The 229,107-nt window shown below is 38.7% G+C and overlaps 6 protein-coding genes and 1 pseudogene across 7 annotated transcripts; 5 read left to right on the forward strand and 2 right to left on the reverse strand.

The window, feature by feature from the left end:
* The first annotated feature begins 500 nt into the window (after positions 1-500).
* Positions 501-25,248, forward strand: glipr1a (GLI pathogenesis-related 1a). Its single transcript, XM_039760550.1, has 6 exons — positions 501-731; positions 15,308-15,556; positions 20,431-20,543; positions 22,106-22,194; positions 24,225-24,251; positions 24,355-25,248. Exons 1-6 carry the CDS (start codon positions 549-551, stop codon positions 24,516-24,518), a joined length of 825 nt encoding a protein of 274 aa, XP_039616484.1. The 5' UTR covers positions 501-548; the 3' UTR covers positions 24,519-25,248.
* Positions 25,249-44,531: 19,283 nt separating this feature from the next.
* Positions 44,532-123,431, forward strand: LOC120534364. Of its 2 annotated transcripts, none has more exons than XM_039761900.1 (18): positions 44,532-44,782; positions 47,791-47,860; positions 53,417-53,571; positions 60,032-60,102; positions 66,204-66,300; positions 66,623-66,880; positions 70,379-70,675; positions 72,226-72,474; positions 77,503-77,763; positions 85,278-85,420; positions 87,443-87,662; positions 94,299-94,448; positions 96,560-96,750; positions 98,607-98,761; positions 104,287-104,553; positions 110,980-111,139; positions 115,214-115,358; positions 123,375-123,431. In XM_039761900.1, coding segments are annotated over exons 1-18 (3,024 nt in total). In that variant the 5' UTR covers positions 44,532-44,649; the 3' UTR covers positions 123,377-123,431. The 2 variants fall into 2 exon arrangements, with proteins under 2 accessions (XP_039617834.1, XP_039617833.1); XM_039761899.1 differs by lacking the exon at positions 123,375-123,431 and adding an exon at positions 117,619-118,116.
* Positions 123,432-130,457: 7,026 nt separating this feature from the next.
* On the reverse strand, positions 130,458-133,640 carry LOC120534365 (putative nuclease HARBI1). Its single transcript, XM_039761901.1, has 2 exons — positions 133,400-133,640; positions 130,458-133,301 (listed from the first exon to the last, which is right to left on the reverse strand). The coding sequence occupies exons 1-2, from the start codon at positions 133,610-133,612 to the stop codon at positions 132,198-132,200; spliced, it is 1,317 nt and encodes a 438-aa protein (XP_039617835.1). The 5' UTR covers positions 133,613-133,640; the 3' UTR covers positions 130,458-132,197.
* Positions 133,641-139,956: 6,316 nt separating this feature from the next.
* Positions 139,957-141,388, reverse strand: LOC120533643 (piggyBac transposable element-derived protein 4-like). The gene is made up of 2 exons (XM_039760551.1): positions 140,526-141,388; positions 139,957-140,447 (listed from the first exon to the last, which is right to left on the reverse strand). The coding sequence occupies exon 1, from the start codon at positions 141,357-141,359 to the stop codon at positions 140,535-140,537; it is 825 nt and encodes a 274-aa protein (XP_039616485.1). The 5' UTR covers positions 141,360-141,388; the 3' UTR covers positions 139,957-140,447; positions 140,526-140,534.
* Positions 141,389-144,522: 3,134 nt separating this feature from the next.
* Positions 144,523-145,981, forward strand: LOC120533644 (annotated as a pseudogene).
* A 2,617-nt stretch (positions 145,982-148,598) lies between these two features.
* Positions 148,599-172,338, forward strand: krr1 (KRR1 small subunit processome component homolog). Its single transcript, XM_039761903.1, has 10 exons — positions 148,599-148,735; positions 149,129-149,304; positions 157,854-157,988; positions 159,206-159,331; positions 165,237-165,320; positions 165,624-165,680; positions 166,524-166,694; positions 169,672-169,749; positions 170,971-171,064; positions 171,306-172,338. The coding sequence occupies exons 1-10, from the start codon at positions 148,657-148,659 to the stop codon at positions 171,449-171,451; spliced, it is 1,146 nt and encodes a 381-aa protein (XP_039617837.1). The 5' UTR covers positions 148,599-148,656; the 3' UTR covers positions 171,452-172,338.
* Positions 172,339-203,627: 31,289 nt separating this feature from the next.
* ccdc107 (coiled-coil domain containing 107) lies at positions 203,628-224,962 on the forward strand. Its single transcript, XM_039761904.1, has 6 exons — positions 203,628-203,915; positions 205,196-205,410; positions 213,484-213,556; positions 214,171-214,261; positions 214,478-214,587; positions 221,071-224,962. The coding sequence occupies exons 1-6, from the start codon at positions 203,774-203,776 to the stop codon at positions 221,379-221,381; spliced, it is 942 nt and encodes a 313-aa protein (XP_039617838.1). The 5' UTR covers positions 203,628-203,773; the 3' UTR covers positions 221,382-224,962.
* Positions 224,963-229,107: the final 4,145 nt, after the last annotated feature.

The following is a 229,107-nucleotide window of genomic DNA, read 5'->3' on the forward strand; positions in this document are numbered from 1 at the left end:
CTTTTCATGTCTATCTATTTTTCTATAAGGAAAGGTAAGGACAATACTGCAGCTTTCACTGCCTCAGCACTTGCTATTTGTGAAATAAAGCTGCCAGTTAAATAATTGAAGTCACTGGATGTCTGAAATAGAGAGCAGCTGAAGTTCACCCTTCACCACACTTTATGTTGTTCTCAAACTTTGGAGGCAGCCAAACACTCAGGTGGGTGTGGGTGAGCTCCTGACTTCTGACATTGCTTCCCAGATGTCCAACCTTTCATTTTCAGCCCTTATCATTTCAAAATCTGTACATGGCATTGTACACCCCAAGATAAGAATCAGCAATCTTGATAAATAGGCTCATTTGAAAGTCTCTTACTTTAACACTCTCAGTTGAAGTAACTGCAGGAAACAATAGGGCAACATGCAAAAAAAAAAAAAAATTAAGCTCATCACTACTTCCTGTTTCTGAAAGTATTGCCTGCAAATGAGAGAGTTTGTCATAAAGGAAGTTGACTGAGAGCTGTGACAGGAGCGGTTGCTTTTCATTTTGCTCCTGGCTGCTGCAGATGGAGCCTTTGGGTATGCCTCAGCCCGCAGGATATCTGCTTGTTTTTGTACTCACATGGAGTTTACCTGCAGTTCATCCACTTCCAGATATTAATGATCAGAGTTTCATTGATGAATATATCAAGGCTCACAATTACTACCGCTCACAAGTGAAACCTGTAGCAAGTGATATGAAGCGCATGGTAATGTATGCTTACTTTTATGAGGTTTTTTAAAAGTCTATAATAACTAAAAAAAGCAGTTGTTACTGTTGCCATTGAAAATGAGAGCAGTGGATGACATTAAATCAGCATATAGCCTATGTAATATGGGGTAATTGATTAAAATAAAGATTATAATGTAGGTATTGTATTATACCTTTATCATTAATGGACAAAACAGTGTTCATCAATCAAAGGGAGAATTGTTTAACATTATTAACATTTTATGACTATTGTGAAGTATGATTAAAGAAAACTATGTTTATTTAAATAATAACAGTAGACAACAGGGAAAGTATTCAAATAATTTAATTATTTATGTATTACTAGGAGGCTTTGACCCCTGCTCGCTTTTGCCCATTTTTGTTTTCCAGATACACACTTTTAAGATTTTTTTTTTTCTTTAAATTGTTGCTATTTCATTAGTTTCACTTTTATTTCAGAACTTCTGTAAAAACAATAATTGTAATCTTTCGAGTCCCAATGTTCTGAATCTTTATAATGAGGTCAGTGAGACATGTGTTTAATGACTTTGTACCATAATTCAGGATAGGTGTCTATGTTTGGAATTTCGGCACAGACAAAACGATCATCAGCAGTTAATTTTTTTTTGCAAAGTAACCAATAAATGCATGTGAGGTTAAAACGTTTTTGAAATTCTCTTGACTTAAACTTAAGCCTTACAATATTTACATACTTCTGACATATCCATATATTTGATCTCTATTCGCCTTTTTGTTATTTCTCCAAGTAATCATTTATCTTTCTTTGAACTAATACGATGTTTACTTTCTTTTTTTTGACACTGTCATTTTTTGCTGCTTTCATATTCTGTATCTTGCTCTGCATGTGTTTCGCGCTCTACGTCTTTTTTTTAATCTTTTGAATTCCAGTTTTCATTATCTCTAACCTGCTCAGTATGTCTTTGGCCCCCTTGTTTTTTAACCTCTTTATGATGTTTTACTTTGTTTTCTACTCTGTCTTTTATTTCTGACATCGCTTTATCCTGCTTTTGTTTCATTGACACCTGGTCTGTAGTGATTATTTTCCCTTTTTCGAGTAATAATTTCCATTTGTTTATGCTTACTGATCTTTACTTTCTTTTTTTTATACTTTCTAATTTTCCTATTTTCATATTCTTTAACTTTCTCCACATGTGTATTGCGCCAATGTTTTTTTTTTGAGTCTTTCGAATTCCACTGCTTTCATAATCTCTGTACACCTGCACTGCATGTGTATAGCGCCAATGTCCAGATTGGACCTGCTTTTTTTTCAATTCCACTTGTTCCGGACTGATAATTACTTTCCTTATTTTCTGAATTTGCACCTAGATTGTTCTTTTTCTTTTTTGTCTCTCCAATGCTGTTGAGTCTGTTTTCTCCGCGCTGCTTTCTTCTTCTCTTAGTCATCTACATTTCATTTATAACTTATTGTCCTTCTATGCTTTATATGCGCTGAGAGCCCTGGATCTGTGTGTGCTCAAAGCCAAAACACGACTGAGTGTGTTGCTTCCTGTGCTCTTATTTATTTGTAAGCAGGGTGTGTTTTGCAAGAATCTCATGATCTAAGTCATCACGAGACGGTCCTGGGTCAATCTCTTGGCACAAAGTCTCATGTTTAAGGTCCCCGTGAGACGCTCTGTGGCCAAGCTCTTTAGTCTCGCGGGTCTTTTAAGCGTCTTCCTTGATCTTAATGTGAAGATCATGTCTCGTCGCCCTACTGTTTCTCTCCAGGATTTTTTTTTATAATAGAGAGATATATTTTATTAATTATTACCGTTATTGAAGACATCATGTTTCTTTCCTTACTTTCAAATTTAATGGAGTAATACAATGCATATGAGTAAGCCTTAAGAAGTTTAAAATTTCTTTCTGTTATCATCATTAATCTATCCATCCCTCCAAACCACCCATCTATTTTCCAAAACCACTTTATCCTGAGCAGTGTAATGGGGAAACTGGAGCCTATCCCAGCGAGCATTGAGCTCAAGGCAGGAACATTTCCTGGACATGGTCCATCATAGGACGAGCACACACATACTCCAGGGGTCAATGTGGCATTGGGAGTCCTCCTAACCTGCATGTTATTGAACTGGCACCTTAGCATCTGAAGAGAATATGCATAGTCCATGCAGGGAGGACCTGTAATGTGAACACTGGGCTGCTTACTGCAAGGTGCTATGCCACTGTGCTGCATCCCATCATTACAAGAAGGGGAGCCACAGAGAAATAAAGAAAAAAATTCTGTGCCCCAGCACTAAGCCGAGGCCTAAAAACACCTTTAATAGTTTAACGTCAATCACACACCCAGCTGAATTATCAGGAAAAGGGCTTGACATGTATAAAGTCAAATAAAAAGAAGCGCTTTACACAATTCTTTACTAAAAGGAAGTGTTGTTTTTTATGATGTAAAAAATCTAAACCAAGGGACAGAGCCCCCGTAAGAACTTAACAAGCATGAGTTTTCGCCTAAGTGACTAGTTCCTCAAGAGCAAACAAAAGCACTTTTATGCTAAATAACAAAGAGGCAAACTGTTCTGTACATGCACAAAGTACAAGAATATAAAATCACAAAAAAAAAAAACAAATCACCTAAAACAAAGTGAGGAAACACACTTTATTGAATCCATTTAGTAGAGTTCAGGGTTACTGGGGTCAAGCTTATGCCAGCAGCAGTGAACACAAGGCAGGAGGCAACCTTGGATGGGGTGCCATTGATCACAGGCACAGAAATGTACCCTTTAAGAAAACAGCAGACCACAAAAACACCACAGAGATGGTGTCTAATGATCTAAGACTTGTCTGAAAGGCTGGCAGCTTTCTGAGTCATATGGTATGTATGACAGGTGACTTTCCACAGAATGCAGCTATTAATATACATAGTCAGCACAAGTACCACAGTGACATCATAAAAGCTTGGCCATCTTGAGATTGTAAGAGGCATTTCCTAGTTACATAAGATTCATAAATGTTTTACTAACCCCCATCAGTTTAATAGAATTGGTATATTCTAACTATTTCTAACTTCTCTGACTAGACATTATTCTCAGTTAGTGATCAGCCTTGCCCATGTGTAAGGTGTAGAGGGCACATGGTTTTAAACCGTGCCTTTTGAGCATTGCGTACCTTGTGTGCATGTTTTGTGTGCTAAGAAACACATAAGACAAAGCACTTAATTGAAGTGCTGTGCCGTATGTTTAAAGCGTACAGAAGAAGAAATTAAGAATTTTTAAGTATAGAAGAAGTTAAGAACCTTTAAGTATGGAAATAACTAAAGTTTTACAAGAAACGCTAAATTTAGAGAAGATACATTTTTCCTTTTTTTGCCTTTTATTCTATATGTATAAGAACTGTTTTCTTTATTCTTGTGTGGATTGCTTGCTTTGAATTTCACTAAATATTTTAAAACAAACTTTTGGACTGAGAGATTTCTTTTGGCACACATTTTACCTGTGCTTGAACTCTCCTTATACTCTGGCGGCTACAGAGATGATAAGCAGCAAATAGTGAGAAATTAATACAAATACTAGCAAAAATGGCATGAAAACTCTGTTGTAGAAACATGGGAGAGCAAACCAAAAATCACTCATTATTACCGTTTCGTATTGTAGCATGCCAATTCCCAGACATAATTGCATAGACGCAAGTCCCAGTTTAAATAAAAGGTTTATTGGCACAATAAATATTTTTCTTTCTCCTTCCACTCCTTCAGGTGAGCTATGTTCTCTTTCACTCGATTCTGACTTACCTGGATGAGCTAAAGCAACTTCTTTTTTTCTTGGACCCAGGAGTACCTCTGGTATTAGGGCATAGCCTGTTGGAAGCACTTCTGAATCAAACAGAAACCCCACAAAGTAGGGATTACTAATCTTGGCAGCTCTCCATGGTGGCACCAACAGAACCCAACAGGAATGCCTCATAGGACTGCTCCCAGCATGCCCTGCAGATTTCAGTGTGGGAATTCTAGCCCAGGGATGCTGCCATCTAGCGTATCGGGGGAAGCATGTAGTCCTGAAAGGTTGTCTCCCTCTGTCCCTGTATCACACTGGCCTCCCAGCCAGGTATTGATTCTTGCCCCATCCCAGCTGGGATCGATGTGTGCCACCCAATACAATGTTTATATACTACTGAGGTCCGAATCCAGAGAAAAATACACAGAAAACTTCCTTTCAGCAAACTTTACAGTTTTAAAATTGAACACAAATGTGCTGCTGCTAGACGTTTGACCATGAGATTTTAAAATCCGGAGGGCCAAACGCATATGCTGTGGAGTAGAAATCCGACAATCCATTTTGTAAATTATGTGTATTCATTAAGTTTGAAATTAAAATGAAGTGGTCGAAGTATTTGACAAGGCAAGCAGCTTCACAAGATGCAATTCACAGATAATTCTAGTAAACTGTGATTGTCGTGACATGATTGTCACTGTGCAGTACACTGTCCCTTATTGTATCATGTATACATTCTGATTTATATGGTACTGGTAAAACCATTCCCATTTTTAATTGCTGCTGTTGTTTAAGCAGGTAAATAGAAGTGAAATTGTACTTAAGTAAAAAACAAGAAAAGAACTAAAAATAAGTTAAAGGGTTGGGCAACTAGGGTGGGAAAACCCTGTTTCATTTCTATGGAAAATAAGAACTCTGCTGGCAGCAAGTTAAATACTTTGTCATCATTCCTTATCATCCTCCCTGAACTGCAGACTGAATTGTTGATAACACATGAAACCATTTGAACTTGTGCCGACCGGCAAAGACATGTTGAGGTGCAAAGGTCTTCCTCTGCACTGAAGTGGAGACAGACAAAAACATCATGCTTCTGGCTTTGGTCCCCTTATTCCAGTCCCCATGAAGTCAGTGGCTGTGTAACACACAGGACACTTGTTACATTCAATAGAGCAATGAACTGAAAGTAAACTTTTGTATTTGACAAGAAATAGTTTTTCTACTGCTGGGACAACCTCTTGTGATCAACAGTTCTTTTTTTCTCTCCATGTTTCCATTATCACAGTTCAATTTACTTTATTTTTCTATTGTGGTCTTCAGTAGGTGCAGACTCAGACCACTGTAACAAATTTACAAGCAAATTTAAGTAATAATAATTAAATTATAAATTGCATTAATATTTACTGCATACAAATAAAATTTAGTTTGAGCACACAGTAAATCCATTCCAAAATGTTCATTTTTGTTATAGCTGAGATGTGGTCAGTTGGCAACAGATGGGAGTTAAACAAAAACTTCAGTTGGCAGCATTTCTGAATAAAATACAACTCTGAGGAGAGTCTATGGTCAGTTATAACACAAAATCACAGTCTTGAAGATCCCAGTCAATTGGCTGCCCACCCAATCTTGGTTATTCTATAGTAAAGTCTATAGAATGAGCTGTCCAATCTGATCTTTACGTCTGTTGCTTCCAAAGCAACCAGTATCTCAAATGCCTTTCAATGGGCAGGAACACAGCTTGGAAGTAGAGCAGTGGCACCCAATGTCACAGCAGGACACCAAGAAGAGAAACAGAAAATGGGAAGGGTTAGTAATAGTGCACAGTAATTGTAATATCTATCTATCTATCTAATGCTTGTATTTTTGTACAAATGATTAACAATCAGAGATGTGATCTGCACAGTTAATCAGCAACTCTAGTCAGGATATGCTAGACTAAAGTAGTGAGGTTGAGACTGAAGGGACAAATCTTATATTTTCAGGCAAATTATTCCACAGCTTCAGGACCCTGTACCTAAAAGGTCCATCTCACATTTTTACATTAATTCTGGAATATTCCAGCATTCTGAGATCTTAAAGTTTGCTTTGATTAGTAAATAATAATAACTTCAGACAAGTTAGTATGGCATTTGGACATTTACGGCTTTATATGTAAGAGAGACAGAATTTAAAAATCAGCCCTAAACCTAACTGGAAGCCAGTGTAAGAACTTAGGTTAAATGTTCTTACTTTCTAGTTCTTGCAGCAGCATTTTGAATTCACTGAAACCTGCATAAAGAACAATTTGAACAGCCAGAGAATAACACATTGCATCATGGAATGATTTTCCTTTGTTTATTCAAAATGCAGCCAATTTACTCATGTTTAGTCACCTTTTCCATGAATATCTTAGAACTGCTTAGTACATCTTGCACAGAATGTCTACTGTTGTACTAACAGAATTTAGTCTTTATTTGTTTTAGTCTAGTTCTATTACAAATTATATAGTAGTCCGACTCCCTCTTGCGGCAGTTTTTTGTTTTAATCTTTTTCTGTGTTGCTTTTGACACTTGCACTTTTATATCATTCTTTAATTATAACTTGCTTTGTAAGTCACCTTGGATAATGCCGTGTGCTAAGGAAAGCAATAATAATATTTCAGCATCCTTCATATTTACAAACCATCTTAATCTTCCAGTATTCTTAAGATGGAAGTAAAGGTACAGATAGTGTTGTAATGTGTGCAATTGGTGTCAAAGATGGCACTAATGTTGCTTGCTGATTCAGTAAAACTAATATTTAAATCTACTGAATTAAAATATATATATATAGGATGTTGTTGCAGTTGGCATCAATCCTCCTAATAAATAGCTTTTCTGTTTTTAATGCATTCAAAGACAGGTAGTTATCTTCATCTATCCAGTCATAACTAATAGGTGTGAATGAAGGTGCATGGTAACTGCTTTTTCGGATACTTCAGAAAAGGAGAGGTAAAATTGAAATAGCTCAACAATTATTAAGCATATTTCATTCTTGTCCAATTTTTTTTTTCTATAATGATCTGATAACTGACAGCCTTTGAGCTTTTCACTAGTTTTGCTGGAAATGCGTTTAAGGAATAAAGTAGTTTTCTTCCATTTTTATGGAAATGAAAGTTATGACTTTCTGTTTTGTTATACCTTCAGAACCCACAGAATGTCACACTCCAATGCTAAATATTTAACTTAAATTGGTAAAAATAAACTTTAATTGCTAAAAGTCCAACTTAAATGCTAAATGTCACACTTAAATGCTGAATGTCCAACTTAAATGTCAAGATTTTTTTCTTTGCCTTTTAATTTTTCTATCTGAATGGCAAATATATTGTGTTACTATATAACAATTTCTTCTTATTTTTAATCTTCATTTTCAAACCTGAAACTGATTAGTTTAAATGGCAACATTCTGTGCAGATTTGTAAATAGGAAATGTTTAGACATTCAATGTCCTAAAGCCAAACCTTCTCTGCTGTGACCATGTTAGGTATGTGTTGTGATGTGAAAATTTGCATACAAGTTGATAAATATTGTATGCCCTTATTTGTAACTTAGGCAAAGCAATGTAATATTAGTGTTACATTAATAAGAAGCATTCATGTTTACCCCGCCTTTTAGGACTGAGTCTCTTTGTAATTTTACGACAGGGTTAGGTTAAGTGCCTCAAACAAGTTTAGCTAATATTTATTTCTCTGCAGGACTCCCACTCAACCTCCACAGGAAAGCCAGGCTGCCTAACTGCCAAGCTTTACCTTAATATATGGTTTGCTATCCCCCGATTGGTCTGAAGTACGGCTGTTTGGAATTGGCTTGTATCAAAAGCTTTTAAGTACTATGATGCCCAATTGGCTGTAGGGGTTGGACAGAAAACCTATAAAATTTGCTTGCTTGACCTCACTCTCTCTCTCACACCAAACTGATGAAAGACCATCTCACACCATTAACTGAAAAGGACAACACAATGAAAAGCACAGCTCAGCAGCCATACTGAGACAGGCATGTGGCCTGTTCTGAAGAAAGCTGATCACAAATGATGCCTTAACTAGAGACATTTAAGTAACTAACAAGACTGTGTACTGCCAGAAACTACACATCAGCATTTATCAGGTTGCATGGTTGCCAATATTCAAATGTACTTTGCATATTGTTATTATTTATGAATATTATCAATAATACATTATTTCAATTGTAACTTAACTCCTACTTGTCTTTTACTACACCTAATTGCCTGAGATTATAAATGTAGAAGGGAAGGTGGGGGAAGTTATATGGTACAATATCTTATAAACAGTGGTAAGCCTGTGAGATCTGAGGCATTCTGACAAAGGCTACATATTAATAATACAAAAGGGGAAAGTAGAAACTGTCACTTGCTGACTAGGAAAATATAAACATGCCAATTTGAAGGTGCGGTAATTAATATGAATGTGTATTGACTGCTGACCAACGTTTAGCCATTACATCATTCAGCCAGTGCAATATTTAATAATTTAAGTGTGACATTTAGCATTTAAGCACAAACGTTAGCTATTAAACTTGGACATTTAGCCATTCAAGTGTGACATTTAGTCATTTAAGTGCAAAATTCTGCACTTAAGTGCAATATGTAACCATTTAAGATGGATATTTCACATTTAAGTTTGACATTTACCATTTATGTTGGACATTTAGTATTTAAGTTTGACATTTGGCATTTATCAGACATTTCAGTGCAACATTTAAAATATGAGTGAGACAAATAACATCTAAATGTGAGATGTTGGTATTTAGCATTTAAGTTGGACATTTACCATTTAGCACAGACGTTTACATTTAGCAGAGACATTTACCATGTAGGTTAAATGTTTGCCACTTAAACAAATGATTTCACATTTAAGTGTAACATTTTGCATTTAAGTTATATATTTTGCCATTTACGTTGGACAATTAGCCATTTAGGTGCAACAGCTAGACATTTAAGTTGGACAATTAGTTATTTAAGTTTGACATTGTCAGGGATGCCAGGGGCAACGACCCGGCCGGGACACCATGAATTACCGGAAGAGGGTCAAAGCCCATCCTGGATCACGTCCCCAGTAGAACCCCTTCCTGGTTGTTCTGGGGGCCACGGGTTGAGGGCACGGAAGGCCTACCCTGTAGGGGCCAGTGGTCACCGCCAGGAGGTGCCCCAATGCCTTGGGGACCTGTTGCCCCAGCACTTCCGCCACACCAGGAAGTGCTTGGGGGGAAGACTTTGGACGACACCCGGAGAGCTGCCAGGAGAACAGCCGGCACTTCTGCCACACTGGGGCGTGGCCAACGGGGGAGTGTCGGAAGCACCTGGAGCTCATCCGGGTCATGTATGAAAGGGGCCGTCTCCCTTCATTCGAGGCTGGAGTCGGGTGGAGGCAGGACAAGGCAAGAGAAGAGAGAGTGGAGGCGGCCCGAAGAAAGACATATTGTGGCCAGGACTGTGTGTGTTTGGGGTTTGTGCACTATTTGGATGGTATTCTGGGTCTGAGTGACCAAATTATTTGTAAATAGTTTGTAAATAAACACGTGTGGTGGTATTGAACAACATGTCCGCCTGTCTGTGTCCGGGTCGGCTCCACAACATGTAGCATTTAAGTATGATGTTTAACCATTTAAGTTATATATTTTGTGTTTAAGTGTGACATTTACCATTTAAATGTGACATTTAGTATTTAGAAGAAACATTTTCCTTTTAAGTTGAACATCTAGCATTTAAGTTGGGCATTTAGCAGAGACATTTACCACTTAGTTTAAATGTTTACTATTTAATAAATTATTTCGCATTTTGCACATCAAAATGCACACACTTGAGAAAGCAAGCATTATTTACATTTGGTATGCTGTAAATGTACAATAACTGATAATAAAAAAAGTGCATCATTTTACAGTCGGCCCTCCATAGCTTAAGAGCAGCATGCTGTGTTGCAATTTCTGAACAATGTAACTTGCTGGCGAGCTGCATGTAACTTAAATTTTTAGTTTGACAGCATAAGGAACATGATAAAATATTTAATCATTCTATTTGTGGGGAACTGGTGTCTGAAAACCTCTGACTTGTGGTACATATCAGTTGTGTTGCTCGTTCCCCCTTTAAACTCTACCTATGGTTGCATATGATTATCATACTGCCAGATTAGGAAAAGCCTTAAAAATGAGGAAAACTGTGGTTGAATTCAAAATATTTCAGTAGAAATACAATTAAGATGACTTTGTCATGTATGTAAGTTGTCACAGAATATTCCAGGAAGAATGCACCGCTATGGAGAACAAAAATGCAGTTAAAAATGTTTCTAGATAGAAAAGTAGGAAATGTATTAAAAATGAGGAATCTATGGTTGATAAGCCAACAGTGATTTAAAATAGATAGCTGACGTATTGGTTCTGCAACCATGACAAAGAGTTTTAGTTGCTTTAGTGGCCTTCACAGTCCTAGGATCTCAAAGTAATCATGCATTTTTGGGATATAGTGGAAAGGGACGTATGCAGCAAGCCAGTGTAGACTTCCATTCATTTTTAGTGTAGTCATTTGTGCACTGGTGCAACATTCCTTGGGTTCCCCTCACACCAGAAAAAGATGCACCCACCCATGGATCCATCTAATTTCAAAACCACTTGCCTCCACCAGGCTGGGGGCTGCAGTCAGAACAAGTAGCAACGTAACGCACTTACACTCAATTTCGTTGGTCCAGTTTAGTGTCACTCATTACCCTAACATATGTAAAGATATCTCAAGGGTGTAGAAAAAAAATCTATGAAGACATAGTGTGATTGGAGAGAGCCCAGTGCCAGGACTTACAATTTCTTTTCCACTTAAATATTATTGGAGAATATTAATAACTAGCTGTGCTACCTTTGTTAGATAGATGGAAATCTAAGTAATTAACATTGACTTCAGCATATTCAAAGCTTAACATTTGTATCGCACAATCTATTAGAATGTATTTTGTGATGCATCTAATAATAAAATGCACTGCATCTTTCATTCCAACAGATGCTGCAGATATTTTTACAAATCCCATACCAAATGGCATATAACAGACATAGCAACCGGACAGAGACACACACAGATATATATATTTCATTAAAGTGAAAGGTGAAATAAGGTTTGACACTGTGAGGGACCAACAGGTGTTCCTGCTGGGATGGATCCTGATCCCTTACCTAGCCAGTAGGCCATAGGAAAGGAAAGAAGCTGGGGAGTGGTGATATTGCTATGCCATACCAGGACATGGATACAGGAAGATAGTGTGGCAGTAGCAACACCGGGGTTGACATCCCAGCAACCTCAGGAGGATGCTCTGATTGGGTTTGGTTGCTCTGCCAGAATCTGCTGGGTCCACCGGGGGAGCTGTTTGATAGTGAGAGCACAAGGGCCATTGGGGTCCTCCCTGACCACAGAAGTGCTTCCCTGGGGCAGTAGATTAAGCACTGAAAGTCCTCACGGGTGTGGAGTTAAAAGCAAGCCCTCCACCTGATGAAGGGAGAGCTACTGTCTAGTGTGGAGGTGGAGAAAAAGGAAGATGAGGAAAACAAAGACAAAGGATTGTGCTGTATTACTGAGTTGTGCTGAAGGTATTATTTAAATTAAAAACACTTTAATTGAACTGGGACTGTTGTGGTGCAATTGTGTCTGGGGGGTTAGGGTGCTGGTACACCACCCCTAGTGGCCACAACACGGTGAGTCTTGATTTCAATCTTCAAGTCTTGATTTCAATGCATAGAGCTTAGTAAGTGCCTCTAACTGAGAACCCAAATTACTTTACTCTAAAGTTGAAGCAGGCAAACCATGCTTTTGTCATTTGTTGATGAAATTAGACACAATTCCAGTAAATTGGTGGTAGAGACTAATCTATAAACACAGGAAGAAATTGGTTGACTTTTTAACTGATTTCTGAATCTAATTAGTCCATAATGTTCTCACAAAGGAACTTTGGATATCTGATGATTCCATGTATGACATACTGTACATGGAATAAAAATACAACCCTGGGGATTTTAATTTACTTTTAATCCCTACATCTCTGTATAGGATTTAGATGAAGATCAAAAATACGAAACTTAATTCAAAACATATTAAAAAGAATGCAAATACTAGAATATACAAAGAACTGCTTTTTTGCTATGTTAAAATAATACTGGTGGTGGGGCAGCAGATTGTTGCAGTCTGAATTCCTACCCTAATCGCTACGTATGTGGAATTGGTATGTTTTCCCAGGTGCTCCATTTTTTCACATACATGCTGGTTTGGCTGGGCTGGCACATATACATTGGCTCAGTGTGGCCTTCAAGAAAATGGCTTGCTATCCAGAGTTGATCCTACGCTACACCCAGTGAATGTTGTGTTAAGGCTGTGCCTTCTATTGTTGTTATTGAAATTCATGTATTCAAATATTAATAATGATAAAATCAGGTCTTTCTGTATTTTAATTATTAAACATAACAGCAGATCCTAAAACTCAATCTAATCTTAAGGGTAATGTGTGGCTTATTTTGTCTTTTCTCTTTCCTTAGAATCAAAATACACACACACACACACACACACACACACACACACTAAAACCTTGCTCTATTCCCCAAAGAAATCTATTGAATTCTCAAAAAAGCCTTTCACTATCTTGAAAACTGCTATATTTGGCAACAGGCATGGGTGGTGCTTCCTAGTTCTGTTTGTCTTTCTTTTAATTGACCTGTCCCTTTTTTCCATCAGTTACATCAATATTAGCCATTATCAACAGTAACATTCACATGAAGTTTCTTCTTTTAAAACGTCTGATTTGCTGCTTTCTTGCATTTCTTTAGATGTAATGCTAATCTGAAATTGAATTGTTCATCCATTGTATGGGGCTTGCACATTTGGCAAGAGCTTTCATGAATGAATCCTGGCAGCAGCTGGCACTGAACAGTGTAAGACCCAGGCTTGAGCCCACTAGAGAAATGTGATGGTTATTGGCAATTCTAAATTGAAAGTAGATGTGTGTGCCATCTTAAGCAGTGGTCCTCAAAAGTGTGGTCAAGTTGACAGTCATCAGGCAAAGTGATTTCTAAATCACTCACATGTGTTAGTCTGTACTTTCTTAAGCATTAATTTGTAACATCAAGGCAGCTGGTTGAAATTGATACTACTAAATTAATACTTTCAGATATATTTCAAATGGATTTATGGGGTTCACTGCTTAACTTCTCTCGGTGTTTCTCTCTGTCTCACATACAATGCTTCTTCAACCTCCATCTCTCTCCAGTCCAGCCATTGTGCTGGTCTCCTCTAAACTCACTTTGATGTCAGCCTTGAAAGACCATATCTGGTCAAGGCAATCTATTAACTCCATGGGGCTGTTAATGTGCACATCAGTGCAGTGAATCGATCTTCATGGCTACATTTTTATCATTGGTCACTGGTTGAAGTCTGGACATTTGAAATGCAAATGACACATATTTTTCATATAAATAAATTTTGAAAATGTAACACACAATTATGCTGACTGCTAGACTCAAGTAGTCTACAAAACACTCTGAGTACCACCGCTGTAGAGGATGGGGGACCCTGTGCAGGTTTGATTCCTCACTTATGCCTGAAGCTTCCCCATTACCCTCAACTTTGTGAAGCAGGTTTGAATATATTAGGTATTATTACTTAATGCACATTTTCAAAAACACGCCATCCCCACCGTGAAGCATGGTGGTGGCTACATTATGATGTGTGGATGCTTCTCTGGAGCAGGCACTAAAGGGTTTGTGAAGGCAGAAGAGATATCGAATGCAGCAAAATATCGAGAAATCCTGCAGGAAATATGTACCTTAGAAGGTTTGTTTTCCAGTTTCACACACAAGTGCATGGGAGGCAGCTAAAGGGTCTAAATAAGAGTATTTCCACACCAGACCAGGGGGTGGCGGAGTGTGCTGACCATTTTTCTTGCTTTCCTGCAGACCGTTCATGGGAAATTCTGCCTGGCCCTGATGACATCACTTCTGGGTTCCAGCCCTTTTAATGACGTCACTTCCGGGTCCGAGTATATGGAGGAAGATCCTGCCGGATCTGGCCCTTGTTGATATCATATCTTATTTTGGCCTTTAAAACCAGCATTTAAGAAATAGTTTATCAGTTCTGTTTTGGACTCCATTCTGAGCACATCAGTACTAGTAATTTACCTTTTTGCAGACAGGGAATATTATACGGATAGCTGCCCCAAACCGTTTTATGACTCTTGCTTCTGCTTTTTAGTGACACCAGCAAGACCAGAATGGCTTCAGAAAAACAATGTTAATGTCCTGGTGTGGCCGAGTCAGAGTCCAGATCTCAGTCCAATTGAGAATCTATGGCTGGACTTAAAGATGGCTACTCACTCACAATTCCCATGTAACCTGACAGGTCTTGATCAGTTTTTCAGTGAAGAATGGGGAAAAACTGCAGTGTTTAAAGCTTATAAAGACCTTGTGCTTGTGGACATAGTGTTTGTATAAGATGTCTTGCAGAGAAGGAAACTCTTGGAGTGCCACTGCTGTAGAGGTCTGGCACCCTGTTCAGGGTTGGTTCCTCCCTTATGCCTGAAGCTGCCCCATTACTCTTCCTCAAGATTAAGCAGGTTTGAACATATTGGGCATTTGTAAAATGAAATCACACTTGGCTTTTATTATCCACTGTATGTTAGGATGACCAGTATCTGCTGGGCTCTTTGAATAGATGACTATACTTAAATATGAACTACATAATGAAAAGAATTGCAAAATGAAGTTGATGTATACTGTAAGATTTACTTTGAGCATTTGGATTTTGGATGTTTCGGTGTAATGTTGTTTTTTTATTTTCACAGTCGTGGGATGAAGCCCTGGCCAAAACAGCAAGAGCTTGGGCCCGGAAATGCAACTTTAACCACAACAATTACCTGGAAGAAAAAGGCAAAGTCCATCCTGTTTTTTCACCAGTTGGTGAGAACATTTGGGTTGGACGTCCACCACAATCCTTCAATGCGAGCAAAGCAATACAAAGCTTTTACAGTGAAGTGACAGCCTATTCATATCAGGCTAACAGTTGCACGTCTGTCTGCGGACATTACACTCAGGTATGCCTCCTCACAGTAGTGATAAGATGCCATGGGAGAATTTCTGTCTTTAGATTCTGAATTTAGGCTTAGGTGAAAAGAGATTGGTGCAGTGTACTGATACTTTGGTTCTGAAATCAAATTCTGACTTGAGCTCAAACCGTTTGCATGTTTTCCTCAGCCTGGCGTTGCTTTGTACTGGTCATTCTGGTTTCTTTCCACCTTCCAAAGACATGATAGAAACTCTAAATTTTCTCTGTGTGTGAGTGTACCCTATGATGGACTAGACTGGTCAATATAAGCGGGTTAAAAAAAGTGAGAATAATAGGAGAAGAAAAGAGTAGTTTTTAAATGAATCAACAAAAAAGTGATTTTTTTTTAAATTGTCACAGATGTGTTTCTGTCTGAAGGTTGTTTGGGGTTAGATCAGCTTTGTGCCCATGCAAGTTACTTTACATACATCTATGTGAATCATGATTTTTTGACACTGACCAACAGTGTCTTTGATGTGAAACTGAAAACAGACCTCTGCAAAGTGGTCTAAAATAATTACAAACATAAAACACAATACGTCAATCCAATAAGCATTCCCTTTAATTTGACACCCCTGAATCATCACTGGTGCTTCCAATTGGTTTTATAAATAACATCATTGGTTCAATGGAGATCACCTGTCTGGGGTTTCATTTGATTGTAGCATAAATTACCCTGAATGTATCTGAAAGAGCCAGAATGGTGCCCTAACCTACACAACAAAGACAAAAAAACACTCCAAGCAACTCCATGAAAATGGGATTGAAAAGCCCAAGTCAGGGGATGGAGACAAAAAAATATCCAAGTCATTGAATATCCAATTAAATGATTCATGAAGAAATGGAACAAGCATGGCACAACCGTAAATCTACCTAGGGCAGGCCGTCCACAAAAGTTCTGTGCATTAGACTGGTGAGGAAGGATACCAAGATGTCTATGAGAACTCTGAAGGAGTTACAAGCTGCAGTGACTAAAATTGGAGAGACTGTGCAGAAAACATCTGTTGACTGGGTGCTTCACAAATCAACTTTTAGGAGAGTGTCAAACAGGAAAAAACACACATTACATGTCAGCTAGAATTCCCAGGAGGCAAATGGGAGAATAATTTATGGTCTGGCGATTGATTTTTTTAGGCTATCAGTCTAAACACCACGCCAAACACTTCACATTGTCAAAATCACACCATCCCAACCATGAAGCATGGTGGTGTCAGCAATATGATGTGTGGATGCTTCTCTGCAGAAAAACTTACTATTTGTTGGTTTGAACAGTGGTAAAAACAAGAAAAGGAAGTTGATCGAGTGACAGAGTATCAGAGAAACTCGAAAGCTCAAGTCCACCAAGTCACACAGTACCCGAAATAAAAAAGTTGTCACATATCCAAGTCGCCGTGAAAAGGAGAGTCGTAGCCCAACGTCTGAGTGTCGTATGAAAGCTTATTAGGGTACAGAGAAAAAAAAATAGGCACACAGTGGGGAAAAAAGCAGGAAATGTCAACTTTAATCTCGAAATTTCCACTTTAATCGCATAGTTTATTTGGTCATTGCAGTAGAACATCATAAACTTCATCTTAAAATTGATTAATTTACTAGTTTCTCAAATCCCATCCTAACTAAAGTAGCACGTTAAATGCTTTGTTTTGTATTTGATCTTCTTTGTGCTCTGTGTGTGAATCACTACGTGGTTCTTAAATCGGCTTTCTCTTCCTCCGACAGGACACAGAATCCATTACATTCATGATATTACAGCTGTCTGAATAATTAAAATACTGAGATGTATATGTGATATCTTTTTCATGATGATAGGAATGAAAGCATGTTATTGAACATGGGAACACGGTGGCGATACTGTCTCTTTCAAACGTACTAACCTCCAATTCCTGTCTTTACTTTTCTTTCTCCAAATACCCAATCGCCACACAATCGGCTCTGTAATAGACGTTAAGCCATCTGTAAGCTTACAATGACGATTCTCCAAAACTTTTAAGGAACATTGAAATATCTTCGTAGTATGTGTTTAATTATTCTATCCATCTATCCTTCCAGCATACAGCAATCAGTCAGGATCAATCTGTGAACTAGCTAGTGCTGCGGCACCGTGTCCTCACATGTTTAATTATTAACAATACAGATTATTTAAATTAAATTAGTTTTATCTGTATAATTTAACAAACATATTTGGCTGCATTTCATCTTAAAAATGATATTGTCATCATATGTAAATACGTGCTTTATAAAGTTGCACAGGTTGTGCAATATTATAACTGTAGTGCAAGTTTAAAATGAGGTGATTGTACTTTTAAGTACAAACAGTTCTACAAGGAACAATTGATTGAGTGCATTTATAGTTCTTGGGATGAAACTGTTTCTAAACCGCGAAGTCCGTACAGGAAAGATTCTGAAGCTTTTTGCCGTGGCTGAGGCAGCGTGTGCTTGATGCTGTATCTCGATAATTCAGCTGCTTCTGTGATTCCCCACTCAGATACAGTGATATAAATATTCTGAGTGGTGCACTGAGAGTAATATGGAAAAAGATGATCCGCTGTGGCAACCCCTAATGGGAGCAGCTGAAAGCAGAAAAAGAAGGTGCAGTGAGAGTAACAACGCTAAAGCAGTTATGGTATTTGGAATACTACGGCTTTTCCCTGGACCATTATATTGTTACAAGTTAATTACAATCAGATGCATTACACTAATAAACAATATGCGGTTAGTTTCAGTGTATTTATAAAGCTGTGTCAGGAATGTGCGTCTAAAAAAGAAAGGATAACCACAAAGGAAAAATAGCACTGCTTTGATGCTGGGTGCCGCCAGTCTGCAAAACCAAGCAGAGAACTTGCGTACGACAGTGTATGAGGTACCATGGAAATGTGCGTGGCTTTACACCAAGTGTAGGTTTTATACATCGCAATTTAAACATGGAAACGTTCTTGCGCAACATTTCTGTGCATACGCACCATTTATACATGAGGCTCCTGGTGTTTTGAAAAAATGTGTCTCAGCTGTTCTGATACTGCTGACACATAAGGGATCACCAAAGGTTTTCACTTAGGTAGCAGCTGTCCTTCCTCTCTCCTGGATTGCTTAGAGCATTCTTTAGGTGTCTTCCCTGCTTTGACAAAAGTCCAGCTGGGATAACCACATTTTCTCAGGGCCTTTTTGATATGATGTTCTTCTGCTTCCCTGGCCGCTTTGTCAGTGGGTATGGTGTTTGCTCTGTGTTGTAGAGTCCTGATGACACCTATTTTGTGCGCTAGTGGATGGTGAGAGTCAAACCTTAAATACTTATCCATATGCGTTGGTTTATGGTACACGTCAGCTTTCAAATGTCCCCCATTGCTGATGGAAATTTCACAATCTAAGAAAGTTAGCCTGTCACGTTTCATGTCCTCCCTGGTGAACTGGATGTGTTTGACCACTGAGTCGATGTGGTCAGTGAATTGTGGTACTTCCTGACATTTGATTTTCACCATGGTGTCAACCACAAACCTGATCCAATGGCTCGGTGGTGTCCCAGGATAATAGCGCCCTTTTTTACATTTCTTTCACATCTTTTTCGATATTACTTTCACTGCACTACTCGGAGAAGCTGATCAGAAAGACAATTATCGGTATACAGCATCAAGCACACGCTGCCTCAGCCATGCTTTCTATTTAAACTGCTTCTCACATGACAAACGCTTCAAAACCTTTCCTATATGCACATCGCGGTTCAGAAACAGTTTCAATCCCAATCGCTATAAACGCACTCAATCACTCCATCAAGTGCTCCTTGTAGAGCTGTTTGTACTTATTAGTACAATCAACTCACTGTAAACTTGCACTACAGTTATAGTATTGCACAACCAGAGCCACTTTATAAAGCGCGTATTTACATATCATGATGATATAATTTTTAAGATGAAGTGCAGCAAAATTTGTTGATTATATTATACAGATAAAACTGTAACTTCATTTATATAATCTACATTGTTAATAATTAAAGGACATGGTGTTGCTGCGCTAGCAAGGATCTGGCGCTCCGTTCATGGATTGTCCCTGCCCCGCACTGTATGCTTCACTGGGACTGGCGTGAAGGATAGAATAATTAAACACGTACTATGAAGATATTTCAGTGTTCTTTAAAAGTTTTGAAGAATCGGCATTATAAGCTTAGAGATAGCTTAACGTCTATTACAGAGCTGATTGTGTGGCGATTGGGTATTTGGGGAAAGAAAGGTAAGGTCAGGAATTGAGGGTTAGTACGCTTGGAAGAGACAGTACTGCTGCAATAAATTCATCGAAGATCGTGCACAATCACTGCGCCACCGTGTTCCCATGTTTAATAACATGCTTTAACTCCTATCGTCATGAAAATTATATCAAGTATACATCTCAGTATTTTAATTATTCAGAGAGCTGTAATATTACGAATGTAATGGATTCTGTGTCCTGTCGGAGGAATACAAAACCCGGAAGCACGTAGTAATTCACACACAGAGCACATAGAAGATCAAATACAAAACAAAGCATTTAACGTACTACTTTAGTTACGATGGGATTTGAGAAACTAGTAAATTAAACGATTTTAAGCTGAAGTTTATGATGTTCTACTTTAATGACAAAATAAACTACACAGGTGAATTGATTCATCAATTAATTATCCAAAATTAGGTCAAAACAGTATCCATATAGTCCATATTTTAGTGATTCACATTTTTTAAATAGATTTGTCTTTAAAAGCAGACTTAGATGTGAAAAGTAAACTTCAGTGACATATTGGTACATTCTCACCATATACTGTACTAACATTGTAAATATAGAGACAGTCAAGTGCTGACCACAACAGATTTTTAACATTGGTTCATTGTTCACTTATTTTAGCTTGTTTGGGCCAAGAGTTACAAAGTTGGCTGTGCTGTTGTGGTCTGTGAAAAAGGAATAATTGATTACAATACAGCTCCAGGGGCTATCTTTGTTTGTGATTATGCAGAGGCGTAAGTATAATTTTATTGTCTTACTTCTTGCAAAAAAAACAAAAAATAATTTTATACTCTTTTAAATGTGTTGGTTTATATCTTGCTATAACTAGAGATTTTGTAACAATAAATCATATTCCAAAATAACATCGACAGTAGAATGTAATTAGTTGTATTAGTAGATTACATAAAATGCATCTTTTAAAATAGTATTTTATGGTATTATATTGCTAAAAATGTAGCTCAAATAGGTTTGTGGTGGCTGCACAACTTCTATAGACAGCAGAGTCCGATTCAAGTGATGTAAAAATTGATGTGTTATGGTTAGCTGCTGTTTGTCGAGACCTATGTCTATACTAGGGCTTCAAAAGCTTATATTGGGGATTTGTATCCAATAGGCACAGCTATTTGGAGTGGCTCAGTGGTAGTGCTGCCCTGGGTCCTCCTTAGATAATTATCATTATTTATGGTAGATTATTAATATACAATCAGTCAATTTACTTTTAATGGTGACAGAAAGATATTCAAAGGAAGAAAAATGACCAAATGTTAAGTATTTACAGCTAAACCAGCTGAAGACAATAATTGCCAAGCTCGCTCTTTTCTGTATTTGTCAAACAGAATGAACAAAAGTGTACCAAGGAGGGCTCAGTGCAATTCTTGCTTAGCTATTCTTTTTTCTTAGTTATTCTCATTTGTATATGGGGCCACTATTTATAGCTAGACTTTTCAAGCTGGGAAGTAAGATCAACTATCCCATTTGCGCTAAGCCAGGTTTTCATTGGAATTAGAAAATCATTAAAGTACCATTTATAGAATCAAAGGTAGACTATTTAATGCAAAAAGATATGGTAAATAAATTAAGTGTAATTATTTAGGGTGTTTGTGGACTACATTTTTCCAGAGTCTAGAAGAATAAATGCATTTTGCACATTGTGAGCCCATGGCTGCATGACTTGCCTGGTGGATTATGTGACTCGAGTAAAAGAAGATTTTTCTAAGGACATTTTTGATATTGTGTGCTGCTGTCTAGTGTTGGTCACCATTGGGTGCCATCCTATCAGAAATTTTGCCATGTCTGTTGTCCATGAAAACATGAGAATATTTTTTTTTTGTTAGCCATCAGTACAAACCACATGGGGTAAAATAACATATAAAAAAAAACTGGGTGAAGGTTGGGAAATTTTTGAAACTAAGGATTAATTTCATATTTCCTGTATTAATTGAAGCTATTGTAAAAGATAAGACAACAGTCAGAAAAAGATTTGTGATCCCTGCCTAATTCTTAATAAGTCTTAACAACTTGCATATCTGCTACCCAGTAATAAATCATTTTATTTAGTCTGAACTGTTTTTCTGTAGTTGGCCTCCTGAGAGCCAGAATTGGAATATGGAGGCTCAGAAATGAAAAGATGACTGGTGTTTTTGAGTTTAATATTGAGTGATGTTGCATGTTACATGTTTCTGTTTTATAACTGAACAACAAAAGTGTGGAGCACAATGGACTTCTTAAATGCCAAATTTAAAAATAAATTGAACTGAAACAAAAACATCACCATTTTTCTTTATATGTGTTTCAGGGGAAACTACAGGGGAGTTAAGCCTTATAAAACTGGTGAGCCATGTACAGGCTGCGACAGTCAAGACTCCTGTTCAGATCACTTATGCTGTAAGTTTAACTCAGGGTGTAGGATGTCCTGATATTTAAAAGATTTGCAGCAAAATAATTGAATATGTGAAAGTAAAACAGTTCTCACATTGCAACTGTGCAGTCTTTTCAGTATTTGTGATGGGAGAGAAACAAAGAGTAATTGAGCAAAGCACTTAAAGTTTGCCAGCAGTTTTTCACGGAATGAAAAGTTTAATAGTATTGTTTATTTAATTCTCTGGAAAGGCATTGGGGGTTTGTCGATGATTAATTTAATTATAAGACACTAAAGCTTAATCTTTAACCATAAAATAGAATGTCTGTCTGTATGTTGCTTATATAATCCTACAGCCTTTGATGGAACTTGACCAGATTTTGCATAGTTACTCTCTAGGACCATATGGTTAGGTCAAGACCAATATAGACTACTTTGGAACCCAAAATTTTGACACTGGAGGTCCCAATGTTTTTGATTCTTTAACTGTGCACTGCAGATTGTACAGCAGTGCCACTTGCTGGCTCAGAACAAGTAAAATGTTTGAACAGACTGATTATTTACCTAGGCATTGCTGTGTGCTGCTTCTGTCTACTGTAATATCAAAAGGAGTATTGTGGGCTTATACAGGGGAGTGTTGGATGAGGCTTGATCAAGAAAGAAAGTGCAGCACAACACAAAGGAAAATCAAAGGGTTCTTGTTTTGCTCCTGCTTTTTGTGCTTTTCTTAACAATTTAAGCACTATCAACTGTCTACCTTGAACTAAGACAACTAGCCAGACATGACAGTGTTCCTGGTTACAACCCAGCAAGTACTTATCAGCAATTCTGGAATCCAATCAGACCTGAAAAGAACAAATTCTTGACTCATTAGAGCAAAGACATTGATAGAGAGGCAGTGAGGTTGACGGATGGGACAACTGACAATAATAACAGGGTCACCATTTAAAAAACACATCAACCTTTGATTTCCTTCCTTAACTTGTTCTACAAATATACCTGGGCAACGGTGGGTAGTTTGGGTAGAGAAAATGACAGACTAGTTATTCCACATTTTGACCACATTTCAAAAACTAAATGCAAAAAATAACAAAAGTTAGGTGAACACTGTTTGAGAATATAATATTCTATTTATAATATACAAATTATAAATTAAGCCTGAAAGACTGTGATGCTGTTGTTGGCTCACATATTCTGAAGCACACATTCAAGATGACCTCATTGAAGTAAGCCTCTGCTGGCAGACAGTTGACCTTATTTGACTTACCACTGGTTTTGTTTTGGACAGCTAAATTATTCAAGGTGAATAATTATACTTTATTTATGCAATCAAGCTGTAGCGATTAACATGCTCATTTAAACATGAGCCTCTGTCTTTCTGTCTATCTATCTATCTTATAATATAGTGCTCTGTCTGTCTGTCTGTCTGTCTTAGATAGCACCTTTCATATCCCAATACCCAGTAGCCATTACTTTTTTCAAATAATGCAATTAAGCTTTTTCATTTAAAATGAAAAGAGGAAAAACTAGGTTTACTCACAACACCCTATCACTGGGGTCAGAATAATTTTAATTTCATGACTCCGGGAAAGCAGCAGTAACAACCCAGACAGCCTCACCAGGGCTACTGGCCAAAGCAGGCAATGCCTGCATCTAACAAAATAACACAAATAATAATAATAGTAATGTCAAAAAAAAAAAAACAGAAGCAGAGGAAATACAAAATTAAAAGCCATAGATTTGAAAAAGAAAAAACATTATATGAGCATTGGTTGGAATTCCCACAGCGACATGCACCCTATCAAAATCCATACTTGTTAGCAACGTAATTGAAAGACAGGCAGCCAGACAACACAGAAAGATAAAACACACCATAGCGAATATACTTTTTAAGGGTTTTTTTTTAGGTTGTCTGGTATTATGAATGTTTTTGTGCAGTGCAGTATTTTCAAGATGCATTTTAATTATTGCACTCAGGGACTTTTCGTAAGTGGATTGATTGATATATTAATAGCACTCTACTTAACTTCTCATTTCTTTCTTTCTTTTTTAACAGCAAATTCAAAGAGAGATCAACAAAGCAGTAAGAGTTTAATCATATATCTTATGCACTTTTTTTAACATGTAATCTCGTCTGCTTGGCATTCTTAGTGATGACTGACATCTGTTATTTCCCTATATTTCAGAATATCCACATTGGACTCCAGATTGGGACGATTCTTCCTCATCTGCTAATACTATTATCAGCTATCAGGCTGTCTTGATTACAAGATTGCTTTCGCTTATACCTATTTTGGCAATGGGGTATGCAGCCACCTTTCTTTGGCCTCAGATTTTTGCTTATGAATAGAGGGGCTGTGGAAGTGTCCAGTGATACTGTGCTCTCTGAGGGTTGCTGTACAAAATGAAAATTATTTTAGTTCATTACATTATATGATATTGTTCACTATGTTTCTTTTAAAAGACTGGTTTTGCCATGCTCTTTTATTTTGTATCTCCGGGGTACTGAAGCAGATATTGTTAAGGCCCTTCCTGACGCCAACCTCCTTAAGTCCCTTTTAACAACACACAAGATAAAAAAAGGAAGTGCAGGAAAGGAGCTGTGCTGTAAGATGGCTTGCTGCATTGTGCACTGGGGAGCTATGCTCCAATATAAAGGATGGATTTAGATCTAGATAGAACTTTATTTGTCCCCAGGAGGCCATTTGGCTTTTACAGAAGCACTTTAAATAAATATAATTTGTAAATAGATACTGATACTGATACTGATAATGATTGTATTGTCATTGTACAGGTACAACCAAATGTAGTTATCACATAAATAAATAAATACACAGTTTGGTCTGAATACACACCAGGATGATTATAAAGCAAGAAAATCATGCAGAAAGAAAAGTTCTGAATTGGCTATCCGAATCTCAGCAAGGCATTATACAGACATATTGCTGTTGGCATAAAGGAGTCCCTGTTGAGTTTCTTGACACCTTATGCTGAATAATTCGTTGTCTGAAAGTCCTCAGTGTAGCGGATGTTCAGCATTGTCCATAATTGCACTTACAGGTGCTGGTCATAAAATTAGAATATCATGACACAGTTGATTTATTTCAGTAATTCCATTCAAAAAGTGAAACTTGTATATTAGATTCATTCATTACACACAGACTGATGTATTTCAAATGTTTATTTCTTTTAATTTTGATGATGATTTTGATGATAACTGACAACTAATGAAAGTCTCAAATTCAATATTAAAAAATTAGAATATTGTGAAAAGGTTCAATATTGAAGACACCTGGTGCCACACTCTAATCAGCTAATTAACTCAAAACACCTGCAAAAGCCTTTAAATGGTCTCTCAGTCTAGTTCTGTAGACTACACAATCATGGGGAAGACTGCTGACTTTACAGTTGTCCAAGAGACGACCATTGACACCTTGCACAAGGAGGGCAAGACACAAAAGGACATTGCTAAAGAGGCTGGCTGTTCACAGAGCTCTGTGTCCAAGCATATTAATAGAGAGGCGAAGGGAAGGACAAGATGTGGTAGAAAAAAGTGTACAAGCAATAGGGATAACCGCACCCTGGAGAGGATTGTGAAACAAAACCCATTCAAAACTGTGGGGGAGATTCACAAAGAGTGGACTGCAGCTGGAGTCAGTGCTTCAAGAACCACCATGCACAGACGTATGCAAGACATGGGTTTCAGCTGTCGCATTCCTTGTGTCAAGCCACTCTTGAACAAGAGACAGTGTCAGAAGCGTCTCGACTGGACTGCTGCTGAGTGGTCCAAAGTTATGTTCTCTGATGAAAGTAAATTTTGCATTTCCTTTGGAAATCAAGGTCCCAAAGTCTGCAGGAAGAGAGGAGAGGCACAGAATCCACATTGCTTGAGGTCCAGTGTAAAGTTTCCACAGTCAGTAATGGTTTGGGGTGCCATATCATCTGCTGGTGTTGGTCCATTGTGTTTTCTGAGGTCCAAGATCAACGCAGCCGTCTACCAGGAACTTCCTGTTGCTGATGATCTTTATGGAGATGCAGATTTCATTTTTTCAACAGGACCTGGCACATGCACACAGTGCCAAAGCTACCAGTACCTGGTTTAAGGACCATGGTATCCCTGTTCTTGATTGGCCAGCAAACTTGCCTGACCTTAACCCCATAGAAAATCTATGGGGTATTGTGAAGAGGAAGATGCAATACACCAGACCCAACAATTCTGAAGAGCTGAAGGCCACTATCAGAGAAACATGGGCTCTCATAACACATGAGCAGTGCCACAGACTGATCGACTCCATGCCACGCCGCATTGCTGCAGTAATCCAGGCCAAAGGAGCCCCAACTAACTTTCAGTTGGCCAACATTTCTAAAAATCCTTTTTTTGCATTGGTCTTAATTGATATTCTAATTTTCTGAGATACTGTTTTTGGGACTTTCATTAGTTGTCAGTTATAATCATCAAAATTAAAAGAAATAAACATTTCAAATACATCAGTCTGTGTGTAATGAATGAATCTAATATACAAGTTTCACTTTTTGAATGGAATTACTGAAATAAATCAACTGTGTCATGATATTCTAATTTTATGACTAGCACCTGTAGTTTTGCTTTAATCTCTCCTTCACTATGATCCCCAGGGGCTCCAGAGTGCATCCTATAACTAAGCCTGCCCTTTTATATGGCTTGTTGATTCAGTGAGCTTCTCTTGAAATTATGTTATCAGCCCAGCAAAGCGCAGCATAGAAAACTGCACTGATCATCACAGAGTTAAAGAAGATGTGACGAATATCACTACCCATATTAAAGGAAGGTGGCCTTCTAAGGAAAAATAACCTACTCTTCCCTTTCTTCTATAGTTTCTTTGTGTTCTGAGACCAGTCCAACCTGGCATTAGTGTGGAGTCATGACTATTTATAGCAGTGGGTCACCTTTACAGTCACTCCTTGAATAATGACTGGACATAGGGGCTCTCTGGTGCAGTGAAAGTCAATAACCCTAACCCTTGGTTTTAGTGATGTTACCATGCAGACAATCCTCTTTGCACCAAGAATAGAAACTTTTGCACCTAACTCCTATAGTTTGTGTCATCCCCCTTATCAATACACCCCATAAGTGCAGTATCATGTTAGAATTTCTGCCAGTGACATGGCTTGGTGTTATATTTATAGTCAGAGGTGTAAAGAGTGAAGGGAGAAGGAGACAGGACTGTTCCTTGTGGTGCTCCAGTGTTCCTCACATCCAAATCAGAAACACAGTCCTAGAGTCTCACAAACTGTGGTGTGCCCAACAGACATTCCACTATCTAGGACACCATAGGCTCATCCACCTGCATATATCTGAGTTTTCCCCTTAACATGGATGGTTGGATGGTACAAGAAGGTGCTGGAGAAATCAAAAAGCAAAATTCTCACAGTTCTTCCATCTTTTTTTTGGATAATTGCTATTAGGGCACTGATTTGGTTTGGGAGTCTTTGGAGAATGACATCAAGTAGAGACAATATGCTCCTCCCTGGCCTTAATAACAAAAAAAGAGGAAGACATGTTGTTGCTGGGTTGGGGGAATGTACCAGCACAGTCCCAGATGCCCACTGAGCAATTTGTAAACCCAAAATTAATATCTGGACTTCCCCCACTGAACACAGTTCCTGACCAGAGACTAAAAGCTTCTTCTGGCCATATTGCTGTTCAGTTTGGAGTCAAGAGGAGCTATGATAAGTAAGAGATGGACATTGTTCCAGTGGATGTAGTAATTTTTGTCCATGAGGATATCATTTATGTGTAGTTTGACTGTTTTGAAAAAGTATTAATATTTTTTTTATCAACATGATCATTTTGGATTGTTGTTTTGATACAGGCAAGGAACTTTGTTGGTGGAACTGTTGATTGCCGCCATCATGGTATATAACAATGTCATCCAAACATTTGGTTGCTCTTTAAGTTCTTTAGCTTTATGTTTGATTTTGTTTTCTAATTTCTCAAAATACTGGAAGCTAAAATATATTTCTGAGAATACTTAAGTGTTAATACTTCTTTTCCTTTCTGACTATGTATTTTGGCTATTATGAATACTGTATGCTATTCCTGCATCTGGCATTGTGACTTTTGCCTGTTTTCGACTATGCCCTCTATTACTCTCTTTAGTCTTTTCATTTCCTGGTTATTATTTTTTGTTTCTTTTTCTGCAGTTCCAACCTGTCATGAGGATAGTATAATATTAAGTTAAAAATATATACTTAGAAAAAAATACTTTTGAAACCATTTGTTGTACTTAGTAAAGGTTAAAAATATTTAGGATAAAATCTCAGAAGCTAACTGATTAGCTAACCTGGGGGAATACATGTGGGCTTACATAAAAGGCCATTAACAGGCCCTCATAGCCTTAAATGGAAGGGATAAGTACAATTTATAACAGCTTTCCACCTCCAGAAGGAAAGAATGGGCCAAGATGAAATGGGACTGATTTGTATTTGTGCTGAAATAAGATTGGAATGAAATAGGGATTCGCCTCCATTGCGCCAGGAGATACAGGAAGCTGGACTAAGATAAAAAAGGGGTAACAAAGAACTCTCTCTTTGCCATTTTTCCATCCACGGAGGAGAAGACCACCATCTCTGTCTTGGCAGCCATATTCAGACAGGCCATGCAGCCCAGCCATATGCAGATGTCAGGCTGGGTCAAAGATCAGGCCAGAGCAGAACATAGGACAGAGGCACTTTGCAGTCTATGCAAGATGAACTCACTATTTCCCAGGTTGTATTGACATTATTTTTGGCAACACTCACATTTGTACTCGGCTTATATTTTGGGCATATCTTCTGTAATACATAAATAAACATTTAACTTTTACTCCTGCCTGCTCTGGTCTTCTATCTAGTTGCCTTGGGTTATAGATGTAAAAGAATGGGAGGCTTGCTGAACTACTGTACAGTGCCTGACAGTGTGCTAAGAGTATGGGATTTGAGGGGTTTGTCTGTGAGCATAAATGCAGTTTCCCTTTTTTGATTGTCTGTTCATCACAAGTATGTTCTGAGATTTTTCAGGCAAGAAAGACCGACATTTCCAGGTAAGGTAGTTATACTCACTCACCATGATGCCAGAGAGTAGCAAAATGATGCACGTTAACAGAAAAAAGACCAACATTTCAAGGTAAGGTAGTTATACTCACTCACCATGATGCCAGAGAGTAGCAACATGATGCACGTTAACAGAAAAAGACTATTGTGTGGGAAAAGTAGGTAAATGCAGTGCCTTCTATGGGGTGAATGTCTGTTCTGCGGTGCATATAATTCCTAGCACACAGCTAGATGCACACTACGACAAGACTAAATCCAGCATATAGTCCTGTTACTGTAAAAGCCATCTGGGGCCTCCTACAAAGGTGTTGTGCCGATATCTGTCAGGTGGTGTGGCTTACACATGTCCAGCTGTGGATACCACAGAAATGCAATCTTTCTAACCTCCCATCTCTTTGGCTCTCTCCTGTCTGACCTGGATACTCTAAAGTTTGCGACACAAGGTCAATGTGTTAATTAATTATGTTGCACTCCCATCACTCTTTTATTTGTAATTAGGGAATTCAGGTTTGACGTAAACAGATTTAAATATGCCGTTTGATTGCTTTAGTTATTTGCTGAGGCATCAGCTTGCTAACTCCTGGCTTGTGTTGTTTGGTTCACTTAGTGGTTCTTGTTCTGACTGAAAAGGTAGTCAGTAAAAAAAGTTTTAAGAGTGTTAATTCTTCCAGCTAAAGTGAGATGAAAGGCTGACCATCTATGCAAGTCTTACTTAATTTTTTCCATACAGATGGCAGCATTTTGTTGATAAAGAACTTTGTTTACTTGTGATATTTATCCTTGGGTGTTTAAACTGATGTGCGATGATAAAAGGGAAGGTGTCCAATCTAATGTTATGTGCTTAAGAGTTCACTAGAAAGAACACACTTTTATTCAAATGGATACTGAGTACAGAGTACAATGGGAAAAGGATCTCTCACTCAACATCTCAGAAAAGGAGTTGAAGGTAGCAATGCAGAGAATTCACTCGCGCTCCATATGCACGAAACATAGAATTATTCAACTCAAAAATATATATCGAGTGCATCTGTCTCGTTTAAAATTGTCCAAAATATTTCCAGGGTAAGATCTAACCTGCGAACGCTGCAATCAAGTCCCAGCCTCACTGGGCCACATGTTTTGGGCCTGCACCAAATTAATACTATTCTGGACCAAAATTTTTAAATGCCTTTCAGACAACCTTGGTGTCACAATCCCTCCTAATCCATTAACATCTGTGTTTGGTGGACTCCCAGATGGGCTTACAGTGGAGAAGAACAAACAAACTGTAATTGCCTTTACTACATTATTGGCACGTAGACTTATCTTGCTCAATTGGAAGAATCCTAACTCTCCTATTCTAAGTCAGTGTTAAATACTATTTGAAACTGGAAAAAATCTAATTCGCACTTAGAGGATCTATGCAGAACTTTTTCAAAACCTGGCAGGATCTAATCAATAACATTTTAGAATAAGCTTTTAAAGCACTGAGGAAGCAGATTCTCTCCTCTCTTTTACTCCATTTATCTTTATTCATTTATTAATTTATATATTTATTTATTTTTATTAGCTTTAAGTTTTATTCTGCTGTTCTAGCTCTCTTTCTCAGGGGTGGGGGTTGATTTGTTTCCAACCTTTTTTTTTAAACTTGAACTATTTGTATGGAATGCTATGTGATTGTAATAAAATAAATTTAAAAAAAGGGTTTAAGAGTGATGACAAGGAGAAAAGGATGTGTTCAATAACAGGCAGAGGTCGATATCAAAAGTAAGAAAGAAGGCCTACAAAGCCAAAACACTAACCAAAAATCAAAAGTACACAGCTAGTTTCTGTTGCCACGAGTCATAAAAAAAAAGTAAGAATCGCCGTACTGCTATTTAAATCAATCTCAGACAAGCCAGGAATGCATGTGGTGACCTTTATACAGTCACGTCAATGATGTCTCCTGTAACACACTCCTGATGCATCATGGGAGAGACTGCCACGGCAACAACCATGCTATTATCCCCAATCTGGTAGCAAAAAAAGAGGAGCTTCTCATCACAAAATAAAGAATTTGTTGTGTCCAAAAACATCAAACAAGAAATCAAAATGAATTTAATCTTAGGCAGGAGATTGTAAACTTTGGCCTTTCTTCATTTTAATTGCTTGTTTTTGTTTTGAGGTTTTCTGGAATTCCTTTAGTATTTTTCCAAAGTTAGATTTTTGACTTTCAAACTTTTATTTTTAAATATTGTGTAACAAAGCTTTTCTGGAGCTTTTTAAATTTTCTTTTTATTTTAATAAAATAAAATTCATTTTTAGTTTAATTTAAATACTTACAGTGGTGTGAAAAACTATTTGCCCCCTTCCTGATTTCTTATTCTTTTGCATGTTTGTCACACAAAATGTTTCTGATTATCAAACACATTTAACCATTAGTCAAATATAACACAAGTAAACACAAAATGCAGTTTTTAAATTATGGTTTTTATTATTTAGGGAGAAAAAAAATTCAAACCTACATGGCCCTGTGTGAAAAAGTAATTGCCCCTTGTTAAAAAATAACCTAACTGTGGTGTATCACACCTGAGTTCAATTTCCGTAGCCACCCCCAGGCCTGATTACTGCCACACCTGTTTCAATCAAGAAATCACTTAAATAGGAGCTGCCTGACACAGAGAAGTAGACCAAAAGCACCTCAAAAGCTAGACATCATGCCAAGATCCAAAGAAATTCAGGAACAAATGAGAACAGAAGTAATTGAGATCTATCAGTCTGGTAAAGGTTATAAAGCCATTTCTAAAGCTTTGGGACTCCAGCAAACCACAGTGAGAGCCATTATCCACGAATGGCAAAAACATGGAACAGTGGTGAACCTTCCCAGGAGTGGCCGGCCGACCAAAATTACCCCAAGAGCGCAGAGACGACTCATCCGAGAGGTCACAAAAGACCCCAGGACAACGCCTAAGAACTGCAGGTCTCACTTGCCTCAATTAAGGTCAGTGTTCACGACTTCACCATAAGAAAGAGACTGGGCAAAAACGGCCTGCATGGCAGATTTCCAAGACGCAAACCACTGTTAAGCAAAAAGAACATTAGGGCTCGTCTCAATTTTGCTAAGAAACATCTCAATGATTGCCAAGACTTTTGGGAAAATACTTTGTGGACTGATGAGACAAAAGTTGAACTTTTTGGAAGGCAAATGTCCCGTTACATCTGGCGTAAAAGGAACACAGCATTTCAGAAAAAGAACATCATACCAACAGTAAAATATGGTGGTGATAGTGTGATGGTCTGGGGTTGTTTTGCTGCTTCAGGACCTGGAAGGCTTGCTGTGATAGATGGAACCATGAATTCTACTATCTACCAAAAAATCTTGAAGGAGAATGTCCGGCCATCTGTTCGTCAACTCAAGCTGAAGCGATCTTGGGTGCTGCAACAGGACAATGACCCAAAACACACCAGCAAATCCACCTCTGAATGGCTGAAGAAAAACAAAATGAAGACTGGAGTGGCCTAGTCAAAGTCCTGACCTGAATCCAATTGAGATGCTATGGCATGACCTTAAAAAGGCGGTTCATGCTAGAAAACCCCAAATAAAGCTGAATTACAACAATTCTGCAAAGATGAGTGGGCCAAAATTCCTCCAGAGCGCTGTAAAAGACTCATTGCAAATTATCGCAAACGCTTGATTGCAGTTATTGCTGCTAAGGGTGGCCCAACCAGTTATTAGGTTCAGGGGGCAATTACTTTTTCACATAGGGCCATGTAGGTTTGGATTTTTTTTTCTCCCTAAATAATAAAAAACATCATTTAAAAACTGCATTTTGTGTTTACTTGTGTTATATTTGACTAATGGTTAAATGTGTTTGATTATCAGAAATATTTTGTGTGACAAACATGCAAAAGAATAAGAAATCAGGAAGGGGGCAAATAGTTTTTCACACCTCTGTATGCTTTTGTTTATTTGAATGATAAGCTTGGGTAGCTCCTCTTTTCTTTTTTTTTTTTTTTTTGAGATTTCTAGGCCTTACACTTTTTAAACGTGTCTAGGACTTGGGCCTCTTTTGAAGTTTTCAAGCCTATTATGAGTATTTTTAGGCCTGAGTCACAACCCCAAATAGTTCAAAATGTTGGTAATATTTTCTGAAAAGAGAAATGAATCTCAACAGGATAAAAAGATCATTTTCTGCTGAAGATTGTGGAAAATAATTATGTCTATGGCTAAAATAAATCCACAGTGGATGTTGATAGAAAGTCATATTTTCATTTAAACAAGAAATGAGAATCTGTCATAACAGGATTATGAATCTTCTTTTTCCCCTCAAATTGTTTTTTCCATTTCCTTAGCCATGCTTATCTGAGCCACATCAAAACTAGAAGATGTCTCTGCCTTTTTATTGCTGGCTTCATTTACTTCCCCCTTAATGACCCCAATTTCAGTATAAGCACAGTTTTACAAAATCACATGTTCAACACATGGCTTTCCATGTTCTTAGGTGGAATAAGATAGAAGAATCACATTTTGCTGAGAAAAATTATTTTATTTGCTCAGTTGTGTTTCGGTAGGGTATGTTGTTTAACATTATTATAAATTATTTGGCATAAATGTAGGATGAATGCTATCTAGTATAAAACCCTACAATAAGTAAGTGTGTGGGTGTGTGTGTATAGCCCCTCCAAGCAATCTGATTGGTCAGTTATGCTTTGGTGACGTGATCAAAAGAGCGAGTGTGAGACACAAGAAGAAGAGTAAAGGCATAGGTGGCACACAGAGAGTTGCCTTCAATGATGAAAAATATAAAAGTGAACAGGAAACAAGAAAGGTGCCTCGAAATGACAATTTACACAAATGTAAAGCCAGGTTCAGACAAATATGGATACAGTGAGAAGATGCTGAAGGTACATGTGGTGTAAGAGATATCAAATTTCAAATATCTTTAAATTTATTCTATTATATGTAAGGTCTAATTGTTATAAAACACTGCCCACACAATTCATCCAATCTCATTTATTTGATGATGCCACCAAGATGGATCTACATGAGTCTTTCAGCCAATCTCCCTGTCTCCCACATATCCCTGCAACATTTCCAAATATCCCCTTAAGAATTTGTGCTCAATCCCACAAGTATCTCATCGATTCCATAACTTTTGTTGTTTTTCATTTCTGTATTTCAATATGCCATCTTCAAAACTTACTTCCTTCAGCCTACAGTAACTTTTCTTCAGCATGTCCAGCAGCATCTCTGTCATATTTTATAGCCAACTGCAAATAGCTCTTTAATGTGTTTGGCCCATCTTTGAGATGTTTGATCACGATCTGAGAGAGCTTTTCCAGAGTTCTCTTTAATGGCTGTGGTTTGAATTCTCATTTTAGGAATTTGCTTAGGTTGATTGCCTCTTTTGTTTTGTAACTTCTGATTGTTTTTTTCTGTTTCATCAAGCTGCTGTTCAATCCAATTTACTTTGTTCCAATGTAACATTTTTTTTCTAATGCATTTGCACAACTCCTTATTTTCTTCTACCTTAGTTCGTTCGGCATGCAAAATAATATTGATCATTCTGGAGGACAGACTGAGAGGTGTGTTTCAAGAGAATCTAAGCAAGAAGTAGAGACATTAAAAGAGGAACAGAAGCAGCATCCAAAAAGTGCTGGCACTTTGATTGACTGCTGAAAACTGTTGAGCAAAGCAATTCACACGAAAGTGGATTTACAGTGAAACTCAACATTTTGCTACACTAAAAAAATTCAAAATAAATTCACTTCCAGCAAATTCTATGCAATTCACAACAATAAGAAATTCATTTAGCATTTTCATGCGGTATTTTCTCATACATTTGAAAAAAATAACCAGAAATGTGTTTATGCTCAACTAGGACAGGGTGGTTGCTAGGTAACAGCTAGGGGTGGGGCTTGGCAGTAACAACGTTCTGTTAAGTGAAATACTCCTATGTGGTGATGTGAACAAAAGACATAAATGAAGTGATTTTACTGGTGTGGTACATCTTTTCTTGTGTTACGCAGCTCCAGGAAAGAACACAAGAAAACCTGGAAGTGTAATCAACATTTTAGGAAGCAATATTCCTTTCTTTCAACCCAAAACAACCTTCAGGTGATAAAGGATAAAGATAGAAATGTACTCACAAGCGAGGTGTGTGTGTTAAGCAGATGGAAGGATTACTTCGAAAGGCTGATGAATGAAGAGAATGAAAGAGAGAAGGTAGGATGATGTGGAGATAATGAATCAGGAACAGATTAGCAATGAGGAAGTAAGGACAGCTATGAAGATGATGAAGAATGGAAAGGCTGTTGGTTCAGATGACATATCTGTGGAGGCATGGAGGTGTTCAGGAGAGATGGCAGTGGAGTTTTTAACCAGATTGTTTAATGGAATCTTGAAAAGTGAGAATATACCTGAGGAGTGGAGAAGAAGTGTATCGGTGATGATTTTTAAGAATAAATGGGATTAAATTGATGAGCCACAGCATGAAGTTATGTGAAAGAGTAGTGGAAACTAGGCTGAGAAGTGAGGTGATGATTAGTGAGGAACAGTATGGTTTCATGCCAAGAATGAGCACCACAGATGCAATGTTTGCTCTGAGGATGTTGATGGAGAAGTATAGAGAAGGCCAGAAGGAGTTGCATTGTGTCTTTGTGGACATGGAGAAAGCATATAACGGGATGCCTCGAGAGGAGTTGTGGTATTGTATGAGGTAGACAGAAGTAGCAGAGAAGTTTGTAAGAGTTGTACAGGATATGTATGAGGGAGGTGTGACAGTGGTGAGGTCTGCAGTAGGAGTGACAGATGCATTCATCGTAAAGGTGGGATTACATCAGGCATCAGCTCTGAGCCCTTTCTTACAGACGAGATTAGACAGGAGCCCCCACAGACTATGATGTTTGCTGATGACATTCTGATCTGTAGCAAGAGTATGGAGCAGGTTGTGGAGACCCTGCAGAGGTGGAGAAATGCTCTGGAGAGGAGAGAAATGAAGGTCAGTAGGAACAAGACAGAATACATGTGTGAATGAGAGGAAGGTTAGTGGAATTGTGAGGCTGCAGGGAGTAGAGTTGGCAAAGATGGACGAGTTTAAATACTTGGGATCAACAACACAGAGTAACAGGGATTGTGGAAGAGAGGTGAAGAAGAAACTGCAGGCAGGGTGGAATGGGTGGAGAAGAGTGTCAGGAGTAATTTGTGACAGATGCATATCAGCAAGAATGAAAGGGAAGGTCTACAGGACAATAGTGAGACCAGCTATGTTATATGGGTTGGAGATGGTAGCACTGACCAAAGAAACAGGAGACAGAGCTGGAGGTGGCAGAGTTAAAGATGTTAAGATTTGCATTGGCTGTGACAAGGATGGATAGGATTAGAAATCAGTACATTAGTGGGTCAGCTCAAGTTGGACGATTGGGAAACAAAGTCAGAGAGGTGAGATTGCGTTGGTTTGGACATGTGCAGAGGAGAGATGATGGGTATATTGGGAAAAAGATACTAAGGACAGAGCTGCCAGGCAAAAGAAAAGGGGATAAGAGAAGGTTTATGGATGTGGTGAGAGTGGACATGCAGGTGATGGGTGAGAGCAATATGCAGAGGACAGGAAGAGATGGAAAAAGATGATCTGCTGTGGCAAACCCTAATGGGAGCAGCCGAAAGAAGAAGAAGAAGTTTCAGATGGCTTTTGCTTTGAGGCATTGAGCATCATGCTGGAAGTAGTCATTAGAAAATGAGTAAATGTTTTCCATAAATGGATACAAATGGTCATCAATAATACTCAAATTTAGGCAATGACATTCAAGCAATGATCGATTGGTGTTAGTGGGCCTAAAGTATGCCAAGAAAACATTCCCCACACCATTACACCACTACCACTAGCCTGGACTGCTGACACATGGCAATTTGGGTGCATGGATTCATGCTGTTGGCTCCAAAGTACAATCTGTATACCTCAACAAAAACTGAGATTCATCTGAGCAGGCTAAGTTTTTCTAATATTCATTTTCCAATTTTGGTGAGTCTGTGCCCACTGTAGTCTCGGCTTTCTGTTCTTGGCTGACAGGAGTAGAACCTGACAAAGTCCTCTGCTCTTTTAGACCATCCAGTTTAAAGTTTGATTTATAGTGCATTCTGTGATGCTATTCTGCTCACCACATTTGTACAAGGTGGTTACCTGAGTTAACCTAACATTATATGTCAGCTGTAACACTGTAGACATTCTCCTCTGATCTCTCTCCAACAAGGTGTTTCCATAACATGTTGACTAAACTCGAGAGACTTGTGCATGAAATTTGCAGGAAAGCAGCAGCTGGCAAAGTATTCAGCCCATTTCATCTGGTTTGCCATAGTCACATGCCAATATCACTGAGATCACATTTTGTTCATATTCTGTCTTTTGAAGTGATTCTTAAGTGAAAGTACTGAGCTGTATCTTCATGATTTCATTCTTTGTGCTGCTACCACATGATTGGCTGACTAGATAACTGCATGGATAAGCAGGTGCACAGGTGTTCCTAAAATTAGATCAGTTAGTGTAAATACACAAAAATAAAAATAAAGGTGCCAAAGCAGTTCTTCAGAGGGATGACACAGGAGAACCATTGCTGCTTCCCAAAAGAAACATCTACACGGTTCAATAAAAACAGATCCATCTGCTGAACCGGTCTCATCCAATTTGAGAAGCTCTGGCTCTCATAAAGAACCTTTATTTATATTGATAAATAGTGATAAACAGATGATGAGACATTTGTGAAATCCTAGTGGGTTCCTGATTTTTTTGAAGGGCTCTTGCTGCATACAACAACACAGACTAATTCAGGTGTCCTTGATCTGTTATATCCTTCAAGGTAGCTTACTATGCTTTAAAGATTTCTATTTTGTCCACATACTAAGAACCTTTTCAAAGCAAGCCCAAAGAGACAATTTCATATGCTAAGCTTTATCAAGCAACTGTTCTACAAGGAACCACATCACCAAGTAAGGTGCCATTACAGAATATTTTTTAGAATGAATGTCATGTTGATGAGGGCACTGGGCTTTAAATAACAGGGTTGATGATTCTGTTCAGTTCCCTCACTCTAACTCAGTATGTGACCCTCTTGTGTGAAGCATCTTGGGTAAAATTGTCTATCCAATATCCTGTACAACAACAACAATAATAAGAACAATAATAATAATAATAACAATAATAAAGTGGCATTCAACATACAGGCCATTATGTGATTCATTTTAAATACTCAAGAGTACAAGAATCATCCGGCCCCATTTTTTAAATTCTGGGGAGAATGAAAACTAAACAGCATTCATGCATTGATTTTTTGGGGTCAGATTTATTTAAATCTTTAAGATTGTTCTGAGATCCTAATATTTTTCACTTTACTGTAGCACAGCATTCCACCCTCTGAAACAATGAGAATTTAAAAAGCCTGCATTAACCATCTACTAAAGAGCACAGCACAGCCTTATCTTTTAAAGAACCACCCTATGCACTTACTCTTTGAGCCCTAGACTAATATCAACATACAAAAACAAACATTTCCTTAAAATATACTTTTTTCCCCAAGCCATAGGAAATGAGTTATCAACAGGGTGCTCCCCATGAATGCCTCATTGAGTCTGGAGGAGGAAAAACAAAGAGGTCCAGGCAGCAAGGCTTTTTTTTTTTGTTTTTCTATCAGATAAAGATAAACATTAAGTGTTTCTGGAAAAAAAAATCAATAAAAATAGATCACTGCGGTGGGCTGGCGCCCTGCCCAGGGGGTTTGTTTCCTGCCTTGCACCCTGTCTTGGCTGGGATTGACTCCAGCAGACCCCCGTGACCCTGTAGTTAGTATCTAGCGGGTTGGATAATGGATGTATGGATAAAAATAGATCAATCTGCTGAACCTGTTTCATTCAATTTCAGAATCTCTGGCTCTGGCTGCTACCCTGGAAGCAAAGCATGTACCAGCCTTGGATGGGGCGCTGCTCCATTACAGGGTGATTCTCGCATGGAGCAGCACTCACCACTGAAGTGCCTGTTGACCTAACAGCAGGAGTCGAACTTGGTCTTTTGAAGGTGTGAGACCACAGTGCAAACCACTGTGCTACCGTTACACGTTACCGCAATTAAAACGAATTGAATAATAAATTAGCTTCATCAGAAATAAAAACATGCGTGTGTATGTGTGTTTAGGGTGTGAGGAGTGGGGTTGGCGCTGCCCACTTCTGTATCGCTGACGGCAGTTACGTATAGTGCCTTCCACAGTGCTACCAAGACTCCGCAGTACCAACAGGAAACCTTAATTCAATTCCAGGTGGCGGAAATCTTACACAATAAATTGGACTGTTTACATTCAGAGGCTTAAAAAGTAAATCTCCAAAACGGTACAGTAACAAGACACAAAAGTATATGAAAAGACATATGAACCCAAACCACAAGGTTAGCTGCCTGAAACTCTGTTTCTCCAGAGTTCTTATATATATATATATATATCTTATATATATATATATATATAATATATATATCAATCCATTCATTTCCTGAACTCTTCAAATCTCCTTCTTTATAACGGTGAACCAGAGCTCACCGTAAGTATGTTGAGTGGTGAATGAGCCCCTGTTTACATCACGTGCTACTGTCAGGCACACACCCACAACAACTTAAACCTGGCAGCTTTACGGTTGGAAGAGTTGCCTGTGCAACGGGTTTAGGGGACTTTTAAAATTAGCAAATTATGACTCTCCCTTGGCTAGCACAATACATTTGACCATCTTCTGGTCTTCATCTGGCATTTTCTGTAACGATCCGTTTTTGTGCATAATCGCTAGCTCGCATCCTGTCAGAATCCGGATTAGATGGGTCTGGCCCAACTCTGGTACGTGCATCTGGATGGAGTACAATCTGCCGAGTGTATTGCAGCTATGGCATGTCGCATTTTAGCCGGGTTCCTTTAGAATAGTCACTTCCTGATAATTCGCAGCATAAACATGGAACACCATAATTGAGCAGAACTTCGATTTTAAGCACACTGGCCGACTTGTTAATGGTCCGGTTAACACATCAGTATATGAGTAAAATTGTGAGCCTTTGTGATAGGTGGCAGTTATCATTATTGATTATTTAAGTTTCGTTGAATGGTATGATTGCCTTTTTTACATTGTTGCGTCACCTTCCTTCATTTATACTGTATATGTTGAATAAAACTAAACTAGCTAAAGGATCTGGGGCCTCATGTATAAACGGTGCGTACTGACAGAAATGTTGCGTAACAACGTTTCCACGTTCAAATCACGATGTATAAAACCTACACTTGGTGTAAAGCCACGCACTTTTCCACGGTACCTCATACCTTGTCGTACGCAAGTTCTCTGCTCGGTTTTGCAGACTGGCAACACCCAGCGTCAAAGCAGTGCCACTGTTCCTGTGTGGTTACTCCTTATTTTCCTGACGCGGCTTTATAAATACACTGAAACTAACCACGTCTTGTTTATTAGTGTAATGCATCTGATTGTAATTAACTTGTAACAATATAATGGTCCAGGGAATAGCCATAGTATTCCAAATACCATAACTGCTTTAGCGTTGTTACTCTCACTTCTCCTTCTTCTTCTTCTTTCAGCTGCTCCCATTAGGGGTTGCCACAGCGGATCATCTTTTTCCATATTTCTCTCACTGCAGCACTCATAGTATTTATATCACTGTATCTGAGTGGGGAATCACAGCAGCAGCTGATCGGAAAGAGAATTATCGGTATACAGCATCAGGCACATGCTACCTCAGCCACAGCAAAACGTTTCAAAGCCTTTCCTGTACGGACCTCGTGGTTCAGAAACAGTTTCATCCCAAGAACTACAGTATAAACGCACTCAATCATTGCTCCTTGTAGAACTGTTTGTACTTATGAGTACAATTACCTCACTGTAAACTTGCACTAAAGTTATAATATTGCACAACCTGCTCCACTTTATAAAGTGCGTATTTACATATGATGACAATATCATTTTTAAGATGAAATGCAGTAAAATATGTTTATTATATTATACAGGTAAAACTTTAACTTCATTTAAATAATCTATATTCTTCACTGAGACTGGCGTGAAGGATAGAATAATTAAACATGTACTACGAAGACATTTCAATGTTCCTTAAACTTTTTGAAGAATCAGCGCTCTAAGCTTACAGATGGCTTAACATCTATTACAGAGATGATTGTGCGGCGATCGGTTACTTGGAGAAAGAAAAGCAAGGACTGCAGGGGCGGCCACGCCAATATATATTGAATATAAAACAGAAAGAGAAAATAACGACACAGCTAAAAACGCAGCGGCAAATTTCGACAAAATTAAACGCTTGTGTCATGAGCACGAGGCGGCTATGCAGTGTCTGCAACGGACGTGGCTATCCGCCGTGCATAAGATACCATATTGACATGGGCGGGCGAAGGAGCCACCGATTCTTCCTCTGCCCAGGGCCACCACAAGCCTAGAGCCGCCACTAAGTACTGCTGCAATAAATAATTTCATCGAAGGTTGTGCACAATCACTGCGCCGTGAAACCCATGTTTAATAACGTGCTTTAACTCCTATCATCATGAAAATGATATCACGTATACATCTCAGTATTTTAGTTATTCAGAGAGCTGTAATATCATGAATGTAATGGATTCTGTGTCAAGTTGGAGGAAGAGAGCCGGTTTAAGAAGCAAGTAGTGATTCACACACATAGAGCACATAGAAGATCAAATACAAAACAAAGCATTTAACGTGCTACTTTAATTACGATGTGATTTGAGAAACTGGTTAATTAAACAATTTTAAGATGACATTTATGATGTTCTACTTTAATGACAAAATAATCTACATGATTAAAGTGGAAATTTATAAGATTGAAGTTGACATTTCGTGCTTTTTTCCCCACTGTGTGATCTTCGATTAAATAATTTATTGTAGCAGTACTGTCTTTTTCAAACGTACTAACCTCCAATTCCTGTCCTTACTTTTCCTTCTCCAAATACCCAATCGCCACACAATCAGCTCTGTAATAGACGTTAAGCCATCTGTAAGCTTACAACGACGATTCTTCAAAACTTTTAAGGAACATTGAAATATCGTCATAGTACGTGTTTAATTATTCTATCCGTCTATCCTTCCAGTGTCGTGCCAGCCTCAGCAAGAATACAGCGTGAGGCAGGAACAATCTGTGAACTTGTTAGCGCTGCGGTTCCATGTCCTGACATGTTTAATTATTAGCAATACAGATTATTTAAATGAAGTTAAAGTTTTATCTGTATAACATAATCAACATATTTTGCTGCATTTCATCTTACAAATGATATCGTCATCACATGTAAATACGTGCTTTATAAAGTGACGCAGGTTGTGCAATATTATAACTGTAGTGCAAGTTTACAGTGGTGTGATTGTACTTATAAGTACAAACAGTTCTACAAGGAGCAATTGATTGAGTGTGTTTATAGTTCTTGGGATGAAACTGTTTCTGAACCATGAGGTCTGTACAGGAAAGGCTTTAAAACGTTTTGCCATGGCTGAGGCAGCGTGGGCTTGATGCTGTATACCAATATTTCTCTTTCCGATCAGCTGCTGCTGTGATTCACACTCAGATACAGTGATATAAATACTCCGAGTGGTGCAGTGAGAGTAATATGGAAAAAGATGATCCGCTGTGGCAACTCCTAACGGGAGCAGCTGAAAGAAGAAGAAGAAGAAGAAGAAGAAGAAGAAGGTGCAGTGAGAGTAACAACGCTAAAGCAGTTATGGTATTTGGAATACTATGGCTATTCCCTAGACCATTATATTGTTACAGGTTAATACAATCAGATGCATTACACTAATAAACAATATGTGGTTAGTTTCAGTGGATTTATAAAGCCAAGGCAGGAAAATAAAGAGTAACCACACAGGAACAGTAGCACTGCTTTGACGCTGGGTGCCGCCAGTCTGCAAAACCGTGCGGAGAACTTGCGTATGACAAGGTATGAGGTACTGTGGAAAAGTGCATGGCTTTACGTCAAGTGTAGATTTTATACATCGCGATTTGAACGTGGAAACGTTGTTACACAACATTTCTGTGAGTACGCACCATTTATGCATGAGTCCCCTGGACTGGTATTTAAGAAGGTTGACAATTTAAATCCTGGAAGTGACAGAAGGAATACTACTCCGTTGGGCCTGCAATTGCTCCAGGGGCGCTATTCGAGTAACTTACCTGCGCTTGGACCCCAAAAGTGTGTCTCTGAAGAGTGACGTGGAGTATGCGAAAATTCCTAATGCAAGTAATTGCATATGACCAATAAAGTGTTATAAATCACTAAAAAATAAAATCACTAAAGATAAATGGAGTACACTTTTGACTAGCATTACTCACTGCTTATTAAAATATTTTTTAAACTTTTTTTTTTTTAAATTGTTAAGCCGCTAGTTTACTTTATGCATGTTATTTTACAAATAAATGATAAACTAGTTTGCAAGTATGGGATTAATGCAGTAAATGAATGGAAGATCAGAGTGAATCCGAGCGATTCTGATATAAAGTGATCAGAACCAGATGGCGTGGTGACGACAGCGTTGTTAAACCTTTGACTGTCACATCAGCTCCGACTGACTCGAATCAGATCTGTGCATGCCTTTTATTAGACATTTGAACAATCTAGACAAGAACAGCCCAGTTAGCCCAACAAAGCTCGCCAGTCCCATCCAATTCTTCCAAATCTGAAAGTCCCAAAAGCTCTTCCACTACTTGGTAACTTATTCCATGTGTCTATGGTTCTCATTTTCCTAAGGGATTCAGGTGAAGTGATACTGAACTGGCGAAATTCTAGCGTGGATTATAAAATATTAGATTGCAGTTTTGGTGAGTGACAGGGCCACACCTGGGTAGTCATTCAAAACAGACTCCTAGAGCCACATCTTTGCCTTGTTAAGATTTTTTGCTAAGTGGGCCCGGGAACAGCTGATCTGTGTGATTTTCTTTTTAGCTTTAAATATAACGGAACAATAATTCTCATACTTGTGTCTGCCTGCAGTTAGCATTAGATCCGAAATTGATCCAGGATGTGTGAGGTGCCCTGCGTTGGACCGGTGCCCCGTATGTCTGAGAATAAAACATAAAAATGAAAATGAAATATCACTTAGGGAAATTCCGCTGCGCCTTCTATGTACCTGGAAAGAAAACCGACTGTTTCTTTTCTAAAACCTTGTTGGGTGTCATATCAGAAAATCTGGTAAAGAGGAGCGGTCTCGGTTTCTAAAATCTCTTTTAAGAAAATCTACATTTTTTTTAACCAACCGTTGTAAGGCGCCAGATTGGCGTGACCAGTGACCTCACTTAATTGATCAGACGCGCCTAATGAGCCGCGCACGGCGGATTTCACGCAACGCACTTCTAAATTCACGGTGACTTCGTGTTTCACTCGGTCACGGAAAAGTAAATTCATATCAACTGAAAATGAACATGCGAGAAACAAAAATTTGTTGGAGGTTTGGTACACCAAGCGTGCAACTTCTGTTTATCAAGGCTTTATTAGCCGGAATTGGCTTCCACCTCATCATCGGCGAACTCTCGAGTGCTACTGACGCAGGTAAGCGCAGCTGCCCGTGAAAACTGCGGGCGACTTGTTTATTGTCAGCCACAGAAGATATTTCTTTTAAACGTATTATTTCATCCTTGGCAATTTTTTCTCACCTGGTTTGCGCAGTTTTATCATTGTGATTATTATATGTAGTGCATTTCGAGCTTTACAACAAACAATGAAGGTTAGTGAAGTTCAAAGTGCACACACCCCCAAATTTGTCTGTGTTTACTGACATTTTAATTCTTAAAGGCATCATTTACAAATCTTAAGAAGAACTGTTTAGAAGGACTGAAAAAGCTCAACTGGCGACTACATAACCCAGACAATCTACAGATACGACTATTAAAGTGATATTCATTCACCAATTTTAATCCCCAAACCGGTTCTAAATGCACAAAATAAGATGTGTGACTGGCGGGATGGCTCCGGACTCTGAATTAGCCCTATACACGCGATCGTGTGAGGTGATGACCTGGCACTCCTTCCAGAGCTGGTTCCTACCTTCTGCAGAGTTCAACCATATTGGCTTTGACCACAGTGGCGTAGCTCGAGTTCGTGCGGGGCGGTACTTTAATTTTCCGCCCTCCAACATATCTGAATATGTTCGCCAATTTAAATAGAAAATTTAAAACGAAAAATTAAGGTCAATTTTACATAGATTTATTCTTATAAAGAAAATTTTTCACATATAATTATTTATATGCATCAACTAGTCAAGAATATATTATAGACGCACTGATAAGCCGTGTTCTAATTATTAGTTTAATGTAATTACGCTGCGAAAACCAGAACCAGTGTAGTGTACAAGTGATAGGTGGGGATGTTTCCTGCTCGGAGCAAAAACGCATTCAGATAGATAACGAAACGAAATTTATAAACAATAAATTAGTTGTTTATCTTGCTAGAAATTATTATCGGTGTAATGTTTCTTTATTTTTGTTATTGCCTCATAAATTTCAGCTGCTGTGTGTGATGTCGTCCTAGAAGGACAGTCTGAAAATTATTTTTGAAGCATTTGTGGATAAAAAGTAAAGAATTTTACTGTTTTCCATTCATGAGTGACATTTTTTTTTTCTGAACCCTGCTGCTTACACACAAATTGTACTGAGCCTTTTGGCAAATAATGCTGCCCCCCAAAAATGTGCCGCTTGGGGCGGACCACCCCCTCCTCCCGCCCCTATCTACTCCACTGTTTGGCCACTGTGACAAAGATCTGGTAATAGACAGGCAGTGGATGGATAGACAGACAGACACACACACAAGAAAGGAGTGAAAATTCTTGTCAAATAAGCCATATGGATGGGCAAGGAATGGCAGCCCAAATGGCCATCTACTTTGCTCATTACAATGCAATTATGGTGTTGCAGATCCCCAACAACTCCTTGTCTTAACTCTTAGCGCATCCCCTCAATTCCAGTATTGGCACACATGGTGTGACCCTGAAAGCCACCTAGCCTGCCAGAGCAAATATTATCTATATTATATGTGTACTATGTCTATTATATGTGTAAAGAGTTCTGGATAGTCTTGCCTTTGACAGGCACTATAAACGATCATGCATTTAAGTTTTTTTTTAACCTGGCTAACCCCCAGGGTCAGTTAGCCACTCGGAGCTCAGTGTGTTCCCATATGTCTACAACTGTAGCAATTGCAAGAGGCCCTTGAGATGTTCACTAAGGAAAGGCACCCTATGATGTATAATAAAAATGACTGAATTACTATTTCTACTTTCAGCAATTATAAGACAAGGGTTCATCAATTTATTTGGTTAATGCAAACATTACAATGGATTCATAACCTATTCAGACCCCAGAAAGCATTCACAATCCTTCAATGAATGAGAGGTTTTAGTTTTTGATTTTTTAGTAAATTTGCAATCCTTTCTGTAACTGTGGCAGCCAAGTCGGAACTTTTTTTCTTTCTTTTTATTTTTTTTGCTTTATAGTCATTCTGGTGTGTGTTCAGGCCAAAATGTCTGTGTATTTATTTATTTAAAGAGGCATATGTCCCACTGGGGACAAATAAAAATCTGTCTGTCTATATATGCAGAGAAGGTTTTCACTTTGTCGTTATGGGTTATTAAGTATAGCCCTTTTTCTGGAGGTAAAATGGGGTCCTAGCCAATACTAAGCAGGGTGAACTTGTATTTAGTTTTTCTAACATTAGTTGGCATTGACACTTGGAACAAACACTCAAACGTCTCATTCTGTTGTTGGTTACACTTTCTTTATTTTTCTTCAATCATTCTGCTTTTCACAAGACGTTTTGAGGAGCACATGGTTAACCCCCACTCTGCCCTATTCCACTGTAAATGGTCTCACCATTTTATCATATGGCACACTCATGCCCACCAGGTAATTTAACCTGCCCATGTTTGGAATATGTGTTGAAATCCCGAATAACTAAACAGAAACCCATGAGTAGCATGTGAAAAAGTCCACAAGGACTGTGCCAGAATTAAGAATTTAGGACCCAGGAGTTTTGTATAAGGAGTGCTTGACACTCTGCCATCCAAACATTCATTACGTAGGATTGATCAATCTGTTCATCCATTCATCCAATCTATTATCAAGCTCAGTCTAATTCGGGGCCATGAAGACTGGAAGGTATGCCAGCAGTAGTAACCAACAAGTTACTATGCACACTCCTGTTCACAAGACTGTTTTAAAGTCGCCACCAATCCAGCTGATGTGGGAACAAACCAGGCTACTCGGAGTAAATCTAACAAGGAGAACGGGTGAACATACAGATTCATACAGGCAGGGATAGAGTCAGGAAGTAAACCTGGAACCATGAGGCAGCAGTACTGACCACAATCTCTCTCTTGGTTTTCAATTTAATCACGTTCATCCTTCACCAAATTATGGTTAAACATCCTCAAGTTGCATTTCAAATATCATTGCATCTGAAGTCTCATTTTCGCAAAGTTGGGGTGATAATTAAAGACTGCCTCCCCTGGAGCCAGTGTGGGAAGCTGTCCTAAATATTTATTTATTTACTTATTTTAAACACAGAGACAGAGGTGGCATCTTGCAGCGCCATTTCACTTTGTTGGATACTTTCATCTCCCAGGAGCATCATTGGGTAAGTGCATCTAAACTTAATTTATTAAAATACTATAGTAACTCACTGTGTACAGTACTGGTGTGCAGTTCTTTCTTTTGTTTATAGCTGAATTCCTTGTATCTTAAGAGATTCTGTATTGGTTTGTAGAACATTTGAATGCTCAAAATATGCATTTATGAATTTTATAGGACGACAGAAGACTTCTGATTTTGTGTGTTTTTGTTGGGCCAGTGAAGTTATGAAACTAAGTGGTCATTCTTCTGGTTTGTTGTGCTCTCTCTGCAACCCCAGTCAATGAACTCCGTCCTCGCACAAAAATAGCACACCACATATGGAGCACAACTGTCCAGTGTGCATGTATAGCCTAGTAGAGTACATATCTCTTTATTATATAAACAAATCTTTGGGTGAGACGAGACTTTCTCAGAGAGACACTTTAATGTCCCGCGAGCATGACAGAGTAGATGACAAAGTAGAACGTTGTAAAGAATTCAAAAACACTGGCATGATACACATGCAGAGCAGGTTAGATATAATGGAAGTACAAAAGTTCGAAAGTCTCCAAAAAATGATAGTAAAGATTGCATTAGCACAAACAAATGGAAATTATTACTCGGTGAAATAACAGAACAGTGGAAAGAGATCGAATATATATTTTTGGATTTAAACTTTAAGTTAGAGACTTGTAGATCGTCTAATTCATGTTGCCATCAGGGAGAAGTAGTGCTTCTTCCCAATGAAGAGGTGTATCTGCTAGGTTTAGAAGATTTGTTGTTGGGTGAAAGCAAAGTCCACATACGCGGTCATGCTTGGGTCACAGAGTTGCACAGATAAACAGGAGATTTTAGAGACAGAAACATTATTCAAACAAACAGGTCTCTTTCAGGAGTGAATCGAGCTCTGTGTGTAGTTGGAGGGTAAAATTCTGTCTCTCAATGAAAAGAATAGAAAATCTTCCTCTTCATAGGGGTGTGCCGCGGGAGCGGGATCACCAACAGGAGCAGAGGATGTCTGGGGGAGAAGAGAGACAAGGCAGTGAGACAAAAGGACACCTACTGTATAGGCTTTGAAATGTTTAAAGTGCTGCGCGAGATGCAGATCACGTAGCAGCAGCAGCAAGCCAGCAGCTGATCAAGCAAAGAGGAGGTGTACAAAAAAAAAACTATATTAGTTTCCCATTGTATCACCATTTAAGAGGGTTTTTCGGAGGAGTGACCGCATCTCCTTGGGGTGCATTCAGCCTCCATCTTCACAGCGCTAGCAACAGAGACGCAAAGTGGCTGGCGTGTAGTGCAGGCCAGGTGGTTGGCGAACAAAGCCCCCTAATTTCATTAAAGTTTATGAACTGCATGGAGAATGTGCTGAGTCAGTGAACTGGTACTACAAAAGAGCCCAAAAGATCGAGTTGTGTATGAAAGTTCTATTTGTGCAGCTACAAAATGCCACATGCTTACTCTACTACAGTCATTTCTTATGACTCAAAACCCACTATGGCTGTCAGTGTTGACTAGCGTTTCACGAATACAGAAGCAGATGCATGTTCAGCAGGCATTAGTGTTCCTTACTGGAGAAGCCAAGCTGCTGGACTACTTACACGACACAGAAAGGCCACTTCAGTTCTGAAAATAGGCAGAGATAAATAAAGCCCAGGTTGGAAAATGAAAATGCCTGTCCTTGTAAAATAGGCCTGCACAAATTTGTACACGGCATCATAATGTTCTACTTATAAGAGTGGTATATAAAACTTATGCACTACAAACTGGGCCATTGTGAAATGATTGTATCTATGTCCAAAACATTTTGGGCAGTTCCCTGGTTATAACTGCAAGTAAAGCTGAGAACTTACCTCACAGTTTGTATTAATTATAATATATACAGTATATCTATTTCGGAATACACTTAAGCTCTATAGATCTGCACTGCCATACAGTATGTTGGATATTATGTTGGTCTTATTGGTTTAAGCGTTCAGAGATAAATAAGATATTAAGCAATAGTTCTTTTACATATTTAACAACACTGACTGGCTTTTGCCTAATGCATTAGTGATGAATTTTGAAAGTGCATGGCTGCTCAGTAAATGTTATGGCGTCACTGGCTCATTCTGGTCAGCTGCATTAGTGATGAAATAAATCGGTGAGTGAAGACACATTGTGTATTGTGGTATTACTGCTGTTACTCTGCTGAAATAAATAGTCAAACAAAGATGATGTTGCACAATTACCTAGGCAAAGTGTTCTGGTCAGTTTTGGCCTGTTGTATTAAAAATCAAATAAAGCAACACTTTCATAGGCAGTTAGAGTATCTTGGCATTACTCTCTCCTGAAATTAACAGTCAAATAAAGAAGGTGTTGCACAACTGTATATGGAATATTATCTGGTCAGGTTTGGCCTGCTGCATTAGTAGTTAAATAAAGCAGATAGATGCATTACTATTCAGCAAGTGTCATGATGTTTATATCTGTTATAAGCCTGATGCATTTAATAGATTAGATAAATTTTAACACAACTGTTTAATCAATGGAAAACATCATTGGGGAACTGTGGAAAACTGGGTTATTACTTAAAGAATGTGCCTGACCATATGTTTTCCTACAATTACTCCCTGGCTTTAGCCTTTAACAGTTTTGTGGTTAAATATGTTTGATGTTGCACAACTGGTTAATGAATATCCTAGGGTCCCAAAATAGTTTTGGCCTGCTACACTAGTGCTTAAGTAAAGCAGATGAAAGCTAACTGTTTAGTGAGGATCATGGCATCATTGGTTGGTTTTGACTTGCTGTATTTTGTCCAGCTAAATAAAACAGAAGGTAAATAATTCTTCAGTGAGGCATGTGCTGGTACCATGGTGTCTTTCCCTGACCTACTAGCAATTTTATTTGTTTGGTTTTCTTTTAAGAAGGTATAATAGTACACTGTGCTGGTTAAATATAATCAAAAAGCATTGTTAAAAATGTTCATTTAAAAAACAATGAGCAGGGTCATAAAGAGTACATGTTACAGACACAGCAACACTGACCAATCCATACACATCACTAACACTACTTGGATGGACCATCCAGGACAAATAAAAATGTGTGCATACTATTTGAGCATCCCAAAGTTGTGAAAATCAATTTCATTGAATAAGGTTCTTTCGAGAGACGACTTTGGCGGGAAAAAGACATTGCCCTATTAGTGACTGTTTTTTGTTTCGAATCAAAAAATAAAGAAGAGTCGGGGGTTTGGGGGCATGGTGGGGAAAAGCAAGGCCGTTTGAAAGGCTTTGTTTCAGAAAGAGTTTTTAAATTCTCAATTACAAGTAATGTGTGGACATACTTAAGCATCTGGGGGACTGGGATATTTAATATAAATGAGAAAAGTCAACGCAGCAGTACCTTATAGTGACACCCCACACTCAAAGTGGATCACACTGGTATAATCATCTACGTCCATTTTTTTTTTTTTTGGTTATGTATTTGAATAAGATAAATGGCTTAAACCCTTAAGGGAATCACTGGTTAGTTCTGACCTGCTGAATTTAGTCGTTAAATTATAGTGAGAAGTCAAGCAAAATGACACTTTTTATTGGCTAACTAAAAAGATTACAATATGCAAGCTTTCGAGGCAACTCGGGGCCCCTTCTTCAGTCAAGATGTATATAATTTTCACAAGCAGCCAATGCATACACTGTGTGCACAATTATTAGGCAAGTGAGTATTTTGACCATATCATCATTTTTAATGCGTATATTCCAACTCCAAGCTGTATTAACTTGAATGCTTATTGGATTTAAGCACGTCAGGTGATGTGTATTTGTGTAATGAGGGAGGGTGTGGCCTAAGGAGATCAACACCCTATATCAAGGTGTGCAGAATTATTAGGCAGCTAGTTTTCCTCAGGCAAAATGGGCCAAAAAAGATTTAACTGACTCTGAAAAGTCAAAAATTGTAAAAAGTCTTTCAGAGGGATGCAGCACTTTTGGAATTGCTAAGATATTGGTGTGTGATCACAGAACCATCAAACATTTTGTTGCAAATAGTCAACAGGGTCGCAAGAAACGTGTTGAGAACAAAAGACGCAAATTAGCTGCCAAAGATTTGAGAAGAATCAAACGTGAAGCTACCAGGAACCCATTATCCTCCAGTACTTTCATATTCCAGAGCTGCAACCTACCTGGAGTGCCCAGAAGTACAAGGTGTTCAGTGCTCAAAGACATGGCCAAGGTAAGGAGGGCTGAAACCCAACCACCACTGAACAAGAAACATAAGTTGAAACGTCAAAACTGGGCCAAGAAATATCTGAAGACAGATTTTTCCAAAGGTTTTATGGACCGATGAGATGAGAGTGACTCTTGATGGACCAGATGGATGGACCTGTGGATCAGTAATGGGCACAGAGCTCCACTCCAACGTGGAGGTGGGGTACTGGTATGAGCTGGTATTTTTAAAGATGAGCTAGTTGGACCTTTTGCATTGAAGATGAACTCAAAATCAACTCCCAAACCTACTGCCAGTTTTTCGAAGACACTTTCTTCAAACAGTGATACAGGAAAAAGACCATGATTTTTATGCAGGCCAATGCTCCATCACTTGCATCGAAGTTCTCCACTGCGTGGCCAGCCAGTAAAGGCCTTAAAGATGAAGGAATAATGACATGGCCCCCCTTCCTCATCTGACCTAAACCCTATCGAGAACTTGTGGGCACTTCTTAAACGCTAGATTTACGGGGGAGAAAAACAATACACCTCTCTGAAGAGTGTCTGGGAGGCTGTAGTCACTGCTCCACAAAAAGTTGATCGTCAACAGATCAAGAAACTGACAGACTCCATGAATGGAAAGGCTTATGACTGTTATTGGAAAGAAGGGTGGCTATATTGGTCATTCATTGATTGATTTATTTTTTTTGAAATGTCAGAGATGTTTATTTGTAAATTTTGAGGTGTTTGTTTATTATTCTCACTATAACAGATGAAAATAAACAAGTGAGATGGGAAAATTTTCATTTTTCCTTTAGTTGCATAATAAATCTGCACACTAATAGTTGCCTAATAATTGTGCGCACGTATGTATTCCCCTGATGATGTTCACACTCACATTTCCGTTGTGAAACATTCAGGTTTCAGGTTTATTAACATTTTGGAGTGACTGATAGCACTGTGTTTGTTCCATATTAAAATTAATCCTCAAAAATACAACTTGCCTAATAATTCTGCACTCCCTGTAGTATCAGTGGCTTATTTTACCATTGTTGATTAAAATAAAGTTAAGAACAGTTTGAGTGTTGAATGAGTGTCATGGCAGTACTCTTTTTTTGGTTTTATCTTGGTGCATATGATGGCTAAACAATCAAAGAATTGCAAAGGTAAAGCATAAAGGCCAAATTTTGACCTGCTACATTAAAAGTTAAGTGAAGCAGATGGGGCACATGTCCTTTTAATGAGCATCATTGTATCACTTGTTGGTATAATCCTGTTGAATTTGGTGGTTTAATGAAAAGGTGTATGTTCTATTGTCTTTAATGTCCTCAAATGGATAATTGAACTGTCTCTTTTGTTCTACCTTTCTCTCTCTCTTTTTTTTTTTTTTTAAAAAGTCTCACTCAAGTTAAGGTTTTGCTTGATGGTAATGAGTTTATGACTACACATCAGAGTCGCCGGGCAGGTTCTTTGCAGCTAATGCTGAATGCTAAATACATGTTATCATATGAAAAAGGACGCAAGAGGGACGTCTACAGCATTTCTGCCTCCTGTAAGTCTGTTAGTTTGCATGCTTTTAACAAGTGGGGAGTCACCATGTAAATAAAATGTATTTTAAACTGTTATTGTTAGCGTGGATATTTTGTGTGCATCTTTATAGTGGTTGATTTTTAGGATTCTCTGCATGTTAAAGCTGATAACAAATTCCCAGGCTTGTTTGCTAGATTGAAAAATCTCTATTATATAAAAAAAAAAAGAATCTTGGAAGGAGACAAAAGGACAGCTGCTGTACAGGATTTTAAATGATCGATATGCAGCTCGCCAGCAGCAGCAGAAAGACAGCGGCTGATCCAACCGAAATCCTTAGCGTGCATTTTTTTGGTTGGAAATGGGTGAGCGAAGCGAGTGGGGGGCGAAGCCTCCTAGCTAATAAAAAGTAAATGGTTAGACAGATTTTCACACAGTATCCTCAGTGTTGTACATTTTATTGAATTGATTTTCTTTCCCTTGGTTCACTCTGTACTCAGCAATTTTAAATAGTCAAAATCCAACATTGTGCCTATTCATACTTGCTCTTTGATCAAACATGGGATCAAAATTGTAGTGCAGCAGGGTGCATTTCCACCTCACAGAGTGATTCCTGGATGAGATGACTTCCTTGTGAGATGTACATGTCTTCCACTCAGATCTTGTGGCATTCCTGTTTCCACCCACAATCTAAAGACATGTAATCAGCAGGCTGATTACCAAATAAAAAGTGTCATTGTTTGTGTACATGAAATTGACTGGCCTCCAGAGTTATCTCTCTGTGTTGTACTTGTAGATAGGCTCAACAAGCCATTTCTGTTTGTGAGATGGATGAACAGTATAGGGGGAAGGCAGACCTAGTATGGTGCCATCTACTGCCTTCATACTATATTCTAGCAATAGAGGTACTTATCAAGTATCACTTTGTGGCTCTCAGATTTGAAATACAATGTGCTGTTTTGAAAATGAAACTCAAGTGGTTTGTTAACTGTAAGACGATGTCAAAAGCTGATTTTTACATGACTGATAGCCATTTACTGTATCCCACAAAAATGACTAACTTTTATTTACCTTTTTGGATGTTCATTTTATCTAAATCTGACATAGATAAGCCAAGGCTATGGCTAATGTTCCCATGCTTAGTTGAAAAGAAGTTAACAGTAGTTATCAGGTTATCAGGCTTTGAGATATTTGATTGTTGAGTTTTCTTGTGACTCTTCCTGAAGGCGTCCAGTTGAATCTGTGTGCTGAAAAAATCTGTGCGTTAATGAGTAGCTTAGTTAGTGACATTTCTACTGAATATAACTGGCCTGCATTTTCCTTCATTATTTACAGCCTGGTCATCTACATAATCATTTAAGAAGATGAATTAGAAAATTTAGAAATGGTGCATCAAGGAGTAAACTTGCTTCATGTTAGTTAGCCAGCAATGGATTATGTTTACCCCACCTTTCATTTCCAATAATCAATTAAATTTTACTTTCTTATGTGAGATTGCTATTCGTCTGTCTACCATTCCCTCCATTAGATTTAGGACAAAGACAAATTTTTCCTTAATTTATCCCTCTGCTCCATGGTATAAAATTATAAATTGAATCATTCAGACGTGATTAAAGTTCACATTGCATATTTTTATTTAAGGGTATTTGCATCATGTAGAAAGGATAATACTTTTTCTATATGGTTCCCCCCTCCCCCATTTGACAGCACCATAATGTTTGGGACAATTGGCGTCACATGTGTTTGATTCCTCAGGTGTGTTTCATTGCTTGTACGACACCTCCGTTTTGCTTCTTCCCTTTGGAGTGTGTAGTTGCCACTACATGAGGAGAAGAGTTGTGCCGATGAAAGACAAAGAAGCCATTATGAGGCTAAAAAAGAAGAATAAAACTATTGGAGACATCAGTTAAGCCATAGAATTATTTAAGTCAACTGTCTACAGGGTGGTCCAGATCTAATTATGCAGATCCAGATCGTATGGATGACTTTGATTTATGTGAGAACGATTCCAGTTCGGCGGGAAAACGATTCTTCATGTTGTCAGTTCGCACACTTCTCGATGGTCCGGGATTTTTCATGTGATTTTCTATGTAATAAACTTAACTTATAGCATAATGAAAATTGTATAATTAGATCTGGACCACCCTATAGAATATCATTAAGAAGAAAGAACGCACTGATGAGCTCAGTAATTGCAAAGGAACACCTCCACTGTTGATAACAGAACAATCCTCACTATGGTGAAGAAGCCCCAAATGCCTGTCTGACGGATCAGAAACAGCTTCAGGAGGGAGATGTGTGTGTCAGAGACGACTATCCACAGAAGAGATCTATAACAGAAATAGAGGTCACATTGCATGATGCAAAGCAGTAGTTAGCCAAAAATAACAGGATGACCTGATTACAGTATTCATAATTCTGGAAAAAGGTCTAGTGGACAGACAAGACAAAGATGAACCTGTGTCGGTGTGATGGCAAAGAGACAAAAAGGAACTGCCCAAGATCCAAAGGTGGTGGTGGGAGTGTTATAGCTTGGACATGGACATGTGCAGTATGTCTGCCTTAGGTACTGGCACACTTCTCTTCATTGATCATGGAACAGCTGTTGGCAGTTGCACAATTAATTCTGAGGTGTATAGAAACATCTGATCTGCTCAAGTTCCAGTAAAGGCCTCCAAGCTCCTTGGACAGTGCTTAATTCTACAACAAGTTAATGAGCCTAAACATGGTGCAAAGGCAACACAGGAGTTTCTCAAAGCAAAAACAAATTTACATTTTTGAATGGCCAAGCTTGTTACTTGATTTAAATCCAATTGAGCAGGACTTTCATATTCTGAAGTGAAATCTTAAGGGGACAAGCCCCCAAAACAAGCAGGAGCTAAAAGCATTAGAGACTTCTTAGAGCATCACCAGAGAAGATCCTCAGCACCTGGTGATGTCTATGAATCGCAGACTTCAAGCAGTCATTACATGCAAGGGAAAAGCAAGAAAGTCCTAAAAATGACTGCTTCAATAGACCTTCATTTGCTATGTCTCAAACATTATGGAGCCCTGAAATAGGCAGGGACCATGTAGAAAAAGTATTCTCAATTCTAAATGGTGAGACCAAAACTGTATGCAGATACCCTTAAATAAAAATCTGCAATGTTCACTTTATTCACATCTGAATTGTTTGATTTGTAATTTATAAACTGTGGATCAGAAGGGTAAATCAATGAAAATGTCTTTGTCCCATACATTAATGGGGGGAACTCTAGCTAGCTAACTATTTTTACCTAATTATTTATATTTGTGTTATTTTAAAAGTTTCTTAGGTTTGTTGTATATAACCTAAGTTCCTGCCATGAAACATACAGACATATATCATTAGATGCGATTTCAATCTTGTTGTTCATAATGTTAGTCATAAGAAAAAAAAAATAACATTGCAGTCAAATTCTGTATACTGATCATGAGCAGGCAATATTGCATAGGATTAGAAATGAGTACAACAGAAGGTCGGCTCAAGTTGGATGGTTTGGACATGTGCAGAGGAGAGATGCTGAGTATATTGGGAGAAAGATGCTAAGGATAGAGCTGCCAGGTAAGAGGAAAAGAGGAAGGTTTATGGATGTGGTAAGAGAGGACATGCAGGTGATGGTGTAACGGAACAAGATGCAGAGGACAGAAAGATATGGAACAAGATGATCCGCTTTGGCAACCCCTAACGGGATCAGCCGAAAGAAGATGTGGTGTTCTCTAGAGAAGGCAACTAGTGCAGTATTTTCCATTATTACAGGGTTAAACACATGAACTCTGAGTTGAGCAATTGCCCTTTTGACTGGTTGGATCCTTTTCCTTCTCTGTGCTTCATCAGTGGTAAAGCTGAGGAAATTCGGGTAAGGATGTTTTTGTACAGATTTTTTTTTTAACCCAGAGGGACACTAAAGAAGCTCTTGTTTCTTTATTCTGACATAGTTTTGGGTAAACAAAAAATATGAAACCATGAAAGGGACTAACTGAACTGTAATTACCATTGCATTTTCATCATGAAGCCTTAGCAGGCTGGATACCTTTGCAAATGCATAATGTTTAACCTGGCAGAAGCCAAATTTATTGTAGAAAAATTGGCAGATAAAAATGAGAGATGATGGTTTTTCTGTTATATAACATAGCATACTTACACCCATATAATGTCTTTAAGGGATGGTGGGGGGGATCTTATTACACCAGCACAGGGCACGGTGTCATCATAGGGCGCACTCATGGACATACTTGCATTTGCACACAGGCTAGTTTGGAATCCCCACTGGTTTAGTGGAATTTGTAAGACTTTAAATGTCTGTTATTTTGATGGAATATTAAATTTCAAACTCTTCTAGTCTGAATGGCCTTGTTAGTTTTGAGAGCTTTTACCTTTCTTCTGTACTGTTCTTTATCTTAGTGATATGATCTTTCTTATTTTTATTAATTTTAACATTATTTGCAACAACACCGCTCCATTTTCTTTGGAATTTTAATGTTGTAGCCGCAATTCTTTTAGGATTTTCCAATAGATGTGGACATACTCTTGTTGAGTCCAGTGACCTGGTTGTGTGGGATGCTATTGCACAAAGCCTTAAGATGACAGCCAAGCTTTTCAATTTAAAAAAGAAAAAAAAAGCTTAACTTGGCTTAAAGACTTCTAGTTTTCATTATGACCTGTTCTTTTCATGTATTCATTCCATCTTTTTTGCTTTTGACACTTTTGTTTTATGTTAGTTCTAAAGGCCCTTTTCTCTAGCTTTGTCCTCCTGACTGTCTCTTTTGGTTTTCCCTTCACTGACCTTTTTATCTGCTGGTGTTCTTGCTATTTAATTTTGTCTATTTGAAACGTCATTTACACCTTGGTGCCTGGTCTGGTTAGCACTTTATATTTTATTCTTTATTATGATATTATTAAGTTGAAACAATGCAGACTTTAATGCTTGGTGTCCTTCAGATTTCAAAGCTGAGAAATTTTAAACTATTATATAATAATAAATAATAATAAATAAATAAATGTTGAACTATGATTTGATGTTGGTGAATGTGAATAGAGCTTGATGGGCAATATTTGGGCCAAACTGCCTATTTTCATCAAAACTTTTCTTGGATTCTGAGGTAAACATATACAGTAAAACCTTGGATTGTGAGTAACTTGGTCTGTGAGTGTTTTGCAAGATGAGCTAAAAATTGTAATAAATTTTAACTAAACTGAACGAGTGAGGTCTTGCAATACGAGTATAACATATACGCTTTGTCTGCCGAGTCTCACGTGATCACAACTGAGCTGATGGTTCTCTCTCTCTCTCTCTCTCTCTCTCTCTCTCTGCAGGATTGTGGGTAATCATCTCCCATTCTCGGTCTCAGTCGACGCGCCTCACTCATATAGTCAACATCCATACGAACGTATACTGTTTACTATAGCATTGTGACCACGTATGTTGTAACATGTGAGTCCCTGTCTTGCACCCCAAAACACGAAGCTGAGTCTCAGTACTTTAGCAACACCAGCTTTATTCAGCTTGAAACAGGAACAGCACGGTTATTTATTGTAGCGGGGTCTGCCACTCTCCTATACACAGACATAGCAGTCAGACAGGGTCAGGGCCAGGTTAGTGGCCAAGTAATACTGTGCCCTGCATTTATAATGTTCCTTATATCACCCATCAACGGCAGGCGCTTATAACATGTCCGCAATCTTTTTGGATTTGCTTTTACGGTGAACTGCTACAACGCTTGGAGCCAGCAGTTGCTTCAGGACGTTCTTCCGTGTGTCGTCCCATTGGGTGGAATGCCAGAAGAGTTTAGAAACCTTACAGCGCGTAAGCATTTTTTTTTATTTTGTGTCCAAGTGTAGTTGACTCTTCAGGCAAAAACAACTGTCATTGGAGAGGTTCCTTGTTAAAGTCGCAATAAAAGAAGATTCCAGTGAGCCAACAGATAGCAGGGATTCCATTAGTTAGTGTGAAAGTCGTCCGACACAATAACCCCCCTCTCTCGTCTCCCTCGCACCAGCCATGATTCTTTTCAAAGGTAAAGTGCAGGTTAATTTGTTTTATGTATTTTTACTTTATATTTTGTATTAATCATTTTCATATGAATAGTTTTGGGTTGTGAAATGAATCATCTGAGTTTCCATTATTTCTTATGTGTAAATTCACTTTAATATATGAGTGCTTTGGATTACAAGCACGTTTTCAGAACTAATTATGCTCACAATCCAAGGTTCCACTGTAGTATGTAAAAACTGAACCTTTTGTATAATTTAGTTGGCATAGTAACAGGTGTTCATAAAACAACAGAGTTTGCAATTAGGTTCGCCAAAAAAAGACCATGATCAGCCTCATCCCACTCATGTCATCCTCAAAATCTGTCAATGTATGTCATTCTGTAAATAACCTGTTAACATGTGTTTATTGGCAAAAGTGAGTTTTAAGGAACGTAATCCATTACTTTTGTTAACTGATTTTTAATTTTTTCAGGCCCACCAACTGTGAGGAATGTTTTGCAGCGCACTCAAGTTAATAGAGTTCGTCCTTCCAACAGAACAGCTGTAAGCCATGCTCCATAACCATTCAAAGTACTGCCTGTTACATTAAGAGACAGATTACCAGACTTGGGAGTTAGTACTGTAGAACAAAATGCACATTAAAGAACTGAGTATGGCATGCTCTAAAATATGGGGGGAGTCTTTTTAAGATTATCTATGATGCTGTCTGTTTAATTCCTACTACTAGCTCACTGTGTGTCAAGTAACCTGTCAAAGCTCCAGTGTAATGCCTGCACTGTATAATTTATCATTTTTATTTTTAAGGTAATTTTTGTATATAAATATTATTCAATTAAATAGATGCAATTGGCGTTAATGTTGCAGTACACCATATGTAATAACATTGACCTCAGAACTACAATTGCCACAGCTAACAAAGAATTTTCTATATTTACGTAAGATTAAAACCAGTTTAAGACACACCCAATGGCTAAGGTGATTAATGAGAACACTGTGGTCTATGGTGTCAAATGCTGCACTCAAGTCTAAAAGAACAAGAACAACCGTAAAGCGATTTGTAAGTCACAATATAGAAAAGTATTCTCTTTGTAATGAAAGTCCTAAGCCGATTGGGAGAAAGATAGCTGTCAGAATGCAAGTTGGTTGCAAAGGCTGGCTAAAGACAGGCAGTGAATGGCCCGCTCTGACAAGTAAGAAGCCAACAAGTAAGAAGCCACTGACTAAGTAACATCACAACCATTTTGCTGGAAATGTGTTCTCCTTCTCTTTTTCACTAGGGAGTCCATTCTTCTTCCCACATCCTAAAACAAGGGTGTCGGGTTCATGTGAGTGAGTAGTCCTTGCAATAGCCTGGTGCCCCATACATAGGTACACGGATAGGACCATCTCTAATGTTGCCAGGATAATTTCCAGTCCTCCTGCCGCTAAACTGCATTAAACAAGCTGAGTAATGAAATGCATGTATGAAGCTTGCTCAAAAAGGGTTGGAGCCTGAACTATTAAGATAAACACTAATCTAGCCATTTATGTTTTATTTTTTTAACATTATGCCCTTGACCATTAACTTGTTTAAAAAGTTTTATGCTAAAAATAAAATGTTTTGTATTGCTCCTACATCCAAACTTCTGTAGCTGATTTGATATCTTCATCATTTGCATAGCAAATCTCATGGAAGTAGAACTTTGGATGGGAAAACAGATTTTAGTCACAAAGATCCAGGTGGAGACAATAAGGTGGATATGGCATCTCTTCAAAATCAGTCTCGCAGGATAGCCTTTGCAACCCATGCAGTACAATTGGAGTCTTTTAATGATACAAAAGGGAGATGGTAGACATCTTTTGACATTATTCTCTGACAGTCGGACTGACTGACTGAAAGACACAAATGGAAGAGCAAATCATTGGAATATTGACTGGTTATGTGGGCCTTAGAAGCATTTATTTAATATGAACTACACCCTCAAAATCGTTAAAGAATTGTGCACATCATCTCAAGTTAACGGTGAATCCACCTATATGAGAACACCAGTGGAAGTTAAGGGGCAGTGCATTTAGGACTGAAACCAGGAAGCACTTCTTTACTCCAAGAGTTTTGAGAATCTGGAACAAACTACCAAGAAATGTAGTTGAAGCAAAAAGTTTGGCACCCTTTTAAGAAGAATCTGGATGAGGTATTGGGAAAGCTTAGCTATTAGCTAAACAAACTGGCTTGATGGACTGAATAGTTGTCACTCGTTTGTCAAGTTTCCTATGTTCTTATTCAGCTATATGTACATGTTGTGATATGTCGTTCTGCCCAGACTCATAATATGGAAGTGCTAATAGTGCCTAGTTCAAACACTGGCCTCTAGTGCAGTCCACGATGTATGGACTGTGAACTTTGTTTTAGATTTTGGGAAACCTAGAAACTGCTGTTTGCAAGTTAATGAACATCTCCATTTCTTTATCGAATTTATCCCATTTGGAGCATATTCTTGTAGCATCAATTGCCAGGCAAGACTCATCCTTTGATACTGACCCACACACATTCACCTTTGTTTAGGGATGTTAATTAGTTTAACACACACTAACAGTTATGAGAGGAAACTAGTGTACCTGGACAAAACTCACAAAGTCGGGAGTAGAAAGTGCGCTGTGTCCATAAATAAAAAAAAAATAATGTAATTATGTCCTGGAAAATCTAGCTATGACACTGGATGCTCATGATTCTTGTCACAAAGAATGCCTAACAAAACAGAAATCCTTTCCATCATAACAGAAAGGAGTAAAAATAACAAAAAAATGTAAAGTAGAACTAGCTGCTAGATAAAATAATGGCCGAAGAGAGCAAATAAAATACTAAAATGTATACAGGTTCCAAAGAATCAAAAATTGAAAGAAAGCAGGTGCAAAATTGGTGAGGTAGCAGCATTAAAGAGTCAAGCATATAAAATTGACACAGACTCTAACAAAGAATGAGGTAAAGATTCCAAACCAAAGAAGAATGCTGGTTGGTGGAAAGAACTGTCAATCATTCTTGAGTGGAAGTTTAAGTAAAAAGTTTTGTGCAGGTGAAAAGTTGAAAAGTTTAATCTTTTTTATTTCAAATAAGTAAGTGGATATGCATTTCAAATTTTGTATTTTGATATATATATATATAGAGAGAGAGAGAGAGAGAAATGCATATCCACTTATTTGAAATAAAAATGATTAAATTATTTGGATGGTTACCTACCAGGTTGTGGTTGGTTGGCCAGACACCAAATCCTCCATGTTTTCTAAGTTGCAAAAAGCAGTTCATAGATATGTTATACAGTGCCTGCCAAGTAATACAAATCGTGCACGACATGCGGTTAGCCCTAATTGGGGCTCATCAGGTGTTAGCATATCTCTATCTATCATATTGCTATTTCTGTAGTAAACACAAATCTAGAATATGAGCTAAACATATGACTTATGTGACAACTTACTTTGGTTTTCAGCACAGTGTGCTTCATAACGGGAGAGTACCATGACCAAATTTGGTTTTATGCTCTGATGCTGCCATTCTAGCTTAATAAAAGCAAACACTTTAAAATTTCAGTCTTTATGAAAATTACATGTATGTGAACTGGTACTGGTTAAAGCTAAGCATGGGAGAACCCAGCCCTGGCCTGAATGGCACCATATATACATGACATTGCTCACTTACACCAGGCTAATTTAGAGTTGCTAAACAGGTTTTTGAGAGGGGTGCAACATAACAGCTGTTGTACCATATTGCAGCACCCTGCCAGCATTCACGTTGCCTTAGTGTGAATGTGAACACAGCGCATTAGGAGTGCCACCTGCTGAAGAGGCAATATGCCTGTTGGTCAGTTTTCGTTAATAGACTTGGACATTCAACCCTCTGGCATACATAACACAATCACCAAGAGAGCATTTGTGTCAAATCTGGCACAAAATAATTCAATTTTCATTGGTGAAGCATCTGCTTGCTTAGAATAGCCTGCTGATTGACAAAGTAATGTAAATTTTGTATATATAATCCTAACTGCCCATCCGATTTTGTGTTCTTTGGGGCTACTGTATAAAATTTTACCCTGAAAATTATACTTTCAAAAGATTTAATTCAGTATTTAAATAATAAAGATCATTAAACAAGCAAGTTTGACTTGTGCTATAGCTTATGAAAATATGAATAATTTATCTGAATTTCCAGGCCCCCAGGAACTGAAATAATAAAGTTTGAAGATAAATTTATATATATTTTAATGAAAAGTCAATTCTGACAATAAGAAGGTGTTGAAAAATAAGATATATGCCAACTGTTGTTTTGTGGAAAGGCTTTGGAGACCCCTCTCCTCCAAACATGTGACTGTTCTTGCCTGGACAGATTCTTTTTAATGTGGACCCACAGTGTAATATTTACTTCTTTTTTACCAGCACTTGAGATATACAGCCTGTACTTAATTCTATGTCATACTGCCATGTCTATTCTAAAAATCCAACCTTTAATTCAATATCATGCTGCAGTATCAACTGTACATAGCCCACCCTTTATTTTATATCATGTTACTGTATAGAAATCAATTGAAGCATACTCTTAATAACCCTCTGTCCTAACTAATGCACTTAATCCCCAGCAGTAGAATAAATAGAAATGCAAGCCATACAAGTAGGCGTTAACTTACTCTTAAAATGTTCAGTATAATGACATTAAATAATCTTACATGGAAAAGTGAAAGCAAATGAAGACATGGTAATCCATACCATACTACCTGGTAGCGCTACATGTTCAGTCTTCCAAACGACTCTGTTCTTGTGTTGCTGTTTGGATTCTTATCCTCATTCTCTTCTGTGCACTGTTTTCATTAGCTTTAATCGTCAGCATAATTCTAGTCCCCATTACTCAACAAATGATTAATTGAAAGAACTTAGCTCAGCTATGTGTAAAATGTCCACTTTACATGTATTTAATAGTTTAAACTCCGGTCTAATATTGTGAAGATCTCCTCCCTCATGCCGCCAAAACAACTCTGACCCATCAAAGTATTCTAGCCACAATCATTATCAAATGACATTTCCAAGTACCCAATCCCACCGAAGTAATTAACATATTAAATTACTTCCTGTCACCACAAGGAGAAAAGTTTTGTCATGTGGTTTTGGGTGGGCAATAGATTTGCAAGATTTTAAAGAAGAATCTCATTCAAAGCCACCTTCATAATTACACGGATCTTTGGCACTTAAAGTACTCTTTTATCAGGCTTTATCTGATGTTAGATAAATGAGTGAAGATTGATAAAATTTTGCAATCTCTTTACAAAAAGAGTGGTCACTCAATGCAAATTCCCCCCTTATTGAAAATCATAAAAAGAAAATGGCCTGATTTAGCAATACTGCATCCTAGCACAATTAATTTTTTGTCTAAAAAATGAATTTAGTTTTTGTAAACATATAAAATGGACAAGTAAAGAATTAAAAGCTACTCATTTAGAGTAAAGTTAGCCGAGGACATTAACGACTTCCTGAAATCCTCTCCCTCTCTCTCTCTCTCTTATACTGTATATATTTTGTTTTTCTTTAACTCATTCACTTATTCACAGCTTATTCATTTTAAAGCAAACAAATGAAACAATAGAGTAGCCTTGGCCATTAAAGGGCCACTGATAAAATAACCCCTTCATGTACGTGCAACACCGAGCAAGCATTTACCAAATGATCACTAAGTGTAAAAGTGATGGGAGTGGGTGATTCTGGCTGGCATGTGGGAAGACATATTTTACTACCATTTAATGTACAGTTTAAGAGGGTATAAGTTTAAATCTGAAAAAAAAAAATGGATGCAGTGAAAGATGCCTGTGCAGAGTTAATGGAGGAGCATAGGGATTTGATTAGAGTTAGCCTCTTGGTACAAATGGATTCTGTAGATCGTTTTTTTCTGATAAAACTAGGACTGTCCTGTGTGATTGTAGCCTATTTTAAAACTCTCCATATTGTACTTTATACAACATCTACAGTAATATACAGTTTATAGAAAGATTAATGTAAGGCTAAAGCCGGGCAGACCACCAATTTATCTGCCACATACTGATTATTTTTTGATTCTTTTCTCTTTTTTTTGATTTTGATACATTTTGCTAATCACTTGGGGGAAATGGCATTTTTGCATGACCTTTGGTAGTCAGAATGCAGGGTCGGGCAATTTATAGCACTTCTAGAGCAATTGTCAGGTTAAGGGCTTGCTCAAGGGCCTAAGACCTCATATAGCAATAGCAAGATTTGAACTGGCAACCTTCTAGATACCAGTGCAGACCCTTAGCCACAGAGCCACCTCTCCATCCAATTAACAAAATCGAACACAAAAAATTAAATACAGTGGGGATTTCAGAATCAAATATTACACCAAGGAGTTTATTTCACTTGATTGCTGCTCAATGAAGAGGCCACACTTCTGCCCGATTTTTAAGGGGCAGATAAAAATTTCATGCCGATCATGCTCATACCAAAACATTAGATTGCTTCAGGAATTAAAATTTCCCCCAGCAAGATAAACAAAATGTATTTTTTCTTTGGTATTCAGACTACTTGTACATGTTGGAGCTACAGTATAACTAATTCTTCCAGATTTTTCTTAATGCTCTTTCAATGTCTAATTCTCTTCTTCTCTGTTTGTTAATCAGGAACTTCTAAAACAAATATATGAAGATAGTCATATCAACGTGTGTGAAAAGGAACCTGTTTATGTGGTAGATGAGAAAGATATGGTATTACTTGTTGGTAAGTTGCGCAGGGAAATATGTCTGATCATCTTTTTCTCCCTGTTCTTCCAAGGTAGAGATGATGATGATGTGTAATTACCACTGTATTCATAGCTGTAGGAAAATATTTGATAGAAAAGGATAACTTGGGGACCTAATTTTCCTGACTCGGCTCTTAATATTGTCTATTACTCTGTCAGGTTTTTTTAATATGTCAACAATAGGCATTCACCCCAAGTGGATTTTAAGTCCCTTGTGTCCTTCTGCAGTTTTTTTTTCCATAGCACCCTGTGTATCTATCTATCGATTTATTTATTTATTTATTTATTTTAACTCCTCAGGTTACACGGAGCAATTTCCAGTAAAGTTAGAAGCTCGAACATTTTCCACATTGCTGCTTTCCTGGAAGGTCTCTTACTCCGCAGATGAACACTACCTTCACAGCATCTTACTGCTTGATATCAGAAACATCCTGCTATGGGAGAACGCAACTGACAAAACCTCCTATGAAATTGTGGGCCTGATGCCATGCCATAAGTACAGAGTTTGTGTCTCTTTGGCTAATTATCCATCCACTATATGTCTGATAACTCTAACAGGTATGTGAGATGTACAGTGAGAATCTATTTTTACTTTATCTATTTTATAAATGTCCTGTTTTAAAAGTGATCGCTATAGACCACTCGCCTTGCATGTAGTTGAACAAAAAAGGCGAAAAATTGGAAACATGATGAACTTGCAAATTGCAGTGCAGGGGCAAACATTTTTTGAAAAATGTCTCTTCTTTATTCAACCCCTAGGGTAGTGGTTTGCAGTCTTTTCTATTGACCAGACCCCTAGACAATGTTTGACTTATGTTCACAACCCCTACAAAAATATCACATTTGAAGATGAAGTCGTCAAATTTTGAATTTTTGAACCACATGCAGTAGTACTGTGGGTGATCAAATTGAGCTCAAAAAATGTGTTTAACTCTGTGTATAAAATTTAAATAGAAATTGAGCAGTTTATCTTTATAAATCTCAAAAATCTTTTAAATATGTCCCCTGTGAAGCTTAGACACTCGATTGGCAATCTTGGGGGTCAGGGTATCCCATGAAGCATCAAACGCTGTGAGGAAATGACACACAATCAACGATCGAGGTGTTTGGGAAACTGGAGACCCTCATAAAGCAATGGGTGCTTTTATGCAGCTAAGCAATGAACGTACTGTCGACAAGCTTTGTCCCCCAATAATATCTGCAGTTCAAAAACCGATGAGCCACACAGTTAAAATTGCTGCGCTACTGTCAGGACCACCAGCAGGAGAGATGGGCTGAGAGCAAGCAGCTGGTGTTGCATCCACTTCGGTTCCCTTTATCCCTGCCCCAGTAAAAATGTCAATCAAAACTTGAAATCGGAGACATTTCACAATCGGGGCTTGTACAGAAATCAACAGTGGAGCTCACCCTTCTCTACAGATCATTGCTTGGTTTAAATTCCATTATCTTAAAAAAAAGTTACACTCCTTTATGAACACGTCACCTGCAGCAAGAACTCTTATTTCTGCGGCACATTCACAGGTGACAATTGTGCATGCAATGCCTGATTCTAATAAATGACCAACAAATGATGACCCACTATAAGACACCAATTGCACCACAATAGTCAGGCAATGCACCTCACTCAATTTTGGCAAATTTTTGTCATATCCCCGAAATGCCATCTGCATCCCAGGTAGGGAACCGCTGCCCTACGGGATGGTCAATGCAGTGCAATTTTTACACTGAAAAATTGATCCTCCTTCAGATGTTGTTCCAGCATCTCTTATAAATACTTGATTGTGTTGAGATATGATGAAATTTACTGTATTATGTTGTCATGGTAATCAAACACTGTGTGTCAATAATTCAATTTTACACTGCAGTGCTAAAAGCATAGTTGCCATTTTAAGATTGTCTTTTGTCCAGTTGTACCTATTTGTACATGGTTTATGTTCAATCCCAGCTTTCACTCCCATTGCAATCTAAAATGACCAGCATGAACAAAATGATGTTAGATTAGCAATGACAAAACATGCAGTAAATAAAAAAAAGGTAATGCATTACTTTGTCATTAGTTTTGCTTGTAGTGTTTTCTTGGTCATGTTAGGGCATATTTCATCAAATAACTATTTTAGTTCTGTAATACACATTTAGTTTTTCATATATGGAAGCTTCACGGCCAATGTGAATCGAAACACACCATCTTCCTGTCATACAGAGATTGTATTCATATTATTAATCAGTCTTCATCCATCATTAAACACCATAATGGACACTGAAAAAGCAGATGTTCTAAACTCACATTTTTATGAGGTCTTTCACATGTGAGGAAGCAGATAACCTCCCAGCAGTAAAATGAACTACTAAGTAGGTACTGAGTGATTTGGAAATTGTAGAGAGAGAAGTACTGCTCAGATTAAATAAGCTGAAATCAAACAAATCACCAGGAACAGATATTTACCCTTGAGTTCTTAAGGACGCTAGTGAGTACATATATAAACCCTTGACACACATTTTTAAGAAGGAACTGTATGCTGGGGAAATTCCAAAGGACTTGAAAATGGCAAATATTGTTATAAAAAAGGGTGAATCCAAACAACTATATGTAAGTAAGCTTAACCTCACATCACAGGTAAATTAATGGAAGGAATTATTTAAGGGAAAGATTGAGCAACACCTGGCAAGGACAGGAGTTATTCTGAACAGTTGGCATGGGTTTAGAAGAAAGAGGTCATGTTTTACTAACATGTTAGAATTCTATGAGGAGCCAACAAAAGGATATGATTGAAGTGGAGCTTATGATATTATTCATATTGACTTTCAAAATGCATTTGATAAAGTGCCACATGAGAGGTTGGGTATCGGACTAAAAAAAGTGGGAGTTCAGAGAGCTGTGTGTAGGTAGGTGCAGAACTGGCTAAAACACAGGAAGCAAAAGATGATGTTGCAAGCAACCCAATCAGAATTGGCTGGTTTAAAGAGTGGTGTTCTACATGAGGTCAGAGCTAGGGCCTACACTAGTTTTAATATACAGTATATAGAAGATTTGGATTGGAATACAAGTAACAAGCTGGTTAAGTTTGCAAATGATACTAAGATAGGTAGATTGCCAGATAATTTTAAATCTGTTGAATCATTACAGAGGAACTTGAACAGCATACAGGCTGGGGTAGATTTGTGTCCGATAAAATTTAATGTATGTAAATGTAAAGTATTACACGTAGGAAGTAAAAATGGCTTGTATACTCAAAGGGAGGTCAAAAAAATTGTACAATTTATGAGAAGGATTTAGAATTCGTAGTTAACTCAACACTATCCACCGCCAGACAGTGATCAGAAGCCAAAAAGAAGTCTAAGAGAATGTTAGGTTATATAGCATGATGTGTAGGGTAGAAGTCCAAGGAGGTTATGCTCAAATTTTAAAATGCACAGGTGAGGCCTCATCTGGAGTACTGTGTGCAGTTTTGGTCTCCAGGCTACAAAAAGGACATACAGTAGCGGTCCAAAGAAGAGCGACTAGGCTGATTCCAGGGCCACTGAGACTTTTCAGTTTAAGTTGATTAAGTGGAGACATGATTGAAGTGCTTAAAATTCAGAAGGGAATTGGATCATTTTAAAATGTTTAAAAGGTTATTTTAAAATGAGTTAATGAAGAACACTGGTGAGTCAGTTGGAAACTAGTTAAATTTTGCACAAACATTAGAAAGTTTTTCTTTACATAAAGAACCTTAGATGCATACAATTAGCTACCAAGTAGTGTTATAGCAAATAGGACTAGACTTGGTGGTGTTTTACAAGAATTAAGGGAATGGGACTAGTGAGCTTTCTGGGGCTTAATGGCCTGTTCTCGTCTAGATTGTTCTAATAAGCACAAATTTGCAATGCTGATCAGTAACAAGTGAAAATCATTTAAAAAAATCAGTCTTACTATCCAAATGTGGCTTGCACTTTAAGTATTCAAATTACCCTGATAATCTTTATTGGATGCTGCAACATTTTTGTATTTCTGGAATAACTTTTGTAAGGTTTAAGGCTACACGTATGTATTTATTTATTTATTTTTATTTTTCCCAGATCCAGAGAAACCAACAAATTTCAGCATAATTCGCTCAGAATCAAGCAGTATCATAGTTTACTGGGATGGTCCGCTCCACGGAGGTTTTTCATGGTTTAATTTGACTGTCCTCCTCTACAACCCCTCTTTGGATATTTATGTGCCTATGGATCAACCCTTTGAATACCCAGATCACAGCATGGAGGTCAAAGTTGGTAACCTACCTCCATGCAGCAAGGTGCGCTTCAACCTTGAAACAATTTGTGATGCAGGAGAGATAACGCACAGTGAGAAGATCAGCTTAGATGGCAGCACAGGTAAAGTTATCAAGCAACATTAATAAGACAAGATATTTGATCAACAAGATGAGACCATTTTGTTTTTCCAACTTATTTCAGTAGGCATCTTGATCTTGATAAACTTATTTCTATATCAAACTAGTTTTAGTGATGCAAGGAACTGCTTGCACTAGAAAAACACACACAGACGTATGTAATGGTGATGCCCATTGCCCTGTCTTTTAGCTGTAATTCAGTGAGACAATGAAATGGTTAGCCATATTAGTTGAGGGAAATGTACTGCTTGTGTTTGGAGATTTCTATTAGAAATATTAAACTTGTTTTTTCATTTGTAAAAACGTCCATTGAGTTGATTTGCTAAATCCTGCTCATTTTGAAGGATTTTCTTTGTGCATCTCCCAAACATTTTAAATTGTTTCGTTTCTTTTGGTCCTTTACAAAACTTTTACTATTTGTCTTAAATTCCATATACAGGACTGGCAGCAGTGTGCATTAAATTGATATTGTAAAAATGTATAAACCAGGCAACATGAAGATCTAGCCACTCTCCACATTTTGGATGTGTGTGCGTTGTGAAACGAAGCTCCTGCTCAGTCTCACTGAACCGGTCTTTAAGCAGCAGTTACAGTTCCCTGAATGCAGCCCAGAGAAGTGGCTACTATTGAGATGGCTGGTATCACTGAGAATTTTCTTTGCCGTGGTCTTACATCACTTGGTGTGGATGTTCTAGAAGTTAAGGGTGCATTTAGCTGACCTCACTCCTCTCTGCAGAGCCTTGCCATCCTGCTTCCTGTTATTTCCAAATAAGGTGTAAAACTTCTTGTCAGGATACTTTCAATGGTGTCTATACAAAAGTTCTTTAGTATCTGGAAAGACAGTCTGAAAGTCCTGAGGCATCTAAGATGGTGAAGACACTGTCACACCTTCACCAAGGTGTCAATGTGCTTGGACCAGGTTGGGCTATCTGTGATGTGGGCACCAAGGTGTATGAAACTGTCCACCTCTCCACCTGAGTGCTGGTAATACTGATGGAAATGGTATGCTTCTGCTGTTTTCTCCTAAAGTCCACAATCAGTGCCTATGTCTTTCTGACATTTAAATGTAGAATGTTGTATTGACCCCAGTGTGATCTGCTCTCCACTTCAGTCACGTAAGCCTGTTCATTGTTATTAGAGATCAGGCCTACCGTAATTGTGTCATCTGTAAACATGACCATGTTAGTCATTTCTGATTTATAACACTTTTATATTGAATCTATTAGTTTAATAATTGCTTAGAATATTTCCATGTGATGATCCTCATCCTGAAGGATACTACATAAAAATCATATGAAACATCTCTCAAGTAGTATTGTGAAAGACATTTTACAAAACTGGAGTGAAGCCCATTCTTAAGGATGTTTGGCTTTTACACTCCAGTTCAATCCTCACAATTGATTTCCCTTATGAACTTGAGCAAGTTATTCAAATCGGTTGTGTTAACACTTGTAATGTATCCTGCTCTTGAATTCACTTGAGGTAGAGAATGTTTCGTCAGGTCAATAATAATGTGATTTTTTTTTCTCACAGGTGCATCTGAATTAGACACCTTGAGGCAGACTTCAGTTACCAGTGGAAGCTTTACCTTACAATGGACTGCAAAAAGTCCTCATTCGCAAATTATATATAGAGTTTACAGTAATAATGTACTGAAAAGGTCAACCGATCAGACATTCTACACTGTGACAAACCTGACTCCTTGTTCAACATACACGGCACGAGTGGAAGCTTTTTGCCGGACTGGTGAGATGACTGAAAATTCTATTGAAGCTTGGACAGGTGGGAATTGTCTTCTTTTATATATAGATTGCACCACTGAATGGTTAATCAAAAAATTCTGGTGAAGAGTTTTTCACTGAATATAAAAACATTCAGTGATTTAATTTTCGCATATAAGCCATAGCCTACCAACATGTCTGTCTGTCTGTCTCTCTTGCTCTCTGTCCCATTCAAAGGAACTTTGGAAGTTAAACACAATCGCAACATATTCCTGACAAGAATGTTATTGGGGGGGGGGAAAAAAGGATACATTTTGTTTGGAGCTTTGACAACTAGCACCCCAAACTAGTGTAAAGTATTGAGGGTGTTTGGGCTGTCTTGCCAAATGGGAGGTACTGTTGAAATTTGTAAAGGAAAACGCACAAATAAAAAATCCAGGTGTTTAAGTCTGGCTTTGAACTTCAAGACAGATGGATAGATATTAAGATTCTTCTAGATTCACAAAGCAAAATGAACTTTTCTGTGAGTTGTATAAGGTGTCTTTTCAAGAATAAGAAGGCTAGGGTCCAAACATCTCAACCATGTTGGATATGGTGCATTCAGGGATGGCTTCCACATAGTCCTGAAAGTAATCAGCATCAGAAGGGTAACACATGGTGGCAATAAGAGTTGATGCTAGGAGACATGGGAGTGATTTTGATGTCACATGAAAGAGGCTGCTGGGAGATGAGCTCACCATTGAAGACAACCGGCTGAAAGAGTTGAGTCAGTCAAATTTAATTCATTAGACATTTCTGTGTGGTTCTGCAGTCAGTAATGACAACAAGGATGATGGTGGCAGAGTGATGGGAAACCATAATTAGTTTTGATTAGGCAGTTACACATCTTCTCACGAGGTGATTCAATGGTGATTATGTTTCCCACTAAGTGCTACACTCAATAACTGTAAAGTACAAAGTTTCCTGTTTAAAACCTGTGTTATCTCAAGTGAATCACTTAACATGCTCAAAATTAATTTGTGGGAAATATGAAAGCAAATTTTACTATGCAGTTGTAATTTGCAAGTTTTTTTTAGGTAAAAGCATCATTCATCAGTTTTTCTCGGGATGTTTCTGCTTTTTCTATTCAACCAAAATCAAGATTTACTAGATTGAAAATTAATATTTTATAGCAAAGTGAAATAATAAAAATGTATCCAAGTTCTTATAAATGATTTCATTATTAGTTGACAAGTTTAACGTTGCTGTTAAGTAGCTTGTTGATTGTAGTTGCTCTTCTCTGTGGAGTCTGAATGAATCTGAAAAAAAGTACTTGTGGTTTCCTGACACGGTTCAAAGGCTTTTGTGGGGTTGATTGGCAAATCAATTCTGCATATGGCAGCATGTGTTCCTTGTTACTCGTAATGAGTGTGTTGCATGAAATCATTTAAGTATAAATAAAAGAATTTCTCGAACCATCTTTGGACCAACAAGCCACATTGTGTATTACTTTGGCTTTTACAGTCTTTCTTTATTGAACGCATCTGTTGCAGACTGTGAATTACACCCTGGATACTTAGCTAGTTTTTCAGCTAATCAACTTGGTCTGACCATAAACAGGGCTAATCGCAGCACTCATGAATTTGGATTGACATATGACTGCTAAAACAACTGTGGCTTCTATTGTGAGACTTTAAGTGCATTATAGCTACAGGGAAAAAAAATCTAATATTGAAATTCAAGTCTATTGTTGTATATGTAATACAGTGTGTATGGTACAGTATTAGGGTGATGTTCTTACTTGCATGTCTCCTCGGAACAATGTCAATAATACAATACTAACAAGACATGCCCACCAAAAAAAGAATACAACATATGTACAATATATAAACAATTACACGTAATAGTATTTGACTAATGTTTTACTACTAAACTACTTAAAGGTCCTCTTTGGATCGTCTTTTGTCTTTTCTGCAATATTTCTTTCGAACTGCCTTGTAGCTTCCCTAATATCCTTTTTTTAATGGTTGCTCTCATATGTTTTATGGTTGATATTGGTGTTAGTAGCTTTATATGCCCTTTATACAGTTTTTTTCCTTTTCAGTCTCTATCTTCAAATTTGCCCAGTACAGAGTTGTTTGTTTTTTTTTTTATATTCATTTCCTACTGATTTCAAATTTTGGAATGTACCAGTCCTGCATTAAGTGTAAAACATTCTTAAACCTGTTGCACTGCTCTTCGACTGTCTCCACTTAAAAGCTTGTCCCAGCTTATCCCTTTCAGACTTTGCCACTTCTGCTCAAAGTTTGCTTACCAAGTTAAACTTAATAGTTTTACTCTTTGCATCTGTGCTCTGCAAAAACACTGTAGATGATTATAAATGGTATTTTTGTGTTTTACTTCGTTTTTAAAAAATTGTTAAACTTACAGTAATTACATTTATGAATATTTACAGTTCTTTGAATTTGTCATTAGAAGTATACCAATAAATTGATCAAATACTACAGACAGAATTCCTATACAAGTTGATATTTTACAATATTAATTTTCAAAGCATTTAATTTCTAAAGCATCATAATTGCATATGGGGCAAAACAATTGTACAGATTATAGGTGGTAGAAAAAGAAACTTGTTGAAATGGACAACTATAAGCAGAACAGTGGATAGAACTGAATAAAAAGGCTGATAGGATCATACAGTACACTATAAGGGGCATATATTATCATGAAGTTTGTGAGACTTAGCAGGTATGTTTATCAGGTTCATCTACTCCCATCCTTGAAGGCTAACGCACAAACACACTCGCATACACAAAGCGATCCTAGCCAGACAAAGTTGGGAGTGATGCCATTTGCAAGTCACTCCATAATATTCTGCACGGGATTCTCTATATGGAGGATTCACTATCACCAGCACCAGGAATCATGCAAATGAAAATTAAAGTGAATTTTTTTGGTTACATGCCACTTACTAACTGAACAAGGCCTTTTTCTAATTATTGAGGAGCGACCTCAGTAGCCTTCATAAACCCTGTAGATAAGAAAGTGGTACCAATTTTGTTATTTCAATCACTCTAGATAAAAGACAATGTATAGAAAATTTAAAAGGAATCTGATATTTATTACCCTAAAACAGTACTAAATAGAAGCTAATATAATAGAGAATAAAATAGATTGTAAAATCTGGATATAAACAGTCTTAGAAAAGTTTGCTGAAAATCAGAAATTTCAAGGAGTGAATACTGATTCTCTGTGTAAGAAAGGTCAGAGCCGACCATACTTCCTTAGAAGGTTGGCGTCCTTCAACATCTGCAATAAGATGCTGCAGATGTTCTACCAGACGGTTGTGACGAGTGCCCTCTTCTACGCGGTGGTGTGCTGGGGAGGCAGCATAAAGAAGAAGGACGTCTCACGCCTGGACAAACTTGTTAAGAAGGCAGGCTCTATTGTAGGAATAAAGCTGGACAGTTTAACATCTGTGGCAGTGTGACAGGCGCTAAGCAAACTCCTGTCAACCATGGAGAATCCACTGCATCCACTGAACAGCGTCATCTCCAGGCAGATGAGTAGCTTCAGTGACAGACTTTTGTCACTGTCCTGCTCCACTGACAGACTGAGGAGATCATTCCACCCCCACACTATGTGACTCTTCAGTTCCACCGGGGGAGTAAATGCTAACATTATTCAAAGTTATTGTCTGTTTTTACATGCATTTTTATTACTCTTTAATAATTTTTTTTTTGGTATCAGTATACTGCTGCTGGATTATGTGAATTTCCCCTTGGGATTAATAAAGTATCTATCTATCTATCTGACTCATAGCGAAGGGTGTTATTCACACATTCAAATCAGCTGGTCAGATGTCACTTTCTAAGTCATTGCCCTTCTGTTGTCATTTTTGGTCCCTCAGACAAACAATATTTTATGTTAAAATACACACGTGAAGGTTCTGGAACCGTGATATTATACAAATTTGATTGGTGATCTTGTCCTAATGACAAATGACTGATCAAAGTGTTCGGTCTTTTAAGTACCTGTGTGTCTCTTCCTTTCTCAAGCTATAAACTAATTCTTAGGCCTATAGCGTCAATCCATTCCCAGGTTATAACTTAATTAAAACAGGTTTTGCGGCATCTGTACTTTTTTTCATAAACAAATTGAAAAGTAAACCTCCTGAAACAGATACATTAATTATTAGTACAACACAGGAAGATTTGTGCAAGAAAGGATGCTTGCAATGCCTGTAATTAAAGTCTTCTAAATTCCGTTCATTTGAGCAAAATAATTAAAACTTAATATAAAGAGTCACTACTTTAAAAATTGAAGATTTTCCACTCCAAGACAGGGCACAAATTTAGATTTCTGGGATATGACAGTTTTGATGACCATGAAAACTTTTCATGAATACAGGTCATTCTACCCAATGTGGTTCTGCATTTAGAATTCTCTTGGCCTCTGTATCATAAGGAAAACATAATGGCTTCAGAGGTGTCAAAAATACAAGAAAGAGCCTTAGTGAAAATGTTGATTGCTTTCATTGTAAATAAATTTACATGATGGTTGTAGTGCATATATCAACATGAGGGAAGTGTTAAAAATGATAAAGGAAGTAAAAGTGGTATGTGTCATCAGTTAATTTAAAATTAGGTCTTCAACAGAAACTTGGTGGTACAGTCGGAAGCTGATTAAGAGTAAATTTTGACCAAATATTGGAAAATGTTTCTACATTTCATCACAAAGAACTGTAGCTACATGATTGATATTCTTCTAGTAGTTATGCTAAAAATCCCACCATGGAGACCTTCCAGTCAGCAGTTTTTCTCAACATGTTAAAAAGTTCCACAGAGTTGAATGGCTTATTCCTACTTGAAGACTAGGTTTCTCAATGCCCATTGTTTGGTATGTACTTGATAAGACAAATGCACAAATCTTAAACTTGAGACTATCTGGCAAATGTAAGATAATTTTGATAGTGAAAGGTGCTAGAGGCCTCTAGGTCACAAAGGAAAGCGATACCAGGTTGATTGTTACAAAGTAAAAAAAAAAAAAAAGTGTTACTTTGTTTACTGCTAATACTTGCTAAATTATTTAATTTTCATTTAATTTTTAGGTCCCGGTACTGTCTCACACTTGCATTTTGATCAGCTGCAAACAAAAGCTTCCTGGAAGACTCAGTCTGGACCAAGCGTCACCTTTCGTTTCCGGCTGTTTGATGGCATGCACAATATAGTAAAGAATGGCTCTCGGAAGCACCCACAGCTATATCTTCACAATTTAAGGCCTGGATCTTTCTATGAACTGGAAGTGCAAGAGACATGTTTTAATTTGGAGGGCCACTCCAGTTTTCTAGAATTTCACACTGAAGAAACTGGTAAGGAGACACTGAGTACATCTCTTGTTGTTTATCACTCTTGTTTCTTCTATGTAACTTCTATGGTGGATTGGTGGCAGTTCAGCGTGATTGTCTTAAAGCAACTGCTGATTTTCATAACATTACATCATTTGAATACCTGGTTGTTAAAACCACTGAAAGGCTTCGCTGCGCATTATATTAAACTATAGGCCTCCCAAGCTTTTTCAACCCCTGCTAAGGGCCATACTCTGGATCTTGTATATTTTACTGGTCTGTAGAATGTTTGTACATCTGGTTTTGTCATTGGTATCTGAGATCACAAGTTGATTGAATTTAGTTTCACCTATCCTTGCCTAAAATAAGTCAAAAAATTTAAAATAACCTATCGTAATATCAAGAATATTGATCAGTTATCTTTTTCTATGTCTGTCGGTGCTTCCTGTCTCCATGATATTTCTGGGTTGTCTTGCCCTATGCAGATTTTGTCTCTATATAATTTCACAATGTCACAAATTTTGGATCATTATACACCTATTTAATGCTTGATTGTTCCTGCTACCTGGACCTCCCCATGGTCCCCAGAATTGCATACCATGAAACAAACTGGTCGCCACTTGGAAAGGCTCTGGAAGAAGACTGGTCTGGCTGTTCACGGCCCTGGCTTACACTGAACACCTGAAGGAAGACAGATGTGCCTTATCGGCTGCACATTCAAAGTACTATTCTACCCTTACTGACTTTGGTACTTGTTGCCGTAGATCTAATTTTAATACAGTTAACAGACTTTGTCAACCTGCTCTTAAAAATCCTAATTTCTCTTTTGAGCACTGTAATCTATTTCTGTACTATTTTCAGTCAAAAATTATGACCATATATCAAGGTTTCTCCACTAACCATTCCTCACCTCCGTTGACCAATTCTACTTCTGAATCTCCAGTTTATTTATCTAAATTTAACCCCACTACATCAACTTACATTGCTGAGGTAATATCTATATCATATCAATCTACTTGCCCCTGCTTTACTGATTAAAGCTTGTACTGATAAACTTTCCTCTCCCGTTTCTCACTTTATCAGCTCTATTTTCCACACCTACGTTGTTCCAAGTGATTTAAAAACTGCTGCTGTAACCCATCCATCCTCTTTTGCTTATCCAAGATCGGGTCACGGGGGCAGCAGCTTAAGCAGAGATGCCTAAACTTCCCTCACCCCGGCCACTTCTTCAAGCTCTTCCGGGGGAATCCCGAGGCATTACCAGGCCAGCCAAGAGACATAGTCCCTCCAGTGTTTCCTGGGTCTTCCCCAGGGCCTCCTCCCAGTTAGACGTGCCCAGAACACCCCACCAGGGAGGTGTCCAGGAGGCATCCTGATCAGATGCGCTAGCCACCTCATCTGACTCCTCTTGATGCGGAGGAGCAGTGGCTCTACTTTGAGCCCCTCCCGAATGACTGAGCTTCTCACTCTATCTTTAAGGGAAAGCCCAGACGCCCTGCAGAGGAAACTCATTTCAGCCACTTGTATTCGCAATCTTGTTCTTTCGGTCACTACCCATAGCTCATGACCATATGTGAGGGTAGGAACGTATATTGACTGCTAAATTGAGAACTTGGCCTTACAGCTCAGCTCCTTTTTCACCACGACAGACCGATGCAGAGCCCGCATCACTGCAGACGCCCCACTGATTTCCCTTGTTGATCTCCCGCTTCATTCTTCCCTCACTCGTAACCAAGACCCCGAGATACTTGAACTCCTCCACTTGGGGCAGGATCTCGCTCCCAACCCTGAGAGGGCACTCCACCCTTTTCCGGCTGAGGACCATGGTCTCGGATTTGGAGGTGCTGATTCCCATCCCTGCCGCTTCACTATCGGCTGCGAACCGATCCAGAGAAGGCTGAAGATCACGGCCTGATGATGCAAACAGGACAACATCATCTGCAAAAAGAAGTGACCCAATTCTGAGCCCACCAAACCGGACCCCCTCAATGCCCTGGCTGCATCTAGAAATTCTGTCCATAAAAGTTATGAACAGAATCGGTGACAAAGGGCAGCCCTGGTGGAGTCCAACTCTCGCCAGAAACGGGTTTGATGTACTGCTGGCAATGCTGACTAAGCTCTGACACCGGTTGTACAGGGACCAAACAGCCCTTATCAGGGGGTCTGTTACTCCATACTCCCAAGGCACCCCCACAGGATTCCCCAAGGGACACGGTCGAACGCCTTTTCCAAGTCCAGAAAATACATGTAGACTGGTTGTGCAAACTCCCATGCACCCTCCAGGACCCTGTTAAGGATGTAGAGCTGGTCCACTGTTGCTCCTGAATCTGAGTTTTGACTATCTGATGGACCTTCCTCTCCAGGACTCCCGAATATACTTTTCCAGGGAGGCTCAGGAGATTGATCCCTCTAGTTGAAACACATCCTCCGGTCCCACTTCTTAAAGAGGGGGACCACCAACACCCCGGTCTGCCAATCCAGAGGCACTGTCCCAGATGTCCATGCAATGTTGCAGTGGCGTGTCAACCAAGACAGTCTTACAACATTCAGAGCCTTAAGGAACTCCGGGCGTATCTCTTTCACCCCCGGGGCCCTGCCACTAAGGAGTTTTTTGAACACCTCGGTGACCTCAGTCTCAGAGATGGGGAAGTCCACCTCCAAGTCCCCAGGCTCTGCTTCCTCATTGGAAGGCATGTTAGTGGGATTGAGGAGGTCTTCGAAGTACTCCTCCACTGACCCACAACATCCTGAATCGAGGTCAGCAGCGCACCATCCCCACCATATACAGTGTTGACATTGCACTGCTTCCCCCTCCTGAGATGCTGGATGGTGGACCAGAATCTTCTCAAAGCCGTCCAGAAGTCGTTCTACATGGCCTGCCCGAACTCCTCCCACGCCCAAGTTTTTGCCTCAGCAACCACCGAAGCCGCATTCCGCTTGGCCTGTCAGTACCTATTGGCTGCCTCCAGAGTCCCACAGGACAAAAGGGTCCCATAGCATTCCTTCCTCAGCTTGACGGCATCCCTCACCGCCGGTGTCCACCAACAGGTTCGGGGATTGCTGCCACGACAGGCACCAACCACCTTATGGCCACAGCTGCCTCAACGATAGGGGCACGGAACATGGCCCATTTGGACTCAATGTCCCCCCACCTCCCTCGGGACATGGTCGAAGTTCTGCTGAAGGTGGGAGTCATTCCCAGCAGACCCTCACAACATGTTTGGGCCTACCATGCTTGACCGGAATCCACCCCCACCATCGAAGCCAACTCGCCACCAGGTGGTGATCAGTTGACGGCTCCACCCCTCTCTTCACATGAGTGTCCAAGACATGTGGCCACATCCAACGACACAACCATGAAGTCGATAATTGAACTGAGGCCTAGAGTGTCCTGGTGCCAAGTGCACATATGAATACCCTTATGCTTGAACATGGTGTTCGTTATGGACAATCCGTGATGAGCACGGAAGTCCAATAACAAAACACGGCTCGGGTTCAAGTCGGGGTGTCTTCCAGGTCTCACTGTTATGCCCATGTGAGCATTGAAGTCTCCCAGCAGAATAAGGGAGTCCCCAGAAGGTATGCCCTCTAGCACAACCTCCAGGGACTCCAAAAACGGTGGGTACTCCAAATTGCTGTTTGGCGCACACGCGCAAACAAAAGTTAGGACCCGTCCCACAACCCGAAGGCGGAGGGGGGCTACCCTCTTGTCCACTGGGGTAAACCCTAATAAACAGGCTCCAACTCTGGATGCAATAAATATGCCCAAAGCCACTTGGTGCCTCTCACCGGGGGCAACCCCAGAGTGGTTAAGTGTCCAGCCCCTTTCAAGGAGATTGGTTCCAGAGTCCAAGCTGTGCATCGAGGTGAGCCCGACTATATCTAGTTGAAACCTCTCGACCTTGCACACTAGCTCAGGCTCCTTCCCCTTCAGAGAGGTGACATTCCACATCCCAAGAGCCGGCTTCTGTAGCTGAGGATCAGACTGCCAAGGTCCTCGCCTTTGGCCGCCATCCAACTCGCACTGCACCCGACCTCCTTGGCCCCTCCTATAGGTTGTAAGCTCATGGGAAGTGGGACCCACGTTGCCTCTTCAGGCTGAGCCCGGCCGAGCCCCATTGGTGCAGGCCCGGCCACCAGGTGCTCGCCATCAATCCCAACCTCCAGGCCTGGCTCCAAAGGGGGGCCCCGGTGATCCGCATCTGGGTGAGGGAAAACGCTGTCCAAAGTTTTTGTTCTTCATAGGAGGTTTACTGAACCACTCTTTGTCTCATCCCTCACCTAGGACCAGTTTGCCTTGGGTGACCCTACCTGGGACATAAAGCCCCGGACAACAGAGCTCCTAGGATCATTGGGATACGCAAACCCCTCCACCATGATAAGGTGGAGGTTCAAGGAAGGGTGCTGTAACCTCTGTTTTAAAAAAAAAAACCTGGCTTAGATCCATTATAGCTAAAATTTTATCGCCCAATCTCTAATCTTCCATTTATGGCTAAGATCAAGGAAAAAGTTGTTGCTGCTCAACTCAATGATTATTTAAACTTGCATAACCTGCTTGAAACTGCTTTACTTAAGGTAGTCAATGACTTGCTTATAACCGCAGATTCTGGGATGGCCGCTATTCTAGTTCTCCTTGACTTAAGCGCAGCATATGATACAGTTAATCATAACATTTTACCATTCCAACTTTCAGCTATTGGTATCTCTGGTGCTGCTCTTTCTTGGTTCACATCATAGCTCAGTGATCGTCAATAACATGTATTCATTCTGGAATACAAATCTGCCACAACTTCACTCTTACAAGGTATCCCTCAAGGGTCAGTTCTAGGTCCAATTCTCTTTAACATCAATACGTTCCAATTAGGTGAGAGTATTCGTCGGTATGGTCTAAGCTTCCACTGCTATGCCGATGACCCACAACTTTATATAAGCGTTGATGCAATTACAACATCTTCACCAGTTGCATTGACTGATTGCATTTGGGAAATCAATCATTGGATGCCAGTTAATTTTTTATGACTTAATCCTGATAAAACAGAAATCCAATTGGTTGGTACCAAATCTGTCATCTCTACCCTTTGTGGGGTAATAATTGATGTCGATGGGATCCTGGTTGAACCCTCAGCATCAGTCCATAATTTGGGTGTCATTTTTGATCAGTTCCTTACTTTCCAACCACACATTAGCTCAATAGTACAGACAGCTTTTTTTCCATCTCTGCAACATTGCTCATCTGCATTCTTTCCTCAGTGTGAAAGATACGGAAACTCATTCATGCTTTCTTCACTACCCGTCTGGACTATTGCGGTGCATTGTTTTATGGCCTCCAGACTAAATATATCAATAGATTACAATATGTTCAGAATTCTGCTGCTCATTTACTTACACACACTAAAAAATCTGCTCACATCACTCCTGTCTTTTATGATTTGCATTGGTTACCAGTTATTTCAAGAATCAAATATACAGTAAGATTCTCATCGCCGTTAAAGCCCTTCATGGTTTAGCCCCTAATTATCTGTCTGAGCTACTGCCTACTTACACTCCTGCCCGTGCATTAAGATCATCAGACGCTGTTGCTCATTGTACCTAAATGCATTTTAGTAACTTGAGGTGGCAGAGCTTTCAGTGTGAGTACCCTTAAAATTTGGAATGCTCTTCCTCTTAGTCTTAATGTATTCTTCATTTCAAACTCCTGTTAAAACACATCTCTTCAATGAGTATTATTAATTTTCTTGTATGTAATTTCTACTATCTTGTTAATGTGTTTTTGTTGAATTGTAAAGTGTCCTTGAGTGTATGAAAAGCACTACATAAATAAAACTTATCATTATTATTATTATTATTATTATTAACCTGGGTTCTAAATTTTTCATTCGAATGGTTCCAGCACAGTTAAGAATACTGAAACTGTAAAATCCTTATTTTTGTCTTTTAAAGGCCTGTTCTTTTCAATAAATTTTCACATGTTCACAATTTTAAACTATTGTTTCTATTTTGCAACCTTTCAGACAGAGGTCTTACTTCCTCAGGGCCTTTCCCAGGGGTGTGTATATTTCCTCTATAGTGTGCCAAGGGTTTGTAGTTAATAATCTGTTAATGATTTTCAAGAACATGGAGTTTACTGTATATAAGGAACAATAGACATTTAACTCAGGAATCCAATTTCCAACAGTCTGTCCATCCTTCTTCTAAATCTACTTTTCCTGTTAACAGTCAAATAAAGTTGGCCAATCCTAGCACACCAAATGTTCAACCCCTACAGAAAACTCTGCTAGTACCCTGCATTTAACAGATCACTCCACCCTTATTTTAAATCTAATTATCTTTTTTTAGGGTCACAGGTGGCTTGTCAACAATGAGCACAAGATGACACCCATCCTAAAAGTGGTCACCAGTGTCCCAACGGTTTATCCATCTATTAATCCATTTCTAAACCTGTTAGTTCTGTCATGGTTCATGCGAGATTAGAACCAATCCTAATTATAGCATGCATGAGCCTATACAACAATTAATTCTGTAATCCACCAATGTTCTAATTTTCCTTATCCAGTTCATGGTCAGGTGCAAATTCTAATCCCTGTGGCAACAGGAATGAGCTGGAAACATATCCTTGAAGTGGTTGCCAATGGCCTGCAATCCATCCTTTGTTTCTATCCATGCTCTAAACCTTCTTACTCTGCCAGGAATTGTGGAGATCTGGAAGCAATCCAGGCAATGACAGGTGTAAAGCCATTCATGTGGGGATGTCAGTATCCACAGATCCATTCATATATTTGTACAAGTAGCTCATCCAGTACATTGTCCCTGGGACCTGGTGCTCCCTCCACCGCAGTTCTTTCATTCACATGCCATTGACTTCTGGCCTCTCCTATCTCTGTGTTGCTGTGCAGTGCTCACTATGTATGAGTTTCCTAATGAGGGTCAGGGGAAATAAAGGGGGTTTCTCATGGTGGGTATAAGAATTTATGTACTTTTCCTTTGTGATAGCCACTGTTTTTGTTGTTTTTATTATTTGTGAGCTTTTTTTGACCTTTGTTGTTTTGGATTAAGTATTCTGTCTAGTGAATTTGTTCATGTTTGGATCTCCAGTCAGTTTAAATTTGTCCACCATATCTCCTGGCTATCTGGCATATGTCGTCTTACCCCCATTTTAATTATTCTTTTTTGGATTACAGATTTGTTAAATAAATAACATTTTTTATTCATCATCCTGCCCAGTTCATTAATGGTTCAGCTAGATTTACATTATAGCAAGGCTTTGCATTGTCCATCACATTTAGCAAGATGGTGAGCCACACTGAAGTCCTGCAAGTTACTATTTTTTTCTGTGGAAAAGCAACCTTCCAAATCCTGCCACTTTGTGTGTGCTCCTGACACCGACTCTGTGCAATAATACAAGTCAGGAATCTGTCCTGTAGGTTATACCAGACTGTTATCTAGACATCTTTGCAATCCAGTTCATTTTTTCTTTTGTTTGATCCTATAAGCCTAGCAATGATTTTCTGTTATGATAAGGAAGTTGTCTATTTTATTAGGTTCAAGTTTGTTTGAAGATGATCAGAAGCATGTGTCACTTGAACCATCATTTTCCCTAATGCTACCATGGGCTTTACCAGACTACCTTCAAGAGGACTCTTCAAAATCCAGAGAACTTTTTGAAAAATATACTGAAAAGCAAGTAAGAAATGTAGTGAGAATGAGATTGTGTTTCACTGCGTAGAATTGTGTTCTACTAATTATTAAAGTGTTAGAGTTACTTTGGCAAGAATTGGAGAATTAAATACAGTATGTAAAGTGTAAGTACACGGAGATGCAAATGTCTATATTTCTTTATACTAGACCAGCTTAACTCATTTCAGATTTGTAAAAGGGCAGTGTGCCAGTTTAGACTCAACAATGCACCTAATCTGGATATTTTTGGAATGTTGTAAGATACCAGAATGTCGTAATAATCATGTGGTAATCCTACAATGTAAATACGCTCCATAACTTAATTGCTGTTAAACATTCAACAGTGTTTTACTTGCATTGTTTGGCATACAATATGTTTTAACATTTAGTAATATTGTTGTACAGTTACAGTACATTTTTTTGGCATTGCATCTTGTTTGGTATGTTGTTGGCTCCTGTACTGCATCGCCTGTATTCTTAACAAAAATATTTTAATTATAATGTTCAATATAAAGACAAACTTAAAGATGAATTGGATTCATTTGAAAAATCTCTTCACACCCCCCACCTAAGAATTCGGCTGCTTACCTAACAATGCAGTAAAGCCCAACCACACAGAGGGTCCATAGTCCCTGCTTCCCCAGAAGAAAGACATTTGTAATACCCTGGAGATTTTCTGAAGCTGTTCTAAAGCCCGACTTCAAACTGCCAACAGTGGCTACATTATTACTCCTACTCGGTTGACCCTCAATCTTACATGTCTCTTTGGCACCCTACTTATCATTATGCTCTATTTGATGTCTGTGCCCATATTTACTAAGTGTCTCAGAGTAGGGAAATGGTATTGACTGGCTCCAAAATCTCTGAGTAATGAAAATTCGGTCCTACTTTTAGAGCTGGAGAAAAGGCATTGTGTTAATTTTCCTAATTTAAGAAACTACTCCTAACTTCACCAGAATTTAGGAGAACTCTTGAGCTGTCCTAACTTGCTAGCAGCTGCCAGAAGATGGCGTTCAGGCAGAATTCAGCACACACATAAAGATCATTGCCCCACGTGTGGATAAGCGCACACATGTGAATTGCAAGTGATATACTGTAGTAATCCACATGTTGCCCTGAAGGAAGGATGGGTAGAATGGGTGATTGCCAGCAAACTGTCACACAGGTATCTGTAATCCATGACCCCATGGAACATTTACGTTACACTTTAGATGCTGTTAGAGCCTCCCAGAGCATTGGATAGATAGAGCCTTGCAGAAGATAAAGGGGGATCATGGAGAGACTAATGTTGCGTCACAGTAGAAGATGATTGGGAACACTGGAAGAGCAAATGCAACTTCAGAAACAGCGCTGGAATCACTGTGGCTAGTCTTAGTCTTAATTGTTACTTTACGAGGTGTTTCCTGTGGTTTGTAACATTGGAAAAGTTATTCTTCTGAAAGTATGGCTGTGGATCATTCATTGTTAAATAGACATGCCTGTTATATGTGGTGTGGGTCGAAGTTTTTCTAATCTCATTGCTCATTATAATATTATTCTTGATGTTGCTGTGAAGTAGGAACAATTGGGTGCAGCTTAGCACAATATCCTACTTTATTATATAATGTAAATCATGTCTGAGAATGCTGTGTTAAGTTTATACCATTATAATCAGCTGTTCAGTTTCATCCTGTGTCCCAGAGGTGTATGTGATAGCTTCACTGACAATCCTAAATTAGCCTGATTGAATGAGTGTGCCTCTTGTCCACAAGCTGAATTAGACATTGCATCCATTATTTGTAGCTGCTTAAGCTCTGATAAAATCCAGTTATATGTAATGAGGAGTCTAAAGACAAATAATGTATTTTCCATCCACCATTAAAGCATTTCTATTATAGTTATCGTTGTTGTTGGGGTGTGTGTGTGTGTATATATATAATAATACATTGTATTTATGTAGTGTGTATATTATATTTAATAAGTGGAACAGTAAGCATATGTATACCAATGTTGTATAATGATGTTATTTTCATTATTTTGTTTTCTTAAGCTGGAGAACATATTCAGCAGTTACAAAAATGCAAGCAGAGTGGACATTACCTTGGAGGACTTTACCAAAAGAGAGAACAAAACAGAGATTAATTTTCAAGTTCGTGTATTTTTTGATGATGCAAGCTCCATTTTATCTGATGTCGAAGAATGGGAACACATTAAATCTTTAAACCTCCCATATATTGCAGATTTGAAAAATGGCACTCTTTACTGGAATGGTAAGTATTAACTAGTAAATTAGGAAAAATTATGGTATATTACATTTTTTAAATTGGGTTAATTAGAGTAATCAAATGACACTTTGTACACTAAGGTTACATGTAAAATACACCTTTTTACAAAATACATAGTATACATATAAAAGTAGAGATTTGGTTAAATACACAGTAAAGCAACTAATTATATCTTGATTAACACAGCGATGAGTGAACTTTGCAGGGACTGCTTTGCCATAAGTTCAGCGAAATCTTGGAAATGTCTGCAAATTTCATTGAACTTCACAAAATGCTTTGAAGCCAATGGGGAAGGAGGAACTGAACTTTTTTGAGTGACTTATAATGGTGCAATGGTGTTTTAAGTGTCCCTGAGGACCAACAAAGCATCTGCCAACTATGCTGGATTGTTTATTGTGGTTCAGAATGTGATTTAAGCTGTGAGGCAGCAGTACTAACCAAGATGCAAACTGAAATATTCAACAGATGGCATCAGACTAACAACAAGTCAAAATACACTACTCAGAAACTTAAGGGAACACTTCATTATCAAAGTTGAGCACCAAGTTAATTAAGCTTCTGGGATATCAATCTGTCCAGTTAGGAAGCATAAGCGATTGTGAATAAGCTTTGCCTGCTTTGGTGCAAATGAAAGTGTTTGAGTTTTGCTAGTGTCCAGGGGCCTCATGCATAATGTCGTGCGTAGAATTCACACTATAAAATGGCGTACGGACAAAAGTGGAAATGTACGTATGCACAAATAAATCCAGATGCATAAATCTGTGTGAACGCCACCTTCCACGTTCTTCCGCTCCATAAATCCCGGTCAGCATGAAAAGTAACACACCTGCTGTCCCACCCCATCTCCTCCCAGAATTACGCATCTTTGAATATGCAAATCAATATAAATAGCCCTTAAACTCAGCGTTATGTGAAAAGGCAATGGCTAAAGGATGGGGGAAAATAGAAGAATACCAAGTGGAGGCAAGGAAAAAAACATACTATTTGTTGGTTTAAACAGTGGTATAAACAACAAAAGGAAGTTGATTGAGTGACATAGAGTGTCGGAGAAACTTGAAAGCTCAAGTTCACAAAAGTCACACAGTGCCCAAAATAAAAAAGTTGTCACATATCAAAGTCGCCGTGAAAAAGCAAGTCATAGCCCACCGTCTGAGTGTCATATGAAAGCTTATTAGGGTACAGAGGAAAAAAAAATAGGCACACAGTGGGGAAAAAAGCACAAAATGTCAACTTTAATCTCCAAATTTCCACTTTAATCATGTTGTTTATTTTGTCATTAAAGTAGAACATCATAAACTTCATCTTAAAATTGTTTAATTTACTAATTTCTCAAATCCCATCGTAACTAATGTAGCACGTTAAATGCTTTGTTTTGTATTTGATCTTCTATGTGCGTGAATCACTACCTGCTTCTTAAACGGGCTGTCCCTTCCACCTATAGAACACAGAATCCATTACATTTGTGATATTACAGCTCTCTGAATAATTATAATATTGAGATGTATACTTGATATCATTTACATGGGGATAGGAGTTGAAGCATGTTATTAAATATGGGAACATGGTGGCGCAGTGATTGTTCTTTCCTCATGTAAGATGCTTGCTGCGCTGTGCACGACCTTCGATGAAATAATTTATTGCAGCAGTACTGTCTCTTTCAAATGTACTAACCTCTAATTCCTGTCCTTCCTTTTCTTTCTCCAAGTAACCAATCGCCACACAATCAGCTCTGTAATAGACATTAAGCCATCTGTAAGCTGAGAATGCAGATTCTTCAGAACTTTTAAGGAACATTGAAATATCTTCATAGTACATGTTTAATTATTTTATCCATCTATCCTTCCCTTGTTGCACCAGCACCAGCAAGAATACAGTGCTAGGTAGGAACAATCTGTGAACGAAGCACCAGCTCATCGCTAGCGCAGTGACACTGTGTCCTCACATGTTTAATTATTAAAAATATAGGTTATTTAAATGAAGTTAGTTTTATCTGTATAATAAACATATTTTGCTGCATCTCATCTTAAAAATTATATTGTCATCATATGTAAATACACGCTTTATAAAGTGGCTCAGGTTGTGCAATATTATAACTGTATCGCAAGTTTACAGTGAGGTAATTGCACTTATAAGTACAAAGCATTCTACAAGGAGCAATTGATGGTCTGATTGAGTGCCTTTATAGTTCTTGAGATGAAACTGTTTCTGAACTGCGAGGTCCTTACAGGAAAGGCTCTGAAGTGTTTGCCGTATGAGAGCAGTTCAATAGACAGCATGGCTGAGGCAGCATGTGCTAGATGCTGTATACCGAATTCTCTTTCCGATCGGCTGCTGTAGAGCTGTGATTTCCCCCCCTAAGATACAGTGATATAAATACTCCGAGTGGTGCAGTGAGAGTAATATGGGAAAAGATGATCCGCTGTGGCAACCGCTAACGGGAGCAGCTGAAAGAAGAAGAAAAAAAAAGGTGCAGTGAGAGTAACAATGCTATAGCAGCTATGGTATTTAGAATAGTTTGACCATTCTGTGGACCATTTATATTGTTACAGGTTAATTACAATCAGATGCATTAAACTAATAAACAATATGCGGTTAATTTCAGTGTATTTATAAAGCCGTGTCCGTAGACCTAAAAAAGAAAGGGAAACCACACTGGAACTGAAGTACTGCTTTGATGCTGGATGCCGCCAGTTTGCAAAACTGAGCAGAGAACTTGCGTACACCAGGGTTGGTGCTAGTGTGTAAATGTGCATGGCTTAACACCAAGTTTAGGTTTTATACGTCGCAATTTGAATGTGGAAACGTTCATACGCAACATTTTTGTGCGTATGCACCATTTATACATGAGGCCCCTGGTTATTACTGGTATAGCATGAGGTGGTACCTGCAGCCGATTCAAGTTGCACAGATAGTCCAGCTCGTCCAGGGTGGCACATCCACATGTTCCTTCACAAGGAGGTTTGCTGTGTCTCCTAGCACAGTCTCAAGAACATGGAGGAGATCTAACATTAGATGGGCCATTACACGGGGAGAGCTGGACAGTACCATAGAAGAGCATCAGCCCAGCAGCAGATCCAGTATGTGCTCCTTTGTGTGAGGAGGAATAGGAGGAGCACTGCCAGAGCCCTACAAAATGGGGTCCTGGGTTCCTCCTGGTGCAGGACAATGCCCGTCCTCATGTGGCTAGAGCATATACAGTAGGCAGTTCCTAGCTGAGGAAGACATTGATACCATTGACTGGCGCACACGTTCTTCAGACCAGAATCCAGTTGAGAACCTCTGTATTTATGCATCCAACTCTGCCAAGTAGTGCCGCAGACTGTTCAGGAGCTCACTGAAGCCCTGATCCTTTTCTGGGAGGAGATTCACTTGGACACCATCTGCCATCTCATGAGAAGCATGCCCAGACGTTGTTGGTAGTCACATTATGAGTTGCCATGATGAGGTTCACACAAGTTGGATTTGCCAGTAATTTCAGTTTTTGAATTTGTGATGTTTAATCCAGTCCTCAATGGGTTGGTGATTTTGGTTTCCATTGACCATTGTTACATCATTTTGATCTCAATGAATTGCACAGTATTACCCAGTAGGCCTACAGATTTTCTGCTTGAATATTTTGAGACCCAATGTGTGATTTAAGTGTTCCCTTAATTTTATACAAAAGGAATGTGACTTCTCCTTCATGATCAGCAGTCATAATTTTGACAGCAATTGAATGTTTATGCTGTTTTCCAATTTGTAAGTGTGTGAGTATTATGTAGGCTTTATTTGTTGACTGCTAACACACTACTAAACTAATAATGTTATTAGAAGAGAGGATGTATATTAGGTATTTTGTTTAATGTATGTGAATTGATTGTATAACACGAGAGTATATTATTGTTTTCTCCTAATGAAGTATGATATATACAGTAGATGCATGCCTTATGACATTTAGTTATGTAGAAAAATGAGCATTGCATGAAAATGTTGCCCAATTTCACCAATCTTTTTATATAGAGAGAGTAGATACAGTATATATCACTGTGTTCAGAGAGTTCCAATCTTGGGAAACACATTAGTAGTGCAATGAAGCAGAGTCTTGTTCCATTGTTTGAAGTTCTGGCACCGGGTGGTGTTTGAATGTCTCTTTTTTTTGTTTCCAATCTTTATGCAAATGCCTTTTTTCTTCCATGAAGTAGATAGATACACCTTGTAAACAGTAATAAATATTTTGTTGCTATTTCACAGGATTGTATGTGTTTTATTTCCCAGGGAGGGAAATTGTCATCCATAATTTGCAATGCAACGCTGCATGGCCAAAGATCTGTGCTATAAGTCCAGTGGCAGGACTTATAATATTGTTTATTATGGTCTGCTAATGTACCCTTGAAATAAAAATACTGCAGATTTTTTTTTTTAAATCCCCATACATGATGAAAGGTTAGAATATTGATCAGGTAGCGACATCAGGCCGTGCCCGAAACAGCTCCACAATGATCTTAACTCTTTGAGGGCTGAATCTTTTTCCAAAAATCTCAGTTTTCTGAAAAGCACAAATAGCAATGGTTTCACACATAAGTCAACATAAAACGTCTGTTGCTATGTACTATGCCTGCTGTTGGTGTATGTTCGGCATCTCTGGCAGCAGTTGCTGTGTAGGGGGCGCCTCGATGGTCAGCAGGAAATCATGGTGGGCCAGCTGCCTGGTTGTCTTCGCACAGCAGGTTGGGGGTGATGGGGATTGCAGTGTGATGCAATCTGGTTTGTACCTCTTGTCATAAGTGGTGGTCCTACCAGGCAAACACTTCCATAGGCGCATCAGCTACACGAAAATGTTCAGCACCACGATCAGCTTGGGACCGATCAGAGGAAGCTGGTACCTCACTTTTGTTTTTGAAATCCATCTCCAGATCACTTGCATCAAACTCTGAGTCTGACTGTTCAGAGTCCTATTCAACGAAATTACGTAAAAGGTCCATGGAGTATTTGGCTTTGTACATTCACTTTGGTCTCTTGCCAGATGTCCGCACCATTTTAGAGGTTGTTTGCTCTTTGCTACTCACACACGTGTAGGGAATCGAGGTTAACTCATCAAAGCTATGTAACTTTCCTTCTAGCAAAGAGAGTCAAACAAAATGTAAGGGTGAGTTTTGTTGCAGTTTACAGCTGATCAACATCCTCTACTCCTGAAGTTTGACAAAAGTCGACATCAGCCCTGAAAGAGTTAAAGCACACGGGTATGAAGGTTCTGCACAAGGCTGCTACATTTTGTATGATGTTATGCTGGCATTGGAAAGCATCATGGGGTTTTGGGGGGAAACAATGTTCACCCAAGCCTTCCTCAGTATGAATTTCCTCATCAATGGAAAAGCATGGCCACCAGGTCAGCAAAGTCGGAACAAACTAAATGGGACACACTAGGTTGAATAAAAATGGCCTCCTAAGCCGTGAAGAGTCTGTCATGTCAAATCTGTGCAAGTTATTTATGCAAGCAAAGAGAAGCCAACAGTGGCGCTTGGATTTGCTACATAAAAAGGTTTTTACTTTGATCAGTTTTATTCAAAAGCCAAAATCAAAAGGAATACCAAGGAAATAGTTCACAGAAAGAAGAGAAAGTACCATTAGGCATATATTCCACATCCAGGAAACTGTTTTATATGAATATAAAATTTAAAAATCTTCTTTATAATATGAAGGCCAAATTGTAGCCTAAGGATGCATAAAACATTTAAGAGCACAGAGAAAAATTATTTACAATAATCATTAAACAGTGATTTTACATATACCATATGGTGGTATGCACAGAAAATGCATGAATATAGCAGAATAATTGATTGGCTCCTACAGAGACTCCTACAGGGTGTCGGTTTCCTCTCTCTCACTTATTACTCTCAGGATCAATTGTTCCCTCCTGCATTAGCTATGGTATGGGATCACTGGTTTGTTATGGACATGCGTGCCATATGGAACCAGATGATCCCTTGTAACCCATACTCCTAGGACAGACAGAAATAATTAATCTATAGAAGAATGACTAGGCTCATTCCAGAGCTACAGGGAATTAATTGTTTGGAAAGATTAAAAGAGATAAGCTTTTTCAGTTTAAGCAAAAGAAGATTAAGAGGTAACATGATTGAAGTCTTTAAAATTATGAAGGGAATCAGTACAGTGGATTGAGACAGTTATTTTAAAATGAGTTCATCAAGAACACAGGGACACAGTTGGAAACTTAAGGGTAAATTTTGCACAAACATCGGGAAGTTTTTCTTTACACCGAGAACGGTAGACACTTGGAATAAGCTACCAAGTAGTGTGATAGACAGTAAGACTTTAGGGACTTTCAAAACTCAATTTGCTGTTATTTTGGAAGACTAGCAAGTGGTGTTGAGCTGAATGGCCTGTTCTAGATTGTTCTAATGTTCTGAAAAAAAAATTAAATTAAATGGAAACAAGGATGAACAAGTTAATCAATGGAAAGGGGTTAAATACTGGGTAAATATTGAGTTTGGCTGAAAGATTATTGATAATTCTGTGCCACCGGTCATTTTATTAATCTAAAAAAACCGCAAAGCTAATAATCTCTATTTTGCAGTAATTACTAATTTAATAAAAAAAAAGTCTCATTAATTTTTCTTGCAGACACTGATGAGTGTGCATCTTTCCAGCTTAATAATTGTGATGACAATTCTCACTGCATCAATACGCTGGACTCGTTTGCTTGTGTCTGTCAGGATGGATTCTATGGTGTCAAAGATCCAACCAAGCCTGATGAGAAAGAAATTTGTGATGGTAAGTTTTCTGACTTAAGAAACCATAGAAAACAAAATTAATTCCAGTTGCCAAAATAATTGTTTAACCCTGCTGTTTCACTCTAAAAACTAGACTTGTTAATTTGAAAGGTGCCACTCTCAGTGAGGTGACATTTTCCCATGTGTAACCCTATTATCAATGTGACATGGAGAAAATACAGTAGTAGATGGGGAAACATGGATCAAGATTTTGGGGTTGGTGTACTTTCTGATCAAAGACAGATTCTCTGAACAGGATGTCCTTCATCTGCAATGAACAGCTGCAAATTCTTTAATTCTATAATGGTGGTTTTTGCTGGTCGCACCTTCTGCTGCATTCATGTTTGAATTGGCTGTTGATTGGTTTGCAAAATAATAATTAAAGGTAAGTGGTATTTTTTCCCTTCGCTCCAAATGCAATCCAACCAAAAAGATATAATTGTTGGCTGACTTGTTATATTTATTTTACACAACTGACTAACGTAAATGTAGTGTTGGGACTGTGTCAGCATGTATCTTCATGGGGAAAAAAAGTTAAAGGTTATTTCCATGATGAAAAGAAAAAGAAGGTGAAAAACACAACATTTTGGCTATATAACCATCATTGGACATGTAACTAAAAAGAAAAGAGTAGGAGGGGAAGGAGAGAAGAAAGTCAGGGCAGATGAAAGGAGAAAAGGTGAAAGTAGGTGAGAAAATGCTGCCATTATAGAAGGTGAAGGGTTAGATTGAAAAGTTAGTTGGTAATTAAGATCTGGAGAAATATGTGATCGCAGCATGAGAATGAACTTTTTTTTTTTCTTTAAAAAGTGTCTTTGAACCCTTATTAAACAACACAAATGGAGAGATCAGTGTGGCTATGGTGAAGGGATGTGAAGTGACCTTTTAAAGGCTTTTTAAGATCTTTAAGTTTAATGGCTTGATCAAATACCCGAAATGTTCTGCTGGTCATCTCCCTGTTACATCTATGTAGATCGCTGGACACCTCTTACAACTAATGCAGTAAATCAGATTTTTAAACTGGCAAGAGGACTTCTGTTTAATATTGAATTTATCACCAATATATTTGTTGTTGGTGACGTATTTGCAAAGTAACACAGTTACTGCTTAAAGTGCCTGGTGAGAAATGTGGCTCTCCTCTGCGAAGTGAGCTGCAGACAAAAAGTTTGCATAGGTTAGGTGGACGTCAGAAGGAGATCAAGGGAGGCTTAGGGAAAAAGGCTCCTGTGGAAGAATTAGTCTGCTAAATGGGGTAATTTTGTTTGATGACCGGTGACGGAGAGTGGAATGGGAGGACCAAAAGGATGCAGGTTTCATGAATGGGGTTACTCTTAGAGTGGATGTTAGGAGGTCTACTCCTGGCTTAAGGGCCCTGTCTAAAATATGTATTTAACAACTATTCTTTTGGAAAATGCTAAAAGCATTGATGCATTGTCCCTCCTGCTCTAACAACCAAAGGTCTATTAAAATAAAACCACTGTAATACATATATTGAGAAATCCATCCTCCTGTTCTCTAAACCTGCTTGTTGTAATTCAGGATTGTGTAGAGTTAGAATGGCACTGAACAGAAGACCGTAACCAAACTTGAATGGTGTCATTCTTTGCAGTAAATGCTTAATCACACACCCATACATACTCGAGCTGGGATAATGTATAGATGTCAACTAATTTTGAACAATTAGCCCTATATTATTAGGGTTAAATTGCATGCCATTCAGGTATAGATTATTTACCTGGTTTTAGTCGAACTCTGATTAGGGCAGTGGTGTAGATGGCAGGATGATTTCATGTTTATTATAATATATTAAAAGTAATAATATCCACCACAAAAATGATTTGGTTTAAGCAGATTTGACAGTATTATGTCACATTATGTAATTCTGGCAAGTCTGCTTACACATAAAATATTCCAAAGACTTCTACTGAACTTTGCCTTGAAGAAATTAGAACTTCATCAACTTTCTCTGCAAATGTTTTTTTCCCCCCCATCTTTCTTCTTCCATTCTGTGTGTGATGCTAAAGCAGTGTAATTTCAAGCCTGATTTTGTTCCAATGATTTTGATGGCCAGTTTCTGATCTTTTCTCCTTTGTATTATCCTTTCTTCTTCAGGAAGTGGGATGTATGTTCACTGTGAACTTGACCTCATGAAAGTTGCAGTTTCCAAAGAGTTTGTAAGGGAGAATGTGACTGAGGATGCCAGCCTTATGTTGAATGATGGCAGCTGCCCTCTACAAGAAGCTGAGAAATATTTCTTTTTTATTGTCCAGGAAAACGACACATACTGTGGGGCCTTAATCAAGGCATGTCTTATCTAACCCCTTCTTTTGTTGCTTACTTATATCATTATTTTAATTCTTTTAAACTAATTAAGATAAAATGTTGATGGTTAATGAAAAGGATTTCTAACTTTAGTCCTAATGAATTTCAATGGATGCTGGTTAACATTTTTCAGGAACCTTTTAAAAACTTTTTGTAGCATTTAAACTGCAGGACCTCTGGCCATTTGTAATTCCTGGTAGTTCTTTTTTTAGGTCCTACTCCAGGGTATGTACTTTTCCTTCAACTAGGAACTGTCATGGGTAGGGCTCAGGCGATGTATTATGCTGATAGTCTGACCACAAGCTTTGGTGCCATCTTACAAATATATTTGTTGTATGGACTTTGGAGAGTTTTCAGTGAAGATGGAGTTCCACACATCACTTTTCTTCCTGCTACACCACCACCATGTGCCGCATCAAAGCAATAATCTCCCCCATTAAGTCGCGATCACATTGAAGCAATAAGTCGGAGGACCCCACATTGAACTTCATGCTTTGATCTGCATCGAAGCATAAGTTGTAGGCGGTTGCGGGGGCTAGGGTCCTCCATGATCTCCCAGACGTGCCTCACTTCACACCTCATCACTCTTTCTTGCATGTCACATATTTTGCACAAAGGTGCAGCTCCTGTTGTGCAGTGGTGAATGCAACCCACAAAACTGGCCCAGAGCTTACATCATACAGGAACTCATTGCTTTCTGTAAACAAAGTTCAGCAGTGAAAAAGCGACTGATACTAGAGAAAAGCAGTTCCTACTGTTAATGAAATAAATTAATTATTGTTATTAGGACTCTCATTCTGATATTGCAGATTTTGTTTTTCTGAACTTTCTCTGACTAGAGATGATCTTGTATTCTAACTGAATGCAAAATTTTACTCGTCAACTTTAAATGCGTTGATTTATAAATTCTTATCGTAGTACAATACAATTTATTTCTGTTGTAAGAATGATGCTGTATAGCACCTGACCCGACACAGATTAGACATGGGAGGCACGTGTAAAATAAAATAAACTTTTATTTTCTTCGTCTGTGGGCTACACCTTCCTTGTACCCACACACATAACACAGTCCCAAGCACACAATAAACACAAATCTCATCTTCCTTCTCTACCACTCCTCATCAAGATTCGTCTTCCTCCCACCCGACTCTGGCCACTGAGTGGTGGTCGCTGGCTCCCTATATAGTTCACCCGGAAGTGCTCCAGGTGCTTGATCCCTGATTTCCGGCTGCACTTCTGGGTGTGACGAATTGGTTGCCCACACGGGCTCAGGAGTCCCAAATACAGCGCCTTCTGGCGGTACCTGCGGGACCCAACAGGGCTGCACCCAACTCCAATTCCCAGGATGCCCTGCAGGACCCCAAGGCACTGTTCAACACCAGTGAGCTGGCCAACTAGCGTTCAGGGGGAGGTATTGCAATGTCCATGGCTGCTCCCCCTGATTATAGTGTGCAGGGGTGTCCTGGCTGGATAAGGACGCCAAGCCCCTGTCACACTGTATAGCCCAAAATCACACAGAGTGTGCCGTGCCTTTTGAGAGCCCCCCAGCCTTGACATGAAAAAAAAAATCCCAAAAAAACCTTTGTAGGGTGGAAAAAAACAATGAAATAAATCTCAGGAAAGGCAATCCGAAGAGAGACCCCTTTCCAGGTAGGTTGGGCATGCAGTGGGTGTCAAATACACAGAACAGGACACAAGTAATCCTCAAAAGTACATATTATCATTTTGCTATGTACATCCTACCATCTTTGATAGGATACATTTACCATTCATTAAGTATACAACGTAAAAAAAAGTTTTTGAATCCAACAAATTTCTTAATTTTTCTTTTCTGCAGGAAAATGACACGCATGTGGTGTTCGAACATACACTCCATGCTGATGTTCGAGTGGGACAGATAATTACTCGCAGTGACCTAATGATGATCTGGCGGTGCATCTTCCCCCGAAACTATCTTCTGCATACATTTATAGGACAGGTACAGAATGATAGGTAAGATGAGATGAAATGTTTGAATAATGTACACAAATTACCATGAACTCTGATTGGGTTTGACCAGCAGACAAGACCATGGTGTAAATATTTCTTCCATTATATGTATATTTATTTATTTTAATTCTTATCTCGACTTGACAGGATCACAGAGTTGACTTTCTATTTCCTGGTACAATTGTAGTGAGAACTCAAACAAAATGACCCCTTTTATTGGCTAACTAAGAAAATTACAATATGCAAGCTTTCGAGGCAACTCAGACCCCTTCTTCGTGCAAGATATCGAAATTCTGCAAGGTTGCCTCGAAAGCTTGCATATCGTAATTTTTTTAGTTAGCCAAAAAAAGTGTAATTTTGCTTGACTTCTCATTACATTTATAATGGCTAACATAGTATAACACCCTAGTACTACTGGTACAATTGTTAAATTCTAAGATTGAATTTGCTTTAATCTCTTGGCACATTGTACTTCACTGAATTTCAGTTATATGACTGGCTATCTGGAGGATTAAGCACTTTGCAAAGCAAAGTGTTGTTTAAAATTAAATCTTATATTTAAGAAAAAGATAAAATAAGCTCCTATGTTGTTGTTCTCGAACAAGTACAGGACTAACCAAAAATGCAAACAAAATTACATGTGAATCAGAAAATATTGAAAAAATTGAAATCATTAGAAAAAAAGTAATAAGAAACTTCAATTGTGCAAAGCAAAAAGGTAATTCTTTGTATTATGTTGTAATATATTAATATGCTCTCCCATCAACAAAACAAAACGAAAATGAGTGAAGATCTTACATAAAACGCTAGCTATACAAATCAAATATGTAAAAAGCAAAAATAAAGTAACATATAGTCCCATAAACAAAGAAAGATGAAAAAGCACTCTTGTATTAAAAAAATATATACACATAACATACTGTACATAAAAAGGTATAATACTACAAATATACAATTAAATCAACAAAAGATGAAAAAAGACCACTTGTATAAATAAAATGACATCAAATATAAAAAGAGAACTGAAATCCACTGGAAAAATAAACATGGAAAAAGCAACAACAAAAAAAAAAAAAAGAACTGAGTCTAGGGGTCAGAAGTGTATAAGTAACCCACTCATCTGGGTGAACAACTAATAGAGCCAAGCCTACCTAAGTTGTGTAGGTAAGAGCTGTAGTCATTGCTCTTAATAGCTCTTTTTGGTTCAAGGTACAACTCAAAGTAAGCTATTTATATATTTAAGGGGTGAAAAGATGGCCAACACATTTGAAGACTTTGGTCACTTAGTCAGGGCATATGTTGGAATTGAATGAAAAAATAACCAACAAGTTAGGTTGTATAGAAATAGATATAACGTTTGGGGAGTAATATGAGAATTAATATTCTGTACCTATTGAAGAAAAGATTAAAGGGTGTCATGTTAGAGCACATCAAGTAATGAACCCATACGTGGTGTTTTCTTTTTTTTTTCTGCAATGATTTTAAAAAGGGGGGTCAAACCAAGTGTAAAACTGGTAGATGTTTTACTTATGAAAACTAACACACTGTTGGTATTGATAAAGGAAGAGGGGGCTTGCCTAACATGGCAGACACCTCAATCAGTAAACAATGTTGCCACCCCCAGAATCCAAGTTTGATGAATCTTAGTATTTGGTTACCATAAAGTCACAACCCCTGAGTGGCGTCTCTTTAATACTTTGCTCAAGTAAACTTTTTCTCAGGATTATATCTACAAAGCTTCAGGTAATGAGAACATAGAAACAGGAGGAAGGAGTACCTCTGCTGGGCTGATTTTTGTTTTTATTAATCAATGTGAAGATCTTTCTTTTACAACATTCTTGTTTATCATGATGCTGAGAAGGCAGCAATATGTTGCATGTTGGTTGGACATGCAAGTAAAAAATCTGACCATACTATGTTGACATGACAATACTATCACTAATGCTACAACAAGGAATTATTGTGGCCTACTTCTGATTACCATATATATTCATGTATAAGTCGAGTCTTGAAACCTGAAAAATCGAACCCAACTTATACACCATTCAAAAATGCGACACTTTTATTTTTATATATATATATATATATATATATATATATATATATATATATATATATATATACACAGTAATCCCCCGCTATATCGCGCTTTGACTTTCGCGGTTTCACTCTATCGCAGATTTTAAATGTAAGCATATCTAAATATCATGGATTTTTCGCTGGTTGCCGCCTTTTGCCGACATTGGGTCTTTTAATTTAGGTTACATGCTTTCCTCAGTTTGATTGCCCAGTTGATTTCATACAAGGGATGCTATTGGCGGTTGGCTTAAAAGCTACCCAATCAGAGCATGTATTACATATTAACTAAAACTCCTCAATGCTATAAGATATGCTTCCCGCGTGGCGCTTGTTTGCTTCTCTCTATCTTTCTCACTCTCTCTTCCTGACGGAGGGGGTGTGAGCAGAGGGGCTGTTTGCACAGAGGACACGGACGCTCTTCTACAAAATGCTGCTTTATCAGCGGTGCTTCTGTATACTTAAAAGCATGTATTGATTTTTTGATTGTTTGCTTTTCTTTGCGAGCGCTCTCTCTGACATTTTCTGCTCCTGACGGCGCTCCTTTAAAGATAAGATATATTTGCTTTCTTTTAATTGTGAGAAAGAACTGTCATCTCTGTCTTGTAATGGAGCACAGTTTAAACGTTTGACTAAAGGGTGTTATTTCATGTCTAGAGGGCTCTAATAATGTTAACAGTGTGGGAGAGTTTATAAGGGCTTAAAATATATAAAAATAACCATACAAACATATGGTTTCTACTTCGCGGATTTTCACCCATCGCGGGGGGGTCTGGAACGCAACCCCCGCGATCGAGGAGGGATTACTGTATATATACAGGTCCTTCTCAAAAAATTAGCATATTGTGATAAAGTTCATTATTTTCTGTAATGTACTGATAAACATTAGACTTTCATATATTTTAGATTCATTACACACAACTGAAGTAGTTCAAGCCTTTTATTGTTATAATATTGATGATTTTGGCATACAGCTCATAAAAACCCAAAATTCCTATCTCAAAAAATTAGCATATCATGAAAAGGTTCTCTAAACGAGCTATTAACCTAATCATCTGAATCAACTAATTAACTCTAAACACCTGCAAAAGATTCCTGAGGCTTTTAAAAACTCCCAGCCTGGTTCATTACTCAAAACCGCAATCATGGGTAAGACTGCCGACCTGACTGCTGTCCAGAAGGCCATCATTGACACCCTCAAGCAAGAGGGTAAGACACAGAAAGAAATTTCTGAACGAATAGGCTGTTCCCAGAGTGTTGTATCAAGGCACCTCAGTAGGAAGTCTGTGGGAAGGAAAAAGTGTGGCAGAAAACGCTGCACAATGAGAAGAGGTGACCGGACCCTGAGGAAGATTGTGGAGAAGGACAGATTCCAGACCTTGGGGAATCTGCGGAAGCAGTGGACCGAGTCTGGAGTAGAAACATCCAGAGCCACCATGTACAGGCGTGTGCAGGAAATGGGCTACAGGTGCCGCATTCCCCAGGTCAAGCCACTTTTGAACCAGAAACAGCGGCAGAAGCGCCTGACCTGGGCTACAGAGTAGCAGCACTGGACTGTTGCTTAGTGGTCCAAAGTACTTTTTTTGGATGAAAGCACATTTTACATGTCATTCGGAAATCAAGGTGCCAGAGTCTGGAGGAAGACTGGGGAGAGGGAAATGCCAAAATGCCTGAAGTCCAGTGTCAAGTACCCACAGTCAGTGATGGTCTGGGGTGCCATGTCAGCTGCTGGTGTTGGTCCACTGTGTTTTATCAAGGGCAGTGTCAATGCAGCTAGCTATCAGGAGATTTTGGAGCACTTCATGCTTCCATCTGCTGAAAAGCTTTATGGAGATGAAGATTTCATTTTTCAGCACGACCTGGCACCTGCTCACAGTGCCAAAACCACTGGTAAATGGTTTACTGACCATGGTATTACTGTGCTCAATTGGCCTGCCAACTCTCCTGACCAGAACCCCATAGAGAATCTGTGGGATATTGTGAAAAGAAAGTTGAGACACACAAGACCCAACACTCTGGATGAGCTTAAGGCTGCTATCTAAGCATCCTGGGCCTCCATAACACCTCAGCAGTGCCACAGGCTGATTGCCTCCATGCCACGCCACATTGAAGCAGTCATTTCTGCAAAAGGATTCCCGACCAAGTATTGAGTGCATAACTGAACATAATTATTTGAAGGTTGACTTTTTTTGTATTAAAAACACTTTTTTCTTTTATTGGTCGGATGAAATATGCTAATTTTTTGAGATAGGAATTTTGGGTTTTCATGAGCTGTATGCTAAAATCATCAATATTAAAACCAATAAAAGGCTTGAACTACTTCAGTTGTGTGTAATGAACTGAACTATATATATATCTCAACGACATTTAATTTAAAACCAGCTTCATATTTTTTTCTGATCAGCGATAAGGGATGCTCTTACGATAAAGGTGTATGGAGGGTGTGAGATACAAATAACACAAATCAATGCATCATTTGCTTCGGAATAGCCTGGGAATTACCGCGTGGTCACATGGACACGAGAGAGAGAGAGGGGTTAGGAGCACATGCTGGTATAGTGCATTGCCGCACCCACATAGAAAACAGGCAGTGTCCTCCGTGGATACTCTCTCTGGTGGGCATTAGCATATCATAATCTCTTGGACCAATAGCGTGAGTTTTCCGCATTCGACTTATACGACTGACATTATAAGATACCAGAAATTAAACGATAAAATCAGGTCCCGACTTATCCATCAGTATATACGGTATATTAAATCTATTTTTCTTACTTTTATTTCTTATTGTTTCAATCATGATCTTGCTCTGATATAATTGTAGACTTTGTTTCATGGCCATGTTTTTTGCGTTAACAGCAGTCATTCTTGAACGTATTTTTTCATGGCAATATAACCTATGGTGTCAATATGTGAGCATTATTTTAAGAGCATGGCAAAGTAAAATTACTATACACACTATCAATAAAACAATTCTTTGTTCACTTAGTTAAAACAGGAGAGGATATTAGCTAGCCAGGAGCTTCTCGTTTTTGATTCAAAGTTCTTGCCAAGTGACTCGAATTTTATCAATCAGTTCTCTGTGTTAACGTTTTGGTGGTTGGTTCGTTTTGCAAGATCCTATTCTGTTGTTGTGCCCTTTTGATTTTCAAATTTTGTTCCTTTGGGCAAGCTTTTCCACCTCACTCACAACATCAGTTTTATTGATAGCATCATCATCCTGAACCAGTCTAGTTCTTACATATGACATGTAATATTTCACTTTTTAAAAATACATTTAGTTGGAGTAAACATTACTTGGACAGAATGGTTTATTAAGCCTTTTCATTTTGGATTTTAACAACTTCCAACATGTCTGTGTATTTTTACCACGCATTCCCTGCAAATAATTTGTGCTGCAGAAGTGTAAAGGTTATGTAGTGAATTTATGAAATCCCCCCTCCTTTTCCTTTCAGACCTGTGTCTGTGATTGTGATTGAGCACAACACAACTGAGATTCTGAAGCTGTCAATGACTCTTTACAAGCGCAGCACATTTGACCCTGACTACTTCAACATCGGTGAAATAAATTACTCGCCATCCAGTGACCTCTTTTTTGAGGTGAAGCTCCTTTCAACACAAGAAACGCTTGCCAAAGACTTTATCTTAGCAGTGGTTTCCTGCTGGGCCACAGAGACCAACAATCCACATGATGAAAGAAAAGTGGTGTTTTTAAATGAAAGGTAAGCCTTCTGCACGAGTCTCCATTTTTTCATTTATGGTGGGATTTAATTTTGATATTTGTTTACTGAGATTGCAATGCAAAATTATTACAAATACGTGCGCAAATAGGATGAGTTGGAGCAACATGCAAACTGTGTGGGGAGATGAGCAAGTTTGTTAGATCTAGTGATGATCTTCGACCAGGCAGGGAACAGAAGCAAGTTAAAAAGACTAATGGGAATTTTGGGTTATATAGGATCTATACTGTCTGGAGTATGTTGATTCCCTTGACTAAATGACATTTTGGAAAAATTCAGTGAATAGAAAGCAATGCCAAGTGCTAGACTGAACGGCATGCTCAGTGTCAAAATGTTTGTAGTGGTGATAGTACAATTGTAAGGCTATCTACAGATATGAAAAAGTTTGGGAACCCCTCTCAGCCTGCATAATAATTTACTCTACTTTCAACAAAAAAGATAACAGTTGGTATGTCTTTCATTTCCTAGGAACATCTGAGTACTGGGGTGTTTTCCGAACAATGAATTTCAGTGAAGCAGTATTTAGTTGTATGAAATTAAATCAAATGTGAAAAACTAGATGTGCAGAAATGTGGGTACCCTTGTAATTTTGCTGATTTGAATGCATGTAACTGCTCAATACTGATTACTTGCGACACCAAATTGGTTGGATTGGCTCGTTAAGCCTTGAACTTCATAGACAGGTGTGTCCAATCATGAGAAAAGGTATTTAAGGTGGTCAATTGTGAGTTGTGCTTCCCTTTGACTCTCCTCTGAAGAATGACAGCACGGGATCCACAAAGCAACTCTCAAAAGATCTGAAAACAAAGATTGTTCAGTATATTGGTTTAGGGGAAGCCTACAAAAAGCTATCTCAGAGGTTTGAACTGTCAGTTTCAACTTTAAGGAATGTAATCAGGAAATGGAAGGCCACAGGCACAGTTGCTGTTAAACCCAGGCTGGTAGGCCAAGAAAAATACAGGAGCGGCATATGCACAGGATTGTGAGAATGGTTACAGACAACCCACAGATCAATCCAAAGACCTGCAAGAACATCTTGCTGCAGATGGTGTATCTGTACATCGTTCTACAATTTGCCACAATTTGCACAAAGAACATCTGTATGGCAGGGTGATGAGAAAGAAGCCCTTTCTGCATTCACATCACAAACAGAATCGCTGCTTGTATGCAAATCCTCATTTAGACAAGCCAGATTCATTTTGGAACAAAGTGCTTTGGACTGATGAGACAAAAATTGAGTTATTTGGTCATAACAGAAAGCGCTTTGCATGGCAGAAGAAGAACACCGCATTCCACGAAAAACACCTGCTACCTACTGTCAAATTTGGTGAAGGTTCCATCATGCTGTGTGGCTAGTTTAGGGACTGGGGCCCTTGTTAAAGTCGAGGGTCGGATGAATTCAACCCAATATCAACAAATTCTTCAGGATAATGTTCAAGCATCAGTCACAAAGTTGAAGTTACACAGGGGTTAGATATTCCAACAAGACAATGACCCAAAACACAATTTGAAATCTACAAAGGCATTCATGCAGAGGGAGAAGTACAATGTTCTGGAATAGCCGTCACAGTCCCCTGACTTGAATATCATCGAAAATCTATGGGATGATTTGAAGCAGGCTGTCCATGCTCGGCGGCCATCAAATTTAACTGAACTGGAGAGATGTTGTATGGAAGAATGGTCAAAAATACCTCCATCCAGAATCCAGACACTCATCAAAGGCTATAGGAGGTGTCTAGAGGCTGTTAGATTTACAAAAGGAGGCTCAGCTAAGTATTGATGTAATATCTCTGTTGGGGTGCCCAAATTTATGCACCTGTCTAATTTACTTATGATGCATATTGCATATTTTCTTTTAATCCAATAAACTTAATGTCATTGCTGAAATACTACTGTTTCCATAAGGCATGTCATATATTAAAACGAAGTTGCTACTTTGAAAGCTCAGCCAATGATAAACAAAAATTCAAAGAATTGAGAGGGGTTCCCAAACTTTTTCATATGACTGTATATCTACAATACCTGTTACACATGTTGTCTCATCATTAGAAGGAAAAGTTCTGGGAGGACCTTGTTTGTAGGGCTGAGGGATCAAAACACATATGAAGAAATGCATTCTTCTAAAGTGTTGCTTTAGAATAAGATCCATAGTGTATGTGCAAAATACAACAGAAAGCTGTGAAATTAAATAACAAGCAGAAATTAAATTACTTTTCGCAAAGAAAACTGCAATTATACATTTTGGAAGAGATGATCACTCTCAAGCCACCTGTGAACTAAAACAAAACCAAGGAGGCCAAAGTTTTTTGATTTAAAAAAAATAAACTACTTGGAGACAATGCACCAAAACAATGTAAGTCAACTAACCTGCTACTACAATAGGCCTTTCTAAACATCTATCTTTCCCTTGGCAGTTCATGCCCTGCTACCAACAAACCTTCCACTTAAGTAACCTTAATTCTGGAATATTTGGAGGAGGCTTTTAGCACAAGAACAGAGATTACTCTAGGGGCATGTCACAATAATAACTATTTGGGTAAGAAATTGCCTTGGGAACAACTCGGGACCACCTTGAGCCCTGGTTTTCTTTACAAGGACCAGGAAAACCCCCATTCCAAAGAGTTTTACACCATTTCAGCCTTATTTGTTGTATTTTTTTGGTCTTCCTTAATCCACTTTAATAGTGGGGGACAACCCTAGTTTTCACATCAGTATTCAGTAGCAAGCCAATGTTAACTCTTTTATAGTGACAGTCAATGGTGCAGGTTAGCACACAAGGCCATCTTCCAATTCAAATCCTCCCAGAATGTAAACTCCTAAGTAGTTCACTTAAATAACAATCTACTACAGCAAGAGTTCCCAAACTTTTTTCAGCCGCAGACCCTTTTACCAAAAACTTTTAAAACCTTCGACCCCCTAGTCATTTACTTTACTCAAATTAATACATTTGTACAGTACTCAATATTAAATATTTCACTAGATATCAAACTTTCCATTTTAATCACTTGTAATTAATGATTGAAGATTATAAAAGGACTATAGAATATGGCATTATCTTGTGCAACATTTAATATCGAAACCTGCACTAATGAAAATTAAAACAAAAAAATACGAAATGTGTTTTTTTTTTTTTTGTTTTTTTTTTTACATCTTTGATATTTATGAAATAAATATGTAAATTCTAAATATGTACAAATAGTCCAAGCTGCACTGTCTGCATTTCTTTTTTGGTTCAGTCATATTATTATCTGAAGAAATAAACACTTTTATTAACAATTTAGACAACCCCTGTGATTAAAAAAAAAAAAACTAACTAACAATAAAGTATGTAATTACTATAAACAGAAAATTTTTGTTCAAACTCTAATAAACTGTGTCTCCTGATTTTCTTTTTCGTAGTACTACTCCTCAATAAATAATTATATTCAAAGTTCAAATCACAAATAAGTACATGTCACATCAAACAAACCAATTTATAGTGTTTTATGAAAGCATGACCGTAACAAGACTGATAGATTCTGCCAATATCGAATATCCATCGTCTCGTCCCACAGCAAGCAAGTGCAGACATGCAACAGTTTTTCGTGTCCGCACTTGCTTTGATACGCTCGATAAGACAATGCACAGACATGTTTGTGCTACATGTATTTTCATGCATTCTTACGTGTGACTCTTATAATGACACATTTTACCTTTTCGTTGCAAGTTTGTATGTAAAGTGTTTTTATCAAAAAATTAGGTACCTGTTGGAATCATAGATATTTTGAAGTAACAAACAAATAGCAGTAGTAAGGGGGTCTATTTTTGCTGTCGTCGACCACCAATTTTTTTTATTGAAACTATCGACCCCTAGAAAGTTCAAATCGATTCCAGGGGGTCGATATGGACTACTTTAGGAACTCTTGTACTACAGAATATAATAAACTGCTGAGCTCTGTGTGTGTTCAGTCCCTCGGAGCAATCTGATTGGTCAGTTTGGCTTTGTGGACGTGATCGGAAGTGGAAGTGTGAGTGTGAGATTTTTGAAGAGGAGTAAAGGCATAGGAGGCACGCTGAGAGTCACCTTCAAAGATTGGACGGGAGGTATATAACCAAGACAGTAGGTGAGAAAGATGACTTGGAAAATAATGGCAGAGTCAGGGAAGCAACTTTACAGCAAACTTTGCAGGAACGAGTTTGAGAAAGGGAGCGCTGATCAAGTGAGGTTCAGACACACATGGAAACAGGGGAGAGGCGCTGAAGGTACACAAAGGGCAAGATATATCAAGTATCCTTAAATTTAGTCTATTCATGTGGCTAGTGAATTTATATTTTTGAATTAGGAATATATAAGTGAAATTATACTCTTTGTACTGCCATGCTGTCTAGAAAATAGCAAGAAAATTTGCCATTATGGATGTCATTTTGAGAAACACCTCAGACTTCTTTAAGCTTCATTGCCATTTTTAGCGCCATATTACCACATCAAAATTAAACTTCCTGTAATGAAAAAATTAGAGAAATAATTAACATCAACACTTAACTGAACATAAGGTTTATTAATATGCCTCTAAGTAGTGTTAGCACTCTTCAGAGTACTTCCTGTGTTTTGTGGGAACTGACAGACTGAGGCTGAAGAATTTTGTAAGAATGGGGTGAGGTTCACCACTTTGTGAACAACTGCGTGGGCAAATAGTACAGCAGTTTAAGAACAACGTTTCCCAATGTACAATTGCAAGAAATCTAGGGATTTCATCATCTACTGTCCGTAATATGTTGCAGGCATCAAATTCAAAATGAGTGAAGATTTGCAAAACAACAATAAAGTTTATCAGTTTGAACATTCGATATCTTGTCTTCGTAGTGTATTCAATTGAATATAGGTTGAAAAGGATTTGCAAATCATTGTATTCTGTTTTTATTTACATTTTACACAACGTCCCAACTTCATTGGAATTGGGGTTGTATGATTTTTGGGTATTACAGGAAATACATTGTTGTTGTTTATGTCTGTTTGGTTCATTTTTTAGATTAATATTGTTGTATATTTAGTTCCTTTATGTCAAAAGAATCTTTTATTCTGTACCATGTGTTTTGAGGGTGGTTTTCCGTAAGGCAGGTCCACTTGTCCATCACCACAAGGGGACTGCCCTCAACCTTATAATGGCTGAGGGAAAACCCCCAGACCCTTGTGGATCATTGAATGCGCTGACATTGATTATTTTTGTTGGATTTCTGTTTAACTTTATGGCTTTTGTGGATATCTGGCTTCTATGACCCCTTGCTCTGGTTTTTCAACTATTTTTTGTGCTCATGGAGCTTTGAATATTACAGAACATTCTTTATATGAGATATTTTTATTTGTAAAGATTCTATGTTTGCCCTTTTATTACTAGCCAGGGCTTGATAGTTCCCCTACTCTAGTGAGCATATTGGGTCATTATTGTGTTTTCCTGCATAGGATCATTCTAGGTTGCATCAACTTTATTCCTGGGGTACACTTGGTTTTGCTTCTCTGCACAACTTCTAGTGCTACTGTGTCATATCTGCTGTCTCAATATACAGTCTAAGCACAACATTCCTTCATTTATAATCATGTTTTTACAATATTTTGTAATATTTTTCATTTGCTTCTGCACACTGCCTAGGCAATGAGAATGTTATATCAAAATAAAACCCTAAAACATTTACAGATGTTGCCTCCTATAGGTCAGCATAACCCATCTTTTATTCACTATCTCCCAATTTTGTGTCATCTGTCAGTTACACAATATTAGAATTTATGTCATTAACATTAATTAGGAAGAGAAGTCCGAAAACAGACCCTCATCTGGCTCATCCCATCATCCTCTTAACTGTACCATTTTTCTACAGCCAACTGAACAGCTTAAAGTAAAAGTTTGTAAGTTACCCTTGATGCCAATGGCCTCTAGTTTCAGAATTAATCTTTGATGGTATTCTGTATCAGTCCGAGTAAATGGTCATATCCTTTTGCCTTTGTCTGCAACATTAATAGATCATTTAGTAATGTCTAACAGTTCTGCTTATTCTTTGACTTCCTATCCATACAGTCTACTTTTACATAGATCTTTTTCAGGATAATAAATTTAACTAAGTGACCGGGTGGGGAAGTGATTAGTATAAATAACTCGAAGCTCCACAGTCATAGGTTTAAATTCCAGCCTGGGTCTGGTTTACTTGGATTGATCATTGTGTGCAAGTATGTTTACCTCCACCATCTCTCTCACAAACTAATAATACACCATGACTGATGGGTATTTATGTGACTTGTGCATTGTCCAGTGTTGAATTGGTATTGTGTCCAGTACTGCCAGGATAAACCGAACTGGACTAAGTGGGTTCAATAACACTGTAGATAGATTTATTTATCTATGTCACTAATTAAAAATTACTTCTTCTCTATTACAGTTGCCCACTGGATGAAACATTTCGATGGTACTCAATAAATGGGATACAGCAGTGGAGCAGATTTGCTATACAGATGTTTTCCATTACCCGAAATAAGCCCATCTACGTTCACTGCAGGACAGAAATATGCACGACTAAAAGAAAACAGAAATGTACATGGGTAACTATCCTTCCATGAATGCACATTGTTGGTGAGCCTACAGTACATTGTATTTTGAAGGTATTTTAACTGATGGAGAAAAATGTATGAAAAACTAAGTGTGCCCTACATGTCGGTTTTTTTCATAAATAATGACAAAGGAAAACAATTGCCACCTTATATCTACTTTATAAAAATTAAAAATTAGAAAGTAGTAAATGACCGTTCTCTTCACATGGAAAGCCATATGCTAGAGGCCATTACGTTCCTATCTGAATTATTATATTATTATATATTATATTATTATTATATCTGAACATTCCTTCTGAAATTCATATCCTAATTTTCTATTTGCTGTAAGTCTGACCTTACAATGAAAATGTCTATTAATAGAAACATATTATATTTTACAGAAAAAAAAACATTTAAAGCATATTAATAATTGAACATTGAAGCGATATTATTGTTGTTCTGTTGTATACTGGTGACAAAAACATAAGCCCAAAAAACATATACCAGGTCCCTCCTAGATAAGGCATCACCCCAGGCAGCTAGCCCCTAACTACTACCGGCACACTTTGGCTTTCACATTTCTAGAAATAAGGAGCTGACTTTAAGAGAAACAAAATGCAATAAAAATCCCCAAATATACTAAAATACCATACAAGGGAGAGGGTAACCGTAATCCTCTTGCTTATGGAGATAACCCAAAACATAGTCTTATCTCATCTTCCCATCTGCTTTAACCAAAAAAAGAAATATTGTATAAATAAAACATTTATAAACAAAAAATAGCCAAAAGGCAAAAATAAGAAATAAAAGGGATCTGTCTAAAAGGCAATATGTCCCAGTACACAATTCATAGCTCAGAGTCCAAAAACTGAAGCAAAATCCACAAAAACTAGAATATCAAAGGAAAAGGAAATACTTATAAATTTCGAACAGCACGTTGTAACAATCTGAGGGATGATGTCTCATCCACCAGAATATAAAGTTGGTGGTATGTCTCTCAGCTATGCTGTCTTGTGTCCTGCCTCAGCAGGAAAACCGGAGAACTGTGGATAAACCAAGAGAAGTGGGCAAAAGGCACAACAAAGGAAAATAAAAATAAACCATAGCGAGGTCAATTATCAGGCAAAAAGTCAAAATCAAGCAATACAAAAAGAGAAAACACACAGTAGATCAAAATGAAATCCGATAATGTTCCTAGTGGTTGGCGGGTTGTTAAGTCAAGGTCATGACCCTGGAGACCCCATCACCTAAAAATGAGTGGCATGACCCTGACAGTGGTACACAATATGGCTTCCCTTAAAGAAAAAGGCTACAAAGCAACAGTTTTTCCAGCCTAAATCATGACATCATGGTGGCTCAGCCCAGGCCTGCCGCCAGGGGGGGGACAAACGGGACTCTGGTCCGGGGCCCTAACGGAAGGGGGCCCCTTCACACTTGTTTTTTTTTTTTGGCATGTGGGGACCACACATACCCAGTTGTCTGGGGCCCAAATACTTCTGCCAGTGGGCCTGCTCAGCCTCTTGGGGCTCTGTTCACAGAAGAGAAGCAACATATAAACTTAGCATATAACATAAACCTTATAGTACGTAAATACTAAATAAACATTGCAGAAATTAAATAAAACAGTCAAAAATAACAGAAAACAACATATCAGAAAGTACCCAAATCTTGTTTGAAAAATAAGAACTTTAAATCACAAAAGACAAATAACTTTAATGTAAAACATTATATGTTGACCTTAAGCTTCCTACATTTTTCAATTATCAAGTACCTCATAGCCTTTGAAAAGGCATAATGAAGGCACTACCTAATGACAGACCCCTTAACTGAGACGTGTTGTCTTTACTGAAGGATCGCTAAAGTGTTACTTCGCTTTTCCAGCAGCCGTGCTCCCTGAGACAACACAGCTGTGAGCCGCACTTAAAGCAGGATGCTGGAAATTACAAGAAGCAGCATCCAGTTCTCCTCATCAAAATGAACAGCTGCCTATTTAGCTGCACTTTCCTGTGAAAGAGCCAACTGCACATACTTATAGTTACATTTGGTGACACCTGCTAAGCGTGCCAAATGTACGGCTTGAGACAGCATGGCTGGGACACGTAGTTAGGTTACTAGTAATTACAGAGATGCCCCATGATAACTGAGCTTACTTTGTGTACATTTGGTGACACGTGCACACAAAAGCACCAAATGATTAAAACTGTTGAGAGTCTTTAGTGTGCAATACTAGTCTTCCCCATTAGTGACAGCTGCTATTTATTCATCTGTTTCAAAACTAGTTTGCTTCATTCATAAGTAAAAAAAACAAGTTTCTATAAGAAAATTTGAACTACAGTTAGAAGTCAAGCAAAATGACACATATTATTGGCTAACTTAAAAAGATTACAATATGCAAGCTTTCCAGGCAAATCGGGCCCCTTGCAGAATTGTCATAACCCAAGACCCACCTGTAATGAAAAAAGGGGTTCAAATCTCACTACAGACACTGTGTGACCCTGACTGAGTCACATGACCTGTCTGTGCTCCAATTGGAAAACCAAAAGAAATGTAACCAATTGCATCATAAACGTTGCAAGTCGCCTTGGATAAAGTTGTCGGCCAAATAAGTAAATGTGAGTGCTGCTTCATGGCACAGAGGTGCCTGTTCAGTTTTCTTTTGTGTACAGTATGCATTTCTTCCCATATTTACCAGGATTTCCATCAGTAGATGTACTGGCCTTATGTGTATATGGGTCTTTCAGTGTGCGTACCCTATAACTGAGTGGTGTTCCCTGCAGAGCTGTTTGGTGCCTTTGTACAACATAGCCTGCAGTGCTCTGGAACCCTGACTGACAGTTAGCAGGTGTAGTAAATGGTTTAGATAGTGATTTTTTAATAGTTCACTTTTCACCCTATATTCAACCAAATTACTAGATGCTTAGTCAAGAAGATCTTGTACAGTGGCCAGAGAATGAGGATTTGCTTTAATTGCTAAAATTTCTTGCCTTTTTGCCCAGGTAAATGAGGCAGTAACCCTAGATTTCCACTGCATACCCATACCTTCACTGACTCAATTCAAAGAAATGGCTGCTCTTACAACTGCAATGATTGTTATTTTATTATGGGAGTAATGACGGAAGTTCAAGAGATGAAAATGTTGTGATGAATGTGTGGAGTGAACAAAATATGATATATTTATAGGTGATTACTCTTGTATGCACAGAGTACAGTAAAATTGTGAAAAGTATATGGTGGGAGAATCTATCAATGGGGGGTTGGATATTTAAGGATAAAAAAAGAAAACTGCATACTAAAGAGAGGGCATTAGAGATGGTGTTACCAGATAAAAGAACAAGAGGGAAATCAAAAACCAGAAAGAATAATGTATTAATATTGGGTGTAATTAGACTATGGCCAGAAATAAAATATCATGGAAAACATAGATACACCTCCATTGTTGAACACTCTGAATAAGAGAAAAGCCAGAGGGAAAGAGAAAGAAGAGTCAATGAATGTTAGTTGAAAATAAGTTTGATTTTAACCACATTCAAACTAATACTGAAACTTTGAGAGCCAAGTACTAATAAGTCACGTTCGGTTTACTGCCAAGGTGATTCTGCACTCCTACTGACAGTGCCCTTGAGTCTTCTGAGTTGCCTTTATGTATGTATGTATGTGTATATATATATATATGTGTATGTATATGTGTATGTATATGTATATGTATATATGTATATGTATATATATATATGTGTATATGTATATATATATATATATGTGTAAATATATATATAAATATGTATGTATATATATATATATATATATATATATATATATATATATATATATATATATATATATATATATATGTATGTAAATAATATATTGTAAATTATTTTTTCACCACATTATAGTGGCACATAGGACAATGCAACACCTCAGAAATGTATACAATTTAGTCCACAGCATACATTATTTTTAATTTTATCCTGCCTTGACTGATGTGCCAGCCTCAATGAATCAAGGCATTTGGCAAGGAATGTAGCCACAGATATCTCTCTGTCAGAATATATGAATGTTTCAATCTGATGTCTTTGGATTTAGGAGTGTGTTAAACGTGAAAACAAAAGGAAAAGGGAGTCTCACAAAGGAATGTTTCAGCAAGTAAACACCATTCTTTCAGTGGGGCCCATCATTGTTCCAGATCAAGAGCACACTACAGATGAATCCAAGAAATGGATTTCTTTTTGTAAGTATATATGACTTGTAATTATACTGGGAAGCATTTTTATGCTTTGCATATGTTGTTATTTTTGACAAACGTAACTTACAGGTTTTTAGAATACTGTAAAATTGTGTACATATTTCTTTTTACAAGTGTAGCACCGAACAATGAAGATACTTGCTTATGGGCCTTATGGGATAGCTTAGCTATTAGCTGAACAAACAGGCTTGGTGGTCTCATTTGTCAAATTTGTTATATTCTAAATCAGGAGCAGAAGTGAACAGGAAGCCTTCAAATTCCTGTGCCCTGACCACTATATCATTCTAATTTTCTACTAAGTAAGGTGACACATGGTTAGCCAAATTGTATTTCTTTTCAAAGTGCTATGCATAGCTGAAATTATGAAAGGCATCTTGCATAATAGTGTTTTGAGATGCAGCGCATTGAAAAGCATACTTTAAAGAATGACTGATTAATTTGTGAAAAGACAGTGCCCTTAATGAGATAAGTTATAAAAAGAGAGAATGATGTGAAATGTTTTATAAACATGCTTATTAAGCACTTTTTGAAAGTGTGCACCATGAAGGTCATAGCATAAAGTAATGATGGTAAGTGCTTTACAGTGGTTTTAAGTATGATTGGCACTATATTATATAAACTGCCAAGTCAGATGTTTTCTTTCTTTATAGTCATTCTGGTGCTTATTTGAGAGGGATTTGTTGTTTATCATAATAATATTTTTATTTATTGAACATCTGATAAAAGCCAAATTTCCCCTTGGTGACAAATAAGGATCAATCAATCTATTTATTTTGCTTTCAAATTACGTTGCACGCTTTAACGTAGTGTTCATCATCAAATATTAATCTATCAACTGTTTATTCAAATTCAAAGTTTATATATCTTTTAAAATTCTGCTACAGTATTAAGGACTACTGGTAAAGATATTTGTGGGTCTGATATATACAGTACCATATCTGTATATAGTGATACTTTCTGTTCAAGTCATTCTCTGATAATCCCTTTCTCCAATGCACATCAAAAGTAAATGGCCAATGGCGATTGCAAAAAGAAATGCTAATGGAGAGCACCCTTGTCAAGTACCATGTTGTAATTTGAAGTAATTTGAGGTCATGTTGTTCATACAGACAGAGGCTTCTGGACTGGTATACAGAAATTTTATCCATGCATACATATTTTGGCCAAACCTATATTTGTGTAATGTAGTGAATAGATAGTTCCATTCAACTCTGTCAAAGCATTTTTCGCTGTGCAAAGATTTCAGTAAGATCTCTGGTGTGTTACATTTTATGGGAAAGCATACTGTTATATATTAAACAGATGCCGAAGGTCAGAAGCCAAGTGTCTGCCTTTAATAAATCTGGTTTGGCCTTACAGAAGGAAGCACTTTCTCAGTTATTCTGGCTAAAACCTTGGAGAGTATCTTAACATCATTATTCAGAAGTGAAACTGGTCTGTATGATGCAATTTGGAATAATTCCTTATTTTTTTCAGGAAGCCGATAAATTAATGCTTGGCGAAACATTTAAGGAAGAATTTTGTTGTCTTTAGCTTCTATAAATATTGCTAATAATAGAGGAGCCAACTTAGTTGAAAATGTTTTATAAAATTCCACTGTGTAGCCATCAAGGCCTGTAACTTTCCCACTTTGGAATTCGCTTTTAGCATCCAGTAGTTCTGAGAGTGTCAGATGTTTGTTTGGTGCCTCTGCACTAAGAATATCAAACTGTGGTATTTGTATTGCATCAAAAACTCCTTTGATTGTGTCTCATCTTCTTTAAACTGAGTGAAACATAAGGACTTGTAGTACTCTCTAAATGTGTGGGTTATATTTTAATGGTCAATTTTTATTCCACCTGTGTTAGCAATTTCTGTTTTTGCGTTGCAAACGTCCTGCTTGTGGATTTATTTAGCTAAGATCTTATTAGCCTTCTCTCCATGTTCATAATAATAATGTTGTGATTTAAGGATTAGTTGTTCCTTTTCTTTTGTTGTTAAGAGGTTGAATTCTGATTGCAGAGCCTGTCTTTACCTCATTTGCAGATCTGGCGTATTCTTGATCTATTCTGCAAATTTCACTGATTTAACTCTGACGCCAATTTATTTTTATGGGAAAGATATTAAATAATCTGACCTCTTATAAATGCTTTCAGAGTAGCCCAGAGTATTCCTGCATAAACCTCTGATGATGAATTTGTCTAATAAAAAATAATCAATTTATTTTTTCAAAAATCTTATTTTCATCCTTTTCTCTTTTTTATAGGGGCACAGTATGAAAATGTGCTGGCCTTTGTTGCAATTGTGGCGGGTATTCTCCTTTCAATAATTTTAGGCATAATATTATTGAAAGCCATTATACGCTCAAAAGAGAGGTGACCTATGAGAGGTGTGCTTTATCAAAACCACCTTTCGCTCATAATGGACATTTATAAACTTTCATATTTGTAAGTGTTCACTGGGGTGAATTTTCTAAGTAAAGAAAATATGAAACACCCCCACCCCCTACTCAAGTCTGATCATTTTAGATGCTGGCTACCATTGACTAGTAAAATGCCATTTACATTATATAGTGTCTTTATATATTCCCATGGTATTATAATATAACTTTCCATGTATTGCTTAAAATGGGAGCAAAGTAACTTGGTCAGGGTCACACATTGTTTTAAATTCCCAGTGGTTTAAAGCCAGGGCCTTGTCTACAAACAACACATTTTTCTCATGTATATTAGTACAATAAAAAATAAACGGCACATTTGCAAAGCTTGAGAGAAAAACTGTTTTTCAATTATGGTACACAATTTGTGTTGGGAACCCAACCACAGGGGATGCACAAGCCAGTGTGCTTCTTTGTGCCGGTCTCAAGCCAGTATAAATGGGGAGGGTTATGTCAGGAAGGGCATCCGAAGTAAAATTTTGCCATATCAATATGCGAACAGCAATACAGATTTCCATACTGGATCGGTCGATGCCCGGGTTAATAACAGCCGCCACCAGTACTGTTAGCGATCAGGGTGCAGCCGGAAATTGGGCTACTGTTGGCCGAAGAGTGGGGAGACATGCCCAGAGGCAGGAGGAGAGTGGAACTGAAGGTAGAAACTTTGAATGCTGGCAGTATGACTGGTAAGGGGAGAGAGTTAACTGATGTGATGGAGAGAAGGACAGTTGATATATTGTGCCTGCAAGAGACTAAATGGAAGGTGAGATGAGGAGGTGATGGGTAGGTATGGTGTCAAAGAGAGGAATGAAGAAGGTCAGATGATTGTGGAGTTTGTGAAAAGGATGGACAAGGCTGTGGTGAATACATATTTTAAGAAGAGGGACGAGTAACATAGGGTGACATACAGTCATGACCAAACGTTTTGAGAATGGCACAAATATTGGTTTTCACACAGTTTGCTGCTTCAGTGTGTTTAGATCTTTTTGTCAGATGTTTCTATGGTATACTGAAGTATAATTACATGCATTTCATACGTTTCAAAGGTGTTTATTGACAATTACATTAAGTATATGCAAAGAGTCAATATTTGCAGTGTTGGCCCTCTTTTTCAAGACCTCTGCAATTCGTCCTGGCATGCTGTCAATCAACTTCTGGGTCAAATCCTGACTGATGGCAGCCCATTCTTGCATAATCAATGCTTGTTTTTTGTTTGTTCATGCCCCTCTTGAGGATTGACCACAAGTTCTCAATGGGATTAAGGTCTGGGGAGTTTTCTGGCCATGAACCCAAAATGTTGATATTTTGTTCTCTAAACCACTTAGTTATCACTTTTGCCTTATGGCACAGTGCTCCATCATTCTGGAAAAGGCATGGTTTCTCACCAAAATATTCTTTGATGATCAGGAGAAGTTGTTCTTGGAGGATGCTTTGGTACCAATCCTTATTCATGGCTATGTCCTTAGGCAAAATTGTGAGTGAGCACACTCCCTTGGCTTTGAAGCAACCCTACACATGAATGGTCTCGGGATGCTTTACTGTTGGCGTGACACAGGACTGATGGTAGCGCTCACCTTTTCTTCTCCGGACCACATTTTTTTCTGGATGCCCCAAACAATCGGAAAGAGGATTCATCAGAGAAAACGACTTTACCCCAGTCATCACAAGTCTAATCCCTGTACCTTATGCAGAATATCAGTCTGTCCCTGATGTTTTTCTTGGAGAGAAGTGGCTTCTTGTCTGACCTTCTTGATACTAGGCCATCCTCCAAAAGACTTCGCCTCACTGGGTGTGCAGTTGCACTCACACCTGCCAGCTGCCATTCCTGAGCAAGCTCTGCACTGATGGTGCCTCAATCCTGCAGCTGAATCGACTTTAGGAGACAGTCCTGGTGCTTGCTGGACTTTCTTGGGTGCCCTGAGGCCGCCTTAATAACAGCAGTGGAAATTTTTTCGGGGATTAAGTTCATTTTCATGGCAAAGAGGGAGGACTGATCACTCTTCATAACATTCTGGAGTATATGCAGATTACATAAAAACTTAGTGAAAATGTTATATTTGTCATTCTCAAAACATTTGGCTACAACTGTACAAGCTTGGAGGAAGGTGTACACAGGTAGATTATATCCTATGCAGGAGGGTCAATCTGAGATTGAAGACTGCAAAGTGGCGGCAGGGTAGAGTGAATTTAGCCAGCATAAGATGGTGGTCTGTAGGATGATGTTGGAGATCAAGAAGAGGAGGAGAGTGAGGGAAGAGCCAAGGATCAAATGTTGAAAGTTGGAAAAGTAAGACTGCAAGGTTGAGTTCAGGGAGGAGGTAAGATATGCACTGGGTTTCAGTGAAGAGTTACTAGACAGCTGGACAACTCCAGCAGAAGTAGTAAGGGTGACAGCAAGAAGGGTGTTTGGTGTGACAACTGGACAGAGGAAGGAGGAAAAGGAAATCTGGTGGTGGAATGGGAAGGTACAGGAGAGTATACAGAGGAAGAGGTTGACAAAGTGGTGAGTTGCAGAAAGTAGATAAGAGCACAAGGAGATGAGGTGTAAGGTGAAGAGAGAGATGGCGAAGGCTAAAGAAAAGGTGTATTATGAGTTGTATGAGAATGTGGACACTAAGGAGGGAGAAAAGGACCTGTACAGATTGGCTAAACAGAGGCATTGAGCTGGGAAAGATGTACAGCAGATTAGGGTAATAAAAGATAAAAATAGAAATGTACTTAACTGTGGAAGGTGTGTTGAACAGATAAAGAGTACTTTGAGAGGCTGATGAGAATGAGAGAAAGAGCGAGAAGGTTGGATGATGGTAGGGCAGTGAATCAGGAAGTGCAGTGGATTAGAATGGAGGAAATAAGGACAGCTATGAAGAGAATGAAGAATGGAAAGGCCATTTTTCCAGATGATACATCTACGGAAGCATGGAGGCGTTTAGGAGAGATGGCAGTGGAGTTTTTAACCAGATTGTTTAATGGAATTTTGAAAAGTGAGAAGGATGCCTGAGGAGTGTAAAAGAAGTGTACTGGTACCGATTTTTAAGAATAAGGAGGATATGCAGAACTGTAGTAACTACAGGGGGATAAAATTGATGAGCTACAGCATAAAGTTATGGGAAAGAGTAGTGGAAGCTAGGTTAAGAAGTGAGGTGATGATTAGTAAGCGGCAGTATGGTTTCATGCCAGGAAAGAGCACCACAGATAAGATGTTTGCTTTGAGAGTGTTGATGGAGAAGTATAGACAAGGCCAGAAGGAGTTGCATTGCGTCTTTGTGAACCTGGAGAAAGCATATGACTGTGTGCTTCGAGAGGAGTAGTGATATTGTATGAAGAAGTTGGGAGTGGCAGAGAAGTATGTAAGAGTTGTACAGGACATGTACGAGGGGATTGTGACAGTGGTGAGGTCTGCAGTAGGAATGAAGGATGTATTCAATGTGGAGGTGGGATTACATTAGGGATCGGCTCAGAGCCCTTTCTTATTTGCAATGGTGATGGACAGGTTGACAGACGAGATTAGACAGGAGTCCCCATGGACTATGATGTTTGCTGATGACATTGTGATCTGTAGCGAGAGTAGGGAGCAGGTTGAGAAGACCCTGGAGAGGTGGACATATGCTCTAGAGAGGAGAGGAATGAAGGTCAGTAGGAACAAGACAGAATACAAGTGTGTGAAAGAGAGGAAGGTCAGTACAAAGTAACAGGCGTTGTGGAAGAGAGGTGAAAAAGAGAGTGCATGCAGGGAGGAATGGGTGGAGAAGAGTGTCAGGAGTAATTTTTGACAGATGGGTACCAGCAAGAGTGAAAGGGAAAGTCTACAAGACGGCAGTGAGACCAGCTATGTTATATGGGTTGGTGATGGTGGCACTGACCCAAAAAACAGGAGACAGAGCTGGAAGTGGCAGAGTTCAAGATGTTAAGATTTGTATTGGGTGTGACGAGGATGTACAGGATTAGAAATGAGTACATTAGAGGGTCAGCTCAACTTGGACGGTTGGGAGACAAAGTCAGAGAGGTGAGATGCTACGTATATTGGGAAAAGAATGTTAAGGATGGAGCTACCAGGTATGAGGAAAAGAGGAAGGCCTAAGCGAAGGTTTATGGATGTGGTGAGGGATGTCATGAATGTGATGGAGCAGGATACAGAGGACAGGAAGATATGGAAAAAGATGATCCTCTGTGGTGACCCGTAACAGGAGTAGCCAATGGAAAAAGAAGAAGCTGTGATGCAGAATGCACTGCCACTCTAAACACAAAACAACTGTACCCTCAATGAAACACAATAAGCACACAGCTGTCATGGGGTAAGCACAAACATGTTTAATTGTTAGCAAATTGTTCAAAAGGTAAAAGGGACACAGATAATCTTTGTTTGATAAAAAGGAGCCCAATAATAGGAGAACCACCAAGTAAGGGGTAGAGGAAGAAATAGTGAGTGGATAGGATCAGATCAGTGGTAACAAGAAGAAGATGACGATACCAAATTACCAAAGAGATCTGAACAACATTATTGTCCATGGCTTGAGTATGAGAGAAACTGGCCAGCAGGTCCAGGCAAATCTAAGCTGCTTCTCTGTTGCATCCATAATTGGCACATTTGGAAAAGAAAACCAGTAATTCACATTACTTAACTTTTATAGTTGTTGTATTTGTATAAACCTACTTATGTGTGTCCATGAATTGTCTCATAGTGAATAAAAGAAAATGAACTTTGGTGGTCAAAATTATTTATTTTTTTTACAGAATTAAAAAGGCAGAGAGTGAGTGGTAGTAGATTAAATATATTTGCGCAAGACCAGCAGAATGCTATTGTTACAGTTTTTCCCCATTTTGTACACATAAAAAATTGAACTATACACACAGTTCTGAAAACGTGAAGCTCATGTATCAACAACATGACTACTAAAGTGTTAAGCCCTCAGCACAATTCCATTGGTCTCGCACAAATATTCTAAATAACAGTTTTGCAAATCTATGAACACAAATTGCATCATTTTGCACACTTTGTTCACCTAGAAACACAGGCCTTCAAATTGCAACACCCTGATTACCAATTAGTCTTACTAATGTTGAACCTACACAAACTCAATTGGAAGAACAGTTCAATTGTGTGTTAGAGTCAAAAAGAAGCCTCAAGTAACTTATACAGGTGTTAGCCAAGAAGATAGAGCAGCAAGAACACAGAGGAAGAGTGAGAGTAGGAGGAAGCCTAGAAGGCAGCAGAGGCCATCCAGAATGAGGAAGAGGAAGACAAAGGAGAGCCAATATTTCCAATAAAATACATGCAACTTTGGTGGACCATGTAATCAATCATGACCTAACCATGACTGAAGTTGGGCAGCGGTTCCAGCCGAATGAGAGTCCCTTCACAGTAGCCTCAGTTATCAGGGCCTTGAGAGAATAGGTAAGTAACCACTTGAGAAGTTTTACAGTACTCTCTACTGTAATTACAGTATACCATTACTTTATGGTTTCTGTGACTATCTACAATGCTCATAGAATGGAACCCTACAGTGTAATGTTTTGTCTTGCATTTACATATCTATACAGTAAAATGTGTATCCTATAATGTGTGTGTGTGTATATACTTTTCACAGAACAGAAAGACGGCCAGCAAGAGGTGGCAGAGGCCAGAAATTCAAAGAGAACAAGACACCACTATAACCAACATGGCTTTGGAAAATTAATGCCTTTACCCTGAGGAAAATCATAGAGTCCTGGAAGACGATAACCATTTTGCAAACATCCACAATCGAGTATGTCTTAAATCAACACTAGCTGAGGATAAAACGGGTATATTGTGTTCCATTTGAGTGCAACTCTGACCATGTGAAGGAGCAATGATACCAATATGTACATGCGAGTACAGCATCCTCTCAGTACTCTGCATAGACATGTTACTATGTACCTCAGTGTTCCTGTGTGTATGTCTTTTGTCTGATAGGTACATTCTCCCTCTTTCTTAGAGAGCTTGAACTTGATACCAGTGCTGTATCATATGACTATATCTGCATTGACGAGGCAGGGTTCCACCTACAGACGACCAGGTAGCGGGAGAGGAACAGCATTGGCAACTGTGCCATTGTCAATGTCCCTGGGCAGCGTGGTAGAAATGTGTGCTGCTATTCGTCAACGTGGGGTCATGCATCACAATTTGGTCTTTTCAACTCTCCCCCTTTGCTAACATTCCTTGCAAACTCAAAAATGTCTTCATCCTCCCACAGCCTACCTTCATTGTCATTTAGGATAGTGCAAGTTTCCACTGGGCTGCTCTAGTCCACAAATGGTTCACCAACAACCAATGTTTTATAGTGTTGTACCTTCCACCATGTGCCCCATTTCTAAATCCAGTAGAAGAATTCTTTTCAGCATGGTGGTGGAAAGTGTACAAATGCAGACCCCATGAGTGTGTGCCCACTACTCCAGGCAATGGAGGAGGCATGTGATGACATCTACACAGATGAATGCAGGGATGGATCCACCATGCCAGGCATTTTTATTCCCCTGCTACAAGGCCTGGGACAACATCACAGCCGATGTGGATAAGGCCTGACCAGGACCAGAGTCTGGATGCTGAGTGATCTGTTTCAGTGCATTTTGCAGTTGTTTTTGTCAGTTCAGCTGGACACTTTGTTTTGTAGTAATGAATAAGTATTTCCTATGTTACCATTTTATATCTGTACACTGATTTTCTTTGTAGTGTTTCTTATTGTACTTGCATTACATTGGTGAAATTACTGACTTTTGCTACCTACTACGTGAGATAGGTAACATTTGTGTTGCAAATACATGTAGCACTGTAAATGTTATTTCAGGACAATTCACGAAATTGAGGAAAAGGAAACTTATTTCCACACACTTGTGTGCATTTGAATAAGTAACATGGCCTCATGAAGCCAAAACATAAATAAACACTTTTGATGGTAACATTTTGAATTTATCACATTAGTGTTTATTTGATGTTCTGTAAGACATAAACATATAATAGCTGTGTGTCTTATTTTGCTGGAAGGAATCGGTTTTGAGAAGAGAGAACATGGCTTTGAGTGCTGTGTTTCATTTTGCAGGAGATTTGTGGTTTTTTGACCAAGTAGTTAACTCTTTTCAGTTTGTGTTTTGGAGTTTTGAGAAACTGTAAAAGGCAGCCAGTTAGTGGTAATAGACAACATATAGCAGGACAGTGCTATTGTTGACATGGTGTGTTCCAATAACTCCTATAAGGTTAATAAAAATACAGAGAAATATAGTAGAAGACAAGAAGGTTTCAATTTATTTATTGTGAGCCAGAGTATCATTCACTGTGTTCTACAGTGCAACAGACTGCGTATGAAGCAGCTTTATCTTAAACGTGTTCCATTCCAATGCAACAGTAATAGAGTAAAAGACCTGCATTTTGAATATGTCCACGTTAGACCCATCCTATTCCGCTTATCCAAGGTCGGGTCGCAGGGGCAGCAGCTTGAGCAGAGAGGCCCAGATTTCCCTCTCCCCGGCCACTTCTAGCTCTTCCCAGGAGAATCCCAAGGCGTTCCCAGGCCAGCCGGGAGACATAGTCCCTCCAGCATGTCCTGGGTTTTCCCCGGGGCCTTCTCTTGGTTGGACATGCCCAGAACACCTCACCAGGGAGGCATCCACGAGGCATCCTGATCAGATGCCCGAGCCACCTCATCTGACTCCTCTCGATGCGGAGGAGCAGCAGCTCTACTCTGAGCCCCTCCTGGATGACTGAGCTTCTCACCCTTTCTTTAAGGGAAAGCCCAGACACCCTGCGGAGGAAACTCATTTTAGCCACTTGTATTCACAATCTTGTTCTTTCGGTTGCTACCCATAGCTCATGACCATAGGTGAGGGTAGGAACATAGATTGATTGGTAAATTGAGAGCCTTGCCTTATGGCTCAGCTCCTTTTTCACCACGACAGACCGATGCAGAGCCCACATCACTGTGGACGCCGCACTGATCCACCTGTCGATCTCACGCTCCATTATTCCCTCACTCGTGAACAAGACACCGAGATACTTGAACTCCTCCACTTGGGGCAGGATCTCTCCCCCAGCCCTGAGAGGGCACTCCACCCTTTTCTGACTGAGGACCATGGTCTTGGATTTGGAGGTGCTGAGTCTCATCTCAGCTGCTTCACACTCTGCTGCGAACCGATTCAGAGAGAGCTGAAGATCACGGCCTGATGAAGCAAACAGGACATCATCATCTGCAAAAAGTAGTAACCCAATCCTGAGTCCACCAAACCCGACCCCCACAACACCTTGGCTGCACCTAGAAATTCAGTCAATAAAGGTTATGAACAGAATCGGTGACAAAGGACAGCCCTGATGGAGTCAAACTCTCACTGGAAACGGGTTTGACTCACTGCCGGCAATGCGGACCTGGCTCTGACACCGGTTGTACAGAGACCGAACGGCTCTTATCAGGGGGTCCGGTACCCCATACTCCCGGAGCACCCCCCACAGGATTCCCCGAGGGACACGGTCGAATGCCTTTTCCAAGTCCACAAAACACATGTAGACTGGTTGGGCAACCGTCTAGGATTCTGCTAAGGGTGTAGAGCTGGTCCACTGTTTTGCGACTAGGATGAAAACCATACTGTTCCTCCTGAATCCAAGGTTCGACCATTTTTTACATAAATGGGTATGTCAATGGTAAACTTTAATATATATATATACTGTATATACACTCTTAGTACCATTTATATGCTATAGAATTACTTTTTACTCTGATTCCACAGATTTTTTGGAGCTGGAGTCGATGGAGACACTGCAGGAATTTATCTATGTAGATGAGGCAGGCTTTAACCTTGCAAAGAGAAGGATGAAAGGTTGTAACATCCTTGGCCACTGTGCAACTATACATATTCCTGGCTGGTGTGGGGGCAATGCCACTCTCTGTGCAGGCATCAGCCACCATCGAGTCCATCATCATGCCACCATAGGACCATAAAACACAGCACATCTACTGACATTTCTGAGTGGACTTCGAGATGTGCTGATGGAACAGAAACATCAACAGCAGAACCAGCCACCACACTCATATGTCATCATTTCAGACAATATCATTTTGTATCCTAGTATTCTAGTTCATGAACGGTTCCAGTGTCACACAAGATTCTTAAATGTCTTCCTTCCACTCTATTCTCCACTCCTCAACCTTATTGAGGAATTATTCTTGACAGGATGGTGGATAGTACTGTATATTATAGACATCCACATGAGATAATCTACTTCATACTATGGAGATGGCTTGTGATGACACAGCCACAAAGTCCATCCTGGGGTGGATTTGCCACAATAGGGGAAATTTCTCACGCCATCTTGCCAGGGAGGATGTAGCATGTGATGTTGATGAGGCCCTTTGGCCTGACCCAGTCCAATGACAGGATGCTGGGTGACTGCATTACTTTACATTTTTGGTGTATTGAATGTTTCCTGTTGAACTTTATAACTATACAGTTCAGAAGGGTATATTTTGGGGGTGAGGTGCAGAAGAGCGAGAGGCACGTATTAAAAAATCAAATTTATAATTTCCAAAAATGGTTAACATTTTATGTTTTTGTTTGCATTGTTCCTTCTACATTTAGCAATTTACATACTTTCCCCTTGTGCGGTTTTTCCTCAGTTTATCAACATATTTGTTTTGACAACAGCGTTTTCAATTGATTAGTATTAAAGAGTGACAGAAGTAGTCTCTATATATTTGATGAACGAGTTGTGTGTTTTGACAACAAAGATTCATTTTGAGCAATGTTAAAATTATTTTGAGTCAATTGTTGGTTTTTGACAGACAAAGATGCATTTTGGAGAATGCAGGTAAGAAGTTTTTGGTTTGTGTTTATAGGTTTCAAAAAAGGTAATGTAATTACAGGAAATGTGTCTTAGCAGTTGCAAAAATGTAAAAATAAGCCTTGTCCACACTAATATGTTTTTCCTTAAAAATGCAGAGATTAGTCTCTTTTTTTAGCAATACGTACATCCACACTACCCTGTCACTTTTAACTCCTGAAAGCACTCTGCTGAGCTGTATACTGCTTACTGCTGAAAGTACCGGCTCTGTGTTTCAGTGTGGATAAATGAAAATAGTTTTTTTGAAAAAAGAACCTCTAATCATGCTCTGATTTGTTCCCGCTTATTATGCAGGCCTGCCCTGATTAGATCCTGCAATGTCTCATTCCCTAATTTGTCACTCTCCACAGAATAAAATCATATTCTAAGACAGTGGGCATAAAAGAGTTGCTTTCCATGGTGCTTCTGTGCTGCATACCTGTATACATTTGAATTACGTTTTTTGCAGTTTGAATGCTGTATACATGCACGAAAGGCAAATCATTTACTGATCACTACAGCTTAACAATAAATCCTAATGCTGGCAGCATTACCGTTGTACTGAAAAATGTAGAGTCCCCTGAAAATCACATTGTAAATAACTCAGTTGATAGCATCTTATCAATGTTATTTACATAAACTGTACATTGATTAAACTGGTGAAAGGTTGACAGACAATTAAAGACAAGGGATGATTGGGGTTGAAGACAAGATGGTTCAAATGAAGTGGATAATTTAGCTAGGACATTGGGGAACAACCTACTCATTTTGAAAGATGTCCAGGGATTTTTTTTTTATGACCACAAAGAGTCAGGACCTCCATTTTACGTCTACTCTGAAGGACAAGACCATTTTTCTTCAGCACAGAGCCGTTATCACTGCACTGGGGTATTGAGATCCACCTACAGACCACAGGGTAAGTGTCCCCTGCTGGTCTCACCAAGACCTCGGCCAGCAGCATCCCAAGCTTTTTCTAGATGGTCTCCCATTCAAGTACTGACTGGGCCCAAATATTCTTAGCTTCATGTGAATGACCTGTTCTGAAGTGCAGGTGGTATGGCTGCTGGCCAAGATGTGCTCCAATTGCTATGGACTGCCTATAATCACTCCTCTCACAAACGAACATCAAACTGATCACCTTTTTTATTGTTTTTGTATTGCTTTAACATGTATGGTGTTTTATTTAAGACCAGGCTACCATTGCCAGATCTGAGGATTGTTACTTTTAAGTGTGATTAGTGCATTAATGTGACACTGAAGCAATTTGCTGTAGCTCCTTAAACAATTTCATTGCATTTATATGCTGTGAATGCACAATCTGAGTCCTGTGTGCTGAAACTTTTGAAAGAGAATAAAGCACAAGGAATCTGATTTTCACTGGACTTTGAATTTTTCACTACACAGTCAGTCTGTTCAATTAGTCAATCACTCAGTCAGTCATTTTCAAATCTGCGTAGCCCTGAACAGAGTTATGGGGGTCTGCTGGAGCATATCCCAGCTAAAACGGGGCACAAGGCAGGAACAAACCATAATGCGAACACACACACACACCAACCATACAATAGGGCCAATTCAGAATCGCCAGTTCACTTAACCTACAAACCTACAAGCACCCGGAGGAAACCCACACAGACACAAGGAGAATGCAGGGAGGACCCAGGACATGAACCCTGACCAGCTTACTGCGAGGCAGCAGCGCTACCACTGCACCACCACCACCACACCACCATGCCACTTCCCTTCAATTAGATTTCCTTCAATGCTTGCATGCCCACTGTAGCTGAAAGACTACATCATGTGCTCTTTAGTTTGGAGAAAGATACTATTGCAACCAATGTGAATTTCTAGTGTGGACGGAGATTGATCATTGTGCAGGTAACTCTTTTGAATTTACTTTGGTACCAGGCTGGAGAGCCCACCTGTCATCAGTGCAATTCTTTTAATTTCATGCAGTTGGTGAAGTGCTGCATTACGACTGCTCTCGGATGGCCTGCTATTATGCTATTCATGTTGGTTTAAAATGCAAATCCAGCAATAAAACATTTTGCATTTTTCACATAAATACCTTTAGAAAAACAAAGGTGGTAACAGTAACATGGAATTATACTAACAAGTCACTGTTGGCTGCAAATGGACTGTGGTATCTTTGATGTTAACAAATTTGCGCTCAGTCTGAAATACTTCGTACCACTGACTTATAGGCATCATTTTTGGCAGGATTAGTACATTGTCTATTGTTTGTTTTGGGATTATTATTTTTTTCTAAATAAAAAGAAAACTAAATCTACACACCGCTTAATCTGTCTTTATTTCTGATGCTGAGGAGACCAATTAGTTTCTTTCACTATTCTGATAAATTAAAATTGTTTTGCTTAATGTTCCTATTTACTTATCAAATATTAAAAACATTGCCCCTTTAAAAAAAGAAAAAATTCATATCCTGTATAAAGGCAGTAGCATTGACTACAGTCACCATGCTGAATGCTACTACCGGTATCCATGCTACATTAGTAGCTCTTGTATAAGCATAAACTGAATTTTAAAAATAATTAAAGTGAAACCTTTAACATTCTGGAGTTTTAACCACATTACCAATTTGTTATTTTGTATTACTTGTAATGCTAATAAATATTTAAACCTCTTCATTATGTTTCTTTCCTCAAAACCCAATCTTGTAATTCTTAAAATAAGACATACAATTCTGCCATCTACTGGACGATTATCAAAATTACACCCAAAAAAAAAAAATCTATCCAAATGTCTTGAATTTATTTACAGTGGCAAATATTTTCAATAAAGAAAGATTAGTTTTCATTTTTAACTCAATATATGACAATACACTATAACATATGCATATTATATTCTTATTTTATTTCAGGGTCATGGGGAGATGAAGCTTTTCTTAGCATCATCAGGAACAAACCAGGAAGCAATTCTGGACAATGTACCAGTCGGAATGCAAGGTTTAGACGCACATCAGGCCAAATTAGAATTACCAGATATCCTAACACATGTCCTAGTATATATGGGTGGAAAACCGATTGACATATAGAGAATATGCAGAGGCAGCAAAGGGTGTGGCATTAGAGCAACCACTGCACCATCTTGATTGCATGACATGTATGAACAACAGCAACCAAGTGAAAAAGAAGAACAATTCTAGCTCTTATTAAAAATGCATATTCTTAAAAAACAAAATGCCATACCTGAATGCAAGCTCACTGGAATGATCTTTAGGGTAAGCCAACGGTCTTGAAACTGAAGATGACATCATAAACTTGACTCTTATTTTACTTTGGAGAGCTCAAGTAAACAGAATTGGCTTTGTTGGGATGAATGGTCTGTTCTTGTCAAAACTGTTTTAATATTCTAATCCTTCAAATACCAGAATGTACTGAGAGAGAGAAAAACGCCTAAGATCAGTGCTGGTACTGTTTGAGTGGGCAATTCTTGTAGGTTCTCAGGTACTACAAAATATAATGTTCAAGTGTCGTAATTGAGAAATCAAAATGTAAAAAATTGTTTTATAAACACCTGCATGTAAAAACACTGTATTAATGTTTGAATCATCTGGGCAACAAAACCCCAACTGGCCTACATTTGAGAGGCTTTGTATGCTGAAGAAGTGCCATAGATTAAAATTAAATTAAAATGCATGAGAGTGTGAACATTCATGCAATAGATACCATTTAATTTTGTGACAAAACAATGTCAGCAAAAAAAAACAAAAAAAACCCAAAACAAAATAAATCGAATTGGAAAATTGAGTCTCAGCAGTTCAGTCTCACAGCCAAGCATTAGAGAAAGCACAGTGTATTTCATCAGGCAGGACTGGCCCCATCGCATTCTCAAGTTCAATTGTTGCCATCAGGTCACAACTTCAAGGCTCCCAGGATAAAAGGCAATGGGTTAAAATTCTCTATAATTCCAGCTGCTATTATTAATATCTTTGAAATAAGTTCAATATTAATAAACATCCACAGGCTTAAATCATAGGTTGAACAGTTAGCATTTGCTTCAGTCAAGTCTAAATGTTGCTTTCATTTTTATGTCTAATAAATTTGATTTAATAAGTATTATGCTTATTACTATATTTTATTTATTTATTTGCACCATTTTGTTTATATTTCATGGCTGTCACCCTTGGGACAATAAAATTAAACTAAAATTCATTTCAGGTTGTTTAAGTTCTGAGCCATCCACAGCAGGAAATAATGTATAAACGTGATAAATGCTTTAATTATGTGTTGTTGCTCTGGGCACAATCCATAATTTGAAATGAACCAACTATACAGATGGGCATCGCTTTTTCTAGTGTTGAAGCCTTTATGTACACACTTCCCATCTTTGTCTTGTTGTAGGATTTTTTTGCACCTTTACAGTTTCCACTTTCTTTTACCATTTGAATCCCACATGTACAGTGTCCCCTCCTTTAATGTTCTTGAAGGACTTCACTGTTCACCTTTTATACCTCATTCAACACGAAAGAGCCAGCCAGACATTTTACATGTCATATCATGTAAAGTGCAAGACTGTTTTGCTCTCTCTGTATGTGTTACTTCAAACCGTACAAATAGAATATTTAAGTTCAATTGTTAATGGTGAGCTCCTGAAGTGATGCGAAATGGTGCAGGAGAGCCTCGCGCACTTCGGTCCCTTCTGTCACTCGTTCCTGGTACGCTGGCACGCTGGGCTGCTGGGGTGCGGCTGGCCACCGCCATTCCTCCCTGAAGACCTCGCCGCGGCTTTCGCATAGATTGTGTAGAATGCAACATGTCAATACCATACTTTTCACTAAATTCACGTTACAGTCACTGCGTTTCACCAGACACTGCCACCTGCCCTGTAACCTGTCAAACGCGTTGTCAATGACCGATCGCGCCGTGCCAATGATGGAATTGTAAGTGCGTTGTGCCGCGGTCAACGTCCCAGTGTCAAAGTACGGCTTCATAAGCCACTTCTGCAACGGATACGCCGCATCTCCAATGAGATAATAGCCGACCTCTTGTCCTCCGATGTTCCTCGTTTCGTTAGGTTGGAAGAATGCATTGTTTCCAAGTTGCCAAAGGTCCGACTGTTTGAGAACTCTTGCGTCATGCACGCTTCCCGGGATGCCAACACAAACGTGCCAAAACAGTCCTCTTCCATCCACAACCGCTTGCAGTATAACGGAGTGCCAATCCTGCTGATTTAAATAGTCGCACTGGTATTCTTGTGGGGCCACGATGGGTATATGGGACACGTGTACAACACCGACACAATTCGGGGCACTCCATCTCCTTTCGAAGTAGTCAGATATTTCTGCCAGTTTCTCGGGGTCAGGAATCTGCATGAGTCTGGGCAGAAATACTTCAGTAACCGCGGTGCAAAACTCACTCACGCAGCGCCACGCCGTAGTGATGCCGACTCCGAACAGGCGCGCAACATTGCGGTACTTTGAATTAGTGGCGAGTTTCCACAGACCGATGGCAACCCGCTTACGCAGGGGTACGCACAGACGGAACTTGGTGTCCCTCCTCTCCATCACTGGCTGAAGTTTGTGGCATACGTACTGGAAAGTCCCCGATGACACTCGGAAATGTTTGATCCACTGACCGTCGGTGAATCCCGACACAGTATTGTCCCACCATTCGGATGACCTGCTTCTTATCCAGGTGACTGGGGGTCTCCGGCGTCTGAATGAGGCGATGACCTGAAATGATGTAATGTTGAATCTTAAAAGAACAAATAAATTCCAGAAAACAATACTATTAATATGTAGTACGATCTTTGTAAGTAAATACTAAGTACCTGTCTTAATGTTTGATTACGGCGCCGCAGCATCTCGTCAAAAAGTGAAGCATCTGCACTCTCCATAGTGAACTCCAATCTTTTTCTCAGTCTCTCTCTCCTTCTTTTCAGTTCTCTTATGTTCCTTTCACTTTCTTCAATCTGCCTTCTTCTGAGCCATAACATTTGAAAAGTTGCAAAAATTAATATTAGTATCACGGTAACTTCCTCCATGTCTGTGTGGGTAGGTACACGACTTCACGTCGCCTAGTTATGACGTACCTATAGTACAAACAACATCTCGTTTAACGTTCTCGCGTGCAATGGAAAAACAGCCGGAACCAGGCTGTTGCGTTGGATGGCTGCCAAATGTCCACAGGCGGGCAAGAAAGAAGGTGTAGGGTGTCTTCTGCTGTACATTAGGTTTTCGGATCGTGTTGTCCGAGTGCTTTTTGGCAGTCTTGCTTTATTTTTACATGGAGAAAGAGAAGTTTAATTTTTCTAGTTAACAAAAGGATAAGAAAAAGAGTAAAAAAAAAGTAGAGTTGTTTGTGTTTCAAATGTTATTGCGCGTTTATTCACTTAATACGGTAAATCTCTCTGGTCTGCCGCTGATATTAGAGCAGAAAGCGGAAACTGGAGAGGAGACTATGTGATTTTTTTTTTACTGTTTAGTTTGTGTGAAATGTTAACGCATGCGTACATGCACTCTTAACTTATTCTAAATTATTTTGGGAAATGCAAGAAGCAGTCGAGGAAAGGCGGTGCCTACCACGGCAACATCGACGGAAGCCAGAAGAAATGGGAACTCGCGGCTTCAGGGACAAATTCAAACAGCCAGCTTTCGAAAACTCGATTCATTTTGGGGTTGTGGGTGGGTTAGCGCTTAGCGGGCAGTCTTTTGAAAGATAATTATGCGCCTATGAGCTCCAGTGTCGTCGTCTGACTGCACTATGGCTACGTCTGTTGGAGTTAACACGACAATCAATTAGGCGAATACTTTGGGAATGTGTATTAGCAGCTTCAATGGCATGGCCTGCAGTCGCCGCCAGTCAATGGGAAGGCACACGGTACAGTCGATGATACGGGTCCAAATGGGATGTAGTGCGCTGGCGCCCGTCCAGAGATTGTACCTCCTCTGCACTCGATGGTTGCTGGCATTGGCTCCAACTGCCCCACGACTCTGCACGGGGGAATGGATGCGGTTTTAGAGACCGGATCAATGAGTCCATCCAAGGGTTATCAGAAACTAGAGGCGAGGGAAGCGCATGCAGCGTTCACAGGGCAGAGGGCTGGGCATATTAGCCATTCCAACCATATCTGTTAAATGTGAAGAGACGCAAGACTTAACAATATCACTGTTAATTGTTCAGTTACAATTTACATTACATTATTTAAGATATAATTTATTAATCTCCAGGGGAAAATTCATCATCACATCAAAACAAAAACAAAATATAAAGACATCGACTCAAAGTAGAATATAAAAATGGATGGGATAATTGTAGTAAATTGATGTTTGTGCTGTTTATGGCTTCTGGCAGAGTGAAGGACGAGACGGTCAACTTGCATAACTCCCCAGGAGCGCTGCTTATTATACCATATATGACGAGAAAGCGCCCCACTGGAGGTAAGGGGCAGCACAGTTCATGATAGCATCCCGTTTTTATGATTTACTTATTTAGCTGACGCCTTTATCCAAAGCGACGTGAAATATCAGATATACAACTATTTACATTAATTTATATTTTTCCAGTTGGAGTAAGGACAGGTGAAGTGACTTGCTCGTAGTCACACGGAGTCAGTTGCGAGATTTATACCCACAACTTAAGGGTTTTAGGTCCAAACCCTTTAGCACTACTCTAAAGTTTTCCCACTAGCTTTCAAAATACGGAGCAGAGAGAAATGGTTAAAAAAAATCGAGGAAAGCAGTTTATTTGGAAAATATATTTTACAATGGTAAAACTTCCACTACAAAAACACAGTTTCCGCAGATCGGCTTAATTTAATTGGGCACAAAAACCAAAACCAACCAAACCTGGACGAGACAGCAGTTATGTTGTAAACTCCAATGTGTGACGTGAGAGATGCAAATTACCCTCAGACTGGGGTATTTGATGAGAGTGCTTGATCTGTAATGCAGCAGAGCTTATCACTGCACGTCACAATTGGTTTTCTTTCCTTTTTTATTTTTATTTGGCATGTTAAATACAAAGTAATGGGGAGGTACATGGTAATCTGACAAGCTCTGCATTACATTTTCAACACACTCCCAGTGTAAAAATTTCCAGCATTCCAGCAAAAATGAGCAATTTGTTACAAATTACAGATTTTTTTACTTGTATAAATACAGAATATTCAGGAATTTGGAACAAATTGTATTTTTAATACATATATAATTAAAAACTATGGAATAAGTAGGCTTTTTTAAAACCCCTTATCAAGCGGGGTCATTTTTGCTAAATCGCTTGTAATTCGACCTCTCCAAATTAGAATCATTGCTGTTATTGAACTATCTGGAGTATAAACACATGTTTGGTCTCTTTGTAAAGGTAACATTCTCTAGTTTCACCCTTAGAATCACTGTAGGTATGACTGATCAAAAGTTATGCACATTAGAACTCACAAAAAAAAACGAATTTTTTTTTTCCTCGCCTAAGTTTTTTTTATGAAAATAAAGGAAAATAAAGCTGGGGGGTATTCCAGAAAGCTTGGTTAACTTACCATTTGGTAACCTCTGGGTTGATTTACCCCAAACCCGCATACCATGAGTATGTCGGTTCCAAAACACCTAAGAAGAGTAAGTTCAATCAACCTCCTACTGGTTACCCAGAGTTAATGCGCGTGCACCGTGCATACATAAAGACGTTTTCAATGGATCGCCGATTTCACGAGTCCAAATGGAAGATCAAGGAGAAAAAAAGCGAGCGGCATATTTCACAGAGGTGGAGTTGGAGGTGTTAATGCAGGCGTTTGAAGAATTCAAGCCTATCATAATGAAAAAAAGTAATACGGCTGCATCGGCTAAAGAAAGAGAGTTGGCTTGGCAAAAAATAACGGACAGAGTAAATGCGTGAGCGTATTAAATTGCAAAATTGACATCGCCTCCCTTTTATTATACTGTAAAATAATGAAACACCCCTTCCGCACCCTTTTCACTGTTCAATCACTTTGAATGCATTCACTTTTCCTGCCATTCATTTCTTTAGGTTAAAATAACAATGTGTATTGACTAGGAATATATGGTTTCTTATTTAATAAGGTGTAATCCGTCTGGATGCAGAAGAACTTTGAGGCAAGTCAAAATGAAACATAAAAACATACTGCAAAAAGGTAATAGTTGATTACACGATCACTGAACTATTGATTAAACACGATTTAGTATATTCTGTCTGTCATGTAGCTAATAGAAAGCAAACTGAAGCCCGTCTAACTGGCGGGGGCCCACCACCACCTCCCCTCACCCCATCTGAGGAGCTGGCTCTGTCCCTTAATAAAGGGCGACCAGTGGTTGCTGGCATTCCAGGGGGCACTTCGTCACACACACCATGCACCACAAGTAGCGCATGGTGAAATGTAAGTTTACCACTATGATTTGTTTTCATTATATGACTTAATAAATTACTATCTCTGTCACTTAAAGACTTCTTCAACATGCTTAATGTTTTTATGCAGGCTGACTTTATTGAACTGCATATGCTGTGTAGGCTACTGTGTGCTTAGTTGTATTACTGTGACATGTTTTTTTCCTGCATTTTTGGTTTTTCTTTGATAATATTGAGAATTTAATGGGTTGTATTTTCCTATAGATACTGATAGAGGGATTGTATTATTGGACCCTACAGAAAGGACACAGTCTGTCACAGCTGTAAGTGTTTTGTTGTCAGGTTCCTTTAGTTGCTTTTACATATTTTTTTTCTTTTTGCCAGATAATGTATACTTGCATATTTCCTCTATAGGTTGAAGATGACGATGAAGAGACCACATCTGCTGTGACAGAAGTGGACAATGCTGGTGGATCCACTGAGGTATGATGCATACCATTATAATGCATGCCCCCTTTTTACATTAGAGTAACAAACTGTCATTGTCCTTTCACAGTACATACATGGGGATTTGCCCACAGATGACGGTCCTTCAGCCTCAATGCACGATCTAAGCAGTGTAAGAATTTATGTGCATTTGTCCATATTTTAATGTTATTGTCTGACAGAATCTCATTCATTTAATTATTTTTGGCTTCTTAGTTGCCAGCAAAGGAGCTGTATAAGGTCCATCTTCAAAAACAAATAAGAAAAAGTGACATGGAGATGGACCTTATACAGCTTCAAATGGAGGCGAAAAGGCTATCCATAAAAAAAGCAACATTAGAAATAGAATTACTGGAGAGAACAAGGTGAGAACTTGTGTGATTATTAATCTGTTGCATGTTAAACGTGTGTGTGTGTGTGTATGTGTATGTGTATATATATATATATATATATATATATATATATATATATATATAAGCAATGTAATACAAAAAACACATTTTATTTCACTTTCATTGTTTTTCAGGAAATAAAGAAATGAACCACACCGCAGACCAGTGCACACAATTTAATAAAAGTAATTCTGAGAAATCCTGTCTCTCAAAAGTCTTCCATCTCTGTTGTATGGAAAAATCTGTAGGGGTTCCTCTGGGCCATCTTCTTCAATACAAGGAGGGTGGCTCTCTCCTCTTATAGTGGCAATGTTGTGAAGCACAACAAAAGCCACTATGATGTCGCATGCCCTCTCTGGACTGACCCGGAGCCCACGCAGACACTGAAACCTAGACTTGAGGATCCCTATGGTCATCTCCACCTTGGCCCGTGTTCGGCTGTGAGCCAGGTTAAAGCGTGTCTGTGGTCCAGGATCAGGTTCAGGGTAGGGTGTCATTAAGCAGGGCAAAAAGGGGATCCTCTGTCCCCCAGCAAGTAACCATTGTACTGTCCTGTAATGATTCAAGTGTACAACACAAATATAGTGCAAAGGAAAAAAAACAATATTTCATAAAGCGAAACATACCCTGCTGAAATGTCTGGCATAATGATGACTCGCGGAAAATTCTAGCATCGTGCACAGATCCTGGCCATTTTGCCTCAACATTAGTAATAATGTGGGTTGCCTCACATATTACCTGTGGTTGAAAAGTGGAAAACTGTAATGAGTTTACTGATTTTAACAAGGCAAAAAATTAAGGACACAAAATCCAGTTCTTACCTGCACATTGATACTATGAATAGATTTCCTATTAACATAGTCTCCCTCATTCATTGAAGGAGCTTTAATAGGAATGTGGGTGCCGTCAATGCACCCAATTACATTTGGAAACCCTGAAATAGAAAGTCATATAGGGAAGTATCAAGTGTGTGTGCAGGATGAATACATCTATAGATATAAATAGTATGACTACATATTAAATATGCGTCATGAATTTTACTACAAAGGACAAACCTGCCACTCTGTGGAATTCCTCTTTAATTACACGCAGAGGTTTATGGCCAGGGAACTGTACAAACGTGTGTAAGAAGTGTTTCAATGCCAGACATACAGTGCGAACGGCTCTACACACAGTTGCCTTTCCCACATGCTCTGCATCGCCCACATTATATAAAAAATGCCCGGAGGCAAAAAACCGAAGTGCTATGCACAGAATGTTTTCTGTGCTAAGCGCAGACCCGCGGTTTGTGACATGTGCAATATGCGGTGCCAAGAGATGGGTCAAGTAGATTAACGATTCTTTTGAAAACCGATAACGCTCTTTTAAAAAATCATTTGGAAATGAAAAGACATCAATACGCGGTCTTATTACTCTCTCCCGGCGGAAAAAACCTCGGATAATTTGTGCTTCCACGTCCACAGGATCGTCATCAAAAGGGCACGCCATGCTCAGTAACCTTCTGAAACAAACTTACCCTGGAACATAACCTGCTCGGTGGCAGGTTATCTTCAGAGAGTAAGCTGCTATGGTTACATACATACCCAGAAAGTTACCTCCGTTTTTGGAACCGAAAGTTGAGGTTATCCACTAACTTACCCTTAAACTTACCCGGGTATGTCACATAACCTGCTTTCTGGAATACCCCCCTGCAGTAGGTAGGTGGGGACAGAAACACACTATGTACCAACAGAATAACTTGTTGACTACTCACATTTCAAATTTGAAAAGAATACCTGTAAAAATGACATTTTTACACCAGTTTTTATGTGGGCATGTCCAGGCGCTTTTTAGGGGGACCTATGGTTTATCCAAACCTATCCAAATTGGACACATTTGGGAACGTATGGAAAAAGTGCAATAGGTTTTAAATGCTTCAACCCACAGATATAAATGAGGGCTCTACTGAAAGCTTACACCTAGAGGAATGTATATCTACACACAGTGTCACTCTATTAGTTATGGAAAGTCATATTCCATAATAAAAAAAATAAAAAATACACACAATACAATATAAAAATAGTCAAAACAAGTGTTATGGGCCAAAATATATATATATATTTGAAAAAATAATGAATAATATATATATATATATATATATATTTGAAAGGAATAAACAAATGCTCTTCTAGATGCACACAAACTATATACATTTTTTACAAACAGTCACAACACAGCTCAGCGCTTCTCCATGTGCCACTGATTGTAGCAATCCCTAGCAGGCAGAAAGCACAAGGGCATGTCACATGTAGAACATTTTATAGGGGTTTTTGCTTGGCACCTCCTGCACCTCAGCCGGCCATTAGTTTTATCCCCACCACTGCTGATGTGCACCAAACGATGGTGGTCTTCCCTGTTCTCTTCTTGTTGTGCTGTCCTGGTGGATCCCGCAGCTGCTAGCTCCAAGACTAGGGTTTCCCTAAATGCCTTCTGGTGCACAGGAACTACTGCCTTTGCCTTGCACTGGGCTTTGTACAATATGAAGGCATTAACAATGGCAATATCCACAAAATGGTAAAAAAAAAAGTCTTGTACCATTTCTTTGTCTTGTGGAGAACCTCATAATAGCCGATCAGAGCATCTGACAGGTCGACTCCACCCATGTGCCTAAAATCATTGCAAATATATTAGTAACGTACAAATACTATTTCAACAGGGGGTAAATACATGTTATATTATACATACTTGTTGTAGTTAGTCTTTGATGGCTGGTGGAATGGGGACATCTATCTTGGTCCAACGGCCTGCCTCATCTTTCACCCTACGCGTCACTGTCTCCTCTCCATGGGCGGTGTGCATGGTGGAGCACATGAAGACGTCTCTGGTATCTCTCCACTGGACAAAAAGCAAAGGGTCTTTCCGAATCCACCTGATACTGCCACGGGTAGCTTTGGTGTCCAGGATGTTGACAGTAGTTTTGGGGTAACTCTGTCCGTTTGTCCTGATAGTGCCACAGGCTGTTATATTTTTTTGCAGGAGATCCTGAAACAGAACTGGGCTCGTATTAAAATTGTCCACGAAGAGCTTGTACCCTGTGCCCAATAAAGAGGTGTTGACAAGAGTCATAACCAAGTCATAGCTCAACCCCTTTTTGCATGCTTGTGCACTTTTGCCCTCATAGACAAAAAAGTCCCACATGTAGCCTGTTTGAGAATCTGCAAGCACAAACAGTTTGTAGCCCCATCGAACAGGTTTGTTTTTCAGGTATTGTTTGAATATCACTAGAGCTTTTGAAGCAACCATTCTCTCATCAATGGAGATATGCTGATTTGGTTGGAAATTCTGACAACATGCATTTCTAATGTCGATGTAGATGGGCTTGATCTTGCCCAGGCGGTAAAAATCAGCAGTGCCTCTTTTACTTTCATTTTTAGCATCCTCGTCTGGACTGCTTAGATGAAGCCCGTGAACAATTGAGAAAAATTTCCGACCTGACAGAACTGACTGAGGAAAAGGAAGACTGTATAATCTTCCTTTTCTCCAGTAATCAGTAAGTGCAGGTACTTTCAAGAGGCCCATGTAAATTACAATTGCCAGAAAAGAGTAGAGGTCTTTAATGCCAATGTCTGTCCATGAACTGTAAATGGATCTGCCGTGCACATTTGTATTTGCCACAAGAGTCAGTAACACAGTGCTCGTAAAAAACTGCTTAAATAGTTTAAGCACAGTGTAGTTTGATGTGCTAATTATCTGGGGGTAGGTGTGATGTCTGGATCTTCAACATCAAGCCACTTCCCCTCTGCAGGTGGTGGTGGCTCTCTAGCACAAGCACCACGTCCTGTTCCTCTGCTCCTCCCCCGTCCCCTGCCTCTTCTGGTTCTTGTTAACCTACGAGTCTTGGAGGAAGGACCTGGTTCTGGTGCTGGCTCTAAAGATGGTCTAAAAAGTAATATCAACAACAATAAACGATTATAATCTTATATATAATATGTAAAAACAAATCTAAAAACAAGTACTGTACTACTATACTACTCCTGACAGCACAAAGACAACCTCCTTCATAGGTCTGGAAAGTTCTCCAGTCACTCTGATGGGCCATCAGCCAGTCCTGATATCTCCACACATTCATTCAGCATGAACATTCACACCTCTAACTCCCCAGGAGGCACCTCACTAAAACCCCCATGCCCTCTCAGTCCTGAAAGCCTCAAGAAACTCAACCCCCGCAAGGCTCCTGGACCAGACCACTCCCAATCCCAAAGAAGCTAAGCATCACTGGGAATTAGATCTAATAAGACACGTGGTGGGCCTCACTGAGGAAAAAACTTTATTACTTACTGATCCATTTCAACATGGACTTCAGCCAACACAGTTTCTGGCTCCCAATCAGGGTCACTTTGCCTGTAAAAGTGAGCAAATGTGTCATTATTTATTTGTCACTGTACATACTGTAGTGTCTGCCAATCTAATTTTTATGTAAAATAGTGTGAAAACACAATAAAAACACACTTACCTATCAAGCATGGCGTCCATCCAAAAACGTCCTCAGTTACTGAGTCCACAGCAGAAATGTCGCTCTCTGTCTCAGACTTCTCCTGGTCCGATTCGTCACTGTCACGCCGCGTACATGCCTCTACTACTTCATCGACAGTGTATTTCCATTTATCTGTATGTTTACCTGTACGTTTATCCATATTTACGAAGCGAAACAACTTGGTGAACTCACAATGACCAACCACGCGTAATTTACGCACCACGTCTGCAGACAGGCGAAATGCCGGTTACGCAGGCTCCCTTCGGGTTTGTTTACAGGTTTGCATGGCATATTACATATCAGCGTGCTCAGCTGCTCATTGGCTGTGAGTTGAGAGTGTCACTCACATCGTCCAATCAAACTGGTCGATTCTACCAGGGTTTGGAGTTGTGCGTCATCGTTCAGCTGTCTGTGGCACTTGTTGGCTATACGAGGCTCCAGTCACCCCCCAGACCCCTCCTAATTGGCCAACTTAGGTGTCAATCAGAAGCTAACATTTCCATGTAACATGTTTAGCATGGTTATCGCCGACAGAAACAAATTACGTTTGATATGATCAATAGAAATGAAAAAAAAATGTCGGAGCTAGTCTCAAGTTAAGAAACGTTTTCTGGAGTTTTTGTCCCTTTGAGGATCTATCGTGTGTTTTGGACCTAATTGTTTTACTGAATTATATTTGCTGGAGCCTTACGGACAGAATGAGACCAATATTGCTTGGAAATATTGATGTTGGACTTGCAGAGAGCCTTCAAAGGTAGGAAAAGTCAACTCTTAAAAGTATTTACTTCTCTGTAAAAAAGGCTTTAATGTCAGTGCTGTGGTTGTTGTGTGTCAAAATGGTTTATATCATCGGAAAGACGAGACTTTGAGGTTTCACTTGATGTGTAGTATGTCGAGGTGCATGACAGAGGGGCATGCACACATGGCTGTGACGCCGTCCAAGCGTAGTTATGTACCGGGACCGGTACGTGTGCATGTTAAGAGTGCATGTTACAAAATCTTATAACAAAATTGTAATTTGTTAAAAAACCTCATTATCCTATAATTTTAATTATATTCTATATTGTATAGAATTCCATCCGTCCATTATCCAACCCGCTATATCCTAACTACAGGGTCACGGGGGGGTCTGCTGGAACCAATCCCAGCCAACACAGGGCACAAGGCAGGAAACAAACCCTGGGCAGGGCGCCAGCCCACCACAGTGTGCACACACACACACACACACCCACACTAGGGACAATTTAGAATCGCCAATGCACCTAACCTGCATGTCTTCCTATCTGTGGAGGAAATCCACGCAACATGCAAACTCCACGCAGGGAGGACCCGAGAAGCGAACCCGAGTCTCCTAACAGCGAGGCATGCAGACTGCTATACAGTCTGTATAGAACTGAAATTTGTAACAACAAAAATATTTTTTATTTTGATATTACATGTATATTTAAAATCATGCTCTCCAACACAGACTAATACACTTATCCCTACTATTACCCTAGGGTCGGTACCGACTCGTTTTCAAGTTTTAAATGCATAAAAGTACCACATACATTTTGTTTACTGCATCAAGGCTTTTTCCATTTTTCTGAAACTTCCATTTAAACAAAAAAAAAAAAAAAAAGGTAAATTATTTCTCTAATCAGAAATTCACTGCCTGTGGTCTTACCGGGTCGGCCACGACCCAGGGTACAATAAGAGATCATAAAACAATAAATACTGGCCAAACTTAAGTTACAGTATAAACACACTCTCAGCTCACTCTGGCCCCACACCCCCACACAACTCTGTCAGGTAGCAGGCCTCTCCCATCCCCCGAGCTGTAGTCAGGGGCTTATCTCTTCACACCTCCCCCGAGTAAAAAAACAGAGACAGCCCAGACAAAACAGACCCAGACCAGTTCAGTTTGGTGATTGTGACTGGAGAGAAAGCATCTAATTTGCAGAGGGAAAAATGGCCAGATTCACAGCACTCCAAGCTCTGGATCATATCCTAGCTGAAGGACAAGTTACAGAGTGGCACAGCGACACTGATGAGGTGGACTCAGAGGAGGAAGACATTGTGGAGTGTCAGTCAGAAGACACAGACACAGAGTCTGAGGAGGAGATCACCTCTGAAGCAGTTTCCCCACCAGCTGAAGTACTACAGTCCAAGAATGGCAGCATCTCCTGGAGGTTAGTACCACCTGACGAGACTCGCAGGACAACTGGCAGGGCAGCTGCTGAAAATATCATCAGAATGACTCCTGGGGTCACAAGGTTTGCCATAACAAGGATAAGTGACATCAAAACAAGTTTTGAACAGTTCATGCCATCATCGCTGAAAAAAATAATACTTGACATGACAAACCTAGAAGGACAAAAAGTCTACGGAGACACATGGATTGACTTTGATGAAGAATTCCTGGATGCTTATATTGGAATTCTTCTTCTTGCTGGAGTATACCGATCCAGCAATGAGGCCACAGCCAGTCTCTGGGACACAGCAACAGGCAGAAATATTTTTCGGCCACGATGTCACTGAAGAGCTTCCACATGATCTCGAGAGTCCTCAGGTTTGACAACCGAGACATGAGAGCAAGACGTGACAAGCTTGCTCCCATAAGGGATGTCTGGGAGAGATGGGTGCAGCACCTGCCTTTGATGTTCAATCCAGGGCCAGAGGTTACCGTAGACAAGCGTCTTGTGCCTTTCCGGGGAAGATGCCCTTTCCGGCAATACATGCCCAATAAGCCAGCCAAATACGGGATAAAAATCTGGGCAGCCTGTGATGCAAGAACAAGCTATGCTTGGAACATGCAAATTTACACAGGAAAACCTGAAAGTGGCATCCCTGAGAGGAACCAGGGAAGACGTGTAGTCCTCGACTTGACAACTGGACTGCGGACACAATATTACATGTGACAATTTTTTTACAAGTTTTGATCTTGGACAGGAACTTCTGAGGCGAAAGCTCACCATGGTGGGCACTATCAAAAAAAATAAACCTGAGCTGCCCGCTGAAATTGTGAATTTGAAGAACAGGGCACCACTGTCTTCAAAATTTGCCTTTACAGACACAACCACTATTGTGTCATATTGTCCAAAAAAAACCGGAGTGTGATACTCATGTCCACACTCCACAAGGACATTGCTGTGTCATCAGCAAAAGAGAAAAAGCCCATCATTATTTTGGATTACAATAAAAACAAAGGAGGGTGGACAACCTGGACAAGCTGACTGCCACCTATACATGCCAGCGCATGACCAGGAGATGGCCAGTGGTATTGTTCTACAATATGCTGGATGTGTCAGCCTACAACGGATTTGTGTTGTGGACCCAAATCCACCAAGGGTGGAATGCAGGGAAGAATCAAAGGCGAAGAATGTTTCTCCAAGAACTAGGGGATTCTCTTATAAAGGGACACATTGAAAAAAGGGAACGGGTCCCCCGAGACCCAGCCGCTGCAGCTGTGGTCAGAGAGCTGCAGACCACGGCAAGCACCCGTCCACGTCAGCAGGAAGACGAAGAGCTTCAGCACCAGCATCCTTCCCTTTAGCCAGCCCTGCCACAGCCACAGACCCAGACCCAGAGAGGCTGCCGGATTCCAAAAGAAAGCGCTGTCAGGTCTGCCCAAGCAGCAAGGACAGAAAAACCAATTCCATGTGTGCCAAATGCAAGAAATATATTTCCAAAGAGCACACTAAAAATGTCACTTCCTGTCCTACTTGCACATAGTGTAAACATACAGTAGCAATCCTGCTCCTGGAGAGCTACCACCCTACCACCGTACTAATTCTATTGGTTTGATTGTTTGTTTGATCTACATTTTGTAATTTATTTTGTATTTTATTTTGTCTTACTTGTTTGGCTTTGTCTTTGTGATTGAATTAAAGTTCAACTTTTGGAAAAAAAATACTTTTTGCCTTCTTCTTGAAGTAAATATATATGGGTCAAAACCGACCCTAACACCACAGATGTTACTAATATTAATAATATTGATATTGATAGTAATATTATTAAAATAAAAAATTGTAATTTTTTTTTTTTTTACAGTTGTGTTCTAATACCCCTCAGTAATAGTCAGGTAACATATAAACCTTTGATTTATTTGTATAATTCTCCTGAGGTTTATTTTACCAATTTTTTTGGACTGGGCCGTTTTTATTGACATCATACGTCTCATCTTCAGAGGGCCACACCAAACATTTTAAAACCAAATTTTAAAATCTTTTCATGGATAAGGAAGCCTAACAAGGTAACCAAGAGGTAAGGAAACAAACTGGATGATAAAAAAATGTTTGAGGGTTGAGGGAGGCTGATTTAGGACACGGGTCGGCACCGACCCGACCGGCCACGCCCAAGATAACAGATGGGTGGAAATGCTAGGATAATAGTAGGGTTAAACATACTTTACCAATTCAGCATCACCAATTAAATTAAAATAAAATTCAGGGTGACTGGACCTGTGCGTGCAGCACCCATGGATGCAATGCATGAACGCATCTGTCCTTTGGGATGTGGAACGAAACCTCACATGAACACGGGAGGGGGAAACCTGTAAAGTCAACACAGTGAATGACTAAGCAAAGCAGAACCAGCACTACTAACCAGCTTAGTGTGCCACCATTATCTAACATTTATTTATGCAAAGCCGTATGTTCAAAATTCTACAATAAAACTGTAAATCAACATGTTTATAATTAGAACATTGCTCAAATTGATTAATTTGAACTCATTATGAGACTTTTTTTTTTACTTTTTTATGTTTTCCGGATTTCTCGTAATTGAACTATCATAGGCCTCTAGATAATATACTAAACATTGCTTTGATTTTCATGGCATATTTAAAGAAGCCCTAAAAGACTCCAACTGAGGACACAGTTCACCAACGGATCAGCTGCAGCAGGGATAACAAGGTTATTTTTATTTTGGATGTACAGTATTTGATATCGATGGCAGTGTTTCAGATGACCACAAATGTAGTTCAAAATATGTTTTTCCCGGAATTTATTTTTAAATAGTATTCCAGTGAACTTGTATGTAAAACTTATTATATCAGGTTCCCAAGCTTTCCTGATCTATTGGCACTCTATACATATTGTGGAACAAAAATGTAAATATATCAGGATTCATGTACCTTAAAAAAAAAAAAGATTAATTCAAATACCGTAGTGTATATGAGAGTTTTTGGCAGGATTATAAAGAGAAATAAAATCAATTGGCGGAAATCTTGATTAATTATTAAAGGTATGTGTAGTCCAAAATAATATTTTCATAAAATCGACCCAGTTAATGCGCTTGTAAGTAAAACTTTTCCAGCTTTAGGTTATCAATCGCACATTTCCTAATTCTAAACAAGAAGTTCAACATATTTTGTTTAATTTTCCTGACTCTAGAAACTTATGGAAACAAATGTTTATCTGTTTTGCCCAGAAGTACTTATTATTATTATTATTATTATTATTATTATTCTTTCGGCTGCTCCCGTTAGGGGTTGCCACAGCGAATCATCTTTTTCCATATCTTCCTGTCCTCTGTTATATATTTATTTTTATTTTCGAATTAAATGATATTATTTTCTTTTACTGGAACACGTCTGTTAATTATACCACAGAATTTCTGGTCAATTTTTAACAATAATGGTAAATATTTCATGCGTAAGTGTAAAAGGATTAGATGTAGGCTTTAATTTAGGCTGAATGTTTGTATATGTAACATCTCTTAAGTTCATTAAAAAGCTGTGATTGTCCTCAGCAGCTTAGCTCCCACTTTGAGTCCAGTGCTGTCGGGATGTGCACCGGCACCCTGCGACCCAGACATGAATGAGCGATTTAAAAACCTGATGGACAAGGTGGAAAAGCCCAACAGAGCCAAGCGGCGGGTAGACCCATCGCAAAAATGCAAGCGGTGGTTTCTTTTCATAGTTGTCTTACAGTAAACGGCAGTCTACCGTAATACTAGAATAAACGCGTACTATACTTTAAAATACTTAACAGTATTTGCGTAAGGCAGATCGTTAAGCGCTCATCAATGAAATTGTGGCGATACGCATATCACATTTTCAGAAACTGGAATTCAAATTTTTGTGCTGCGATACCACTGTGCAATGTATAAGTGTGCCTTTAGTGCAGTTTTCCCTTTTTGTCTAGGTAGATTATGAGACAAACCATACTGCACAGAGGGTTTCCCCATCAGACTGTGAAACAGTGACTTTCTATATACTGTACACATCATCGAATAAAAAAACATCACACTAGCGTACCGGTTGTTATGGTGAGCAGGTGTTTCCCATCGGACAGCGTTTTCAGTTGAACTAATCAGGGCCTATTGGCTGGCTCTGAGGTCGAAGGTGAATTCGGCAGCATGGCGTCGTCCACAAAATCGCACGATGTCAGCGCTCAGGATGTTGAAGATAAGAAGAGGAAAAAGAAAGGCGATGAAGGTTTGTTCTTTTTTCCTTTAAACAAATATGTGATTCATTATGTTAAGAGCATATGCATTTTGAGAGCGAGAGTGTGCTTCTTTGTTGTTTACTAATTGTTGTATGGGGTTGCGTTCTCAGTTATGCATTTCTGAAGAATGCCTGTGTAAACGTGTTTGGTTCGTAGCGTGAATATTTGAAATAATGAAACTACAGCTTTCGTTTGTTATGGAGAGGTATCAGTTTGTATACATTTGAAACGTATTCCTCGTGGAGGTGAAGACTGAAAGTTTACTGTAAAGCTGTACGAAAAACTCATTTTTTGAAAGTATTAGTAATATACATCATGCATTCAAATGTTCTATCTGAAATGCATTTTGATATTTTCAAACTTTGTTTCATGCGTTTCCCAAGTTGACGAATCCGAGCTGCTCACTGTACCAGAAGGATGGAAAGAACCGCCGTTTACTAAAGAAGATAATCCTCGGGGATTACTGGAAGAGAGCAGTTTTGCAACATTATTCCCCAAATACAGAGAAGCGTATTTAAAGGAATGCTGGCCTCTAGTGCAGAAGGCACTGTCTGATCATGTAAGGTGCCAACCAGTTTAAATCAATCTACACTCTTTACTTTTTAACAACTTACGAAGCATGATTAATTGCTGGATGTATTTTAATATTTGTTTTTATTCCTAAATGTATGATTGTGTAGTATATGTAAATATTGTAAAGTTTGGATATTGTTATATTAGTGTAGCCATAAATGTAAATAATCATCCTGTGCAAAATTTTTAAATGCTTTAAAAAGTCGAGTCAGAGTTACTGCAATCTCGTCGTACATAAGCTTGTGCTGTACAAAGAGTATTGATTCATAAATATAAACACATGAAATTCATGCATGTTACTGTACTGCATGATCAACATAATTCAAATTTATGAATACAGTGGCAAGAAAAATTATGTGAATCTTTTGGAAATCACTGTAGGTACTATGTATAAACTGTGTTAAGTTTCTTAAGACATTGGGCCTCTGTTCTGATGCATTTGATTTACCCGCTGCATTATAAGTGCAGAGTTCTTTTTTGTTTACAGTTTCCTCTTCCAACTTTTCCCAGTTAGGCTAATACTGGTTCGCTGGAGCCCTTTTCCTCTTGAACATGCTACATACAATTAAATGCACATGACTAAAAACGAAAATGTCCCTGCCATAGATGAATTCTTGCATTTCCTAGTGACTTGGTTTTTGTTGCTAGTCATTGCAAAGCACAGAAAATTGTATTTTTTTGAATTCAAACTGGTAATTAGTATGAATAATGAGAATTTTGAGTAGAAATATAATTTCACCATGTAGGAAGGTCATGTAAAAGTGTTAGCTTCAGTCAGATTTGAATGTAATGCTTTGATTTGAAACCTTGTACTGTTACAAACTATTGGAGGGTTTAGATCAAAAGCAATAAACTTTGAATTGTGGTTTCCTTTATCTTATTACATGCAGCATTGGCGTTTACATGCTATGCTTTTGTATTCCATGGAATTCAATGTTTTATTCATTGTGTAGAAAAACAAAGGTGAAAGGAATAATATTGTGAACTATGTACAGTGTCCACCAGGTCCTCTATGTTCAGTTTATTAATTCTATTCAGCCCTTTACTGAGCTGTGCAAGTGTTTGTACTGACCAAGGCATGCCTTTGCTCCTGGCTTGTGCTGTACCCAACACTTCAAGTGGGCTGGTATGCTGTACTGGCAGTTCTGTTTCATCTCTGTGAGCCAGACCGTGGCAACATATCACAGTCTGACCTCAAATGGGAAATCCCGGTTCTGCATTATATCACTTGAATTTTACTACCAAACTGCCCCACAGACCCCTTTTGTTTTGAAGTTTATTTATATAAGAGCACTCAACTTCCAGTCGAGCTCGAATATATATGTCTTTTCTACTGCATCGGAAGGGAAAGCCAGCTGAATGGGGCAGGGGTTCTTTAAAGTCAGTCCTGGGGCTCCACTGTGGCTTCAGGATTTTTTCCAACCAGATGTGTAATCCGTGACAGCCACTGATAACACTGGTCTCCAATAATTAGCTGGTATTTTTTCCTCTTCTATTACTCTACATTCACATAAGCAAAGCAGCATGATTTTTATATTTGTAAGATATTTAGAAATATTTTTATTTTTGCTATAGATTTAAATGCTTAACTCTCTTTTGTTGATTTCATTATATTTTGCCCTTTCTCTCTGCAGTTTGCTCCCTTCATTGTATCTTAATAATGACAATTAAAAACGAGCAGATACCCAAGCAAATGACACTGAATCATGAAAGGCTGCATTTTAGTGTCAGACCCACTAATTAGTAAAAATGGATTAATTAAACAACTAGAAGACTTGCAAAAGTAGAATGAAAATATTGTTAAAAATATATATTCCCATATAACTGCTTGGTACATTTTAATCGTATCATGGTGTTTTTCTGTGTTACCCATAATGGATGCAATTAGAAGACTACAATATGCAAGCTTTTAAGGCAGCTTAGACCCCTTCTTTTTTACATTACAAGTTGCTTGCATATTGTAATCTGTTCAGTTAGCCAATTCAAAGGTGTCACTCTGCTTGACTTCTCATTAAGTAAATTAAAAATTAAAAGTAAATTTTTTTTTTTTTGGAAACCAAACTTGTTTTTCTAATTTCTATATTCCCAAAACACAGAAAGTGTGAAATATCAGTTCACTTAATTAGCCCACGAGTGCAATTAAAAACAGAAGCTGGTTGGAACAAAAACCTGTAGCCACAGTTGTACTGTACGAATGTTTCTTTCTAACCATGTCGTCTTTAAGTTACACCTGACTTTCCTTCATCCAAGTAGCTCTCCTCCTCATCTCTTTGCCCTTTTTCACTCATTGCCATCCCCATTTCTCAAGGCTGTTACAGCCTCCGCTTGTTAAGTAGCACTGTTCTGCCTTCAGCATTCATTTGCATGAACTGCACAACCCCGTTTCTCTGCATGATCACCACTGATCCAAAAAAGGATATGCTCCTTAAGGGCTCCCCGCTCACTAAAGCTTAATTACCAACAAATTAAAAAAAAAAAAAAAAGCTTCAGTTAATTTACTTCTGTAACATCCCCAAATTTCAATTATGAATTTTATTAAGGTATGAAGACTTTGGGGTAATGGGCGGCACGGTGGATATCGCTGCTGCCTCGTAGTTAGGAGACCCGGGTTCACTTCCCAGGTCCTTCCTGCGTGGTGTTTGCATGTTCTCCCTGTGTCTCTGTGGGTTTCCTCCGGGTGCTCCAGTTTCCTCCCACAGTCCAAAGACATGCAGGTTGGGTGCATTGGCGATTCTAAATTGTCCCTAGGGTGTGTGGGTGTGTCTTACGGTGGGCTGGCACCCTGCCCAGGGTTTGTTTCCTGCCTTGTGCCCTGTGTTGGCCGGGATTGGCTCCAGCAGATCCCCGTGACCCTGTAGTTAGGATATAGTGGGTTGGATAATGGATGGATGGACTTTGGGGTATTTAGTTTTTCTTTTGTTGTTTTAACCCCTAAGTATTGATATATCAGAATGCTCTTTCTTTGTGTTTTTGTTGATAAGTGAATGAGTCAGTCACCTTTGCACATATTGATACACACAATCTGCTTTAGTTAACTAATGCACACATTATTGTATTGCTCTTGTACATATTGAATACTAGAGGGCTCTGCCCCCGATCACTTTGCTTGCCAACCCCCGTGCAGGCACTAGCCACTTTGTGGCTCTGCCGGTCACCCATGGGGAAACAGATGTACAATTTAAACATATTATTTTCATGGGAATTGTTACATATGCTAATAGACCTAACAATTTTACATTACAGCAATTAACATAGTAAAAAATAGTAAAACATAATACATTGAAAGAAAATTGTCTTATGTTGCGTTAGAGGAATTTGTTGAATTTTATGTTTTTATTCTGTTTTGCTTTGAAATTAAAACGCAGATACTTTATAAATGTACTCTTTTACTGTAAAATTTCAGTAAAAACGATATTTGGAATTAAGGTTTCATAAATATCACATTGAATTTTGATTCTGTGTTTGAAGTTACATTGTGACAATGTAACGTATAACTGCCCATGAGTGAATATTGTTTCTTTCTCTCTAATAATAAACCGACTTTTTCAAATGTTTGTCCCTGTGATTTGTTAATTGTTATAGCAAAAGCTATTCCAACAAGAAACTAAACGTTTTAACATGAATGGCATATCAAGATCTCCATTGGTGTTTGTTTTCCGTGGAAGATGAACTATGTTCCCTTTCTTGTCGCCTGTTAACATTTTACATGTCAGAATTGTTTCACCAATTTTGAATACAACTAATCTTGTCCTATTGCATAGCCCAACACTCGTACACAAATTGCGTGATAACATTACGATACATCCTTCTTTCAACAGTAATTTGTCCGATGGAAGACCGGACAGTATTAACAGTTGTAGATATTCTACGGGATATTGTAAGTTGATGATTTCATCTTCCGCACCATTACCACCAACTGTTTCAGCATAGTCTATTGATACGCATTTAACCAATTTGTCATGTAACCGATCAACAATTTTTGCATTAATTCATTTGGCTTCATCGTTTCTTGGTGCTAGGATTACCCATGTGCTCATTTCTTCTGTTGATAACCCTTCAGGATGAAATTAATTTAGATTTGGGCATAATAAGTCGCCTTTTATTCTGAACTTAAAGTGAGGAAAACGTAAAAATTTATAAGAGCTGAGAGTGCAGTAACTGTGTTTGACAAAAGCATTCACATGAATGAGAGTGCCGTGGGCATAGGATGTTAACCGTAAATGGTTGAAAGGAGGCCGGGATTGAAAAAATCACTTGGAAATAGTCTTGTCTCATCTCCATATTATCTTTTATAATAGAGTGATATCATTCAAACATTCACAAGAGTAGATTGAAAAGAAATATGTCAACTCATTGAAAGATGACTTTAACAAAAGCTAACTGGAGTTAAGATTTAGTAAACTTGGAGTTCAATCGATAGAATCAGATTGCAGGTGTGGTTTAGAAGTTTGAACTGTAAAATAAGACTCCAACATTTTACTAATTTGCCATTCATAAGAAACATCTGCTGATGAGAAACAGGCTGTGCAAAAATGAGATCCCTGAAGATCTTTGATCAATAATTGTTGATTTGCATAAAGCGGGAAGGAGTTACAAATTTAACTTCAAAGAGTTTAGATATTCCTCAGTCCAGAATTAGACAACCTGTATATACATGGAGACAATTTAGTACTCTGGCAACTCTCCCTAGAAGTGGATGCCCGGCCAAGATGCTTCAAAACGTACAACATAGAATGCTTAATGAGAGAAAAAAGAACCCTACAATAACAGAGAAAAGCTTGAAGGAATCATTGCAACAAGTTAACATCTTTGTCTATGAGTTTAGCATACACAAAGTATTGAACAGGCCTTGTGTCCAATGCAGGACATCGAGGAGTACGTTAGGACAGCTTGTCCTTATCAAGAGAAAAATGAATTCTCATGTTTATCAGGGCATCTAACAGGATACTGTCAGGAGTGGCTGTCGGCTGAAACACACTAGAAGTTGTGTGATGTAGCAGGACAATGACCCTAAACATCTAAGTACAGGGTGAGCCAAATAATGAAGTACCACATTTCTCAAGGTCGTTGTGTGAGGTAGAGGCAGCCAAGTGGGTTGGGGTGGGGATTCTTTGATAGGCGATCTGGTATGCACTGTGCTTTCTCTGTTGAAGTGTTCTTCAAAAACAACAAATCATCATCACTATGCAACTTGTCTTCCAAACGCATTTCAGCATTCCTCCTAACGGTGATGTCTCAAATCGGAAAACAATTCTTCAGTGGGTGGCTAAATTTAGACAGATGAGTAAAATATTGAACAGAAAATCTCCAAGCCATTCCCTGACTGTACGAATGCCAGAAAACATCCAAGCTGTAAGGGCATCAATTTCACAGTCTCTTGGATGTTCAGTGCGCAAACATTCTGCCTTGGGCATTTCCAACACATCTTTGAGGAGGAGTTTGCATGAGGACCTTAATTTCCATCCATGCAAAATGATGGTAGTGCAGGAACTTACTGAGAAACTAGGAGAGCCTTAGAGAGTTGTGCGTAAACATTCTGCAAACTGTCCATTGTTCTGTATTTTTGAAATCTGTTTTCCCCAAGTGTGTTAAAGCAGGTTTAGTGGTTTATTAATGCAGAAATGGTGGGCTCATATCCTTCAAATATGAGAAGTGATTTTTTTAAAAAAACGTTTTAACCCTGAAAGGTGTATTCAGTGGTGCCACTTTTGTAAGTGGCCAAAGAGTAGTTGTTGTGTACTAAAATATGGCTGCTAGAGACTTGAATGTTTTTCTTCTTTCAGAGCTATGTCTGCATGAATGGTGAAAAATGCAAAGTCAAAAGACATACTGACATTGAATTTCTAAACTACAGAACATTAAACTTCATTTCTTCTGTTCTTGTCAATGTGTAGTTAGAAAAGGATGTAGCTCTTAGATAAGGGCTTTCTTGCAGTTGTTGGCAGCGATTTTGTCCAAGATGATTTATTGTTTGGCTGTCAGCAACTGAAGAAAATGTCTCTGTGGAACAAATCACAATTGAGATCTGAAGAGTGACGGTGGATAAGGTAGCATACATTTTAGGGCTAAATTATGGATCAATATAATGTATATTTAATGAAAAATTAAACATGGCTATAATCTGTATATCTTGGTTTCTAAAATGCTGATGCCCAAAATGAAGAATAAATCAATTGATTTTAAGGAGAATGTTGAGGTAATGAATTTAGACTGGGGGAAAAAAATTATAGCTGGAGTTGAAACTTGAATACATTATTATTCATCAAACCAGAGTTCAATTGATAATCGAAAGAATGGAAGCATAGACTGTTTTCTAACATCAAAGAATTGGTGGCAAGGTCCTTTAGATACAGGTAGTATCACTTTTGCCATCTTCATCAAATATGTACAGTGCATCCGGAGAGTATTCACAGCGCATCACTTTTTCCACATTTTATGTTACAGCCTTATTCCAAAATGGATTAAATTAACTTTTTTCCTCAGAGTTTTACACACAACACCCCATAATGTCAACGTGAAAAAAGTTTTACTTGAAGTTTTTGCAAATTTATTAAAAATAAAAAAACTGAGAAATCACATGTACATAAGTATTCACAGCCTTTGCTCAATACTTTGTCGATGCACCTTTGGCAGCAAACAGCCTCAAGTCTTATTGAATATGATGCCACAAGCTTGGCACACCTATCCTTGGTCAGTTTCGCCCATTCCTCTTTGCAGCACCTCTCAAGCTCCATCCGGTTGGATGGCAAGCGTCGGTGCACAGCAATTTTAAGATCTCTCCAGAGATGTTCAATCGGATTCAAGTCTGGGCTCTGGCTGGGCCACTCAAGGACATTCACAGAGTTGTCCTGAAGCCACTCCTTTGATATCTTGGCTGTGTGCTTAGGGTCGTTGTCCTGCTGAAAGACGAAAAATCGCCCCAGTCTGAGGTCAAGAGCGCTCTGGAGCAGGTTTTCATCCAGGATGTCTCTGTACATCGCTGCAGTCATCTTTCCCTTTATCCTGACTAGTCTCCCAGTTCCTGCCGCTAAAAACATTCACATAGCATGATGCTGCCACCACCATGCTTCATTGTAGGGATGATATTGGCCTGGTGATGAGCGGTGCCTGGTTTCCTCCAAACGTGACGCCTGATATTCACACCAAAGAGTTCAATCTTTGTCTCATCAGACTAGAGAATTGTTTCTCATGGTCTGAGAGTCGTTCGGGTGCCTTTTGGCAAACTCCAGGTGGGCTACCATGTGCCTTTTACTAAGGAGTGGCTTCCGTCTGGCCACTCTGCCATACAGGCCTGATTGGTGGATTGCAGCAGAGATGGTTGTCCTTCTGGAAGGTTCTCCTCTCTCCACAGAGGACCTCTGGAGCTCTGATAGAGTGACCATTGGGTTCTTGGTCACCTCCCTGACTAAGGCCCTTCTCCCCTGATCGCTCAGTTTAGATGGCCGGCCAGCTCTAGGAAGGGTTCTGGTGGTTTCAAACTTCTTCCACTTACGGATGTTGGAGGCCACTGTATTGGGATCTTCAAAGCAGCAGAAATTTTTCTGTAACCTTCCCCAGATTTGTGCCTCAAGACAATCCTGTCTTGGTGGTCTACAGACAATTCCTTTGACTTCATGCTTGGTTTGTGCTCTGACATGAGCTGTCAACTGTGGGACCTTATATAGACAGGTGTGTGCCTTCCCAAATCATGTCAAATCAACTGAATTTACCACAGGTGGACTCCAATTAAGCTACAGAAACATCTCAAGGATGATCAGGGGAAACAGGATGCACCTCAATTCTGAGCTTCATGACAAAGGCTGTGAATACTTATGTACATGTGATTTCTCAATTTTTTTTATTTTTAATGAATTTGCAAAAATCTCAAGTAAACTTTTTTCATGTTGTCTTTATGGGGTGTTGTGTGTAGAATTCTGAGGAGAAAATGAATTTTAATCCATTTTGGAATAAGGTTGTAACATAACAAAATGTGGAAAAAGTGATGCGCCGAGAATACTTTCCAGATTCTCTGTATCTAGAGCAACATGTTAATGTTTAATTTCCATAAAATATTGTTTTACAGGTTTTTTGCAGTGCCCTGTCTTTCCAATTTAAAAAACAAAAAATGACACATTGACAAAGCCATTTGGGAGCATTTATTCACAATATAAAGCAGCTTCTGGGCATATACATTTAGAGTAAATATCAGTATTTGCCTGAATCCAATGGACATGCTCCTTTTACCTTTGCACAAATTAATACATGGCTCTGCTTGGCCCAAAAAAGGAAAAAAAAAAAAAAAAATCATCATCAGGGCTAATAAGACTATTTCATGTGGGGTTTTTTTTTAATAAAAAAGAAAAAACAAGTTCACTGAGTAAATAAGATTGTACCTTTCACTGTCGTGGTTTCCATCTTCTACCTCTTGCTTCTGGAATGGCATCAGTTTCCTATGTTCTTGAGTTAGTTAAGAGAGTTTGTAACTGAGTGAATGGGTGAACATTGTATTGTGCCAAAAAAAAGTTGTTGACTCTTTTTTATTTGCCTTTTTTTAAGAATGTTAAGGCAGACTTGGATTTGATCGAAGGCAGTATGACTGTATCAACAACAAAGAAGACTTTTGATCCATATAGTATTATAAAAGCTAGAGATTTGATAAAGCTGCTTGCAAGAAGTGTTCCTTTTGAACAGGTATGCTCTTTATTTAGGTCTTGTGTATTTTCATGAAGTCTCTTTTCTCTTTCTGTGTTTTAATATCAGAAATGTTATCTATTTGTTCCTTAATTTTCTAATCCAGTTGGCCTCATGAGTAGGGTTACCCAAAAACCCCTTTTTTCCCTACGTATACATTTCAGTGCCTCTGGCTGGTGTTCTGAAGCTATTGGGTGGGGTGGGGACCTTGTTAGTGTTTCATGGTTCTCTTCGAAGATCTGATTTCACAGATTAAGTTCAACTGCAGATATCCACATAAAATCCCCACCTGTTTACCATATCATGCACTTCAGATGACTTGTAATAGTCCAGCTGGATGCCCTACCCCGATCATGGGGGGCCGTAATGGCTGGAGATTTTCATTCTAGCCATGTTGTTAATTAGTGAATAGTTTTTGCTGCTAATTACCTACTTTTGTCTTAGTTTTAATTTCTATTTAAGGTGCAGACCACCTATTTTTTTCCTTGCATGGCAACTAAACAATAACGAGATATCAAGCCAACAAATATTTAGCTAATCTGCATCCATCAAACAATATCTGAAAATAAAGAAAAGTGAATGTCTCAGTAATGATGATCTGCTAAGATCCACCAAACATGAAGAGTTTTGAAAATGTCTGTTGTGGTAGAATGAGAGCACTAACAAGACATTTAATTAAATGTGTTTAATTAACAACAAAAATCTGTCTCTAATTTAGAAACAGGCTAGACGGAAATTATTTGGAGTTTGAGGCAGGTTATCTGTTGGCTCATTTAACAAAATTTTTGTTTTGCTGCCATTTAAGGAAAAAATAAAGAAGTCACAGAACTGAATCTTACAAAATAAGGCAATTAAAATGAAGAGAAAAGAAATTAACTAACAGCAGAAATTGAACACCGCTTAAAGTGGCAGGAAGGAAAACCTATAGCAGCCACTACTGTATCCTTCCAGGTTTGGAGATGGATGGTACTGCAGCACTACTCTGAAGTCATTTTGGATTTATAATATGTACCTTGTGCTTAAGGGTCCAACTTACCCAAGCCATCCAAAAGAGGCAAATTGTCATTCATAAATGGATGGAATAGCCCATTCTTTCCCTGGGAAGAACCATAACTCTAATTTAAACTACCTATGTTTCACCCCATCTGAGTCTCACTTTTCAAGATTGTGTTATAATTTCAAATATCTGAGAATTTATTTATTATTTTTTTTTTTAGGCTATGAGAATTCTTCAGGATGATGTGGCTTGTGATATAATTAAAATTGGTTCCTTAGTAAGAAACAGGGAAAGCTTTGTGAAAAGGAGGCAGCGTCTAATTGGTCCTAAAGGGTCAACTTTAAAGGTAAGCAATATCTTCTCCACATATTTTATTTTGGACAAACCACTGCTGAATAGATCACATTTTTAACCACCAGGTACATTGAGACATTAGAATCAGTGACTTTTCTTTTAAAATATTTCATGCTCATTTTTGCAAGTGTTTTGGGTTTCTTCATTTTGATTTAGTTTGCTAATTTGCCAACTTAGGTCAGGATATGGCTAGTGAGTGTGATATGCAGTATTTGATTGATTGTCATTTCTCCACAATGTGAATTCACTGTGCTGCTGCAGACTGGTAGAACAAAGGTTTTTGCTTTGTATGGACAATTTTTAGGTACTGTAAGTCATTCCTCATTAACATTTAAACTCTTTTATACATTTTTTAAGTAGTTTGATACATAAATGAGAATCAAATGCTTAAATTACCATTATAATGAAACATTAATTACATGTATTTGTTTCACTTGTAGAACATTTAAAAACTTACAAGCTACAGTGGAGTGAAAAACTATTTGCCCCCTTCCTGATTTCTTATTCTTTTTCAATGTTTGTCACACACAATGTTTCTGATCATCAAACACATTTAACCATTAGTCAGATATAACACAAGTAAACACAAAATGCAGTTTTTAAATGATGGTTTTTATTATTTAGGGAGAAAAAAAAATCCAAACCTACATGGCCCTGTGTGAAAAGTAATTGCCCCTTGTTAAAAAATAACCTAACTGTGGTGTATCACACCTGAGTTCAATTTCCGTAGCCACCCCCAGGCCTGATTACTGCCACACCTGTTTCAATCAAGAAATCACTAAAATAGGAGCTGCCTGACACAGAGAAGTAGACCAAAAGCACCTCAAAAGCTAGACATCATGCCAAGATCCAAAGAAATTCAGGAACAAATGAGAACAGAAGTAACTGAGATCCATCAGTCTGGTAAAGGTTATAAAGCCATTTCTAAAGCTTTGGGACTCCAGCGAACCACAGTGAGAGCCATTATCCACAAATGGCAAAAACATGGAGCAGTGGTGAACCTTCCCAGGAGTGGCCGGCCAACCAAAATTGCCCCAAGAGCGCAGAGACGACTCATCCGAGAGATCACAAAAGACCCCAGGACAACGTCTAAAGAACTGCAGGCCTCACTTGCCTCAATTAAGATCAGTGTTCACGACTTCACCATAAGAAAGAGACAGGGCAAAAACGGCCTGCATGGCAGATTTCCAAGACGCAAACCACTGTTAAGCAAAAAGAACATTAGTGCTCGTCTCAATTTTGTTATGAAACATCTCAATGATTGCCAAGACTTTTGGGGAAAATACCTTGTGGACTGACAAAATTGAACTTTTTGGATGGCAAATGTCCCGTTACATCTGGCGTAAAAGGAACACAGCATTTCAGAAAAAGAACATCATACCAACAGTAAAATATGGTGGTGGTAGTGTGATGGTCTGGGGTTGTTTTGCTGCTTCAGGACCTGGAAGGCTTGCTGTGATAGATGGAACCATGAATTCTACTGTCTATCAAAAAATCCTGAAGGAGAATGTCCGGCCATCTGTTCGTCAACTCAAGCTGAAGCGATCTTGGGTGCTGCAACAGGACAATGACCCAAAACACACCAGCAAATCCACCTCTGAATGGCTGAAGAAAAACAAAATGAAGACTTTGGAGTGGCCTAGTCAAAGTCCTGACCTGAATTCAATTGAGATGCTATGGCATGACCTTAAAAAGGCGGTTCATGCTAGAAAACCCTCAAACAAAGCTGAATTACAACAAATCTGTAAAGATGAGTGGGCCAAAATTCCTCCAGAGCGCTGAAAAAGACTCATTGTAAGTTATCGCAAACGCTTGATTGCAGTTATTGCTGCTAAGGGTGGCCCAACCAGTTTTTAGGTTCAGGGGGCAATTACTTTTTCACACAGGGCCATGTAGTTTTGGATTTTTTTTCTCCCTAAATAATAAAAACCATCATTTAAAAACTGCATTTTGTGTTTACTTGTGTTATATTTGACTAATGGTTAAATGTATTTGATGATCAGAAACATTTTGTGTGACAAACATGCAAAAGAATAAGAAATCAGGAAGGGGGCAAATAGTTTTTCACACCACTGTATTTATATACTGTAAAAAAGAAAGATAAATGGGACAATTATAGAGACTAAAATAGTTGGTAAAAATTACTATATTTAATGTATTTGAGCAGTTATAAGCAGTTTTGTTTGAACTTCCTATGTGCATTAAAAAGTAGAGAGATGCAATGCAAAGTGTGCCCTGTTCCACTTTCCCGTTCATTACATCACATTGTCTGTGCAGAGAATTCAGATTTTATAAATTAGACAACCCCAATTGTGCAGTAATGCATTAGAAATGTAAAACAACCATAATATTTTTGAAAATAGAAGGGCACAAAATTTCTGAAGAGCCATCATACTATGTGTAACAAATTCAGTTATCCAAACAAGATTTTGCATTAGCTGGTAAGCTACACACAAGAAACACAAAATAGCTCTCTATTTTCTATGGAAAAATGCTCTGTCTAATCTCACATAAAATGGTGTGTCTTTTTAAACAGAAATCACTTCGACACTTAAATCAGATGTGTGGATAGCTGAACACCCAGGGCAGCAGATTCCTACATGACAATCGCACATTACACACATTACAAATAACTGGGAACCTGTGGCGAATGAGTTGCAAACAAGCGCACTGCACACCAGTCACACCTGAAGCAACCTTGCTGCCTATATGCGGAGCTGCTGAGATGACTCACTGTTGTTCCAAAAACCTTTCCAGAATTTCAAATGCACTGTTCCATTGTGACATCTCATCAATCAGAAGTTTGTGTGCTGGCACGTCCAATAAAGACTGCTTCTCTTGGCTACCTGTACTACTCTTCTTTCGGCTGCTCCAGTTAGGGTTTGCTACAGCGGATCACCTTCCATATCTTTCTGTCCTCTGCATCTTGTTCTGTTACACTCATCACTTGCATGTCCTCTCTCTCTCTCTCTCTCTCTCTCTCTCTCTCTCTCTCTCTCTCTCTCTCTCTCTCTCTCTCTCTCTCTCTCACCACATCCATAAACCTTCTCTTAGGACTTCATCTTTTTCTCTTGCCTGGCAGATCTATCCTTAGCATCCTTCTCCAAATATACTCAACATCTCTCCTCTGCACATGTCCAAACCATCACAATCTCACCTCTCTGACTTTGTCTCCCAAACGTCCAAGCTGAGTTTTAAATCTAATGTACTCGTTTCTAATCCTGTCCATTACTCGTCACACCCAGTGCAAATTTTAGCATCTTTTAACTCTACTACTTCTAGCTCTGTCTCCTACTTTCTGCTACAGAAAAAGTTTGCAACATGCCTCACTCGGCAAAGCAAGCAAGCAATTGTTGGAATTTTCAGAGCACCACGCGATGCAAAAGTGTGCACGTGCTCAAAGAAGCTGACTTGAAGTCGCTCCTTAATAGTGGCATTATCAGTCACGGTGGCTAGTACTTTTTATATTCGATTCATCCAATGCCGCTGTCAATAAGCATGGACTCTAGATCCTCATTTTAAAATGCTTGCTTTTTGTCTGAGGACTTTTAGGACAGTTTTTCAAGACTGATTAATGAGACTGCTACAAGTGACCAACTGAAGAATTACAGAAAGACGAGTCTTCCGCTATCTTGAATTTTGACAAATTCAAGATTATTTTAAATGTCCAACATCTACATGGAGATTCATAACACTCTAATAGGTTATTGAATAACATTTAAGAGCAATATTTAATTTTATATTATTCACAAGATGATTTAGATATTTTGATAAAGTAGATACTATTGCACTGTATTAAAATAAGGAGCCCCCCTATAATATTTGTGAACACTGATATGGTGATACATAGGTTAGTTAAATTATGGTGAATTTTAAATGAGTGCAGTGCTGCAAATGTTGTGGTGTGTTATATATATGAGAGCAAGGGCATTTTACGCTACATCTTCCAAATACTAACTGTTCATTGCTAATCAAGTATTTCTTCTTAAATGTCATTCCATGCTTATGCATATATTAAGTCGCTATGTTGATATCCTTCAAACAAAGTGTTACTGAAAATTGTCTTCTTTCGGATGATCCCATTAGGAGTCCCCACAGCAAATCATCTCTTGCCATATATTCTATATGCCACATGGAATGTGCTATTATTTCCTGAAGAATAATTTAGACTGTTTGCAGAGAGTTTGACAGAGAAGCCCCCTCTAAAAAAAATATTATTTTTCTGTTTACTTATTTCAACAATATGGTGTCTTTTGTGATTGTTTAGGAAGTATGTGGACAGGGACTTATGCTGGGTTAATTGAAACAGGCAAACAAAGTTCATGCAGGCTTTATAAAAAGGCCTCTAACTTTCAGGCAGACTTTGAGAAGCGTCAGAGATTTTTGCTCCGTGTACTCTTGTTTGTTACTCTTCCTGACAATCAATCAACAAAGATGTCTCAGCAACATGTGACTTCTTCCCAATCTATTTTCTTGTGTGCAGTTCTAACAGAGAAGACCTATCAGTACCGCACAAGGAGGAGAAAACTTGTATACTGCACACTCACCAGTATAACAAACTAAAACATATTTAATTTCTCTCGTCATTTTCACCTTTCAGAGACTCCTCCAACCAGGGTCTGAACTCAAAATTGTCACCTAAATCATTAACTTTGCAATGCTATTAAATATACTGTACATAACAAATAATACTTTTAAACAAAGCTATTAAAGTAAAGGTTATCCCCACACAGAAAAAACACAAAATTGGAGACAACATACTTTTTGCTGTGTAGCCCTTGTCACCTTATGCAATCATTCTTCTACAAAAAGCATGTCATTCTTTAAATTTATTATATGCTGTTGGAACATTATTCAGTACTAGCCAACCTGCGGTGTAGCATATGCTGCATATAATTTATTGATGAGTGAACACTTCCTGAAAGACACAGTTGTCCAAATAGGGAGGGTTTGAGGATACAACTGTCAGTGAATGAAAAGATGGAACTCTGGAGAGAGCAACATACAATTGTCCGTGAGTGAAAACTGGTTTTGGCAGATACAGGCATATTTTTTTAAAAGTTTGTCCTTGTGCCTTATTAATAGTCATTGCAAACGCCAATCTAACAGGAAATTGTCTAAGTGTAAAAGTAAAAGGCAAATTAGAATCTGATGGGGCAAGCATCTCCCCTTGGGTATATGTAAATGTCGTGTTGTGCAGGAGGTTCCCCGTCTTCACCTACAAAGATAGCAGCAACATCAGTTTGACAGGACAGGGCGTTGAACCTTCTCATATCCATTTTTGGATTTTCCATGAATACCATTCGTACAGCAGCAATGTGGTTACTGTGAGTGATAATGTCATACATTTGCATGTAAGACTTAGTGAAGGGGTTAACCTGTCGTATCATTTTCTCTAGTTGTCTTTAAGAAGACCTAATTGTTGGCAAGCTTCTTTGAACGGGAGGATGGTTAGAGTGGGCATTCGTGGCTTTTTCGTGCGTAACCCATGGGCGGGGGCTCTGTTAGAGTTGGCGGGCGGGGCTCTGTGAGTTGCCGGTCGTGGCTCTCTGTCTTGCGTGCTGTGAAAAGTCAACGTGGCTCAGAGGTGCATGTGGACTTTTGCACAGATGAAAGCAACTAAGGCTGTGTTTGGTGAGTTGTTACGTGCGGGCACATGAGCAGGCAGTGCACGTGCCTCGAGAGCGACGCTGGACGCGGGAGGATGGTTACAGTTGGCGTGTGTGGCCCTATTGTGCATATCCCATGACGTGGTAGGAGGGTTAGAGTTGGCGGGCGGGGCTCTGTTGAACGTATCCCATGGTCTTAGAGTTGGCAGGCGGGGCTCATTGTCTTGCTTGCCCTTAGTGAATTATATATACAGATTACTTTAATTGTCTTATTTTGTTCCATTGCAGGCATTAGAGCTTTTGACAAACTGTTATGTTATGGTACAGGGGAACACTGTATCTGCACTTGGACCATATGGTGGCTTAAAGGAAGTAAGTAAAAGCAATCCTGACACAAACTATGTATTTGTTCTTGCTTCTGTTCTAGTTACATCCAGTTGTATGTGGGCATTGATTGCATCTTAGTAGCTAAGCACAGAAAGTTGTAAAGCACAAGGTTCCCAGTTGTGCCCTTGCCCCTCCTTCAAGTGTATGATCCCGAGTGCAGTAATACAGTTAGCAGTGGTCAAATTTAACTTTTGCAGTTTAGTTTGTGTGTTTTTAAATTACAGTTAAATTTGTGTGTGTGTTGTGTATTTGATTTATTTATGTTTGTTTGTTTATTTTAAATTGCAGGTCAGAAAAGTAGTGCTGGAAACTATGAAGAATGTTCATCCTATATACAACATTAAGGTATCTCATTTGTTTCTAAAGTGGACCATTTCATTATCTAATTTCAGTCTCTAAGTTATTCTTCTACAAAGAGAATATAAGGAAGAACTATAGCAATTTGTTCAGGCCTGCTAGTTCCTGTCCATAGTTACAAATTTTTCTTAGTCCAGGGCATCCTCTTGTGGCTGTTGGTGCTCAGTACAAGTTTCTTAATTTCAACTGCTGTAAGCCTCTGCACCTAATTATACTTGCTTAATTTGGATGATTTGTCACAGCCCTCTATCTTCTATCACACAACATTTTGTTTGGGTTTTTCTACCTTGTGAAAGTTCTAAAAATGTACTTATTGTCATAGCATTTTGTGCCCATGCAGCTGGATTTTTTGTTCCTTTATTGTTTTTTTCTTTTTTCCCCAACTTTTATATCCTTTAACTGGTTTAGAATGACTGATTACCTTAATATCACACAGTTTTGTTAGTGTTGATTTGACAGCGACTGGCTAATTTAACATATTGAGTTTTGCTTGTGTTCATTTTAAAATTAGTTATTTTAATTCAGTTTTTAAAATTAAAAATAATTGACTAAATGGTAAATCGCCCCGATCCACAAACTATTTTGTAGATTTTTCACAGACCGGGGGAAAAATGTGAATTGGTTGATATTTCTCCTTTAACAGAAAAAAATGCTGTGTTTTGATTTTTAGCCTTGCATCAATAAAAAGATTCATTACATCTGTGTAGACTTTTGATGTACCTAAAATAAACTCCTTATTTGCATTGATTTTTTTTATGTATTATAGCTTATAACTTTGTTAACTGTAATTTTTCTATTCCTTGAATTATTCCCTGTTCTCTAATTTATTAGACTTTAATGATCAAGCGGGAACTGTCGAAAGATCCTGAGCTGAGAATGCAAAGCTGGGAAAGATTTTTACCCAATTTCAAACCCAAAAATCTAAGCAAACGCAAGGCACCTAAAAAGAAGGTGGTGAAGAAGGAGTACACACCATTCCCGCCACCACAGCCAGAGAGTCAGGTTTGTGCTATACTGTATGTACTTGTAATTGCTGATTAGAATAATAATAATAATAGATTTTATTTATAACACACTTTTCATTGACAAAATCTCAAAGTGCTACAAAAAGAGCAATAACCACAAAGTTTAAAAGACTAGATTAGAATATTAGTGTTACTACTAATGTGTATGAGTGATTGCCCTAACAAATAAAAATGAATCTTTAATGAAAATGTTTTACTCAGAGTGACTGAACCAGAGGTGTGCAATGTCTGCAGATTTTTATCACAAACCATATTACAGCCTGTGGCAAAACCAGTTCTATTTATTTTGTTTAGTGCTTTAATTAGTACAGGCTTAAACTTGCTTGCTTCTGTGGCACTGAAATACATTTTTTAAAATCCCACATTGTATACTGCAATTTATGTTAAACATGTGCTAAAATAGAAATAATTCTCAATGATTGATATAACATTGTCATGCAAAGGTTTTGACACCAGTCGTCAAAATTTCTGTTACTAGGAATAGCTAAGCAAGTGAAAGATTACTGTATTTCCAAAAGGCTTAATGTCACAGATAACACATTTCTTTAATATTTTTAGCAGGATTACTTTATGTCCATTGTTTACAGTTTTAAAATAATAAAGTTGGAAAAGGGCCCAAAGCAAAAGTTTAGGAACCCTGCACAGTCAGTACTTAACACCCGCTTTGGCAAGCATCGCAGCTTTTAAGAGCATTTTTTATTTGGAGGATTTCACCCATTCATCCTTGCAAAAGGCTTCTAGTTCTGTGAGATACTTGCTTGTACTGCTCCATTGAGGTCTATCCACAGATTTTTCAATGAAGTTTAGTTCAGGGGACTGTGCAGGCTATAAAAAAAAAAAAAACTTTCACCTTGTGCCTCTTGAGGCAGTCCATTGTGTATTTTTGAGTTGTGTTTCGGATCATTATCCTTTTTTAGAAGTTATCCTGTTTTTTTATCTTCAGCTTTTTTAACAGATGATGTTCCTTCTATGATGTTTGCTTTCAGAATTTTCTCATATTTAATTGATTCCATTCTACCCAATACCAGTGAAATGTACCACGGGCTCCAGCACAATCCCAAACCATGATCGATCTACCTTCATAATTAACAGTTACAGAGGTCCTCTACAGTGCCTGACAAGTCTTGTCGCTTCTCTATTTTGTAGAAACTCCTGCTATTAACCTGACTTTTAATTAATCAACTGGTGTTCGAGATAGCTCATATGAAAAGCTAAAGCCCTCCCAAATGATGTTTAATGCACTGAAATAAATTAGTTTCACTGAAAAAAGATTCATAATTTAATCAAGACAGAAATGTCAAATTTGGGCAAGACAAACGTTTTGTCGCCTATACAGAAAATGAACAACTTTACTGCAAATCCAAAAATATGTCAGCAAATTAAGTAGTGGTGCTGTGAGATCCAAATTTAATATCTTGTATGACTTCCATGAGCTTGCAGGACAGCATCCATGCGGTTTGGCAAGGATTCATACAATTTATTGATGAAGTCATCAGGAATAGCAAATGTTCATTTGCAAACTTCTGATGCTGACTTTTTGTAGTGAGAATGCACTACAAAACTGATGACTCTTTCATGAAGGTTGTATTTGTAATGGTTTTGCCACACTGTAGAATAGTGCACCACCACTCTAAAGTTTGCTAAATCTACTTTACAGTATTCTGCAGTCCAATGGGGGTTTTGATATGCTATTCTATCAATCCTATGAGCAGGTCTGACGGAAAGTTTTCTTGGTATTCCAAATCTCAGCTTGATCTCCACTATTTAACTGCAATTTCTTAAGTACATTACAAACTGAGGAAACGGGTATCTAAAAACACTTGCTATCTTCTTAATGGCCTTCTCCTGCTTTGTGGGCATGTGTGGTGTTTGTTTTTATTTATTTTTTTTCTGTTCCTATTCCCCCCAGAGTGCTAGGTAGCTGCTTAGAGGAGCCCATGGCTGGATTGTGGAGATAAAGAATGTTTATATATCTTTGAAATTTGCATTACTTAGCCTATTCTAACAATGATTGTGAACAAGCAATAACCCTAACAAGTTAATTAAGGTCTGAGAAAGTGAAAGTTTTCTAAGACCTCATATCCCTTGGGGTGCCTTACCTTTTGCATGGTGCTCCTTTTCTTTTTTTTCCACTTCACAGTTGTACAAATCAAACACTAATCTTGCTTAAAATTCTTTAATTGTATGCTTTTTTGGAGATCCGTTCATCTACTCCTTAAATATTATCAGTAAAAGGAATTTTGACTAGGTTTACCCCAAGTTTTTCATGTTGCTCTGAAGAAATTGTAACAAATGATAGAGCCCTATTAACATTCTAATTAAAATATGGCTATTTGACTCCTTATATCAGAGCCATGTTTTGAGTTCTGAATTTTTTATTACTCTTTAAAACATTATCCTTGGTCACTAGGTTAAAATGGATACTTGGTAAAATAAGTATAAAGAGCTTACTGTAGGCAGTAAGGCATCGTTATTAGGGTTATGAACTGTAAATTAAAACCTCACCATTGTGAGTTTTTAAACAAACCGCTTAAATTGAGTGATCCAATTATGAAAATGTATACATGGCTCTAAGAGAAATAGCTTTCTTGCAGTATGAGTTTTTTTTTTTGTTTTTGTTTTTTTTTTATAAATTGTACAGGACATCATTAACTTCCATTTACTAACTTTGTGGTCAGTATTTTGCTGAAATTCTTTAAAAACATATATTGTGACCAAAACTTGTACCCCTCTCACTCAGTATTTCAGTAATAGGCATTGTGTTCTCTCATCCCTGATCTGGAGGTTAGAAGCAGAAAGAACAGATGGGATTTACATTAACAACATGATGTGCATAATATATAGCAATTGGTTTTACTGGGTTTTGTCATTCTAAGATAGGTGTAATTTTGGAAGTTATGAAAAATCAGGAGATAAATGTTCTAACATTTATTTGAATGTTTTGAATTGAATAGGTGGACAAAGAACTAGCTTCTGGTGAATTCTTCCTCAAAGAGAGTCAGAAGAGAAGGAAAAAGATTGAAGAAATCAAGGTAATTATTACATTTTCTGCCAATAGGAAGGGTTATTTTTTCCATGTGCAACTGTTTTGAAAAGTCCATTGGTCTGGAATCCAGACAGTAATCAGTCTAAATATGTAATATTTCAAAGCTGGAATTGCATACTTCCGCTAATAGGTAAACAGACTTTTCCTGGGCCATACTTATCACTCATTATGAAGTACTGATGATTATGGAAGACTGCAGATAAATTATATGCATGCATTGATATTTACAGAATTATATCATGATAAAATTTATAGTGCACAGAAAGCAGAGTCTTCTAAGGCTTCTTGAGGTTTGTTGATTTGCTTCTCACCTCTGCCTCATTGTGTGACCCTGTCCAAGTCACTATTTGCCTAAACAAGTGTTTTTTATTTTTCATTATTCACTTTAAAGAAAAGTGCTCAGTAAATGTATTAAGTACTGGTAATAGTAATAAAATAAATGTAATTGGTAACTATTCACTTAGAAAGGAGATCCTATCCACCTTGTTAATATACATGATTTTTTGTAACCTTTTATTATTTTGTACAATTTAAATCAATAATAAAATACAAATTTTCAGTCATGGTGCATTAGCAGTGACAATGTAAAAGTGTATAGCATTTATATAAATATCCAGTGAAACAGAGCAGTTTCAGTTTATATTAATGAAACGTATCATGACAGTAATGTCTACTGAGATATGATATAGTCAGTTGACAATGCAGGAGAGGTAAACATGAAAGGGGGAACATTAACTGAACTTATGGGGATCCACACAGATATTAAAGTTCACAATGTTGGAGACCTAGGCCGGCTTGTTACCCACACTCTCCTTTCTGTTTTACACTACAGCTTCAAAAAGAGACGATTAACCCCAATGTTAAGCAGGGAACAGCCCTAGGCAGGGCACCACAAGCCTATCATAGGACCCACTCGTACACACTTACACCCAGACAAGTTAGAATCACCTGGTCACCTAACTTCCATGTCTTTAAGAAGACTGGAGGAAAACGGTGACAGACATGTGGAGAATGTGCAGTCTTGACATAGGAGAAGGACTCAAAGCTAAGATACTGGACCTCTGAAGCAGCCGTTCTAACCACTGTGTCACCATACTACTTTTTTATGTGACTTTTTTTTTTTTTTTTTTTCTTTCAATGTTGTATTGCATTAAAGGTCAGTGACATGTAAATGTTCTCTTTCTTTTTGATGGAATCTTACTAATAGGTCAAACAAGCCGAAGCACTAAGTAAAAGGCAAGAAGAAAGACAAAAAGCATTTATTCCTCCAAAAGAAAAAGCTGTTGTGAAGAAACAAGCAGGTATTTATATCAGGTTTAGTGTTTTTTTCCTGTTAATTTATCATCCAGTTTATTTTAACTTTGGATGTCCAGGAATGTTGATTCAGTTTAAAAATACATGCTTTGTTACTCTGATAATGCAACAAACTAATGTTCATCCATCTTCAGATATTCATCCTTTGTGAAAAATATTTTTATTCCTGTGTTATGTCCTCTGTGTAACTTGTCTTGAAACTTTTTTTATTTTTTTGTTTGTTTATAGTTGCAATTTCAGATAAAATAGATGTTCAGGCAATAAAGGAGAAAGTAAAGAAAGCCAAGAATAAGAAGCTGGGAGCTCCTCCAGTTGCTGAGGTGGCTCAGATGAACACTGCAAATGGAAAGAAAAAGAAGAAAAGTAAACTTTAATGTGCTGAAATTTTTACAGTAAGGGAATTCACCTCCTGGACTTTGATCTTTATACAGTGGCAGCGCAAATAGATTTTAAAAATGAGGCATTTTATGCTAAGGAGGGGAAAAACCTTAAAATGTATTTTCATCTTCCTCTTGTTATTGGCCTGCTTGGTGGATAACTAATTTATGTGGTCTTAATGTGTGGTATATTTAAATTTCACCACCCTTACCTTGTTTGTGATGGTTTCATTTTACGTTGGACCTGTTTTTGCTACTACATAGAAGACATGACATTTGTAGCTGATGTCTTGGAAATTTTGTAAAAATATGTTTAATTTTATATTATCAGAGTAAATGTATACTTTTCCAGTTTTGTGTGTGGTTATTAAATCGGGTACCTCTTGATGGAGCTTGGACACCATAGCATGGATTTTTCTTCATGTGATACAACCTTTTGTGTACCCTCGGTTCTTGATATTACTGATTTTGGCCATAAAGGCCCAGTGCCTTTAAACTGGTTTCTAGGAGTCTTTGCCACCAAAACAAAATCTCAATCTTGTGTGATACTCATTGCTTTTATTTCTACAAGAACAAATGCCAAACCTCCCTCCAGAACTGGTCTCTAGCTTTTTAGCCTTTAGGCTGCTGTCCCAACAACCCTGAATAGGTAAAAAAAAAAAAAAAATTAAAGTGGCTTAAAGAAAATGGATGGATACATTTTGCATAAAATTTTATTTTTACCAGAATTAATAGTAGTGAATTGGAATTTGTGTGTTGTTAAATACAAATTAGAAATTACAACATTGCAGCCCAGCTTTTAGATCAGTCACTCCATTAAAATTTTAAGAATATTAAAAGTTAGGGTTTATACTTATTTATTTCCCTTATGTTAACCTTATTCTCTGGTCTCTCAAACTTGCCTCAGGTAGTGAAATATGTCATTTAAGTTTCCCGCTCTTGAACATACAGTATCTTCATTGACTTTTATAAAGTTAATTACCGATTTATCCTGGTTGTGTATTTCTTAAACATAATTATTTCTTGATGAGGATGTTTCTTTTTTTCAGAATAAACTTACTTTAGTCAAATGTTGGATTTCTCTCATTTTCTCCAGTGCAAGATTAAAGTAATTCACCAAAAAGGTTTTTTTTTTATCTATAATTCTTTTTACTCATCTTTTCCAGGGGTGTCTGTAGTTGTGGAGGCGCCTGTATACATTATATTGTGTATATACGCATACAATTTTTTTCTCACTATTTTAAAAATTTCTTTTAAAATTGCCATTAGTGCTTTGTTGTAATTTTTCTCATCTCTGTTAATAACTTGACCACTTTATTACACAGTGCAAAATAATACAATCATGTGCTGTAGAACATTCATGTGCACACTTTTGAAAGCAGAGAAAACCATCCAGCAACAGAAAATTATGGAGTTCAGGGCGTAGTGTGTAGGTGGGTCCAACGTCTTTTACTTTAATCACTAATCTGTCATGCTGGATGAATAATAATATAATATGCACCTCTCTTGCCATATGCTTTTGTTGTATCCTCCTGGTATACCACCAAGGATCCTGAGCTGTTTCGTTGTGTGGTGGGTACGGCAACATGCTGTACCAGTGCATGCTCCCTGACCTGACCTAAAGTGCAGCAGTGACTGTAATGTTATAACCAGGCAAGTCATAATAGTGATTTTTTTTTTTTATTATTTTGTCATCTTGGGGAGGATGAGAAAAGATTACTTTAGATTGATTCTAATGTTAAAGGCCTCTCTAGACCGATGCACTGTCATTTGCAGAAAATTGTTCCTGCAGCTTATCTGAGTACTTTCTTTTTGCACCTTTGATCCCTTTATCCAAGATAGACTTGGCTTTACTGTATTGCTTACAATTGCTAGGTCATCTGAACTCTTGCTTATTGCTAAACTTCACAATTGCTTTTGTTGGAATGCTGACATCTTCACAAAAACTAATATATGAAGTTACGACATCAGTGTAATTGTGTATGTTGGTGGTGGCCGTTTTGAGGGTATGCTAGGCCGTAGAGGCAAAGCAGTCCTGAAGCTCCTCTATTGACTTGCTGGTCCACTTTCTGAATATTCTTTTATTTTGTCATCAGGAATTATAATAACTTAGAATGGTCAGTTACCAAGGTGGCAACGGGAAAAGGCATGATGAGCATCCTTAATAGCAGTGATCTAGAATAGTTCTATCTCTGGTAGATAATTTCTTTTGCTGTTCACATTTAAGGAAGGGCCTGGTTAAAACTGACATTATTAAAATCGCCCAAAATAATGATTTGTAAGTCCAGGTTGTTCTTTTCAGTCTCAGAGATTACATCAGCGAGTTGCCTCTGTACTTCATGAGCATTAGCACGAGGGCAAAAACACCGGCTAGAATTACTAAGGAAAACTCGCGCGGTAAATAAAATGAATTACAGTTTATAATAAGCAACTAGGCTGACCTACCTTTTAAGGGGACCGACTTAAGTTGACCACTTCTTAAGGCAATTCAATATGTAGATCAATTTGATATTTTATACAAACTCATTAATTTGGTTATATTGCATTTGAGCGGTATTACTTTAATACTCGTAGTTTCTGTTATTTTTGTGATGAATTTTAAACATTTTTTCTATATTGAGGTCGCCCTTTTGAACCCCCCTGATATTTACTACGCGGCGAGGCATTTGTACTCCATCAACATTAAATATTTCCAGAGATATAATTTTGTCTATTTTTCCAGCCCATCGCGCACAAAAGCAAGGGAACGATGGCAGCACCAGAACTCTGCTCACATCATGTCGCTTCGTACCTCAAGCTGCAAGTAGAGAAGACCCAAGCAAAATGACACCTTTTATTGGCCAGGCTAACACGGTACAACACCCTAGTACTACAGACATACAAGACACCGAAATGTACCGCTACTACATGGAATTGAAGACCCGGTGAAAGAAACTGACACACATGGACAAGCTGCAAGTAGTAAGTCTGTGATAAGCGGAATACCGCTACTCTTTCCACTCACGGGACGGAAGGACAATCTCGACTGCTTTTATATAGTAAGGAAGAAGAAGATATCGCACAGTCTGGAGTAGAAAATCATCTTTTACCTGGAAATACGAAACTACAAATCCCATCGTGCATTGCAAAATGGATGGGGCGTGTGTAAAACTCCGCGCCTGCGTAGCACTCACGGGACGGAAGGACAATCCTGACCGCTTTTATATAGAAGGATTCTAGGTCAGGAGAACATGACTTAAAAAGAACTGTCGCATCATTTAACCAGCCTTAATTAATGTAGAAACACACTCCTCCACCTTTTGTTTTGTTGCAAGGTTTGGTGACACGGTCTGCTCGGTACAGCAAGAAATTGGGCAAGTCCAATGCAGAGTTGGGAATGGAGTCTTTCAGCCACGTTCCAGTTAAAGCACAGAGCAGGTAAAAAGAGAAAACTCCATTTTAGTACGCATTGACCACTGCAGTTCATCTCATTTGTTTGCCAGCGAGCACATGTAAGATAGACAGACATATTCCAGGGAGTGGTTGCTGTAGTCTTTGCTTCCTGAATCGAACCAGGACATCATCTATTCAGCCTCTGGTCCTCTGCCATTGGGCTACCTGTTTAGCTGCTTGAGCACCTGTGATGTTGTTAAAATATCTCGACTCACTTCAGGTGACACACTGTGACCGATATTCAGAAGCTCTTCCTGTGTATGTGTTATATAACTTTGCATGGTGACAACGAGTTTATCACAAAAAGACGGAGCACCAAGCTACCTTTTATTAGTGAATCTGGATCCTTACCGACTCTTTACTTTTTTATATTAATTTAACTGTGATGAATGTTAAGCTTACTGCCTAATCACCATTTTTAAACAACAGGATATTTGTTAGTCTACGGTCTGTAGTAATTACTTCAATGTGCAGATATTTTCAAAAATGTGTGTGATTGGTTTACTGTATATATGTACTCACTAACTTCCTTATGCATTTGAGGATTAATAACTTAATACTTTTAAGTTGTATATATAATATGTAATATATTTTAAGTGTATATTTTCCTCCCAGAGCTAGAGGTGTCCAAATGAAGTTTAAGTCCAGCTAATTTCCATCTGCAACAGTTAACAGTCAATCAAAAGACAGTTAATAAATGAATCCAAAGATTACAAAAATAGGTTTGCTAAACTTTTATTGATAAAAAGTAAAAAATTTAAAGTGATGAGGAAAATACAAATATTTCTATCTCTATTATAAAAGAAAATCTTGAGACGAGACTATTGCCAAGAGATATTTTCAAGTCCCGCCCTCCTCTCAACCATTTACGATTAACGTTCATCTCACCTCTCATTCGTGTGAATGCTTTTGGCAGACACACTTCTTGTGCTCTCAGCTCTTATAAATTTTATCAGGGCAATAATTGTATACGTTCTAGTTGACACGTCAACGACTAAGCGAAGAAGAAAGAGAAGGGACAAGCATTCAAAAAAGTCATTTTATTTATAAGAGAGAAAGAAATGATATTCACTCACAGGCAGTTATACGTTGCGTTGTCTCAATGTAAGTCTAAGCACGGAATCAAAATTGAATGCGATCTTGAAGAAACGTTTATTCCAAATATCCATCCATCAATCCATTATCCAACCCGCTATATCCTAATGACAGAGTCACGGATGTCTGCTGGAGCCAATCCCAGCCAACACAGGGTGCAAGGCAGGAAACAAAGCCTGGGCAGGGCGCGCACAAACACACACACTAGGGACAATTTAGAATCGCCAATGCACCTGACCTGCATACCGTATCTTTGGACTGTGGGAGGAAACTGGAGCACCCGGAGGAAACCCACGCAGACACGGGGAGAACCCAGAAAGCGAATCCGGGTCCCCTAACTGCGAGGCAGCAGCGCTACCATGCCGCCCTAATCCAAATATTGTTTTTACTAAAGTTTTAAAGTGAAAGTGAAAATAATGCATATGTAACAATTCCCATGAAAGTAACAATTTCTTAAAATTGTATATCCGGTTAACCAAACCCAGGGATGGGTGACCGAAGTGAGCATTGGACGGAGCCCCCTAGTATTACCTTAAATCAATTTTGGATATCATTGGCTTATGATTTTATTGTATGACACTGTGCGAGGAGCGCATGTGAAAATATGTGCGAAGTTAATTGACGATTACCATTTAGCTGCAGGCACCAGCTGGGATGGAGCAGAATACAAGGGAATGGGTTGGCACGGTAGAACAGACTGGCATTACTCCGTTTGCTATGCCTGAAATACAGTCCTTCACTTTTAAAGTGGCAGCCGGACACTTTTAAATTTCACGTGAAGAGTCTCAGTCCTCCTAACAGGGCCTCACTGCCGTATCTGATGGTCCATCACCAAGTGACACCCTTAGAAATGTCTTCTTGTGGTATCAATTAAATATTCGGCTCAAAGAGTCATAACTCAACAACTGGCAACCTTGATGGACAACACTTTGCACCAATTGTCAACCAAAAGGCTGGGCTTATTGTGTACCCAAGCAATCAATGGTAAGAAGTCCACTCCTTCCCTTAAAAGCCCTTGCACACCCCAGATCTGGGCTCCCTTTATTAAGCTCACTCCTTGGCCTAGACTTTAACTCCTACTCTCAATAGCACATACTCCATTGCCTAGGGCAGGAGTGTCGAACTCCAGGGGCCTCATGTATAATGCCGTGCGTAGAACTCGCACTATAACATGGCGTAAGCACAAAAGCCGAAATGTGCTTACGCACAGAAAAATCCAGATGCAGGAATCTGTGCGTACTCCAACTTCCACGTTCTTCCGCTACATAAATCCCGATCAGCGTGAAAACTAACGCTCGTGCACGCGCTTTATGTAACGCCCAAACCCCTCCCAGAATTAGGACTCTTTGAATATGCAAATGAATATAAATCGCCCTTAAGCTCAGCCTTCTGTGAAAAGACATTGGGAAAAGCACGGGGGAAAATATAAGAATTTCAGCGAATACCAAGTGGAGGCAAAGAAAAACGTACTATTTGTTCAAATAAACCGTGGTATAGTCAACAAAAGGAAGTTGATCGAGTGACATAGCGTGTTGGAGAAACATGAAAGCTCATGAGTGTCATATGAAAGCTTATTCGTGTACAGACAAAAAAAAAATAGACACACAGTGGGGAAAAAAGCACAAAATGTCAACTTCAATCTCGACATTTCCACTTTAATCACGTAGTTTATTTTGTCATTAAAGTAGAACATCATAAACTTCATCTTAAAACCGTTTAATTAACCAGTTTCTCAAATCACATCGTAATTAAAGTAGCACGTTAAATGCTTTGTTTTGTATTTGATCTTCTACTCGTATGTGCTCTATGTGTGTGAATCACTACTTGCTTTTTAAACTGGCTCTCTTCCTCCAACTGGACACAGAGCCCATTACATTTGTGATATTACAGCTCTCTGAATAGCTAAAATACTGAGATGTATACGTGATATCATTGTCATGATGATAGGAGCTAAAGCACGTTATTAAACATGTGTTTCACTTCGATGAAATAATTTATTGCAGCAGTACTCGGGGGCGGCTCTAGGCTTGTGGTGGCACTGGGCAGAGGAAGAATCGGTGGCTCCTTTGCCCGCCAATGTCAATAAGGTATCTTATGCACGGTGGATGGCCACGTCCATTGCAGACACTGCATAGCCGCCTCGTGCTCATGACACAAGCATTTAACTTTTGCCGAAAGTTAATTAGCAGTGAAAACTGGTCACTGATCAGAAAAAGGGTTAGAATGAAAACCTGCAGCCACTGCAGCCCTCCAGGCCTGGAGTTTGACACCCCTGGTCTAGGGTATGGCTGTAACAAAGGCTGGAGTGATCCCTTTTACTCCAAAGGGTAGCCATTCTGGACTGGGAGGGTGGAAGACTTATCTGTATTGGAGTTAAAAGAGGGGGCAATGAGTCCAAACCCTGCTCAAGAAAAGCAAGTGCACAAGCAAAAAAGACACCGTACATAAAAGCAACTCATTTGTCTTGTTAATGATGGAAACTGACTGATCACCAGCAACCCAGTAAGCATATAAAAACCTTTGAAGGGAGCACTGCAGTATTGCCTGCAATCAGAAGGTTCAACTGAGGTAGAGAAGAAGAAGAGCTCTTAAACAAGGAAAGAAAAGAGCACTGAAGATCCTTTTCCATGTGCGGAGATACTCATCCAGGAAAGGGACTAAACATTGTCTACACTAAACCATAAGAAAACCGACTTTGATTTTGAGAACTAATCATTATAACTTAATAGTCAGGATAAAGTAAGCTAATGTACAGTTGTGCTTAAAAGTTTATGAACCCTTTAGAATTTTCTATATTTCTGCATAAATATGACCTAAAACATCATCAGATTTTCACTCAAGTCCTAAAAGTAGATAAAGAGAAACCAGTTAAACAAATGAGACAAAAATATTATACTTGGTCATTTATTTATTAAGGAAAATGATCGAATATTACATATTTATGGGTTGCAAAGTATGTGAACCTTTGCTTTCAGTATCTGGTGTGACTCCCCTTTGCAGCAATAACTGCAACTAAACGTTTCCGGTAACTTTTGATCATTCCTGCACACCGGCTTGGAGGAATTTTAGCCCATTCCTCCGTACAGAACAGCTTCAACTTTGGGATGTTGGTGGGTTTCCTCACATTAACTGCTCACTTCAGGTCCTTCCACAACATTTTGATTGGATTAAGGTCAGGACTTTGACTTGGCCATTCCAAAACATTAACTTTATTCTTCTTTAACTATTTTTTGGTAGACCGACTTGTGTGCTTAGGGTTGTTGTCTTGCTGCATGACCCACCATCTCTTGAGATTCAGTTCATGGACAGATGTCCTGACATTTTCCTTTAGAATTCTCTGATATAATTTAGAATTCATTGTTCCATCAATGAAGGCAAGCCGTCCTGGCCCAGATGCAGCAAAACAGGCCCAAACCATGATACTACCACCACCATGTTGCACAGATGGAACAAGGATCTTATGCTGGAATGCAGTGTTTTCCTTTCTCCAAACATAATGCTTTTCATTTAAACCAAAAAGTTCTATGTTGGTCTCATCCATCCACAAAACATTCTTCCAATAGCCTTCTGGTTTGTCCACGTGATCTTTAGCAAACTGCAGACGAGCAGCAATGTTTTTTTTGGAGAGCAGTGGCTTTCTCTTTGCAACCCTGCCATGCACACCATTGTTGTTCAGTGTTCTCCTGATGGTGGACTCATGAACATGAACATTCGCCAATGTGAGAGAGGCCTTTAGTTGCTTAGAAGTTACCCTGAGGTCCTTTGTGACCTCGCCGACTGTTACACGCCTTGCTCTTGGAGTGATCTTTGTCGGTCGACCACTCCTGGGGAGGGTAACAATGGTCTTGAATTTCCTCCATTTATACACAATCTGTCTGACTGTGGATTGGTGTAGTCCAGACTCTTTAGAGATGGTTTAGTAACCTTTTCCAGCCTGATTAGCATCAACAATTCTTTTTCTGAGGTCCTCAGAAATCTCCTTTGTTCATGCCATGATACACTTCCACAAACGTGTTGTGAAGAGCAGACTTTGATAGATCCCTGTTCTTTAAATAACACAGGGTGCCCACTCACACCTGATTGTCATCCTATTGATTGAAAACACCTGACTCGAATTTCACCTTCAAACTAACTGCTAATCCTAAAGGTTCACATACTTTTGCCACTCACAAATATGTAATATTCAATCATTTTCCTCAATAAATAAATGACCAAGTATAATATTTGTGTCTCATTTGTTTAACTGGTTTCTCTTTATCTACTTTTAGGACTTCAGTGAAAATCTGATGATATTTCAGGTGATATTAATGCAGAAATATAGAAAACTAGCCAACCCGCTGCGTAGTATACGCTGCATAATTATTTATTGATGGGTGAACACTTCCTGAAAGACACAGTTGTCCAAATGGGGTGGCTTTGAGGATACGACTGTCAGTGAATGAAACGATGGAACTCTGGAGAGAGCAACATACAATTGTCTGTGACTGAAAACTGGTTTTGGCAGATACAGACATATCTTTTTGAAAGTTTGGCCCTGTGCCTTATTAATTGTCATTGCAAAGGCCAATCTAACAGGAAGTTGTCTGTGTGTAAAAGTAAAAGGCAAATTTGAATCTGATGGGGTCAGGGAAATCTGGGGAATAAGGACAGTTTGTGAGGTAGCAGCTGCGATAGTTTTACACTCCAGTACATTGCGGTGAATGCTGGTAACAGAAAGTCTAGTGCCATTACAGAGACCTTTTGCTGGCATGAGGTTTCTGAGAAGCATGACGACTGAACCAGTTTTAATTTTGAGTTTATGCGGCGGCATGCCAGTGGGAGTAAGACTGTTAAATTCTTCGGGGAATGAAAGTTGATCTGCGGGATCATCTGTGACAATGGAGTCAACGCTGGTGAAAGTTACTTTGTTGGTAGGGATACGTTTCAGTACTTGTTCATTAAGGTGTAGTGAGTCTTCGTTGGTGACGCTTAATATAGCTTGCGTACTGAGTTGTTCCGGAGTGACAGTTGAGAAGTCGATGCTTCGAGAGCGAGGGTGGATGAGGGAGGGGGGTTAGGGTTGGTGGGCGTCGCTCTGTCGTGCGTTCCTCATGACGTGGGAGGAGGGTTAGAGTGGGCAGGTGGGGCTCTGTCGTGTGTACCCCATGGTCGGGCGAATTGGTCGATTATATATATAGAAAAGCAGCCGTAACCGAAAAGAACAATGAAAAGTCAACGTGGCTCAGAGGTGCATGTGGAGTGTAGCAGAGACGAAAGCGACTGAGACTGTGTTTGGTGAGGTGTTGTATGCGGGTACCTGAGCAGGCAGTGCGCATGCCTCGAGAGCGAGGGTGGACGTGGGAGGAGGGTTAGAGTTGGCGGGCGGGGCTCTGTCGTGCGTATCCCGTGATGCAGGAGGAGGGTTAGAGTTGGCGGGTGGGGCTCTGTCGTGCGTATCGCGTGATGCGGGAGGAGGGTTAGAGTTGGCGGGCGGGGCTCTGTCGTGCGTATCCCGTGATGCGGGAGGAGGGTTAGAGTTGGTGGGCGGGGCTCTGTCGTGCGTATCCCGTGATGCAGGAGGAGGGTTAGAGTTGGTGGGGGGGGCTCTGTCGTGCGTATCTCATGGTCTTAGAGTTGGTGGGCGGGGCTCTGTGAGTTGGTGGGCGTGGCTTTGTCGTGCATATCCCATGGTCTCTGTCGTGCGTACCCTATGGTCAGGCAACTTAGTCAATTATATATATACAGATTCTAAAGGGTTCACAAACTTTCAAGCACCACTGTATATTGGTATCGATTTAACTGAAAAATAATCACCTTTGTGAATGGCAAGTCTCTAGCTGTTATAAGGTTTCTTCCTAAATCCAGTAGGAAAGCTCAGAAGAGCATCTCATATACATACACAGAAGCTGGAGAGAGAGAAACTTCATCTAGGCTGTTGTAATTGTATGGTTTAGCATTGTTTGTTGGCCTTCATTCACATTTCTACACCACCCTTCAAAGGTTTGGGTTCAAGCAGAAATGTTCATAATTTTGATTGATACCTTTTTTTCAGTTATACAGTTGTCACAGATAGCCGGGACACCTCTTTGCTGGAAGGATTGGGGGACGCTAGATGGCACCCCCCATTGGTTGCAGTGGTGCCTCTGACTCCCGCAGGCCTTCATGGGAGATGGAGTTGTCTACCGCCCTGCTGGGATCTGGATGTGTTTCCAGGGGGCACTGCAGCTGTTGCTGAGCCCGTGTGGGCAGTTCTTCCACCACACCTGGAACTGCTCTGCTGTGGGAAGTGAGGCAACGAGCATCTGAAGCACTTCCGGGTGCCTTATATAAGGGACCAGCGGACAGTCGGGTGGAAGGTGGATGAAGGAGTGGAGGAGAAAAGAGAGAGTTTTTTGGAATTTAGGTACTCTCTTGACTCCCCTTGAAGTGCCAGCAAGCTATTGTATAAATGGACACCTCCTGCTTGGCAATGGGAAGCTGAATGCTCTTCTGTTCTACCTGATAGAAAAAGGTGAGCCACAATGGCTACAAGAAAATGATTTAATGAGTGAGAGATACAGATTTTTGAAAAAGCAAAATAAAATTCCATAAGAGACTCTAAAGTCCATTCTCTGTCCTTCTATTGAAGATCTGTGATTCTTCAAACTGTATAAACCAATTCACAAACTACAATTTAAAACCAACTCTGAGGCAGTAGCTCTAAGCACGTATTGAAAAACTTGAATGTACCACAAAGCTGACACGCCATTCTCTTGCTGCATAAAATAAATTCATTCAAGCATGGCCAAAATTATTATTCTAGTCAAAGAAATTCTAAATGTGCCAATAGCCCAAAATGGATGACTTGTGTTCTTTTAAAAGCATTTTGAAACTTAGCAAATGCAAAATGTGTAGGGCTAAGATATCCTTTTCTAATATAACACATTGTTTCTAAGACTGTTTTCATGTACTCTGCATAATCACGAGGGATCCAATAAATGTAGCTGTGTTTCACACCTGAATATTTTTTGGCAGAGGTTTTGTTATGCCTACTCATCCTCAGTGGGCTTGCTCTGCCTCTGACTTGCTGTTTGCCTCTTGTGGTTAGCTTATCTGGCCACCAGAGGCCACGCAGTGCAAGAGTTACTTGTAGAAAGGCCTCCTCGCTCCAGAAATTCATCATTGAACTTTCTGAGAATGTGGGTGAACACGGACCTGTTGGCATCCTGACATTGACCCCCATGTCTCAAACAGAGGAATACACTACGCAGGGAACTAGGAAGAGAGACCCTGTTGGCTTCAGAATGAGATGCTCAAAACAATGACTTGATTGTGCAAAGTAACATACTGAAGATGGCAGCCACAGGTAGCTCTGGAAATCTAGCTCCTTCCATAGGTTTGCTGGAGATTCAAGGGGCAGGTGTCTCTGGTGGCAGTGATAGCCCAGATCACATATGTGACCCCCCACTAGGGTCTTAAAGTCAGCCATCAGGAAACAATCCATTATTTTCAAATTTGTTGAAATGCTGTCTGGTGAGGTGGTAATCTGGTAGACAAGAAAGCAAACCACTGTGTTTTTATGCCCATTTCACATCCCTTACCTTGTTTTTTCTCTATTTATTTTATGATTTTTTTTAAGTAATGTTTTAGGAAGAGAAAATTTTTAGAGGCAGTTATAAATTAAGACCGAGAGATGAAAAGAGCTTTTGCAGTGAGTGAAGATATTGTCAGAGGCCAGGCAATTGGTCTGAATGCCAGGAGGAAATCTTTAATGACAGTTGCCAAAACCTACAAAACCATGACTCAAAATCAAAGTCAAAAAGCTAATCTAGGCATCAGTAGCCGAACCTTAAATTAATGAAATTCCCAGGACAGAGTTTGATTTGTATAGTTTAAATGCGGGCAGCATGGTGGTGCAGTGGGTAGCGCTACTGCCTTGCAGTTAGGAGACCCGCATTCACTTCCCAGGTCCTCCCTGCGTGGAGTTTGCATGTTCTCCCCGTGTCTGTGTGGGTTTTCTCTGGGTGCTCCGGTTTCCTCCCACAGTCCAAAGTCATGCAGGTTAGGTACATTGGCGATTCTAAATTGTCCCTAATGTGTGCTTGGTGTGTGTGCTTGGTGTGTGTGCCCTGCCCGGGGTTTGTTTCCTGCCTTGCACCCTGTGTTGGCTGGGATTTGCTCCAGCAGACCCCTGTGACCCTGTAGTTAGGATATAGTGGGTCAGATGATGGATGGATAGTTTAAACGGCCCAAGTAACATGCTATGGATACCTTGACTCAATATTAAGTCCTCAACTAGTGGTGACATCAAATATAGTGATAGCACTCGTGACCACAAAATGGCATTAATACAAACACATGTAGAATATGGCCACAACATGACCTCATTGTAATAATGATAAAACATCTGTAAAAAAATTCATGTGTGAATTTAATACAGCATTTGCCTAAAGCCCCCAGATTCCTGACATTATGGTGTCTCACACTTCATTACACATGCAAACACGAAAAAAGTTTAAAAGGCTTTACTCAGAGAAGTTCTCTTCTAAATCTAACTAGTTTGTAATTCCAGCTCACTTCTGTTTCAAGAATGAGAATTAACTCTTAAAGCAGGCAATGTGAAAACATCTGCTTTGGACTCCTTGCAGTTCAACTTTTTTATTGCATACTCTGTTTTCTGTTGGGGGCAGCCACCCGTATACTTTCAATTGGCTGCCAAATCGTAGAAAAGATGTGGTTCAATTTGGTACAGATCAGTCCATAACAAAGAACAATCAGTATAGGAAAAAATGGCACTTACAGTTAAGTCCATAAATGTTTGGACAGAGACAACTTTTTTCTAATTTTTGTTCTGTCCATCACCACAATGAATTTTAAATGAAACAACTCAGATGCAGTTGAAGTGCAGACTTTCAGCTTTAATTCAGTGGGTTGAAAAAAAAGATTGCATAAAAATGTGAGGCAACTAAAGCATTTTTTTAACACAATCCCTTCATTTCAGGGGCTCAAAAGTAATTGGACAATTGACTCAAAGGCTATTTCATTAGCAGGTGTGTTCAAGTCCGTCGTTATGTCATTATCAGTTAAGCAGATAAAAGGCCTGGAGTTGATTTGAGGTGTGGTGCTTGCATGTGGAAGATTTTGCTGTGAACAGACAACATGCGGTCAAAGGAGCTCTCCATGCAGGTGAAAGAAGCCATCCTTAAGCTGCGAAAACAGAAAAAACCCATCCGAGAAATTGCTACAATATTACAAGTGGCAAAATCTACAGTTTGGTACATCCTGAGAAAGAAAGCAAGCACTGGTGAACTCAGCAACGCAAAAAGACCTGGACGTCCACAGAAGACAACAGTGGTGGATGATCGCAGAATCATTTCCATGGTGAAGAGAAACCCCTTCACAACAGCCAACCAAGTGAACAACACTCTCAAGGGGGTAGGCGTATCGATATCCAAGTCTACCATAAAGAGAAGACTGCATGAAAGTAAATACAGAGGGTGCACTGCAAGGTGCAAGCCACTCATAAGCCTCAAGAATAGAAAGGCTAGATTGGACTTTGCTAAAGAACATCTAAAAAGCCAGCACAGTTCTGGAAAAACATTCTTTGGACAGATGAAACCAAGATCAACCTCTACCAGAATGATGGCAAGAAAAAAGTATGGAGAAGGCGTGGAACAGCTCATTATCCAAAGCATACCACATCATCTGTAAAACACGGTGGAGGCAGTGTGATGGCTTGGCGTGCATGGCTGCCAGTGGCACTGGGACACTAGTGTTTATTGATGATGTGACACAGGACAGAAGCAGCTGAATGAATTCTGAGGTGTTCAGAGACATACTGTCTGCTCAAATCCAGCTAAATGCAGTCAAATTGATTGGGCGGCGTTTCAGGATACAGATGGACAATGACCCAAAACATACAGCCAAAGCAACCCAGGAGTTTATTAAAGCAAAGAAGTGGAAAATTCTTGAATGGCCAAGTCAGTCACCTGATCTTAACCCAATTGAGCATGCATTTCACTTGTTGAAGACTAAACTTCAGACAGAAAGGCCCACAAACAAACAGCAACTGAAAGTAAAGGCCTGGCAGAGCATTAAAAGGAGGAAACCCAGCATCTGGTGATGTCCATGAGTTCAAGACTTCAGGCTGTCATTGCCAGCAGAGGGTTTTCAACCAAGTATTAGAAATGAACATTTTATTTCCAGTTTTTTAATTTGTCCAATTACTTTTGAGCCCCTGAAATGAAGGGATTGTGTTAAAAATGCTTTAGTTGCCTCACATTTTTATGCAATCTTTTGTTCACCCCACTGAATTAAAGCTGAAAGTCTGCACTTCAACTGCATCTGAGTTGTTTCATTTAAAATTCATTGTTTTAATGTACAGAACCAAAATTAGAAAAAAGTTGTCCCTGTCCAAATATTTGTGGACCTAACTGTATATGTATTGCAGATGGGAAATGGTGTCCGGAAGTGACGCCCTCAGGGCCAGAACCAGAAGTAATGTGGCCGGGACCGTAAGTGACGTGGCCGAAACTATAAATGACTTCTTGATACCGGAACCGGAAATTACATCATCGTTCCCCAAGATGAATTTCTTGTGATCGGTCTGCTAATGGAAAAGAGCAAGGATTAATGCACACTGCCATCCCCTGGTTTGGTGAGGAATTACCATCCTTTGATCCTTTTGCCTGCCTCCCATGCACACATGCGTGACAGGTCCTTCTGCATCTACTAATTCTTCTTCTTGTTTCGTCTTCTCCCGTTAGTGGTTGCCACAGCGGATCATCTTCTTCCATATCTTTCTGCCCTCTGCGTCTTGTCCTTTTACACCCATCACCTGCATATCCTCTCTCACCACATCCATAAACCTTCTCTTAGGCCTTCCTCTTTTCCTCTTCCCTGGCAGCTCTGTCCTTAGCATTATTCTTCCAATTTACTCAGCATCTCTCCTCTGCACATGTCTACACCAACACAATTTGGCCTCTCCCACTGTCTCCCAACCGTCCCACCTGAGCTGACCTTTTAATGTACTCATTTCTAATCCTGTGCATCCTCGTCACACCCAGTGCCACCTCTTGCTCTGTCTTCTTCTTTCTGGTCAATGCCACTGTCTTCAACTTATATAACATAGCTGGTCTCACTACCGTCCTGTAGACCTTCCTTTTCACTCTTGTCTGCATCTACTAATATTATTACAAATAATCAGGGACTGCTGACTCCTTATATTAGGTGTCATGTAAGAAATCTAGATGTGATTTTTTAACTTCATAAACAGATAAATGTTGTTATAAAGATCTGCTTTTTTCAAATTAGGGCTATTAGTAAAGTCAACCCACTTTGGTCAAATAATGAACTGCAAAAGTTTATTGATGCTTTAGTCTCTCAAACCTAGATTACTGCAGTTCTCTTTACGTTGGTGTCTGTCCCACTTCCATTTGGTTCTGAATGCGGCTGCAAGGGTGTTAACTGGCACCAAATAAAGAGATCAGATATGTTTTGGCTTCCCTGTACTGGCTTCCAGTGGAGTATAGGTGAATTTTAAGATTTTATTATTTGTGCTACTGAGCTTCTTACCCTATATTTAACATTAAAGGCTCTCAGGTCCTCGGTTCAGTTATTAGTATTGTGAGGGACCAACCGGGACCCTGCTCCTCTGCCTGGCCATTAGACTATGGGAAAGGAAGGTAAGCTGGTAAGGAAGGATATTCCCCTTCCATACTAGGACATGGACACAGAAAAACGCTGTGGAAACAGCCACACTAGGGTTGGCATCCCAGGAACCATGGAGAAACATTCTGGATGGGCTTGGGTAACTAGAAGGTCAGGACAGTGGATGACTGTCTGTTATGGGCAGTGCACCCCCTTTCCCCTGTACACTGGGGTGGCAGAGTCCCATCTGGCAGGCCCCAGTATGGAGGCCAACAGGACAGCATGTGGTTTGTGGTCCCAGAGGCCTGCCCTGTTGGGTTCTGTGGTGGCTGCCAGGGGAACAAGGACCGCTGGGGTCTTGCCTTGCCCAGAAGTGCTTACTGGAGACAATAACTTAAGCTCCAGATCTGGAGTTACAAGAGAGCCCTCCACTTAGCCCAGATAGTTGGAGTCAGGAATGGAGAAGGGCAGCACTCCTCTGGGAGTAGTGGAGGACTAAATAGCAGAAAGTGAACAAACAAAATAATGGAAAGATACTTTGTTAAATAAACCTGGGAATTGTCTGTGCCATTGTGTCTGGGGTTGGGGCATCAGTGGCACCCCCTAGAGACCACACAATGTATTCCACCAACACATCAGAAGCGTATGGCCCCAAGACTTTGGAACATTCTACCATATGAAATAAGAACTGCTCCCTCAAATAATAGTTTTAAATCTCAATTAAAATCAGATTTTTAATTCCTGTCATTTGCCTCATAGTAAAAGGTATATTCTTAAATATTATTTGTGATTTTTATGTATTAATACTGTGCATAGCTTTTTAGTTATTTATTTGTTTGAATTTCTATTTATTAGCTCTTTGATTGTGTCACTTGTACTTCAGCACAGTTCATCCACCTGAAGCTAAGCATGTTCAGGCCTGGCCATTATGTGGATGGGAGACCAACCAGGAAAAGCTGGGTTGCTCCTGAAAGGGGTGTTGTGAGGCCAGCAGGGGGCGCTTACCCTGTGGTCTGAATGTGGTTCTCAATGCCCCAGTACAGAGATGGGGATACTGTGCTGTAAAAATAGCACCATCCTTCTGATGAGATGTAAAAGTCCTGACTCTCTGTGGTCATAAAAGAACCCTGGGCATCCTTCATAAAGAGCAGGGTGTATCCTAATATCCCAGTTAAATTTCCCACCACGGCCTAGTCATTCTGGCCCTCTAATCATCCCCTGTCTCTAACTGGCTAAGTATCTCTTATCACTTCACCCCCTAGTAGTTAATGTGTGGTTAGCATATTGGCACAAAAATGGCATTAGTGGTGGCTGAAGTGGCTCCCCACTCACTGAAGCACTTTAAGCAGTGAGAAAAGCGCTTTATAAATGTAAATAATTATTCATTATTATTTATTATTATATAAATAAAACTAACTTGATTTGACTTGGCTATAGAGAAATAAATCATTCATCATGAAGTCATGGTGGTTGATGCCACATTCTTACAGCTCCAGGTGACTGAATTTTAAATCTGGCCCACTTACTGTCTCTCCATTTGTCTGTACTGGCTGTCTGCGGGTATTTCTGTTTTCTCCATGTCCCAAACTACATGTGTTTTAGATAAATGGCTAAATCTTAACAGGTTGATTGAAGAGTGTGACAGGTGCCTTGTGATAGACAGGAGGCCTCACCATGGTTGGTTACTGATCTTAATCACAGTGCTGATCAGAGTTGGGCTCTGCGTTGGAATTGGTGAGTTTATTAAACTATGTTTTTCTACAAACAAGCAATACAAACAAATTATATTGTGTTGTGAACCACCAGGGGGCATTGCAGCACCCTAGCCCCAAACACAACCTCACAAACAGAAGTCCCATTCAGAAAAAAGGGGATTATTTTTCCAGATACCTTCCACAAAGGTTCCAAGCCCAATACACACAACTCTCTTCACTTTTCGGCTTCCTTTTTTCCTCCTCTGCACCTCCCAGGTGAGCTTTGTCCACTTCCACCCAACTCTGACTTGCCTGGCTGAGGATGAGTGACTTCTTTTATCTTAGATCTGGATATACTTCTGGTGCTAGAACATAGCAACCGCAAGTCCCACCATATAGGGATTGTTAACCCCTTCAGCTCCCCCTGGTAGCCCCGACAGAACACCACAGGGAGACACCAAGACATTACAGGCTCCAGCATGCCAAAATCATCAATATTAAAACAATAAAAGGCTTGGACTACTTCAGTTGTGTGTAATGAATCTAAAATATATGAAAGTCTAATGTTTATCAGTACATTACAGAAAATAATGAACTTTATCACAATATGCTAATTTTTTGAGAAGGACCTATACTGTATATACTCAGCAAAAAAAGAAACATCTCTTTTCCAGGACTGTGTATTTCAACAATAATGTTTTAAAAATCCAAATAACTTTACAGATCTTCATTGTAAAGGGTTTAAACAATGTTTTCCATGCATGTTCAATTAACCATAATCAATTAATTAACATGCACCTGTGGAATGGTCGTTAAGACCTTAACAGCTTACAGAAAGTAGGCATTTAAGGTCACAGTTCTAAAAACGCAGGACACTAAAGAGACTTGTCTACCGACTGTGAAAAACAGCCAAAGAAAGATGCCCAGGGTCCCTGCTCATCTGCATGAACGTGCATTAGGCATGCTGCAGGGAGGCATGAGGACTGCTGATGTGGCTAGGGCAATAAATTGCCATGTCCGCACTGTGAGACACCTAAGACATCTGATCATCCTCGCAGTGGAAGAGCCCGGATCTCAATCCCATTGAGCACGTCTGGGACCTGTTGGATCGCAGGGTGAGGGCTAGGGCCATTCCCCCCAGAAATGTCCAGGAACTTGCAGGTGCTTTGGTAGAAGAGTGGGGTAACATCTCACAGAAAGAAGTGACAAATCTGGTCCAGTCCATGAGGAGGAGATGCACTGCAGTACTTCAAACAGTACTTCAAACTGACTGGTACTTTTGATTTCGAGCCTCCCTTCATTCAGGGACACATTGTGAAACATTTTTAGTTTATGTCTTATGGTGTTGACTCTTTTACTGTTCATACAAATATTTACACATTAAGTTTACTGAAAGTAAAAACAGTAGAAAGTCAGAGGACGTTTCTTTTTTTGCTGAGTATATATATATATATAAATGACCTCCAAAGAGCGCTGAGACTTTTGATATCATGAACGTGTCTGCAAAAACTGTGGTCTCCTGCCCTGCAAAAGTCGAGCAGCCAGCGCGCGTGCATAGCTGTTCTGGCCTTTGAGACGCTGACTGCGCTTCTGCCTTAAGTCAAAGTGAGCACTTTTAATTTTTTTCATCCTCCCCCTGCGCTATAGCCCAGACAAGTGCAAACACGGGACCCCTTTTCTACACCACGGCAAAATAATATTAAGGCGATTCACACTTTCTTTTTCACGTATACGATTATGAGGTCATCAACTCGGATTATGAAGATACGCACAGGAGTGGAGGACTGACACTGCCATCACAGCCGATTAATGGCAGGGACGTCTCACCAGTCTACACAAGACCCACCGCGACTGTCCCCAAAAGGCACTCATATCGTCAAGCGAACACATCTCTCTATACTTTATAAAAAAAAAAGGCAACTTTCCTTTCTTTACACCTTCTCTCTTAACACTGCAGAGGACACAAAACTAATTTTCTTTAATTGCTGGTAATGCCGGTAAGGCACATTACCAGAGGCAGAAATTTGGACATTCACATAGAAAATGTAATTTCTATACCACAGCCGTCGTGTAGCGCCTTTCAAAAGGGATCAACTACCGAGAGATGATCCATATACATTTTAGCTGCTGTTAGTACTACTTACCTGTTCTGTTACACCGTCTTTAAAATGTAGTTTACCCGCAACCACTCCAGTAGTGCTCAATGTAGCTTTACTTCTTAAAACGTTAATGTTTTACTGTTTAATAACTTATAGACTATATTTTATTATTTTTCCCTTGCACTCAGTGACCAAAGCTATACACACACATATAGACACATACATATATATACACATATATATACCTGCGTGTATGTTTGTATGTATGTGTATATATATATACACAAACACACACACACATATATATAACTTGTGTGTGTATATATGATGTACATAGGTATGTATATATATATGTGTATATGTAGATATGTATATAGATATGAAGATATGTATGTGTATATATATATATATATATATATATATATATATATATATGTATATATATATAGAGAGAGAGAGAGAGAAAGAGAGAGAGAGTCAAACCGATTATGACAGCAGCAATCCAAGCTGTGAGAAAGGAGGAGGCGTGTCAGACGTCGTGGTACATTTTCTGCTGCAGCTAGACGAAAACAACTTCGTGAAGCTGCCGCCAAATACACAAAACAATTACCCTGATAATCATGTTACGTTATTTTTAAAATGTTTCCTTTTCTTTTTCTTTACTTCTTTAACACACTACTTCTCCACTGCGAAGCGCGGGTATTTTGCTAGTAAAAGATAAAGTAGCTCCAAAATGCCAGTTAAAAGTAAAATCTGAAAATGTCAAGCAACTGGATCACTTTTGTTTCCTAGGTGGCATGTTAACATAAGATCAGAGTGATCAGGAAATAGAGGATTGCTTTAGAAAGAAAAGGCTTTTATGCAGTTAAGAAATATACTTATAAAACCAACACATAACAAGGCAAACAAAGGTGCTATGTTTGACCTAACGTAATGTAGGATTGTTAAACATGGATTGTGAGCAATATAATGGAAAGTAGACTGAGAGCTGGGAGATGTTTTTTAAAAGAATGCTAAAAATGTCCTGGATAGATAAAGTAACAAATGAAAGAGTATTACAAAGAGCATAGGTGAACAGACATTTCCTAAGTATGATAAAAAGAATAGACAATTAAAATATTTGGGACACATCATCAGAGTTGAAGGTATTGAAAGTGTTGTATTGCTGGGTAAAATCAATGGAAAGAGGGCATGGGGAAGGCAGAGAGAAAGAGGCAGGTGGAAGACCATAATCACCAACGTCTGCATCAGACATGGCACTCAGAGTGAGTGAAAGAGACTGCAGTTTCTTCTCGCATCCTAATGTTATGTGTTTTAGATTATCTGGTAAGTCTAAGTTGGTTATGTGTGAAGGTGCGTGAGAGTATGAGTCACACTGGGCTGGTGCCCCATCTGGAGATGGTTCCTGCATTGGGTACAAAGCTTATGGGATAGGCACCAGCTCTCTGCGATGCTACACTAGATATATTGTGTCAGAAGATAGATGGATAAATTGATTGTGGGATGATATGAATATGTGTGTTGACAACTTAAATCTTACAATAATAATGAGTATGGTTTAAACCAATGGCTCTCAAAGTGCATTCCATGGACCATCAATATCCCGAGGTATGAGGCAAGTGGTCAGAAAGCTGACAATCATCAGGGCTGATTTTTATACCACACAGATACATTAGTCTGTCATGTACTTCACTGAATATTTTTTAACATTCAAATCTGCTAGTGAACAGCAGTGCTACTAAAATAATATACTTAGGCACATAAGAAATGGCTGCAAAGCTACCACCATGACCTGCACTGTCTACATTTGTTGCTGATGGTAACAGCTTTTGCTTCAATTCCAGGGTCCCTGCTCTTTTCCGGTCTCTCTTTTTTTCTCTTACATGCAATAGTTCTTCCATCTCAGTCTGTCTCTCCAGTCCAGCCATCTCAGGCTGTCTCTTCTAAACACACGTTGGAGAGTCCACTTCTGGTCAAGGCATTCATTCAGCTCCATGCAAACCATGCTGACAAGCTGTCTGCTGTTAATCGATCTTCATGGCCAATGGTTATTACAGATCATTGGCTGGAACCTGGGGCTGTGAAACACAACTATAGCAATGCTTTATTTGAAACATATGATTTTTCAAATATGTGACATTTGTGAAACAAATTTTGAAAGCTAATGAAAAATTACTCCATTAGACTCAAGTGTTCCACTGTTAGACTTCAGCAAAGTGGTGCCACTGCCCTAATTCACTTCTAATTGTTAATCAAAGGATTTAAACAGCTGTCCTGATTATCCATCTAACTTAACCAGGGGTTATGCCTGACAGGGAGCAGGCAGAAAAGATTCTTGATAAAAGGACCCGAAAAGAAAATAGTGAATGGAAAACAAGCCAAAAATATATGCCAGGAGGACAAAGAATCGAGACGTCAGATCCAAACACTAAGGTAAAGTTGTAATTGAGAGGGCACAACCTATAAATTTGAGAACCAGAAGAAGCAAAACAATGAACATATGAGTTTGAATCTATGCTATCCACAAGCCTGGAAGAAGTGTTTACTGACCTTCCAGTTTATAAAGCGTCACAGGTGATATGTTACAGTAGATGGTCTTTGAGAACATGCTTCCAGAAAAGTTTATTGCTTTCATAATTTTTTTTCATTAGTCCAAGTTTTATATAAAAAGCAGGCAAAAATATCTTTGCTGGGTTAACAAGTGCTTTATATGCCATTGAATCAAATGATCACCAAACAGCCAGTTATTTTTAATGTAATGATACATGTTAGTCCAGCTATCCCATTTGCAAATGCATTCCTAGTATATCCTGAAGACTTTTGAGAGACTGGTCTAGGACTATATGAGTGATCTTGTGGTAGACCACCTGGACACACTGCAGTTTACCTACTGGACAAAGATTGGAGTGTAGTATGCAATCAAATATCTGTTCTGAAAGGCTTACTCTCACCTGGACAAAGCTGGCAGCACTATGAAGATTATGGTTTTTTTTTAATTTCTCCAGGGCCTCCAATACCATCCAGCCAAAACTTAGAGATATGCAGGTGGAGGAGCCCATGGTGTCCTGGATTTATCTGTTTGGCAGACTTTTGTTTGTGAGACTCAAGGACTGTGTCATTGATATGGATGTGAGAAACACAGGAGCACCACAAGGAACAGTCCTGCCTCCTTTTCTCTTCACTCTGTACACCTCAGACTATAAATAAAACATCAGGTCTAGTCACTGGCAGACATTCTCTGATGATTCTACAATTATGAGGTGTACTGTTAAGGTGGATGGGTATAGGAGTCAGAGGGAGAGCTTTATTTCTTGATGTAGAACAAATTCTCTGCAACATAACATCAGCAAAACCAAGGAACTGGGTATTGACTTTTGCTGCCTCAAAGAACTTCTATGTCTGGTCACTATTCTGGGAATGGATGTAGAGGTGCTGAGCTCCTACATGGGGGTCCACATCAATGACAGGTTGGACTGGTTTTGTAACACAGAGGAACTATGTAAGATAGGACAGAGTAGACTCTTTTTTCTTAGGAGATTGCACTCCTTTAATGTGGTGAGTGACATCCTTCACATTTACTACAACTCTGTGATGGCCAGAGCAATTTTCTACACTGTGGTGTGCTGTGCTGATATCACCACTTTAAGAGAGGCCCACCGAATCAACAACCTAATTAAAGGGCAGGCTCAGTTAAGGAACACACTCTGGACCCCCTAGAAGTACCGTAGTAGCAAAGGAGACAATTAAAACAAAACTGAGTGCCACTATGAACAATGCTGCACATCCTCTCTGTGACACACAAACACTGAGGACTTTCAGACAATGAATTTCAGCAGAAGTGTGTGAAGAAATGCTACTGGGACTCCTTTATACCAACAGCAATATGCCCTCCCCTTTATACCAACAGCAATATGCCCTCATAATGTCTCACTGTGACTGTGATAGCCAAGCAAGAAGTTTTCTTTCTTTTATGTCATTCTGATTTGTGTTCAGACCATAGTGTGTGTATTTATCTTTTATTTAATACTGTAAGCTTCTGTAAAAATCCAAATTTTCCCCTGGGGACAAATAAAGTGTCTATCTATCTAGTAGATGTGCCACTACTTTTAGATCACCATAGATGTTCTAGTTTTAGTTTTTGCAGTCATCTTCGTAAATGAAAAGAAATCACAAAAAATAGGCAACTACAATAAAATGGTAGAGATAAAACAGATAGTCGAACCTCGGATTCAGGAGGAACAGTGTGGTTTTCGTCCTGGTCGTGGAACAATGGACCAGCTCTACACCCTTAGCAGAGTCCTGGAGGGTGCATGGGAGTTTGCCCAACCAGTCTAAATGTGTTTTGTGGACTTGGAAAAGGCGTTCGACCGTGTCCCTCGGGGAATCCTGTGGGGGGTGATCCGGGAGTATGGAGTACCGGACCCCTTGATAAGGGCTGTTCGGTCCCTGTACAACCGGTGTCAGAGCTTGGTCTGCATTGCCGGCAGTGAGTCAAACCCGTTTCCAGTGAGAGTTTGATTTCATCAGGGCTGTCCTTTGTCACTGATTCTGTTCATAACTTTTATGGACAGAATTTCTAGGCGAAGCCAGGGTGTTGAGGGGGTCCGGTTTGGTGGACTCAGGATTGGGTCACTACTTTTTGCAGATGATGTTGTCCTGTTTGCTTCATCAGGCCGTGATCTTCAGCTCTCTCTGGAGCGGTTCGCAGCTGAGTGTGAAGCAGCTGGGATGGGAATCAGCACCTCCAAATCCGAGAGCATGGTCCTCAGCCGGAAAAGGGTGGTGTGCCCTCTCAGGGCTGGGGGAGAGATCCTGCCACAAGTGGAGGAGTTCAAGTATCTCGGGGTCTTGTTCATGAGTGAGGGAAGAATGAAGCATGAGATTGACAGGCAGATCAGTGCAGCGTCTGCAGTGATGCGGGCTCTGCATCAGTCTGTCATGGTGAAAAAGGAGCTGAGCCGTAAGGCAAAGCTCTCAATTTACCAGTCGATCTACGTTCCTACCCTCACCTATGGTCATGAGCTATGGGTAGTGACCGAAAGAACAACCTCGCGAATACAAACGGCTCAAATGAGTTTCCTCCGCAGGGTGTCTGGGATTTCCCTTAAAGAAAGGGTGAGAAGCTCAGTCATCCAGGAGGGGCTCAGAGTAGAGCCGCTGCTCCTCCGCATCGAGAGGAGTCAGATGAGGTGGCACGGGCATCTGATCAGGATGCCTCCTGGACGCCTCCCTGGTGAGGTGTTCCAGGAACGTCCAACCGGGAGGAGGCCCTGGGGAAGACCCAGGACACACTGGAGGGACTATGTCTCCTGGCTGGCCTGGAAACGCCTTGGGATTCTCCCGGAAGAGCTGGAAGAAGTGGCCAGGGAGAGGAAAATCTGGGACTCTCTGCTCAAGCTGCTGCCTCCGCGTCTCGACCTTGGATAAGTGGAAGAAGATGGATGGATGGATGGTAAATAAAATGGTACATGATATTAAAATTTAAAGATTACTCTTGTAATCAGCCAGGCAAAGTTCATAAGACATGTGTTCAGGAAGCAACATCTCTATTGTCCAGTGTTATTTTAATAAGCTTATACTGATTCAGTGAAATGAACTAGTAGTAGCAGAAGTTTTAGTAGCAGTAGTTGTGGTAACGTTTTACTTCAAAAGAGGACATCACTACACAATAAAGCCATAGATGTAAAGCCAGAAACAGAAATGTTAAATCCCGAAAGCTCTTCTTTACAGATGTATTCTGGGGACAACAACATATTGAAGAGATCAATGACTGGTATACCATTGCATAGGCGAAAACTAGCCGTTCTGTGCCCCAATCCTTCAGATGACCATACACAAGTAAATGCTGCATACCTGCAGGGAACATGATGAGCAGATACGCTCCATAATCCTACTTTGGAACTCCCAAAAGTAACTAATACATAACAGTATGTAAAATGGATCCCTCTTTTGTGCTCAGAATTGTCATTGTACAACAGTGCTGCTCAAGGCCATATTACTGGGAAATTCAAAGAAGTATTATAATATAAAATGCAGTGTACATATGAACTAACTAAGACTTAAAATGCAGACATGATCAATTCTGAATATTTGATCATGTATTGAAGACTAATGCCAAAACTCTTAAATTAGAAGTTTGATAATAGACATTTGCAATGTTAGTGGCTGCTGTTGTTCCAGGTGTCATAAAGCACCTCATCTTTGCTCATTTTGGCTGTCTCCTGAGGTGCTGTCCATATAGGCCTCCCTAGACTCCCCTTGCGAGTGTATATTAGCTGTATTTAGCTTCATTGTGCAAGCTGTTTCATCACTCTGGGAATGCTAACCCATGTGTCTCCTACTCTGTAAAACTCTCTCTGGGTCTATCAGAGTGATAATTACACTATGTTCTAATCAATGCTTAAGCCCCTCTCATCTTCTCTCATGTATTTTAGGTCTGCGATGCTTAAACAGAGTTCTTTGAAAGTAACTTTATATACCTGTCACCATGATGCAGACCTTGCTGTGCTATTAATTCTCATTTGTGCTTTATTAGGAGAAAACAGAACAATTATATGTTAAAAATATCACACAGTAAAATTCTAGGCATTTCTTTCACTTTCTCCACCTCACTAGATCTGAACTAATTTCTAGGGGCTGAAAAAGATTTTAAAAAATTGTTATTAGATATCAACAGCCAGGGATTAAATAATTCTTGATCCTAGCATTGGGGATCTTCAGAAGAGCTATTTCATACAAAAATGGAGACTAATGCTGCCCATTGGGTGTGGAGAAAAAAATCGACTATCTCTGAAAGACTGATGCCAAAAAGAAAAACAAGAAAGAAAATAAAACAAATACAAGGGCTTGTAACAGGGAAATATTGCTGAGTTGTTTAAAAGTATGAGAAAAACTTGCAAGCTGAAAGAGGAGACAATCCCAAAATAAAAGAATGAATATTATAGAGGGCACTAAGTGAAAAGAAATGGTAAATTCAGGGTGAGGCAGCCACTTATAATCCATGGATGAACAGCAGTTGGAACAAATAATGAAGGGGATTTTTGTAGTCTGAAGAATACCTTAGAATCATTGAAGGAACATTTTCTTAAATTGAGACTTTAGCTGTTTGAAAGTGGATGTATTCAGTAAAGTACTTGTTTTCTTCTTTGGACCATAAAGCCATCATCTCCACTTTAAAGTGCAAGAACAGGCTAGGTATTTTTACAGTTTTCACCTGCCACCCTGAAAACACCCAGGCCCAAATGCACAACCTCATATTCTTTTTTCCAAACTGCATTCTTGTTTCTTTAATAATTGTATTTTCTGTGAACAATGTTATATAAAACTAACTGATTCAATTCAGTTTATTTTTTATTAAGTAAATTTAAAAACAAAGTTCTGAGTCTACAATGTGATTGTCAATGTAGCTAATGCAATGTTTCATCTGACTTTTTTAGAACATTAGAAACATTGTGACAAGAACAAGCCACCCAGCCCAACAAGCACATCCATCCTATGCAATGAAATTGTCCAAAATAACATCAACTCGAGATTTAAAGTCCCTAAAGTCTGCACCACCACCACCTGATAAAGGCGCCATGCAGTCCCTAGATTGATGGATTGAAGGCCAGAGGTTCACAAGACCATCATCGTCTAATTCCTCCACATGAAACTTGAAAACCATGAGGACTGATTGAGATCATTTATGTAAGGTAGGTCTCATGGCCTTGGAACCCCTGCAGATTTTGTTTTTTTCTTCAGCCCTCTGGAGTTTTTTTTTTTTGTTTTGTTTGTTTTTTCCTGCCCTCCCTGGTCATCTGACCTTACTTTATTCTTTGTTAATTAGTATTGTCTAATTTTTATATTTGTTTTTCTTTCTTCATCTTGTAAAGCACTTTGAGCTACAACATTTGTATGAAAATGTGCTATATAAATAAATATTGTTGTTGTAAAGTCCTACTATCTACAACACTATTTGGTAATGTATTCCATGTGTTTATGTTTCTTATTTTTACATGAAAAAAAACCTTGTAACATTTGTGCAAAATCTGCCCTTAACAAGTTTCCTGCCATGTCCCTGATTTTTTTGTTCAATTTATTTTAAAGTAACAATTGGGATCTATTGTAGTAATTCCTTTCATAATTTTTAAAACTTCAGTTATAACCCATCTTAATATCTGACTGCTTAAACTGAAAAGGTTCACCTCCTTCAATGTCTCTCATAGTTCTCAGTATAACTTAATCATAACTTCCCTTGACTTCTAATCCACACATCGTGATATATAACCTAACGTCTAATTAGCTTTCTTGATCGCTTCTGTATGTAGAAAGTGATGAGTCCTCTATGATTACTTGGTTCTTCTCATGATGGCATAGACTAGACTATTATTTTGCTATAGACTTGCAAAATAAACATTTCACAAAGTTAATTTGACATTTTCCCATACATACTATAAAGTCAAGTTAAATATATTTTCCATAATATAGTTGAACATCTATTTGCCCTCCTTATTGGAAAAGCTAGCAGCATGGTGGTTTGCTCCTTTGTACCGAGACCTCATAGCTCCTGTGGAATTGTTTATGTTACAAATGTACACGTAGACAAAGGCACAAGTAACACTAAGAACAAGTATAAAAAATAAGAATAGAAAATAAAAATATAAATAGAATATTAATATCAAAATAAAGTACAATAAGTCATCATTCACTAAGCTCTACAGGTACATGGTAATGAAATACAATAAATACTATGTACAGTCATATGAAAAAGTTTGGGAACCCCTCTCAACCTGCATAATAATGTACTCTAGTTTCAACAAAAAAGATAACAGTGGTATGTCTTTCATTTCTTAGGAACAGCTGAGTACTGGGGTGTTTTCCGAACAAAGATTTTTAGTGAAGCAGTATTTAGTTGTATGACATTAAATCAAATGTGAAAAACTGGCTGTTCAAAAATTTGGGCCCCCTTGTAATTTTGCTGATTTGAATGCATGTCACTGCTCAATACTGATTACTTGCAACTCCAAATTGGTTGGATTAGCTCATTAAGCCTTCATAGACAGGTGTGTCCAATCATGAGAAAAGGTATTTATGGTGGTCAATTGCAAGTTGTGCTTCCCTTTGACTCTCCTCTGCAGAGTGACAGCATGGGATCCTCAAAGCAACTCTCAAAAGATCTGAAAACAAAGATTGTTCAGTATCCTGGTTTAGGGGAAGGCTACAAACTGTCAGTTTCAACTGTAAGGAATGTAATCAGGAAATGGAAGGCCACAGGCACAGTTGCTGTTCTGGTCTGGCAGGCCAAGAAAAATACAGGAGCGGCATATGCACAGGATTGTGAGAATGGTTACAGACAACCCATAGATCACGTCCAAAGACCTGCACGAACATCTTGCTGCAGATGGTGTATCTGTACATCATTCTACAATTCAGAGTGATTTGCACAAAGAACATCTGTATGGCAGGGTGATGAGAAAGAAGCCCTTTCTGCACTCACGCCACAAACAGAGTCACTTGTTGTATGAAAATGCTCATTTAGACAAGCCAGATTCATTTTGGAACAAAGTGTTTTGGACTGATGAGACAAAAAATGAGTTGTTTGGTCATAACAAAAAGCGCTTTGCATGGTGGAAAAAGAACACCACATTCCAAGAAAAACACCTGCTACCTACGGTCAAATTTGGTGGAGGTTCCATCATGCTGTGGGGCTGTGTGGCTAATTCAGGGACTGGGGCCTTATTAAAGTCCAGGGTTGGATTAATTCAACCCAATATCAACAAATTCTTCAGGATAATGTTCAAGCATCAGTCACAAAGTTGAAGTTATGCAGGGGTTGGATATTCCAGCAAGACAATGACCCAAAACACAGTTTGAAATCTATAAAGGAATTCATGCAGAGGGAGAAGTACAATGTTCTGGAATGGCTGTCATAGTCCCCTGACTTGAATATCATTGAAAATCTATGGGATGGAAGCAGGCTGGCCATGCTCGGCAGCCATCAAATTTAACTGAACTGGAGAGATTTTGTAGGAAGAATAGTCAAAAATACCTCCATCCAGAATCCAGACACTCATCAAAAGCTATATGAGGTGCCTAGAGGCTGTTACATTTGTAGAAGGAGGCTCAACTAAGTATTGATGTAATATCTCTGTTGGGGTGCCCAAATTTATGCATCTGTCTAATTTTGTTATGATGCATATTGCATATTTTCTGTTAATCCAATAAACTTAATGTCACTCCTGAAATACTACTGTTTCCATAAGGCATGTCATATATTAAAAGGAAGTAGTTACTTTGAAAGCTCAGCCAATTATAAACAAAAATTCAAAGAATTAAGAGGGGTTCCCAAACCTTTTCATATGACTGTATGTGAGCATTTTACAAAATCTTGCGCAATCTGAGAACAAAAATTCACGTAAGAAGAACAGACAAGTTATTGCACATCTAAGTAGGTGAAAATGTACTGGGATATCCATTAGACAAAAAGGAAACAGCATATAGTGTGATCGATTCACCAGAAGAAGAGTTATAGAGTCTGATGGCTGTGGGGAGGAAGGATTTCCTGTGACATTCAGTGGAGAACATTATGCTTAGTCAGTGAAAATGCTCCTTTTTACAACTAAAAAACTATGAAGTGGGTGATTAGCATTTTCAATAACTGACTGGAGTCTAGACAACATTCTTTGATCTGCCACAGTTTACAATGCTGTCCAGTTTCTCTCCTACCACAGAGGCAGCCTTCTGAGTTAGTTTCTTTAGCCTCTTAATGTTTGCCACTTTCATGTTGCCACTTCTGCACATAACAGCGAAACAAATAGCACTGGTAACCATGCACTCATAAAAAATCCACAGTATAGTGCTGCAGACCCTAAAAGATCTGAGTGTTTGTAGGAAATACAGCCAACTCTGACCCTTCTTATATATGGCCAGTGAGTTCTTGGACCAGTCTTAACTTACTGTTCATATGCACCCCCAGATACTTGTATTCCTGAACAATCATCTCAACCGCACCTAAGAGACAGGGGATTAACAGGGGATTGTGATCTTCTTACATCCACCACCAGTTCTTTAGTTTTACTGGTGTTGACCTGCAGCTGATTCAGTTCATTCCAGAAAACAAAACTGTCTACTACCTTCCTATATTCTGTCTCATCACCATGCCTGACACTTCTCACTTTTCCAGAGTCATCTGAGAATTTCTGCAGATGGCAGCCCTCAGTGTTGTAGCTATAATCTGTGGTGTACAAGGTGAAAAGTGACAGTGACAGAACTGTCCCTTATGGAGCACCAGTGCTACACAGCATAGTGTCAGTCACACAGCTGTGAAGTGACACATATGGTGGCTTTCCAGTCAGACAGTACATGATCCACGAAACTATAGAACCATCCTCATGCATTGCCGATAGTTTACTCCCCAGTCTAGCAGGCTGGATGGAGTTCAAAGCACATGAGAAATCAAAGAACATAATCCTAAGAGTTCCTCCTGGCTTTTTAAGTGACTGTAAGCACGGTGCAGCAGGTAGATGATGGCATCTCAACCCCAGTCCTCACCTTGTAGGCAAACTGGAGGGGGTGCAATGCTGATCTAACCTGGGGGCAAAGTATTTCCAGGATCAATCTCTCAAAAACTTTCATTATACGTGTGGCGAGTGCTACTGGTCTGCAGTGAGACAGGGCACTAGGATGTGCCTTCTTTGGAACAAAAACCGGACGTTTTCCACAGCACTGGCACTTTTTGAATACTCAGGCTCATGTTGAAAATCCATAGTAGTACACCACAGAGCTGTGAGGCTCAGATTTTAAGAACCCCTGGGCTGAATGAAGTCTGCGTAGTTCTCTCATGTAGTTACCCAAAGGTGTATTCATTCAATAGATGCTACTGGTTTGACAGACACGTTATCCTTATGACGTAAAATACATAAAATTATTATTTTGTAAAATTAACATAAGCCATAACATAAGAATATGATCATCACGGGTCATGCAAATTTACACACAAAATTGAGTAGCATTATAAATAAACATGTAAACAAACATGGTTGGAAAACACAAGTTTACATAAATCGTGCAACTTTAGCCTTAGATTACAGTATCATTACTGTAACATGCTCTTCTCCGGGGAACAGTTTCATCATGCTTTTTGAAGAAGGAGGGCTACTTACCGCCTGCTCTACAGACAATCTTTTGATTGGATGAAAAAAGGCGCTGTACAATCATTGGCTATCTTGAGTCCAGCCACAATGTCACTTCCTCATGGGTGGTGCCAGAGTGCGCTAGCAGGCTGGTAGAATCAGGAAGTGGATCAGATGTGCAAACAGTAGCACGTCGTAAATTATTTATTTGTTACCCTTCTGCAGAAAGCTGCAGTTTCCTTTGCTCTGGCTCCGTATTTGCCACCTCAGATTTGTTAAGCCATGGCGCTGTCTGCCTTACATGTGGTGATGCTGGTCTTCACCCTTCTCCTGTTTACGTTCATCATGCTACCGAGAATGTTTGGAGGAGGATCGAGTGGATCAAAGGATGCAAGAAGCTTCGGTCCCGGCAGTCGCATGAGACGTACGTAAACTGTGCCTTTTGTTGTTTTCTTCGTAACTCTGTGAAATCTGTCCAGGGGCGCATGTCATGACAGCATCTTTAAAAGGAAAAAAAAGTCAGCTGCAGTTATAAACATAAAAAATATACTTTTGAACTGTGCTTTACTTTTAACAGAGTCGAAGGCAGTACTAGGTAGCCATCCTATAAAAAGTGCAAGCTTTCATTTGTTGTGAAATCCGCGTGAAGATTTGTACCGTAAAATAGATGAAATGTCATGCCTGGCAGAAAGTTCAAACCAGCCAAACAGCTGTTAGGTCCTACATTTATTTTAATGTGCTCTGTTAACTCAAATAGATTGCGGTAGTGTATTTCTTTATTGTATCTGGAAGCAGATGTTTCTAAAAACATGCATGCATTCATTGTTAATCAAGAAATTAGCATCAGGCTAATTTAGGGTAAAATGTCCATCCATCAGTTGTTTAGTTCATTGCAGTGTATGTTGTTTTTATTTGCACTTCATTAAAAAATAATTAAGTAGCCAAAATAAAAAAATGTCGAGATTTCTATATTAATTTATTTAGTTCAGTAGTTGAAGTCCAGTGATTATTCCTGCCTTGTTCCCAATGCTTGCTGGAATAAGCTCCAGCTCCCCCACTACCCTGCAGAGGATGAAACATTACATTACATTTACTTATTTGGCTGATGCCTTTATCCAACATGAATTACAACATTTATGATACAATTGGTTTGGGTTTTCCAGTTGGAGCACAGGCAGGTCAAGTGACTTGCTCAGGGGCACACAGTGTCAGTAGCAGGATTTGCATCCACAACCTCGGGGTTAACTACTACACCACACTGCCTGCCTATAGGTTAGAAAATGGACAGACGGATGGATAAAGTTCAGAGGCATGTCTACCTTAAAATGTACTTTGATCAAACCCAGTTATAAAAGACTGAAGTAGTTGTGAGGAGCAGTAATCAGCTGCAGGATCATTTCTGATGATGGATGTGAGGAATTCACTTTACTTTACTTGAACCCTTGTCCTCAAGAAATATTTCATATCAGTTAAATATATCTGTTCCATGTATTTATGTTAAAATGATTTCAGTGTTATTATTAATAGTAAAATTATTTTTAGTAGAAATTGAATCCCATATTAATTGTCGAATACTTGTTAATAGTATTTGTATTTATAGACACAAATGCTTTAAAAGTTTCTGCTTTAATTTTATGATACCCTGTTAATTGAAAGAACTTTGCTGTTTCACTAACAGCACCATTTTTTTTTTGTCTGTTTTAGCCATGCATCATTTTGGAGTTGGTTTTCATCCTTTATACATCAATCCTGAAGAAACCAAAGGAAAGTCTTTTGAAGGCATGCAAGACATGAAAAAGTCAGTGGACCAAGAGCTAAAGACCGAAAAGCAAAAATCAAGTAGCAAAGGACTTGTATTCACTCTGATGCCACTCTATGCCATTGGAGTTGGTATTTTTGCAGCATACAAATTTATAAAGGTGAGACGCATGAGTAAAATATTCACAAAACTTAAAATGTGGAAATGGCCTAGGAGAAAACAAGGAATTATAACCAGTCAGTTTTGTACTCAGATTTATTAAAGTTATTGAAAGGTTGTTTATTTGATGGACATGGACAAAGGATTACTTGCTTAGTGCATAGTTAATTTTCTGTTTGGCTGGTTGAAACAGTAGAAACAGCAGCATGAGAAGACCGTTGTAGGCTCACCCAGTGCATTGCCATTGTTTCGTGTGTTACTTAATTTTATGTTTGCCACAGAAATGTAGGAAGGAAAGAAAATACCATTCTTGGTGAAAATAAGTGTAAAATGTTAGATGGCCATGTCAAACAGATTGTGCAGGGGTAAAAAAAAAATGCAGGTCCTGCCTTTTCTTGACAAAAGTCAGGTTTATCTAAGCTTTTAATTAGCACGCATTAATAAGCTATTTATTTCTGTTTTTTATGATCTTCTATATTTTTATATGCACACGTCACGTTGGAAAAATAGCAGTTATTATGAAGGTATGTGAAGCAGCTTGAATTATCTACAGCCTAAGAAAACACTGATCACTTGGTTTAGAGGGCTCTTCCTTTCCATTTTTAATGTGTTACAAAAAGTATCCTATCTGTCTATCTGTCTGTCTGTCATATAGTGCGTTTCACATCTATCTATCTATCTATCCATCTATCTATCTATCTGTCTGTCTATCATATAGTGCCTTTCACATTTGTCTGTCTGTCTATCTGTCTATCTATCTATCTATCATATAGTGCCTTTCACATTTATCTGTCTGTCTGTCTGTCTATCGTATAGTGCCTTTCACATTTGTCTGTCTGTCTGTCTGTCTATCGTATAGTGCCTTTCACATTTATCTGTCTGTCTGTCTATCATATAGTGCCTTTCACATTTATCTGTCTGTCTGTCTGTCTGTCTATCATATAGTACCTTTCACATCTATCTATCTATCTATCTATCTATCTATCTATCTATCTATCTATCTATCGTTGTGGATAACAGAAAGGTTTCCATAATTTTCATCTGTAGTTTAAGCTATTTTTAAATCATCATATAAATTTTCACTGAGACTGTCTTACGGAATGGAATTCTGTAATCTAGGGACAGCATTATTGTAAGTCTTTTTAAGGAAACGATTCTTTAAAAAGTATGAAATAAAGTAAAGCAAGTCTTGAAAAATTTAGAAGTCATTAAATAAAGATGAAGACAAAGCATGTGATTAGCCAGCCTACTAGCGTTAATTTTCATTTCTTTGATTGAACAATTTCAAAACACGCATTCAGACATCTTTTAAATCTGTTGTCACTTACATATCTGTCTCTGCATAATTTAATAAACATATATGCACATTTTAGGGAAGTAGGAAACCTTTCACTTTTCAGACTCAATGTGTTTACATGCACTTTTATAACCTTGTTGCTCACAGAAACCTGGTTTCAAAAATGCTTAGTATACATTTATTCCAGTTAGAGAAACTGGGATATTGTTCTCTGAGAAACCAGATTGTTTGTACATTGTACACCAGATTGTTGTAGATTTCTATGTGAGTAACCCGGTTATTTGGCTATGTAAACCCATGACCGGGTTACACTTAAGGATTTCATAGTCTGCGCATCATGTTGGTCTGCACATAATTTAGCTTCATACATGCATCCAGTAGCCATGGGTAGAAAACAGTGGAAACATCAACAAAGTTAAATTTGCTGTACCAGATGCTTGGGCAATTGCATTATTGTCTGTCTCAAATATTTCAGAAATGGCTAAATCTGTGTTGTTGAGCTGAAAGTACAGTGCTAAACTCACCATCACAATCTCAAGAGCAGTGTTGAAAGTAACATGCCTTACATAGTCCAATTAATTTTGAAAGTAACCTGTAACCTAATGCAATACTTACTTTACTGAATGAAAAATACCTGAAATATTATTATCCTGTCAACACTGGGTGAAAAGTAAGAAGAAAATGGTGGGATGCTGCTCCTTTGCAGGGCCCAGATGCACAATCAAGCAGAAAAGTGTGTTCTTGTGCAGTCCAGTAACAGAAGCATATTAACAAAGGGTCAGTTTACAGGAGTTTTAATCCAGCTATTTGCTATGTGGGATCTGGTGGCACATTAACTTGTATTCATACAGCAAAACTTTGGGGGATGTCAAAGGGATGGGTGTTATTTACTTCAGAACATGAAGGACTAAATGTATTTATAAAACATAATAAAATGATCATGTATGGCTGTGCTTCTTGTCAGTTTCATGCCTTATATATGGCCTTAGGATTTAATAACAAATTCTGGCCAGTGAAATGTGCAGTTTTTTTATACAAAAGTAGTGCACTGCTTATAATTTATAATGCACTGCTTACATTTTATAATAAGTATCTATATAACATATTTAGGTACTTTTTTGTAAGTAATGAGTAATGTAAATATGTTACTTTTTAAAGTAACTGCCTGGGAGGCACAGACTCCATGCTTGTTTTAGCATTTGCAGAGTTTATTCTTTTTTTGTTGTGCATTTTTATGACATTGGAGCGTTTAGCCAAAATAGCACTCCATAAGTGGACTTGCACATGGAAATGGAGAGCTGGGTTACTCACCTTATCCCAGTTTTGAATGTACATATAAATGCAATGAGTGTTGCTAGCAAGCGATATGAAAAGTAAATGCTAAATTGGCCACCACTGTATTTAGACTGTTTATATTAATGTGCATTCTAACAAAGATTCATCTGAACTATTTTGAAGTTTCTTGTACACTTGCTAAGAAACAAATAAAGGTGATTTAAACATCACTGTACTTGTGTTGATTTTTCAAACCGGTGTTTCATTGGTAAATAATAATTATTATTATTTTTTTTAATATTCATCTTGTAGTCATTCAGTAGTTGACCTACTGTTTTATGCTTTCCAATTGAAGAGATTCTGTTGGTTTAGGAACCTTTTAATACACCCTAAATGTATGCGTTTCCTGTGAAAATCATAATTAAATTTCCAGTTTCATTTGACCTTGCATAACAAAACATTTTCATGCCCACTTAATGCATTTCGGGGTTGCAGGGATTCAGAGTTTATTCTGGTAGCATGAAGTTCAAGACAAGAAATTGCACTGTCTATTTCAGGGCCCACACAAGCATACATCTATTATTACAGTTTGGAATTATCACTTAGCCTAATATACATGAGGATATGAGAATAAAAACTAAAATACCCTGAGACAACTGATGTTGACACGTGGAAAACAAACACACAAGCAAGGTGCTGTATTTGAACCCAAAGGGATGGATCCATTAAGCAGAGGTGGTAGCTACTCTGTCACCCTATGATCTTGCATGCTTTTTATTCTTTTTTTTTTTTTTAAAGTAAAATCTTACATTTCTTGGCACATGAGTAACCCTTATGATAAAACAATCCTTTACTGCTAGAGAAGTCCCTTATCCTGTTCATTTGTAAATTAAGTGTGAAATATTGTTTTTAAATAGCAACTTTAGATCTGGCAAAGGGAATTCTTACGTTCTCATTAAAAATCTAAAACTTTTTTCGCCTGAAAGCTTGGCACATATCTTCATGGAACAGTTTGCTAAAACTGAGCAATTGCTGCGGCCAAAGTGTGACACTTGTATATGTGCATTATACCAATTCAGGTAACAGAGCTGACAATATGTATAGAAATAGTATTTCTATGCATTTCTAAAACGCTTAATCCTACGTACGGCTGCTTGGTTGTATATTGGGTTGTGTGTGGGGGGGTATTGGTTGGTGTTTCAAATAATAGAACAAAGCCTAACTTGGCAATGTGAACACAGGAGGCAGGAAAGAACCCTAGAGAAAGGCCAGGACATATCAGGTTTCACTTGCTCACAAGCACAGCCACTTCAGACCTGTTGAAGAAACAGACATGGGAGAGGCGTGCAGGCCTGACTACAAGCAGTAATTGGGTGGGTTTTGAACTCATTGTGCAGTTTGAAAATATTTAATTAGATGAAGACAGTCTGGAAGTGGATGGAAAATAAACAGTCTTAAAGTCTAAATAAATTTTTTAACTGCCGAGTCTGATCCTGTATTTTGCGTATTGGTAGGTAGATCATTTCTGAGTTTAATAGCCCCATAGAAAAAGATATTATTTATCTTAGATGTTTTGAGTAGACTTCTGTCATGTGGTTATGGTATATTTTGTTGAATATAAGCATTGATACAGTATGTAATCTAAGGTGAAATAAGGGAATGACTAAACAGTTCACAACTTTCTAGATTGAAAACATAACTGGACGCCAGTGTAGAGTTATTTGGATATACAGTATTTCCAGTTTCCACAGCTTGGGAGCTAAGATCACCTGGAGAGAGCTGAGGAGTTAGTCAGTTATCCAAGGTGACTCACAAATCATAAACATGTTGTCAGATAGGTGTTTATTTCCACAGTGTGATCCTTAGAGTCATGTAGTATGGCTTTTTGTTGCACGTTAAATCAAAGAAAAATGTTGACTCCGCTGAGAATCCCATCTTTGCTTGCCCTATTGGATTCTGCCAATCCATAAAGCTCCCATTTTTAATGTACCATATTAATAGCAGGGTGTTATGCTTAAATAGTGGTCTGAGTTGTCTGGAAAATTTTGGTTAGTTAATAGGGTACTTCTCATGTAGATATTGTTTTTTTTCTGTCATAGTCTAAAGACATACCTTCATGTTTAAGTAATTTTGGTGGACTGGTACCCCATAGGGAGTTACATTCTGTCATTTGATTTTTATCTTTGGAATAGTCTGCTTCCACATGACCCTATGTAGAAAGAAGTGGGATTCAGAAAATGGCTGCATTGATATTGATAGCAAGTATATGTTTTCTTTAGTAATATGTGATCCTGCAAACCCAGCATAAAATAAATCTATTTTAAAAACTTGATCTTCATTTGAATAGTTGCATGGATGGGAATCATAAAGTATGATCTTTTAAAACTATAATAGAAGAAGGTTGGGACAAACCTGGATATCTTAATAAAATCCTAATGTGAGGCATTATCAAAGAACTGATACGTAGTCCAGTAATTATAGCCACACTTTTCCATGTAGCAATGTACTGATTATGACATTAAATGCTTAACTGTCATGGAAAATAAATTTGGTGATGGGGAAAAAAATTACTAAGCACAGTTCATATTGTAAGGTGGACAACACCTTAGGAAGCAAGTGGATAGGACTGGCGAGCTTTGTTGGGCTGAATGGCCTGTTCTCGTCTAGATTGTTCTAATTCTAATTCTAATTCTAACACAAAAAAAAAAATCACTTCCCAATATAATGGTAGCAGAAAGGAAACTTTCAGTGTGGTTTTATTCTTGTGAATTAAATGTGTTTATAGTAGGGCTGCAACTAATGATTATTTTGGTAGTCGGCTAATTGTTCAGTGTATTTTTTAATTAGTCACGATTATTTCATGCCTGAATATTTTGATGCCTGCGACCTGTGGTTACACATCCTGTTCTGGGCTCCAGTGAATGTCTTACCTCATCTACTTACGTCTGTCAACCTGTGAATGTCACCCTGATGTCTCTGCATTAACACGAATTAAAATTAATAATAATTAAATTAAAATAACAGCCAGTGAAACATATGAATTTGAAAATAATCAGATGTTTTTATATTAGTGTGACCATCACAATAAAAAGAAATACATTAAACAATACAAACTAAAGTGCACGTAGTCTTTAAACAAACAAAGTGCATTTAACTACAAATACATACAAATACATTGTTAAAACTGAAACATTTTTCATACTTTAGTAATAACAGACAAAATATAGACAAACTATATAATGTGTAAAGCCTGAATTGCAAAGATCAAATAAACACTTTCACAAAAGTTTCAAGGATGAATAGCTTCCATGGTGCAGCGGTAGGAATTGCTGACATAATCGATCCTGACTGCCTTGTATATTTACTGTTTTGAGTAGTGAGTTGCTCTTATTGTTAATATTATACAATAAACACATACGTTTAATTTGCATCTGTAACAGCCACTGTAAATGTATAGTACTTGTAAAAGTTACCGTTTTTGTTTTTTTTTTTTTTTCTTTCACTTTTATTCTCTTAGTTACGATCACAATACATACTACCACCCCCCACTCAGGGATCTGACGCTTTTACTTTTTATCTGAAACTGGGAATAACTGTAGATGTGAGCGGTGTTTTGAGACAATCGAAAGCTGACACACAAACCCTGGCAAATCTGCCTAATTTGTATCTCATTGTCACTTGATTTTTTTTTTTTCAATTTTACTGAGTGTTCCAGCTTACGCTGAATTAGTATGCGCCTTATGGCCCATGATGTCAAAGCTGCACTGACAAAAAACAGAGACACAGGTATATATGATATTTGGAATTATTCATTTTATGACCTTCTTCTAGTACATTTTGGAAAGCATTGTGGCACAAATGCAACAGTGACCGCGTCTCCCCCCCCTCCCCAATCTTGCCCAGTCTGCACAGGACTCCAGGACATGCAGAGGAGAGAATGTTCCTCTGCAAGGTGAGCCACGAACGCTCTTCTTTTCTCAGTGGACCACGTACATGCCTTGCACAATACATGATCTTTGATTGCCGCCAGCTCAAGCTTGTTATAGCACAAGCAACCGGCTACCTGCGTGCTCCTGCTAGCACTGGATAAGCTCATGCCTTCTAGTGTCAGCGCGCAGCGCCGGGGGGAAAAAAAAGAAAGAGACAAATATATGTGACATTTTGAAGAAATCATTGTATGACCTGAATAGTACCAATCAGAAAACATCTCACTAATGCAATATTATTTGAAAATGAACAGATCGGGTGTAAATTTGTTACTTGTAGAAGTTAGTTTTTTTCACTTTTATATTCTCAGTCTTGTTCACGCTCTCCCTCCCCTCCTGATCTGACCCTAACTAACTAACTAACAGCGCCAGCATAAATTCTCAAGAGACGGCGGCATCACAGCTCCAGGATGCTTGCATTTCAGATGCTCATGCGTCGTGGTGGTGCTGCCATGAAAAGAAACCTCCGCTTTGCATAATCTGCATTCAACTTTTTTTTTTTTTTTTGGTAAAGTGCTCCCTCACTTTAGAAAGTTTCTGTCTCAATTTTTTTCCTTTCCATCTCCTTCCCCCTTCTTTATCCGATTCGCCATTGCAACCACGTTTATTTTCCTCTACATTCTTCTTCTTCTCAGACGTTCTACGTTGGTAGGACTGTGTGCAGTCTTGACAAACAATAACAAATTATACTGCCCCAGATGATCATGTAGTGCATTGCAGTTACAAAAACCAATGTGGTTCTTTGTGACTGGAGTCTCTATTGAAGGTTCTGTTTATGACGTGTCGACAATAAAAAATCCTCGTCAACGATTTTTTGTAGTTGACGTCGTCGATTATGTTGACTAATCGTTGCAGCCGTAGTTTATAGCATGTTTGCTGTTTCATTATGATTGCATTGTTTTTTTGTTGCTTGGAATTCCTTTCTGCTTTCTTATGGTTAGAATAATAAAGAATGGATCACAAAAAGTATCGTTATGCCATTCTGGACCATTATGAAAGGTGTTATATAATGCTGTTAATTGGAGTTTTCCTTATTGTATTCTTTGCTAACTAGCCCTATTTTCTTTTAGTGTCATTGCTCATTTATTTCCTAGTCTAGCTGTCTGCCTGATTCCTACATTGGGATCATTTAATCTCTCTCCAATACTTTTAATTTAAATACATTTATGGGCTTTTGTGTAGCAGTATTTCATGGTTTTGTACTTTTAGATTTACAATTAAGTGTAAATCTGCTTTGACCTGCTTTCAGTGAAGAGCCATATGTAAAAACTAAATTGAAATAGAAAGTTAATCATTGTTTGATAAAAAAACCTGTGGAAATCAATGAAAAATCATCAGAGAATCTCTATTAATTTATTATATTGCTGTTATGTTATTCTAATGCGACAGAAAACTTAATATTTCAAGGTTGCTAGCTGATTTTTTAACCATATTTTTCATTATTATATTTAGAACTGTATAGTTTTTAAATTTAAATCAAGCAACTAATTGTGTTGATCTATTATCTAATTTATAGATTCGATCACAGAATAATCAAGGAAGACGCAAGAATGAAAATTCAGAAATGAACAAAAATTCTGAAGAAACAGGTATTTTCTATGTTTTGGTTGACTTAGTTTGCTTTGCAAATTACATAGATAAGACAGAGCTGCCATTTGATACTAAGCATTTTGAAAGACTGACTACTTTCTCATATTAGTTGAATAACCTAATACAACCTCGGAACCTCTGGTCACGAACGTCTCAGAACACGTACAAATCGAGTTACGAACAAAAAGTTTGCCAAACTTTTGCATCTGTTCACAACCACACACTCGGGTGACTAACAAGCCAGTTTCCCTTCCGTTTCGTATGCACCGGTAATTTACGCACATGTTCAGTCTCTTCTTGTACAGTACATTGTTCTCGGTCAGACGTGCATCGCGCAGAGGGACTTTACCTCAAAACTGTAATCTCCTCTCCACCCAGCTTCCTGCTCACTTCCTTCATGCCAGAACTCTGATGTTTGATTTGCTGTGGACAAGTTGACTGCTAAAGGCTAATGTGAATTCATAACTCATATATGCCCCTGCATGTCATTAAATTGTTGTTAATATTATGGTGTTTGCTAAAATTGTAAAAAGTAACTTTTTGTATTGTGTCAATTTTATATACATATACATTGTAGCTATAGCTCATGTTTATTCATCTTATTTTGAAACAGAAAACCAGCTGAATGAACTTGAGCAGCGTTTAGCTCAAACTGAGAAGATGTTAAACTCTATTTTAACCCAGCTAGATCCGATAACTAACTGGTGAGTTAAATTAACAAGTGTGTCTCCTTCTACCCATTCTTAGTTTAAGGAGGTATGGGTTTGCATTTACTTCATGGTTCTTCGCCATGGGGTTTGAGGGATAGTTGGGGAGTCACAATGAACCCTAGAAAAAGATACAATATGTGCGATGTTCAGACTATTTCATTATTCCTATCAACCAGAAGAGTATTGCTCATTGTTACTTTTATTTTCCAGTGTCCAGTCAGTAGCCGTCGACCAGAAAAATGAAATCATGGCTCAACTTCAGTCAATCAGGCAGTTGATGAAGAAAAGAGGCATGGAAAGGTCTGGGTGTGAGAAAGCAGGTTAGCTCTTTTTTCGAATTTGTTCACCTTCTCTTCTTTCTCATAATAGAATTGTAATTGAGTAAACAATATAGTAAGCTGGAAATATAAAAAATATTGGGATTTTATGTCACTTCAGTTCAACCATCATTTTTTTTTTTAACTCTTGAGCAATAATCCTGAAAAAAAATTGCAAATTCAAACTGCTGAAGTATCATGCATCATTTTTACGATTAATTAGCCATTCCGTTGAAGGGTCAAAAAGGAAGAACATAGGGTCAGTAAAAAAATCTTATCCGTAGGAACTCAAAATTCTTCCAAAGTTCTCACTTGCATGTTTCTTCAGAATAATTGACAATTAAACAGTATCAACAAAAAGAGACACATGCACAAAAATAAATAGCATGCAGTAGGTATTTGTAAGTGTTAGGTGACAACAAATACAACATGTATATACCCAGGATATACTTTATTTGTTACACACACACACACATACATACAGAAACAATTTGTTATGTCATTCTTATTTAGTTGTAAGTTATGAAGAAATGAGGAATGGTGGTCAGGAAAGTGAGTTATACTGGGTATAGTCCATTAGAAGGGCCTGAATCTTTTGCCCTGCCTTGTAGGGGTGGAAATTGCACAACACAGCAATTGATTATTCTCATGTTTTTATTTGACTGAAGTCAATTTCAACATCACAATACGGGAAAATAAGCCAGTCTATTACATCTAATAATAAAATGTTTTAGTTTTTAATTTATCTTATTTTTTTCTAATTGTGGACAGGGATATTATAGCTCAGTAGTCGCTCTATTAGAAAAAAAATCTTGGGAGGGAGACTAGGGAAACGAGATGTGATCTTCTCGGAAGACAATTTAAAGTCCCGTGAGAGGCAATTTAATGTCATGTGAGACAAGGCAGTGAGACAACATTTAAAACAAGTTCATCGACATCTAACCTAGCAGTTGTTGGAATGCTTTTGGCAGACACACTTCATGTGCTCCCAGCTCTTAAAACAACGACAACCAACAAGCAGAACATGCAGTTCGCCAGCAGCAGCAAGCCAGCAGATCATCCAACCGATTCTCCTTAGCGTGCGTTCAGCCACCCCACCCCCTTCACAATGCGAGCGGCAGAGACGCGAAGTGGCAAAAGGACAGCTGCTGTGCAGGCTTTTAAATGATCGACGCGCAGCGTGACAAACAGAACACACAGCTCGCCAGCAGCAGAAAGACAGCAGCTGATCCGATGGCACCTCCTTAGCGTACGTTCATCTGCCCCCCCCCCTAATGTGAGCAGTGTTATACGTCCTGCAAGAAAGAGATTTAACCATGCCGGGGGCTGGAAATGCAGGACAAGTATTGTTTTTATAAAAGTTTTAAAGTAAAAGTGAAAATAATGCATATGTAACAATTCCGATGAAAGATCTCTTTAAATTGTATATCCGGTAAACCAAACCCGGGGGTGGGGCTAGCATAAGACCAGGAATGGCTGGTTAGTGTACATAACATACAGTGCCCTCCACTAACATTGGCACCATAGTTTTAGATGACTTGCCATGTGTTCTTCAACTTAAGTAAGCATTACAGGGGAAGACACAGTGCTGTTATCTTTAGCAAAGGGGATCTGTACAAAGTATTAAATGAAGATGATAAACAAAGACTTTGTTTCATGGCCCTTTTTGCTTTTATTTGCCAATATTATAAAAGGGCACTGTACACAACACTACTTCATCTAATCTTAGCTCTGGTTGAACCGTTACACTTTTAATAGTGCTATCAGACAGTTTATTGAGATTTCATATTTGTACTATGAACATATACATGTACATTTATAATTCTAGGGGAAAGGTATTTGTACATTCCTACATATGGTACATTTCACTACACCACTGCTGTTTGTTTTTCACCATGAATCATTAATTAAGCTTTAATAAGCAATGAAAATGTGTTGGAAAATTTTTTTTTTGCTTATGGAGCTTTTTTGCAGCTCAGGCCAGGTATTTATACTTTACACAGAGTTTTGCTAATCTGGACCGCAGCAAACAAGTGTCTGATGACCTGTAAGAAACGAAATTGTTCCAAATGCTTAACATAAATGTGCACAGAGGAACATTTTTGTATTGGAATCTCTTGCAGAAGTAATACACTATAGAAGGCAGACACCATTACAATACCTTGAATTTTGTCCTGGTTCTTCGTATTCTTTTTGCCAGTGTATTGGTGATAAAAAATTAAATGTTACTACTCGCTACCTCTCCTACATCTTTATAAGAGACTTTGCACTGCATTAGTCTTCAGCCTTAACTAAACTGCGGAGTGTAGTCTGTTTTGGTGCAGTAGTACAGGAAACTGCTCAATTTTTTAATCGTCTGCTGTGGCAACCCCTAATGGGAGCAGCTGAAAGAAGAAAAAGATGTTCTTTAGTTTATTATCAGAAAACTGCATAAAGTCATTTGAATAATTGTGAACACACTTACACCTAATAATTTGGATTTCCTATATGTTTGATTAACTATTGTTCTAAATATGACTTGTGGATGAACACGTCTTTAGTGGTAAGTAGAGTACTCTTGAAGAGAGTTTTTTTTTTTTTTTTAAACACCACTTAATACTTTCAGTCTTTGGATTCCTTAGTATTTTGTCTTACAAATTTGCCACCTGGTTAAATCCTCCTTTTGCCCTCTTTTGCGTAACATTTAGACTAATGCAGGGGGATTTATTATTTTGTCAGCTTGTCGCTTAAATATATTCACCAGAAAGAATTCAATTCTACCTTCTTTTTTACAATTGTTTAGGGGCACACTGTATTGAAATTAGAAATTAAAAAAATATTAAAGAGAAGAAAACCTATTTATTTCATAAAAAGTAGATTGACTTTCTACTTCTAAACAACACTGTACACTGTTGTTGTATTTGAATCTCAGGAGACAATAATGAACCTATAAACCTATTTGTTGTTTTAAATGAGTTGGAAGAATGGTGTTTAGGAGATGAGAGTGGAGCATTTTATTTCAATAAGCTGGCAGTGTAAATGTTTTTTATTTGGATGAAACTTTCCTTCTCACATTATGGACTTGATCAATGGAATATGCTTATCTAGTATCCATCTAAGATGGCAGTGTAAATGCTTTACAAAATCATGTAAATGTTTTGCATACTCTTTCAACTTCCTTGGCCTATGTCATGAAGAAATAATAGCAATAGTATTTTTCATAAATAATATCAATTTACAGTTATCAACTGATGTAAATTTTTAAATGTAATACTTTTGTATAAATAATTTGCTTCTGTTAATATTTGAATCACACCCGATTATTCTCATACTGTGCAGCTTGTGCATAGGTACATTATTTTTTACCCTCTGATGTGATGGAGTAACCTAAGGTCAGATATCTATGGAAGGGAGGAGTGGGAAAACACATCCAGATGAAGCCTCATTAGTGTAATGTGATTAGTCTGTTTAGTATCTGGATATGGACTGTGAATAATCTACTTCGATATTCACATTCGCATCCACTAGCAGGATACCATGTTCAGTAAGATAACATTCTCAAATCTGCTTAATCCATTCAAAGGTTGCTGGTGACTATGTCAGTAATAATGTGTGCACAGCAGCTACCAGCAAGACTTGGCTCACTCATGCATACTCTTACACAAGGGCTACTGTGGAATTTGTGACTAAGATAACTTACTTACTGCTTTTGGGATGATGGAGGAATATTAAAGTACCCAGAGTAAAGACCATGCATACCCAGGAAAAATGTGTAAACTCTCATTGGAGACATCGAGGAATGGAAATCAAGCCCAGGATGCTGGTTTTGTGAGGTGGCAGTTTCAATTCACATAGCTGTCATAGAGTTAATCTTCTGTATCCGGTGGGTGCTGTTATCACATTTGCTTCAAGTTGAATAATATTTTAACAAGGATGGATCAGATATACTGTATATAGGAGAAAGTGAAAGGGCAATTTGAACATTCCAATCTTAGGCGCATTTGGCAAGGCCAGTAGACAATAATGGACTATAAAGCAACTACTCCCAGCACAGTGAGTTCCGATACCTCTTTGGCAGGCAAGCTTAATCACTTGTATACACACTTTGATATGAATGGCACTAACAGTAGCCAGTGATCCAAAATATGTATGGTATGAAAACCACTCAGTGAGGAATCCACACTCACTTTGTCGGAACACAGCATAAGGAGAGCTTTCAGGAAAGACACACCAGGAAGGCAACAGGACATGTTTTCAAGATGCATGAGTGTTTGTAGTAATATTTAATTATTGCCTGTCAAAGATAGTAGTAGCAAAATGCTTTAAAATAATGGGTAAATGGAAGCATGTCATCATTTTTTAGCGTTTAGTGCTGTCCCCTCACAGCTCTAGGAGATAGGATTTGAGTCCTGGCCAGGAGTGGCGTTTATTTGGGTTTTCCTTCTGGTAATCTGGTTTTCTTTCCATATCCCAAGTACATGCGAGTTAGGCAGTTACCTCTTAATTGGTCTAGGATGAGTGAGTGAGGGCATATGAGTGCACTGTAATGAACTAGTACCTCATTGATGGGAAATTCTAAGAACTCCACTGACTCTTAATTGCAGTTTGTGGGTTTGTTAGTGTAAGAGGGAATATATACATGAAAATTGATTAGCTGTGTTGGCTTCTTCTTAAAACTTTTTTTATATTCTTAAGTTTGCTGAGAATGTGCTAGCACAACTATAAACTAGGTAAGAGTGAATTTTCATGGAAGCATTTCTTCATGGTACTTGTTAATTTTTGGCGTGTTCACTCAGTATCATAAGGAATTGACAGAGAATGAAAGAAACTGCTCAAATGAAAGAACAGTACTATTTAATGCCAGTTTCCCCGTTAACTTTTCTTTCTTTGAACTCTTTATTCAATGATTTATGAAATCATGTCACACTAAATAAGCAGATATTGAAATATTCAGATGTACAGGCTTCTGCAAAAGATTCTTTTTCTAGGACCCTGGCATTTTTAAGCCATCTCCTAGGCCAGTGCTTCCCAAACTCAGTCCTGGGGACCCACTGTGGCTGCAGGTTTTTGTTCCAACCAGCTTCTGTTTTTAATTGGACTCTTGGGCTAATTAGTGAACTGTTATTTCCCAAGTTCTGTGTTTTGGAGTAATAGAGAAATAACAAAACTAAGTTTGGTAATTTATAATATATTAAAATGTACTAAGCACTTATAAGGGGATAGGTTTTTTTTTTTTTTGTACTTTTTAACAAATTTCAGTCTGATTTTCATTCTGCTTTTCCAGGTGTTCTGATTGTTTAATTTATTATCTACTAATGAGTGGGTCTTATGCTAAAGTTATTACAGTATTAGATCATTTGGTGTTGTTTACCTGGCTGTCAGATCTGTATGTTTAATTATCATTATTAGGATACAGTAAAGGGTGCAAACTTCACAAAAAAATAACAAAACAATAGGACAACAAAAGAGAGGTAAGCGTTTAAAGCAAAAGTAGAAATATTTCTAAACATCTTATAAATGTAAAAATCATACTGCTGTATGTGTTTTCTAAAGGCAGAATAAGAGAAGGGAAAAAGGCCATCTAAATAAATGAGATCAATTATTATCACTAATTGTGAATTTGACTGGAGTAAAAACCTGCAGCCACAGTGGGCCCTCAGGACCAAGTTTGGGAACCCCTGTTCTAGGCCATTAAACCCACCAGCATTTCTCATTGACTGCATGCATTTAGAGGTACTTTTAATATTATAAAGCACATGACCAGACTGACCCAAAACCACAGCAGAGAAACAAATTGTCCTGCACAGTTGCTGAAGTGGGGACAAAGAGCTGGCTACTCCATTTAGCTTTGTGCTGCAGACCTGGAATAGGAATACGTTTCCACTACCCAATTTAATCACATTATACTGTATATTGCATATATAGCAATCTTCCTAGTTTTGTGCACGCATCTCCATTAAGTTATGTGCAAACTAAGACTAAAGTTCCAGCCTAAGTCAGTACTTCTATCTCCATATTCTCTAACTGTATCTGTTATGCGCATCATATTGTGCTATGAAGTCTTTCTGTCACCATGACATTAACTGTATTGTTTTAATCTTTGTATGATCAGCTCTCCCTGCTACTACCATCATGATCCATGCCAGGATTGATAGATTCAATATGATAGTCACGTGTAGCCCAACAATTTCTTTGCTAGTTGAGTTTTGTAAAGTGTCATTGAGACTGCTATGAAATGTGAAATGACCAAAAAGAAGTTTGTTGATATGACATATTAAATCAGAAAATTATATAAGATGCTTTAGCTGTTCTACGTTAGATATGGACATACTTTGTGAATGGTTTGTTGGGCTCCAGGTCCCCATGCCCCTCAGCCAGACTAAGTAGATTTGAGAATGGTATGTCTAGGTTGGGTTGGATTGGGTTAGAGTAAGATCAAATAACATGGGGTAGGTTAGGGTTGGTTTGTCATTGTGTTCTTATTGCCTTATGTGCTCTCTTAAACAGGTCCACCTGCTGAGAATAAACTTGACGACCTCATTGAATTTCCAGTAACAAATGAGAAAATATCACATTCAGATGTAGACTGGGAAGCCATTGCCGGGCAAGAAAATGGGATCGCAGAGACAGGAACAGAAGACATTGTAAATGATGACCTTACAAATGAAGAAAGCTTATATACTAACGATGAAACATTTGACATGGATTTGAAAAGCTGTAGTAATGTTAACCTAGACAGTATGGACGTCATAAAAGACCTTCCTGAAGAAACAGAAGAAACTGGATTAAGGAGACGCAATAAACATGATGAACACTAATGCTTGGATTCAAACAAAGCATTTTCTTCCACTGACTGGCTATTAAATGCATGATATTTAAAGCAAATTAAGCTATATGCTAACTCTTAAAAAGAGCTTTATGAATTTACATGAAGAGAAAATAGCACAGAACTAAGTTCCCTTGTAATTAAAAGAATTCAGCTTATTTATTATACTGTAATTTAAAAGATTTGGGAGTTTTTGGGTGATACACTATACTCGTATGTGCTGAACCTAAGACTTACACTGTTTCATCTACTCTATGTGTTTAGCACAATGTCGCAATGGTAGCCTGTAGCATTTAGGTGGATCAGGGATTTATTTGTGCATTCTGCTTGCCAGCACTTAAGTAGACATCCTCTTAGTGCGAGCTGGGAAATAACATTCATGAGTCTAAAGAAATTAGACTAAAGAAAGTTTCTCTTATTTGATGCCTGATTTACTTTAGGGGGCATCCCATGGATCAGTTGTTTTGTCGAGTTTAGAATCATGTGAATGACACCGTGGTCCATGTTTTACATTCACTGTCCTCATTGTACTTGACCTGAAATGCAGCAGATTGGCTGACATTTACTGTAGTGATGAATGTAATAGGCAAGACTAACACTAAAATTCATATTGCAGGTGATTTTGCCAATTGCAATACATGAAACTCACTAAGGAGTCTTTTGGAGTTTTAAAAGTTTTTTGTGGGGGCAGAAAACAAGGATTTAAAGCCTCGTTTAAACTTCTGTGTTTACCTTTGTACCTTTCTGCAGCAACATAACACATGTAATATGTACCACACCAGAAAAATGAATTCTGTCATTCACATTAGCACAGATGAGTGCAATACCTCACGAATTTTAAAACAAATCATATAATGCATATTTTCCACCCCAAAACACACCATTGTGCACATTACTGTGTTAATCTCCACAGCAAAGTCTCACTATACAGGAAGCTGCTGCTGCCGCCAAACCCCACCCTCCTCCACTGTTACCTAGCAACCACCTTATCCATGTCAAGGCTATGCTCACCGGTGATTTGTTTTTTTCATTTCTTTCAGTAGAAATTACTATTTAAATGCTAAAAAACAGGCAAATACATGCAGAATTATTGCATGGAAATGCTTTCAGACAGCAAATAAACGTCTACTTGTTGTGAATGACACAGATTTCACTGAAGGCGAATTGCAGTTTATTTAGCAAACTTGTTGGTAAGCAAAACACGTTTTTTTTTTGCAAATTGTGTAGTTGTGATTCACTTTTGAGCAAATCTTTCTGCTCATCACTACTCAGGTTGGATGACTTTTCTGGTTTTGACAGTGCCTTACCACATGGTGGAGGTTTTGGTGATGACCTATCAGAAGTTGTTTAGATTAAACACAACAATGCAATCTAGCTTTAAGAAGATTATATCAACTTTTTTTTTTCTTTTCTTTTCAAGTTGACACCTAGTATTGATAAATTAGTGCATTACTTAAAAGGCAAAGCTACTGTGCCTGCAGGGACCACATATACAAGCTGCATGTATCTTTTATGTTTGTCTTGTGTACTGTATGCAGCTTATGGTATATTTCACTGTAGTGTGCGGTAAAAGCAGATGAATGGGTCATAATTTAAAGTTCTAAAGGTAAAAAGAAATGATGTCAATTCATGTGTTTCATGATTCCCTTAGATTGTAAAGACAACTTGGGTAGATCCTAAGCCCTGAGTATTTATCTGTGTCATGGCAATGGTGATCAGTAACTGTTGATCACATGCACTGTTTTTGACATGTACCCCTGTGCATCTCACATTTTTCCCACATAGATAATGATATCTTTCTGAGTTTGTTTTTCATCATTATTCTTTTGTGTCCTTGATTTAAACCCTGAGCCTATTGCCATGAGCTATTGTCCATTTTGGTTTAACTCCCTCCTCCCAAAGGAGTTTAGTTAGGTTGATGGCTGATTCTAAGTTGGCCCCACAATGGACTTGTTCGCCTTGTCCACGACTGCTTCCTGCAACTGTCCTCAGTACTGCGATTTCAAGTTTAGGAGATTTGAGAATGTAATGTTTAATTTACTGTTGAGTCTTTTTGTTAAGTGTCATTCTTGGCATCAAGGGCATGTGAGAAGTTAGTGTCCATCTGAATAGATACAGGCCGGTATGATTCAGTTGTTTTCTCATTGTGAGATCACACATGTTAGCAGCATGGTAGCACTGTGCTCATCACTGCTGCCTCATGGCTCCAGTGTGTTGTCTTTTCCTATTTTCTCCGTGCAGGAAATCTCATTTTCTTCTGTCATTCCTATGATGTGCACGTTAGGTTGATTAGTCCCAGTGAGTGAATGGCAGTATAAGTGAGCACAGTGTTGAACTGTAATTCCATCCGTGGTTGGTTTCGGCCTTGCATCTAATGGTGCCTGGATAGGGTTCAGGCTCCTGTGAACTTGAATTAAAGAATATGATATTATGTTATAAGCCCTTGATCCATTTTAGCATTGTATGAAAACAGTTGCAGGTTCCAGATTGTCTCTATATAGTATCTATGTACATCAGTTCCTCACTTCTTTGGGAAAAACAACCCATTTATTCTATGCAATGAGTATACCTTAAACCATTTGAGGTAACCGTTTTAATTTTAGTCACTTTGCACTCCACTGGAATAGGCAGTTGGAGCTCTCCTTCTGAAGCCACCTTCCATGCTACATATCTAACGTAGTACAGCTAAAGCATCTTATATAATTTTCTGATTTAATATGCCATATCAACAAACTTCTTTTTGTTCATTTCACATTTCATAGCAGTCTCAATAACACTTTACAAAACTCAGCTAGCAAAGAAATTGTTGGGCTACACGTGACTATCATATTGAATCTATCAATCCTGGCATGGATCATACAAAGATTAAAACAATACAGTTAATGTAATGGTGACAGAAAGACTTCATAGCACAATATGATGCGCATAACAGATACAGTTAGAGAATATGGGGATAGAAGTACTGACATAGGTTGGAACTTCAGTCTTAGTTTGAACATAACTTAATGGAGTTGCGGGCACAAAACTAGGAAGATTGCTATATATGCAGCATATTGTATGTGACTAAATTGGGTAGTGGAAGCATATTCCTATTCCACGTCTGCAACACAAAGCTAAATGGAGTAGCCAGCTCTTTGTCCCCACTTCAGCAACTGTGCAGGACAATTTGTTTTTCTGCTGTGGTTTTGGGTCAGTCTGGTCTTGTGCTTTATAATATTAAAAGTACCTGTAAATGCATGCAGTCAATGAGAAATGCTGGTGTTTTAATGGCCTAGAACAGGGGTTCCCAAACACGGTCCTGAGGGCCCACTATGGCTGCAAGTTTTTATTCCAGTCAGATTCACAATTAGTGATAATAATAGATCTCGATTATTTAAATGGTCTTTTTCCCTTCTCTTATTCTGCCTTTAGAAAATCACAGCAGTATGATTTTTACATTGATAAGATGTTTAGAAATGTTTCTACTTTTGCTTTAAACGCTTATCTCTCTCTTGTTGTCCTATTGTTTTGTTATTTTTTTTTTGTGCAGTTGAACAGAATACCTGGAAAAGCAGAATGAAAATCAGGCTGGAAATTGTTAAAAAAAAAAAAAACCCTATCCCCTTATAAGTGTTTAGTACATTTTAATAAAAAATTACCAAACTTAGTTTTGTTATTTCTCTATTGACACCAAAACACAGAACTTGGGAAATAACAGTTCACTAATTAGCCCAGCAGTCCAGCTGGTTGGAACAAAAACCTGCAGCCACAGTGGGTCCCCAGGACTGAGTTTGGGAAGCACTGGCCTAGGAGATGGCTTAAAAACGCCAGAGTCCTAGAAAAACATCTGCCGCAGAAGCCTATACATCTGAATATTTCAATGTCTGCTTATTTAATGTGACTTGATTTAATAAATCATTGAATAAAGAGTTCAAAGAAAGAAAAGTAAACGGGGAAACTGGCATTAAATAGTACTGTTCTTTCATGTGAGCAGTTTCTTTCATTCTTTGTCAATGAAATAATTCTGTCTGCTGTGGCATTGTTCCTACTGGTTATGTACTTCTTGTTGTAAATCATGGCATTGTCTTGGAATCTTTTGATGTTGTTTCACTTTCACAGCTAAAAAAAACTGTTGTCACACTTAAACTTACTTTCAGTCCTCTTGATGTTATTCCACCATGTCTCTGTGTTAAAGCTTTTGATGTTCTGGGTCTGTTTTTGTTAGAAATTATCAATGTTTCTATTAGTGAGGGGGGTGTGCCCTCATTTTTTAAATATACAATGGTGTGACCTTGTCTAAAAAAGGAACATTTAGATCCTGGAGTGTTTACCCGATTTCCCAATTGCCATCTCTGGCTAAAATATTAGAATTATTTTGATTTAATTGGTTGATCATCGTAGTACTAGGTTGTTGTACCGTGTTAGCCATTATGAATGTAGAGAAAAGCCAAGCAAAATGACACCTTTTATTGGCTAACTAAAAAGATTACAATATGCAAGCTTTCGAGGCAACTCGGGCCCATTCTTCAGGCAAGATTTATTTGAGATCTACAGTACCAATCTGGCTTGGTCAGCATTTTTCACGCTGAAAGTATTCAATGACATCTCTCTTATTACTGACTCAGGTGGGGCTGCAGTCCTTGTCCTCCTAGAACTTTCTTCAACATTTGATACTGCTGACCATGAGATCTTCCTGTTACGGCGTGAATGTCTGGTGGGGCTTAAAGGGGCTGCCCTTAACTGATTCAGGTCATATCTTACTGGTAGTTAATTTTCATTGTCTTTCAATTCCTGTTTCTTGTCTGTTGCTCCTGTTACAGTAAATGTGGTGTTTCTCAGGGATCCATTTTGGGTCCTACAGTATCATCCTATTCAACTTTTCTTTTCACTGTTATTCTGATGATACACAGCTTTCTATACCTGTTTGTAACTCTTCAATTAATCATCTACACAATTGTCTTTTTGAACTAAGATCCTGGATGGCTGACAATTTTCTTGATCTCAATCAAAATAAAACAGAAGTCCTGATAGCTGGTCCTTCAGCCAAAACTCAAATTGGTTTCAAACTTCTCAGCTCTTTCGCTGACTTTTGCAAGCCTCAAGTCCATAATTTTGGTGTCATTTTTGACAGTAACCTCTCGTTTGAGAAACGGATTAACTCTGTAGTAAAGAGTTGCTTTTTCCAGCTTTGCCTTTTAGCTTTTCTTGGCTTGACTACTGTATCTCGTATTCTGGGATCTGCAAATCCCTAATACGCAGGTTGCAGTTGGTTCAGAATGCTGCTGCCTGTTTTTTGGTTGGGGCAAGAAAGTTTGATTCTGTTTCTGCAATATTAGCTTCTTTACCCTGGCTGACTGTTAGTTTCAGAATTGACTTTAAAATTTTGATGGAAAGTTTTTAAATCATAGACATGGGTGTGCTCCTTCCTATTTATCTGAATTATGTGTTTTACACCAGCCACCCAGACAGCTTAGATCTGCCGGACAGTTGTCTCTTATTACACTGCTGCTCTCCAGAATAAAACATTAGCTCCTATCTCAAGTTCAACAAGGACACTGTAAAAAGAAAATGATGGAATATTTTGTCATACATAAACTCCATTATGTCTGCCATTTTTGGTGATGGTGTCATAGTTTGGGAGACTTTGGTGCCTCAACACCTGGTTGACGTCTCATCAGTTTAATGCAGTTTTGGCTTTGTACTACTAAATTACATAGAATAACGGCAGGACATCTGTCTACCACATTAAACTGAAATGCAGCTGGATTAGGAAGCAAGACAATCATCCCACTAGCACAAATGGCTGAAAAATAATTTGATGTTTTAGAATGGTCAAATCACAATGAATAAAATATTGAAGTTGGCAGACCTTGTTGGAAACATCCAAAAATGTTACCAAGGTGAAGCAATTCACCATGGAAAAAAGGCTAAAATTATCTTTACCCTTGGCCCTCAAAAAAGATGTCTGGTTCTCAATAGGTCTCAGTATAGGAGAAACTACCGATAACTAATACTTATTTCCTCATCACAATACCCCAGAACTGTCATTTTCTAATTAGGTAGATCACAGAGGAGTGTGCGTGAACAAGAGCCAATTATATTCCTGGAAGTTGAGAAACTATAAGAGCCAGCAGCCCACCTGATGGACTGGACAATTGTCTGTTTAGCTATGCTTTGTTCACATGCAATAAAAGTTTCTGAAATTCCCCCTTGTGATGTTTCATCTTTCCAGTCGTTTGAATGAATAATATCTTCCACGAGCTACTCTTAAGAACATTCTACAGAGGAACCCTAAAGAGCATCCTGAGCAACTGCATCACTGTCTGGTTTGGAAATTGCACAGTCAGGGATCTTAAAGCCCTACAACAGATAGTGAAGACAGCTGAGAAAATCATCGTTGTCTCTCTTCCTTCCATCATGGACATTTACACCACATGCTGCATCCGCAAAGTCACCAGCATTGTGAATGACCCAAAACACCCTTCACACTCACTGTTTACACTCCTGCCATTGGGAAAAAGGTACTGAAGCATTCGGGCCCTTACCACCAGAATGTGTAACAGTTTTTTTCCCCAAGCGGTCAGATTCCTGAACACTCAAGAACCGGTCTGATATATGATATATGTGTTCTGCTCTGCAATGCTGCACATGGTTGCACATGTTTACACATCTGACTCACATGCACCTTGTTATATATTATGTGTCTTTATGTTAGGTGTCATGTATTCTTCGTTGTCCTGTGTTCTATGTAGCACCATGGCCCTGGAGGAACGTTATTTCGTTTCATCTGTGTGCTGTACTACTGTGTATGGATGAAATGACAATAAATACTCTTGAATCTTGAATTCAGATGCATGGTGTTCTCACTGACAATCTTATCCTGATTTGTAGTGACCCCTAGTGGTACTCTTATTAATATATACAATAAGGCTTGCTAATGAAATGTGTCTGTGCAGTATCCCTGGAAGCAGAGTGAGACAGAAACTCCATTTTAAAGTGCGTCTTTAAAGACCAATAAGCCGACCTGTTGACCCCGCTCAACTTTACTGAGCACATTGGGGTCATAGTACATGAGCAGTTTCTTTGTTAGTTGCTGCTGAATCTCTTTGTGATTTTTGCAAAAGTGTTCATAATGTTAGGATGTAGCTCTAAAAACGGATTATTCTCAAAAGGGAAATACTAAAAAAACTACTAATTAGTATTACAGAGGGAAGTCTGGGCATCTCTGCTCAAGCTGCTGCCCCCGCGACCCGACTTCGGATAAGCAGAAGAGGATGAATGGATGGATGGATGAATAATACTAATTTAAAAAACATTCTGCAGACATGTAGGATGCCTTTGTGTTTGCATTGTGAGTTAGAATATATATATATATTATATATATATGAACTGAAAGCCAGGAAGTCTACGTGACCATCATCAGCAAGTCCTTCCATGAAAACCCTAAATACAAAGAGGACTGTTTGATTTATGTTAGGTAGATTGCCCAGAGGGAACTGGGCGGTCTCTTGGTCTGGAACCCCTACAGATTTTATTTTTTTTTCTCCAGCCTCTGGAGTTTTTTTGTTTTTTCTGTCCACCCTGGCCATCAGACCTTACTTATTCTATGTTAATCAATGTTGACTTATTTTTATTTTTTATTGTGTCTTCTATTTTTCTATTCTTCATTTTGTAAAGCACTTTGAGCTACATTTGTTTTGTATGAAAATGTGCTATATAAATAAATGTTGTTGTTGTAT

Source organism: Polypterus senegalus, chromosome 8 (assembly GCF_016835505.1).
Source record: "Polypterus senegalus isolate Bchr_013 chromosome 8, ASM1683550v1, whole genome shotgun sequence".
Classification (NCBI taxonomy): Eukaryota; Metazoa; Chordata; class Cladistia; order Polypteriformes; family Polypteridae; genus Polypterus; species Polypterus senegalus.

Coding starts and splice junctions, on each gene's coding strand:
- glipr1a (XM_039760550.1), top strand. CDS start 549: ATGGAGCCTTTGGGTATGCCTCAGCCCGCAGGATATCTGCTTGTTTTT. Junction 732..15,307: donor CAAGTGATATGAAGCGCATG/GTAATGTATGCT, acceptor TTATTTTCACAG/TCGTGGGATGAAGCCCTGGC. Junction 15,557..20,430: donor TCTGCGGACATTACACTCAG/GTATGCCTCCTC, acceptor CACTTATTTTAG/CTTGTTTGGGCCAAGAGTTA.
- LOC120534364 (XM_039761899.1), top strand. CDS start 44,650: ATGAACATGCGAGAAACAAAAATTTGTTGGAGGTTTGGTACACCAAGC. Junction 66,881..70,378: donor ATGTCTGATAACTCTAACAG/GTATGTGAGATG, acceptor TATTTTTCCCAG/ATCCAGAGAAACCAACAAAT. Junction 98,762..104,286: donor GGACAGGTACAGAATGATAG/GTAAGATGAGAT, acceptor TTTTCCTTTCAG/ACCTGTGTCTGTGATTGTGA.
- LOC120534365 (XM_039761901.1), bottom strand. CDS start 133,612: ATGGAGGAAGTTACCGTGATACTAATATTAATTTTTGCAACTTTTCAA. Junction 133,302..133,399: donor GTAATCAAACATTAAGACAG/GTACTTAGTATT, acceptor ACATCATTTCAG/GTCATCGCCTCATTCAGACG.
- LOC120533643 (XM_039760551.1), bottom strand. CDS start 141,359: ATGGGCCTCTTGAAAGTACCTGCACTTACTGATTACTGGAGAAAAGGA.
- krr1 (XM_039761903.1), top strand. CDS start 148,657: ATGGCGTCGTCCACAAAATCGCACGATGTCAGCGCTCAGGATGTTGAA. Junction 148,736..149,128: donor GAAAAAGAAAGGCGATGAAG/GTTTGTTCTTTT, acceptor GCGTTTCCCAAG/TTGACGAATCCGAGCTGCTC. Junction 159,332..165,236: donor CTAAAGGGTCAACTTTAAAG/GTAAGCAATATC, acceptor GTTCCATTGCAG/GCATTAGAGCTTTTGACAAA.
- ccdc107 (XM_039761904.1), top strand. CDS start 203,774: ATGGCGCTGTCTGCCTTACATGTGGTGATGCTGGTCTTCACCCTTCTC. Junction 205,411..213,483: donor CAGCATACAAATTTATAAAG/GTGAGACGCATG, acceptor TCTAATTTATAG/ATTCGATCACAGAATAATCA. Junction 213,557..214,170: donor CAAAAATTCTGAAGAAACAG/GTATTTTCTATG, acceptor ATTTTGAAACAG/AAAACCAGCTGAATGAACTT.